This window comes from Anolis carolinensis, chromosome 4 (assembly GCF_035594765.1).
Source record: "Anolis carolinensis isolate JA03-04 chromosome 4, rAnoCar3.1.pri, whole genome shotgun sequence".
Classification (NCBI taxonomy): Eukaryota; Metazoa; Chordata; class Lepidosauria; order Squamata; family Dactyloidae; genus Anolis; species Anolis carolinensis.
This window is the reverse complement of record NC_085844.1, coordinates 24583927-24872284: the sequence shown is the minus strand read 5'-3', so window position 1 is coordinate 24872284 and position 288358 is coordinate 24583927. Positions and strand designations below refer to the sequence as shown.

The 288358-nt window shown below is 39.5% G+C and overlaps 1 protein-coding gene across 2 annotated transcripts; it reads right to left on the bottom strand.

The window, feature by feature from the left end:
- Positions 1–53546: 53546 nt before the first annotated feature.
- angpt1 (angiopoietin 1) lies at positions 53547–252818 on the bottom strand. Of its 2 annotated transcripts, XM_003219446.4 has the most exons (9): positions 251979–252815; positions 140496–140651; positions 135089–135210; positions 120460–120692; positions 97875–98002; positions 95005–95106; positions 79605–79774; positions 67742–67872; positions 53547–56829 (listed from the first exon to the last, which is right to left on the bottom strand). In XM_003219446.4, exons 1-9 carry the CDS (start codon positions 252276–252278, stop codon positions 56669–56671), a joined length of 1503 nt encoding a protein of 500 aa, XP_003219494.2. In that variant the 5' UTR covers positions 252279–252815; the 3' UTR covers positions 53547–56668. The 2 variants fall into 2 exon arrangements, with proteins under 2 accessions (XP_003219494.2, XP_008106459.2); XM_008108252.3 differs by lacking the exon at positions 140496–140651 and having other exon boundaries at positions 251979–252818.
- Positions 252819–288358: the final 35540 nt, after the last annotated feature.

Genomic DNA, 288358 nt, shown 5'->3' with positions numbered 1-288358 from the left:
GTCCAGCCTTTTCTCAAAGGAATTAAAATTGACATACATGCATCTTCTTTCTTACAAACCCAAAGAAGTGGGCTCAGGAATAGTATTAATTCCACAGAAGGTTTCAGGGACGGGTTGGGATTCCAACCCAAGTTACTGCCGTGCTGGTTGAGCACCGTAAATCATACATTACACTGGAATGCCCCCACAATTAAGCAGAGGCAAGATGGGGCTAAAAGGGTCCACAATGTGCTTATACAGACACAAAAAGAGCTATACACAAACAGTCCCAATGAACCCCTTGCCCAACAATGAATGACTGGATGGAAAAATTGTGATTGAAAGTATCACAATGAACATCATGAGTCATCCCCCCCCAATATATATATATATATATATATATATATATATATATATATATATATATATATATAGGAATTCTATACACATCAGCAATGAAGAACCAACACTAGTGTGCTGATGAACATTTTCTGCCTATGACCATCCTTAAAAGTACCACACCCAGTGCTAAAAAGCAGAATCCCACAAACTTTTCCAGCTATGGCCTTCCCTATAATGACTGTGCTTTAGCTAGAGGTACACTGAATTTGGCTGGTTTATATAGTTTTGAATTAGTGCAAGATAGACAGGAAGCCATAAGTTATCTGTTCAGATGTTTCTGGGTAATGTAATGGAGTCCATGAATGGTCATTAGGGCATTATTTGAGTGTTTTAAATCTGGTATAAATTTTTTTGCTATCTATTTAATGCTTCCTGTTTCTCTTTTTTACATTAAGTTTTATTAACCTGGCAAATTATAAGGGTTTCCTTTAATTTATCAGTACAGCCTGACATTGCTGTACTTGGGTTGCACTTATATTTAGTGTGAAAAAGTCATTTTATCTGTTTAATGTCTTAATTCAAGATAGAGAGTGCCCTCTTTATTTCTGTTTCAATGACATGCAGTTCTGAGATGTGGGACTGTGAGACACTTCTTTGGAGGAGCTTCAGTCCCAAAGTCTGTCACAATGCCACTTTTTTGGGTGGTCTGCTTCTAGAAATATTTGGTGTTGGTTGCTGATAATTGACGGCATGATGACTAAGCATCTTTACTGAACTATCATACCTTTAGCCCTGGTATGTTCTAGCAGTGGACGGAACAGAAAAACATGATGCATTTCTTTGCTAATCAAAAAAGAAAAAACTGAGCAATGTATATTAATGCAGCAGTCCACAGTTCTATGCCCACAGTAATGGAAGCCACCAGCACTTCTATCTCATCTTGGTGGTCCACCCTTGCCGTGTGAGAATGCACCAATATTACATCATTAAATGATTTCTTTCCCACCAATACTGCCAAGTCTCCATCACTGTCCATCATGCTTTCAACAAGCTAGATATTTTTGGCTAATGCAAAGGATAGGAGTTCCAGGATTCATAAAGCACTGAACCCCTGCAGGGAACTTAACTTCGTGTAGAACTCAGCATGCAATGATTAGAAGGCAGCAAGTAATGCGGGATATGGTCATTCTCTACATTTTGCTCTAAGGATAAATGCCAAAAAGCACTTCTATCATAGCCAAGGAAGAAATGTAATCAATGGTCCACAAAAACAACACCTCATAACGGATGGTAGCACTTATACCATTTTGTTTTATTAACCATCTTCAACATCAGAATTCAGTGTGACATTAAACTGGCCTTACCAACTGTGCCATTCTAAGGCAAATACATTTAAAGTAATGTGTCTACATTTCAAAGGGCAAAATAGGAGCAAAACTAATACAGTATTCCCTCATTTATCACGGGTGTTACGTTCCAGGACCACCCGCAAATAGTGAAAATCCGCGAAGTAGGGACGCTATATTTATTTTAGTATTTATACATTATTTTAGTAGTTATTCACCATTTTAAGTCTTTATAAATCCTCCCCACACACTTATACACTACATAACCCTTTCCCAGAGAGGGGTAGCTGCACACGAACAAAAGAAAACAAGATGTGATGGTTACTGAGCCAATCAGCGACTGGGATACAGAGCAGCATTCTCTGGTTGGTTGATTTCCATCAGTCAACCAATTGTGTATTGTTTACAATCTCACGTCGACAATTAGCGTCTCAAGCAGCCCCTGCGGAAGTCCTACTTTTCTAAGTAAATACGCTATTTACTGTAAATCGTAATTTTTTTATGATTTATTGAAAAACTGCAGAACAGCAAGTTCACGAAAAGCGAACCATGAAGTAGTGAGGGAACACTGTATATGCACAGGAGGCACAGGCATAAAGGCTTCAGATAGCCCACGTAAAAGAAGGCCTTTTGGATTAGTTTGAATGCTTCTGAAATCAAAACAAGCTTTCCTTCTAAACGAACAGATCCAGGCCTTACTCATGGCTTTATCTAGTCTCTGTACTTGAGAAAAACAGACAATCTAGACCCTAACTGGATACATTTAAAGATAGATTATTCGAAATGGACTTGTTCACTGACTCTAATTTAATTGAGTGGCATAAATTGAAAAGTAAAATAAATAAATGCACAAATAAACCAGAATGGCCATTTTTATTGAATAGGGAGACAGAGATCCTCTCATGCCATTACTGGCCATTTCAGCATCAAAGGAAACATAAAGCCAAGTCCTTAACTGTTTCCAAATCTAAATTATACCCCAGTCTTACAGTAAATCTAATGGAAATGCACTGAACTTTGTAATTTTATCACTGGTGACAGATTTTAAATTGAACTATCATTATTATAATAGGTCAATATATAGCACATTATAGTTCAAAACTTAAAAGCATTTTCCCTTTTTTCTTTGATGATTATATTTGTTTCTGTTACAAGCAAGTCAAAAGGAAAAAATGTAGTAGTTTTATTGGATGAATGTCTAACGTGCACCAGTTCTTTACCGTGGCAGTTCTGCTGTATAGAATTTTTAAAGGAGAATATAAACCTGAAAAGAACAATATAAAAGTTGCAATTAGATGTCCAGAATGCTTGACTGTTGAAGGAATGTTAAACTAGTTCTACTATAGGTTTTGTATTATGTTTTATTAGGGGGAGGGGGAATTCTGATTTTTCAGCTACTCCATTTCTGCCTGCTTTGCTATGTTTTTTGAGATGTGTTTCATTCTTACTGAAATTAGGCAAACTGCCATAAAACTACAGTATATTGAAGATACAGGACATAATGTAATTTATTTCAGTTGGTGCAAATACATCAACATACAAATATTGGGAATTAGTCTATCCTCAACAGAGGAAAAATATATTACAAGTGAATCAATCCACTGATAGAGTGATTGATTGATGTGGGAAGCTACCTTCAAGTACTATCTTAGCAAAAATGATAGAGGGGCAGGTAAACCAAAGCAGGCCAGCAAAAACAGTCCTGAATCAAAACTGCTCCTGGCTTGATGTGGGATGACGAGAGAAACCGGAATGCTGGAAAAAGATATTTCTGTCTCAAATCCTGAGACCTTAGGACAACCACTTATATGTTACATGGAGTGGATCCAGGCAATATTAAAAGAGGGAGCACTTGATAATGTCATTATGCGTGATACATGTTGGGTCTTGTGGGTTTTCCATCTGAATTTAAGACTTGAACTTCATATACTACATTATGCCCAGTTTCAAGTCTTCTAGAAGAAATCAGAAAATGGAGTAGTGATAGGAAAACCTGGGATCTGTAGTCCAAAGAGATAACTTATCCAAAATAAAGAAGCCATAAAATTAAAAGCTGTTTTTAATATCACTTATATTTGCGGTGGGTGTTCTTCTATCATGAAACCAATAATTGGCATCTGTTGCAGGCTTTCATGGCCAGAATCACTGGATTGCTGTGATTTTTTCAGGCTGTATGACCATGTTCCAGAAGTATTTTCTCCCGATGTTTTACCTGCATCCAAACCCATATTGGGCTCACTACACACTACATTAAGGACTCAGCCCACTTCATAGAAAAAACCCCAGCAATCTCAAACTCAGCGCCAATGATAAACTGATCAGCTTCAATGTAGTGTTGCTATTCACCAAGGTCCTGATAGCAGACACCATCACACTCATCAACCAGAATTTCCCAGAAGACCTCACAGCTCTGTTTCAACATTGCCTCACATCAAGCTGATTCCAGTGGGACAATAAATTCTATGAATACAAAGATGGAGTAGCCATGGGTAGCTCGTTTAGCCCAGTCATAGCAAATTTCTACATGGAACACTTTGAGAAACAAGCCCTGGAAACAGCAGCAAAAAAGCCCACTATATGGTTCAGATTTGTGGATGACACCTTCACCATTTTGAGCCATGGAGAAGAATTTAAAAAGTTTCTGGACCACATCAACAATATCCACACAAAATTCAATTTACCATGGAAAAAGAAAATGAAGGAAAATTACAATTTCTAGATGACCTAGTCATCCACAAGCCAAATCAACAACTGGGCCAGACAATGTACAGAAAACCCATGCACACTGATACATACCTACCAGGTCAAAAAAGAAGCATAATTAAACCTCTGGTAGACCATGCAAACTGGATCAGTGAACCCCACCTCCTCCAAGGTGAACTGAACCACCTAAACTGGCCTCTATAGGCCAATGGATACTCCATCACAGACATCAGAAGAGATGGAAGGCCAAGAACAAGCCACATGAGTAAAGACAAAAATCCACGCATAGGAAAAGTGTTTTTATCATACATCATACTGACTCTATAGGGAAGCTGATGAAGAAGTACAACCTCTAAACAATCTACAGACCCACCAAGAAAATTCATCAAATGCTACATTCAGCAAAGGATAAGAGGGATCCTCTCACCACTGTAGGAGTCTACTGTATACCATGCAGCTATGAACAAGTCTACATAGAGACCACCAAACACAGTGCTCAAACACGAGTCAAGGAACATGAAAGGCACTGCAGACTAATTAAACCAGAGGAGTCAGCTATAAAAGAACACTTGATGAACCAACCTGGACACAGAGTATTATTTGAGAACACAGAAATGCTAGAACACTCTGAAAACCATCATGTCAGACTACACAGAGAAGCCATTGAAATCCATACGCATGTGGACAACTTCAACAGAAAGGAGGAAACTATGAAAATGGACAAAATCTAGTTACTAGTATTAAAAAAAACCCCGTCAGAATCAAGACAGCAAATAAAGAAGAGCACTCAGCCACAGGAGAACTCCAGACAACAAGCAATCAAAGGCCAGTTAACACCTCCCAAACAGAGGATGCTTCCAGACACATCAGCTAGTACTATACAGCTGAAAGGCTACTCAATACTAATCAATCTTGCTTATTGCAATATTCACACTTGCTTTGAACAGACAGGGTTGTTTCCCACCCTGGACATTCCACAGACATATATATACTCCAATTGTCTCATTTCCCACAGACCTTTGAACAAACCTCTGAGGAAGCTTGCCACAGATGCAGGTGAAACATCAGGAAAAAAATGCTACTAGAACATGGGCTTACAGCCTGATGATGATGATGATGATGATGATGATGATGATGATGATTTATTTGTATCCTGTCCCATCTCCCCGAGGGGACTCGGAGAAGCTTACAACATAATAACATTGCAAACCATAAACAATTAATTAAGGTAAACAACAAAATTAACTTGAGTCAGCAAAAGCAACGCAAAAGAATATAAAAATAAAACAACTTATTAAATTGACACAACAACATCATTCATAAATGAAAATAAACAGTGATGATGTTATATAAACCAATTAAAACTTTAAAAAGCCCAATTTGGCATCTCGTTTTGTCTGGAAAGATAGATAGAATTATTATAAAGGGGGGGAGGAAAAATAGGTACAACATATTGCTTGCACACCCTCAGAAGGATTGAAAAGTTTTCAGTATACATTCATTATAATATATACAAACTGATCTAAAGAAGGAGAGGAACTCATCCATCAAAGAACAGCTGCTAGAAAAGACAGCAAGCACATTCAATGCACTCGGTCTGTCAAAACACTGTGATCAACAAACATTAGAAATGTATAATGTAAAATATGTAATTTGTTTTACATTATTTTTTAAAAGATGAAAGTATTGGCAACCTCTTCATTGGGTCTCTAGTTCAAAAATAATATATTAGTACAAAATATAATATGCTGCCTAATGAAGCATACATTTAAAAGATTGTTCCTTAATATGAGATTTTGACCCCTTCAGGAACTCAAGTGGGTTAAGGGATGTGGGGGAACTGAGGTAAAGTAAAGGCTAGGAGACATTCTCTTGAGTTTAATCTCTCACAATTGACATATTAGGTGTAGGTATGGCATGAACCCAAAGTTGGTGGTACCATACTTTTCCTCTCTCATTTTAAATTCTCTCTCTTAGCATTCCTTTTTTTTAAGGATATACTTTACATCTCTCTTTCATACAGTACTTTTGATATCAGGCCAAAGATTGAACCCTAAATTATCAAAAGCTACTAGGAATGCAATTCTTTGCTAATTGTCTTCTTAAACAGCAAATTGTTTAAACAAGAAGTAATATAATTTTGGGTTGCTATGAGTTTTCTGGGCTGTATGGCCATGTTGCACCTACATCTATGGCAGGTATCCTCAGAGGTTGTGAGGTCAAAACCTCACAACCTCTGAGGATGCCTGCCATAGATTTGGCTGAAACATCAAGAGAGAATGCTTCTGGAACATGGCCATACAGCCCAGAAAACAGCAAACCAGTGATTCTGGCCATAAAAGCCTTCGACAACACAATATAATTTTGGTATTTTTTCCATTGTGAGGCTGTTTTGGAATATTATTAGCAGTTTATCACCTCTTCTGCACAAAATTCACATATAGCTAATACAGTAGCATTATTTCCTGCCCAATCAGGAGCCCCCAGTGGTGCAGTGGGTTAAATCCTTGTGCCGGCAGGACTGATGACTTGAAGGTTGTGTTGCTGACCTGAAGTAACCCAATCTAGGGAGAGCACAGATGAGTTTCTTCTGTCAGCTCCATCTCCCTATGCAGGGACATGAGAGAAACCTCACACAAGGATGATAAAACATCAAAACATCAGAGTGCCCCATGGGCAACATCCTAGCAGACAGCCAATTCTCTCACACCAGAAGTGACTTGCAGTTTCTCAAGTAGTTCCTGACATGACTTGAGAAACTGCAAAAAAAAATCCTGCCCAGAAAATGAAGTTTTAGATCTAGAAAATGGTACAAAACTTTAGCTGTGTTCTTTCTGACTTATGTTGACCTTAAAGAGAATCTATCACAGGTTCTTTTCTGGCAAGATGTTTTCAGAGGGGTTTGTCTTTGCCTCAGTGGGCTGAGTGGAGGGATTCAAACCTTGGTCTTTTGGAGTTATAGTCCCATGTTCAAACCACTATACCACATGGACTTTGCAAAGCAACCACATGCAGATTTCAGTCATAGAATAAGAGCTAAACTGCAAAGATCCCGATCAATTTAGGGTTCTTTTCACCAGTTTTTTACACTCAAAAATCATATTTCCGAACAATTAAAAAAATGGGCATTGTGTGATTTCCGTATTGTATGGCCATGTTCTATGGGCTGTATGGCCATCTATGCAGATGTTTTGCTTGCATCTGTGGCTGGCATGTTCAGAGGATCTGATGGTAGTAAAGTAAGTGGGGTATATATACCTGTGGAATGTCCAGGATGGGAGAAAAGAAGCACTGACTGTTTAACAAGTGTAAAGGGTGCAATTAGCCAGCTAGATTTCTATGTACCGTAATTATTATACCCTTTACACTTGTTTATCAGGCAATAGTTCTTTTCTCCCATCCTGGACATTCTGCAGTATATATACTCCACTTACTTGTCTACCATAATCTTCTGAAGATGACAGTTACAGATGCAGGTAAAACATCAGGATAAAATGGTGCTAGAACATGGCTATACATTCCGGAACCCACACAACACCTGGGTGATTCCGGCTGGGAAAGCCTTCGACAATAATTTCCAAAATATTTCTGAATATTCTTTACATTCCTAGAAGCCACATATCTACAGCATCTCTTTGTGCATAAAATGTGCAGTGTTTGGGTATGCTCCTTTTTTTTTTTTTACTATAAATTCCAAAGACACCCTGCTAGTTGGAGCATAATGGAGGTAATAATCCACAACATAAATTTTCCAAGGTCTAAAAAAATTATATTGGTATTCCTGTGTGGAATGTCAAAAATTGTGTTTTGAAAATGTCTAGCCCATAAAGTTCCCTATGGAAGATATTAAACTGTTAACTTTCTGGGTTGTTTATTATTATTTTAAAATGATATTTAAAAGTTAAAGTAGAAGCTTTACATTTCATGCTGGTCAATAATCATTTGAAGATATTTGAGCTATGAATGCTGGCCTATATACATCCCTTTAACCTAATTTTAAAGAAGCTTCCAAAGCACTAAGGACAACTTAGTGCCAAAGAGCCTTGGAGAATATACTTTTAAAAATGACACTGTAACATTAAACTTAAGGGCAATAGGAGAAATTAGGAGTTACAAAGATCTGAAATCCTGTCATAATAAAGCTGTCATGAACAATTCCCTAGGTTTTATGTGCTCTGGCACAGGCAAGCTAACCTGATAATGCCAAAATTCTTGCCACGTGCATGGGAGAATGAGTCTTCTTGATTTCATATGGTTACTTTGAAGATGAGGTCCATCCAACCATCACTTTATTTATATCTCACCTTTCTACCAGGCTGGAACTCAAGGTGACGCACAAAAATTACAATAAAAACACATAAAGCATACCAAATTAAGAATAAAACACTATAAAACAGCAACAGATTAAAACTACTTAACGTCTTACTTTAAAACAGATTGACCACAGTGCAGCTCCATAGGAAGACGTGTTTATGTGTACTATATCAATACAAGACAAAAATTCTATGCTAGTTTACTTTTTTGAACCTTCAAATTCATATGTGCTCCAGTTAGAGGTTATTATTACCTAGTCACAATGCTTGGAATCAACGTGGTTTCATCTGCATATATATTACCAAACACAGTGTTGTTTTCATTGCTGCTGGGATTTTTATAATCACCTATTTTGTCAAATCTTTTGCTATTCTAGCTACAGTATTGTGGTATGGTTTGAGAGCGGAGGAGGTCCATGGAGGTGACATCATGAGTTACCTTACTAGTTGACACCAGTGCTAGTGGCACCACTAAGAGAAATGTCTCCCCTAAGGAACTTAAGAGTTTGATTCAAATGGCTAAAGGTCAGAATACTAAAGGATGGAACAAAGAGAAAATCTGAGATGGAGATACAAAGATTTGTGGCGCTCTTGGACATCGGTTGGCAATTAAGCACTATAAGGTTTAGCTAGGCCTTAGGGAGAAATTAGTCTGCAAAGCAGTCTTGTAGCATAAGCATTCTTAGATCTACATAAGCACAGAGGTCAAGACTCACTGTAAATGAGTCTACATTTGCACAGTGGCTTTTCGTATGTATTTTATCTCTCCCCCCCTCCCCAAACACCCTTTTCACCATTTAAACCAATTTTCAGACAAGGTTGGAGGATGCTTCACAGTTTGCTGGAAACTCTGGAGTACCCTGGGGATTAAGGGAAGTTTTGGCAAGTGGATTGAGTCCAACTCCCCGAATCCCTAGCCATCTGATTCAATGGTCAGGAATTCTGGGAACTGTAGCCCAAACCACCTGGACACTCACAGATTGTGCAGTCCTGGATTAGACTCATATTGTCACAACAACTAATCAGCAAGAATGGGGGCTTGCTGACTAGGAGTGGTGGTAATATGGCGGAGTTGAGATGCAGAGTGTATTCAGTCTGGGGCAGTCTAAACAATGGCCGCAGATATGGCATGAACATGATGGATCCAAGGCAGATTTACACCAGGCTAACTGCCCACTGTAGATGAGTCCACGTACTCAAATGTATCTGACGGAGACTTAGGACTACATCATACATTTATTCACAAGTGTCCTAGGATGCTTGCAGCATAGTTGATCCACGGAGCCCCATGCCACTCATCACATGATGCACACTAACTTCTGATGGGGCTTTGTCAATCAACTGTGGTGCAAGCATTCTAGGATGCTCTGCCCAAAACATGGGAGACTTCTTGTGTTCCGCTGAGAATAATGGGGCCAGTGCGGTGGGGAGCTGCATGGCAATGCTTCCTCACATGTGATTGGAAGCACCGCTGTGGGTGAGATGGGGTGCCGAGTGCCAGGATAGCCATGCTGCCTCACAGATTCGCCACAGAGACTGGCGAATTGCACCATGTGCTCTTATCAATGTAATGACATCATTAGTCTACGAAACCAATTTAATTCCTTAGTCTCTAACATGCTGCAAAAACCTTTTGCATACTATATTTTAGACTAACGTGGCTATAGCTTTGAATTATTAAGGAGAAAATAGGTCTGCTTCTCCTTTTAAGGAGTTTCACTGGTTCATGCTGGCATAACAGATTGTAGCATGCTTTTTCATCCCTCGGCGACCCAGATTCAGCAAATTAAAATTTTCCTTCAAGCATCACTAAGCCAATTAGTTTGGGCAGTAGAAAAAGCAATATATGTTAGCAAGTGTGGAGGTTTGATTTCTCTTTCTGCTCCTGTGTGTTTGATAATCTATGGAATATATACCATAAGTAGCAAGATAAGAAATTGCATTCCTGTTTCTTTTCTTGCTTGACCACACTGCAGAGCCTCCCCTTCCATTGTGATAAATGCAAACATACTGCAGCAGTGACACATATGGGCACAGACTACAGACAATGCTCAAATTCCAGGACAAATTGCACCTCCAAAGTAAAATTCCAGGCTTGTGTCCATCCATTGCTGCTGATGTACAAAAAGTTTCTGAAAAACGCCAGCCAGAGTGGTCAATGAAAATGAGCAAGAAAAATCTGGCTCACAGCTTTATTTGACAAACTGGATTTGATCTTTTTTTAAGAGATTGATTTGAACATGCAAGGTAAACATTTCAAATGTATTTACATTTAAAAGCCACAACTGTCAGTAAACATGGATATGCCCTCAAGTAAGGAATTAATCATATCTGTTAGCAAAAGATAAACTAACTACAAAAGATGAGAAATTTTAATAGAACCTGCCAATAGCTCTTCAGTTGTATGATATCCTTGAAATCCCCCAGCCTTACCCATTGCAATTAACCATTGTTCTCTTCTGGAGGTTAATCTGTCTTTTCCTATATGTTTGTTTTACCAACGAGAGCCAAGTAAATGAACAACATCTGAGAGGCATGGCTTCATATACAGAACCAGCCAAGCATTCGCAGAATTAGCCTTGGGCAATTCATTAGAAGAAAATTTGGTAATTTCTCAGCAGGCAAATGGTAAATTTAGCTGACTATTTCATATCAGAAGTGTATGGGTGAAGCGGAAAACAGTTCTAACCAAATAGAGAATAGAATCATGTCTGAATGTAATGGAGAGCTTAGCTTTCAACTGGCCATTATAATATCTTTTCATATTTTAAGAAGTTTGGTTTAAATCAAGTTTGTTATCATTAATAGTTGCTGATAATAAAGAATGAAATGATCACTGTAAGGATATTTTCTGACAAACATGTGGCTGGTCCTACCATTGGGAAGACTGAAGCAGGTGTGAGGGAGTTGGAAATGGCAAGTAAGTGCTGAAATGCATATCATCTGACCTCTCCAGAACTTCTGAGATAGATTGCTGGTCTGAGGTGTCACTGGTATTGAAATATGGTTCATCTCTTCATATGCATACTTTCAGAGTATCCTAACTATATACAAAAACAATTCAGACACTTGGCCAGGCCCATGCCATGTCACACTCCTCTTCATTTTTTGTTTGCTGTTGTCAGAATCCATCTTCTCAGAACACCTATGCAGTTAATATCCACCATTATACCTGGGGATCCTGAGTAATTTTTATGGTGAGGTACTTTTTTGTGTAGTTAACAAAGCAGGAGACACCAGGCGTTCAATACACAACAGGTTGATGGAAGGTGGTCTGACAGAGTTTACACACATGCACACACACACACACACAGTATAATACTGGCCATTCCTTTTCAGTTAGTTATCAATACAATGATTAGATGTCATCCTTGCACTTGCAAGATAATTTAGCCTCTTTATGTTTCACTTTCCCATTCCCCATTCAGTAAAGGCTCAGCGTTGGAAGGAAACAGACTTTCTGAGCAGTAGTAATGTCTCTGGGATTTGTCTGTAACATAGACATCAGGAAATCCTTTTCCCACCTTTGTGATATCATACCCATAGATGTTACCACTGGAATGATGATTGTCTATAGATGGGGAAAGGGCTAACAGAATCAATTAATAACAACAACAACAACAACAACAACAATAACAATAATACACTTTATTTATATTCTGCCCTTCTCCTGGAAGGGACTCAGAGTAGATTATAGTATACATAAGCAGACAAAGGCAAGCATTCAATGCCTTATTTACAATCACATACAATGAGACACACAACACAATGGCAAATACGTCTCCTTTCATTTCCAGCTTTGGAGGTGGTGCTCATCTCTGACTCTAGGAGGTGCTCTTCTCCATTTTCAAGCCGAGGAGCCCGCGTTGTTACCTCTTGGTCATGTGGCCAGCAAGATTGCTTGGAGCCTTTTCCCACCGAATCGGTACCTATTTATCTATTCACATTTGCATGTTTTTGAATGGCTAGATTGGCAGGAGCTGAGGCTAACAGCAGGAGCTCACCCTGACCTGCGGATTCGAACAGCTGACCTTCAAGTCATCAGGTCAGCAGTTGAACAGCACAAGGGTTTAACCCATTATGACACCGCGGTCCCTTTCTAATTGGATCCTTTTCCTTTAATAGGCTAAGCCTAGCAGAAAATAAGTGACTAAGTTTCAAGGTATCTCGTTTGATCTGAGGTCCCTTCCACACAGCTGTATAAAATCTCACATTATTTGCTTTGAACTGTGTTATATGGCAATGTGGACTCAGATATCCCAGTTCAAAGCAGATATTTTGGATTATCTGCCTTGATATTCTGGGTTATACGGCTGTGTGGAAGGGCCCTCCATTTTCTTGTTCTCTCTCTCTCATTCCCTCATAAACTTTTAATCCTGTTAGATTTGGTTGGTGAAAAAACTGATCCAACCCAGTTTTATCTCCCTCTCTGTTATCATCACTACTAATAAAACAGGAAATATTGCTACATTTTATAGAACAAAATGAAAGGCCAACTTTCTCATTTTATTACCTTTGCATCTTTGCTTTCGAGATGGAGGCTGCAACACTATACCCACTTACTCAGTATGACGACTTACATGCCTTTAACGTTTTCTCTATGAGACTTGTAGAATGCCTCCTACCGTTATCCCTTTTCTTTTTCTTTTCTAATTTCACTGCAGCTGCCAGATCCATAACTGGCTTGACTTCTGACAAATCTGCCATGTTCCTCTAGCATATGAGATAAATCATATTTGTCACCATCAAACTAATGATAATCTATTTGGCCTTCTAACAAATACATGTTACAGTTGAATAATTTCCTGGCATGAAAAGAGCTGGCAATGGTGTTTCAGAAAGAATACTGTATTGATCTAAACTATTGCTTCCTCTTTCACCGTTGGGTTTTTTAAAATGTGATTCCTGCGCACCTTTGAATGAGCATCTCTAGAGCAGGTACTTAAGTGTACAAACCCATACAAAAATAATTCTGAGAGTATTTTTAAATGCCTGTCATATTGACTGATATTTATTCATCACCATGTAACATTTTCTAAACACATTTTATAGTTAATTTTTGCAGAACTTGGAAGAAACAAAAGATTACATGATATACTTCTTAATAAGTGCATTCAAGTACTATAGTCTTATAAAACCATATATCTCTTGCTTTCCAGTAGGAACTTAAAAATAGATAGCTGAAAATACGGATGTGTAGAGCTAGTCATTCAAATATGAAAGCTAAAAGTTTTGTTTGATAATACTGCCTTGCGCTATTTTCTATTGTGCTGGTCCAATTCTATCTGAATATAACCCCATTAATATTTTCAAGACAAAAATTATTTCCTGATGTATGTTTGTACACTCCAACAAAACCTCAGGCCTTTGGACAAAAATGGAACTGTACTTTTTGCAGATAGTGATTCATGACATTCATCAAAATGTTTTAGGCATCTGGTTTATATTCTCAGCTGGGATTATGAATTATCATGACTTCAGTAGAAGCTTTTAAGAAGATTGTGTAAATGTGTGTATTTTAAGCCGCCCTTACATTATTTGTCTTATCGAATTAATATTAAATTGTTTAGTTAAAAATACCACCCTTTTGCAGAATATTCATTTTACCAGATGTACTGAAACTCAATGCATAATAAGTTTCTGAATACAAAACTTGATTATGTTTTCAATTATATGACTATGCAATTTACTAATAATGGTAGTACATTATCCAAGGAAATTTCCAAAAAAAGTTAATCTCCGTTGCATTTCATTAGACATTTTGTTAAGACGTAACTAGTTGTTGTACTTCATTTGATTTGTTTCTATTAATTTGGAACCTCACAAAGTTTTAGGACTGTGTTTCTAAACAATAGAACTCTTTTTGCAAACAATTTGGGAAGTTATGTTGTGTTTCCAAAGCAATTCATAATTCGAATGGGGTTCTGCTCCCATTTGCAACCACCGTAATCAGCTTCATATATACACTTAATTAATATCTATGGATATAGATATTAAAATGAGTAGGTTAAAGCATCATCCACTAAAATAACCTACAATCTGACTTCTTAATTTTATATTTGCAGTACAAAACTTAGCTACTCCACTATTTGATATTTAAAATAACATTCATAATTTCTGCCAGGAATCTTCTGTACAATAGGAGTAACAAAAGCAGACTGAATGTCCCTAAAGAAATGACAATGTAATAGGACATGCCTGGAAGTTTCCACTTCTTCCAAGCCGCATGGGCATCCTTGCTCAAATTTATGGGATACTTGTAAACCTACCCTGTAGTAGTGCTGATGTCAGAACATTTTAATTGTACAAAGGCCCTCCTAGCCACTGCCGACACCTATGCCTCCAGGCTTAGCAATGAGTCCAGAAGAAGTTGCAGACCTGTGTTTTCAGGGGGAGGATAACCTCATCTAACACAGGTTGCCACCCTATACCCTGACCTGCCTTACAAGTGACCAGGAGGATTTCTGTCTTGTCTAGATTCTATTTCAATTTGTTTGTAGGCTTGAGCACAGATCTGTTTTTAGCTGTTTCCTTTGGCCAATCCGGCTTCTTCGGTTTGTTCAGGTGCTCATGATGGCAATGACCCAGCTCTCACAGATTCTCATCCATAATGGGACCATGAGGCAGCCAATCTAGGCTCCTCCTCCCCTATTTGGCATCACAATTTAATCTTTTTGATTTTTCTTTATTTTCATTAATTTTCTTGATTACCTTATTTATTGGGACTGACTCGCAGTTGGAGGTGTGCTGGGGCAAGTGGGTGGGGTGTGAGCATGCATTTGGGGGCTTGGGAGAGTCTTTTAGCTTTATTTCTCCTTCCCTTCCTCTCCTTCAAATACTTCTAAACAATTATTATTATTATTATTCCCAGCAAACAAAAACAAAACCCCCATTCTCTGAAAACGACTACCATACAGAATTTCTGTACAGGATTGGCTGTATTTATTATATAACCAGTGCACTAAATTTGACGTCTCTGACCTTCTCCTACCTGCCCAGGTTCCCAAACTCTATTCAGATATTCATCCTGTATCTGACTGTACAACCCAAGAGATCTACAATATAAAATCCCCCCTAATGTCCACCCTCTCTTCTCACATTTCCTAGATTTCATCTTTTATGAGTTTGACCAGCACATGAGTTCTTGTTCATAGCGATTCCTTTCCTTTTTAAAATGAAATTCCTTTCAGCTGAAATTTGAGCAATTGTCTGTTCTGTAGGACTGCCATAAGAGAAGGAACTGAGCACCATGCTAAATTGTTTTTCTGAGTCTGATCCATATATTCAGTCCCTCATTTGAATGGAATTTAAGAAATTACTAAAACACAGCTGGAAATGAAAAAAGGCTACATAAGCAATCATCACCACTTATTCAGAGAACAAGCCATGTTTTTATATGAACTTGAATCCATGCTCCAGGGTAATATCAATTCCTCATAACATCAGATTGCACCATAAGCATCTCTTTTAGCAATACCCTAGAAAAATTAAAACTTCAGGAACAATATTTTTCATACTTGAATTTTTGTTCACACAATGTTCTCCATTATCTACATGAATTCCTTGAGTTATAGGGCATCACCCTGATAGCTGATATCACTCATGGTAGCCAAGGGGTGCCATCGAAAATGCCCATTCATCACAGTGGAGTCCATGAGGTGCAGTCAAATCAAGACTTTCAATGTATAATTGGATCATAGAATTTATCTGGGGTCCTGAAATCATTCTGAAAACCTAATGGAGTAGAATGCAACAATTTGGTAACATTTTCCAGCAAACCCCAGAAGTGGAAGTGACAGTTCATGAAATGAAAAGAAGGTACTCTATATAGTCAATTGAAACTGGGATATGGGTGAATAGCATAGAAAACAGAAAAGGCACTCAAAGTATTGTAGTTAACAGTCTACTAGCAACCCAGTCATGTATGTTACTCATTTTGTTCTCCAAGGAGATATCCTACCCCTTTTTGGATAGTGATAAATCTCCAGGTGGTGATTTCAATACACATGAAACTTAATTAATATTATTAATTTGAAAGACTTGTGAATGATTTTAATGATGTCTATGAGATCCAATGATGAAATGTCTGAGTAGACTAGGAAACCTGAAATCAGGTCACACAGTGGATGTATATAGCTTTGAACAGGTTCAAACTAATTTGCCTATTTGTAAGATGAAGACAATTATTCCTCTTCTGCTTTTTCTCATATTTTGCTAATTTTTCTTATTTTTGCTATCATTATTGCCATAAACCTCAAATGTAAATTATTTTTGAGGAATGGATTATTATTTTTAGTGTGATGGTGATGATGCCTTGGCAGGATTGAGCAAATACTAGCTCTCTGTCTGTAATGTTATCTCCAAATTTGATTTTTTTTTAAAGTGAAGGACCTGGAAATCAGAAGAAAAGGTGCTACAGGTGTGTCTATCACTACTTTGGGAAATGAGAGTGACATTGCAGCCAGCATTCCTCTGCTGGGGTAAGAAGGATTTTCCACTTAATACTTAGTTCACTATTGCCCATCCCATTGCTGTTGCACATGAATACCCTTTCCCTCCATAAACTGGTGCTGGCCCTGATTGATGATGATGTTGATGATAATGATGTCATGAATGTGGCATTTTTAAAGAATTACAGATATGAAGCACCACCTTCCTTTGGTGAGTTTATAATCTAAACTTTGAGATGGGAAAACCACTTCTGGAGAGAGCATTTTGCCTCTTTTTCATGTATCTGCTTGTGTTTCACTGTCTGCCCATTTTTCAGAGTCAGTTTCCAAATAACTATGAAATGTAGAGCCCCAAATTTTGATATGTATTTGCAATTTTTGGAAGCCATTCATTCTAATATTTCCATTTGTTTGGAGCATAAAGTATTTATTTATCATGTCAGAAACAAACCGAGGGTACAATTTATAATGCATTTGAAAACACAAAGTTAAAAAAACTTAGCATTATACTAAATGTCCTTTGACCAATAGCTGGCCACTTGGAGTGCCTCTGGTGTTGCTATAAGAAGGCCCTCCATTGTGCATGTGGCAGGGCTCAGACTGCACTGTAATAGCTGGTCTGTGGTTTGCTCTTCTCCACAGTCGCATGTCATGGACTCCACTTTGTGGCCCCATTTCTTAAGGTTGGCTCTGCATCTTGTGGTGCCAGAGCACAATCTGTTCAGTGTGCCCAAGTCTTCTGTGTGCCCAGAAGGGAGTCAGCCATGGATTGAAGTTCCAGGTTTTAGCCTGCCACTTTTGGACTCTTGCTTGCTGAGGTATTCCTGCAAGTATCTCTGTAGATCTTAGAAAACAATTTTTTGATTTAAGGCGTTGGTGTTCTGGCTGATATCTGAACAGGCTGCAGATGTTAATGCCTTGGTCCTTTCATTGTTGGCTGCTACATCCTGGCAGATTTCAGGTGGTGCAATGCCGACTAAACAGTATAATTTCTCCAGTGGTGTGGGATGTAGACATCCTGTGATAATGTGGTATGTCTCATTAAGAGCCACATCCACTGTTTTAATGTGGTGAGATGTATTCCACACTGGGCATGCACATTCAGCAGCAGTGTAGCAAAGCGCAAGGGCGGATGTCTTCACTGTGTCTGATTGTGATCCCCATGTTGTGCCAGTCAGCTTTTGTATGACGTTATTAGTAGCATAGGGTAAAGGTAAAGGTTTTCCCCTGACATTAAGTTCAGTCGTGTCCGACTCTGGGGGTTGGTGCTCACCTCCATTTCTAAGCCAAAGAGCCGGCGTTGTCCGTAGACACCTCCAAGGTCATGTGGCCGGCATGACTGCATGGAGTGCTGTTACCTTAGTGCCAATAGGAGCAGTACCTATTGATCTACTCACATTTGCATGTTTTCGAACTGCAAGGTTGGCAGAAGCTGGGGCTAACAGCAGGTGCTCATCCCGCTCTCCGGATTCGAACCTGCGACCTTTTGGTGTGAAAGTTCAACAGCTCAGCGCTTTAACACACTGTGCCACCAGGGGGCCCTAATTCTAAACTGATTGTGTTTCAGTAGTTGAATCTGTTTTTTATTTTAATACAGTCATGTTGTGAGGTGCCTTGAGTCTCACTTTTGAGTGAGACATATATCCAAAAGACAGAGAGTTATATGTTCCAAACTATATGAAGCTAGGTAGTCTTGGAAATACATAATAAAGGAGACATTCTTCTTTTCATGTGGAAAAGAAAAATGTCTTAAACTTCTGCCCAAACATGGGCAGAAGACACAAGTGGGCTCTTGGTATCCACTGGGGTTTGGCTACAGTCCGGCCCCACCATGGATACCAGTATATACAACAGCATAATGCCCCTCCTATAAAATGAAAATATCAAGATTAATTTTTTGGATTTTTTTTTATTCAAGCTATGGATAATTGAATTCACAGGTACAGGAATCATGAATATGTAGGACTGACTGTATGTATGTGTGTACATAGATCTACAAATCGCTTGTGCTAGATACACTAAAATGGCAGAGTGTTTTGGGTTGTCATCCAAGCTGCAATGCCTAGTTTCATCTTTCACAGTGAAATTTTAAAAGGGGACTTACTAGAAGTAATCAAAATTCATTGGACAGTTGTGGTAGGTGTTTCACATTTTGACTACTTTTTGCATAAAAGTACAGTAGAGTCTCACTTATCCAACATAAATGGGCCAGCAGAACGTTGGATAAGCGAAAATGTTGGATAATAAGGAGGGATTAAGGAAAAGCCTATTAAATTCAAAACGATCTTGACAGACTAGAGAGATGGGCCGAAACTAACAAAATGAAGTTCAACAGGGACAAATGCAAGATACTTCACTTCGGCAGAAAAAATGGAAATCAAAGATTCAGAATGGGGGACACCTGGCTAGACAGCAGTACATGTGAAAAAGACCTTGGAGTCCTTGTGGACAATAAGTTAAACATGAGCCAGCAATGTGATGCGGCTGCTAAGAAAGCCAACGGGATTTTGGCCTGCATCAATAGGGGTATAGCGTCTAGATCCAGGGAAGTCATGCTCCCCCTCTATTCTGCCTTGGTCAGACCACACCTGGAATACTGTGTCCAATTTTGGGCACCACAGTTGAAGGGAGATGTTGACAAGCTGGAAAGCGTCCAGAGGAGGGCAACTAAAATGATCAAAGGTCTGGAGAACAAGCCCTATGAGGAGAGGCTTAAAGAACTGGGCATGTTTAGCCTGCAGAAGAGAAGGCTGAGAGGAGACATGATAGCCATGTACAAATATGTGAGGGGAAGTCATAGGGAGGAGGGAGCAAGCTTGTTTTCTGCTGCCCTGCAGACTAGGACACAGAACAATGGCTTCAAACTACAGGAAAGGAGATTCCACCTGAACATCAGGAAGAACTTCCTCACTGTGAGGGCTGTTCGGCAGTGGAACTCTCTGCCCTGGACTGTGGTGGAGGCTCCTTCTTTGGAGGCTTTTAAACAGAGGCTGGATGGCCATCTGTCGGGGGTGCTTTGAATGCGATTTCCTGCTTCTTGGCAGGGGGTTGGACTAGATGGCCCATGAGGTCTCTTCCAACTCTACTATTCTATGATTCTATGATTCTATGAAATGGCAAATTACGTTATGATTTATTTATTTATCTATTTATTTATTTACAGTATTTATATTCCGCCCTTCTCACCCTGAAGGGGACTCAGGGTGGATCACATTATACACACATAGGGCAAACATTCAATGCCCATAAACACATCAAACAGAGACCGAGACAGACAGACATAGAGGCAAGTTAACCTTCTCCTGAGGGGATGTTTGATTCTGGCCACAGGGGGGAGCAGCTGCTTCATCATCCACTCTGACGGCACTTCCTCATTCCAGGTCGTAAATTAGTTAACCTTGCCTCCCCACTTTTTTTTTTTTATAAGTGGTACCTTATTTCCTACTTGATAGATGCAACTATCTTTCGGGTTGCTAGGTCAGCAACGAGCAGGGGCTATATTTTTTTATTTTTAATTGACGGGTGCTCACCCCGCCATGGGCTGGCCTCGAACTCATGACCTCATGGTCAGAGTGATTTATTGCAGCTGCTCAACAGCCTGCGCCACAGCCCGGCCCCAAATTAAGCACCAAAACATCATGTTTTACAACAAATTGACAGAAAAAGCAGTTCAATACATGGTAACGTTATGTAGTAATTACTGTATTTACAAATTTAGCACCAAAATATCGCAATGTATTGAAAACATTGACTATAAAAAGACTGACTACTAAAAGGCAAACTGCGTTGGATAATCCAGAATGTTGGATAAGCAAAAGGTTGGATAAGTGAGACTCTATTGTACATTGATAAGTATGATTGATGCATGGTTGGTAAGATTTCCCAAAATTTTTAACAAGATGGGAGTAGAAAAACAGGGAGGAACAAGGATTATTTTTGAAATTAATACTGATAAGCTTTACCAGTATCAGTATCTGGCTTCTTCTTTCCAGGTTGAGTGGGCAACAATATTTTCATCTCCCAAACTGTTGAGAAAACTTCTTAAAGCAGTGTATTAATACCCTTATATAACCAATTCTGCGTGTGGCAAACCTGTAGGAGCCATTATTCAAAAGCAGTAATATTAGTGTTGATAGCTTTGCTACTGCATTTGACTGGATTACTCAGCAAGCAACATTCAGAATATCTTAGTATATTTGGTTTGAGAGTGCAGTTTGGGAGTCTGCCAAGTTAGCATAGCACTTCTGCAATGATTGTAAGCGAAAGGATACACAAGGCAAACCCTGACCTCTCTTGTTTCTCACTTGTATTGAAGTCTTTCAGATTCTGCATCAAGTGAAAGAACCTGATGAAGAAACATGTTCAAAGATTTTGTGATACAGCAATTAATGTGTTGGCCCATCTACGACCTATGAGAGTGTTCCCATACTTCACTATTAGGTATGCACAACCTTCTGATGATGATGATGATGGTGATGATGTTTATTTATACCCCATTTTTTCTCCACAAGGAGACTCAAAGTGACTTACATTAATACACATTAAAACAGAATTAAATATCATGAGTATTAAAAAGTTCAGTTAAAATGCAAACATTTGCAAATTTCTTCATATTCAATATGAAAACACACACATGAGGTCAATTAATATATTTGAACATGAAGAGTATTGGATGCTTAACTGAATAAACCATGAGTTCAAATTCCTATGTATCCGACTATGTTAATGCTAAATCTAGGGTACCCCAGTTTCTTCTGAGATGCTACTCATATTTAACATCTGTCTGTTTGGCAGTTAATCAAGCACTTCATTTATCTTATCTACTTTTTGAATTCCTATGATTAAATTGTGGTTGTAAATATTTTGATTTTAATAAATATGATAGCACATAACTGATGGAAAAGTGCCTTTGATAATGTGGAATGGTAGCCAGGAATGTTCAGTGCATGTTAGGCCCGGGCTGTGGCGCAGGCTGGAGAGCAAGCCAGCTGCAACCAGCTGCAGTGAATCACTTTGACCGGGAGGTCATGAGTTCGAGGCCCGCTCGGAGCCTGTGTTTGTCTTGTCTTTGTTCTATGTTAAAAGGCATTGAGTGTTTGCCTATATGTGTAATGTGATCCGCCCTGAGTCCCCTTCAGGGTGAGAAGGGTGGAATATAAATGCTGTAAAATAATAAAATAAATGCTGTAAAATGTTAGTCTGGCGGCCCAAAATGGGAACCATTTCTCAGTGGGAAAGAATCAGTTCTTTAATATATTAGGGCTGTACATGAACTGTGCTTTCATTATTTCTAAGGGAAGTGGATAATGATGAACAATTATCACCAAGGGCAAGAACAACTGTGTAAAGAGCATGATCTAAAAGACATTCAGGCCCAAAATGGAATATGGCATGCAGTATGAACGGCAGAATGCTCTAAAATCTGCCAGAAACAACGGAAAGAACAGACAATTCATTGGTGGCTTGCCACCAATATCAGTGGAGCTCCAAACTCATCTTGTGTGTTCTTAGAGACAGAGGAAGAAGTCCAGATAAATCTTGAACCTGTTCTCCTGGATTCTATTCTTGACACAGATCTTCTTTCTCATTCTCTTATTCAAAAAGGAGCAAAGACAGATGTTCAGTGTAATAATATTTGTCTAAGAAGGAATTGTCAGATTCAATTAATATTTGAACAGGGCTCTCAAATATTTTTTCCCAAGTACAAAATTATTTATTAACTGTCTGATTTCTAAGTGGAGGTTTTTTTTTTCATATACAGATCGATCTGTAAATACGAGTTGGGAGAAGGGAAGCTCAGAGGGGTATGAATGTGTTGGCTCCACAAATTTCTGTCCTCTCATGGCATTTTCATTGGGATCTGAAATTTCTAGAATTGCAGGAATTAAAAACTTAAGTCACTCATTCAGAAAGACTTTAGGCATCCAAAGAAAAGGGGCAAACAAGATAGTGTAAACATACCAAATAGAAGAATTTTATGTTTGAATAATTTTCAGTGTCTTGTTCTTTGCAGTTTGAGGACTGAATAAACATTTAATTGTAAGAAGAATATTTTTGTGAGTTTTGAAGTGAAAAACCAGAGATGATAAGGTCTGATTATGTATAGGTTGTTCCCAGTTTTGGAGATATGGAATTAGGCTACAAAAATCAAATGCATAAGAATAGGGTCGGAGCTACTTGCAGTTCTAAAGGTGATATAGATTTGGGGATTATTGTTGATCATAAGATAAGCTGAACATGAACCAACAGTTGATGCTGCAGCAAAGAAGGCAAATGCTATCTTAGCCTGCATTAATAGAAGCATAGTTTCAAAGCTGTTGAAAGTAATATTCTCTCTATATTCCGCACTGGGTGGGCCTCATCTGGGGTGGTATGTTTACTTCTGGGCACCTCATTTTTATAAGGCTATAGACAAGTTGGAATAAGTTCAGAGAAGAACAATGAGGATGTTAAGAGGTACAGGGAACAAAACATATGAGGAAATGTTGAAACATATGGGCTTGTTGAGCTGAAGAGGAGACCAAGAGGTGAAATGATCATACTCTTTGAATACCCCAAGGACTGCCACACACAGAAGGGTGCTGGCCTCTTCCCTGCTGCATCAGAGGGTAGAACTGATGGTTTTGGATTGACATTAGAAGGAACATCTTAACAGTGAAAGCAGCTTCTAGAGAATGTTGCTATCGCCTTCTTTAGAAATCTTTGAAAAAAAGCTGGACAGTTACCTGTTGTGGATGCTCTATTTGGGAATCCAGCATTGAAGCAGCAGGTTAGAACTGTTGACCTATAAGACCCTTTCCAACTCTATGAGTCTATGTTTACATTGAGAACAGCCTTAACTGTAATTCTAATTATTAATACAAACCTTTTTCACAGCTTTTTAATGCTGAGCTTTCTTTGTTTTTTGTCTGAGTTCTATTTCTATTTGGATATGTTTTTTGGGAAGATATCGGCCTTGATAGATGATGAGCCATCGAGATGTTTTGTGGAATTAGGCAATCAAACAACTTATCTGTTCTCCAAGACTATTCAGTGAAATTCCCAGCATTGGGAGGAAATTTTTATCCTTATTCAGAGTGTGGTTGGGGACTTGTGAAATTCAGTATTTATAATATTGTCTACTTTTCCTTGCAAGGGTGTGTGGGATGGAGGATGGATGAAGTAGCAACTGGCAGTAAATTAGCTTCTTTTCATACTGCATAAGGATTTTTACACATTTTACACATAGTGTTCATTTAAAAAGAAGGGTTTCCCATGTCACAATCTTCAGAGTGAAAAGTGAAAGCAGTGAACAAAGGCATTGATGAGTTCTGAATTGTGATTAGCCAAGCTGTCTCCAATGTCATACAGCTTCCTTTGATTGTATATTGAACTGGATAGCACTTCTGGTCTCTAACAATCCTGTGAGTCATCCCCATTTCCATATTTTACAAGGACTGAAAAAGCAAAACGAGGGCTATGAGTGGATGTGGAGGTGGCACTATCCGGCAATTCCTGGTATTGAGGAAGAAGCACTGTTGTGAGCATTCTTTGTACAGATCTAGAAGAATGCTTTGATCAGATAAGATTTGTTGAGATGACTCTTTTGAGGTTCTCAGCGTCTGTGTGAAAGAGAGGCAATAACTCCTCCATTGTTCATCAAGGTAATTTTAATAATAATGAAAGAAGGAGAACAGAGTAAAAGCCTTCTTCCCATTTCAAGCTGAAACCCATCCTATGCTTGCTTGTTCGAAATAAGCTCCATTAAACACAACAGTACTTTTTGCAGAGCAGACATACATGATTAGCATAAGGAGAAAGTAATTCATGTAATATGCAAGGCTAGTTGCCTGGACCAGAATAAGTAGAATATGGCAAACCTCAAAGCAGTCAGAGTAAGAACACAGGTGAAGAGAGAGAAATACTATAAATGAAGAAAAATAGTAAGGGAGAAAGGAACACTGGGGTGGGCTAGTGGGCTGTATAGTTTGAAAAGAACAGCAATAGAACAGTCAAAATCAATAAAGGCACCACAGTGCCAGCAAATTTAGTCCAGAAATATAACATAACTAGAGTCATTAGTCCAAAAATATGATTCAAGGGACAGCCAAGGAAAACAGGTGAGTCATCACAGTTTTTCTCAAAGGCATATAGTGAAGTGGTCTCATGAAGTTCTATGAGACACTCGTTTCCAGAGAGTGTTTACTGTGAAATAAGTCCAAGAGCCTTCAGTAGATTTTAGTCCCATTTAAGTGGGTAGGGAACTGCAGCCTAAAATAATTACTTCATACCTTCTTACTGTCATGGTGAAGCAATTACTTGGGTCAAGGATCTACACCATGGGGATTGTTTTTTAAGGGGCCCACCCACATTCCAACCTGAATAGAGTAAACTTGATTCTGGACTTCTGACTAGAACGTCAAGTCAACAATAAATCATGAAGCTATTTAGCTTTCAGCAGTCAAATATCTTCAGGTCTCTTTCCCTGGTTTATGTTTTCAATCAAGTTACATCTTAAGACTTTGTGCCACAATTGGAATATATGTGGGTGGAAAATATTTGATTTTTACCTGACTTGTTTCAAACAAGTCAGGTAAAACCTGATATCAAACACAATTATTATAACCCGGGGGTGGGGTGTCAACTAAAGGGCTAGTTTTCATTTTATTAAAATGTAGAAACGAAATGTATAATGTGTTGTCGAAGGCTTTCTTGGCCAGAATCACAGGGTTGTTGTGTGAATACTTCTGGAACATGGCCATACAGCCCGAAAACACACAGCAACCCTGAAATGTATAAGATTTGGTCACATGTTATGGAGAAGCAATCTCTCATGCTTTCTTAAAACTTGAGTAATTGTGTTGTATTCTTGTTGAATGAACATGGCCTATCCTGTCTAGAACAGAACCATTGAAATCGGTACAACCTTAGCTGTATTGATCAAATCTGATTTATTTCAGTGGGTCTGCTGTAGGAAAGACTAATATTGGATTTACACATAACTGTAAGTCTAGTGAAATCATGATTTAAAGACTGAGAGCTAGACTCTAAGTTGTATGTTACCCTTTTCTTCAGTCCTAGAAATGAATTTCCATTCTTGAACTCCAGCTTTAAACATTGTTATCAGGACAAGTTCATCTGGGCCTGGACATGCCATATCTTTTCTACCCAAGAAAAGTCCTTCTTAAAATCAATTTCCAGATTAAAGAGATAATAGGAGATAATTTTTTTGGAATTTTATCTAGTGTCACATATATTGGGTTTATCATTCTGTATTATTTATTTCTACTGTAAATAAAATAACTAAAACAGTGTAGTTGAGAAGGACACTCTTGAAACAATCTTTTTTTTTCCATGGGAAACAACTGGTTGGGAGCTTTGTCAAGGACCCAAGCTAAATAGCTTTGTTTTGATGCCTTACATTAATCACAACAGAAAGATGATGTTTGAGAGATTACAAATGTAACCCCACCCCCTTGGGAGAAATAATACTTTTAATGGGTTTTATCTTTTGAAGTCTTTCATAAGTTCACTCCTCTTACAGGAAATTTGTTGAAATGATTCTGCCCTGATCTGTGGAAGAGGCTGTGTTTTCCTCAATTACTCCCCAAAGAGTTATATAATCTTCTCTAATATTAGGTATAAAGCAATCCTTCTGTTGCTAGTTATAATCTCATTGTGTTTAATTTAGCACACAAGACGTACCTAGTCATTATCTCCTTTTATCAAAAATGTCAGTTGCTCCTTGCTACTTAGTCTTTCAAAAATCATACACATGCTATCTTTTAAATGATCACAGATTATCTATAATTCTTTCATCTCTCTTAATAAACATGACTCAATGAAGACACCAGTTGGGAAACTTGGCCTTCTTAAAAGTCTCATAGCTTTCTCTTCATAAAAGATAGAAAAATATATTACTAACTGCAACTTGTAACATATGAGGCTTGAAGTACAATTAAAGGGGGGGTTGTTCTAGGAAGTTAACTTTTTTCATTGACTATAGCAGGCTGTTGTTATTACAATCCAGTATGAACCCTTTATTCATGGAATCAATATTTATGGTTTCACTTACCCACACTCCTAAAATATGTTCCCATCCCAAAATATTTGGAGGGGTCTGTCTAGGTCCTCCAGTGCAAGTCTATGATATGATTCCAGCTAGATTATAGTCAAAATATAGGGTTTACTATTCCCCTTATTTCAAGGAGCCACAGGGAAGAGAAGTTGGAAAGTATCTCCCATGGATAGGAGGGTTGTACTTTACCATTGCTTTCCAAAGAGTAAGTCCATAATTATTAAAGTTCTTGGAAAAGCTTAAGAATTCCTCATAATAGAATTATAACATTATAGAGAGAAAGGAACTGCTATTACCATCTAATCCAACCAACTACCATTCAGTGACACACAATTAAAGCATACTAAAGAGATGGCCATCCAACTTCTGTTTGAAAACTTCAGCATTTTCCAGTGTAGTCTATTTCACTATCAAACAGCTCCAACAGAATCATAGAACCATAAAGTTGGAAGAGACCACATGGGCCTTCTAGTCCAACCCCCTGCCATGCAGGAAAATAACAATCAAAGTACCCCTGACAAACCGCAATCCACTCTGTTTAAAAGCCTCCAAAGAAGGTGTCTCCACCACACTCTGACACAGAGAGTTCCACTGCTGAATTTACCATCATGAAGTTCTTCTTACTGTTCAGGTGGAATTTCCTTTCCTGTAATTTGAACCCCTTGCTCTGAGTCCTGGTGTCCAGGGCAGCAGAAAACAAATCTGCTCCCTCTTCCTTATGATATCTGTTCACACAGACACAGACAGACACATACACACACACACACACACACACACACATATATATATGCCTCTATCATGCCTCCTCTCAACCTTCTGTTATAATCAAGATATTCTTCTTAATGTTTAGAGGGTGTCCTTTGAGCTTATGCCAGCATAAACAACCTATAAGATTCTGGATTTTAAATGACTATGGATGCATTACTGAAATATTCACATTTTCAAATCCATGCAGAAACATGTTTACATTTCAAAAATGTACAAATTTACATCACAAATGCGTTCTTATCCCTGGACATGCATAATTAGAAAACATATGCTTTAAAAAGTTTGAAAAGGAGCTAAAGTTTGTGCTGTTAAAAACTCCCCACAAAAGGCAGCAAATAGGCATGGAACAGATGTAGAGGTGAGAAAAGGAAGAAATCCCTATGTACAGATTTGATAGATGAGCACATCTCTAGTTTTAAGGTTAAAGAGTATATGCAGAGAACTCTGTACAGTTATCTCCATGGGAGAAAAGTAGGAGAAAAATGCATTAAGGGTAACTTCTCAGCTATCAAAACTTGCTATCAGACTTTTCAGGGAGGGCAGTGGCAGGAGAGACTTGATCTAAATTATATTATTTATGAGAAGGTTCACGTGACAGTAACCTGCTATAATTTAATTAGGAGGACGGTACATATGCCTTACAGTTTGACTAATGAAGACTGATTGTGACTCTGTAATACCAATGACTGGAATGATCTTTCTTGTTCTGAATTCCAGGCTGGATTAATGCCGAAGTTAAGACCCTCCTGCTGTGACTGAATCAACTCATATTACTCAAACTAAGGTGGAAAAAGCCCAAAGTACTTTGGAAAATTATATTGCTTGGCTGGAAACATAGGAAAGAAAGCAGTGGGTTTTTTTTCCTTTCCAGAGTGCTTTTGGGAGCGTTGAAGATGAGAAGCAGCAGGGACTTATCAGAGGCTTTCCAATGTTAAATTGGATAAAATTGGCCACCCAGATCCAGATCTGATCTAACATGCTCTCGTTTTCCCTCTAAAAAGATAAGATGATCTATTCTATTCTTTTCAGTCTGTCAGACTATAAAGTAATATTCCTTCCCACCACTGAAAAACAATTTGCAAGTGGATAATCCTGACTAGTGTTTGGTGATGGTTCACTTGAAGATCTTATCCCCTGCCTTCCCAGTTGAACTTAGCCATCTTCTGATTTCTTGACCACTGGTCTGCATTTGTACTAATGCCTGATTGAGCCATGATAAGATAGATTTCTGATCACTGCTAAGAGAATCTTCTTGATGGTAAAAAGAATTTGACAATTGAATCAGTTGCCTAGATATATAGAGAGCTTTTCTTTACTGGATGTGTTCAAAGAGAAACTAGACCATTGTTGTATATGCCATAGCTCTGGATTTCCTGGTTTTTAAAAATAATTTTATTGAGTACATAGTAACACAAACTGTGAATAGATAATTAACAACTGTTGTATTATACATTCTAGATATTAAGGTATTTCCATATTATGTATTCATCTTCTTTACAAAGTTAATTTTTATTTTTCTCTCCCCTCCTCCCCTTCCCCTCCCCCCAACACATTTTCCTCTGTATGTTTATCTTTAAAATCTTTGTACAATATCTATTCTGGCACTCTGGATTTCCTGTATCATACAAGGCCCCATCCCAATTTTGATTCTGAACAAGGAATAGGATTCTTTGTCATGATAAAAATCCTCATAAGCTATGCTATCATGGTCAGGAGTGTATATCATGTAAGGTGTATCCACACTGAAGATTTAATGCAGTTTGACAGCACTTTAACAGTCATGGTTCAATGCTATGTATGGAATCATGGAAGTTGTAGTTTTCAAGGTCTTTAGCCTTCTTTTCCAAAGAGTGCTGATGCCTCATGTACCATGCTGCAAACAAAGAAAAGTGAATTTTATTTTTTTTCTTATTTTATTTTTTAAGCAAATGAAACATTAAAGAATATTAGATCAAAGATTGAATAATGTCGCTTTGCTTGGAAGTGGAGTTCTACTTTCAGACTATGATTTCTCTTTAAATACTCCACCATGGGATTGCAGAGGCTCATTGTGAAATGCTGTCCAGCTTTAACTGATCTTTCTGTTCAAATATGTGCTTAATCTTCAATGTGCGAAAATACACTTCCATAATATTAGCATCTGGGGAGCTGTTTCTCAACTTCTCGAGGAGGCAGATGCAGTAGAAGGATCAACAGTTTTAAAGAACTCTTCTTTCTTGAAAAGAATAAAGTATGAGCTGTGGTAGCATTAGAAGTGGGCCTTGTGATTCATCTTTCATTACAAATTCCCCCTTTCCAGGGAGAGATTTGCAAAGAAAGAAATCGAGTTTCAAATCAATTGTTAGTTCTAAATGGAGTAGTCCCTTGGAATCAAATGTAGCCTTATCATATTCCTAATAACCCAGTGAGTCTACTCCATTTGGGAATAACAATTTTATTTAAGATCAAAATCCTTTAGCAGAACTTCAGGAATCTTTTAATACTCAGGTTCATCTATGCCACTGTTCACCCCATATTTGACTGCTCTCTAGATTAAAAAATGACAACTGAAATTGAAGCAGATGAAATATCAAGTACTGTGTTTTTAGGCCTGAGTTTACAAGATTTAAAAAATGCTGCTGGTGACAGGGTGACCTGGAGATCTTTCATTCATAGGGTCACCTTAAATCAAAGGCTGCTTCTACACAAACACATAATCCAGATCAGAATATGGATTAAAGAAATCCAGTTCCACTCCAGAAAATCTCCACACACACACACACACACACACACACACACACTGGGAAATGTGAAAAATCTTCCACAGTGTCTACAAAGCCCCCCTCATCCTGAATCTATCCAACAGAAAGATATTTTTTCTTATCCCATTTGTAAAAATGCAGCATCCCATTGCATGAGAATCAGCAATAGAGCTCATCTTCCAACTCAAAAACAAAAAGGAGACAGCGATTTCTTCTCAGGGAGGGAAAAGGTGTTTTGTTCAACTTTCCTGAGAACGCCATATCCAGTTCCTTTATCTGAATTTTCCAGTGGTGGTGCTTTTTACACAAATGCTTTGCAGTGTAAACTGATCAGCTGCAATGCATTTTATCACCAATTTTGGACTTTCTCTTGACCTTCTCTTAACATGTTTGGCATGTGGGTGTGCATTGTAGACTGCATTCGGGGCATGCGTTTTCTAGCATCCCCTTATAATCATCATTCTGGATTTTACAGTATGTGTAGATGAGTTCAAAGTTAACTTGATGTCAGTTAATGTTTCTTATACAGTAGTAAAGCAGATAGCAGAATCAGGACCGTTTCCATGGGAAGAAAAGGAATGGTGCCCTTCTACTCAGTCATCCTTTTTACTGAATAGCCATTGTTTCCCTGTTGCAAACTTAGTATGGAAACCTCACAGTGGCTGGGAGTAGACTAGAGATTGAGTTTGCCCTAGTTCAGAAAATTAAAAAATGTGCCTTTTTTCTTCTTGGTTTGAGAATGGTAACTTTTCCTTTTCAATCTAAAGGGATATTCGTACCTCTCTGAAAGCTGTTTTTGTATCTTTCTATGCTAAACTGACTATTATTTTGTTTTTGCTTGGCAAAGTAGAAGTAAATAGCATTGGACTGATTTGTGATTTTGGTGCTATGTGTGTATGTATGTATGTGCTTAGCTTCACAAAAGGAAAAGGCACTAATGTATACAAAATCATTTTTTGGGTAAAAAATGTGGAAAAATAGTTGAAGAAATGCTTGGTATTTTGCTTTCAAGTGGATGCTTAGGCAACCAAATTAAGAGAAATGTCATTCTGAAGTTCTGGGAAGAGGAGGAGGAGGAAGAGAAAGAGGAAGAGGAAGAAGAAGAAGAAGAAGAAGAAGAAGAAGAAGATTAACAGCAACAGCAACAACATGAAAAAGTACGCTTCATTTCATCTGAGCAATGTGTCCCTGAATCCATTTGGGTTTTGTTCCAGACATTGAGGATCAATATAAGATGGTGAAGTCTGTCTTTGAAAGAGGGTCAGTACTTTGGTTATTTGCTTTAAAATCTGGGATAAAATCTAGAGCACAATCACTGCACCCCTAATAGGAAAGCTTGGGACTACCTCTGATACTAAACTACAATCTCCCCAATGTTCCACAATCATGATTTCCAGCTAAGATAATATTATATTAAGGTTAAAACCTTTTTTTTATTTTGGCAGTAATTTTTAGAAGAAGGTTTTTAAGATCAGTTATCACATTGGGGTTTTTATCCCCCCTTTAAACAACGTTGGCTTGGCCCCCCCACATTCATCCCTAAGTGGAGGGGAAGAATTACTAGATGCTTCCTCTGCCATGATGGAGAAGAAATTTCATCAGATTTAACTACCCTAATTTTGTTTTTGCCCTTTCCTCCATCTGATGGGGGAAAGGGCAATCTCTGTTGTCACCCTTTCACCCATTTGATGGATACAGGGTGCCAACACACCTTGTCCCATCCCCCATGTGACGGAGAAGGAGGGAGGGCACGTGGGGCACCACAAGGCACCCCATGCACATGCCAGTGAAACAGCAGGGCCCTAGGGGCCATGTGAAGAGTTCCCAAGTCAGGGCCTGCTTTAGTTTTAAGTTTTGAATATGTTTTAGGGATTTAAACTGCATTTTTAAAATACCAATGATATGTAATTCTGTTTTAAAGTTTGTATATTAGTAGATTTTAAATTGCATTGAAATGCTTTTAATGTAAGCTGCTTTGAGTCTCCTGGTAGAGAGAAATGTAGAGAGAAAAATGGGGTCTTTGTGGGAAACATCACTGTACAGATTCAATAGTACCTCGTTGAACATATTGTCTAACTTTCTTCTTGACCAAAATCTGACCTTGGTTACACTGATTTGCCCTATCAGTTCTTTCCACTTAAACTATAACTACAAATTTGAGCTTTTGAAAAGAGCAAGTCTTGCTATTTAGATACTTTACTGTGATAGTAGAAAATCTACTATTGAATATCCCTTTCCAACAAATAAAATCAAATAAAAACAGGCCTGAGGAAACATCATGACAACAGGAGAAAAATATGAAAGGAAAGGAGGAAATGACATGTGGGTTCTTGGCAAGCAAAGCTGAGACAGTCTGGATTAAAATGAAAGGTAGGAAGGGTAAAAAGATCACTAGGAAATGTTAGAGAGAGCCTGGGCTTTTGATAAGACAGACTTGGAAATCTTTATTTAGATAGGGTCTGCTTTAAAATGAAATAAGAAGTTCCCCAGAACTTTATCACATTAATCCTCATTAGAAACAGATTTGCAGACCTTTGCAACTGCCTTATAGAATAAGCTGTAAGAGAGAAAATTCAGCGCTCTTGAAGGGACCTTTTGTGCCAGTAGGATTTTATCAAACTGTTCAGTATGCAATGAAAGAGGTACAACCCTTTTTAGGGGAAAGGACCACAGTTGAGACCATAAAAGGAATCTTTAGCTGCCTTCTCTAAGGAAGGAATGGGTTGAGAATAAAGAACATCTGTTTGAAATTAACCTGCATCCTAGGTTTCTTCTTGGTAATTCTGCACAGAAGAGGAGATGGAAATTTATCCCATGATGCTGGGGATGGAACAAGAGCCCAGGTGTTCACATACTCTGCATATTCATATGCACTTGTCCAAGCAAACCAGTACTGCTGCTGAACATAAAAGGGCATTGTTCTATGAAAATTTGCTGATGTCTACTCCATGCTTTTATTGATACAATGTATCAATAAAATCCTACATAAAAGTTACAGAGCATGGGTCACAATGTACTGAGTCACACCTTGGTTATGCTAGTGTGTGCTATACAATATTGTGAAAGCACCACAATATGCTCAACAGAATGCAAAGCAGAATGAACAACCAAGATGTGCAACTCTGGATTTTATCAGGGGCAGATGGGAATACATCAGCTGAAGATGAGCATATATAATATATTTAAATTATATTATAACTGGTTGAGCAAGGAGCTTTTATCCCCTTAATCCACTCCTTAATAGCCAGGCCACCAGTGCTTGTCTCAATCGAGCAATAACCTCCATTCTCTTACCCATATTCATGCTCATCTAACTGCTGAAAATGTTTTTGGTGCATTAAAATCCATTTTGGGAAAGCATTGCCTTCCTGGCAAGGCCCTGTGCTGGCACCATAACTGTGGAAGGCAATATTCCCATCTTTTAACACCAGCTGAAACTCCTAGAATCATAGAATCATAGAATAGTAGAGTTGGAAGAGACCTCATGGACCATCCAGTCCAACCCCCTGCCAAGAAGCAGGAAATCACATTCAAAGCACCCCTGACAGATGGCCATCCAGCCTCTGTTTAAAAGCCTCCAAAGAAGGAGCCTCCACCACAGTCCGGGGGAGAGAGTTCCACTGCCAAACAGCCCTTCTCACAGTGAGGAAGTTCTTCCTGATGTTCAGGTGGAATCTCCTTTCCTGTAGTTTGAGGCCATTGTTCCGTGTCCTAGTCTGCAGGGCAGCAGAAAACAAGCGAGCTCCCTCCTCCCTATGACTTCCCCTCACATATTTATACATGGCTATCATGTCTCCTCTTAGCCTTCTCTTCTGTCCTCCAAGGCATTTCAAATTATGGATTCTGTTCTAGATTTCTGACTTTGCTGCTCTCTGTGGACTTGTCTACACTTGGCCTATATCCCAGGACTTGGTTGGCAGTGGAAGTTCCAACTGGTGTTATGCTGTTTCAGGAAAAATGGGAAAAGCTTTGGAGTTAGTGCGGACAGAAAACTGGCTCAAATTTGAACTACTCCACTCTTCAAACAGCTCAGTACTGCCATCCCCATTTACCTACACTTCTGATGGATTGGGACCCTATATTGTTTGTTGCCATAGTGGGCAGACACAGACCTTCCCTCTACTCATGGGTCACAGAGTGTTTTTGCTGATGTCAAAAAAGGTGCCAGGCTCAGTGGGGAGCTTTCTGCCAGCTCCAATAGTGACAAAGATAACATTCCAGATAAGGATGACTGTCCTGCAGAGCAGAACGATGTTTGGCCCATTGGATAGCCTGAACTCTGGTCTCACTGCTCCTCTGGCTCAGTGGGCAGAAAATCTGAACAGCTCTGAGGTATCCAATGCTTGTTTGGAGCAAAAATGCTCTGGACCAGTCCCAGATTTGGTGTATGTGTAGAAGAGTCTCATATTGTTGTTGTTTTTTTTATTAGGTTTGTAGAACAGAACACTGACATCTATGGGGATAAGGGAGTAAGGGGTAATTTTTTAAGGTTCAGAAGTGATGGGTGTTGTGTTATCCATCTGTTAGGTGCCAGGTTGAGAAAGACTGGTTAATGTATAAAACAAGGAAGGCTGATATAGGGCATTAAATCATATTTTGTTAATTTCAGTGGAACAAAATGTTTTAGAAATTTTCCTTCAATCATTAATTTTGTTATTGTTTTAGAAATGATGAACCAATAGAAAATATGAGTAGCCTGTAACAAATAGAAATTTTAAAAAGAGCCCAGACATGCAGAAGTTTTATTTTGCCATAGCATTCCAAAAGTGAAGCAGCGAGAGAACTTGGCACAAAAATAGAGATGGAGTTTCTCTAGGTATCAGACAAAGGATTAGAGGCTGTGCTAACTTTGCCAGCAACCTTGGCTGCCATTGCAATACTATCAGGGATATTGTGGTTGTCAAAAGCCCAAGTCAAACAACATTTGTCCAAGACTGATAAAGGAAGTTTGGGTGGAAATGTGAGAAGCTTAAACAGATATTTTTACAGGTTTGTTTGGTTCAGATGGACTCCCTGTGGATGAAACATAGTTAGAACAATTCTCCAGTATAAAAATCTAGCCTGAAGACTTCCTCAGAAATTTAACATTATTCCAGTTATCTTCTTTGGAGGTAAGGCTTTGTTAGCATTTGAATGATTTCAGATGAGGATACATTTGCAAAACGGAAAGTCTCAGTTTGTCGGAGAAGAGCTAGAAAGCATTAGAAAATTATTTGGGTCTTCTACCTGGGTAAGGTAGGCCTGACAGTTTGCTGCCCCTTGTAGAGAGGCACCCCTTCCCACCAATCACATTGCATAATACTTCAGGATTGTGAAGCCATTTAAACACTGAAATGCCTTCTTCTGTGACTAAGCAATAGCATATGACACATCCAAGATCATCGAGTGGGTTTTTATGGCCCAGTTTGTATTCAACCTCTCTTGTCCAGAGTTGAAGTTCAATGTTCAAAACATCACACTGTGTTTGAATTAAAGCGCTGAGCTGCTGAACTTGCGAGCCAAAAGGTGCCAGGTTCAAATCCCGGGAGTGGAGTGAGCGCCCGCTGTTAGCCCCAGCTCCTGTCAACCTAGCAGTTCAAAAACATGCAAATGTGAGTAGATCAATAGGTACCTCTCCGGAGGGAAGGTAACGGCGCTCCATGCAGTCATGCCGGCCACATGACCTTGGAGGTGTCTACAGACAATGCTGGCTCTTCGGCTTAGAAATTGAGATGAGCACCAACCCCCAGAGTCGGTCACAACTGGACTTATCGTCAGGGGAAAACCTTTACCTTTTACCTATGTTTTATGCTATGTCATTTGTATCAGCTCACAAGTCATACATTTGGAGTATGCTTGCTCTTCTGCACTTTATCCAAGGGAGGGTGACTAAAATGGCATTATATCTGGAAGCCAAGCCCTATGGGGAATGGTTGAGTTGGGTATGTCTTGTTTGGAAGAGAGAAGACTGTGAGATAATATGATAGACATCTTCAAATAACTGAAGTGCTGTCATATGGAAGATGAAGCATGCTTGAGTTTTTTTCTGGTTAGGATTTGAACCAGGGATTTCAAATTATAAGATGAGAGATTCTAACTTAACATGAGGAAAAACTTCCTGATGACAAGAGATGCTTGATAGTGAAACAGACTCCCTCAGAATGTTGTAGACATTTGGCTAGAGATTTTAAAACAAAAGTTGGATATCCACTTTTTCAGGTACAGTAGAGTCTCACTTACCCAACGTAAACGGCCGGCAGAACGTTGGATAAGCGAATATGTTGGATAATAAGGAGGGATTAAGGAAAAGCCTATTAAACATCAAAATAGGTTATGATTTTACAAATTAAGCACTAAAACATGTTATATAACAAATTTGACAGAAAAAGTAGTTCAATATGCAGTAATGCTAAGTAGTAATTACTGTATTTACGAATTTAGCACCAAAATATTATGATAAATTGAAAACATTGACTACAAAAATGCGTTGGATAATCCAGAACGTTGGATAAGTGAGTGTTGGATAAGTGAAACTCTACTGTACTTTGGCATTGTATTCTTCTACTGACAGGGTTTTGAATTAAATAAGTTTTGAAGTCCTTTCTAGCTGTATGATTCTGATTCTACCCATGCAAACAATGGCAACATGAATGAAGCATACAGTTATCTATTACTATTTTTATATGTGCTAGAATACATTCATTTTTACACATAGTATGATGTTTTGTTTAAATCCAGCCACTGCAGAGGCAGTTTGAAATGATCCTCCAGATGCTATTAGAGTGAAACTCTCATCTTCTTTCACCATTGTCTATTCTGGCAAGGCCAGATGGAAATTATGGTACATCCAAACCTGGAAAATTAAAGTCTTCCAGGAGACTAACAAGGAGACAGGATCAAAGGACAGATGTCTAGACCAAAGAATAACTAAGAATACAGGAATACATTTGAGCTCAAAAAACCCCTTTTGTCCAAATAAAGCTCTACTGGATCAAGAAGATCCAATGGCTGTTCTGGTTAACAAAGGCAGACATGTGCTGCAGGTGTTTTCATGGGGAAGCTGGAACCTGCTATTCAAATTCTCATTAAACTGAGGAATTGCACACAGATACCTGTGTTTCTAACATTATTTGTGTTTAGTCTTTGGCTCAGCTAAAATGTTGATGGTACAGACTACCATCTCAATATAGCAATCGTGTTTTTTCTTTGGTCAGATGCAGATGTTGCTCCAGATGGAATTGAAACCAGATTATGTTGGAGGTTAAGGGTTTCTAAAGTAACAAATTATTGACACATTTCATTGCTTCCAGCCCAGCTAGAAATTCAGGACAATAAGTAGAATAAATTCACAGCTTAGAATATTCTTGGAACAAAGGGAGGCAGAATTGTCTTAAATTCAAACATTAGATCTAATCACTCAGCTAACAAAACTTTAGAATCACAGATGTCATTTTTGGATTAAGTTTAGATCTAGCCTGTTTGAAGAAAGTGCAATGTTGGATATATGGCTTTGTTACGGGAATTAGTCTGGGCTGCGGTACGACATTCGCAATTGGAGGAAATGCTCCAGAGCAAAGTCTTGGCTTGAGCTATTTCTTTTAATAGCTTAATTGTTTGCTAGAACAAAAAGTGGTGTCAGTGGTGCCGGGGAAGCAGTTGTATAGTATTGAAGTGATTTCCAAAACACTGAAACTAACCCTTAGGATCCCCAGGGGATTATATTCATATTGCACTGTTTTATCATGGAATTCTTACCATAATCATTTTACAGTTTATGTTCAAAACCAGAATCCCAAAAGGTAAAAAGCACTAGAGAGCAATCAGTTTGTTCTTCAATAGTTTCAATGAGCTTCCAGACCAAATTGTTTTTTGGCAGAAATAAAGCTGAGTAGACTTTTTATAAGACATTTAGTGACTTGGGACAATGATTATTTTCAAGAAGCTTTTGCATTAGGTCCATGAGCATCGACTGTGCCAGTTTTTAATCTCACTTGTTCTATTTGTTCTATTACTATATCTGGTGTTTTTCACCATTTGGGCTTTTAGTCTTGTGAAATAACTGCCTCCTCCTCCTTTTCTATCTAAATAAAGAGTACACGTAACTACTATCCTCAAACCACATACACTCCCAACTTGCATTTGAGATTAATTCATCCAAGTCTTAAGTTACATGACTTTATCTTCTGTTCATATGGACTATTTTAAACATTAAAGACATTTAATGAGTTTTTTTTAACTTAAAGCATTTTTTTCAAAGTAACATCCTACACAATATGGGAAGACAAGCTACTTTTGAAATAAACTCTTTTAGTTATTTTTATGTATATTTTGAGTATATTTTGTGGTCAGGTTTCACCTGAAAAACAATGTGTGGTTCCAGGCACTGTATTTTTAAAACTAGTTTGTATCTACAAAAGGAACTAGGATACTGAGGAGTCTAGAAATCATGTTTTATGAGGCCATCTGATGGGCTATCATGCAAAAGATAGAGTAGGGTTCTCTGATGTTTCAGAAGGTAGAATATGAGCATTTCAAGGAAACTATCTTCAAGTATGATTCAGAAATGTTTCTTAATGATAAAAACCTGTTCTGACAGTGGATCAGACTGTTTCTGAAGGTAAGCTCTTTGTCACTGGAAAGTTTTAGAGTCTGCATCTCCATATGTCAGGGATGCCATTATTTAAAGATTTTTGCACTAAACAGAAGGTTAGATGAGAAAGTCTTCCCTCTTCCAAATGCCTTTCTCCTCTAACAGTGGCCTCAGAGATGGAACACTGTCCAGGTAAAAGAGAAGCCAAGCCTCTCCCTAGGTATGTGTTTTCATTAAAAAGGAATACAATTGTAGACAATCTCAAGATGAAGGATGAAAATACTAAGGAAAAATGATGACAATGTTATTTCTACTAGGAAATATATCCTAATAAGGATTCAGAGGTATGCATTGTATACCTTGCCTTGTGCTGAAAAAAATACAGAAAATCTAAACACACCAAACAATAAAAAAGAATAAAGTATGAAGCAAAACTATTTTGTTATCCTCTCTTTTATATTACTTTATATTGATTATTGCTCACTATTTTGTAAAAACTATACAATAATGATTCATAGGGCTTAGTGTTTGCTTGTTTTTTCCTTTAAGACAAAGCACATGCTGAGAAGTGAATGCTAAAAATCGTCTGTATATATGGCAATTTGTAACATTACATTCTGGTAACAACAAAATAACCTAGCGATTGATAAAAAAATTAAAAGCAAGGGAAACAACAAAACACATTTTGAAAAAAGAATTCCTGGGACTCATAGGTCTATGTAGTGGGTTATATCCAGATGTAAACATACTCAACCCTTTGGGTTCAATAGAATTTAAATTGGTCATGGCTAAATAATAATAATAATAATAATAATAATAATAATAATAACAACAACAACAACAACAACAACAACAACAACAATAAAATAATACTTTATTTTTCTATCCCACCACCATTTCCCCGAAGGGACTCGGGGCGGCTAACATGGGGGCGTAGCCCAAAACAGAGCAAAGTATAACAGTTTAAAACACATGTCAAAAACTAAAAACAAAGATACAACAATCAAATAAAATGGTTGATTAAAACATTACATACAATAAAATATATAATAACTAAGTAAGTGAAGTAATAATACAAACTATGGGTAAAAGGGGGTCGGGCCTAAGAAGATACCTGATTTCAAGGCCTTTTAATAAAGTGCATGGACAGTGTCAAAGGGTCAGCTGAAATAATGTGGAATAGGGTAAATAGGAAGGGAAACAAAGTGCTAGAAGGCAAAGTGTCAGAGATAAGAGTCTATCATATTGATGGCTGTTCAAACGCACACTGAAAGAGCCATGTCTTCAGCTGCTTGATGAAGGCAGATAGGGTTGGGGCCAATCTAATCTCCCTAGGGAAGGAATTCCAAAGCCGGGAGGCCACTGCAGAGAAGGCCCTCTCCCTCGTTCCAGCAAGCCGAGCCTGCGATAGAGAAGGGAACGAGAGGAGGGCCTCCCCTGAAGATCTAAGGCTGCAGGCTCATGGGGGAAAGACGGTCACACCCCCCCCCAAATAGATTTTCAAGTCTGCTGGTAATACATATCCCAATCACTGTACAATTTGACAAAGTATTCTATGATCTTTTCAACCTATTGATTAGCCTTGAAACAATGCATTTTGAGTTCTTTTTTGGTCTGGTTTTTCTTTGAGATGTTGGTGAAAAATGCAAAATCTCCTTTTGAATAAGAGTGGCAGGCATCATCCATGGTGTTCAACTGCAAAGGATTTTGTTGACATTAATTTTACCCAAGGTTGCAATACATGACTACAATTATACATTAAAAGTGCTTAACATTAACTTTAAACCCCCTTTCTACAATTGTATTTCCCCAGGCGTATGCCTTGTTGTAGAAACTACATAGAACTGGACCTGAAATGTAGGCATTATTTGACATTGTAATGTACATAATTATATGAGTTGGCAACAAAAATGTTAGAGATATAATGCTGATATAATTCTGGTTATGCCAGAGTATATCTTTTTTGGTCATTGCTAAAAGAAGTATCCCTTACCTCCTTGAGCAACCATACCACAGCACAACACCAGCTTGGAGGTACCAGAGCTGCAACCCATGGTCAATCAGTGTCTGTGGGCCCTTCTAGACAGGCAAAAAACGCAAAAGCAATTGGGATTTTAAATCCTACTTCCTCTTGGGATGGAGGCCACACAGCTAGCCTAAACCCTGAGATTTTGCAAGGGGGTGTCCAGATATTCACCCCTGGGTTATAATGAATATGTAGAAGGGTGTTTGGGCTGGAGACTGTTCTTGTTAACAGCTGTTAGCAAGTACGTTCTCCAGTCCAACCAGGTAAATGTATGGTATGCAGAAGCTCCCCCGGCTGTTGATTAGATTGAGAGTATGCCCCAGATCTTTCCAGCTAGGTTTCACAATCAGCAGTTGAAGAATCCCAGAGCAGATCCTCTGGTAGAAATCACTTTCTGCCAATAATTAAACCAATACACCTACTGAGTTTTGTCATTTGCCATTTTGTCCCAATGTATTATGCTATGATAAAAGTGTGCTTGTGTGTTTGGTGATTTATGATGAAGCAAAGTAGAAGAAGAACACCATGCTAGTTGTCAGAGTGAAGAGGCTGCTCCTATTCAGTAGAACCCAAAATTTCTTCCACTCAGACATTGAAAGTCATTGGCAGCAGAAGTTATTTCACAACAAAAGAGATTTTTTATTGATATTATGTATTTTATATTATATTGTTGTAGTACAAGGTAATAGAAATCCCTATCAAATGTGTTACACTATTTTTTTAAAAGGCAACATTGGAGAATTAATTTTGTTCCATCTTCTGTTTACTCACTGGATGTCTGGGTACAATACACTTGATTCTGCATATGAAAATAATGCTTGAACTCACTGTTCATAACTGGCACAGTTTATATAAGGCATAAGTGTGTATGCATATACATACATTTCAACCTATGTGCTTGGTAAGAAGAAAAAATATGCTTAGAAAGGGAACCAAATCATTTCCATTTCTTATGCTGGACTACAGCAAGTTTTGCCTCATCTTGCCTCTGCCTTAAACCTGGTTTACTATGTGAATTTCATTGTTTGGAAATAAGTTCAACCAAAGTCAAGAGAATTTTGTTCCAAGGAAATTCAATTGAGATGCCAATCTCATGCCTTTCATTGGGTCAAATTTGGCTACTTCCCAAGTGTTTTGATTTACCCCTGTGGTATGGATAAGACTGTTGATAGGATTCAACAGGACAAAGGCATTCAGAAAAAGGATACTTGGCAGTTAGATCATTTCCCAAGCCTCATATCATTCTCTTAGGCCACCTACTGTGCTGCCAGAGTGGAGTCATATAACCTTTGATTAAATGGAGGAATTTAAGCTATGAAAAGGTCTGAAACTTGACATGATCCATGACGCCACCCTGTCAGTCGGTTACGATAATCTCACAGCAGATAGCAAATTTAGAAAATAGAATTACAGAAAGGTTATTTATCTACGTTTGTCTTCCCATACTTTCAATTGAACTCTACTGTGATTATAGATTTCCTGAAATTAACACTTAGTCTATATTAATCTTTGTGTTCAAATCTGTCGATGAACATTAGAGACCTTCGCAGAAAGGTTGCACACTAGCCTATTTGAATAGCTGACAAGCATAATGCTCAATTAACATCACATAAATTTGATTTTGAGTACAATTCCTAGTCACATAAAATAGAAGGAAATGCATTGTTGATATGAGGAACTAAACCCAATGGTTAGTCCCACTGATGGGAAATCACTGGATCAAAGTGAACTTAATAAGTAAACCCTGATGTAAGTTCATTGGGTCAATGGCTCTACTTTAGTTGGGACTAACAATTAAGTTATCTACATTTTGTCATCTCTATGGGCTAAGATCCATCAATATAGCAGACAAGGCATGGTAAGATTGGATTCGGTTAAATCTTACATTAAGGTTGGTGTCTGTGGTGCAAAGTAATGGCAATGAGAAAAGGAATCAAATTTTTGAAATTTTTTTTTTTCAAATGCTGGTTGTGTCCTTTTTTTAAAAAAAATGATTTTTATTTAAAAAAAACTTTGTAGTTTTCCAAAGAGATAGATTTAATTTATCTTATATTTTATTTGTTTGCTTATTGCATTTGTATGCCATTGTTCTCTCAGAGTTGGATGCCAGATTACTTTGAGAACAATTACAATATTTACAACAAAATGTAAAAGCAATTAAACGCACATAAAGCATTATAAAACATTTTAAAACATACAAGTTTTAAAAGAATAAAATATCTGTGTAAAAACCTCTTCTGTTTAAATGGTAAAAGCATTCTTGAATAGGAGTGTATTTGCTTGTCTATAAAAGAAACCATGGAAGAGGCCAATCTAGACTCCCTTGGAAGGGATACATTTTTAAAAAAAAATGTTAAATGCAATTGTTTTAAAAGAACAATTAAATATGGTATCATATTTTAAAAAATTAAATAGGACAATGTGTAGATGTGGGAAAGCTTTTAATGTTTGTGTTCCTTTAACAATTTCAATATCATTTCAACAGAAATAATTCAATATCTTATGAATTTATTTAAACCGTTTTCAGGAAACTATGAACAAAATTGGCCACTATGTTGAAAATCCATATTTTTCTCAAAATTGGGGCGAAACATTCAAAAAATAAATAAATAGAAAAAAACCCACATTTGACATACTGGACACATGTACATTGGAAAAAAGGGAAAATTTGAAAAAATGCTTGCAAACACACATTTAAAAGCACAGTAAATTGAAAAATTTCGAATTTCCATGAGGAGGGTGAGGAAGATGGCCATCAATCTGATGCAAAAAACAAAAAAAAAAAAGATATTTGCTTGATGAGGAATTGGAAGTTACTATTTTGCACTACAACTCCCAGAATACCCCAGCCATCATGGTCACTCAGTATGCTGCTGAAGGATTCTGGAGTTGTATTCTAAAAAAACAATCTTCCCAAGCTTTGAGTTTGTCATTGGAAAAATAAGGACCTCAACAACAAACCCCAACTAAAAAAATTAAGGAAAAGAGCTCTATCAATAAGTAATCATATATGTTCTGTTCAGATGGTTACCGTTTGTTGAAGAATCAATATCACATGTCCTTCAATGCAGCCTGAAGCATTTGGATGGCCACTGTGGGAAATAGAATACTTGTGTAACAGTACATTTAGCCCAGTCCAGAAGGCCTGGTTTTTTATGTTAAGGATTACAGAAACATTTCCTTGGCTGTATAGATTGCAGTGTGTTCCATCTGCCACCCCCACGCGATCAGTCAAGATACACATTGTGCAATCTGTTCTGATACATACGGGCCACTTGCTGGAGACAAACACTTTGGAATAAACAAAGTAATGTAATATTTCCTGGTAGAATCCCAAGTTTATTCTCTCCATGACACTAATCTTTTAATTCATTGGCTAGGCAATAGAAATCTCCCTTACAATTTAGATACATATAATAACCCTTCCATGTTTTGACATCTTTGATACATTACAGCTAGTGTTCCTTTTCTGTTTGACTCTTTCAGATTAGAAGCTGCCCATGCCAATGAAGTGAAGTAGATGAGGCAAGTGTAAATAGTACCGTCATCCTAATATCTTAATATTTTATAATAGTTTTAAACTATGTCTACACCAATTCATTAATTTGTCATCTATCACTTTAAATATAATGAGGAGTTGGTGCATTTACAGAGCTCATTCAGAGTCCCATTTGTCCTGTTAATTTAGCGGCATAGGAACAATAAATATATCTCTTGAGTAGAAGTACTTGAGCAGTGCCCAGTTTGGAGGCAGGAGACCTTATCACAATCCTTCGTGCTCTGATTATATCCAGAGTGGTTTAATGTAATGCGATCTATATGATGTCACATTTGGAGACAGCATGAGAGCTTCATCTGGTGGAGAATGTAGATATAAATGTAAATGTAGATGTAAATTACAATTAGTACAACGTTCGGCAGCCAGGCTTTTAACCGGAGCGAATTACAGGGCGCATTCTACACCTCTGTTCAAGGAGCTCCACTGGCTGCCGTTTACTTTCCGGGCCCAATTCAAGGTGCAGGTTATTACCTACAAAGCCCTAAACGGTTTGGGACCCACCTATCTTAGAGACCGCATCTCCCCCTATGAACTTGCACGTTCTCTTCGCTCGTCGGGTGAGGCCCTCCTCTCGCTTCCACCACCTTTGCAGTCGCGGTTGGTGGGGACAAGAGAGAGGGCCTTCTCCGTCGTGGCCCCCGACTTTGGAACTCGCTCCCCAGGGAGATCAGGCAGGCCCCTACCCTCCTTTCCTTCCAGAAGAGCCTAAAAACCTGGCTCTTCCAAAAGGCCTTCGACGATTAATTACTAGGTTGAACTATCTGCCCATCCAACTACAGGATTTTCTGCCACTACTACTTTGCACTTTATGGACTACTTTGACTGAGAAATTACCTCTCCCATTTTGATATATTCTACACTTTGGCCCAGATCCTTGTTTTAGTCTGTTTTTAACATTTTATGCTGTATGTTGATTTTTATGATAGTTTTATTGATATTGATGTTTTACTGTTGGAATAATTGTTTTATCGTTTTATTGCTGTATGTTTCGGGCTCGGTCCCCATGTAAGCCACTCTGTGTCCCCACTGAGGATATGGGGCGGGGTATAAAAATAAAGTTGTTGTTATTATTATTATTATTATTATTATTATTATTATTATTATTACTCCACTGGTTTTCTGGAGCCAAGATATTTGAGCATGTCAGACTAATACTGTATTACCTATACTGGTTGTCAAAGAGTGCTGGTTGTTATGTTTAAGGCACTAAATGGTTTGGGATCAATTTTTATGAAGAACCACCTATACATATGGAGCCTCTGGTGGCTCAGTGTGTTAAAGCGCTGAGCTGCTGAACTTGCAGACCGAAAGGTCCCAGGTTCAAACCCGGGGAGCGGAGTGAGTGCCTGCTGTTAGCTCCAGCTTCTGCCAACCTAGCAGTTCGAAGACATGCAAATGTGAGTAGATCAATAGGTACCGCTCTGGCGGGAAGGTAACGGCATTCCATGCAGTCATGCCGGCCACATGACCTTGGAGGTGTCTACGGACAATGCCGGCTCTTCGGCTTAGAAATGGAGATGAGCACCAACCCCCAAAGTCGGAAATGACTGGACTTAACGTTAGGGGAAACCTTTACCTATACATACATAAAACTAGGTAATCTTTAGGTAGATTCAAAACAAAGAATAGCCCATGTAGGAGCAGACCAAAGGCCTATCTAGTCCAATGTTAAGTTCACCCAGTGACCAATCAGTTATCATACAAGGCCTCATCACAAAGGCCAGGCAAAGCATCCTGCTTTCCCTGGCTTTGGGGAGAAAAGAGAGGGGCAGCATGGTGAATCTGTTGCCCTACATGCAGCTCCCTTTGGGCGATGCTTTCCTCATCACACAGGGGAAGCGTCACTCTCCTTGGAGGTCCTGGGTTTGCGGAAGAAGCTTTTGGCAATGCTTTCACGTCCATTGGGGGCAGGGGCTCCTCCAGAAATCACACAATGTCGTGTGATGGCCAGTGAGGTTCCATCCAGAAGATGGGTTGAAAGCATCTTAGGATGCTTTGTTAGGTGAGTGGGATGAACCATAAGAAGCCTGACATCAGGAATGAATGTAATCACACTCACCATCTCGTGTACCACAACGAGAGGCAAACTACTTCTGATAGCAGAGGAGACATCCAGTCCTCCTGACTAGAAGTCCCATCTTCATGAACTAATGCAGTCCTTCCGAAGGCAGTCTAAGCTGGCAGCCACCACTAGATTCTGTAACAGTGAGTCCCACATAGGGCCCATCTTTTCAACCAGTACGTAAAGTCCATTAGGCAGACTGGCAGATAAAACAAAGAAAGCCATCAAAACGATGGTTATTTTTCAGTGAAGAGACTTTGTTTATAAATTTGGCATAACAGAAACACAGTTATTCCTAAATGAGTGGTTCCAGATAGCTGTGTTGGAGGACTTTTTCCATTTCCCTCCAGTATTTTTTGATATGTTGTACTATATTTCATTCCAATGCAATATACTTTTTCTGTAAACCCACTAGGGAAATATTTGGGCTAAAATGTTATTAATAAATGTAATCTCGCATTTCCATCTGGGATGAAATAGGGATCTCCTCACCTCTATTTATCTTTAAATTGGAGACCAGAGGAAGATTTGAATAAGGGAATGCAAAGGAAGCTTAATCTATACAAAGTTGGTGGCAGGTGGGTGAAGAAACCAACATTTTCAAATGGAAGTTTTCAGCTGAATCAAGTGTGCATTTCAGGGGAATTTCAGTACTTTCTGTGTAAGTTCAGTTTGTAGACCAGTTCTTTTTAGCAGCTTAAACCAATATACAAACTGTATTCTTGGCTTTTTAACTTTCTCATAATACTTATAATTAGTGTCATCTACTAATAGTGAATAGTGGAAGATTCTGGATAGACATAAAAAAGAACTTTATCCTCCATAGTTAAGCTGTGATTTCATTGTCACAAGTTGTAGTGATGGCTGTCAACTTGAATGACTTTTAGAAAGGACTAAATAAAACTTATGCAGGTAGAGGTCCATCAATAACTATGAGTCAGTATATATCATTGCTAGTTGCTAGGGAATTCAAGACAAGAGGATACAGCTGGATTCAGGTCTGGCTGATGGGTTTTTTAGAAGCATCTGTTCGACCACTGTGTCCACAGAATGATCGACTAGATAAGACTTTGGTCTCATCCGGCAGGATTCATTTTATGTTCTCTGGTGTGACTTTTCAGTGAATACTTAAGGAAGTGGTACTTATGTTTACTTTCAACTTCTAAGTCAAGCATGAGGCACAATACAAATTTCTGCTCGTGCTCAGCAAAATTCATTATTCATCTGGAACGAATAATGAGGCAGTGTATCTATCAGCCAACTTTACCTCAACAGCATACTAGGTAGAATTTAAAGGAATATGAAAGCTGAAATCCAAATTGGTATTTTAAATCAGATTTTGTACATTTTTTCTGCTCCTTTTATTTCATTTGTTCACACACTGGCTTATTTCAAGATTTATCATCTTGGAATGAAAAGCAAAAGAAATCAACTATGGGATTTTCTCAATGTTCTTGCTATTAATTTCCTCAAAATATTTGTCAAAAGAAAATAGTTATGGGGAGCTATAAAATGCAAAGGTTATCTGTGGCATTATGACCTTTGGACATCAAACTTTGGTTGAAACAAAAAAGTGAGTGAGAGAGAGAAAGAGAGAGAAAGAAAGAAAGAAAAAGAAAAGGTAAAAGTTCAAAGAAGTATGACAGTTGATATAGTGCAAGGAGATTAGCAGGTATTGCTGTCTTCCAAATATTAATTCGAAACAGAACAATACTTTTTTTCCAAACATCAGTCATTTACAGGAAGTTTTTTTTTTTAAAAAAATGCTCATTTGATTCATGCATGGTAGGATCAAAACAGAAAAGTCTCGCCTGTTAACATTCTAGGAACAACTGTCAGTGCTTTCTGATAAAAAATAAAATACGTTCCATGTTCTTTTTCGTTCATGAATTTTACACCTGGTTAAGGAGGAAAGTCATGCTGGCCACATGACCTTGGAGGTGTTTACAGCTGGCTCTTCAGCTTAGAAATGAAGGTGAGCATCAACCCCCAGAGTTGGACACGACTGGACTTAATGTCAGGGGAAACCTTTACCTTTGCTTAAGAAGGAAATTAACAAATAAGCATTCAGGTGTGTGTGGATTTTCTACAAATAATACATACCATTCTGCTATCTCCCCTTAATGTTACATACATTGTGTCCATGTTCTTACAGGAGTAGCCTCTGAAGAACAGAAGATAGAAGAAGATTCCTAGAAGGACAGTCTGCAGTGACTACCTCAAATGTCCAAAGCTAGGTATTCAAGACACCTTTCCCTGGAAAATATAGATTGAGATAGACTGAGCTTCTCTTGCAATCTCCTTTACACCAATTGCCTTGTCTTTCAATTATGGTATTCTAGATTAAAAGAAGCATTGCAAACAAATAATCCTGATCATTTAATTGAGAAATAAGTCCTGCTCTGTTTGTTCCACAGGACTTTGGATCAGGTGAGTGTCCTTAGGATTGGTGCCTAAAGCTTTCCTAGCATGGCTGTAACAATCAGAAACTACCTGGAAACCAAGCACTGAAGGAAGGGGCTTCACCAGAGTTGGCAGCTTCCTCTCTGGATGATAACAGAAAAGGCCTTTTCTATCTTCTCTTCAACACAACTGCGGTGTAAACCAGGAAAATATGTATGACAACTTACATATGGATTGTTACAATGTTGTAATGAATTAATGAAACGATCTCATCATATCTTTGGCAGCATCTTGGCGATGCTCCAATTAGCCACCGGGCATCAGGAAGCCACCTCCACACACCTCACTTCACTGGACTCCTCTGGCAGCTCTTTACACGGGGAAGCATGGTGCATGCGTGGTGCACACGTGGAACACTTGGCTTCCCCCATTGAAGGAATGGCAATATAGCATGCCAGTTCTGCCCTCTTTCACACAAGGACCAGGCACGACATCGTGTGATCGAAGCCGGCTAGCTCCATGGGTGACTGGGGCTAGATTGGCGTTTGCCATCAAATCTAGCCCTCTTTGATGAGGTCATTATGCTCCATGTCAGATTTAGAAGGGGGGGGGGATGAATCAGAGACACAATTTGGAAGTATTACTTTTCTGGAAACAGCTTTCAGAATCCTCCAGCTAGCATGGTCAGTATAACTTTCCAAAGCTTTAACCATATCCCATAAAGATGCGATGACCTTAATCCTGTGTTTTTCATTTACTGGCCAGAATATATTGTCATAAGCAAAGGTTCTTGGTGGTACTGCTGTGTTCTGATTTGTGTATGGCCATGTCCCATATGAAAAAGTATTGGAAACTGCCATAGCACAAGAAATTCTGAGTGGCTGTTCCTTTAGGTTCCTAGAAGAAAGCAAAGATTTGTCTGGCAATTACCCCATCAGATCCACATTTCCAGAAGAGGAAATGTATAATATAATAACATACAGGAGATGGAAGTCAAGATCTAAAGCCAAACCTTTTAAAGGGAGAAAATAAAAAAGGAAAAGAAAATAAACACTGAGGAGTTCTGCTCCATTACCCAAAAGAAAATAAATGAGTAGTTCGAGAATACATCTGAATGTGAAGAAACCAGAGACTTGTCATTTCCTTGAGAGCAGACAGCACTCTTAAATTTAAGCATGAAAGGGTTGCTGGAGGATGGCTCTACATTTAAACATGGAAGAATAAATATTATCTAAACTTGATTTATCTGACTGATGGGTTCCTGACTCTAGAATAGACATATGGACTGTTTCTTGAGACATGGCTGCCAAAATCTGCTTAAGAAAAGGAAAGATTTCTGGGTTATATCACACATCTTAAAGCCTGATGTTCCTTGACATTCCAACATGCTAATAATTTTAAAAACCATATATACATATGGGATAGTTATCTAGCTATGAATGAACATCTAACTGAAATGCTTTATTCTCAGTGTTGAAACCAGGGTGGGTCTTTCTTGTTTATGAAGCTAGTGGAGCTGTCTCATCCATTCTACAGTGAACTACTAGTTCAGAATTATAACAAGGCACAGCCAATGCAAAATGTTATTAATTTATGTTGTTGGAGTGAATATTGCATGTCTGAATATTCTGATAAATGAAAGTACTTTGCATCTGAAACCATGGCATGCATACACACATACAGAGCTAAAAGGTTGAGATTGCATCAACAGGCATATAGTATCTAATTTAAGGGAAACTCTGTTGTGCTTTGTTTGAATCTCAGCAGTTCTGGGCATCACAATTCAAGAATGATAAGAACAAGCTGTAGCATGTCCCAAAAAGAGTGACTAAGATTATTAAAGGTCTAGAAACCAAACCTTATCAAGAAGTATGTATAGTTTGGAGGGTGCCATGTAGAAGTAAGGTTGTGTTCCGACGTCCAGAGAGTAGAATGAGAACCAATGAATTAAAAGAAAGGACATTACACATAAATATTACGAAGCACTTCTTTACGGTAAGAACTGTTTCATAGTAGAATAGACTGTCTTGGAAAGTGGTGGATTCTCCTTTCAAAGGTTTTAAACAGAAGTGGGTGGGTCTCTTTCAGGAGTGCTTGGTAGGGGACAGGATATATCTAGCCCATGCAGCCTCTTCCTACTCTTAAGATTCTTTCCTTCAATGATTCTGTGTAGTAGTAAGTTACACATTAGTTGGCCCAGTGAAGTGCCACTGTTTGCTCCACTGGGAATTCTGATAGATTCCCTTTTTTTGTGAATTGTCGAGAACTAGGCCCCATGTGCCCATAATTTGCACTATTGGAATAATGCTCTTTGATACAACTCCAAATATCTCTCATAACACTAAAGATGTCATGCCAGTTCATTTCCATGAGCCTAGTGAAACCACTCTCACCATATTTCAAAGCAGAAATATTCTCACCAAACACTCTAGATGCTATAGTTGCTCAGTGTTAATAACAATGCTAATAGAGAATCCTATATCACCTTTTACTTAACATAACTTTATGTATACTTAGCTAAGTAGCATAGGTGTGAAGCATCCCTGTAATTGAGTTGTGAAAATGTATATTAGGACACCAACAAGAATGCTTGATGTTCATTGGGATTGATGTACACTAGTTTCATTGTGCACCAGTCCCATTGCTCAAACAACACTTTGCTGAATGTGCTATGTAGTAATGTAACGGCAAACCTGTAACGAGACATAGATGTTATGATAGGAATTTGAATTTGCCCAATTCCAATTCCTACTTACAGATGTCCACTTACAAAGATGTAACTTTTTGTTATCACCCATTTCTACCAGGTATCTGACATTCTGGAACCTGTAAGTCAGTCTGCTGTAACTAAATTTATTTGTAGGAATATTTAAAAAAACAAAAACAAAAATAGCATCATGGTTTTTTGTTTGTTTTGTTTTGAAGTGGTTTGCCCTTGCAATTGAGAAAGTGCGACTTGCTTAAGGTCCCCCAGTGAGTTTTATGTCTGAGCTGGGAGTCAAACATTTGTTTCTAAAGTCCATGCCAACAATTCCCTAGAATCCATGCTGATAACAAGTAGAAGGGTGTTTTTTTAGTGACACGCTCCATATTTAAGAAATACTTCATGCTGACATCATGTGAATAGTCCCATAATGTGAGATAGTCATAACACTACCAGCATTCTGGTTCATGAGTTGATACTTTTTTTTTCCAGGCCAATATGGAGAATTAACTTGTGACAGAACTGAATGAATTGACATGTTTCTGAAAATTTGCCATCAACCATGCATTTTATACATTGTATTTGTGCATCCTACATTTTACACTGGTAATCCATTGTGAAATGACACCCACTCATTGATGTGTATTACACAATGTTGCTTATTATGCATGAGGGTTATAGAGTCCTGTGTATGTCTGCATGCGGACATTTACACAACATGCAGGGAATGTTGCATTGAGGCCTCCTTGTCATTTCAGCACAGGCTGAGATATTGGAACTACATTTGGGCTGAAACCAATAAAATATAAGGACTTGTTAACACAATCCAACTTGTCCATCCTTTCTTCCCCTACCAAGCCATAATGCTGACCCAAATTGTTGGCACAGTATAGAAGCACTGCTTGTAAGGGGGTAATATGCACTGTTTTATTTTATCATGACTTTTGTCCTGTTTTGTTTTTTAGAGGAGAAAAAATACAGCCAAGCTGGCATGAATATGTATGATGATCAAGTATTATGTTTGATCATGTGGATAACTGTTACCAAGGGATGTTAAGAAAATTTCCTTTATCCGTATAGCATGCATTTGAAACAATGACTGGGCTCTGAGTAAAATAATTAAAATAATTCAGATCAGTCACTGCCAAGAATTGTGAATGAATGAATGATTAAAGTGAAAAGAAGTCATTCAATTTCATTTGCAAAAAAACTGAATAAATAAGAAGGAAATACAAATCTCATTTGATTATCTGCAATAATCTGTTGGTTGGAAACAAAAAAATCAAGCTCTCTCTGTGTGTGTGTTACTGTGAAAGAAAGAGAAAAAAGTTGGAAGGAAAGGGCAAAGGGTGGTGTAAACTTTGATTTGTTCATGTTTTAAGGTTTACCTTCTCACTCCTTGCATTGTCAATCTGAACTTCCCAGTATTTTTTTTAGGATTTTCCCCCTCCAGTGTTTAACTTCTGGGAATAAGAATGCCACAAGAATACATACTCAAAACAAACCAAGGATGAAATCATCTGATGTGTTTTAAATGTTTTATTATAAAGAATAGGAAACCATGTCCCCATTTGTTCAAACTGAGATAAATAAACAGTAAATATCATGCTTGTGTTTTGATCGTTCTTTTGCTCTCTCCCCGTCATCCTTAACTTGTGTCCTTTGCAATTTGATCTATACAGTGGTATTCTTCATTTGGAAACTTTAAAAATATTACATCTTTTGAGAAACACCACGATCTTTGGACATAAATGAAGACTGCAGGAATGAAGGAGAAATCAACAATATGAAGGAACCTTCTGAACCAAAATAAAACAAAACAAAAGTCAGTAATTTAACCAGAAGAACTCAACTAATTAACTTCCTTTGGCAGGATGATGTAAAGAGAAATACATACAGATAAATGCAAAAGACCCTTTTAGCTTTGGAAACATGTAGCTGTGGTGCTATGGTATTCCTTTATTCATTCATGTTGTTTGTACAAAGTCTATGCAGATTTTGTTCCCATAAATGGAAGAAACTTGCCTACTATTGATTAAGAGCATGGACACTCAGCTGCATTCAACACAAAATTAGAAATTATCAATACTTTTCAAATGTCATTAATGGAGCCTCAAGTTTTATTTAAGCCTATGTTCTCAATCCAAGGTCATCATTAAGCTTCACATAGCTTGTCTGCATATGCTTTTGTATAAGGACAACTGTGGGACAGCATTCACAGAATGCTTGCCTGAAAAAACTACATGTTATTTCCCAACATAATAGGATGGCAAGAATTCAAAAACTATCATACATGTCAGAATATTTTCCCATTCAGCGTACTCTATTATGGGCTGGCATATCATTTGACCTACTTCCTGAACCTTCAAATTGGGGACAAGCTAGAGTTCTTCCGCATCAAAACAATACAAAAAATGCACTCGACCATTTAGGTATGGGTCTTCCTCAATTCAAATACAGACAGTTTACAGAACTGTAGAAAGAAGCAACTTCAAAGATACAGAGTGGAAGAATGCTCCGGTGAGATTCATATCGATCACGCATGGGCAAACTTCAGCCCTTAAGTGTTTTGGACTTCAAATCCCACAATTCCTGGCTGGGATTTCTGGGAGTTGAAGTCCAAAACGCCTGGAGGGCTGAAGTTCTATTTACTATTTAGTTTGTATGAATACAACTTGCAATGAGATGATGGAAGAGAACAAACTCACTGGCTAGAACTTAGTTGGTTGGGATACTTTTCCTACGGAAAGAGGCTCCATCATATGAAAAAGTGTAGAGATGCATGGCACTAGATAAAATATATCCGATATGATCTAGCTATTGGCGAGTCAGATAATTTTCATAATCCTTCCCATTGCAAGAGAAATAGAAGGACCGCACAAATTTTATGGGATTAGTATAGTTTTTATAATTGAAAAACCTGCTCATGTGAGACATTTGTGAAGAGGGCACTCCATGTCTTAATGGAAGAGTAAAGAAGAGCAGAAGGTCAAAGAATCAGTACTAGCACCTCTACGTAGGTGAGGTAATATTAATGCCTGAAATGCTGAAAAGTAATTGCCTCTCAGTGTAGATGATACTGAACTAGATGGATCATTGCCCTGACTTTGTTCTAAAAGTTTCCCTCTGTTTCTATACATGAAATGGTGGATATACACATGTTTCTGAGATCCAGACAGAAACTAAAACATTAGTTAGACCTTATTGTCTGAGTCAAATATTTGAACTGATCCTCAGCATACATTTTTTAAAAGTTCATGAAATTCCAAAGATACATATGCTGGACACATTTTAAACAGAAAGCAGTGTTTAAATATAGTAACCCACTTTCTCAGAACAAGTACTTTTAATTCTCACTAATTTCAAATAAAGTAGAGCTATGCACGTGCTTAGTTTTCCTTTTTAAATTAATGTGCTTACATTTGGTTGTTTTCTGGCCATGGTATTGATCATCCATAATTGCAATTATCCCCTTTATTCTCCTATATTTATTTATTATTCTCCACAGTAACTGAACCACTACAAAGAACTGAAAAGAACTGATAAGCCTCCTGCTTGGCTTACTTTCAAATTTACAATGAGTAACAGAAAACAAATGAAGGTCTAGCAATTTAGAAGTAATTAACTTTAACATGTGCACATACAAAAAAAAAAAAAAGCCCAAGGCTGGTTAATGAACCCAATCCAGTTAAATATGAGGTTATGCCATTTGCATACATGCTGTATTTAAGTATATTTTCCAAAGGAAATTCCATATACAAATAACCTTTATTTCACCTTTTTAAAATAACCAACAATTTCTTTTGAATGGGAGATTCAGACTGGGTTTGACAGAGCCCAAAGCTGCTGCAGTCAAAAAGAAAAATCCCTGGCTTCTTTTGTTATCATGCCATAAATCCTAGCTGAAGGATTATGTCAATTATCCAGATTACCAACATGCACCCTAGTCAGTCGGGGCAATTCCCCCCACATTGCTCTTATCATTCTCTGCCTGTCATGAAGCACAGGCTCTTTATTAGGAACATGTTTCACATTTGAAATGGGCTTAAATGAGAAATCACTCCTACATACCTTATTGATCCTACATTAAAGAAATGTTATCTATCTAAATTATATTTGTTGATAGCAGGCAAGGGCTTGCACAGCCATCTTTGCATTTTCAAGGCAACATGTCCCTATCAAAATAAATATCAGTTGTGCTTTTGCATAGATTCAATGCTTTTTACACTGTGGATGAGTATCCCTTTATTTATTTATTATTATTTATTTTTGCTTCCCAAAACTGCATCTTCCTTGTATGTAGTCTGATAACTTTCATTGTTTTTGTTTAAGAAAAAAATGAGAAGAAAAGCTTCAGCTAAATGTTATTGGGTTCCTTTGTGGCAACTGAATTGAAAGGTTGCCCACTGAATAGTCAGTTATCTTCTGTAGTCTGAGCAACCATGTCTTCATCTGCATCCTCATGTGTTTGGTGGTGATTCATGTCCATTTTCTGCAGCCTGTGACATCATATCTGAGTAGAGCTGGATTCCTGCCATTTGATGCCTTTCAGAAAGTTCCTGCCTTCTGCTTCTGAAGGTTACATAGGAGATCCTTCAGATTGTGGTAGCTATACTGCACATTGTTCTTGCCTTTGCTTGGTGTCTTTAAAAGTCTAAAGGCCGGATCATCATAGTTGTGGAACGTAATGAGTAACTGGGGCCTTTGAAGTAATGCCATTTGATTCCATTTATTTTTCCGTGGTGTTGTCCGGCGGAGTAGAACATTCCATTGAGATTGGAAGGCCCACAGGCATCAAACCACCAGCCTGAAATAATTAGGAACAAAACAATTAGGCCATATATATGAACCAAGCAAGCTCTGTTTCATTTACAAGATTAAATTAAAAGTGAATATGAAGCATCTAAGTGGTAAAGACCACTCAGGAGGCAATAGTTTCAGCTTTGTTCAAACAAATAAACAAATAAACATTCTGTGGCTGGTATACAAGGAGCCACACAAGTAGTTGTATATGCCCAGAGTAGCTTTGCGATAGTGTTTTAAAAATAAAACAAAGAAATAGCATTCAGAATACCATTTCTGAAAGTTAGAGGACTTGTGGAAACATCAAAAAAGAAAAAAAAGATGGGGTTGGAAAACAGAGTCTTCAGTATCCTTACCTATAGATATTGCCTTAGACCAGTGCTTCTCAACCTGCGGGTCCCCAGGTGTTTTGGCCCACAACTTTCAGAAATCCCAGCCAGTTTACCAGCTGTTAGGATTTCTGGGAGTTGAAGGCCAAATCATATGGGGACCCACAGGTTGAGAACCACTGCCTCACACCAAGTGGTATGTTAGACAGGAAATGTCCTCACTCCCCCTTCCATTTGTTTTTCTGCCATTTAGAAGCTTCCATCTCAATGGGGTGGAAAATGCATGTTGGTTTTGTGACTGAACTTTAAAGGACGCATCCAAGGTGAGTTCGATATTATAGATAGATCCTTTATCATTCAGATTAAAACCCATAACAGATCCACTGGTCAATTGACATGGGAGCCAACAGCCTCCATTGGTCTGACATTTTATCATTTTAAGTATTATTTTTAAAAGCTAGGCCTCTTTGTGTGTTTCAGTAAAATGAAAAGAAAAGACCTGGGACTCAATACAATGCTGGCAGAGTGGACATCTACCAGTGCATTCACACAGGAGAAAGAGGGAGAAAAGAGCTAACTTAGTTGTCCCACAAATCAATGACAGTTTAACTGGTGGCCTAACTTCTGTGCGCTATGGCAAGAGGTAGACTTTGAAGTCCTCTATGGATAAGACAAATAGGAACACTGCCCCCTGGAGTGGCCCCTGCCTTCTCCATATTGTTTTTTAGTGATCAGGGGATTGGGTTAGGGTGGTATTTATAATAATAGGTCTCACTGGCAGGTTACTAAGGGAGATTGACTCATTGTGCACCTTCTCACCCCCCTTGTGGGTTAAGGGCAGGCCTCCAGAATAGCCTCACTATATTCTAGGGTTTGAGGAGCTGTGAAAGGCGCAACCCTTGGAACCAAACCAAGGGATTTGCTCTCTCTTGTAAAGTTTTGAGGCATGGTAGGGAGTGCCCTTGGAATAGCCTTCCAGTAAATGACCAGCCTGGGCGAGTAACCAAAGTAGCTTGATTGCCCTCTGATAGTTCACCCAACAGAAGGCTAAGGAGGTGATCATGATTCAATACCTGTTGCTTGTGTTAGACCCATATCAGGTTGCTCCCTCACAGGAAAAATACATAACAAATTAGGCCAATAAATGCTGTCTAATTCACCCAAATCTTTGTGCCTACTAGCTTCCTATTTCATGGTGGGGAATCAATTCACATATGGTTTATCCCCATCACATAAGTTGATCAATTTATACATGTAGATCTATTTATTCATATTAAATAGAAGGAAATTCCAAAAAGTGAGCTTCTTTAATTCATGGGAGCAGTCACTCAATGATACAAGTACTGAAATGGGTAATCAAGAAAATTTAGCAGGATCAGCCATTTCTCAAATATTTTTAATATTTTCCCCATCCTCTACAAGTTTGAAGGAATGGATAAACATGGAAATTTACCCAAATTTTCCTCATTAGGGAAATAACATAAAAATCAAGTTGTAAGAAATATACATATCCCATGCCTTTATGTTATGCCTCTTTTTTGTGTGATGTACACAATGGCTTGCTTCCTACAACAGGTTGTGTAGTGTAAATGTTTACATGTGGAGTTACATATTGATTGTGCTACACTACCCTTGGGTTAAATTGCAATGCTCTACCACTGAATTCACAACCAGATGTGAAAACCAGTAATGTGCTGGAGGTATAATGGCATTGCACACAGAATTCGAGTTCTGCACCCTTGAATTGAGTGCATCTTGCAAAAATGTCAACCCACTTCTATAGGGGAACTTACACATCCATATGACACTAATAGGGATTCCAGACATTGTATTAAATGGTATCCTGAGCACATGTACCCATAAATGTGCCCATTTGAATGTTAGACGGTGACAACTAAAACATGTGCCTAACTTGTGCAACAAATGAGAGATGGTTTAAATCACAAAATTTATTTCTCAAATTCTGCCCTCTGCAGACTCCTTGGTTGTTTAAATATGCGTAGCCACTAGCCAGGCTTTAAAGAGGTAAACATGGCCAAATAAGTAATTCAGAAATAAACATTTGAAGTTCTTTCTTTCATTGCAGATGGCACTGAAAAGAAATTAAGCCATTTTTTTAAAAAACCATCCCTAACTGAATTAAGAGAAGCAGTGTATCATTTTACTAGCATAACTTACGTATTCAGATGGGCAAGGCAGAACATTGTGAAAGCATGCATACTTCACAAATTAATGAAAGTGCTGATTATCATTCTTCAAGTTTCTATGCTTTTGGACAGCAGGAACTACATTGACATCTGTCTTATATTCTTACTGCTTTGTTTCATGATACATTTGCAGGGCATTGGTTTTCAAGACTGAGGGAGAGAATGTGAAAAGCTTTGTAGAGGTTTTAAGTGTGTTTCAAAGTGACCCAGTTTGCATGGCCTAACAAACCAGGGCTCCAGAGGAAGAACGGCTTATTCATGAAAAACATTCTAATGTATTTGATATGATCAGTCCCACTGCAAGTAGGCTAAACCTGCTTACTCTGATATCAAAACTTGACATTTTGGCATTCATTTTTCCAACCAAGCCATTTGGTTTTTTTCCCCAAGAGTATCTTTGGCTTATTAGTGAGGAAATGGGCCAGAGTTTAATTTCTTAAAAGGTTGGATATCAGGCTAATCTGTGAATAAAAGATCTTGAATTGAGAGTTACTGGTGGACCCTCATCGCCATGCTGTTACATTCAAGGCAAGGCTTAACACATAATCCTGGATTGTTCTGATGTTTGCAAACATGCAGTATCAGGCGCACACTTTACTGATGTTGTTACCTATGTTGAATTAACAGCAGTCTGGCTTCATTGGCACACTGCATTATACACTGACCATATGATGCAGTTTGGGACTATGGTGGTACAATGGGTTAAACCCCTGTGCTGCTCACCTGAAGGTCAGCAGTTTGAATCTGCTGGCGAGCTCCCGCTGTTAGCCTTAGCTCCTGCCAACCTAGCAGTTTGAAAATATGCAAATGTGAGTAGATAAATAGGTACAGCTTTGACGGGAAAAGGTAAAAAAAGATTCTCCAAGCAATCGTGCTAACCACATGACCTGAAGGGAGCAACACAGGATCCTTGACTTGAAAATAGAGAAGAGCACCTCCCTAGAGCCAGAAATGAAAGGAGAAGTCTTTGTTTTTGTCTGTGTTGAGTGCCTCAATGTATGCGATTGTAAATAAGGCATTGACTGTTTGTCTTTGTCTGCTTTATATATACTGCAATCTGCTCTGAGTCCTTCGGGGAGAAAGGCGGAATATAAATACAGAGTAGTTTCAAACTGTATTATATCACAGTCTAGATAGGGGTAAAAGACAACTTAGCATCTTCAAATGAATATAAACTGAAGATGGAAATATGATTAAATAGCAACAGTATCTGGTATCTCATATAGGAAAGTGTGAACTACTGAAATGTGTGCGGGAGAGAGCCTGAGGATCTGGGAAATGGAGGGAAGGTATAGCAGGGTATGCCTGCCTACACATCAGCATAGTGCTCAGCACATGGCAAAATCAATATTTGCTTTTTATTTGTTTTATTCAAATATTTTTGAACTGGAGATTGTTAAATCTGTAGTTGCAGAACTTTATCTAACACAAACTCAGTTATTACATAATTTTTAGAACTAGAAAACATATGTATCACTCTTTCTGTATGTGTTTTGTTTTGACAGTAGCTTTTGTATCATTCATTGATATATGTAATATAATAAGGAGCTTTATTGTATTACATATATTGACCAATAATATTAAAGCTACTGTCAAAATAAACATACAGACAGAACTATACATTTAGCACAGGCTTTATTTTCTTCAGTTCACATTTCTTTCCATGTTCCTTCCTCATCTAGAAGCAAATTGGGGACATATGAATCTCCCATGAGAAACATTGTTGGTCTAACCACAATTCTTTAGGTTTTCTTCCAAAACCCTTAGATGTGCCACTTGTAAAGAAACCCCCCACATTAGTGCTGAATGTCACTTTAGGTAAAATAGCAGCAGTGTCTCCAAGAACCAAATGAAATATTATGTGGCATATCTGTGACTGGATCTCTGAAAGCCTTTTTCTTCCATTAGAAACAGAAACTGAGGAGGCAATTTCGATCGAAACTCCAGTCCTGGGGGAATTTTAATCATGTCCCCTGGCCGAAAACTCTCCTCCCACTCAGAAACTGCTAATAACCATAGTTACAGAATATGTAAATGAGTTTGTATGTGCATGTAAGACACACACACACACACACACACACACACAGAGAGAGAGAGAGAGAGAGAGAGAGAGAGAGAGAAGATATTTAACTACTGGAAGACATCCATCCATTTATATCCATCTATTTTCCTCTGCATGTCTAATAGTAGCTTGAAGCAAGATCTCTCTCTCTCTCTCTCTCTCTCTCTCTCTCTCTCTATATATATATATATATATATATATATATATATATACACACACACACACACACACACACACACACACACACACACACACACATATGATATTGACAAATTGAAACCTGTTCATAGAGGGGCAACCAAAATGGTAACAGATCTGGAAGTCAAACTCTATGAGGAATGGCTTGGGGAGTTGGCCATGTTTAGATTGAAGAAGAGAGGGTTGAGAGGACACATCATAATCATGAATAAGTATTTGAAAGAATGTCATATTGATGAAGGGGCAAGCTTTTTTTCTGTTGCAATACAGACTAGGATATGGAGCAATGTGTTGAAACTGAAGGAAAAAAGATTCCACCTAAACATTAGGAGGGTTCCTTAAACAGTAGAATATATCGCCTTGAAGTGTGATGGAGTCTCTCTGGAGGTTTTTAAATGGAGTCTGGATGGATATCTCTTGATAGTGCTTTAATTGTGGATTCTCGGATGGCAGAATGGGCTTGAATTGTGGTCTCTTCCTACTCTATGATTCTATTATTCGATTTCAAGTTTTAATATTTTAGAGAAAATAGTTAATTCTCCCTCTCACAGTAGTGTGCACCTATTGCTAATGCTCACTTCCTCTGGCTTCTTTTTTTTTTCTTTGTCAAAGAGAAAGATATTATCAATGATGTCCTCTCTAGTTTGATCTTCAAAGAAACTGCTACTTCTATGATAGACAGTGATGCTCAGTGTCACCATAACACCCTCCTCAATACTCCCATGCAATTGCAGATCTAGTTCATATCTGGTTTTCAAGCATTGGTCATCCAAGTGTTTGGGACTTCATTTCCCAGAAGCCCCAGTGAGATTGGCCTACTGTCAGGAATTCTGGGACTTGAAGTTGAATACACCTGGACTAAAGAAAGGCTGAGAACCATTATACTAGGACCAGGAAGGAATCTTGTTTGAAACTCTGGAAATCTGCTCTTTCCAGTCAGTGCTGGCAACACAGAGCAAGATGAACCAACTATCTAAAGCAGGCATGGGCAAACCTTGGTCCTCCAGGTGTTTTGGACTTCAACTCCCACAATTCCTAACAGCCTACCAGCTGTTAGGAATTGTGAGAATTGTAATCCAAAACAACCACAGGGGTGAAGTTTGCCCATGCCTGATCCAAAGCAACTTGCAGTTTTTCTAAGCATCTTACTGTGTGTGAAGCTGTAATCAATACCACACTCCTTCTTCAAAGGTATTTCTACTAGACCAGCATTTTTCTTTTTAAAAGGTTCACGGTATTATTACTTTTTTCCTAGAGGGGATAGAAGGTGACCACTACCTTTCTTCCATGTTGACTGCAGGTTGCTGCATGTGAAAAACAATATCTATAAACCTGTGAGACGTATCTACAATGGAAGCCAAGCCAGGCCAAGTAATAATTGAGTCAAGTGCTCACAGTTAGTGGGATGGTGTGAAGTTTCTTTGACTTCATGGATCAACATTGTGATTTCCAAAACTGAAATGCTTACTAACTGTTTTCCCTCCTCTCTGAAGTACACCTCCCCAAATCCACTGCTGTTCAATGTTTCCAATTTGATCTCTAGAGATGAGATGGAATTAAACATGGATATTGTGTGAGGGTAGAATGTATTTCCCACATAGGTCATACATTGTGTCAGCAGATTTTGTTCTTCATACTTTCTAAAAGAAAGGAGGTCTTGTTTTTTTTAACCACAAGTATATTCATAATAATGATTGGTATATAGCAGCAAGGTTGATGCTAGTCTGTGTATTTAAACCAGTGTGCAATTTATGATTTGAGCCTTGTAAAGTAATTTCTTGCAATCTTTTTTTAAAAGAATACTTTATATGATTTTTTCCTTCCTATAGTAACACTTCATAATAAAATCTTTGGGGAAGGAACAGTGCCAAATACATTCTGATATTCCGTTATTTTGATACAGTTGACCTCTCTTTGATTACAAAGCTATACCTAAGGGGCTAATAACCAAAGAAAAAGAAAGCAGTACAGCTGATGTTTGACTGTAACAAGACCGTAATCCTGTAGAAATTCAAGACAAAGCTAAACATGGAAAAATCTAATCCTCATTTCTTTTTCAAGACTGGACCATGAAACACATAAGTGGTTCTCAGCTCTGTTTTCATTGTCAAGCGTATGGACCAGAAGGTGGTATTTATTACCATACTACTTCAAAACAACCATCATAGCATGAAAGATAGGTTTTCTTTGGGGGTTATTTTTTTAACAAGGCAATTTGAACACTCCACAGTCCCAACACCGCACTAGTTTAGAAATTATGTATGGAACAATTTGCCACTATAATTCTCCACTGAAGGACTTCTGTACAAGTAGATATACCTTTCATGAGAGGATAAGTGTTTTATATAGTCCATAAGATATTAAATTTCTACATTAGGATTTTCCACTTTTTAATAAAGCACTGAGTTTCGTGTTTGAATGAACCATTGCAAATGAATCCTTGGAGGTTGGATCTTCATCAAATGCAGTGCCAATGCAAACTCAACACTTTTCAGTGAAGGTTCACAGGAAGCACAAAAAATGCACTCTGGAATGTTAAATTACAATAATGTGACTGCAGGCTAGATTTCTATGCTTCCCCATGATGTTAAGACTTATAAGGTTGCCATTGCTTCAGAATTTGTGATAAAAATTTGGTTTCTCCCAGCCAAAACAGTATGCAAACCAATACCTTAATTACTGAAGAGCAATTCAAGTAAGTTTCTCTTGCATGCTAACAATGAAAATCAACAACATTGTCCAACCAAGTGATCAACAGTTTCTCAACTAGTCAATTTCATTTCATAAAATAGATTAAGCTGCCAGTAAAACACAGTATAATTACCCAGATATCATAATATACAGTTTTTCCTCTTATTCTTGTTGTTATTTCTGTTATTTTTCATGACTGTTGTTTAATGTTTATTTTTGTAGTTTTATAAGCAAATATTGTTGTGTTCATGGATTTAGATGAGAGCCCTTTATGCACTAAAATTAGAAATTATATTTGTTTAAAAGAAGGCAGAGGTCTTTTATGGAATTGGAGACCAATAAAAAGGGGTGCTTCTTTTCTGTCTTTGGTTTAAACTATGATTTGTCAACAAATCAAGATCAAACTCCATATTTTGGACATGCCTGGTTTGGATAAGCAAAGTCAAAATTCACTACATTCCTGCTTTGGACACAATTACAAAGGAAATATATTTTTCAAACTATCTGTTCTTGGACATCTTACAAAACAAAATGGAACTAGCAGCACTACTAAGAATAAATGCTATTTCTCATGTGACCCATTATGATAACTTTGTATCCTCCAGACAATAAGTAACCTTTAAATATAGCCTCACCTTTCTATTTCTGATTATTTTAGTTTCTACATCTTATTTTCCCCTTTTGTTCCTTGCCATATATAGAATATTCTGCTTAGCTCACAGAGACTACACAATCCCCCAGACTATCAAGATAGCCACACAAGTCATGTACATTTTATGTAATTTATGATGGAAGAGCCGTCTACAAAAATTGCCAAGACCAACAGAATGTCTGATAAAGTTTGCCACAATCAAGGACACTATTATTCTTGAAGATGAATTATTTTTATTATGTTGTTATCACAGACACTTTGTTATCAGACAGCTAGTCGTGACTAAACATTTGAATACATCTTTCTAACTTTCTCTATGGTGAAAGGTTTCAAAGTATCTCACAGGAAGCTGGTTGTGTATGGCAAATCCATGGAAAATAAATATCATAGTGTCCTCTTTAGACATTTTAAAACACATTTAGTAGTACTGGTGCTACAGCAATGATTCCAGCTTCATTAGTCATGCAACTGACCAAAAAAGAAAGAAAGGAAAGACTATAAGCATTTTTTTTGTAAGTCCATAAAACTTTTTTTGCAATTTGGAAACTTTCCCCTCTTAAATATCTGGGAGTTACTTCAAATGGCGGGGAGATCACCCTCAATTAGTGACAGAGATGTAAATCTTTTAATTTGGCTGTTGTGTACAAGTATAATAAGAAAAAAAAAGTTTTCTTCCCACTAGACTGGATAACCCGACTTTCTATGTATGTGCATTTTGAGACTTTTTATGAAAAATTGATTAAGGTGTTTTACACAAAAGTGTTGTTTTCTGCACCAAAAATGGGCAGTAATGTTTTGCAAAAATACAAACAATATTTTATGCACATAAACATGCAAATCTTTCATAGAATTTGCATGTTTATGTGCAAATTTTCAAAAGGAATTAAAAACCTGGTGGTTTCAACAGGTTTTTGAGTCAGATTAGCCTCATTAGCCAAATTGGACTCTACTCTGGTACACTGTTCACCTCTCGGCCCTAAAATATGTGTAAAAGTTTTTCTATTCCTAATATGGACCATGTTAATCTGCCCTGATTCCTGTCCCCTTGAGCGAAGGTTCTGACTGTGATTGTTTATTTTATTTATTGGTAATTTTAACAAAATTGTTTTGCATTGTTTTAATGATGCACTTTTACTGTATTAAGTTATTGTATATTGTATGTTGTTTTGCACTGGTTGAAAACAGCCCTGAGTCCCTTTGGGGAGATAGAGCGGTATACAAATAAAGTTTATTATTATTATTATTTATTATAAAATGTTCAATGGAAGACTCCTGAAATGCACAAGACAAAAATTATTATCTTATCTACCCTATCTTATGTTTTCTCAAAAAGTTGACACATCCTCTCTCACTCAGGATAATAAAACTTCTGAATATGCTGTACATCCCTAGTTTTTGAGCATCTTGGTTTCTGATTCAACCCATCCAATGAGTCCCTTGTTGAAAATGTTAGTATATCAGCAGCACTACCCTTCACATTACTGTCTGTCTGTCTATCTTTCTATCTATTTGGAAGGGCATTAATGCACATATGGCAACATATTTGCCTCACTAGAGGAACCTACAACTATCCTTATTTTTTCCTTGCTGAGAGGGAAATGATAGACTCTACATAGTCTTAACAGTCCTCTAAATATAAATAATTTTGATTTCTCTGTCATTTTTAAGTGACATGAAATCAGATTGCACATCTCCATTAGCTTAAGAAGAGCCATCCTGCTGGATCAGATGAATGATGTCTCTAGTCCAACAATCTGTTGCACAGTACTAACCTGTTGCTTATGGAAATATACAGTTAGCAGTGCATTGCCTGGATCCCACTTGTTAGTCCCAATGAAAGATGACCCATTCAATTAGTTGTTGAATAGTGAGTCAATATGTAGGAAAAGAAACAGAGGCTAGATGGCCATCTGTCAGGAGAGCTTTGGTTGTGTGTTCCTGCATGGCAGGGAGTTGGACTGGATGACCTTTGTGGACTCTTCCAACTTTATGATTCTATGAAATCTCATTTATTCAATGAGTATTCTGTGTAAGGGCTAACAGTTGGATCCCCAAGATTGCATCTACACCTGCCATTTCACACTTCCTGATAACCACAATGCAGAGACCTACCATAACATAAAGCTAATCTAATCAGTAACTGTGATTATGAAAATTTCCAGTCCTCTGAAAACTACCTACATTGGCAGCCATAACTACATCTTGCGACTCTCCATCTCACTGTTTGACTATGTGTTGTGCCTTACTTAATTTGGCCCTAAACTTCTCATTTGAAAGTTTTATTATTTTTCCATTGTCATCTCAGTCAGAAGGCATGAAACTCAGGCTAAGGGTTTTAGATACATCATATTTCACAAGTATCATGAGTCTCATAAATTTTCTTAGACACTACTCCAGTTGGAAAGAGTTCATTTGCTTTCATTTTCATTTTATGTAATGTTACAATAAAAAATTCAATGAAAAGAATCTTAGAGTCAAAAAATGAGTTCTTTTTAGATGTTCGATGAAGCTGTTGATAGAGCAGGATTAACAGGATTAAAAATATGATTCATTGCTCAAGCAACTCTGCTGTATTTCTCCATTAGAATGCAAACAGTGCAGCTCTCCAGATGTTCTGAACTGCATCTCCTAGCATTTCTCACCATTGGCTGTATGCTGGCTAGAACTGCTGGGAGGTGAAGTTCAACAACATCTGGAAGGCTGCACAATTCCCCCCTGCTCTCCATCCATCTGTTGTTATCCAGTAAATATGAATGATTTTAGTATGCAATGCTTACCTCCTGTTAGCATAAGAGCACATTTGCACATACAGTTGTCATTGTCAGCATCTTTGGTACTAAAATCAGCCCCATGCAAGATCAGGCTGCTCTGTTTTCCTGCTGTTCCTGAATGACCCTTTAAATAAAGCCTAAAAGAGGGAAGAGGAATGAGAAGAGAGGAGATCATCAAACAATACAGCTTCAACAATATCTAATTGATTTCTCATTACTAAGAACAGATCTGGAAGATTTTTGAAATCCTGGAAACATTTGGAGTCACTGAAGGGACATTTCAGCCATAACATTCACATTTTTTCTTTATATCTTTCCTAAAGTTTTCCCTACTGAAGGAGTTTGTTTACTTTGGTTAGTTTGATTTATATCCCACTTCATCCAGAGGCATACAGACACTCTGTGAAATCTGCCCAATCTAAATATAAATAAACATAAGCAACACCCATCTTGTCAAAATACTTTTCACTTACTACTTTCTGGAGTTTTGTAATGGTGAGTTTACTCTGCAGTCAAGAGTTCAAGTACAAATCATGAACTTGATTGCTTCACATAACCCACTGAAAGCAATGTGAGCATCCATTCAATAAACTTTATCTCATCAAGATTGGCACCAGTGTTTTGAGCTCATATTTAAGGCAAGCATTTTTGTATGCAGTATCTGACTTCAATCAAAAAAAAGGGAGAAATATCCTTGTGTCAGGCTTACAAACATTTTTAAAAATGGAAAGATGAGAGAAAAAAAGGCAGAGAATAGTGACCGGGCCTCCAAAACCAATAGAAACCACTGAGGCCCCGGCCACACACAGCTGTATAAAATCCACATTGAACTGGAATATATGGCAGTGTGGACTCAGATAACCCAGTTCAAAGCAGATATTGTAGGTTATCTGCTTTAATATTCTGGATTATATGGCTGTATGTAAGGGACCTGAGGCTGGATCTACACTATCCTTGATCCCAGGATGTGATCCCAGATTATCTGCTTTGAATTGGATTATATGAGTCTACAATGCCAGATAATCTGAGATAAACAGATAATTTGGGATCTGATCCTGGGATACAGGGCAATGTAGATCCAGCCTGAGCTATAAGTGCTTGCTGACTCCCTATTCAATAATTACTGGCTGGTATCTTGTTCAATTACTATAATGTTGCAAGACCAAATTACAAGATGATAGTCTTGGATCCATCCCTGCTGAAAGCTACACAAAATTTACTCACACTCATTAGAGTGAAGCTGTTAATCCATGATATATTTAGAGAATTGTGTTAGAAATGTATCATGGACATCTATGATATATTTATCGTATTGCATTAGTCAGAGTTGAGATAAATACAAGGCAAGGAAAGCTCCAAAAACTGTACAGATAAAGTATATAAAAAAAGTCAAAATAGAGAAAGCCTGGAGATTTAAAAGCCAAGTTTTATGGGGCACTTCTGGAATGTCATGCCAATTAGATACTGTTTTCTAAAACAATGCACAGGTTAACTTGAGAGCAAGGTATTGAAATTATTTTGCTGGTTTGTATACAATTATTGTATTGCTTCTTGAATATAAACAAATCAAACTTAGATTCACACCTCCTAGATTTAATGTGTTTTGACAGTGATGGTAGTCATTTCTCTTACCTTATTTTCCCCTTCAGAGGAAAATAAACTGCTTTAGAATAGTGCTGATAGAAAAATGGCTTTTGACTACTATGTCTACAAACTTATTTTAAATTGACATAGCTTAGCAGTACATCACCCTTGCAAAGTTCACAGAAGCTGATGTCAGCATTTAAAAAAATGGTTACTGGATTTTCAGCAAATGTGACCAGAAAAGGCCACATTAATGTAACATATGTAAATACTGGATATGTGAAATTTCATACTGTAGTCCTAGAGGCAAAGTAGTTTGAGTTGCTTTTTTATATCACAATTTCCAGAATCTCCCAACCAGCATTGAGATTTTTTTATCTGTTGTACAAAAATGTGAGTATTTCGAAGTCTGGTAGAAGATATGATATAGGAGATTGGTATGTAGGGATCTGAAAATTCAGTCATAGTCATTTTCTCTGCAGTGATTAGAATCACAATAATTCTCATCCTAAACTAGTTCTACATCAAGTTGCAACCTTTGCCCCTGCACATAAATTTGTACACATTTTACAAAGTGTCCTAACTGATGTATGCAATTCCATTAATGTATTCATTTTTACAAGAGTCCGCATCTAGCATTTCCAGTTAAAAGGCATAGGATAGCACATCAGATGGATAAAACCTCTACTCATAAGCCCATGAATGGAAGACATATTTTTGAATCCAAGCTGTGGTTTCTAGGCCTACATTCATGGTACAGAAGCATTTTCTGTCCAAGACCTCATCCCTACAGCATTAAGAGTCATTGGCTGTAGAAGGTAATTTAATAACATTTATATGACAACGTCTATCATCTTACATACAGAAGAACATTTATCATAAAGATAAAAGGAGTTTTATATAGTTATTACTAAAAGATTGGGGAACTGGAAAATTTATTTTCTTTGATTCCCCTCCCTGTAGCTGTTTATATTCTTGACCTTCTTCCATTCCAATTTGGAAATTATGTATACAAGCCATTCTTTTTGGGCCTTTGTAAATGTGAGTTATGATTTGTCTAGTGTTAGTGACTTAATTATATAGAAACTGGCTGTAGTGCAGATGGAAAAGAATGAGACTACATTTGCCAGAAGGCTAAGCTGTAAATAAACAATTTAACAAGTTTCAGAACAAGCAGCAAAGAGCAACAGTAAGGCCTCCTCTCTCTCCCTCTTTTTTAATACAGCAAGGTTTCTGAATTTGACTTAAGAGCATAATGTCTGCAAGGGCCACTACATTTTTCAACTTGATGCCATGCTTGAAGGTGGTGGATCAGAATGTACAAATGCAACCCATGTGCTGGAAACCATCTTTGGCAAACATGGGCCTTCTCCTGATTCTTCTAGAATCAGATTATTCCAACCAAACTGATTTTCATAGAATCATAGAATAGTAGAGTTGGAAGAGACCTCATGGGCCATCCAGTCCAACCCCCTGCTAAGAAGCAGGAAATCGCATTCAAAGCACCCCCGACAGATGGCCATCCAGCCTCTGCTTAAAAGCCTCCAAAGAAGGAACCTCCACCACGGCCCGGGGGAGAGAATTCCACTGTCGAACAGCCCTCACAGTGAGGAAGTTCTTCCTGATGTTCAGGTGGAATCTCCTTTCCTGTAGTTTGAAGCCATTGTTCCGTGTCCTAGTCTGCAGGGCAGCAGAAAACAAGCTTGCTCCCTCCTCCCTATGACTTCCCTTCACGTATTTGTACATGGCTATCATGTCTCCTCTCAGCCTTCTCTTCTGCAGGCTAAACACGCCCAGCTCTTTAAGCCGCTCCTCATAGGGCTTGTTCTCCAGACCCTTAATCATTTTAGTCGCCCTCCTCTGGACGCTTTCCAGCTTGTCAATATCTCCCTTCAACTGCGGTGCCCAAAATTGGACACAGTATTCCAGGTGTGGTCTGACCAAGGCAGAATAGAGGGGGAGCATGACTTCCCTGGATATAGATGCTATTCCCCTATTGATGCAGGCCAGAATCCCGTTGGCTTTTTTAGCTGCCTCATCACATTGTTGGCTCATGTTTAACTTGTTGTCCACGAGGGCTCCAAGGCCTTTTTCGCACACACTGCTGTCAAGCCAGGCGTCCCCCATTCTGTATCTCTGATTTCCATTTTTTCTGCCGAAGTGAAGTATTTTGCATTTGTCCCTGTTGAACTTCATTTTGTTAGTTTCGGCCCATCTCTCTAGTCTGTCAAGATCGTTTTGAATTCTGCTCCTTTCTTCTGGAGTGTTAGCTATCCCTCCCAGTTTTGTGTCGTTTGCAAACTTGATGATCGTGCCTTCTAACCCTTCGTCTAAGTCGTTAATAAAGATGTTGAACAGAACCGGGCCCAGGACGGAGCCCTGCGGCACTCCACTTGTCACTTCTTTCCATGATGAAGACGACACATTGGTGAGCACCCTTTGGGTTCGTTCGCTTAGCCAATTAGAGATCCACCTAACCGTAGTTTTGTCTAGCCCACATTTTACTAGTTTGTTTGCCAGAAGATCGTGGGGGACTTTGTCGAAGGCCTTACTGATATCCAGGTACGCTACATCCACAGCATTCCCTGTATCGACCCAACTCGTAACTCTATCGAAAAAAGAGATCAGATTAGTCTGGCATGACTTGTTTTTGGTAAATCCATGTTGACTATTAGCAATGACCGCATTTGTTTCTAAGTGTTCGCAGACCACTTCCTTAATGATCTTTTCCAGAATCTTGCCTGGTATCGATGTGAGGCTGACCGGACAGTAATTGTTTGGGTCGTTCTTTTTTCCCTTCTTGAAGATAGGGACCACATTCGCCCTCCTCCAATCTGCTGGGACTTCTCCCGTTCTCCAAGAACTCTCAAAGATAATTGCCAGTGGTTCTGAAATAACTTCCGCTAGTTCCTTCAATACTCTTGGATGTAGTTGATCTGGCCCTGGGGACTTGAATTCGTTTAGAGTGGCCAGGTGTTCCTGGACAACTTGTCTCCCTATTTGGGGTTGGATTTTATTTGCCTTCCCTCCACCACTGCTGAGTGACCATGGAAAAAGGTTGCTAGCGTAGTGCACCAACAGTATCCAAGCATTAATGTGTACAACCCATAATGCGCAGGCAAGTTGACTGAATAGAATCAAAGCACTGATCATGAATACAGATGTTGCTATCGCAGAGTAATGACCATTTCTATCATATAAAAAATAAAAATGGTTGTTTTCATGCTCTAGCCCTGCACACTCTAATTCATCTGTTGCCTATTTGGATTTGACTGGCCAAACCCAAAGGGTGCTCACCAATGGCTCCTCCTCATTCTGGAGTTCTCTCCAGGGTTCTGTCCTTTGTTGTTCAACATCTTTATGAATGACTTGGACAAAGGAACAGAAGGCATACATCAAATTTGCAGATGATATCAAATTGGAAGGGATAGCTAATAGCCCAGAGGACAGGATCAAAATCCAAAATGACTTTAATAGATTAGAAAGTGGGACCAGAACTAATAAAATGAAATTCAGCAGGGAGAAATGTACAGTACTATACACAGATCTGGGATAGGTGACACCAGGCTTGAAAGCAGTACACGTGAAAGGGATTAGGAGCCTTAGTAGACCACAAGCTGAACATGAGTCAACAGTGTGATGTCTCTTCCAACTCTATAAGTCTATGAAATCAGTTTCTTTTCTTTTCCTTTCTTTTTAATAGGTTCTGTATCAGAAGCAGTAATGCATAAACTATAATTTGCCCATGTTTTAATAAAATAAGTTGAAATCACAATAAAACATAAAATTCCAAAAATGCTCTGGAACCAAAATAGAAGTTATAGTTATCATGATTCTGTAACAATGAAAATTTCTGGCTTACTCCATTTAGAAAATGAGTGACAGACAGTAAGCTTCTGATTCTGAACTCTGCCCAAAACAGCCAAGGCGTAGTGATGTCTAAAGCCGGCCACACAGTATGTGAACTATTTTTTTTTTTAAAGTAACCTACCAATTCAAATTCTTCATGTTACCAGATATAGCCTTTTGGTCTTCTGTGATTTAGTCCTACAAATTACATTTAAATGTACAATACATTCAAGAAATACAAAGAACATTCCTGGAAATGTTCAGAGCAATTTGAAATAAATAAAGAAATATCATCTCGGAATCCTTGCTTTGCTTTCTAAGGACATCATGTGGGTTTCAAAAATTCCAGGAAGAATTATGTGGCACTAAGGCCCCATTTAGGAAAAAAAACACAAACAGCCTGTTAAACATATTTCTGCTCCCATGGCGTCACTTGTGGCTGAGAGTCAGATATGAGTGAAAGGTTCACTCACTGTCCTCTATTTATAATCTGTGCTCTTAGATGGTGCCACTCTGGCCAGGCCAGGCGGGTTCAGCATGAACTCTGAATGCTTCTTTTTTCCTCTGACAAATCAGGGTCATGACCTTATAAAAAATCTGCATTTCAGAATCACGACTCCACCAGTTTAAAACAGATTCAAGATCTCAATACGTGGACTTCATTATTACTGCTAAACGGTGTAATAAAGGGTAAATAATGACCTGTAAGAGTCAGTTTGCTGCAGACTGTCCCGGTAACTTTGCAGAGCCAAGTATTTGGCAAGTCTTTGTTTTACATGCAGTAAATGACAGCTATCCTGAAATTGCTTGTGTGTGGAATTTTCTGAACCAATACATTATTAAAAATAGTATTAAATGAGCAATGAAACCCGCAATATTGCTGAACTTTAGCTCACATCTAGCAAGCCAGCATGACCAATGGTTAGGGAGAGAAGGGTGGGGTAGAAATATTGTAATAAATAAATTAAAGTTGCACTACTATAAAAGAGAAGGACATGTATTTTATAGGGAGACAGAGATTTTGCAGAGTTTCCTGGAATATTAGATAACAACTTTTTTAAATATGCGATGAAGATGGATAATGAATGATCACATTGTCTAGTTATCAACATATTGTGTGAATTGGGATTTTGTGGGATTAAACTACAATATGAATTTATTAACTTCACAAGAATAATGGCAACAGCTTTCCTGTAGCAAAAATAGCATATCTCAGTATTCATTCACTAATGCTGGGAGATAGCTCACAAATTGCTTCTTTGGACTCTTGTTGCTCCAGTGACAGGGCACCTTAGCAGTGCGTCAAAACAAGCTTCTTCTTAATGTCTACAGATTAGATTACTATACCTTTGATGTCCGGGAAGTGGGAGTAAGAATTGCCTCGAGCCAACTGAGATTTCAAGCGAGCCACAGCAGCTCAACAAATGAAATCTAATAAATACCTACATTTAGCACAATCCAAAATGTAGAAGAGTGCCCATCTGTCAAAACCCTACTGTAAAATGAGCTCTACGCTACAACTGATTGATCATCTTTCTCTCAGGATTCTGCAGAAGTTCACTGAAATTTAGACTGTTATTACAGGAAACTTGCAACCTGAGATAAAAAGCAATAGAGGAAACCACCTTTCAAAAAGCCAAATTAAGACTGTCTAACTGTTTACCTGCCAATTCTGAACAAAGCCCAAATTGAATGACAGGTTGGCAACTCCCGTTGGTCTTAAACAACACCACTCATTTAGATTAATTCCACTCTGACTGCCAAACACCTCTTGCCATCAGGAAGTTCTACCTAATGTTTAAGGAGAATCTTTTTCCTGCAATTTGAACCAATTGCTTCATGTCTTAGCCTCCAGAGAAGCAGAAAACAAGCTTGTCCCTTCTTCAATGTGACATTCTTTCAAATATTTAAACATGACCATCATGGCTCTCAGCCTTCTTTTATCCAAGCTAAACATTCCCATCCTCATAAGCTGTTCTTCATAGGGCTGGATTTCCAAACCAATTATGTCATTGCATAATTGATTTCCCCACTCCACTCCACATCATAGTTTTTCACTGGCAGAAGAGGAGGAAAAAACTCAATTTATTAATGCCATGACATAGGATAAGCATTGCATATATTGGCTAAAATCTTGTTCTTTAGCTCAGATTAGAGTAGACCCATCAAATATTTTGTTTAATGGTAAGTCAATATGTAAGTAAGTCTATCTGTAAAATAAATCAACTCTAGTCATCACTAAGAATAGCTTTATGTGCAAGAAAGGAAAATGTAACAGAATAATGCTGGGTTCCTGTCCCTTCCCTTTTGATTGTAATAAATCATTCAACAATTCCACTAATAGCTTTGATGAGCTTTCTTAATAGTTTTCTTTTGGTTTATTTTCCCCCAGTCACATTACCTAGTAAATCCCCATAAGATCTTTTTGCTTGCAAAGTCAGTGAGAACTTTATATTCTTGTTTGTAGCATTTAAATCAAATACATCTGATGAATGGGTACTGAAACATGAACATTTGTTTCAGCTAATTATTCTAATTTGAAACAAACACACATAAAAGTTTGAAACTACATTTAAGCAGTGCCAGAAACAAATGAACACACTCTCTATGATTACCCAGATTTTGTCCAATTCTCCTGATTTCCTGATATGCATATTTGAAAGATCACTTTGGCCACAAAAATGAGGAGTTCTATATGTGCCCATTATCTAAAAGCAGCATTATTTTCTTCAAATAATAAATGGCTCTAACTAAAATGGAGACCTAGAAATTCATTATTTTTTATCTCTCTGTTTGTTTATTTATTGCATGAAACAGAACATAAAGTTAAATAACATACAAATCAGATGGAATGCTTTGACATGCAGGAAGCAGGTCATCATCCAGCACTGATTAGTAAATGCCATTTATTGTCAATCAAGATTCTAAGCTGTTTCACACTTAGTACACCTCATCTGGGAAATATATGTTTTATTCTGCCTTCCCAGAAAAATACCTTTCAGCTGCACTGTTTTGAAAAGTGAGGGTATTTTAATCTACATATGTTCAGCATTACTGCCTTCAAATCAGAGAATCTTTAGGCTAATAAAATGTGGTAGAGAGAAGGAAATACAAACAGTGAGGAGAATAAACAGAACACTTCTGAAGTCACCAATTGGGAGTGATCCAGGTTGAATCAAAACCTTCCATAGTATATTGCAAAACAGCATGATTTCCCATCTTTTTTTCAGACACTGCTGATCCCCTTACATAGCCTCTGAATCCTTGTATCATGACTGGAAAGAACCCTGGAGCATTGTTAGTCGTCTTTTGATTAGTCAAGACATAACTGCACTAAATGTGAACAAAATATTGTATAAGCCTGAATTCCCCACCAACACCTATTCAGCAATCCCCCTTTTAGGATTACTTAACTGATGCTTGGACCAATTTAAAAAACACTCTTTAGTGTTAGATTCCTGATGGAAATCATAGCATTTGAATTTAATCTGCAATTCATCCTCACTGTATTCTTTGACTGTGTTAATAGCATATTGGATGAATACTCATTATCACAGTTATAGTTTCATCAGTAAGAAAGATTGTTTGCTTGGCTGAATAATTAGTGAGAAGGAGACCATTTCTCAAAATAGATATTCAAAGTAAGCTATGTGACTAAAAGAAAACATTTGCAAGAAGGCAGATCATTATGGTGGATTTTAAATCAAGGGGCATGTGTTGAGCCTGCTAAATACAACACAAGCTAATGAATGTCACCCCATTCTCTGCTCTGACCCAGCTGTCTGACGTTTTGTCTTCTGGTTTAGTTTCCTCTTCAGTTCTTTGGCCAATTCCTGCAGCCCCCTCAAACTTGGCAATGGAAGTGAGACTTTGAAAACACATGAGCCAGGAATAAGTTCATCGCCTTGCCAATTGTCACTGTTTTACTTAAAAACAAAACCCCTGAAAAACAGACTGTTTGTCAAGTATTGAGCTTTCGTGATGAATAGATCTCCATATTGGTAAAACACATGATTTCTTCATCAGTATTTAGACCCTAAATGCTCATGAAATAATGAGGTGGGTTACCAAGATGCAAATATATTCCTGCTGGGGAACTAATTGTAAATTTGATTATATGAGGTCTTCAAAAACTAACACCTTCCTCTCCTCCTCTCATGTGCTACTTCATAACATGCAACTACTTTGACGGCACTTAATAAATCCACTGAGATGGATCCAAACATTTTATCTTAGTTGTGACTGAAATTAGGGTAGTCATGACTTAACTTAAATTATATTACTTTCATTTAGCAGATAGTCATAATAAGAACACCAATAATATGCTCTTGCCTGTCTATAGCAATGCAATAGAAGGCTACTTAAAACCCAGGTCCTATCTAGCCGAATTAGCCATAAATTAGTATTGCCCTGTGTAATTGAAAACAACGAGAACTGCAACTCAGCATCTGGAGAACCACACAATTTTGACATACCCTTTTTTGTGTCAGGAGCAACTTGAGAAACTGTAAGTTGCTTCTGGTGTGAGAGAATTGGCTGTCTGCAAGGATGTTGCCCAGGGGACACCTGTAGTTGCAGTTTTTTGCATCTTTAATCCCATTCCTGATTTAGGTGATGGAGAGTAAATATTTAAATAATATAATGACTTAAGTTGCATTTAATAGTAACCAGTGTTATCATGGCTAGTGTAGACTCATATAATCCGGTTCAGATCAGATCCTGGGCTATGGGGCAATGTAAATCCAGCCTACACTTCCCTCCTCCCATCCTAAACCTAAAATATTTAAACACCTTTCCTCTTATTGCTTCTTACTGTCAGTAAAGGCAGAAAATAACATATGTGACCTTCCTCGTCCCATTCTTATTGCCCCTGGTTTGACTATTAGTGGAATTTGAATCCTGATATTTATCTGAAATTTAATTCAGTTCTTGCACTGAAAGTGATTCCCCAAGAGAAGAATTTTTGCATGCCAAATACTGAGTTACAGTATCATTCCCAGAATGTACACCCTAGCCATGACTAGCAAGGTTAGGGATAGTGGACTTTGGTACCATTTTCTTGACTATATAAAACTTTTAGTTTATAGCCCTAAATGAATAGGAAGTGAATAAATGTTGACTTAAGCTCCTGCTTGTTCAATGTATCAACTCAAGTTGAGACTGACAGTATGGTTTAGTCCTTGTCACTCCCACTGTAACAATTCTCTGACAAGGCTGCCTTTAAGCAATGAGATAAAGTTGTTCATAAGTGACTTTATGGTCTTGCACATTTTATTAGGCAATAAATTGGAAAGAAGACAATTACAAGCAGAATAAGTCAAGAGATTCATCTGTCATAGTTGCATCTTAGCATCAATGGGTACAAAATTGAGTTTGGCTAGAGAAAGAATTGTGGAGTTTAACTTCTTGTAATATTAGATCACTAACTTTTAAGTAAAAATGGCTTATCCCTTATTTATGGTGTCAGTCCTGTATTTCTGTCTTGGGAAATTTTAACCTTTGAGGTTTTATGTTATGTAAAGAAAGAACAGAAAACTTTTCTTGTGCAGTATTCTAAAATAATGTTTTCCTGCTGTTTGTAAAATACGCATTAAAGCTCGGCCAAAATCAAAAGGATTATTTCTAAACCCAATTAGAAATCAGATTGGACCATATTGCACTCCCGGTTCTCAAAGTATTTGCTGTTTCCTAAATTAGCATCTGCTGCAGTTTATAAATAAGTACAGCAGTCTTTCTGTATTTCTCTACTATCTTCCTTCTCTTTTCTACCTCCATTTCCAGTAATGGTATCAGCTGGGGTTTGGAGGAAAATACCTCCTTGCCCTTGTCTCCTCATGTGTGATTTTCTGTGCCAGGAGGATGTGAGGAGAACCTCTATGCCAGCCATAGACCTTTTAAGTAAGTTTTTGGGGCTAAATCTAGGGCTTGGGTGGAGAGAGCGGGCACCATCCTACTCCTCCGGGCTTCTCAAAGCTCAAAGAAGTGAGATGGCTGTGAAGACTCACTCTTGGGGCTGCAGAAGTAGTTCCGGGGATGAGTCTCCACAGGACCAATACTCCATTAAACATGGGCCTTTCAGGAAGGCCCGGATCTAATAGGGTATCAAATTAATTTGGAACAAATGAAGGAAAGCTTGGTTCATTCCAAATTAATTCACTTTTGCAGGAGAAGTTATTTGGACACCTCCGGTAAAAACTGAGACAGGTCAGCGCTTTTTGCACTGGTCTGGATGGGCCCCAGAAGTTGACTCGGTAACGTGATGAATTTAATTGGGTTTTCTTGGGTAAGAAATATTAAGAGGTGCTTTTTCCCATTCCTTCCTCTAAAATATAGTCCTACAGAACCTGTCTTGAGGATATTTAGTCATTCTATTAAGTAAATGTCAAACTACATGCATAAAACAAGAATAGCTGGAGATAAAAGCATCTGGACTTACCTGTAATTCTGCTTTTCACTTCCTATATAAAATCTATCGTATTGTGAATAAGCCCGACTTCCTTCCCAGTCTGTTAGTTCAATTCTTAGAGAATAGTGTCTTTGACTGGTGGTTATTGCAAAGATAAATTCATTCCCCAGCCAATATTCACCAGAGGGACTACCGAATCCCTAGAAGAAAATCAATGAAACTCAACTTAATGGTCTTTGCTTAGTCGTCTGTAACATTTACGTAAAAGAAACATCAATAGTACCAGGCAAGTACTGTCACTTAAAAGAAATTCAGTTTTCAGTATCACATTAATTTTGTTTGACTAAAATCAACAACATTCCAGATACTGAGAATACAAGCTCATCTTTTTATTGAAATATTATAACCCCTATTTTCTGACAAGAGCCCCTTGTACATTACCATATAAAATCGAGATTATCTGCTTTGAACTGGATTATATAACAGTGTAGACTCAGATAATCCAGTTCAAAGCAGATAATGTGGATTATCTGCTTTGATAATCTGGATTATATGGCAGTTTAGAAGGTGCTCAAGATAATGTGATCGATGTCAATGGTTTCTCATGAATCTACATTCTAGGAAATAGTGCTACTATATAAGATGAGGCTCATGCATTTAAAAGGCAAATATACAGATATGCCGGTTGGGACTTATCTGTATTATGCATTTGAGGTTAAGATTTGTAATGCCATGATGTTAGAGCTACATCTCTGACACGTCATACAACCCAACTAGTGAACTGTGACAATGTCTTTCAGGAAATCCCATGCAGGGTCTTTTTGCTCAATGGAAGTTCCTGCCTGTGCAGTGAGTTCCATAGCATTCTGGTTCCCACTGTGCAATAGGTACCATAACACTCTGATGTTTTGCACAAAATAGTCCTAGAGATGTAGCTATGTTACTGTGTCCCTCCTGTGAATATATGCATTGCACAATGTCAGTTTTATATAACTGTAAGTCAATTGACAATGACATAAATACCTAACAGGATGTCATCCATCAGGTATAAAGGCTGATATAGATCATGAAGTTTCACGAGGTGTACTAGTCTAAGGTTTCATTAGGGGTAATAACATAGACTTGTTAATGTAGCCACTTCAGCAAATATATCCATGTGTTTTATGACACGCTGAACAGAATGGACATAAAACACAGTCAAGAAGGAATAATCTAGCTTTATATTTCACCAACGAATTTATTCTTTTGGGTAAACCTGAACTTTCCTTGTCCTTTCCGAGTAGGGAAGGACTCCACCTGATTATTGTTTGAAATATATAAGTGGTTCCATTCAAAATGTTGAAAGCAGTGCAATCAAATGGATATACAACCATATGTGGGCACAAGTTTTGAAGCAGATGTTATCCAGTAACATTCAAATGGCAAGACAGGAAAACTTTGCATTGCAAATATAGCATAGCTAGCAAGCTGTGACCCTCCAGGTGCTTGGGCCTCTAACTTTCAGAAGCTCTAGCCAGCTGTTCCAATGGCCAGGAATTCTGGGAACTGAAATCCAAAACATCTGGAGGGCCTGTGTTAGACAAAGACATATTCAGCTTCTTCTTCTTTAATTTAATTTAACCACAAGTATCCACATGGCATCTTATAATTTCATGTAATATGGATGTGGAGGAGCAAAGTGTCTCAATTTCAAAATAACTGAATATTGACTCCACATGTGTTTGTCTCAGATCTTCTAATCCTTAAATTCAAATGCCCTCCTCCAGTATCAGCCAGAGTAATTGTGGAACAATGTCTTTGGGTGTTCAAGGGGATTTTGGTTAATCCTCACTCATCCATTAAATCCATTGGGGCTGGATCTACACTGCCTTATATTCCAAGGTCTGATCCCAGATTATCTTCTTTGAACTGGATTATATGAGTCTACACTGCTGGATAATTTGGGAAAATCAGATAATCTGGGATCAAATCCTGGGACATAGGGCAGTGTAGATACAGCCTGGTCATCTAGTGCCAGTCACTCTGGACTCTACTTCACTGCCCGAAATCCGGGGGGGGGGGGGAATTCATTATTTTAACCCACATTCTCCTGGGATTTTGTCCCCACAATCTACTATAACCTCAAGATAATAATAATAATAATAATAATAATAATAATAATAATAATAATAATAATAATAATAATAACTTTTATTAATTCTTGAGTCAACCAAGGCCCCCCTCCACCCCCCATTTTCCCCTAAAATACCCCCCTCCAGATTTCCTTCCTCCCCCACTTCCTGACACATTGTTTTGCATGTCTGGAGGGATCTGCACTGCTGGCAGGCCCCTGGGTAAGTTTTTGAGGGGAAAATGGGGGGCTGGGAGTGGAGAGAGGGGCATCATCCCACTCCTTCAAACTCCAGTAGCCCAAAGAACTGGGATGACTGTGGGGATTCACAATACCCACAGACCCAGTACCTGCAAAGTTTTGGACCTTAGATTAAGGTCTGGATCTTTGTAGGTGTCAAAGTAATCCAGAGAAAACTGGACTATGCAAGTTTTTCCAGATTTTTTACCTGGGTTTACCTGAAGCATTAATGGGTAAACCCATTACCTATCACGAAGAGTCAGAAGTGACTGAATGAATAAACAACAACAACAGACTTTCTGGTCCATAATTTGGGCTCTTTCTTACATTCACATATAATTAGAATTGAGAATCAGTCAAAGAGAGAAGGACATCTCAATTTCTTCACTAACCTCAAATTATTCAGAAAGAATATTCTTTTTAGCAAGCTCAGGTACAACTTCAAAGCATCTTGGATTAGGCCCCATCTACACTGCCATATAATACAGTTTGAAATTGCATTATATGGTCAGTGTAGAATCATATAACGCAGTGCAATACAGTTAAATTGCATTATATGACTCTATACTAACCATATAATGTATTCTATGGCAGTGTAGATGGGGTCTTAGGCCCCTTCTATACTGCCGTATAATCCAGATTATCAAAGCAGATAATCCACATTATCTGCATTGGACTGGATTATATGTGTCTACACTGCTAAATAATCTGGGATAGGAAGATAATATGGGATCAGAACCTAGAATAGAGGGGCAGTATGAAAGGGACCAAAGGTATCTTGTACACTGCCATATAAATCCAGATTATCTGCTTTGAACTGGATTATAAAGCAGTGTAGGCTTAGATCCCTTCTACACTGCCATATAGTCCAGATTATCAAAGCAGATCATCCACATTATCTGTTTTGAATTGGATTATATGTCATGGAGCCAAATCCCAGGGCTGAATTTCCAAGCCCTGAATCTGGCTTCATAACATAACATAAATAACCCTGCAAGCACCTGGCGGGAGAAGATAAAATGAGCCTGGGAACTCAGGGTTGAAAGTATAAACAATTATAATTGATATAGTGTGGGAATGGTAGTAATGTGATCCAGAGGGTGGGATTTGATGATGATATTTGCGTGTGGTATTACGTTGCATCAGAAGTGATAAAATTGAATGTATGTAAACATTAGGTCATTCTCGACTTTTCCAAAGTCATGTATTCTTCAATAAAGATTGGATTTGAGAGCAGCTATCTTTGATCTGCGTTCAGACTGGTCCTTTGAAGTGAGCCTGACATTTAAGTCGAGAATCCCGTTCTCACCCTCCTGCGGAATTCGCAGTGAAGTGATAATGAGTGAAGAAGGAGATCAAAGCCCAAATGGAGCAGGGAGGCCTTCGCAAGGGGCCCGGCCGAAGAGAGAAGAGACGCTGCAAGCCATAGCTTCCTCTACGGGGTACCCCAGGCCGAACGGCGTGACCCAGAGGATTCCCAGGGGAGGAAGAGGCGTCTCTGCGGCTGCAGAAACCAGTTGGGGATCTGGAGGAAGTATGCCGGAGACCGTGGCCCTGCGGTTATCCATCCTGGAAACTAATTTATCCAGTCGGAAACCGTGGGGAGGTTGGTGCCACTATTGGAAGAGAATCTCCAAAAGGAGCCCATCCGATATGGCGCCGAGAGAGAGCCAAGTAAAGAAGGAGATTGGAGCCAGAGGGGCCAGCGAGCATCAACGCAGAGTCCCGTGGCGGCAAGGGACGAGGGAGATGAGGAATACTGGCAGGAGCTGGAGTTCCGAGACAGAATGGCACGCGAAGTGGAGCGCCAGCGAGCTCTGGGAACTCTGAGGCCGCCATCTCCAACAGAGCTCCCAACCCCCCGAATGGGCGTCGGGGTGGAAAGACCACTGGGGCCAGGGATCGGGTCCAGTGGATTTGCAGACGAAGGCGGAGAGGAGCGGGAGATCCAGGAAGAGGAGGAGGATGTGCCGTACGACGAGGAAAGGTGAGATGCGGGGGCTACAGCGAGGCCAGTATGCGGATGGGTGGAAGGGCCGACAGCGGCGGCAGAATTTCGGGAGCCGCGCAGAATGACCACCGGAGTGGGGCGCGGCGTGTTCCAAGGGGCCGCCCGAGGAAACCCGATGCAACCCTTCCCCATGCCTCCCAGACAGCATCAACGGGCCGCAGAATGGATGCCAAGAAGGGAAGATCTCAAACTAGAATACGGAGGGGAATCAGATGAACTGAACTTTTTTCTAATTAGCATCAGAGGATACATGGAAGACAATGCACACACATTCCCCTCCGAAGCAAGCAGGGTTCGAGCCATCGGCAACACACTAAAGCGAGGAGCAGCCAGCTGGTATGTGCAACTACATGCCAGACGCGACCCATGCCTGAGGTCAGTGCCCCGCTTCCTCGCCGCACTGGAAAACCGGTTCAGAGACCGGCTAGAGCAATTGAGGGCTCGAGACCAGCTGAAAGGAATAAAGCAGAGGGACAAAACGGTGCCCGAGTACGCAGAGGAATTCCTCCACCTCGCGGAAAGGGTACCAGAGTGGTCTGAAGTGACCAAAGTGGAATTATTTAAAGAGGGACTACGCCCCGAGATTTTCAGCTGGGCAGCGCACAGAGATGACCCCGAAACGCTCCAGGGATGGATTCAACTAGCGGGGCGCGTTGAATCCACCCTGGCCCAAGTAAAGCATTTCAGGAGCAGCGGCGGCCAGCAAAGACCGGTGGCGAGAGGTCGAGGAGAAACGAGGAAGCAGGAAAGACCCGGAGGGAGGCCGGGGATTCCCTCCAGAGGAGACGACAACAAACCTAAACCGGGATGCTTTGTATGTGGGAAGACGGGCCATCGAGCAGCAGAATGCTGGGCCCGGAAGGGGGAGCCGCCAAAACCCCCAAAGCCCAAGCCAGCAACCGGGAGGCGTGCGGAAGAGGAGGTGCAAGCCCCAGAATCTTCAGAAAAACTGGTGAGTCGGGACAAACGCATGATAGTAGTGCCAATCTGCCTCTCGGGGCTAGAGAATCGGGCCACCTGCAAGGCATTTGTGGATTGTGGTTGTTCTAGAAACATTATAACTCCGGAATTAGCAGGAGCGCTGAAATGTCAGCAGATGGCGCTTGACTCCCCAATTGCATTTTCGCAGCTAGATGGATCAGTCGCTGCTGGGGAAGTATCTACAAAGGAAATACGGGGGGTCCCATGTAAAATAGGCAAATGGGAAGGAAGAATATCCTTTGTGATAGCCCCTATTGCCACATACCACGTAATATTAGGGATACCATGGCTCGAACAGGCAAATCCTGAAGTAGATTGGAGAGGAAAGAGCCTAGCATTTAAAGAACAGCAGACGCAATGGGAGATAAGCAAAATTGCAGAAGAGGAGGACGAGGGAGATGAAGCAGATGAGATAGACCCACAGCTATTGCCACCTGAATACAGAGACTTTGTGGATGTTTTCAATCAGAAAGAGGCCAGTAAATTACCTCCCAAAAGGAATATAGAAGTAGAAATTGAAATAACCCCAGGAGCAAACTTACCAAAACCAAAAGTGTATCCCATGTCTGTGCAGGAGAAGGAGGAATTGAGGAAATATATTGATAAAAACCTGGCGCGAGGCTTCATTAAGCCATCCAATTCGCCTCTCGGGGCCCCAGTGTTATTTAGGAGAAAGAAAGACAACTCCCTAAGATTGTGCATTGATTATCGAAATTTAAATGCAATTACTAAGGACAATAAATACCCTATGCCCTTAGTAAAGGATTTAATTACCGTATTGAAGAAAGGGAGCATATTTACCAAACTGGATTTAATTGAAGCATATCATAAATTAAGAATTAAACCGGAGGATACTTGGAAAACTGCATTTTCCTGCGCATTCGGCCATTTTGAATATAAAATTTTACCTTTCGGATTAAAAAATGGAGGCGGTTGCTTTATGCAGCTTATAAATGAAATACTACACCCATTGTTGTACAGAGGGGTATTCATATTTCTTGATGATATCTTGATTGTGAGCGAAGATAAGGAAAAGCACGTAAAATTGGTCCGGGAAGTTTTGCAGAGACTAAGAGAAGCAAAGCTGTACGCAAAACTGTCCAAATGTGAATTTAATAAAACTCAAATTGACTTTCTGGGGTATCGGATATCTCCAGAAGGGTTAGCTATGGATCCAGCTAAAGTATCAGATGTGAAAGAATGGGGAGTGCCTCAAACAAGGAGGCAATTGCAATCATTTCTGGGGTTTGCAAATTTTTATAGATCCTTCATAAAAGGCTTCGCGCAAATAACCGCACCCCTTACTGAACTTTTAAAAACAAAAGGGAAAGGGGAGACAGCAAAAGTAAAAGCTCCTGGCGCCAAACTGGGTTGGACGCCAGAATGCCAAAAGGCATTTGAAACCCTAAAAGAATGCTTCACAGAAGGACCCATCCTAAAACACCCCGATATCAGGAGCCCTTTCATAATCCATTGCGATGCCTCAGACCAGGGGTCCCCAAACTAAGGCCCGCGGGCCAGATCCGGCCCGCCGGAGCCATTTATCCGGCCCGCGGCAGCTTTCCTCCCTTTCCTGCATTGTCCCGCTCCCTGCACAAGCCTTGGAGACTTGCCTTTCCGCCTTCCCGGCCACTTTTCTGCTCTATGAGCCTTTGAGCCTCACCTGGCTCCCCACTCTCCCTGCATAAGCTGTGGAGGAGCCTTGCCTTTTACTGCTGATCAAAAGGTATTTTAATTATTATTTAATTAATTATTAATTACTAAGGTGTGTTTCCTCCAGGTTTAGCAATACGTTGATCAGCAATATACTCCGGATTTCTCCCTGGGCTAGAGACCTGAGTGAGGGAGAGTTTCTTTCCCCACTCAGGCTTCCAGTCCTGGGAGAAATCTGGAGTATATTGCTATTTCTGATTAGCAATATACTCCGGATTTCTCCCTGGGCTGGAGGCCTGAGTGAGGGAGAGTTTCTTTCCCCACTCAGGCTTCCAGTCCAGGGAGAAATCTGGAGTATATTGCTATTTCTGATTAGCAATATACTCCGGATTTTTCCCTGGGCTGGAGGCCTGAGTGAGGGAGAGTTTCTTTCCCCACTCAGGCTTCCAGTCCAGGGAGAAATCTGGAGTATATTGCTATTTCTGATTAGCAATATACTCCGGATTTCTCCCTGGGCTGGAGGCCTGAGTGAGGGAGAGTTTCTTTCCCCACTCAGGCTTCCAGTCCAGGGAGAAATCTGGAGTATATTGCTATTTCTGATTAGCAATATACTCCGGATTTTTCCCTGGGCTGGAGGCCTGAGTGAGGGAGAGTTTCTTTCCCCACTCAGGCTTCCAGTCCAGGGAGAAATCTGGAGTATATTGCTATTTCTGATTAGCAATATACTCCGGATTTTTCCCTGGGCTGGAGGCCTGAGTGAGGGAGAGTTTCTTTCCCCACTCAGGCTTCCAGTCCAGGGAGAAATCTGGAGTATATTGCTATTTCTGATTAGCAATATACTCCGGATTTTTCCCTGGGCTGGAGGCCTGAGTGAGGGAGAGTTTCTTTCCCTACTCAGGCTTCCAGTCCAGGGAGAAATCTGGAGTATATTGCTATTTCTGATTAGCAATATACTCCGGATTTTTCCCTGGGCTGGAGGCCTGAGTGAGGGAGAGTTTCTTTCCCCACTCAGAATTCCAGTCCTGGGAGAAATCTGGAGTATATTGCTATTTCTGATTAGCAATATACTCTGGATTTTTCCCTGGGCTAGAGACCTGAGTGAGGGAGAGTTTCTTTCCCCACTCAGAATTCCAGTCCTGGGAGAAATCTGGAGTATATTGCTATTTCTGATTAGCAATATACTCTGGATTTTTCCCTGGGCTGGAGGCCTGAGTGAGGGAGAGTTTCTTTCCCCACTCAGACTGCCAGTCCAGGGAGAAATCTGGAGTATATTGCTATTTCTGATTAGCAATATACTCTGGATTTTTCCCTGGGCTGGAGGCCTGAGTGAGGGAAAGTTTCTTTCCCCACTCAGACTGCCAGTCCAGGAAGAAATCTGGAGTATATTGCTATTCTTGATTAGCAATATACTCTGGATTTTTCCCTGGGCTGGAGGCCTGAGTGAGGGAGAGATTCTTTCCCCACTCAGAATTCCAGTCCTGGGAGAAATCTGGAGTATATTGCTATTCTTGATTAGCAATATACTCTGGATTTTTCCCTGGGCTGGAGGCCTGAGTGAGGGAGAGATTCTTTCCCCACTCAGAATTCCAGTCCTGGGAGAAATCTGGAGTATATTGCTATTCTTGATTAGCAATATACTCTGGATTTTTCCCTGGGCTGGAGGCCTGAGTGAGGGAGAGATTCTTTCCCCACTCAGAATTCCAGTCCTGGGAGAAATCTGGAGTTCATTGCTATTCTTGATTAGCAATATACTCCGGATTTCTCCCTGGGTTGGAGGCCTTAGTGAGGGAGAGTTTCTTTCCCCACTCAGGCTTCCAGTCCTGGGAGAAATCTGGAGTATATTGCTATTTCGGATTTCTCCCTGGGCTGGAGGCCTTAGTGGGGCCTCTCCAGTATTATTATTATTATTATTATTATTATTATTATTATTATTATTATTATTATTATTAACATTGAGGATGGGTGGCCATCTGTCAGGTGTGCTTTGCTGTGCTTTTGGTGCACAAAGGCAGAAGGGGGTTGGACTAAATGGCCCAAGGGTCTCTTCCAACCCTCTCCATTATTTTATTATTATTAGTAACATTGAGGATGGGTGGCCATCTGTCAGGGGTGCTTTGCTGTGCTTTTGGTGCACAAAGGCAGAAGGGGGTTGGACTAAATGGCCCAAGGGTCTCTTCCAACCCTCTCCATTATTTTATTATTATTAGTAACATTGAGTCTGGGTGGCCATCTGTCAGGGGTTCCTTGCTGTGCTTTTGGTGCACAAAGGCAGAAGGGGGTTGGACTAAATGGCCCAAGGTTTCTTCCAACCCTCTTTATTATTATTATTATTATTATTATTATTATTATTATTATTAACATTGAGGCTGTATTTGTTTCTTTTTTTAACCTCAAAATAAAATATGTGCCATGTGCATAGGCATTTGTTCATAGTTTTTTTTAAAAAAAACTATAGTCCGGCCCTCCAACGGTCTGAGGGACTGTTAACTGGCCCCCCGTTTAAAAAGTTTGGGGACCCCTGCCTCAGACTGTGCGTACGGGGCAGTACTATTGCAAAAAGATCAAAATGGGAACTTAAAACCCTGTGGATATTTGTCCCGGAAGTTCAGCGAAACTGAAAAATGTTGGCCGATATGGGAAAAAGAGGCACTAGCCATATTAAAAGCCTTAGAATGCTGGCGACACTTTCTCGAAGGAAGCGGAATCCCATTTGAAATTTGGTCTGACCATAAGAACCTCCAGTATTTAAAGTCCCCTCGAAAATTGTCCCCCAAACAGATTAGATGGGCACAATACTTCAGCAGGTTCGATTTCCAATTAAAGTTTTTTCAGGGGAAGCAGAATGTCTTGGCAGATGCTCTTTCACGCATGCCTCAACACGAAGGAATACCCACAGCAAAAGAGGGAACAATATTCTCTGACAAACAATGGGGTTTAGCTGTCAGAACAAGAGCACAAACCCAAAAGGAGAACACTGCTATGGTTGAACTCGACGGGGAAGATAATTGGGGAAACGAACTGAAACAGTCTTATGATGGAGATCAGTGGATCGCATCCAACGCAGAAAAGGGGGAGCAGAAGGGGGGATTTTGGTTTGTGAACAAGAAACTGTATATCCCAGCAACATTAAGGATCAAGATTTTGCATCGTTTTCACAACAACCGGAGCGCTGGTCATACAGGAATTACAAAAACAACAAAAGCAATAGCAAAACATTGCTGGTGGCCAGGGATGAGGAAGGACATAAAAAATTATGTTGTTCAATGTGATGATTGTGCCAGAAATAAATCGAGAGGAGGGAAGCCAATGGGATTATTACAAACAGTAGCAGAACCTACCAGACCTTGGGAATGTGTAGCTATGGACTTTGTGGGGGAACTACCGGTTAGCAAAGGACATCGTTATATTTGGACAGTATTGGACCTGTTTTCTAAACAGGCCCACTTTATAGCACTGACGAAACTACCATCAGCCGAGAAACTAGCTGAATTGTACATAAACCACATTTACAAACTGCATGGATGTCCCAGTAGAGTGGTCAGTGACAGAGGAGTACAATTCACAGCAAAATTTTGGGAAAAATTCCTGGAAATGCTAGGAGCAGAAAGGAGTTTAAGTTCTGCTTTTCACCCCATGACAAATGGGGCGGTAGAACGTACTCAGCAGACACTTGGGCAGTTCCTTCGAATGTACTCTAACATGAGACAAAATGACTGGTCTCGGTGGTTGGCTTTTGCAGAACTAGCTTTTAATTCGACTATACATTCAGCAACAAATAAAACCCCCTTTGAAGTAGTTTACGGGTATGAAATACAGCCTCTGCCCCAGCTGCCGAGATGGACAGAGAATGAGGGAACAGAGGCAGGGAAATGGAAAGCGCAAATGATGGAATGCTGGAGTCAAGTGACTGCATCCTTAAAAGAAGCACATAAAAAGTATAAAGTATTCGCAGACAGAAAGAGGGTGGAAGGTGATAAATTGGAGAAAGGAGATTTAGTGTGGCTAAGTACCCAAAACATCAAACTGGGGCTACCTTCGAAAAAATTGGGCCCTAAATATATTGGACCATTTAGAATACAGGGTGTTATCAACGAGGTGACTTTCCAGTTGGCATTGCCAAAAAGTTTAGGGAAAATACACCCTGTATTCCATCGTAGCTTACTGAAAAAATATATGGGTACTTTGGACAAAATGGACACATAGAATTATTGTTTTGTTTCAGGCTTGTGATGAAAGAAGAACCGAAGAGGAGGACGAAGAAAAGGAGGGCACCATGTCATGGAACCCAGTTACAGGGCTTTGGTAATTCAGCCCTGTAACTGGGAGTCATAACATAAACAATCCCAGGAGCACCTGGCAGAAGAAGATAGAATATGCCTGGGAACTTGGGGCCGAAAGTATAAACAATTATAATTGGTCTAGTGTGTGAAAATGGTAGTAATGTGATATTGGGGGTGGGACTTGATGATGATATTTACGTGTGGTGTTACGTAGCATCAAAAGTTATAAAAATAGTTGTATGTAAACATTGGGTCATTCCTGACTTTTCCAAAGTCATGTGTTCTTCAATAAAGATTGGATTTGAGAGCAGCCATCTCTGATCTGCGTTCAGACTGATCCTTTGAAGTGAGCAGGACAGATATTATGTAGTGTAAAAAAGAACCTTTTCACGCTACATAGCTATGGCACTACAATCTCACTTTAACTGCCATGGTTCCACCCTGTGGAGTACTGTGGTGTGCAGTTTGGCAAAGCACTACAACTTTTGGCTGAAGATTCTAAGTACACAATATTCCAGAGTATGGAACCAGCAGTTAATGTGGAATCATAATGCTGTAACCAGTGAAAGCTTTGTGATGAACCTTACAATTCTTCAGGGACTCTACCCTTGGTACCCTTACTTACACGCTATGGATATCAAGTGTCACCTGTTTTGTTGGAATTATAACAGCAATTTCTATTCCAGCAGATTGTTAGACTTTCCACTTACTAAATTCAGAGCACTCTACAGTATTTTGGCCAAGAGACCTAAAGAGGTATGTAGGATGAAATGCATCATGCTATTCAGAATTACAAGGATGGCAATGCACTGCTTCTAGGCAGAATGCATTCTCTTGATTATTTTGGCTCTCAGTTGATCCCCACTGAATTTACATGCCATATTTCAATAGTATGGTCATGGCAAAAGAATTACAATTTTCTTCAAAAACAGAGGACATATGTGCCATTCAATGGTGTGCCCTCAAGTAATTTCTGATATATGATGAGGCGAGCCTATTACAGGGTTTTCTGGCACTAAGAGTATGCAACTTGGCTAAGGTCACCCAGTGGGTTTTTGTGTTTGAGTAGGGATTCAAGCACTGTTCTCCACAGTTCTAGTCCAATGCTAGTTAAACCAATATACCATATTCACATTTTTGAAAGCATGTTGATACTTTTGGGAAGCTCAGAGGAGCACAATTCTATGTTAAAATGAGAAGCATGCTCCCCATGTGCCTTTTTTTTGCTATCATACTGTCAAACTAGATCAAGTGTCCTTGACATATTGTGAACACTGTAAGGTTGGGGCCACTAATACAGACACTATAGGAAAGTGACCAATTCTAAATATATATTTTTAAAGAAAATATACATCACATTGTATAAATATAGATTTGAATAAATGACAAAAATTGCCACAACTATTAAACTGCTCCCAATTGTTAACACAGGTAGGTCAATTCGCTTACATGATAGATGATTGACTTTCATCAACAATAGTTAAATCTAGATTGAATAGTTACTATACTTCTGGCAGATTAAAAGCACAGACTTGGTGGAGCCTTATTAATTCATTCCATCAAAGATACCCAGTGCAGAAATATGGTCTATATATTTCTGCCTGTGGAACTGATGTAGTGATCTAATCAACTTCAGAGATCAGCCCTTGCCCAAGAAGGAAGACGGAAGCAAGGAAGATAAAAGATCTGACAGGTAGGCAGGTAGATTATAAGGAGGAAGAAAAAACATTAGCATCTGGGAGTTTTAAAAGATTAAAAAAGTCTAACATTTCTGACTTCTAATTCTAGACATCCTGCATGATTGGGACAAGCCTATAGTTATATTTCTCCCCTTAGACTAACAATAGTGTCAATTTTGCTTTGAACGCCAGGAGACATCCCCGGGCCCCTTCTACACTGCCATACAATTCAGATTATCAAAGTAGATAATACACATTGTCTGATTTGAACTGGATTATATGAGTCTACGCAGATATTCTGGATTTTATATAGCAGTGTAGAAGGGGACTGAGTTATCCCTGGGAAACAAACTCTCATAAAACTCTGGATAACTATAAGTAGTTTATATAGAGCAGTTTCCTATTACTTGTTGACCTTCATATTTTTTAGATGAAAACTCTTATCATCACACAAAGCTTCCCATATTGGCTGGATACCAGGATATCTAGAGAGTAGGGGTGTGCAATTCAGTTAAACTCCATTCTGTTGCCTTATGTGAAGTGCACCATCGGTGGCAGTTTTGTAGGCGTGTAGAAAGTAAACTCCTTATTAATTGCTTTGTGAGTCAAAAAGCAAGCCAAGCCATGCAGACCTGCAAGCGGCACTGAGAATTTAGATCACCAATCTGTCTCTCTCAAATTCCTGCTTGCAACAAAAAAAAAATGGAAACCTAGTTTGGCTAAAAGACACACCATGGCTTTCTTCTGTTCTGATTGGCTCAACAGGCAGGGCTCACAGGGAATCCCCATGCATGGCTCCTTCTCCATGATCCATGTGTAGCCAAAATCAGTCATTTTCAGCAGCTGTTGTAGCCAGGGGGGGGGGGGGGGATGGCAGCAGAGCCCCTGCTGTTACGGTTGGCTGTAAGCTGAAACAGAGCCCATTTTGAAAAACGGATCCATGTACAACCCTACTAGGGAGTGGGGCTTAAATAAGCAATCCTGGGAGTCTCATTCATAGGGTTACTTTTCTTATAATCTTCAGTGCTTTACCATCTTATTTTCATTTTATGGCATAGCATCACTGCAAGATGTGGATCGTGATTAACTGCATTATAAATATGAAAAACTAAATATGAAGGATGTTATGAACTATTAGAGTTGTCTGCTGATGAAGACTGCAGTTGAGCTTGTTTGAGTTAACTTCCAACTTGAATTCCACTTGGAGCCCATGGTGCCACCCTGAAGCTGACTTCTTTACCTCAATCCTGAATTCTCTTTTTTTGCCTTCCCTGTAGTGCAGATGTGTCAAATTTGTGGCCCTCCAGATGTTTTGGCCTCCAATTGTCAGAAGCCCTGGCCAGCTTGTCAATAGTCAGGAATTCTGGTAGCTGAAATCTAAAACACATGGAGGAATACAAGGTTGACACCACTGCTCTAGTGTGAACTTATTCCAGACTCCTTCCTTGCCCCAAATCTAGTAGTTCCCATCTTTTTAAATTGTCTTAAATGGTAGCACTAGTTTACAGAAAGAGCACATCTATTTGAATTCATCCCAGCTATGCATTTTCACAGGCAAAAGGTTTCAGTGTTGAGCCCAACTTCATGCCAATAGAGATGCGCAAGTCTTTATGGCTTTAAGAGGACAAAGAAATTATTGCACCTGGAAGAATTTTAGTTTCTGAATCTCTTCAGTAATTAAATTATTTAAATTATCCATGAGCAAAGTTAGAAATAACAGGATAGTCTGAATGCAAAAGATGGTCTTCACTAACTTATGATCCACCATCGTGGAGGACTATGCTGACTTTTTCTTGATCCCCATTAAATATGTGTAAACATTACATAAATATCTAAGTAATTTTTCAAAAGTCCAAACCTAAAGCAACCTATGAAGTATTATTATTGCTTTCAGACTGACAACAGGAATCTAAAACAGCATAAGCAATTTCTCACTTAATGAATACACATCTGTCATGAAATTGCAGCCCTACTCATGTCTTCCCTAAGCTTGGACCCAAAGAGAAAATGTTATCTGCATTAACATTTGGAAACAAGGCAAAATGGGCTGTAGTTTCTGACTGTATTTGTTTTCCAGTTGTGCATAAGTCAGTTTGGCTTTCACCCACTGTGTTAAAGGCTTATTTGTTATTTTTATTTCCAAGTGTGACACATTACCTGATGACAAAGAATGGAAAGCATGGACAAAAGGAACTGTTACATCCCAAAATCAACAGGGGGAAATGAAAAGAAAGCTTCTAACTGAAGGAACTCTCTGAAGTATGATTCATAGTCAAACAAATCAAGGAAGGAGTTTTAAGACAGTTATAATAAACTTGAGACACTTGATGCTTTCTGTGTTTATTATTTAATGGCCATGTTCCCAGTAAAAACTATTGACAGAATGTTCAGTTTTGCTTCAAAATAAGAACAGCGATAATATGATGTCCCCAGTGTTGCTAGAAATAGAATTCTGGGAAGTAATTCCCCATCTTACCATTTTGTATTCTTTCCAACTTTTTTGGAAATCTAGGCTCCCATCTTCTCGGTGCTGTATAACTGTCCAGCCTCCTCCCAGGATGTCCATATTACAAAAAACCTGGGTATAACAACATAAATCACATAAGAATCTGTAAATTGACATGGGACTTTGATCCATCTAGCTCAGTTTTCTGCTTCCAAAAAAATGATCAACCATATAATTTGAAAAGTACACCTCCCAGAGTTTCCCCATACTGGCCTGCAAAATCTGAGAGCTGTTTTATTTTCTTGGCAGGGGACAACAGTTTTCTGATATTTAAGTGAATGCCCACCACATCCTGGTACTAGTTGAAACAGCTTCCCTATATGTATTCATACTCAGACACACACACTCCAGAATGGCTGGGACTATTCCAGATTTCCTCTCGCTGTGATCTTTAATAAACCCACATGCTTCATTGGTATATAAAGTTGAATTTTAACAAAAGGTCTAAGAGTTCTTATCAATTCAGTGAAACTTTGGCATTCACACAGAGAGCTATAGAAGGAAGCAGACCTCATGACATTGGCTAATAATGAAACGTTGTACATGACCTTATCACATGAGGTTCACTACTCAATTCCTTTGAACCGTTTCCTTCACAATCATGACATTTCATTCTCAACTGAATCAATTCCATGCTTTTCACTCTAAAGTACATTGTCCATACCAATGTTGTTCGATTTCTCCCATTGTATGATTTTGTTTCTCGTACACACAGCCAAGGACCCCTGATTGTGTATCAGTGGAAGGGGATTGTACAAGGCTCAAAAATGTGAACCTTATTTGAGAAAGGGAAAACAAAACCCTTAAAGAAATGCCTTTCCTTGAAGAAAAATAGCTTGGCTCAGTGCTTCCTTTCACAATGACATTTGAGTACAACATTTATCTACAGCTGTGGTTTCATTGGTCTTTGATTTACAGCAGGCATTTTTAAGCCATGCATGTATCTTATTTAACATTCACATCAAGCCTCCAGAAATCCAGTGATATTTTTTTACACATTACATTCAGTAATTGGGGGTAGAGGTAAGATAATAGGTATGCACATGTACATGAACTTTATGTTTAAAAACTTCTTTTCTAAACAAGTTTTGAAGTTTTCTTGCTTTGAGTGATGTGGCAAATTAAAAGAGGGGGAAATGAGACAATGATAGAAGGATTTAAAGTACTAAATTATTCACTGTGTGGTCTGGCACTCTCCATAGCAATGGAAGGGAACACCTGCCACATTAACGGGAGCAGCAAGCTGATTATAAATGTTAGCTTTTCACCATCAGAGCCAACAAATGTCCTCAACTGGCTCCTGTCCCAGACAAGGTCAAAGCATTCAGCCATTAAACACCTTTTAACATATTTTGAGGTTGAAATCTGAACACACACTCAGACACAATGAGAAATAGGAAGAATCTACTCTCCTTTTCTTGAGGGTAGATTAAATAGAAATAGAGCCATCACAATTCAGTGGTTGATAATAAAATGAAACTCCCTAAACTGATAAAAGATATATGTGAATTATTGTAACCCTTTGGAAAGCAGATAATATATTTTGTTGTTGTTGTTTTATATTAAAACATGATGCCCTTTTCTGTGTTTTTATAAGCTGTTGGTATTGTTCACATGTTAACTAACAACACAGGACCAGTCCAACTGCCACTGAATACTTGCATTGATTGTGTTGGCAGGCATTGGAAAATAAATCTAAAGTGGGACGAATTCATTTATGAGACATATGAGATGGCCTTCATCATAATGCCAGATTCCCTTTTCTCTGCTCCTAATAGGGGTGTAGTAACACATCAAGATAGCAAACTATAAGGTAAAGGTAAAGGTCAAGGTCGTGTCAAACTCTCGGGTTTGGTGCACATTTCCATTTCTAAGCCAAAGAGCCAGCATTGTCCATAGACACCCCCATGGTCATGTGGCTGTCATGACTGCATGAAGCACTGTTAACTTCCTGCTGGAGCAGTACCTATTGATCTACTCACATTTGCATGTTTTTGAACTGTTAGATTGGCAGAAACTGGGGCTAACAGTGGGAGCTCACCCCACTCCCCAGATTCAAACCACCAACCTTTTGGTCAGCAAGTTCAGCAGCTCAGCAGTTTAACCTGCTGCACCACTGAAGGCTCCTGGTGTATAACAAACTATACCACCCATTTTCTTTGTAGTAGACATCAGTACAATATGGGAAAATGGAGGAGAAGGGACAGAAAGAGGAGACATGAAATTAACCATCTCATTCCACTGATCTGTGTTCCTATGAACATTAGATGGGATGTCATGTTATCCTTGGACTCGGACAGCAAAATGTCTTGAGACAGACTCTACATATGCCAGCCAGGAAGTAGGAAAGAGGGCAGATGAGCAGATTTGGCAGAGGATGGACAGCAGGAACTATGGTTTTCTCATCTCCCATAGCAAAAAAGATTTCAAACATGGACAGGCAAAGTGCAGCTTATGGGAAACATATGAACCCAGGAACCCTAATGTGGTTCACCACAGTTCTCACAGTTCATGTGTTCCTCCTCAATTTTATTTTATTTTATTGTTGCTGGAAAAGAAACCCTACACCTCTAGGAGCTGTGTGTGGGGGGGTCAATTTGGCCCAGAATTCTACATCCTATTTATATAAATTCTGATTTTAAACCAGCCAGAGAGACCACATTTAAAAAAATGTATTGCCCCCTCATCAGAAAACAGAGATTCAGTAAAAAAATATAGATTTTTATTTTTATTTTTAGGCATAATTGTCTGTGGGGGTTCCAACTTCAATTTAAAGACGTAATATCGAGGTGCAAGATGGACAACGATAAAAGCTTTGCATAATATTGATTTCTCTTTACCTTTTTAGGTTCTGATATATTATTCACATAAATAGTGTAGACACCGCTTTTATTAAAACCAGCTTGGTATGCATCAGCACAGTCTCTGAATGGCTTGTCATCTTCTCTTTTGGGGTTCTTTAGCACAACTGCAAAAAAAGGGAAAATGAATATGATATTGACATCTGCAATAACAACTGTAGTTAAGGGTTCAACCAATAGAGGCATTTATGTCAACGACTTGATTTGCCAGTTTTGGTTTGGTTTAGTTTGATGTTACTGGTTCTACTCTGCTGCCTTGAACAGCAACCTAATGCAGAAATCAATAGCATAGTCTTGGGGACAATGTCACCTGTTACATTGGCCTCTCTGCTATGAAGCACAGCCAATCTTCATTAGATCAGGGTCTCTCAACCATCATTATCTGGAACTGTAGGGTTCACAAGAGGTTTCTAAGGTTTCTGCAAGAGATCATGACTGGGGAAAAAATGAAACTTTTCCTGATGTATAGATGTAATAATTATTAGCAAGGGTTCCCTGAGATATGAAAAATATTTTGAGAGGTCTTCCACAGTAAAAAAAAAAAAAAAAAAAACGCTGAGAAAGGCTGATAAATTAGATTTTATCCTTTACTTCTGAAACTGGATCTACACTGTTAGATAATCCAGATTATTTGATTTGAACTGAATTATATGAGTGTACACTGTCAAGGCAGATAATATGGATTTTATATGGCAATGTGGATGGGGCCTGAGGAAGCAATACTGAAATGAACCAAGCTTACTTCTGAGTAGATATATATATAGCATAGTGTTTCCACTGACATGGCCAAAGTACAGAATTAACACAGACAATGAATTAATCCTGCACTCCTTTCATGTAATACCAGCTCAAGAACAATTTCCCTACCTCACTCAGAAGGACTCCTCTAGTATGTAAAAGTTAAATGATATTCTGTGTATATTCAAATCACTGAGACTTAATTTCTTACTTGCAGTGAAACCATCACCTGACTCAACAACCTTTTTCATTTGGCTAAAACTGGATCTACAATGCCATAAAATCCAGTATCTGATCCCAGAACTGGATCAGAAATTGGATTATATGGCAGTGTCGATAGGGCCTCAGGCTGGATCTCCACTGCCATATAATCCAGATTAACAAATCAGATAATAATTTTTCTGATTTGAACTGGATTATATGAGTCTACACTGCCGTATAATCCAGTTCAAAGCAGATAAAATGCATATGGAACCTACCTAAGAGATCCAACAGCTAAATGAGCTGTCAGAATTTAAAACACATTTGAAGACCTAGCTCTTTCAGCAGGCCTACTCAGACAGTTATAATCATGAATTTTAAACTTGTGTCTTGTGTCCACTATATTTTAATAATTGTTCTGTGTATTTTAATATATGTATTTTATATAATGGTTATTAGGCTTGATCGATCCACGAAAATTTTGATTCTAAACTCGTTTCAAAACTAGAGGGGGGCAGCTTTTCGTTTCTGATGGTATTTCTGAATTTGGCCCCCCAAAAAATTCGAAATTAACGAAAATTCGTTATTTTCTAAATTAATTCGTTAATGGCGGACGCGCATGCGCAATTCCCAAAAACAGCACAGAGGGAGAGGACTTTACAGGACTCTCCCACCCTCATTTTTTGAGTGATCTTCTTCCAACTTGGTACAGTGGTAGAACACATTTAACACTGATAGCTCACCAAAATTTGGAACGTTTCCCTTATCCTCTGATTTTTGGCGAATTTTCATAGCTTTTATAATAAACCATTTTTTAATAATTGCAGAAATCTGTTCCTGGTTTGAAAGTCTTATTTCCTGTTAAATTGGGTTGTCTTTACTGTGAAAGTCATTGTTCTACTTCAGAAACTTTGTTTTTGTGGCTGAAACTTTGTTAAATTGGTGTGTGTGTGATATATACTGTGTATATATAATATATATATAGTCCCTGCATAATGTGTGTGTGTGTGTGTGTGTATATATATAGGTAAAGGTAAAGGTATCCCTTGACGTTAAGTTCAGTCATGTCTGACTCTGGGGGTTGGTGCTCATCTCCATTTCTAAGCCCAAGAGCCAGTGTTGTCCATAGACACCTCCAAGGTCATGTGGCCGGCATGACTACATGGAGTGCCATTACCTTCCCGCCACAGCGGTACCTATTGATCTACTCACATTGGCATGTTTTCAAGCTGCTAGGTTGGCAGAAGCTGGAGCTAACAGCGGGCACTCACTCTGCTCCCGGGATTTGAACCTGGGACCTTTCGGTCTGCAAGTTCAGCAGCTCAGTGCTTTAACACACTTCGCCATCGGGGCTCATTTATATATAATATACATACACATACACACAATGTGGAGAATATGTGGAAAGGTAGATAGATAAGTTGGGAGCCACAGCGAAGGCACCTTCCTGGGAGCAAGGTCTAATAATAATAATAATAATAATAATAATAATAATAATAATAATAATAAAACCCTTACAATATCCAAGATGGCTCACTGCTACAGAATCTTGGGAGGTTTAGTTTGATATGGTACCATTATTGGCAGAGAAAGCTAAGCTGTAGGAGTTGAAATCCAATCATTTATCCTCCCTATAGAATCAATTTTATATGCATTTTTAGCTACAGAAAAGCTAAAATCAGGACAGTAAAAGAACAACACCCAGAAAATGGGAATTCCAGACAGAAAACAATCAGGGCCAGCTAATACCTCCCAACAAAGGATTCCCCCAGGTAGGAAGCAGCCAGGCTTTGAAGCTGCAAGGCTATTCAATGCTAATCAAGGTGACCAATTGCAACATTCACACTTGCCTCCCACAGACAAGAGTTCTTTCTCCCACCCTGGACCTTCCACAGATATATAAACCCCACTTGCCTAGCTTTGCACAGACGTCAAAACCTCTGAGTATCAGGCCTGAGCTGAGGCGAGGCGGCGGCGGCCATTTTCCCCCTCCGTCTTCCTCCTCCTCCTCGGCCTCCTTCCCCCTCACCCCCTCCCATTGGCTGAGCCCGTGACGCCCCTTTTGCTGAGGGGCAAAAGGAAAGGGCCTGAATGGTGGGAGTTTGGGTGATTTGCAAAAGCTTTTTTTTCCTAACGAAAAAAACGACAACATAACGAAAAACGGCCTCTCGCGATTCGAAACCGCGATATCCAGACGTGTGGACAACCAATGCCGTATATTGCTTCAAAACAAACGAAAATAACGAATTAATAACGGTTAACGGGGAAAACGAATTATTTGAGCAAGCCTAATGGTTATGTGTTTTTAGCTATGCTGTAATCCACGTCGAGCCACAAGGAGAGGCAGGCATAAAGTAATAATAATAATAATAATAATAATAATAATAATAATAATAATGGTAAAAATGTGTTGTTGAAGGCTTTCATGGCAAAAAATCACTGGGTTGCTTCTTAATTGTTGTTGTTTATTGTTCTTTTTATTATTTCTTCTACCCAGCTGTTATTATTATTGTTTCTCAACTCTGAGAAAACCAGTTGTTGTTCTTGTTATTTCTAGTCAGGAATTATTTCTCATTTCTGATAAGATCAGATATTATTGTTGTTGTTTTTCTAGATAATTGTTTTGGATAGGACAAGCACATGTTTCTTGATAAGCAATATTTAAATGCCATACTGTCAAATAGTAAGAATATATGTGATGCATTCTGAATGTGGAACTGTTTATAAAAGCTTTTTTATTCATTTATTTTAATTGTGTTTGAACTGTTTTGTTGTAATACTTCTACAGTTTCAATTCTGGAGGACACAGAAAGAGCCTCCCCAAAGACTGAGTAAATCCAGTCGGGCATCTCTTGGGCAACATTTCTTGTAAACAGCTAATCTTTCCAACCCAAAAGCATTGCTTTTAAACATTTTTAACATTTTAAAAGTGTTTTATCTCCCCACAAATGGATGAATACCAAAGGTCTTTATCAAGACCACTGCTAATAATTATGTCTTTTAATATAGGTTTGTCACCTGCTAAAGAAGAGCTACTAGCCAAAATGTCTGAGGACATTTCATGTGACATCTTATGTATACAGGAAACACACAGAGACATCACAATGAGAAGACCAAAAAAATTTGGAAAGTAACTGGCAATGGAATGTCTTCATAGACAATATGGCCGTGCCATTTTTGTACGATCTGGTGTAGCAATCTCTGCAACCTCTCTCACAGAAGTGAACAACATTGAAATCCTATCTGTGGAACTTGATAGTTGCAATGTATCATCACTCTATAAACCACCTGGGGCTGATTTCTATTTTACACTCCCAACCAATTGTCACAATCATGAAGCCCATTTTATTGTGAGAGATTTCAATAGCCATAGCTGTGTCTGGGGCTATGACGAAGATGATAGAAATGGAGAAGCAGTTCTAACATGGGCTGACAATAATAGAATGAGCCTCCTTCATTACAGTAAATTACCACCACCTTTTAATAGTGGCCGATGGAAGTGTGGTTATAACCCTGATCTGATTTTTGTAAATGAAAGCATAATCCAGCAATGCATTAAAAGAGTTTTAAACCCGATACCTGATACTCAACACAGACCAATATGCTGCGTAGCATATGCAGCTGTAAGACCAAAAAGTGTCCCATTCCGCAGAAGATATAATTTCAATAAAGCTAACTGGACAAAGTTTACAGAGACCTTGGAAGCTGCTATTTCTGATATAGAACCTGTTTGTAGAAGCTGTGAAAAGATCCTTGAGGCTCTCAATCCCTAGAGCCTCTTGCACAAGCTGCCTACCAGGCCTAAATGAAGAATCGCTAAATCAGCTACAGGAATATCTCAGACTATTTCAAGAGAATCTATACAATGATGAGACTATAGCAGCAGGTCAAAAATTATCTACAGCCATAGCTAAGGCTAAGAAAGACCACTGGATAGAGTTGCTTGAGAATCTTGATATGTCGGGGGGATGCTGCGCATGCGTCAGATAAGATAGACGTGCCTAAGAGAGCTCCCTAACTGCAAAAGAAATAAAGCTTATTTTTAAAGCCCAGGAAGATCATAAATCTCTCTCTCCAACCTGGACCCGGTCGTGAAAAAAGAGGAAGCAAAGCAGATCGCAGTTTGAGCATCTGAAACTTGAAACCTCAGAAAATAAATCAGAAGCCCGGGTGAAGGAAAGAACTGAACGTGAGTGCCATAATGGCGGAGGGAGTGGAATGGGGGCGGAAGCTGGACCAAATATTACAAACATTGAATGAACTAAAGATAAGCTCTGATAGCTTAAAGAAGGGGAATGATGAATTAAAAGAACAAGTTGAAATGATTAACACCCGGCTGGGATCAATGGAGTCAAAGGTGCAACAGTATGAAGGTAAATTTATGGAGATGCAAGAGGAGACTAGAAAACAGAAAGAGGAAATAGCCAACTTAAAAAAACATTTAGAAAGTGCAAACCAAAAACTCCTAAACAAGATTGCTGACCAGGAAGATCGGTCACGAAGAGCAAATATACGCCTGAGAACAGCAGGGCAGGATTTTCAGATGAGTGACAATTTAAAACAAAATATTGTCAGTTGGCTACAGACTTTGATGGAAATCTCACCAGACGATATAGAACGATCGCATTGGGCTTATAGAGGTAGAAAAAAACCCAGAGACATTTTGATCCGTTTTTCAAGGGAGGCAACGAAGGAAAAGGTGTATAATCAGCTTCAGAAAATAAAAGACCTTACCTTGGCAGGTAAAAAGGTCTGGCCTCTCCTGGATCTTTCATCAGAGACACTGGATAAAAGAGCACAGATGAAAGAAATTACAAAAGTCCTGGAGGGGAAGAACCAGCGATATACTTGGGCTTTTCCTGCCACCCTGATCGTCTATAGAGATGGTAAATTATATAAAGCTACTGATTTGGCTAGTGGAAAGACCATGCTTAGACTTCTGAGATTTTGTACAGAAGGGGGAGTATCGGATGACACGGAGGATTCAGATAATGAAGAGGTCCATAGAAGCTTCAAAAGAAAGAAGGGGAGTAAGAAGGCCAAGGACACTCTTCAGGCAGCTGGACAGATAAGATCAACAGAGCTGGAAGCTGCAGACAGAGGCAGGCAAGTAGAATCATGCTCGACTCAGAGTATATCTGTTATTGGAGACTTGATGAATAGGGAAGGAGAGCATGGTCAAGATTTACAAGAGACTATAGACTTAAGAAATTTGAAGCAAATGGACTTAGACCAAATACGAACTTTGGAAAAACAATTGAGAGAACTAAAAAAGCAAAAGCTGAAAGAGGAAACAAGGAGAATGGAAACAAGATCCAAGATGTAAGAGGGAAAAAACCACTTTGACAAACTGGGTTAAAAAAATTTGCAGGTGTGGGAACTGGCGAAGGGCAACGCAGCTGCCAAGTGGAGTCTGGGAAGGGAAGAGAATAGAATGTAGGATAAATGTGATAATGTTATCGGAAACTCATAAAAAGAGGGGGAGGGATAAATTGATTAAGGATAAAACATGGAATAGAATTTATGAATCTCGAGGGACAGGGAACTCACGAGGGGTAGCAATTCTAATCAATGAAAATGTTCCATTTCAGGAGCTTGATGTTCAAAGAGATAGGGAAGGAAGAACAGTTTTCATGAAAGGCAAGATAAATCAGGTTAAAATAACATTAGCTGTGATATATGCACCGAACAGAAACACAAAACAGTATATATTGAATACTAAAAAGAAGCTGGATAATTATGCGGAAGGGACATTGATTTGGGCAGGCGATTTCAATTTGGAATTAACTAAAAAAAATAAAAAGCAATAAGTGTAAATAAGCTTAATATGGTGGATGCACACGCAAATCAAAGTATTAGGGATACTTTTTATTCAGCAAGACATAATAAATTTAGCTGTATAGATTACATCTTACTAAATAAAGCAAGCAAAGCCCAAATAAAGAAGGTAGAAAGGAAACCAATATTTTTGACAGACCACAGTCCTCTGATTGCAACCTTGGGATTGAATAATGAGATTAGTCAAAGAATTTGGAGATATAATTCGGTGGTAACAGAAAAAGATGAATATAAATTGAAGCTTCAGGAGGAGATAAAAGAATATTATAGAATAAATGATAATGGAGAGTTATCTAAAACTGTGGTGTGGGACTCATTTAAAAGTGTATTAAGAGGTCAATGTTTTAGTATTGAGTCCTACATAAGGAAAAGTTGGAGAGAGAAAAGAGAAAAATGTATAAAAGAAATTGAATCAATACAAGAACAATTGAGAATAACGAGGAGAAGAAATATAAATAGTATATTAAGGCAGAAAAAGAAAGAATTGGAATTAATGGATGAGGTGCAATGGAACAAAATGAGACAGAGTGTGAGGCAACGAATTAATGGATGGGGTACAAAATCAATGAAACAAATGGTGAGATATTTAAAGAGGAGAAAGGAAAAGTCATGTATAACAAAATTTAAAGATAAAAATGGATTGGTGAAAGATGGAAGAAAGGAACTCGAAAAAATAATGAGAGATTTTTACAGGGAGTTGTACCAAAAAGAACAGGTGAATAATGAAGAAATAAAAATTGGGAATAAAGTAAATGAGGAGGATAAAATTATGCTAAATGATAAAATAACACAGGAAGAAGTAATTCAGGTAATTAAAGGACTGAAACAATATAAGGCACCTGGTATAGATGGATATATAGCAGAATTATATAAGACCTTTATGCATGAGTTGGTACCATATATGGCTGAAATGTTTAATGGGGTATATATGAGAGGTATTGTCCTGGAAACATGGAAACTTTCTGAAATTATTCCAGTTCTGAAGCCAGATAGACAACCGGAGCTCCCAGAATCATATCATCCGATCAGTTTAGTAAACCAAGATTATAAGATATTCATGAAAATCATAGCAAATAGATTGGAAATTATTCTACCAAAGATTATAGGAGAAGACCAATATGGATTTGTTAAAGGGCGGAGTATCAGTGAACCAATAAGAAATGTTGTTAATGCGATTTGTCATGCGACAAAAACAAAAAGAAAATTGTCAATTCTAAAGTTAGATGTGTATAAAGCTTTCGACAAAGTAAACCATGAATATCTGTATAGATTATGTAAAGAACTAAATTTGGGGAATAATTTCTGTGAAATGATTAAAAATGTATATAGGGAGAATACGGCTTGTATTAGAGTGAATGGACAAAGAACGGAAAACATTCAAATTGAGAATGGGACCAAACAAGGTTGTCCATTATCCCCAATGTTATTTGCTCTGGTAATAGAACCCCTAGCATATAAAATAAGGATGGATGAAACATGGGAAGGGTATAAGATTGGGAGGAAGGAGGAGTTGAGATTGAACCTGTATGCGGACGATGCAATAATTTTAACACAGAGACCAAGGGAAATGATTAAATCAATGAAAATAATATTGAGGGAGTTTAAAAAAGTATCAGGGCTATCAGTAAATATGGAGAAATCAGAGATATTATTTATTAATACGCCACCGAAGGAACAATTAGAGATAAGGAAGGAATCAGGATTAAAATTGGGTATTAAAAAGATGAAGTATTTGGGAATTTGGATATTTAAGACACTTGATAAAATAATAGATGGAAATTATAGAATGGCATGGAAGAGAATGTTAAAACAAATGAGTAGGTGGAAGAATAAAAATTTGAGACAGATGTCTAGGATAAGGGCATTGAAAATATTGATAATTCCAAAAATGATGTATTTATTTCAGGCTCTCCCAGGAATTCCTCCCATGGCAAAATTAAAGGAATGGGATAGGAAACTAAATTATTGGGTTGAAGGAGGGAAAAGACCAAGAGTAAGGAAAAAATTGATAATTGCAAAGGAAATGAAAGGGGGATGGGGCTGTCCATGCCTAGAGCTATATAGTGATGCCTTCCAAATTGAAAGAGCAATAGAATTACAAGTGACAAATAAAAAATGGGTGAGATTTGAAAAGGAAATGAATGGAGTTAATTGTGAAGAAATAATCTTTAGAAAATGGGATAAGAGAAATATAGATAAATTAATAGGACCAATGAAAGGAACAATGCAAGTGTGGAAGAAATGGCAAGGGAGAATAAGTAGCTTAAAATCTAAAATGTCAACAGTATGGATAATCAATAAGGATAAGGAATCAAATATGAATAGAAATATTCAAACATTGAAGGAAAAAGGAATAGAGAGACTAGAACAACTATATGACAGAGAGGGAACGGTAAGAGAAAATAAAATTAAACAATGGCTTGGAGAAGAAAATTGGTTACAGATAAGAGCAATCTGTGCATATTGCAAAATAAAAGAAAATATTAATATGGTTAAGAGAGAAGATAACGCCTTTGAAAAGATAATAAGAGAAAAGGGGGAAGGAAAGAAGGCACAGGCCAGCAAAATATATACAATGCTCATAGAGGCTGATGGATGTATAATACGGGATCTGAAAAGTATGTGGGAAACGGAGCTGCAAATCACAGAACAAGAGATGAGAAATGTGGTAGAGACAATAGGGATGAAAAGGAATACCAGAGTACGAGAAATGAGGAGGAAAATATTGCACAAATGGTATCGTACACCCTGCCAATTAGCATACTACTATAAAAAGGGGAGTAGTAAGTGCTGGCATGGATGTCATCAGAAAGGGCGGTTTATGCACATGATCTGGGAATGTGAACATGTACAATATTTTTGGCAGACTATACAAAACGAGTCAAATCAAATACTAGGAAATGAGTGGGTCATAACAAAGGAAATAGCGGTATTAGGGAAAAGAGAGGAAATGGGAAATAAAAGGGAAATAAAAGAAGCAATAATTGAATGTGCACAAGCAGTAATAGTATTAGGGTGGAAAGATAAATCAAAATGGACAGTAAATAAATGGTACCAATATATGGTGGAGCAAATAGAATTTGAAATTATGAATGTGAAACTAAATGTTGTAAAAACTAATGAAAATAGAACAAGAGAAATGGAAGAAAGATGGACAATGGTAAAGAACTATATCATGAATCATTCTGGAGATCAAGCCATAAGAAATAAGATACAAATGTTATATAGTATATAGGTTGGAAATGGATTAAGATAAAGATATAAAAATTGTCTCATAAAGAAACGAATATGTAAAAAGAAAACAATCCTCGTGTTGGTGGTGGGAATTGTAAATGTTTTGTATGTCTACGGTATGTATTTTTTGTGTTTTAAAAAATAAAAATTTATTTAAAAAAAAAGAGAATCTTGATATGTCCAAGAGTAGCCGAAGTGCCTGGCAATTGCTGAGACGCCAGGATAGTGATCCTTTGGTCAACTATGGACATGCAAATGTAACACCAGACCAGATAGCTCACCAGCTAATTCAGAATGGCAAAACCAAACACAGTAGAGTAAAGATGAAAATCAACAGGGTGCCAGAACTTGAAACCCATCAGTTGTCATCTCCTCTAAACCTAAAAGAACTCAGAGAAGCTATCAAGCGATGTAAAACTGGTAAAGCACCTGGCCTAGATTACTTAATGATGGAGCAAATCAAACACTTGGGGGCCAAAGCTAAAAACTGGCTTTTGAAATTCTACAATCAATGTTTGGCACACAAACAGATTCCCAGAGTATAGAGGAAAACAAAGATCATTGCCATTTTAAAACCTGGTAAAGATGCCTCCAATGCCAGGATCTACTGACCAATCTCTCTCTTATGTCATCTATATAAAGTATATGAGAGGATGCTATTAAATCGATTGGGACTTGTTATCAAACCCAAGCTTATTGCACAACAAGCAGGTTTCAGACCAGGGAAAAACTGTACAGGTCAAATTCTTCATCTGACTGAACATATTGAGAAAGGCTGCATTACAGGAACAGTTTTTGTGGACCTTATGGCAGCCTATGACACGGTGCAACATAGAAAAATGCTGTGTAAAGTCTACCATATTATCCGGGACGTTGACTTTACAAAAACTCGCTTATCCAAGGTTCTGGATTATCCAAGGCATTTTTGTAGTCAGTTTTTCAATATATCATGATATTTTGGTACTAAATTCGTAAATACAGTTATTACAACATAACATTACTGCATATTGGACTACTTTTTCTGTCAAATTTGTTGTATAACATGATGTTTTGGTGCTTAATTTGTAAAATCATAACCTAATTTGATGTCTAATAGGCTTTTCCTTAATCCCTCCTTATTATCCAAGATATTTGCTTATCCAAGGTTCTGCCGGCCTGTTTAGCTTGGATAAGTGAGACTCTACTGTATTTATTATGCAGTGCTTTTGACACAAAATAAATAAAAGTTTTAATTCCATTTAAGTATTTAGCTTTTGTAAAATTTTAATCTTACTGCTTTTACCGTGTAAGCCAGGTATTACTACTATTATTCATCAATTTTGAGAAATTCAGGTTTATTGTTGTTGCTCCGTAAGGTTGCTGTGGGTTTTCCAGGCTGTATGGCCATGTTCCAGAAGCATTAGTAAAAAATCTAAATGGTAGTTGCATAACCCTGGCACCCATACGTTTATGCTAAATATAATAAATGTAAACACTAAATCTGTTTTAGGAAATAATTATAAAGTAACAATTTTTATAAATAAAGCTGACAGTTCCGTACATACAGAATCCGTGTGCCTTTACAAATACATAAAAGAAAGAAGTGAACAGCTGTAGGTTTTCTTCTTTGATGGAGGATGTTTTAATATACATTTCAAGAGCTTAGGAAAAGTATAGCCTCACACACTCCTAGTGGAAACTTTATCTATAGTTATGCTAGAATATAAATTACCTAAAAATGGCAGGAGATGTAAGTCATAGTCTGTTGGTACTACAAAAAAATAAAATAAAGCAGCAGTAGCAAAAAGTTTTATAGACACATCTTAAATATTTTGCTATTCTTAAAGGAAAACAAGCAGTAGAGCTTTTGGCAATTGCCAGCTTGGCATGGATGGTTCAATTTATATAACAAAGGAAGTGTCCATTGGCTCCCTTTCCTCATCAAATGTTTCTTTGAGTGCCAAGAAAATCCCAAAGACAAGGCACATATGTAGTCTGTGAATTCTGCCTACAAAGTGGTTTGCAGCCTTGCATTGGATGGATATAAACTAGATGTCACCTCCCACAAGGATGGTAAAACATTAAACATCCGGGAATTCCCCTGGGCAAAGTCCTTGCACACAGCCAATTTTCTCACACCAGAAGCAACCTGCAGGATCTCAAGTCGCTACTGACACACAAAAAACTAGATCTCTAAAGAATTGCCTTTGTTTCTGACAATAGACAAATATATTATGATAGCCATATTTAAATATTTGAAAGGAAAGAGCAAGCTGGCTTTCTACTGTTCCAAAGGTGTAGGCCACACCTACACTGCCTATTTAGTGTAAAGGGTCTGTGAATCAGCTCCATGATGCATGGAGCTGATCCCTATTAGTGTGGATCAAAGCTGCTTAATGCAGCCATGAACCAAGTAACCAAAGTCATGGTTTAGTTTGAATTCTCCCCCAGAACTTGGAGCAAACCTCAACTTTGGACCCACGTAAACAGTTGGAGATGATAAAAGTGGCCATGTGGCAACACCAAACTGGGTTTGGCACCACTGGCCAGTCAGTATACTCCGTACTACTGCTGCAGCAGTCAAGTAAGGGGAAAGCAATCAAAGCCATCTCGGGCATTCTGGCATTCACCACACTGGATTAACCACAGAAGAAATTTTCAGTGTAGAACCAGCCTAAGATATACAATGGATTCCAAATGCAGGAAAAGAGCTAAACATTAGGAATGACCTTCTGATAGCAAGAGCTGTTTGACAGTGGAAAATGCTGCTTTGGAGGTGGCAGAATCTTCTTCTCTGGATATTTTAAAGCAGAGGCTGGCTGGCAATCTACTGGAAGTACTTTGATTGAGTATTAAGAAATTGTTTCTATGGTCTTATGATTCTATGTTCATTGGTGTCTATTATATCCCAAAGAACACCTAGCTAGCAAGAAATGTATATGGCTTTTACCTGAATAAAACCACCATCATAACAAACTCAGTTTAACATCTTTAGAAAAATGCAGCTCAGTATACCATCCATCATCACCCTCCATCACTAAATTGACTTAAATTGACTTAAATTCCATGCCTGATGAAGAAAACTTAATGTAATGTATTTTGTGCCTTTTGATGGACCCTTAAAAAGGCACAATTGCAGTGTGCACATGTGCACGTTTTGCTCTCTTTCAGTGCCTGGCCAATGTGGATATCCATCTCCTTTATTTCAAATCTATGGACTGAGTCCAATTGCTATTCCAAATTAGAGTAGAACATTCAAATCAATCAGATTTACACAAGTGTTGACATACACTCATTAACTGATTCAATTATTCTACTTAGTTGAGAGTAGCAATTTGAACTTGTCCTTAGTGTGTATCTTAAAGAAAAGCTAAATCAAATACAATATGAAATAACAAGAATAAAATATGAATAGAATTCGTAATTACACTATCTTCTGCTTCATTCACTGAAAACTGTTCTAATTTTTTTAAAGGCTTTCATTTCCCCCTGGGAAGAGAACTATATGAAATCAGAGCCAAAGACAAACAAACCTACCAGTTTTCTTAACGGTGAAGAAAACAAAGCTGTCAGAACCCTCTTCCCCCAATTCCAATTTCAAGTTCATATCCTTTTCTGGATATGAATAAACATGCAATTTTGAGAAATTCTTCAAACAGATTGAAATGTATTTTTCCCTATTTGTGTCAATCAAGTTAGGCAAACCTAAAACCTGTCTGGGAAACAAGCGTTACAGATGGGAAGACACAGACTGACATTCTAATCCAACATTAAATATAGGGTTGAATACAGACAGTTTCAGACCAAAGCATCTAAGGACCTGTCCAGACAGTACTATTATCCCAGGAGCTCCCAAAGAAAAATGGAGGTGGCCAAATGCCACTCCCTCAAAACACAGGAGGAATCGCTACAAACAGCGAAAAAACACAACATTTTCAAGTGCAGGAATACCCGAGTTCTGGCCCCCAAAAGCAGATCTTCAAATGTCTGTATGTCTTCACATTTAGAAAACACGGAATTTTTTATCTGGGTTTGTTCCTGGGTTATACATGTTGGCTCCTGAGTGGTTGCATCCTAAAAACATGGCAACAGTTTACTAGAGGGCGAAAACTTTATCATGGCAAGAGAAACTTCATCCTCCATATGTTTAATTAAGTTTGTGACAAACAAACAAATGTTTTCCCATGTAATTAACTTTCGTCATGTTTTTACGATAAAAGCAATGAGGAACAGACATGTATACCCAGGAACATCACCCTGTTGTTTCAATGCATAAGTACACCACAAAACCGGTCAGCACAGATGGCCATGCAGCCTCTATAACCCAAGAATGGAACTTATACAATGATTTGTATATTCACATATTCACATATTCTCATCTTATGAGTTAAAAAAAAACTGGCAAAATTTCCTGCAGATGTCCTGCAGTGACCATCTTGGGGGCTGCAAAATCCCAGGACAAAGTAGCAAGTGTGGACAACAGATGCAGAAATCCCGGCACCAACAGGTCTGTATGTGGACCTCTTCTCAGGTCCCAGAATTTTTTGCCTCTGAACAAAACCTGCGATTTGCTGCAACCTAAGGGATAAATATGCAAAGCCCTGGATGTGGAAAGACGTAGGATGTCTGTCTGTCTCTCAGTTCTGGTTTCTCTTGTACTTATTAAAATCAATCAACAATAATCTCATGTTCTTTCAATCAAAATGAATGAATTTAAGGTTTGAATTTGAATTGAAAATAAACAGAAATGATATCCTCGCCCTGACCAATTTCTTATAGTCCTGACTGAATAATAGACTGCCAGCAATCAATCTTGCAACACAGCAGGCTTCTATGGGGAGCTCCCTATTAAATTTCACTTGTTTTTCTTTTTTGATAAGTACTTTACAAAATTAAATGGTTTCTTTGCAAAAAAAAAAAAAAGGTTTGAGATTTTGTTTTTTAAACAAAAGTTTGAAAGGTTTAAATATTTATCCTTACAGACAGAAGATTTTGAATATTCACCTCTTAACGAGCTGAATATGAATTAAAATGGCATTACACCATTTTTAAATATAGCTGGAAATTATCTGGGTGTTGCATAGAGATCTACACTGTCATATAGTGCAGTTTGAATTACATATTAGTCTACATTGACTATGTAATGCAGTTCCAAGTTGCATTATATAGCAATGTAGATTGTCACTAGGTAAAGGTAAAGGTTTCCCCTGATGTTAAGTCCAGTCGTGATCGACTATGGTGGTTGGTGCTCATCTCCATTTCTAAGCCGAAGAGCCAGAGTTGTCCATAGACACCTCCAGGTCATGTGGCCAGCATGACTGCATGAAGCGCCATTACCTTCCCGCCGGAGCGGTACCTATTGATCTACTCACATTTGCATGTTTTCGAACTGCTAGGTTGGCAGGAGCTGGGGCTAACAGCGGGCACTCATTCCACTCTCGGGATTTGAACCTGGCACCTTTCGGTCCGCAAGTTCAGCAGCTCAGCACTTTAACACACTGTGCCACCGGGGGCCCCAGATTGTCACTAGAAATGACAATAATGCTTAGCAAAAAGCAATAGGAAAAGAGGAAGACCATATTACAGATAGATAGCTTCAATCAAGGAAGCCATGGGCTGGAGTCTGCAAGACCTAAGCAAGACTAATAATGAAAGGGTGACTTGGAGGCCTCGTTCATAGTATCGCCATATGTTGAAGTCAACTTGATGACAGTTAAGAGCAAGTTCTAATATTTTTTACCTTGTTCATGTTATGTTTAAAATTTGGAAATTGTTCAAATTGTTTATACTGTACACTGCTCTGAGCGCAAAGAAGCCATGGCCCTCAGTGTGCAAGACTCGAGCAGAGCTGTTGATGACAGGGTGACTTGGAGTTCTCTCATTTGTAGGGTCACTATAAGTTGAAGTCAACATGATGATAGCTAACAACAACAAATATTTTCTAGCAGCTCATTTCCATCAACAGGTATCACCATATTCCATCATGCTGGATGAAATTAAGTTGCAAGCTTGAAAAAGCTGTTTCTGCACATTCTTATAGTAGCTGCTTTGTTTCTTGTGAATTTTTTTTTGATCACTTCTTGATAGGAAGGAATTAAACAAGTAGGTTACTTCCAATTAAATTAAATTCTTAGCTGGATAAAACAGTGCAATGGCTGCTTCTTATGGTATTGTTAAATCGTAAGTCTTGGATGTTTTACTGTGGAAGGAAAGGCCATACTAGGAAAATAAGAAGGCTGAAGTTTTACAAGGGATTCAGCAGATAATAGTGTTCCTTTTGCATCTGTATCAAATGAAGAATTTAGCATTCACTTTGAAACAAAAGACTTTTTACAAGTATTATTCTCAAACCCCTGCCAGTATCGGGTATGAATCTGAGCCGCAAGCAATTGGTGTTCTCTAAAGAAACTATTGCTGCTGATCTCCTTTTCTAAATAAAGGAAGTGTTTGCCTTGCTGGCAAGACTTCAAACTGGAATTACTGCAGGATGGAACCAGATTTCCTTTTATACTAATCAAAAGGCCTTTTATGCCAAGAAATTTCTCTTCTTTACACTGCTCTGCTGCACCTGGATAGAGATTGTTTGCCGTATGAATCCCAGCTGAGCCATCACCAACCCCACTGCAGAAAACCTGCTAAAGGAAGAGATGGATGGTCAATGGGTCTTTGGATCTTTCGGCTGATGTATGAAACCCATAGGTAAAGAAATAGTGGCTTCATGTGGTCTGCTGTGTGTTTTAGTTTGAAAATTGTAGGAGATATGCAGTGTGCCTCCTACAGATTTTGAGGACAGAATGCAACTTGTATTATTATTTAAAATTTTAATCGGAGCTAATTTTTAAAATCTGGGCCCAGATTAAAACTTAGACTAAATAAAACTCGTCATTATGGAATCCACCAGCCGCTTCTATCTGGAAGTCAATATTCTTGATGTTAAAAGGACTTACAATCATATGTGACACACAGAAGGTTCGACGCTCAGTGCTCACTATATCTATGTAGAGACATTCAAAAACATGAAGAGTTTGTCAGTCTTTGTAGATTAGGCATCAGTTTCCAGAAACCTTAGCTTGCATGGCAATGGGCATGGATTTCTGGAACCTGGAGTTCAATAATATCTAGAGGATCAAGGTTGAGAAACATTGGAACCTCAGCAATGAGATAAATGAGTAATGGTTCACTTTAATAAAGTAGTGTCTAATATTTCGGTTTAGGGATGACTTCAGCATTCTCTACAGTACAATAAAGTAAGAGCTCAACGGCCATCTTTCCTTCAATTTACTTTGCATCTCAGTGTTACTGTTCACACGTGTTACTACTATTGATGGAATGCTAGATGGTGGATGTAAACTATTTTCATGATTTTTTTTTCCTGTACAGTTGCACCTATGAAAGCTAAGCAATTCTGGATTCATAGCTCTATACTTTGCAGTTTTGGATTTCTTAATAAGAGAAGATTTTGTGTTAGAATAAAGAAAATCTATAATAAAATGTCCATATGGACAGTTTGGATTCTTTGTTGTCTTGGACTAGAATCAGATGAAAAATATTTCAAGTAGAGAATATTCTTAGAAAAGTATGTGTACTTTGAAAACAGCAAAATGGTAAAAAGACAGGATAAAATGGAGGCAGGAATCATATAGCCCTGCAGATGTTGGACAGTATTCAACAACTTCCAGTATTTCTCAATATTTGCTGTCTTGGCTAGCAATGTTCAGTCTGTAGTCTAATAACACCTGGAGGCCCACTCACACCTCTGCCATAGAACCTCTGACACACAGATCCACACAAAGAACAGTGTTAAAACGCATTGTAAAATGCCCAGGATACAACTGAGGAATCAGGAGTTAGATATTAATATGTTCAGAACAAAGAGTATCAACAATTTTTAGTGGGGAAAGGTTGAAGGCCAGTAGCAAACATTTTTGGAACTGGAAAAACTATAGCAGCAGCAAAGGATCAATGGAAACCACTGGGCAAAACATAGATCAGAGCAAAGTGTGGCTCGTGAGCCACATTACAGGCCGCCAGGGCCATTTTTTGTGCCCCACATACTTCCAAATGCCCTCTGGGGATTGTGGGGCATATTTTTGCTGCGTTTGAGGTCATCTGTGTCATTTTTAAAAATCAAAAACAAATAAGAAGTGATTGGAGTAAGAAGAATTGAGTGTTACATCTCAGTTTTTGTTTCATTGAGTTTTCTTAGGACCTCATTACATTAATAAGGTCTCGCAGGGCAATTTGCCAGCCTCTGTGGCAATTTGTGGTGAATTGGCAGGGCAGTGGAGCAATCCTTGTCCTTTACCGGCAGCGATGCTTCCCATCACATGTGGGGAAGCATCACTGTGCAGCTCCTTTCCACATTGGCCCCGTGGTTTCCAATGGAACATGGGAAGCCTCGTAGGATGCTTGCACCCCATTTAATTGATGGAGCCCCACCGGAAGTGAGCTTATGTCATGTGATGGGTGGTGTGGGGCTCCATCAATCAGCTGTGTTGCAAGCACCTTAGGACACTTGCAGCCATCATGGGATGAAGTCCTAAATCCTGACAGCACTTTGTTCCCACCATTGTTTCTTGTCAGGGTGTGAGACTTTCTGTACTCATCCTGCACTGAAACCCACATGTTTTGGCACATCTTTCCTAACTTGGAAAATTTACCTGGTTTGTATAATGTTTTACCATCTCCTGTTGTGTTTCAGAAATATGTGTGTTGTAGTCATTCATATTTTAATATATTTATGTTCTTTTGTGAGCACGCTACTTCTCAGGAATGTCCTATAAGCTATAATGTATGATATACAACTAGTGTACATATTGCAAGTTAAATCTAACATTTACTTGTAACAAGTCTTGTGAGCTGTGAAAATGGTGGTTATGCTCAGGCCATCAGGTGAAATGCGGTTTTCCTCCCTACTTCAGAGTGTCTGTGTGAGTCTATTCTGAATCTGCCCTGAGTAATTACACTGAAACATGAGCTTTTTTTTTTTTGGGGGGGGGGGGAATCAATTAAAGGACTATGAATGAGAAATGTTAATTTAGTCACTTTGAACCCATGATAATAATATATTATATATCAGAGGGTGCTAAGAAAAGCCTGTGTCAAACCAAATTAGTTTTGATTTATTCACTAATCTAAAATCTTATGCTAAGAAATTCAAAACATATTTACTGGGTGTTGTTCAGATGAAAAATTAACCAAGTCTATTACTAATTGGAGAAGGTTTATCTTGATAATATCATATTTCATCGTTTTCTGACACATCTAATCACATGTTGATATAATGAAGGATGAAGTGCTTTGTTGCTTTTCAAATATCTGTCAAATATAGTTGTTATATTAACCCAAAATTGACTTTTCCTGATTGCACTTTAGAATGTTTAAATATAATCACACACACATTTACATTACTAACACTAAATACATCCTATTAAAAGTCCAACTAATGCCTGAGCCTAAACTTCCTTGAAAGCTGATAAAGATAAAAGCTAAAATGTATAATATAAAGCAGTTATTCTTACATACAAGACAGTTTTGTTTCTGTGATGTCAACAGTCTTTTATAGATTTACTAGCTGTGCCCGGCCACGCGTTGCTGTGGCAAAGTGGTGGTGGTATTGGTTAAAAATTGTTGTGTAATTTTTATTTGACGTTATTTGTATTTTTTAATTAATTTTATTGTAAATTATCTTTTTATTTATTATATTTTATTATTTTCTTGTATTATTTTTAGTTATTTTCTGTTATTATAGTATTTTATTGTATTAATTTTTTTAGTGTTTTTAATTATTTTTTAGTTTTTTTTAGTGTTTTTTATTGGGTTGCTAGGAGACCAAGTTGGAGGAGCATAGCCTTCTAACTGGCAACAATTGGATAAAAGCAATTACTCCTCTCCCTCTAATTAGGACTTTATTTTTCTTTTCTTTTTGTTGTATCAACCTGGAAGCATGGATGATGGGTTGTGTTGTCAAATTTTGAGTTTGGGGGGCCTGTAGTTTTGTTGTTTTGTGGGTCGCCGTGATGCCATCACACTTTTATATATATAGATTCTCAGATTTATTCTCAGAGGATTGAACTGTACGTTATATATTTCTACTAGGGATACAAATAATGCTTTCTATTTTCTCACCCTAATGAGAAAGGGTGTCTTAATCCATCAATACACCACACAACACCCCATCAAAAATATGTTCAACTGCCAGAAGTCTTTTCATATATTGAGGCCCATTGGATGTTTATGCAAACATTTGCGGTTTTCCCCTGTCAACAATGAATGAAGATGCATAATACACTTGTAAACTTGCGCAACTGAGAGAAATGTCAGGCAATTATTTTCTTCTGCATGCAAGAATGAATACACATATATTATATTGCATGTAAGAATGAATGTATATATATTATATTTTCAAATCCACCAACTCACTCAGCACAATCTGCCGAACATAGAATTGATGTAATTCATGTTAAAATAGACTTGGAGAATAGATTTTCCCCATATTACGTAAGGTAAAGGTTTCCCCTGGCGTTAAGTCCAGTCGTGTCCGACTCTGGGGGTTGGTGCTCATCTCCATTTCTAAGCCGAAGAGCCACCGTTGTCCATAGACACCTACAAGGTCATGTGGCCAGCATGACTGCATGGAACACCATTACCTTCCCGCCGGAGTGGTACCTATTGATCTACTCACATTTGCATGTTTTTGAACTGCTAGGTTGGCAGAAGCTGGAGCTAACAGCAGGTGCTCACTTTGCTCCCCGGGTTTGTACCTGGGACCTTTCAGTCTGCAAGTTCAGCAGCTCAGTGCTTTAACACACTGAGCCACTGGAGGCTCCCAATATTATTCCCCATACTAATTTCTATTAAAAAGTTATAATTTGAGTGTTGTTAGGCATATAATCAAAACAGTTAAGAAAACAATCTGAGGAAGTAAATTTAGTCCACAAAAGTTATGCTAGCAACTTTGTTCTCTAAGTTCACATCACACTTACATCACATCACACTTACCAATTTAAGCATCCTAGGACACTTGCCAGCCAGTTGAGGGATGGATGGGCACACAGCCCATCACACAACACCCCTTGACTTCTGGCAGAGATCTAAGATACTTCCTCGTCAACAATGAAAGGCTTCCCCGTTACATGGGAGAAGCACACTTTTGCCCCAGCTGGACAATGCTTCCCCCATGTGATGGGGGAAGAGGTGCCATGACGGAATTGCCCTGTGCTCCTGCTGTTTCACCACATATGCTGGCGAAACGGCATGGGTGTGTGTGTGATAAGGTCCAAAATTAGTCTCTAAGGTGCTACAAGATCTCTTTACAATCAGAATAGTGGTAATATGTATGTACAAGATGAAGTTTCAGCAGGCTATAGGAATCTCTTAATTTGTGTACTTACCATTGGGAAACTCTAAGCAGAGTCTCCAGAACAGTGGTTCTCAAACTGTGGGTCCTCAGGTGTTTTGGCCTTCAACTCCCAGAAATCCTAACAGCTGGTAAACTGGCTGGGATTTCTGGGAGTTGTAGGCCAAAACATCTGGGGGACCCACAGGTTGGGAACCACTGCTCCAGAAGCAGCCCAGTAAAGATTTAACATGCTCAGCCACAGAAACTAGAATTAAGCACCATGCAGGAAGATGTGACTGTTTGATTGAACAATGAACAGAATCATTGAATCACTCTACACTGAGAAGAAGCAGGCATAGCTCCATCATACTTGGGCTCAGAAGCAGATGAAAGGCACTCTCTATATCCCTACTGCCATTTCCTAGTTTCAGAGGGAAAGAAGAAGAGCAAGTACAGCTTCATCATGTCTAGGCTCAAAAACAGATCAAAGATATTTCCTCTACCCTAACTGCCAGTGCCCTGGCCTCAGAAGAAGAGAAGAAAAGTGAATATCTGCTGGATTTAACTCCTCCCCTCCCCTCCACTACCATTCCCTTTCCTTATTAGTCCTGCTTTACTTAGATTTGAAATGAAATGGGCAATGTGAGAAATCTTTTTCATAACCATCTCCTTCTTTCCCTCTGATCTCTCTTACTATGACCAACAGCACGGCATTAGAACAAATATTTAACAGTCACACAGGCAAGGCTAAACCATTTTAGAAATTCCACTTTTTACCCATAATGTAATAAGTATGTGGAAAATCTGGGTTCTTGTTTTCATAAGCAAAGCTTCAAAATAGCAGCCAGAACTTCAACGCCAATGAAAAAGATCAGGACAACTGTTGTGAGAGCCATAATCCATATTGAGCCCAGATCGCATGAAACTAAGGAAGTTACAAATGATACTCAGAGATAATTTCTCCTGAGCAATGTATGTCACAGCAGAGACTTTTCCTTCTCTATGGATGAAATAAGGTGGGAAGTTGGTTCCTCAAGGTTTTGCATTTGACCCCCTTTGGCAAGATTTTGCTTGGACAGATAATGATATTTTAACTGCTTATATTAAAATAGAAATTGTGGGAGTTTGATAAAATGAGATCGAAGATTTGAGGAATTGTACTTCAGTTCCTCTGGATGCCAACCTCTGGATTAACCACTCCTTAATATTTTTTTCAAGAAATCACTGTCTTACCTCCTTCTTTAGAGCACATGTTCACTAAGCTGTGCACAGTGTCCATTAGCTCCAGTTGTTGTTTCTGCAGGATACTGTTATTGGTAGTTGCTTTAGTCAGCTGCCTTTCCAGTTCTTGGATGATGTATGTTTGACGTGAAACCAAGCTTTGCAGGTTCTCTTTTTCTTCCTTCAAAGTATCCAGTTCTTCTTTATGTCTTTCTTCCATTTCAAGGATTTTGTGTTCTAATAGACTGGGAAGGGAAACACATTGATACCATGTATAAACATTTTAGAGTTCAACTTCCTTCACACCAATGAGGGTGAAAAGTAACACTAACCAGCACTAAGACAAGGTCCAATTCAGAATTTGGATAAAATGCTAAAATGGAAGTCAAATCTTCCAATATCCTAGTCACGGTCATGGCAGATGAGAGTGGTGAACAAACAAGCTTGAAGCTTTCCTGGATTTAATCCTCTGACTAGATTTTATTTTCAGGAAGGATACGTACAATACAATTTGCCATTGGGAGCCAAGCTAGATGATAAGGGAAATGTGTACTTGCTGCTATCAATCAATTTTCCCCCGTACGATAGGATTTCATCAAAAATATAAATATAAATTCTGCATGAATCAGACTTGTGCATTAAGCTCATGTTTCCAATGACCCATAAGAAAATAAAGCTACTATATACACTCATGCTTAAGTGTGAAAAGTTTAGTCAAATATTATGCCCCAAGATTTTTTGATTTTACCTATCCATAGGTAATTGCAAGTATTGTGCTGTAATGTTTATATTACAAAGGAAACCGGTTACTTGTTTGAGTAGAAAAAGGCAAGCATCCATCTTGAGACAACCTTTAAAAACTACTAATCCCCTCTTCTCTAGAATAGAAAAGCTTTAAGAAGCATTAAACCCAGTCTCCTCTACAAACAGAAGCGAAAAGATCCAGAAAGAGTGGTAACTCTGATGCTTTTTGAAATCCAAGTCTTAATGAATTATATGGAAGAGGAGCCTGTGGGTAGTCCCCCCCCCCATAATGGGCTGGATATGGTGCTTTCTTAACCCCATTACTGACACCCAAGCTTTCTTGAAGGGAAGAAAGAAAAGGCTCCCAGGGGAAAGGGGAGCCTCATAAGTTCCCCATTGCCTGCAATGAGCCAAAAAGAACCACTTTTTTCAGATGTGGAACAAAGGCCCATTTTCAGGAGGTGCTGGAAAATGGATATGGGGGCTTTTGGTATCCGGCAAGCAGAAACAGACAGAGATCCCCCTGAAATGCACAAAACTATTTACAATCAATTTCCCAAGACTTGCCAGAATAGAAAGGTCTTTATCTAATGCTGAAAAGGCAGCAAACAAGACATCCCAACCACCCTATAGAGGGAGTTCCAAAATCTGGGATCCACCACAGAGAATAATCTTCACTGTTCTACCAAATATATCTATGAAGATGGTAGACTAGAATGAAGTGTTCTTCTGAACATCTTAAAGTATAGACAGATTCATATTGGAAGATAAGGTTCTTCAGATACTCTGAACCGCAACCATATAGGACTTTCACTCATTGGGGAAAGAACCCTTTCACCTTCAAAGGTAATGCATCTTTCAACTGGACCCTGAGCTTCATGAAAAATTGTATTCCAAGACAAATGCATAGGTTTCTGCTTGAAGAAAGGGAAGCAGAAGAAATGTTCAAAACAGTTATGATTCCATGAAATCATTGTCAGATATCTTTAGTTAAGAGCAACTTTTAAAACAGAATAATTCTAGATAATATATTGCAGAACCCTGGCCTGATCTTGACACCTGGCAACAAACAACTGTTATAATGTGGAAGGTTTCCCATTTGAAAATTAATACTTTGATTAAGAGTAAAGAAGACTAAACTAACTATAGTTTTATTTTAAAATCCCATTTTATGAAGATTAAAAATTTTAAATGAACCATGATATATAGTATTGAAGAATATATTAAAAAGGAGATCAGATAACATCAGTATGATGAAATGTTTCATTTATCATGTGTCTTTATGTATAACAATTGTACCCAAGCTATGTATTTTAATCACCTGCTCATCTAGTGAAGATTGATACTATTTTGAGTTATGAAATATAAGTTTTTCAAAATCTAGTTAATACTTCTGTGAGGTGTCAGAGGAATTATGACAGCCAAAATATGCTGGGGACACAAAATTAAATGAGGTACCTAGCTTATTGTGAAAACAGAGAGGAGAAAATTGCATTGGAGAGGTAAGACAGATAAAAAATACACTTTGTGGCGAGTAGAAGCAAACTCCAATATCGCTGCCAGAACTTCTCTCAAGGAAGCTAGCCTGAACATTTTCTAAATTCATCAAAGTGAAAGAGAGGGTTTTACCCTTTTGCCTGAACCTTATGCTACAACAATATACAGCAGGCCCTTTGAATAATGCATATGTATTAGAGGGAAAATATGCAAAATTGCTTATTTTTGTATGCATTTTCCCCATAATGAAAACAAAAATGCTGCCTTAGTCTCAGGTTTGGGAAAGAGGACTCATACAAATAAAGAAGGAGGAGGAGGAGGAGGAGGAGGGGACAACAACAACGACTTTGGGGTAAACATGTAAGATTTTATTTTTCTTTAAGACAAGTGTTATGAACCCCCAAGAGCATTCAGGAGAATTAACAAAACATTTTGGAGCTACGTGTCTCAAAGTCCACCAAGGTCTCATATGTTTCTGCCACTTTGCTAGAAAGAGGAGGGAAGAAAAGATCAGCTGTCCTTGCTTTGATTTCCTTTCTTCAGTAATGTTATTTTGGACCATTAAGCACTGTTTATTAAAAAGGAAGAGGTAAAGAAGCTGGTGGGAGCAAAGGAAAGATTGTTTGGGAGCTGCCTGGGAAACTGAAAATTGTTCTTTAGCTCAGGTTTTAATCTGAACCAGAAAAGGAGCCATTTGCTACTTCACCTTTCAGAACTGCAACATGAGCAACTCTTGGATCTTTTTATCTCAGCCAGGCCCAGCAATTTTTGCCAATATCTTTGATCACTAGATTTCACTGAAGGTGACCTGAAATCAAGAAGTATCTTGAATTGGCTCCTCTTGAAATAGGAGTTCTACGAACTGTCCAGTTTTACCATTAAGAATTATCATAAAACATTTTATGGGTCAGGCCCATCCCCATTTGGGAAGGGTTGGAGATGCCTATAGTAAAATTGTCCTGATCTAATAAGGAAGATGTTAATATATCCCATCTGCTGATCAGTCTTTTTATTTTCCGTGCCAAAGATAATGTTACACATATTCACAGACTTACCAGTGAATTCAAGCTTGCCAGTGATCGATGTGCTATCCAATATTTAATTTGGTATCCCTCCCTACAATTCTCAAGGCTCTCACTGTTGCTTTCACTTCTGGCTAAGAGATCAGTGGCAATGCGCCTTACATTTAGGTCATCTAAGCAAACCAAAAGACATAATAGTATCCACATGTTTGTTTGTTTTTTATTGACTTTCAGTGTGGGATGTTATATGTGATAAACAAATGCTGAAAGAAAGCCATGGATTAGAAGTATATTTTAAAGGATAAACTATTAAAATAAGACAAAAACATATTCTCTTCTGAACGTATTGACTGCTTAAATGCATAAACGACATACTTCCTACGGCATTACAGAACCATAGCATTTCATCTATCAAAAACACAAAGCTAAAGATGGGAGGAAAGGTAAACCAAACCATAAAACATAAGAAGACCTGCACTGCATTAATTTGCTAAATTATCAAAGGCCTATCTTGGGCGTGAATCCAACAATGTACTTCCACAGGATCCTACTGTTGAAAAAAGAGACACATGAGACAAAGCAATATCAGAGTGCAGTCAAATTGGCAAGATTTGTTAATATCAAAGAACACACAAACTAGGAAAGAGCACAGTCATTTGCTTTTTTGTAATTCTCCTCTCCTCTTTTCTCCTCCCTAGTAATTGAGCATGACCTATTTTTTCCACTTCTGTTGCAGCAACTTAAATAATCTAAAGACAAAAGAGAAAGTGGGAGAGGAAAACCAGGACCTTTTTAAAGTAGATGAAGTAGTGGGATGATGGGAAATTTACTGGGGTTGTCTGTGCCAAATTGGGATAGTTGAAAGATGTTGGTGTGTGTTTATAAAGTTGGGAATGAAGTTGTTATCTTCTTGATTCTATAAGGAAACTAAGACTTGCCTGGAAGTACATCACTGGATCTTAGCTTTGTATTCTACTGAGCAAACCAAATACCTATGTGAAGTCCAGTAGAAACATATTAAAACAAAATATGTGATGGCTAGTGTTTGTATTCCTGTCAACTGCTTCTTACTTGGCAACTGCTCTCTGCATTGGCTTACATTGTTTTGGGGTGATCATGAGAATACTGAGATGATGTGGCAAATGTTCTGTAGATGAGCTTTTGTCATGAATCTTCAGATGATTAATCATCATCATCATCATCATCACTCCAGTAACCAAAACAATCTACATTTATAAGAATCTTGCATTCTCACATCATGACACCTGAGTCTGGAAATCTGACCAATTGCTGAAGTCATACCAGAAGAAACATGGCCGTGATAAAATGAATGCACTGTACTTGTCCCGAAGTATGAAAATACAACAACATACATTTTCTATTACTAAATGGGATATCTGCATGTCTTACAGCCTCATCATGCTGGAGCATGGATCCACTTTAAATCTGATTTCTGCCTCCTGCAGAATTCTGGGGTTTGTAGTTTAGTGAGGCCCATGACCTATCTGCTTGAGCAGTTTAAAGACCCTTCCCCTAAACTACAAGCTCCAATATTCTGCAGAAGACAGAAACTGGATTAAAAGTGGATCCATGCTCTAGTCATGTGATGAGGTCCCTAGATTTGGGTTCATGAAGAGTGAAAAAAACCATTAAAGAATTCTCATTGAAACTTGTGTTCAACCAAAAGATTAAATCTGTGGCTACATTGTAGTGATCGTGACATTTTGGATGGTCTTGATAATGACATATCTTCAATAAAAGTTTCAATCACAGAATGATCATTCCTTTCTTCTGTCATCTTAGTGGTAGCTGCCTATACCTATACCAAATCCTTCCTCTGGTACCCTTATTTTGTATAGTATAAGATATTATGTTTATAGACTATCCACTAAAATGTAAACATGCCTTTATAGATTATTAGAGATGCAGTTTGTTAGGAATGTAAATTTGTTTTACTAGGTTTCTTCCTGAAGGCAACAAGTAATTTCAGCAGTTTTCTTCCCACTGTGTGAAAGTCTTCAAAAACATGTGGTTTTCAGAGTCTATTCACAATTTGGGATTTATCTGTGCAAAATTTACTTATGGTTGTTTTGTACAGAAAATGGAAGTTTCTGTGTAGAAAATGCTGGTTTCTACATGAAACAATAAAGTGCAAATTTTGTGCACAATAAATTCTGAACTGCAAAGATTTTCATTAATCTAGGATTCTTCTCATTTGACCTTTTTTTTGCATATTTTGAATATTCTTTCCATCTTCTCATTTGACCCTTTTTGCATATTTTGAATATTCTTTCCATCTACAGGTCTAATAAATAACTTTTCAATTATTTGGTCTGCCTTCACTTTTCTCACAGCAAGGATCACTCTGGGGTTTCTGCTTAAAATACTACTTTATGGTAAAATATTTTTAACAAGTGATTCCTTATGGTACAATCATAGGTTGGTAAATATCTTACATAGATATGTTTAAAATATGTAAGAAAATAAGACACAGAATGCAAATCAACACAAGTCCATACCCTCTCTCCTCTCCTTTAAAAAACTTCTAAAAACCTACCTATGCACCCTAGCTTATTGGGAAGAGAAAGATGAATACATCTTTATACATACCCTTGTCTGCTTGTTGGACACCCATCTTTGCTTGTTAGAAGTTGTATACCATCTTGGCTTTAATATTTTAGTGTGATTATTAAAGAGTTTTAAGAGCTTTTCATGTTGCAAATATTTGTGATGTATCATATCTGTTTATTCAAGCTGTTATTTTCTAATTTTTATTGAGTCTATTTTTACTCATTGGTTTGATTAGTTATTTGTTGTTTTGGCATTGAATGTTTGCCATTGTGTTTATTTCGCTGTAAACTGCCTTAAGTCCCCTCGAGGAGATAGGACAGGTTATAAATAAAGCATTATTATTATTATTATTATTATTATTATTATTATTATTATTATTATTTCCTGTCTTTCTAATTTCAATCTTTATTGAATGGAATAATTATTCACACTTCTGAATTTACGTTGTAAAATGATAAATACACACAATGTGTTCACCAGCTGTATCTTTACATCTGTGCTGCATCAATTGCAGCCCTATGTATACCAGACAGGTCCCTTCCCAATCCTTCAGGCTAGTCTTGTCATCAGCTCATCTGGCTGCCATTCTATTCTTCACACATTTGGCACATGTGTAAAGAAGTGCTATCCACACATTACATCTGCACATAATGATCTTCGATGTATTTGTATTGAAGCAGGATATCCTCCAAAGAAGGATCTGTATGCAGATCTGTTAATTTGTGCATAGAATCCGTTCCCATGTTGACCTCCCTATGCAGTGTGGCCACCAGAAGCAATTAAGATCTTATGTTGTGAAGAACACACTCTCTTCTCTAAACAACTCCGCATATGTATGCTTGCCCACAATGTCCTGCCTCATGCACGGAGGAGGAATTGTTTAAAGCTACGGACAATGCGGTTGCTGTTGGCCGTTTCTGGTCTAAAACTATTTAGTTGTTTGTGATTTCCTCTATTTTTTTCCATCATTTTTAAATGTATTTGTTATGCAATGCTTTTGACACAAAATAAATAAAATAAAACTCTCTTCTCTTTCCAAAATCTCAGGATTCCAAAATCTCACGATTCTCCAAACCTGCTCTGAAAATTTCCTTTAAAAATAAATATGCTAGAGATTGAGGCCAGGACATTCTGCCCTCAAAGCATGTGGACCGTTAATAACTATGACTTCAACCTCTGGGAGTGGAAGGATTGTGCCATGTTCTGCTTGTTATTAACACAGCAATGAAGGCCAAGGAGTAACTTTCCAAACTGGAGGTGCACAGAAACAGCATGAAACTATAGCTGGCATGCCTGTCAAAATAAATATATGTGCAATGTGATGCTTCCTTGGGAATATGTATGTATGTCTGTCTTCTGATTTCTAGTGTGGTTTGCTGTCTTGTTTGCTTACTCATAGAAATTTCTTTATACAGCAATAAATTAATTTCTAGTGAAGAGACAGTTTCATGAGCAATATTAACACTAAGATGCCCACATCTTGAGACTACACAAAGGAAGAGCTTCCCTGGCAGTGAAATTAAGCCTACAGATGCTTGAACCACTTTAGCAGCAACAGATCTTTATATTTATGAAAGTATGTCAAATTGCATGTATCACAAAGATGTGCTAATAACAAAGTTAGTTGTTTGGATGTCCTCTCTTTCATTTATAGTTTTACAAATGTGGTTTTTCATTTACTATGGAATCAGTAGCTGGATATGGCACACATATACAGTACTTTAATCACACTCCCTGTAGGGAGATAATTTTCTATATGATAACATCAAAAAAACATGTAGAAGTTGTCAGAGTAGTCTACAAATCACTAGCCAATAGTGATCAGATCACTAATTTCATTTCTATTTTATTTAGCCATAGAGCAAAGAATTGTCCTCCTGAACTCAGTATGAAACACCAACCCTATATTTAGAGTTAAAAGGTGAATGTCAAACTGAAAGACAGACAATAGCAATAATGGAAGAAGGAGTCTATTGTTGAAATTTACTAGCAGTGTCTTTTTCAGAAAATTGAAAATCTCTGAAGCTAGTAATTGTATGCCTTTGATTGTCTGTTATTATGAGGTTTTGTGTGGAGAAAATTCCAAGAGACTCACAATAAAGCCTGAATTGTTTTTAATATTAGTGATGTTTAATAGTGTTTTAATATTTATATATTTGTATATTTTAATTTGTATTGTAATGCTTTTAATAATGAGCCACTTTGAGTCTCCTCCAGCTCAAGTTGTGAAACATTTGACAATAGCCTTTCTGGTGAGGTATGTCTACTGAAAACACTCTTTTATAAGAAATTTTTATTAGTTGCTTCCGGGCTGTGAAACATTCTCCACAGAAGGCTAGGTTGAACCATCTATTTCTCTCACTGTTTAGCAAATGATTTTATGGGGTTGTTGAATGTTTTCCAGGCTGTATGGCCATGTTCCAGAAGTATTCTCTCCTGACGTTTCGCCCACATCTATGGCAGGCATCCTCAGAGGTTGTGAAGTACTTCTGGAACATGGCTATACAGCCCGGAAAACATACAACAACCCTGTGATCCCAGCCATGAAAGCTTTTGACAATAAAATGATTTTATATCAAAACTATCACTTGGAGAATAAGTATCTGTCTCAGAAAAGTCTTCTAAAGTGAGTATGCATGTGTGCTGTGCTTTTATTCTCCTTGTGGATTTTTAATTTTTAATTTTTCAAAGTGCTTAAATTAATTCTGGTTATACTAAAAATATTGTTTTAGCTGTGCTCATTTTTTTTTTAAAAAAAAAATACACCCTATATTGTGACTCACTTTAGAGTCCACATTGGGAGGTAGAATATGAATAAAATAAATAAAACCATTAATAAATAAATGTCCACTTAGACAGCAATACAGAAGAGCCATTACTCATCCTCACTACTGTAACAAAAAGAACATTTGTCTCAAACCTAATGATGTTACATAATGTTGTCTAGTCTATTGATCTAAATGAGGCATGAAATCAATTTTCCACTCAAGAAATGATGCATGAAATTTGTCAGGATGTAAACCAGCAGGATAAAACAGTATATAAACCCCCTGCTCATGTGCCTCACTCTTTCAGAGAGGTTAGGCAGACCAACAGGAAGGCCAATCTAAGGAATCCCAGTTGTAGCTACTGTGCAGAAGGTGATGAAGTAGAGCATGAAGACGTTACTAATGGTGTTCCTTGAGGGAGGGAAGGTTTGATTCAGATAATTTCCTTTTGCAAGGTATTCTAAATTTATGTTTAGAAATATATTCCATTTGATTAATAATATATGCCCAGTCCACATTCATATCCGATTATTGCCTCTCTTTTTTCTTTTTCTTTTTTCTTTGTATTCATACTTTGGAAATTCACTTTCAAAATTTCTGCATTGGAATAGGTCCAGTTAATTCCAGCATGCTATATTTCATGTTATGTTATATTTGCTGCTATGGAGCTGTTAAAGATGTGAAACCTGTCAGAAAAAAATTAGATAATAATTCTAAATTAGCTACATAAACATATTTTAAATTGTTGATTTTAGCCAGTTCTTGTAAGCCGCCCCGAGCCCTAGGGGAGTGGCGGCATATAAGTTTGAAAAATAAATAAATAAATAAATATTTTAATATATAGGAATTCAAGTGCTGGGTTTTTATTAAAATAAACTAAGAACATTATCTAAGTGGATTAATTTGTTTTATTCTCCTAGATTCAATTTTTAAAAAAATTAATATTAATCATTTTCATTCTCATGGATGGATAGGAAAATGTATTGCTGATCTATGGCTTTGATATGTCTGAAAAATGCACATTGATTATATCATAATACACACAAAAGGTGTGGTGCCTCATGTAACTATACAACCATAGGAAGAGTTCTTTTCTACTGTGATATTATCTATGACCCTATGGTGTACTGGTTTAAGCATCAGACTCAGAGTCTGGAAAACCATCATTTGACTTTTTTTTAGCGAGTCACACTTTCGACCTCAGAGAAAGGTAATGGTAATGCAGCACATAGGGTTTCAACAACATCTTATTCTTGGAATAGAATATATTATAGATGGAATTTCTTTATATGTTAGAGAATATGTATAACAACAATAGCCTCCCCTTCCACATCCCCAGCAATACAATAAACTCCTATGTATATTTAATTTACTAGCAAAACTCCATAACTTATATATATCATATTTTTCTTTACCTCCCATTCTTTTTTCCCTCTTTTTTCTCTAACTTTTCTTTATGTTATAAAACTGAGAAAATGAAATATTTTTTTAAACCAAAAAACCACAAAATCTGAATTTTCAGATTTTTTTAAAAAAAGAGAACATATGCATATGGTGACTTATGCAGCAGTGCCATTCTTGAAACATTATGCCATAGCAATTTAGAACTTGGAAAAGTTACTTTGTGGATTACAAACCATGATCACTCAGTCAACATGCCCAGTAAGTTTTCCAGCCTCTTTATATTTCAAAAGGCAGTGTCAAAAGCATCCCTTGGAATGAACAGCCCTATTTTCAACATATTCCTCGCATCAAAATCTTAAAATTAAGCATGTTCGGAGTTACAATTTAGGCTGCATTGCCTGAGGCTTAATTTAAAAAGCTTGTGAGTAGCTGAGTTTGTTAATATAGTTGTTCTAGTTTCAAAACTTAACAAAAAATACAATTTTTCTTCAGTACTAACATCAAGAACTGAATGTTTCAGTATATGAGATTCTAAAAGAGAAAGCATAATATTTCCTAACCACCCACTTCTTAATATTTTCTTATTAGAGTATGTTTTGTTCTCGTTTCTTGATCGTGCCTTTGCCTTCCTCCTTAAGTTTTGCATATGAATATAGGTATTTATTTAAGGGTCTTTTTTTCTTTCCACATATAAGCTTCAACTATTTCAACACACTACCGTCCATCTCAATGTGAAAATCAACGTAGCTGCTGATAGGTCAAGGCAGGGCATGTTTATTTACTGCCACACATATCTTAACACCATGACACATTGTTAAGGTACATAAATATGTCTAAAATATTAAGTTCACCCCTATCATCTATGTGAATCTCTGCCGCCTGCACATTCTAAATAAATACTTATGCCTAAGCTGATAATTGGTGGGTCAATAATGCAATCAGTAGGTCAGTGGGTTAAAAAGCCACACACATTCCCCTTTTGACACTGATGCTTTGCAATGGGTTTCCAGGTAATTCAATAATGTGGGAATGAAACTTGAGAGTACTCATTAGCTTAAAAGGGTCTAGTTTTCAACCTATTTTTTCCAGTTCCCTGTTCTGCCTCCCCACAAAGGCTGCATTGACATATACGTAACCAAAGTGCCCTTCATACTTTGCCAAATCAATGGAAGGATACTTTTGGATAACTTGTTCATGTGCATTTCTTAAGGGACTGAATACTTGGAGTCATTTTGCCAGATCAACAGCTCTTTACATCCAATAGTTGCACCAAATCTAAATGAACAAATAACAAGTGGAAAGAACATATACAATTTCCTCCTTCCATGTATTTTGGAATAAGAAAATGCAACTTAACCAACAATATCAAAAGATATTCACACTAAGATATTGGCTGCTGTTGTTTCATTTTCTTTCTTCCAACTGAACTCCAGAAAAGTAAGAACAAAATAAATCCATCTTAGAATTTTATTATTGACCACATTTTTGATAGTGACCGCCACTGATACCTCATGATGCCCTAAAATAAGACAAAGGTCTTTCTGGCACTGTCGAGAATGCAAAATAGCAATCACAATACCTTTACTGCTGTTTCAACTTTCCAAAACTTGTTTGGGGGAGAAAGGATCTGTTCTATTGTCTGCTAATGGTGATCCCCCAATAATGCTCCTAGAAAAAAATTATGAAAGGTACTTCCAATTGTTCTGCTAACAATGAATGTGAATGACCGCAACAGTCCATATACATTATTAACATTTAAATGAACAGATATGTTTCCACCTTTGTTCCCAAACATTAGGATCAAAGAATGAAGATATACCGCAAGGTGCTCCATAGTTGCACTCATGCTTCTCTAGTGTCACATAGAAGGATGGAAGAGTGGACAAAAATGTGGAGCACAACTTCCAGAAACTTCCAGCTAAAATGGCCATTGGAAGTTTAAACTCCCAAAAGTAACTTTTCGAATCATTTGGACTTTAAAGAGACCAACAAATGATCAAGTTAACTATTAACTGAAGTGCAAGTAGATAAACTTATAATAAGGAATCTGATGGTATCTATTTAAATTGTATTCTACGTTCCTCAAAGCAACCCAAGAAAATACAGATCCAATAAAATGAAACTATTGTAATGTGAACCATTTATTAAAAGATCCCCTGAATCCATACAAACTCAGTTGATACTACTTATTATTTACTAAGGACAATGCTGTTTCTGAATCCTCCAGTAACATTTGTACCTTTTGCAGGCAGGGATTAGAGGAGAGCTGAGAGCTTGTCCAAGAAATGGACGTTAACTGATTTTTTTTAAAAAAACATAAAAAGCAGTCCAGAACAGGCTTAGTGAGTCATTGAGATGAATCAGAAATACATAACAATATCTAATTTCATTTTTGGTTTATGCTTTTATGTGGAACAATCTATGTATTTTGTTAAGATAATAAGAAAAGCCTAATGTTCTGATGAATAGACTCTGATTAGTCACAGAGCCAACACTCTTGATCAGACCATATACTATTCCTTCCAATAGAAAACATAGTTACCCCATGCCAATCCCTAGGACAATGAGAGGGGCATTGGATTACAAATTTAAAAAAATCTAATTATAATTGACTGGGTGAACTAACACTATTCCAGAGGAAACTGTCCTGGATCCAGCAGAGCAGTTCTTCTGGCAGATTGTTCTGTCAGCAGAGCTCTGAGATCAGCTTGTGGCCGAAAGCTCTCCTACAGGAATAACATTTCTGCCAACAGAATGGAATTCTGCTTGTGAAAGAAGCTTCTCCTTCAGTTCAAAGCCCCAAAGGGGATTGGGATTGCACTAAAAGTAGGGAGCTAAAAATTTAGGCTCATAGAGAACATTCAGCACTCCCTTTGGGGAGACCAGGCGGGTTAAAAATAAAGTATTATTATTATTATCCCCCCTCTAAGCTGATTCCTATTTAGATCTTCATTGGATAGCAAGAGATTCTTCACTCTTCTAGAGTTAACAGAATGCAAACTCCTTTTCCTAGTTTCCAGGAACAGAAGCAAGCTACAGATGAATAGGGGAAATTGGAAGGAGTAGAAAGAAAATGAAATAACAGCAGATAAATTGGGACTGTCCATACCACGGAAATCATTTTGGTTTTTTTGCAAAAAAAAGTTGCATAGCTTTACAACAAGGGTATACCAAAATAAATCAGTCCAGTGGCAGCTGATAGCTTCTGAGTTAGTGGGATGGAAAATCTGCACTGGGCTTAATTCAGGCTTTAAAGGTATTTTCTGTTATTCTATTCCTTATTTAGTGAATAAAATTCAGCATTCTGGATTGCTCCTTTAAAACTTCATTAAATTCTAGAATGGATTCATCATCCCACTGCCATGGAAGGAACTACTTCCACCTCATCACATTTGGGTTTTTTGGTCCCCTTTTCCTCTTCTGGACGGGGCCTACCAAGTGCCATCAGACTACACTGGCTTGGCACCGCCACCATTCCTCCCATAGTGGAGGGTAAGCGTCACAAGGTGCTTCCTCTGCCATGATGGAGAGAAAAGTGTGTTTTGGACAGCTTCAACAGAGGTATCCACATTTTTTCTTTTGCTCTTTCATCCATCTGAATGGGATAGGGCACCAACGCACCAAGAGGTGCCCTGCATGACTGCCAAAGAAACGGCATGGTCACAGGGGCCGTGTGAAGAGGTCCCTTTCAGGGCTGTTGTCTCTTAGGCATTGTCAGAAGAACCACTGTTAGTTAACTATCCTCATCAGATGGTGCATAAGATTAATACCAATTGATAATCCACAGGTCCACAGTCTTCCCATTATTACATAATTGGCTTTCATGAAACTACAATCCAGCTAACTGTAAACTAGTTTCCAGGAGAAAATTTTGGTTGAAGTTATTTAATTAGGGCTCCTCAAAACATGTGGCAATTTACTTCCCAAATACAGTATTTTAAAATAATGTGGCATTGAGGCTTTCTAGTTTCAATTCATTTAAATGGAAAATAAAAATCAATAAAGTCAAAGCATTCCACTGGAATATAAATAGGGAAATGGTTTCCAAGCATGTCAGGAAGATGGGTTATATTGGCTCTCTGATTAGTTTTTCATTTGTTTTGTTTAAAGCAGCAGTAACAAGGCATATTCAACTAGACAGATACAAGACAAACTAAAGTAAGTACTTTGTCACAAATCACATAGATAAATGATGGAATTCATTTCTTCAGATTGAATTAGGATTGTCAGTTTGGACAAACAAAAATGAGACTCAATAAATTCATGTAGGACAAGTCCATCAATGGCTACAGGATAGGATAGCCAAATATCACACCTCTAGTATTGGAGTGTACATGCCTCTTTATATCATTTACTTAGAAATGTGAGCAAGGCTTCAGTTGTACTCATCTCTTGCAGATAAAGTTTTGATAGACAACTGACTGAGCAGTGTGTGAACAAAATGTTCTACTGACATGATTCCTCTTACATTCTTGATTCTACCCTATTAAACAAAGGTAGCAGGGCAATATTTGGAATAGTTTAATTGTGCATTCTTGAATGACAGTAGGTTGAACTAGATGGCCTTTCATGATTCTATAATTCTACATATTAATGGTGAGTTCAACATTATCCAAGATTCCCCCCCCCCCTCACCTGTTTTTTTCATGTATTTTGAAGATCTCATGTGTCTGTTGCAGCAGTTGTTTCTCCAGCTTGTAAGTAGACAGTGAATTCTCCAACAACTGAATTTCTAGTCGGGAAGTCTGATTTAACACCTGAAGGAGGAAGGCAACATATCACACATAGGCCTTGCAATAAATATGGATATCTATGTGGTCCCCCTCCACCCCAATAAAAAAGATAACACATCAATTTGGAAATGGGATGGATTCATGCAAAATCAATATGGACTAGAAAGAGAATGACCCATCGGAATGTACTTTAGGAACCAGCATATAAAATACATCTAATTCTCTAATTCCCATCATTCCTCACCACTGATCAGCCTTGCCATCACTGATGGGATCTGAGATTCAGTGACATCTGAAGGGTCATGCGCTTCCTAGCCTTGATATAAAGAACAGCAGCACTACAAAAAACGTCAGTCTGAACTTTTCTTCCTGTTGCTACAGCAAAGAATAGAAACTTTTCATTTTTCTTTTGTAAAAAGTGTCCTTACCTAAAAAGCTTGCCAAGGTAATTTAAATTCAAGCTCAAGGAAACCTGTTCCCCAGCTACTGTTCTGTAAACAGAATTTCTAATGTATTATTATTCCATGGTTTCTCTTTTGCTGTGTTTGGTCTAAGCTTATTTATAGCAGGCTTGCAGTCTTACCTCCATAGAAGTAAATCTACATTCTTCCTCTGTGTGAAAAAAAAATCTCGGTTGTTTCAGGAGGATTTTGCAGTGCTTTGGAGATTTTGGAATCTGAGGCAAATGGCAAGATTCATTCTCTTCCCCCCAGCCTCTGAATTCCACATGGATGCAACTGAATTTTATTTCAGTACTCTCAATTGAACGATATATTTCATTATCCATGAGTTTGTCACATCATTTATCATATACCAGTTTAGGAAATTGAGTAATAGTTCAGTGACTGCCACACTGCCGCATACCCTTAGAACGGTGGTTCTCAACCTACGGGTCCCCAGGTGTTTGTTTGTTTATTTATTTATTACCTACCTAATGTTACGGCCAGCCCTGTACTATCGGAAAGAATGGGAAAACAATCAACAATAACCTTCTGGACTGGTACATAAGGAAAGGTTGCTTCTATACAGGCTTAAAATGCAAGTGAAACATGCTTCTGGCACTTAAAAATGACACTTTGGAGGGGAAATTCCTCCTTCCCCTCTCCAAAGCTCCTGGTGCATCATTTCTATATACCAGGAGCTCATTAGAACCTTAGGTCTCCATTTGGAAGCTGTTCAGGTACATTTTATTCTGAGATTGGGGGGGGGGGGAGTGAAGAGGGTGGCACTGCTACTAGAGACTGAAGAGGCAAGATGGCTGTGGAGACTGATGAGTCCATAGTGTATGGCAATCCTGAGACTCAGGACGCTTCCAGACTAAACTTAAACCCACTCCAAAGTGGGTTTAAGACCCCACTCCTCCCCCTAAAACCCAGGATTTCCCACTGGGTGTCCCCATGCCACCCCAAAAACTTTCAGGATGGTATTGGACCACCCAACCCACTCCCTCAAAAGCCTTAAAATAAAAACTTACCAGGTTGCCATGAGGCTCCTCCAGCAGCTCTTCTGGCAAGTACCAATGATGCACCAGGAGGCAGGGCCCCCCAGGAGTGATTTGACCCTCCCCTCCTCCTGGCATGTCATTGGTACGCTCTGGAAAAGGCCTCGTAATAAGTTTTTTTTATTTTTTAAGGCTTTTAGAGGGGATTTGGGGAGGGGGTGGGTGCCTTCTCATGGGGCCTGAAGAAGCAATTTGGGCTGTGGGGACAGACAACTGGGTCTGCAGAAGCAGTCCCACTAGTCTGTTCCCACAGAGTCAAATACCCTATTAGAGCCGGGCCTTTCATGAAGGCCCAGATCAAATGGAGCTTCTATATAATTTGGAACAAAGCAGGTTTTACCTGCTTTGTCTTTAATTACTTCGCTTTTACCTGAGGCATTGTTTGAATGGCTCAGGTAAAAACCTGTCAGGGCTTCCATTTTGGGCCCTGTCTGGAAGGGCTCTCAGTCCCCACACACCCTTATAGGGCTGTGTAGATGGGGACCTCGATATCACACAGGAGGCAAACAAACAATTTCAAGTTGAGCAGGAAACAGTTCAAAATAATTAGATTGATTGACTGAAATTTCTAAATAAATATTTATAGATCATCATTTTACATTTTTCCTCTTCAATGACTACATAAAATGCATCTGTTATGCCGATGATTGGTTGACTGACAGCCATATATTCTTTTATTTATTGGACTTTCTAGTTTAGCCTTATAATTTGTGGCTTTCAACAGTTATACTGTATGATGAATAAATCAGGTTCTCTTAATTTCTTTTGTGGCAGCCACTAATCAGCCATTGTCTGCCATGTGCGATATTATAAATTAAACACTCTTATCCCAAGGTAAAGTTGTCATAAAGCATAAGGGATTAAAGATGACTTATGACAAGATTCCAAAAGATTTAAAGCCTCAAGCAAGGACTGGAGAGAAAGGTAGCTGGATTGAGTCAATATATTATAGAAATATTAATTTTACTCTGTTTGTCCCACCTCCCATTTGAATCAGAACTGTAATTAAACATTAAAGGGAAGTGGAGAAACTTAATATAGGGTCATTTTTGGTGTGCTGGCCTGTATCAAGCATAAAATCTAACCTTGCCCTCCAATTGTGGGGCATTCCATGAAACTAAAAATCATGTTCTGCATTGGATACTATGACCACAAAATTACAGCCTGGGGAATGGACAGTCATTCCAGGTTTTTAAGAACAAGGGTTTTTTTTTTACTAAACTCACCAATTTAGAACAAATATATAGCATAGCCTCTACTCTCTGTTAATATATAAGTCCCAAAATATAACATTTTTGATCCAAGGATTTCTTGCTCTCATATTCCATTACCTATAAGCCAGTCTTCTTATGTGAAACTTTTATTAGCCATTCTATAGAAAATTAAGAAGCTGAAAGCGCGAGTAAGACTATATTGTCCTCACCATGTGTATATTATCTCTAGCTGAACTAAATTAATTGTTATTTTTTGTGTAACCAATCTTGTTATCCTATATGTTGATATACTTTTAAGTAATCATTTTGGGATTACTGTAAACATGGTTCCAAGCTTGAATGAATATATGCGTATACATATCATATATTCTATTTCAGACATTCTTTTGCTGCAATTAACTGGCCAAAAGAATAATCATATACATTCATACATTTTTAAATGATAGTCTGATGCACAGCAACTGCTAGATACCATATGTTTGAGACTGTAAGGGAAAGGAAAAGGGGTGGAGATTTTGAATTAAAAACAGAGATAAAAGTCGAATGGAAAAAAAATTCAACAGATTCTCAGCAAGTTAGGGCCAAGGCAGATGTATCCAAAGCTGATGTTAGGTGATGTAAGGGAGTTATCTCTCACCTTTCTTTAGTCTCAAACCCAGTGTTTGATGAGTTTCTAACAAAGACTGAAATAGGCAAACAGATGTTCTCTGGACAACATAAACATTCTATAGAGATACAATTGTGATTTTATTCAGCTGCATTCAAAACTCTGAAGCCATACCACCTTTCCCAATCATATTTAATTACTTTGGTAGAGGTGCAATACAGATGGTGACTGGAATTCAGCAAAAGGGTTATACTTTTATAATCTGACATTTGGGTGGAGGAAAAGAACTAAGTAGTTTCATCCTGAGCTGTTGTGACATTATAACATATGTATATTCATTGTGCAATGGTAGCCAGTGGAGTGACTGATGCACCACAGCCCCAATATGCAATGGGTACTAATGCAAATCTGGTCATTGTCAATCCATAAGGCATCAGAAAAGTACAATGAACATCACAAATGGTCAAAGAGCAATACAAATGCCCTGTGAGTATGAGCAGCTGAAAGTGAACATCAGAAAAATGTCCAATGTGTCTTCACAAGTGCCTAAATCACATGAGAAATGCTGGATGAATAGGAGCAGTTCCCAATAAGTATCAGAAGTGTCAGATGTGCATCAGAATGGCTTCAGAAGGGAATCATGTGCATCAGAAGTGTTGTATCAGCAGCCTCAACTCCCAAATATCAGCAAAGTGTTAATCAACAGTCCGAGGTCAAGCCAATAGTCCAACAGAGGTACAAACATCAGTAGAATAACACAATAAAGAAGCTGAATGTTCATTTCAGGTTCATTAGTCAATAATCAGAGTGTCTAGAGTACAAGGTTGAATCAGAATCTAAGGAAAGTCCAGAATCCAGGAATATGAGATAGCAAGAGTCCACTGTTGTAACTTCTACAACTGATATAGCAGCCAGCAACAAGATGCCACCTCTGAGCTCCTTAAATCCTAAATTCATAGGTGTTCTCATCAAGTCTCAAGGACCTGTGATGCTGAGACCTCTCTTCACAGGTTCGCGAAAGCTGGAACAGTACATTCTTCCTCAGCCTGCTCAAAGGAAGTTGCGTGCACTTGTTCTGCAGGCTGAGAAGTAGTTGCTACTTTCATGGGTGCTGCGTCAAAGCTTGGCTGAGGAAGCTGTTGGGCACTGCTGGCTTCCAGGTCGACTGCAAAGCCTTCCACCAGCATCTCATCCTCATTTCAAGCTATCTATGACATGTTGATGCACATGAGAAATGCCTGATTCTCATCAGAACACCCTTGCCAGTTCCTTGATGACACATGGGCTAACTCATAAAGTCTGTGTAGATGTGCCCTTCATGTGTCTTTTCTACACTGGCTACCTCTTTTTATGAAACTTTGGAAGATTCAGAAACACTGAAAGTATTTCCTCTAGGGATTAAAAGCAGTGGTCAGGAGTAAAAGGGACAAGATGATTTCTTCCTGAGGAGCCTTCAAACTACTTGCATTTTCTGAAGATTAATCACAGTTTGGGACTGACTCTGTGCAAGGTTTGCAGACAGCATTAGAAGGTCAGAAAACAACCTTTGAAGCACAAGACCCAGCATTTTCTTAGCAATAGTTAATATTATGAAAATTGTGGGGAAATTCCTACACACAATGTTTTCACACAGAAAACAGCATTTTCTGCCCAGCAAACAAAATAGCAGATGCAATTAAAAATCAGTTATTAAGTTGAGACACTGCATAATGGATGTGCACTGAAACTACCTCAGTTATAAGCATGCAACATCTCAACAGGATTTTCATGTGTTTTCTGTGTAGTTCTATTCCTGTGCAAAAATGCTGGGGGGTTTTGTGCAAAGCAACAATGTGTGAATTTTTTTGCAGAACAAGCCCTGAATTGAAAATTTTCTCATTGGTCCAGAATGATGGAGATACATGTCTTTTTTTTTTACCTTATACCTCAAATTTGTATACCATTTTCCTGAATTCCTATTATTGAATTCAATAGTGAAAAAATGTACCTGTGTTTCAACATCTGTAAGCTTTCTTGTCTGTTCTGCAGTCTGGCTGAGAAGACTTGTCCCTATCTCCAACATGGTGGCTGTGTGATTCTGGACAGCATTTTGTTGCATCTGGGTCATCTCTGATTTCATGTTTTCCACAATGTAATTCTCAAGCTATGGATTATGGAATAGAAATTACCATTAGTTTATATCACTGCATTTGTATATATTAACATTTTATAAAGTGTTTTTCTATTTCAAAGAATCTCTCAATATTACAAGAAAACTGTGGAAATATAAATTATACCATAAACCACCAGAATATCAAAAGATAATGCACCAAAGAGAAATCAGCAACAGAGCCAAGAGTCTCAACAGAACCATATGAATTCAGAGCATTCACTAGCAATTTCTGAAGATCTGTCCAAATTATATGGTTTTCACTAGATATTAACAAGAAAAGGATGGGGAACAATGTAGCCCTTCAGATGTTATGGCTTGCAGCTTCCATCGTCCTTTACCACTGGCAAAAGAGAACAAATATGTTGAGACTTTAAGGCAAAATTATCTGGTCAAAGGAAATCTAGTATAATGCCAAGTTTTTAACTTTGTGTTTTTAAGTACATTATAACTGTATCCTCAATTTGCTTCTGACACGATAAATAAATCTGGAGAGCCAAGGCTTCTCTAGTTAGGTAACTCCCTGCTGGAATGTGCATCTACACTGTAGAATCAATGCAGTTTGATACTGCATGGACTGTCATGGCTCAAGGCTATGGAATCACAAAAAGTAACTTGACCACAGTAGTCCACCCAATAATAATGCTCCAATTCTGTATGTGGATACTGCAATGGGACCGAAATATATTTTTGCATTAGTTATATCGAGTGCAAAATACATCAGTGATAATGTTTATCAGTATACCAAAGAGACCCACTTGTCAAAATGTAAGGATAAACTTCCTTTAAATTACTGCCAAATTCTGGAATTTGTTTCTTTTGGGGACATATTATATTGACATTCAAGGATCTAATTTTTCACTAAATTTCTTTTCAAAGGTAAGATCAGCATTTTTCTTCCCACTGCAAAGAAATCTTTGAAAAACATACCACTTTTGAGGATTTTTTGCAATTTGGGACATTTGCTGCACAGAATCCATAGGTGGCTACTTTGCTCAGAAAACAGTGTTTCTGAAATATTATTTTCCATACAAAAATGCTGTTTTCTGTGCAAGCAATGCTGTTTACTCTGGAAATCGATTACATGTGATTTTTCAAGTGAATAAATCTGCAATTACATCATTTTCTGAGCAGAAAACAGTATTTTCTGGGCAGGAATTCATATTTCCACACTAAAGTATTTTAAACAGTTTTTTTTAGTTTTCTGTAAAAAAAGAACCAAAATTTGCAAAGACAGACAGAAAAGTAGAACTGTTGTGTTAATGTACACTTGATAAAGTAATACATGTGAAAGTTCCATTGATTACATTGACCTTTTCTAATTGCAACAAAAATTGACTTAGACCCCTTCTAGGTTTTTTAGTGTTTCAGTATTTTGTTTTGCTTATTTAGGAACTCCCAGAGTAGGATTCAAGTCTTCTTTAGTTACTCTAGGTATAATAAACAGATGTAGGCTTTTAAAAATTCAGTGCATTGTTTTTGCATATTTTCTGAAATTTTAGAATGAGGAAGTCTATATAGAAATTTTAATTTAATTTTTAATTGTTTTTAATTAACAAAACACAAATGAATAAAAAAAACCCAGGAATAGAACCCACAGATAAGGAAAGGAACTGGACCATATCCACATCACCATGAAAAATGATACCACCATAGCACATTTTATAAATAAAATCACAATGGAAATTGTATCCTTCCATCCTCCTACCAGATATCAATATATGCTGAGTTATTCCTTGGTCATGCAATTTTCTTGAACTCCAAGAATTACTGGAACACACAGTCTTCTCAAATCTCAAGATATGTCTGAGCCTTCTTCCCATTTTGAACAATTGTTTGTTTATTTCTTTTAATTTTGATGGAATAAGTTTGGCAAACACTATTCTGACTTCCTTTCTCATGCTTTAATTTTGACAATCAATACTGCTAGCCTGAAAACAACATACAATGAACTTTTACACAACAGCTGATATAACAACCTGTGTGATGAGCCATATAATAAAGTCAGTTGGGTCCAGATGAACTCTTACCTTTCCTGCGGCCTTTAATGTTGCCTTGGGGACTACCAATAGAGCCTTCAGTTATGACTGGAAAATGCATTATATTTTTTTTACACAGAGTGAATTAATTTATTCATTGTGGTGGCAAAGCTGAGTTAAAAAGTGAAAGCACTGTTCTGAGAAGCCCAATATCAGAAGTAGATCAAAAACATGCAATGATAAAAAAGAAATATGGAATTATGATTTCTAGTGGCAGTGTAATAGACGTAATAATTTTATACATTTTTGTATATTTTTATTTGGTTATAGAAATAAATTATAACACTGTCACGGTCACCTTTGCAAAAAATGTTTTCCATATCTTCTCATAACATTCTGATGATTCTTGTTTTCCTATTCTTTACATTTCTATATTTTACTACTTATACATATCAGTTTTCCCCCTTCAGTTTTTCTCCCTCCCCCCTCCTTCAGGGAACAGTTGTACCTCTGCTCTTTGTAATATTTTATTTATTCCATCATTAAGATTGTCTGAATCAATTCATTATATTTTCCATTCTCATTTCACATCTAAAATGAGGGTGATGGGTTCTATCAAACAATTATTTAGTCAATACATACTGAAAATAAAAAATAAGCAGAATGTTTCATCACATTTCTGGAATAGTGAAGGAAGAGTGCATAGAATGTAATGTCAAAATACCAATATGAAATTTGTATCTCAAAAAGTTTTTCTGGTTCCCTCTCCTCCATTAGAACCTGTGCTTGAGTACAAGCATTTAATCTGTTAAAAAACCTCTATTTCTTTCTCAGCTTGTCCCTACGTGTAGGCATGGGACTGCTAGTATTTCAGTTTCCACTTTCCCAATTGGCAAGATCCACCATTTCCTGCCATCACTCTTTCCCCTCATTTCTCTCTATTACAATACATAATACCTTTTATTTTAAATTAATTAATTATTTTAATCCTTGCTTAGTCATGAAAACATACAGTGTGGTCTTTGGCAAGTCACGCTCTCTCAGCTATTGAGAAAGGTAATCTCTCTCATCAATCTTGTCAACAAATAACCTTAGGATAGGGTCATTGTAAATTCAAATTAACAGGAAGGAATATACTGACATCAGTTGAAGTGGAGAAAGGTCAGCATACAAACTGATGGAAACAGGACCAATTCACCGGCCTTGTGAAAGACCACCATAATAGCTCATCCTTCAACAGCAGGCTATAATTTGGAAATGAAGTTGATATTCTGTCCTCCAAGCTGAAAGACTCTTTTATTTTCCTCTCTGTCTTCTCCATACAACTTCCCTTTTGCCTCTTCTCTTTTGGAATGCCTTGCCTGTATTGATTATATGAAAGATATTCTAGGAAATATATATGACTGAGCACAGATTTTTAAAAAATGCTTCCTCAAAACAAATGAATAACAAATCAAGAGGAAAGATGGATATTTTGCAAGTTGGCTAAACTGTCATCTCCTTGATGCCTTCTCCCTTCACATGTGCATGCCCCTTTCTCAAGGGAGGTGAACTTCCAATCTCAAGGTTTCAAATAAGGATACAGAGGATGTATTAAGACTTCAGGATATGAATTGCCAGGAGACATGAGTGACTTCTCTAGCAAAGAACTTCAGGATATGAATTGCCAGGAGACATGAGTGACTTCTCTAGCAAAGAACACATAGGCATTGTTGACTAGAAGCCAGGATTGCCAGAGTGTTTGCAGATGTAAGAGCTGTTTTTGCAATTGCTATTTTGATCATATTTCTTTGGACTTTGCAGATTGTTAAAATCAACTCAGACAATGTGACCCTCTGCACTGCTGCCTGTGTTATTGCCTTGAAGACGATCATTTAAATACATGGAGGATGGAGTCATTTTTATGAAAGAATTCAAAAGCAGTCAAGATGTCTTTTTTAAAAAATTGGGTGCAATGCTATACTGCCAGTTAGATATTAGGAATATGAAAAGTGAGTGGTTGACTTGTTTATTCAGGCAACATGTAAATTATTTATATTGTTTCACATGTAAGATTTAAACCACATTGTTGCTTGAATCATTGTGTAAGAAGAATATAAAACCTATGGACTAAATCCAATGTGTGTATGAAGTGTATTAGCACAATGGGACTTTTCTTCACAGTCCTTCGCACTGACTGAAATATCTGCTTCAGAAAGTTTCCTAGTTTTCCAGAGAAAATCATTTGTCTATCTCTGTGAAGGTTAATTTATAGGGGAGAGGAAAATTATGCCTTCTTCTCAGTTATCTCAGCAGAATGATACTGTTGAATCTTGCTCAACATATCTAGAAGATAATCAAACTCACCTGATTTAACATATTGCCCAAGAGCAAAAAGTCACAATAAAGCTACTGTCAAAAGTGGGTTTTATTTTTGTTATATTGGAATACTGCTGTTCAATGTATACTGCTGCAAAATATGTATATATCTGTTTCTATTCATTTTTATTTCAAAAAATGACCATTTCAATTATATCACATAGACCAGAGATATTCAAAGTGTTGATCCTTGAACCAGATCTGGTTTGTGATCCATTGGCTCCTGCACACAAATATGAAACTAATATTGCACATGGGTGGCGCTTTTCTTCTATTTCAGAAGGCCTGGAAAGTACTGATTTAGACTGTTGCTTCAAATTAAAAATAAGATTCAATTAACAAATCCCTGATCTGTTTGGATAAAGAGAATATAATGCTTCCTTATTGCCACATAACCCATGGGGTGCTGTAGATATATGTGAGATGAACCCGATAACACATGGCATACATGGTGCAGCATGTGAAATACTGTAGTTAAATTAAATTCCCATCAAATACATGCCAAACGTCCACTGTTATCACTTCAAACATGTTCCAGGTTTACCAAAATGTACTTCATTATCCAAATAAAGCCTCTGGGAAGCTTATCACATAGGCTTATAAAATGATACCAAATAGATTGGTTGACTAATGGTCTTTAACTGAACAATTGCCTCTGTAATTATTTTAAATTGTTTTAAACTTTTTCAAGCTGTGATTTTATAGAGTTTTAATTGTTTTAAATTATCTGGTGCTTTCACTGAATGCACCATATCCTGATATACCAGACGGGTTAGAAATAATAAATGAACAATATTTGAAATTGGATCCAGGCTCTGCATTCAATTGCTTCATAGTCAGAAAGTTCAGTTTCTTCTTACTAGGATCCATTCTCTTTGCTGCATTCTTCTTCTGAGAAACAGCCTCAAGATAATGCAGAAACACTCTTAAAAGTATGTGAGAGAAATCAATCTTATCTCAAATTTAAATCAGTGAAAGAAAACAGTGCACAAGCAGAGTTCTTGTCTTCAAGACCTAGAGTTTCAAGCCCCCACTAGCAGTAGCCTCTATTACAGATATGCTTTGAATGCTGGAGTAGAACCAAGTGTTCAGGTCAGTCATGGAAACCCTCCCTGAGCCTGAAAGGAAGGCAATCATAAACCTTCCTTGGATAAAGCTTGCCAAGAAAACCTTCAAAAGCCTTCCTGTTGAAATGCCCTAACTAAACATAGACTATCTGATAAACTATAGGAAAGATAACTGTTGATCCTCTTTGCTACCAAAGTGACCCAGAACGAAGATGTCCTCACCATAGAGTGTGTGACTCTTCCTCCCAAGATCTCCCTCAAACCCAGTCCTGATCAGAGATGCTATTATACTTACAGCCCACAAAACTCTGTGAGTGCCAGATTCAGCAAACACAGCTCTGATTGCAGTGAGATTTGGCAGACCATTGCCAAAGCTCCCCTGGGAAATCTATGTCTGCCTATAAAACAGGAGCAAAAAAATATATGATTTGATGTTATCAGACTGAGTTTTCTTACCTACTGCTGCCAGGTATGCAAAATCTTTATAGCTTGCTGTCATTCCTTTTTCATGTCGGGTTGAAATACTTTGGCAAGGGTGAGCATGTTTCATTGTGAATGGTGACACCCACCCGGCAACAAGGGCCAGATGTTCCTTGATTTAGGAACTGGGAAATAAAGCAGAAGGGTAACATAGAACCTGGGACTAATCTGACAGGTTCCTTTCATCTTTTATCTCTCTGCCTCTGCAGAGACCAGACTGATGAATTGTTTTGGCTGGGGTCAAGAAGGATTTGAAGCAAATTTGATTGCCCATGTACACATCCTACTAATCGTTTAAGAATGGTAGAGCTAGTAGTGAACATATATAGATGATTAGGAGCTGATTCTTTTAGTTCACAAGAAGAACTAAAACTATTGCAAAACTAAAACTATTTGCCAGTATTTGAACATCTCAAATGTTGCATTTACTGTATCCGTCAGGACCATGAAGTTTGTATTGCCATCCCACACAAATTCAGTGGCTTGAACTTTAAAATTTGCTTTATCTTTCAAATAAAGAAAATTTTGTTATATTGGCCTAATCTTATTGCTAATCCTGACTATATTAACATGATTGAACTAATGAGATCTATGTGCAAACATACTATTCAACAATAGTTCAAATGGCTGTTCTATAATTTTGATTAACCAACATTAGACATGAAGAACACAAAATCTTAAAAGAAATGTCCTTGCAGCCTTCTGAACCACTAGAAAAGGTCTCAAAAAATTAAGAGTCCTTTGTGTACAATACAACAGGCCAAGGCAATTAATGTGGGAATAGAACAATTGAGCAGATGCTGGTGGCAGTATACAGGTGGCAGAAAACATCCATCTCATGATCCATTTTAGCATAGTTTAGGATTGATGCCATTGGCTGCATTTTTACAAAGCCAAATTAGTACAAAAAATCTCCACAGCTAATTTACTTTTTCTGTTCATAGCATTCAAAACAATCCATACATTACCATGTTGTCTGAATCTGAGATCTTGAATTATTCTAGGCCCTGTATAAACCTAGAGGCTTGGAAAAAATGCCCACCAGATCTCCAGGACCTGCCCGATCTAGAAAAATCGCGCTTCATGTTACAGTCACTAGATTGGGTCTCAGGCTCAACAATGATAATATTCTTTGTTCAAGCCCTGGAGTTTCTGATAGACCTCTTGAGAATCCACACATTGTACAGAAATGTTTTCTCAAGCATTTGCCAACGTTTGTTTTTCATTTTACATATGTGTTTCCTTCCCCGGTTCCATAATTTAATCTCTCTCTAAGAAAGCCTTTTCCATGCTTTACATTATCTTGTGAGTCTGCCTCCATAATGGTATGAATGCTCTTGCTATTAAATTCAGTGGCATCTGCTTTCTGTAAACACTCATTACACCGAATCTGGATTTTCAGCAATGTGGTATTACTCAGCTGCTATATCATAAAGCTCCAGGATTCTCAGAAATAAAACTGTCACGGAGTTGGATATTATTGTTTAATAAACATTCCTGAAGATTACACATTAGAAGTAACTGATTTTGCTTTCTATGTTTACTGAATGACCTGTCTTGAAGCCACCCAAATACTAATGGTTAAAATGAAAACAGAAATTCTGGACATGAATGGATTTTAGCAGCTTCTGGCATATGGCTAAAATAAAGTAAGAAGTATTCTCTCTTACTCTGATCAAGCATTAGCTTATACTTACATGTTTCACTGTAAGATAAATTGTGGTTTCCAGATGATACTGAGCTTTCAAAGAAGCTTTTGGATCGCATATAGTAAGACGCTAAAATGTAACTTAAGAAGAGACTTTTTCCCAGCCCAAATTATACTACATGTTTTGATGAAAAGTGATAAGCTGTTAAAACATATTGTGCAAAGAGGATGTTATGGTGTCCCAACCTAGAATATTCTCTATTGCTAAGACGGATGATGGTCCACATGAGTTGGCAAGAGGCAACAATCTTGGCTGTCTTCATGCTGGAATACAGTCAGGACCCTGGACAGGAGCAAAGGTGAATTGTCAGGGTGGAAGAGCAAAAGATTCAGGACCTTGGGCAGCAATCCTGTAGCCAAGACTAAAAGGTTCTAACCTGGGGAAACAAGAAATGAGCTCCACCTTCCAGCTACTGGAGCATGCCTGTTAAAGGACCAGTGTCCTTTGGTCCATCTGTACACTCATTTGAGGTGGTTGTAATTTAGACAGTATCATGGCCAATGGAGACTCTGCTATTCTGAATATGTCTGCCCTAAGAGGAGTTATTAGAATAGCTACTACTACTAAAGTATGAATTTTGAGCATGCTTTGACCTGTAGAGGAAAAACAAAAAAAATATTCTGTGGTCTGCAAAGAAAGCCCACACAACAATTTCAAAGAGAATGATAGCTCTTCTAGGGAGGGTTAAATATAAGTTTTTATGAGATGGAGCTTAAAGAAGTTATTATTTGGCACGGTGAAAAAAATGTTAATTTTTTGGAATGCAGCTTTCAGAAACCATTAGTCAGCAAATCCAACAATATTGCTGAGATCTTAATCAAACATGTACTTACACAGGAAGAGTGGAAAACTGTTGGCTGACAACCAGGTGATGGCATGAGGAAACTATATTAGCACATCCCTGCCACTCAAGGGTCAATCAAGATGGGAGGAACTGCACTCTGGCATCATACAGAGCCATTTATTTATTTATTTATCGTGTCAGAAGTGAACTGAGGATATTATTGTAATGTATTTAGAAATACAAAGTTAAAAGGGCCGAGTTGTGGTGCACCTGGTTAGTAGTCAGCAGCAATAAATCAATACTGATCGAAAGGTCATTCATTCAAAGCTCGGGTCAGGATTAAGCTCCCAACTGTTAATAGCCTAGCTTGCTGCTCACCTAAGTAGCTCGAAAAACAGTTGCGACTGAGAGTAGAGAATCTAGGTACCATTTAATGAGGGGAGGATGATTTAACTTAATTTACAACACCATAAAACTGCCAGCATGCAAAGAGTAATGAGGAAGTACTACCTTCAAAAGGATTCAGTGTCACAGTGGATGATGAAGCGGCAGCTCCCCCTGTGGCTGGAATCAAGCATGCTCTCATGAAGCCGGAAGTTGGGAAATGTTAAATTGCCTCTGTTGTCTGTCTATATGTTGTATGTCTAATAATGGCATTAAATGTTTGCCATAAATATGTGCATTGTAATCTGCCCTGAGTCCCCTTCAGGGTGAGAAGGGAAAAATATAAATACTGTAAATAAATAAATGAATAAATAAATGGCATGATACTGAATGTCCTTTGACTAGTAGCTGTCCATTTGGAGTGCCTCTGGTGTTGCTATAAGAGGGTCCTCCATTCTACAGCTGGGGGTAAACTATTGCACAAAGAGGTACTGGATTCTTCCTTATGCAACATCTAGGAAAATATTTAGAGCAGCATAAAAACATTTACAGCAGCATATGTCAGAAAGAGGATTCTGGCCTAAATTTCCCCATAAGAAATGCACTTAAAGGCCATTAATATCTTCTAGGGATTATTTGAAGTGGCCATATGAAAAAATAACCCTGGAGAACTGTTTTGACTTTGTATGGTTCATCTTTTTTACCAGTGTCTGACATAATTTAAGTACATATAGAGAACATTTATCTGAGTGGTCACACATGTGCATAGGATCACGCACAAATAAACAGCCAGTGTTTATTTAAATTTACAATACATAAAATAAACCCAGCTGCATTTGAAATGTATGACTTCCAAAATGGTTCAAATACATTTGTGCTCAATAGACAGCAGTGTAGTGAAACCCTGCTTGGTGGGGAAAGCTATGTCAAAACATAATTCAAGCAGAATAAAAAGTCTTCTGGCGGGAAGCTGGGTTTGAATGTTATCATAATATACCTATTATCAAAAAGCTATGTAGAGAAGTTTTCTGTTAAACAGAGATTATTGATATGATTTTATTTATTTGTTTGTTAAGGGAAAAGGGAGTTATATATTAGCAAGGAAAAGCCTAACATGAAAACTAGCTGGAAGCAGCATTTGGTAGGTTGCCATGGTAACACAGCTTCCCTTGGGAGAAAAAGGGGGCGTGGCTAAGTTGACAGTTAGAGTATATTCCCTCTTTTTTTAAAGGGAGTTGCTGTGAGGGTTTAAAAAGGACAGTTGCGGTTAGGTCTTGGAAAGATTAGGAGCTGTGGAAATCAGCTAAGGACGGCAGCTTATGGTCACTCAGGGGAAAGGCTGGGAATATAAGTTGACCGGGAGTTTAGTATACTGTTTTGAAGAGAAGTTATTTAAGAAATATCCATTCAAACAAGACGGCATTGTAACTTAAGATCCTGAAACGTTTATGTATTGGAACCATACGCTTATGTACAAATAAACTTGACTTTTGTTATTGTTCATAAAGATAAGTCTCCTTGCCTCTCTGTAAGCCTGTTACCTCACGTTGGTGGCAGTTACCGTACCTATCTATATAAGTTACCGTACTTTCCTATATAAGTTACCATCTCTACTCATTTAAACCCATCAGTTCTGTTATCCTTCCTTATCCCTAAATCCTCCCTGTCATACATTCACACATCCTCCATCCCTCCCTCTCACACGCGTGCACATCTCCTCAATTGGAGGCAACAGTGGGATTTTCAAAAAGGATTTCCCCTGCCTGAGTTGAGTACCACAAATTGGGCTCTCTTCAGCTATGATCAAAAATTATGATTTCATTCAACTTCAGGGCTGATCAAGATACTATTCCTCTAACTGTATTCCTTAGCAGATTGTGGAATAGCAGAAGGTATTATAAAGATAGATCAAGATGATGGAGGCACCTCTCTTATCTTACCATCCAAATTCCAGAAACCCAGTCAGCCCCTTCCAATATACCAATTACTTTACTGGAGGAAAATGGGTTGAGGTGGAGGAGAGGGGCATGGAGAAGCGTACAGCTTTCTTCTTGTCATTTCTGATTCTATACCCTTTCTCCCACACTCCACTAGTGTCAGGACCCAGGCTGCAAGGCACCAATAACCATACACAGAGGCCAGAATCTATCTAATATCTTTATTGAAGGGATATATAAAGTTAATAAAAGCAAGTGTATGAAATAGTCCAGGAGTAGACCTTTCAGGAAAGGTCAAAATTAGTCCAAGAAAACAATGTCCAATATGAAATATTAAGGTCCAAAGTTGTAATCCAATAACCGAAACACTCACTTGCCAAGCAAGTGAGGGGAGATGACAAGGTCCTTTAGTCCATGAACTTGAGCAAGGCTAGGAAATAACTTGATACTTGGAACACAAGGCTTGATTCAAGACAACAAGGTAACGAGGAGCAGGAACAAGATCCGTGGAATTACTTGGTAAAATCCGTGAAACAAGGCAAGGTTTAGTCCTGGAAGGCGAGGCAAGGTCCGAAGGTAAACAAGGCTGGGAAGCAGGAGCGAAGGCTTGAGAACAAGGACAAGGCTTGAACAGGAACGAGGCTTGAAACGGAGCGCGTTGTCCAGACACAACTCGCTCCGGAGGCTGACGAATTGACTCCGCGAAGTTACTTCGCGGGTAAAACACCTATATAGAGTCTAACTTTCCCGCCGAGAGCAGTTCTCTGGGAACCAGAAACGAAAGCTAATCTCTGAGACCAGATGTTTGACTCCTTAAAGATTCTCATGGAAAGCAGGCTTAATTGGCTAAATTCTTAGCAGCTATTCTAGCACTCCTGCGCGAGGCCGCTTCCAAACCTCTCTGTTGTTTACAAAACTCATGGCGAGAAAACACAGGAGATGTAGGCTCAGGGTTTGTTTGAAATACTTCTGGAACACAACTCTCTTGCAGGTGCAAGGTTCCCAGATCTGGCTGGGAAGAATCTGGCTGGGAAGATTCCAGTTCTGACTGGGAAGGTAAAAAACCCAAGTTTTCTTCTTCATCAGGTATCGCCATGTCATGAGCAGGACTACAAGGCCCATGAGTCATCACAACTAGTGAAAAAATAGCTGTTTAGGGAGTGATAGATCCAGCTAAAAACTGGAAGGTAATCCCACTTGACAGAGTTTTACATTACTGCATTTTACTCCACAATCTGCTCAGCATTATAATTACATACGACCTGCCCCATGTATAACTTGATGCCCCTAAAAGGGTCCTTTCACCCTACACAACTGTAGCCCTATTATTCCACTTTAACTGTCATGGCTCCATCCTATGGATTGCTGGGGTTTGTAAACTTGTGAGAGGCATTCCAGCTCTCTGGATGAGAATTTGGAATACGCCATGAACTGCAAAGTCCACGATTCAACAGGCTGGAGCCATGACAGTTAAACTAGAATCATGATGCTATAATGGTTTTGTATGAAGAGGGCCCTGGATACTAATTATAGCTGACCCAGAATAGCGATGCAGATCTGTGCTGGTTCTTTTGGAGTCAGCACAACATGGACAGGCTCCTGTGCTTGGAGGGAAGTTTCTTAGGACACTTTCAGTCAGATTGTGGGCGGGGCCTCTGCCAGAAGTCCAGCAACGCCATGTGATGGGCAGCATGCCAATCTATCACTGGAATGGTGGGGAAGTGTTCTAGGACACTAAAAAGCCACATGTGATTAAGTGGAACTTGGCCTTTTTTCATTGTGTGATGTTTAGTCAAGGTGTACAGTAAGGTTCATACATTTGTATCCTTCACAACAGAAGAATAGTGACGGCTATTAAAGTCAGCTTGCAAACTAAATTAAACAATTTGCAATTCCTATACTTTGGGGAAAATATTTATTAGAGGAAAATATTTTTGGATTCCTACATATTATATGACAGACATGGAGACAATAGGTTGTCCTGGTCGTGTTTAAGGCTGACACACTGGAATCAGTATGCTATTTTCCTCATAACTAAAGATGTCTATAAATTTCAATGAATCTATTCTAAGCATAATTAAGTCTAAAAAAGAAGTTTAGGCCCCTAAACAAGAAGTGTTGGACTTTTCGCCTATGATTTCCCTCAGTTAAATCCAGCATTTCATCCAATTCACCATGTCATGCTAAAATTGCTATTTTGGTCTTCTTTCAAGATCTTTGGTGAAGTTTGGATATCTACTTTAATCCACTAGCAACGAAAATATAGACAAAGAACAGTTTCTTCTCACACATGGCAGTTCCACACTTGGATTTATATGCAATGCCTCCCTTTGGTTATGACTTGTATTAAATACCACTAGACAACCATATTCATTGGTGTCCCATAAAGTTTTGGTATATTTATGGTCTTCAGATTTTACAGCACTAATGTGTAGCACAAATGGTTTAGTGATGAATGTCTGACATAGATGGCAATGTTTACCTTAATTCCTGTACAAGTACTTTCAAAAAAACTATCACTATATCTCTGTTGGAATTACTTTATAATTTTAGAGGAGAAGTAAACCAAGCAGTTCCAGATATGTCTAAGGCAATAAAGGAATGATTTTAGTTTCCCACCGCACCATAAAAATAGCAAAATGCTAATGGAAACTGCAGCACTTTTCTTCCTTCCCATTCTCATAATTCTCCTTACTTCCATTAAACTCCATATGGCCTTAGCCTTAACTTTTGTTTTAATGAGATTTTCAGTGTAATTCCACACACATAAAGATCTTCCAAGAACTTAGGACAAGAAAACCTCTAACTGATAGTGTAACCAAGAATAGTTTTTAAAATGACACAAATCCTGGATGCTTTATGAATGCAAATTCTTATTTAATTTATAAATATGACAAGAATTCGATTTTTAAAGGTAGATCTGATAATTGTTTTAATGTGAAACAGCCACATATGTGTGTTGATGGTATAAAAAAGCGCTGGCTTTAGGTCGGTCAACAGAAAGGATGTGATGAATATTAAGTATTGTAATACTTGCAGCCTCAAAACTCAATCCAACAATGAGAAAAGGGATAATATCTGTGAAATTCCTTACACAGAGGTACTTGGCTGAGGGGCAATTTTTGTACAAAAAATAATGTGGTTTTCCTGCATGAAAAGGTGTTTATGGAGAAGAAATGTATTTGTTGTTCTTTGCCATGAAATCAACTTTGATTTATAGTGACCCTATGCATGATAGAACTGCAAGAGCTTTGCTTATCCACTGACCTCTCCAGATCTTGCAGATTCAGGCCAATGGTTTTCTTAATTGAATAAATGCACCTATGATACCATTGTCGTCATTTCCTACTGCCTTCCATTTTACAAAGCATTATAACCCTTGTGTACAAAATAGGCAGAATCCTGAATGAAAACATTTTGAAGAAAGCTTATCCAGAAAATCTATGTATGGTTTTAATGCCCAGGAATGTGTGTATTTGTACAGATTGTATAAATTTTATCAATGTAATTACTTGTTACTGTTACTGAGAGCAAATGACTTGCTAGATCATTTGATACTTAATGAATTACCACTACTTCTATTCTTGTGCTATTGGAAAATAGAAATAAGTGGTCTCTTGTGCCCCCTTCCTCTCAGAAGCATGACAATATTTTGTAGAAAACACAAGATGGGAAAAACAGAAAAGGCAGGCTAATGTTTTAAAAGTGCTTAAAGTAACTCATTTGAGTCTCCAGTTTAGCACATTCCTTATGTATATCTTCTTCCCTTTCCCATCTTTGCCTTCTCTTCTCCTCTCCCCTTTTCCTTCCGCTCCCTCTTTGCTGTTGGTTTTCTGCTCCTTACAATTTTCAGCAAATAATAGAAAAGCTACACCGAACAAGTTTGTCTTCCAGAGTTTGCAAAAGGTTATTCTAGAGGTACACCACACAGAACCTTTTAACTGTCATAGTCAATGGACTTGGTTGCTTCTGTGATAACTGATAACTTTCCCAAGAACTGGAAATCAGCTTTATTCCAAGTCAGAACACTGATGCACCTACCTCTGTATTGTCTTCTCTGGCCAATAGTCAATATGGGATAACTCTCAAATTCCAGACAAAAGACCTTCCAAGCCTTACATAGTAGACATGCACTTTTGACATATAAAACATTTACTATCAGAGATTGGAAGGCATCACTTCCAATGCTGTTAGGCATTGTTTCACAAACTGTGACTGAGTCCCTCTTGGCCTCACAGAGAAAGAAGCTGAAGTAACTTCTACTAACAAGTCTGCAATTGTGAATTTTACCCTTTCGAAAGTCCATTTGGACTCTATAGATCTCTATTTCACCCATATGGCAGACTTTATATCACATAATAAAAACTGGGAAAGAAAAGGATGAGTCACCCACACCTCTTCTTCTTTCTGCCTCTTTGTACTGCAATAAACAACACTTAGCATGATGGCATCAAGTTGGAACTGAAAGCTGAGAAACTTTGGCTACTAGTAACAAGGCCATTCCAACAGTAAGTGAGCAAATTCCACTCATGTATCCAGCTTTTAATCATTGCTGAATGAAATGTTGCTTGCTGTTATTTCTGTTTTGCTCTTCATCTATGTCTTGTAAAACAATATATCTCATTTTTTAACTTGGCTTCGCTTTCCTGGACCCTACTGAGGTCCATTTCACTTCTACAATAAATCCAAGCTAGATAGCTGACAATAATAAATCTCTATTGTTCTGCCAAGGAAAACCCCTGGCCAGAGAGACAGCTTTGTAATCACACCAAAACATTGCAGTGTAATCAGAAGTACATAAAACAGTGCAATGTAGCAAGATAACAGGACTATTTATTTATCCTGTTCTAAAATAGCAGAAGAGGGAGGGAGAAAGTGACATTCCCTGAAAATGACATTCAGAGTCAAGACGTGATTTTTTTCCTCTGGATCTAATTCTGAAATAACAAAAAACTATACTACTTTCAAGATAACAAATATCAATGTGTTATTGCACTGTGAATCTCTGTGGTAAACATGTAGATACAGAGTGTATTGAACACATATTTCCACACTGTCAAAGATGCGGGGAAATTTAGAGTGTCTCCTCCTTTCGTTTTGATTACAGGACTTTTCTTCAGTATATCTCCTCCCATTTTTCTTTGTTGCTGGAAATACTTGTTCTAGGAGGGGTCCAGAAATGTTGAAAGTAGAATTTACCATATCAAATTCATCTCATATCTTTGCCGCAACATGTTTGAGGCCCCAGAACTCCCTTCCCAGAGTGCTTAGACTGGCCCTCTCCTTGCTGCTATCAGATAGGTAACAATTATTCTGTTTTGACAAGTCTTGGAAGATTAATTGCTGAAGGTAGTAGGCTTTTGTGGCCTAAAGACCCTAAAGGCATAGGATACTGTCTGGTCTTGGAAGCTAAGCAGGGTCAGGTCTGGTTATTATTTGGATGAAAGACCACCATGAATACTAGGTGCTGTGGACAATATTCCAGTGCAAAACCGCCTCTGAGTTTTCCATAGTTTTCCATGTCGAAGTAAAGCATATGGAATTTATGAGGTCTCCTTAAGTCAACATGCAACTTAAAGGCACACACAAATACATAATAGGCTTTGTATAAGGTGCTGAATATTTTGTTTTTGTTTTCTTTTTAATGTTGTGTATTAAACAGATTTAATTTTTGATGTCTTAATTACATTTGCAACTGTAATATATTGTCACTTTTTAGCTATGTTAACAGTTTTAACTGTTTGTTGCTTTAATTCTCAACCTGGGAAAAAGTCAGGATGATGCTGATAGAATTCAGCAGCACTGTATTATGGAAGTAGATTGTGCATGCTCTCCTCAAAAGGTATCTTGGCAATATGTTGCATGCTACACACATATACGAGGTTAAAGCAACAGCAAGTTCAGGTATGTGACATATGCACACAAGATGTTAGAAGAGACATTAGACATATGGCTGTACTCTCCAGGTTTTTCTTAAATCTTGCCAATGAGAAGAAGTTGTTAAGGGCAGGTTTAGGTTAGGGCATATAAAGATTTATCTGTAGGAAAGCAGTGGGTGACCCTGCATAAGGATGAGACAGGGAGGTCAATGACAAGCTATTTCCTTCCCACAATGAGACACAAATAACTCTTTTCCAAGCTGACAGGAATTCAGCTGCTAGTAACCAACCAACCACTCAGCAATTCTTACCCTGCATAGGCTTGCTTGATGTATCCAGTAACAGGTTTTGTCCTTTTACTGTAAACTTTCCAAACATGTTGTCTGTGATGATTTGGTGCTAAAACGTAGACTGTTCACATTACAGCAGGAGATATGCAGGGGGATTTTTAAGCGTTGTTTCCTTTGGAACAAACCACCGGTTTTGTAAGACATGAAAAGGAAATGTGTAAGTGCTTCTGTTCCAGTTGAAGTAAGCCATCATCCTTCCATGAATTCCCACTGGCAAGAAGGAAAGCTGAAGTGCTACATGAGATGTACAACATGTGAAATGTTTCCACATCGTCAACAAAGGGCATTGCAGGGAGGAGCCAGTGGAAACAGGGGCAATATTTATTTTGTAGCCTTGAGGGTAAAGCTAAAATTCATCATGCCACTAAATCAATGACTGCAGACCATATTGAGTCACACATATAAGAGCTGCCTCATTGTAGGCAATTCTTTTACTAAGTCAGGGACTGTAAAAATTATAGCAGTCAATAAATCTCTAGCAATAGTAATGACACCATTATTATTACACTGACATGAGGATGAGCCAAGAAAATCAATGAAGATTTGAAAATCTCCTTAAGTTATGTACAGAAAGAAATTAGTTTTATGTGTAAGATCTGAGCATAAAAAGTATGGAAGTTGTGAAGAAAGTGGATATTGTAGGAAATGTTTTTGTCCCTTTGCTGGAATACTAGACCAGCAATGAGGTTGGTAGGCGATTTGGGACAAAGGAAAGGTAGCTTGGAAAACAGAAGACTGGGAGATTCCATAATTGGACTACTTAGCTACCTAAAAAGATGTCATATAGGAGATGGAGTAAGCTTGTTTTCTGCTTCTCCAAAGATCAGGACACACCTCATTTTCATGGGATATAATTAAATAGGGATTCATTTCAATTATTATTATTTATTATATATATATTTACATCCCACTTTTTTTCTTCCAAAGGAGACTCAAAATGGCTAACACTAAAAATCATAACAATGAAATCAAGACAGGAATTTTCAAATTCTTGAGTGAATAGTGAACATCAGCCTCCACAGATGCCTGAGAAACACACATAAATTGTTATGTCATCTGATTTTGGCACAATATCTCAAGATAGCTGATAAATTTCAGCTTCGGCCCTACAATACTGCTGAAGCCACCACCATATCCAAAGGAAGCTGGAAATCCATGACAGCCATGTAATCACATGCTAGCAGCATAAATAAGTCACATATCCTGGCTCTCACAGTGAAGTGATCCTATTTTATCTTAACAACAAAGTGTCTGTATTTTGAGTATTGGGAAAATGCTGGCTGCCCCAAGGCAATGTGGAATCAGGTTTTTTTTAATGTAGTTAATTATTTTAACCTGTATTATAATGTGAGAGAGCTGTTGGACAAATCACTAATGAAGCTCAGAATCAAAGTCACCAGCAGTAAATGTCAAGTATGGATAAATATAAGGATACATTTGATTAAACTAAGCCACCAGACAATGTGGCCCAGATTGTATCTGAGACCAATAGAATCAGCACAAAAGCCAAAAGAAAATGCTTTTTTTCTTAATGCCTGCTGCTAATCCCTACCTTTTAGTACTTGTTTTGGAGAACAAGAGGTGGGGGGGGGGGGGATTTAATATAAACTGGCTTTTCTAGCTACTCAATGTTAATATGATTGGCATTCCATGCCATTTCTCTTTTGTTTAAACTCTATTCTATTCTTGGTGCATCGTAAAGCTTTTATTGAGAAAAGAGTGAGATGGATATTTGAAAGAAGTGTACAGTATATAATTGGCTCCAGTAGAGTTGGCAATGGGGCAATACACTCGACAGAATAATCCCGAACTGGCAAGGGCTGAATAGAATGACCTCATCAGTACATTCCACCTCTGCTTTTTATGAAATGAGTAGCTCTTTTTAAAAAAATTCAACCAGTAGAAGGATAAAAACAAATAGAAAGAAATTATAGACAAATAAATCTTACCAAAGCTTTTACGGGGAAAGGAGAGATTTAATAGCACTCTTCAATTTTTAAAACATGCAGCCAATTCCTAAATGTCAAATGATAGTTTAAACAATAAATACATAATGAAGCATTCTATTAAATTCTAGGTTAAATTTCAACGCAATATAGATTTTGCATATGTATACTGTCCAAGGAAGTAATTTGCATTTAGCTTTTTGCATATTTAAATTGCACTGAAATTTGGAAGAAGAAGAAAAGGCAGCAGATTGAATAAATGTATGCCTTAGCAGTAAGGAAACCAATGTATCTCCTAATTATAAGCAGGCACTAAATGTGATCATAGCCAAAATGTTGAGAAATTGTTTAATTTTAAGTAATGGAACATACAATTTATACATGTAAGTAAACAAAAATAGGAGGAGACGCTTTCAAGCATTCAGCTTTTGAAGGTGTATGCTTTTGAACATGTCTGGGGTCATGATCAAAAAATGAAAGCCATATCTCTTAACTCTTAACTTTTTTACATGCTTCTCAATAATTCTCCCTAGAAGCAAAGATAACTCAACTGTAGTACTTTGGACATATCCTAAGATGATATGCCTCATTGGAAAATTGATGGATGCAGTAGAAAAAGTGGGAGGTAACATCACTCAAGGAAGCCGAGAGCCTGTGTATACAAGACCTTGGTTGGTTAATTGATGACTTTTGGAGTTTTCTCATTCATAGGCTTATGATAAGTTGAAGATCACTCAATGGCAAATAATAAAATAAGCATTATCTGTTCAGTTCCTGATTTTTTTTGCCAGTTATCTTCCTGTGAAAATTCTGGAGTTGTGCTATAATTTGTAGATTGTATTTTATATTATCTTGAATTTACCAAGAAAAATGATCGAAAGTACTGTACTGACCTTTCTATCAGTGCTTCTGCATCATATTGTACAACCTTAAAATATTTTTGTAGGTTTGCACAGCTTGTAAATTACTGCTTTTCCACCAGCATTTCCAATCTTTTCAATAAATTGAAAGCAATGATGAAATATTCTTTCTACACCCTTATTTGACAAATGAAAATACACCTGGGATTCCTAGAATTTAATAGCTTCTTTCAACATTTGAAAACATAGACTGTTCCTTCCTAATGAAAAGGGCATTAAAAAACAACACTGCGTTATTTGTTATGTTACAGTCTTGTGATGAAATGATGAAAGCTCAGTTATAGCATGCTTTTCATTACACTAATTAGGTTACACAATCTGGGCCAAATGTTATATTTATTCATGACACCGTTATTCTATGTAAGATCTTTGCTACCTTCGAACTGCAATGATAAAAATAATAATAATAATAATAATAATAATAATAATAATAATAATTATTATTATTATTATTATTATCCCACTTGACATAAGAACATTGATATCCATTTTAAAATATAGAAATATAAAAACATTAAAACAGAAATAAACACAAACAGTATTTGAAAAATTCAGTTAAAATCCATCAAGCATATGCAAGGTTAAAAACCATAGCTTCCCCTGACTAGATCTTAAGCACGTTCATCTTTAAATGCCTGTTTGAATAAAAAGGCTTTAGCTGCCACCGGAAGGACAGCAGAGAGGAGAGGGGGCCATTCTGGCTTCCCTGAGCAGGGAGTTCCAGAGTTGAGGGGATGCAACCAAGAAAGAGGCCTGCTCTCTCGTTCCCACCAGTTGAGCTTGAGATGGAAGTGGGACTGAGAGAAGGGCCTCTCCTGAAGATCTCGGGGCCCGGTGATAAAAATAACACTGTACAGATGTTTTCTTATTCAGGTGAAAACCTCAGCCTTTACAACATCTGATCAACATCTTGTGAAAGCTGAAGTCATGAAACGGTAGCTTTAGGAGGGTGGGAGGTTGTCTCAGATAATGTTTATGCATTTTTGTGAATAGTTTTCCTCCATGTGTCTAAAATACACCATATTGGAATATGTAGTAATTGCTTGCTTATTGGAGTTATTCATTTTTTTACTTGTTCTGCTTGTTGTATGTATGTCAATTTGCTGTATGTATGGCAAAAGAGATCACAAACCCTTGTCACGACCCAGGCTACAGAGCACCAATAACCATACGCAGAAGCCAGAATCTATCTAATATCTTTATTAAGGAAATATATAAAGTTAGTAAAAGCAAATGTAAAAGATAGTCCAGAAGCAGACCTTTCAGGAAAGGTCAAAATTAGTCCAAGGAAATAATGTCCAATATGAAATATTAAGGTCCAAAGTTGTAATCCAATAACCGAAACACTCACTTTGCCAAGCAAAGTGAGGGGAGATGACAAGGTCCTTTAGTCCATAAAACTTGAGCGTGGCTAGGAAATAACTTGATACTAGAAACAAGGCTTGAACGTGGAACAAGGTAACTAAGAACAAGAACAAGGTCCGTGGAATAACTTGGTAAAATCCGTGAAACAAGGCAAGGATTAGTCCTGGGAAACAAGGCAAGGTCCGCAGGTAAACAAGGCTGGGAAGCAAGGCGAAGGCTGGATAGCAAGGCAAGGCTTGAGCAAGAGCGAGGCTTGAATCGGAACGCGCTGTCCAGAACGACTCGCTCCGTAGGCTGACGAATTGACTCCGCGAAGTTGCTACGCGGGCAAAACACCTATATAGAGTCCAACTTTCTCACCAAAGCGGTTCTCTGGGAATCAGAAACGAAAGCTAAACTCTGAGACCAGATGTTAAACTCCTTAAAGATTCTCACGAGAACCAGTGTTAATTGGCAACATTCTTAGCTGCTATCCTCGCACTCCTGCGCGAAGCTGAATCCAAACTTCTCTGTTGTTTACAAAACTCCCGGCGCAAGAACACGGGAGAAGTAGGCTCTGGGGTTGTTTGACATACTTCTGGGGCACAACTTTCTTGCAGGTGCAAGGTTCCCAGATCTGCCTGGGAAAGATCTGGCTGAGAGGAATCCAGTTCAGACTGGGAAGGTAAAAAACCCAAGTTTTCATCTTCATCAGGAATTACAATGTCCTGAGCAGGACTACAAGGCCCATGGTTCATCACACTATCCCCCTCCTCAGGGCCCCTCCCAAACTGGGATCCTCTCCCCGAGGCGCGAGGTCGCGGTTTGGTGGGATAGGTCAGATGAAAGCGACGGGTTAGATCAGGAGCATGGACTGTGGAGGCGTCTTCCCAAGAGCGTTCCTCAGGCCCAAAACCCACCCAGTCAATGAGATATTGTAGGCGGCGGCGATGAAAGCGAGAATCCAAAATGTCCTCAACCTCGAACTCCTCCTCCCCATTCATCAAAACAGGAGGGGGGGCCGGTTGGTCTGTATCAGGACGCACACCATCCGCCGGAAGGAGCAGGGAACGGTGAAACACTGGGTGGATGCGCATTGAACGCGGAAGTTGGAGTTTGAAAGTCACGGGGTTTAATTGCGCCACCACTGGATAGGGGCCAATGAAACGGGCATCTAACTTCCGGCAAGGGCGGTGGGAGGGCAGAAAGCGAGTGGACAGAAAAACCCGATCTCCTACCTTGATTTCAGGGCCCGGCTGGCGGTGTTTGTCAGCGTGGCGTTTATAGTCCTCTTTGGCTTGGTCCAGTTGCTGGAGCAAAAGTTGTTGCACCGCTGTGAGTTCCTGCAACCAATCCTCTGCTGCGGGAACTTCTGAAGTTTCAATGACAGGGGGAAAGAAACGTGGATGGAAGCCGTAGTTTGCAAAGAACGGCGTTTCTTTTGTAGAAGCTTGAACTCCATTATTGTAGGCAAACTCAGACAGTGGTAACAGAGAAGCCCAATTGTCCTGTTGGTAGTTTACATAACAGCGAAGATACTGCTCCAAAGTGGCATTGGTGCGCTCCGTTTGCCCATCTGTTTGGGGATGATGAGCTGAAGATAAGCGAGAGTCTATGCCCAGTAGTTTTTGTAGTGCCTTCCAAAAACGAGAGGTGAATTGAGATCCACGGTCTGTGACTAAACTCTTGGGCAATCCATGTAGTCTGAAAACATGCTGAAGGAATAGATCCGCAGTCTCTTTGGCCGTGGGGAGGCCTTCGCAGGGAATGAAATGGGCTAACTTGGTGAAAAGGTCCACCACCACTAAGATCGTGGTGAATCCACAGGAAGGTGGTAGGTCAGTGATGAAATCCGCGGAAATTATTTCCCATGGGCGAGATGGGGTAGGAAGGGGGTGTAAAAGCCCTGAGGGCTTTTCCCTTCGTATCTTGGAGCGCTGGCATACTGGGCAGGTGTTGACATATTTTTCTACATCCTTGCGGATCTTGGGCCACCAAAAATCCCTTAGGATCAAATGCATAGTTTTAAATAGTCCGAAGTGTCCTGCTGGTTTGCAGTCATGACACAGGCGAAGCGCTTTTTCCCTGCCCGGTCCGGGTGGGATATAAACATGATTTCTATAGCAGAGCAGCCCATCTTTAAGCGAAAAGGGAAAATGCAGACCTTGGCGAAGTTGGTCCTGCGCCCAGGCATCTGCTTGCTGACTAGCCCTGATTTCTTGAGCACAGATGGGTCCTGGAGTAGGGGAAGTTGAACCAATGGGAATGGATTTGGTGTTCCCCACCGTGAGCGTGGCAAAGTTCTCGGGTTGTAGCAGTTGGGATTCAAAGGTTTCCTTGCGTCCTGCAGCGTATTCCGGTTTACGTGACAGGGCGTCTGCTTGCTTGGTTTGGGCTGGGGTCACATAATGGATCTGGAAGTTGAAACGTTCAAAGAATAAAGCCCAACGTTGCTGCCTCTGGTTTAGTTTGCGGGCAGTTCTTAGGTGTTCTAGATTACGATGATCAGTGTGGACTTCAATGGGAAATTTGGCCCCTTCTAGCCAATGTCTCCAAGTTTCAAAAGCTGCCTTTATGGCCAGTAGTTCTTTTTCCCAAATGGTATAATTTTTCTCTGGTGTGGTTAGTTGACGGGAGTAAAAGGCACAGGGATGAAGGTGGTCTCCCACCGGTTGTAAGAGTACAGCCCCAATTGCCACATCCGAGGCGTCCGCTTGCACAACAAAAGGGGTCCCAGGATCTGGGTGCTGTAGAATTGGCTGGGACGTGAATAATTTCTTTAGTTGCTGGAACCCTTTCTCTGCTTGATCAGTCCAGCGGAAGGGCTGTTTTCCACGGATGCAGCTAGTGATTGGGTCAGACCAGTGGGCAAAATCTGGAATGAACTTGCGGTAATAATTCGCGAACCCCAAGAAACGCTGCACCTCTTTCTTGTTAGTTGGCGCCCGCCATTCCAATACTGCTGAAACCTTGGCTGGATCCATGGAGAGCCCTAAAGGCGAGATGCGGTAACCAAGAAAATCTACCTCTTGTAGATCAAAGGCGCATTTTTCCAGTTTGGCATAAAGTCCATGATCCCGCAATCGTTGTAACACCATTTTGACGTGGTTCTCATGTTCTGATTGTGATCTAGAAAACACCAAAAAATCGTCCAGGTAGATTATCAAGAACCTGTCCAGATAGTCCTGAAAAATGTCATTGACAAAATGCTGGAACGTTGCGGGGGCTCCGCATAAACCGAAATTCATAACTCGGGACTCGAATAATCCGAATTTGGTCTGGAAGGCGGTCTTCCACTCGTCCCCTTCCCTGATGCGAACTAAGTTGTAAGCCCCCCGAAGATCCAGCTTGGTGTAAACCTTGGCTCCTCGAAGCCGATCCAGTAGATCCGAGATTAAGGGCAGGGGATAGCTGTTCCGCTTGGTGATATTGTTCAATGCTCTGTAGTCCACCACCAATCGTAGTTCCCCTGACTTCTTCTTCACAAACATCACTGGAGAGGCGGCTGGGGATTGAGAGGGTCTGATGAATCCCTTGCGAAGGTTTGTCTCTAGGAATTCCCTGAGAGCTTCTTGCTCTGGTTCAGTCAGGGAGTAGAGATGCCCTCGCGGGATCGGGGCCCCCTCCACCAAGTCAATGGCACAGTCATAAGGTCTATGTGGGGGTAATTTCTCGGCTTCTTTCTCATTGAATACATCCCAATACTCGGAGTACTTCTTTGGCAAGGTGATGATGGGCTCGGTGTCTGTGGCATGGCATACCTTGGCTACGAGGCAATGGTTTTGGCAGTACGGTGAAGCAAACTGCAGTTCTCTGTTGGACCAGGAGATGTTAGGGTCGTGGAGAGTCAGCCATGGAATTCCCAAAATCACAGGGAAATGGGGAACCTCGGTAACAAAGAAGGAAATCTCTTCCATATGTTCTCTTATCCACATCCTGGTGGGTTCCGACCATTGACTTACGGGGCCCGTCTTGAGGGGGCGGCCGTCTATGGCTTGCACCACACGGGCATTCTTGAAATCATGATATTGTAATCCCAGAGAGTCGGCATACTCTCTATCAATGAAGTTGTTGGTAGCTCCAGAGTCTATCATGGCGTGGATCATGACGGGTCCCCTTTTTGCTGACCATAATGTGACCACGAGAAGGAACAGGACCCCGGTTGGCGGCTCTTGAATGGATTTTTTGACCGGGTTGGCGAGCCTCTCTACACCCGGTCGTTGGCTTCCCCCGCCGGCTGTGTGCCAGTCGGCTCAGACGTCTTCGTCTCCGTGGAGGACGCCGCCGCAAGCCGGGCGGCAGGCTTCCCCTTGGCTGGGCACTCTCTGGCGAAGTGGCCCCCGTTCCCGCAGTACCAACAGAGGTTTAAGCGTTGACGACGGGCCTTCTCGGCGGCATCTAGTCTGGGACGCACATTGCCCAACTGCATCGGCACCTCCTCGCCTCCTCTGGGGTATGGGGTTGGCGGTGGGGGTCTCCACACTGGACGTGGCTGAACGCTGGCGGGAGCGGGGGGTTTTGCCCCGGCTCTACTGCCCTGGCCTCGAACCCACTGTTTCCTGTTGGCAATCATGACTTCAGCCCGTAAACATTGATCAATGAGTGCCTCGAGGGTCTGGGGAGGATCCACCTTGGAGATTTCTTCCAGCATTTCAATGTTGAGACCCTCCCGGAATTGTCCTCTGAGGGCTACATCGTTCCAGCCGGTGTTGTGGGCCAGCACTCGGAACTCGGCTATATACTGAGACATAGGTCTGTCTCCTTGGAAAAGGCGACGGAGTTTGTGGCCGGCTGCCTCCAAATTGTCCTCGATTCCCCAAGTCTCCTTGAGGTGGTCCAAGAAATGTTGCGCTGATCTTAGGTGTGGAGAGGCTTGGTCGAACAGTGCCGTCGCCCAGTTGGCCGCTGGCCCGTCTAGAAGACTGTAAACCCATGCCACTTTGATGTCTTCTTGGGGAAACTCGGCATCACGGGCCTCTAGATAAGCTTGACATTGGCGACGGAAAACATGAACCTTGGAAGCTTCTCCAGTAAACTTGGTAGGCAACGCCATGGCCGGGAGGCGGATTCCGCGCTCCCGCAAGCCCTTTATTTCTCCATCCTGGGCGTTGAGTCTGTCGCGGATGCGATCCACTTCGTCCTTGCTGATGGTGTAGCTCAGTGGCTGCCCACCGGGTACGGTTCCGGTAGACATTCTGGCCAAGGTTAATTGGTGCTTAGGGTGGCGGAGTCAAACTGTCACGACCCAGGCTACAGAGCACCAATAACCATACGCAGAAGCCAGAATCTATCTAATATCTTTATTAAGGAAATATATAAAGTTAGTAAAAGCAAATGTAAAAGATAGTCCAGAAGCAGACCTTTCAGGAAAGGTCAAAATTAGTCCAAGGAAATAATGTCCAATATGAAATATTAAGGTCCAAAGTTGTAATCCAATAACCGAAACACTCACTTTGCCAAGCAAAGTGAGGGGAGATGACAAGGTCCTTTAGTCCATAAAACTTGAGCGTGGCTAGGAAATAACTTGATACTAGAAACAAGGCTTGAACGTGGAACAAGGTAACTAAGAACAAGAACAAGGTCCGTGGAATAACTTGGTAAAATCCGTGAAACAAGGCAAGGATTAGTCCTGGGAAACAAGGCAAGGTCCGCAGGTAAACAAGGCTGGGAAGCAAGGCGAAGGCTGGATAGCAAGGCAAGGCTTGAGCAAGAGCGAGGCTTGAATCGGAACGCGCTGTCCAGAACGACTCGCTCCGTAGGCTGACGAATTGACTCCGCGAAGTTGCTACGCGGGCAAAACACCTATATAGAGTCCAACTTTCTCACCAAAGCGGTTCTCTGGGAATCAGAAACGAAAGCTAAACTCTGAGACCAGATGTTAAACTCCTTAAAGATTCTCACGAGAACCAGTGTTAATTGGCAACATTCTTAGCTGCTATCCTCGCACTCCTGCGCGAAGCTGAATCCAAACTTCTCTGTTGTTTACAAAACTCCCGGCGCAAGAACACGGGAGAAGTAGGCTCTGGGGTTGTTTGACATACTTCTGGGGCACAACTTTCTTGCAGGTGCAAGGTTCCCAGATCTGCCTGGGAAAGATCTGGCTGAGAGGAATCCAGTTCAGACTGGGAAGGTAAAAAACCCAAGTTTTCATCTTCATCAGGAATTACAATGTCCTGAGCAGGACTACAAGGCCCATGGTTCATCACAACCCTTCACAAAGGCAAAATAAATCACATACAGTCCCAGTAAATACCATGTTGTCTCACTTTTCAGCTGCTTCTAAAACATCCCAGTTTCTCTTCTCCTCGCTTTTCCTCTTTGTCCTCAGCTTATTTAATTTGCTACAAACTCAGTTTGTACTCAATTCAAGGGAGTGAGGATGATTTGGAGTCTTGTCCTTTCCTGTGTGTTCTTCCTCAATAACATTTCACCTTCTTGACCACACTGTCATGTTGCTTGTCTATTCCAAGCAATTCTAATTTTTATGCATGAAATATTTGAGGTTATGAAACTAATTTTGATCACAAAGAGATGGTTTAAGCAAACTATATTTTGTACAAACATGACAAAACTAGTGTCCACATTTGGCAAATTAGTCTTGCACCAGAAAGAAGGAGTTGTGGACTACTTGTAATGCAGTTCCATTCTGCAAAAATGAGAGATACATGCAAAATTTCAGAAGCAACCAGGTTTCGATTCACATCCATATTCTAGAAATACAAACAAATCATGCCAGCTGTAACACCTGAGCTATATTATTCTATTTTTTTTCAAGACAGATTTACACCATTAAAAAAAACTTCCAGAGGGATCAAGAGATTACATTTCAGACCTATGTCCTTTTCAAGGCTACAGCTGTTCAGGAGAGTCTGAGTCACCGTTCCAAAAACCGTGAGCTTACATATATGTCTGGAACTTATTTCAGTAAATCTGCAGACTTGAGACTCAGAATCCATTCATGTATCATAACAGAGAAAAGCTTCAAGAAGGATTTTGTCACTAATCCTTAGGATACCTTTACTATCTCTATCAACTTCTCCTTACAAAAATACTTTATAAATTTCCAAAGCAATTGCGAAGAAATGATATTCAAAGGATGTGGCTACTGTCGGGCTCTGGTCTGGTTCCAGATTGTTACTGAATTCCAGTTTGGGTATGAGTTCAGGAAAAGAGCAGAAGAGCAGAAAAGGAGGCCATTAGGGCTGTGTGATCGATGAAAAAAATGTTTCAAAATTCATTACAAAATTAGGGGGCATTGGCGTTTCATTTATAAAGTATTTCCGAAGTATTGTTAGTGAAAATTTAGTTACTAGAGTAACAAAATTTCATTACTTTTTTGTTAGAGTTATTGTGCAAATGGAGATACTTCATTTTTATGGCTATTGGGGTGAAACGTAGAACACATTTACCACTGTTAGTCCATCAAGTTTCAAAATGTTTCATTTATCTATGGATTTTTGGGGAATTTTCAAAAATTTTATAAAGATCATTTTTTGAAAAGAAAACTACAAGCGCTATCTGCTTGACTTTTCTATACAATGACACAAAATAACAGGGCATCATTCCCCCCAACTTTCAGAAAATCAGAATCATCTGTAATATAGTATTATTATTAGAGAGCTCTTATATAGATGTGTTCAGTGTTTATTTTTAATTGGTACAATAATTTACGGAGGAAACTCACAAATATGTTTTCTTTTTAAACTAATCTATAAACAAGAATGTGTGATTACGTTATGTAACAAAAAATTTAAATTGTCCTGTTCCTGGTTTGAGTGTTATTTCTGTTTAATTGTGTGGTAGTACATTGAAAGTAGTTGCACATGGAAAGTAGTTGTACACCAGAAAATTAGTTTTTGTGGCTACTGTTTTTAACCTTTTAATGTGCAACATTTAACCTTTCAAATGCCATTTTACCCTTTTGTGCAGACCGCCAAAACGACGTTTTTGCAGTTTAATAATTTTTTCCATGTTTTATGATAGAATCAATTAGGGAATGACATTTATAACCCATGAACAAAAATTATGTTATATAGTGTTATCGTTCCTTCTAAAAACTATTTTTATTATTTATTACGAAACTAATTTTTCCTTTTTTTAGGTGTATTTTAAGGAAATCCTCATAAATAGCTTTCAAATTATGACTAAGCATAATTGGTAAGTGCAGTATTATAGATAACATAAATGGAAACCATTTAGGAGATGGTTTCCTACAATTTATGAAGAGGTTATGTTCAAAACTAAGCCATCAAACATGCCAGGTCATACTGGTTGCGTACATATAAGTAAAACAACCTTTTCATAACTTCCAGCCATTTCCTGCCTTATAACAATGAATGTTTTGTCTCATAATCCTTGAGTTTGTTTTTAAAAATTGCTATACTTGCTAGTAATTTTCATTAAAATCAGCTGAATTTTAATATTTAAGGAGAGCATTTGTTTTTTCTTTTAATTTTATCATGTTGCACCTTTTTTAAAAAAAAATCTTCAGTTTTTGCACAGCACACAACTGTATGACATGGCATTGAAGTTTTTATATGATTCTGCCTTTGTAGATCCAAAGTTTAGGCAAAACAAGAGTTAATACAGAAGCCATAATGTTCCTGTGGTTTCTTTTGGAGAAAAACTTGTTATTCCTCTCAGAGAAGCTGTGGTGTGTATATCTGCAAAACTGCAAGAAAGAATGTCTAAACAGCAGGATTTACTGAATTGTTCTAGCAATATTGTCAACAGGGGACCAAATATTTGATTTCCAAATCACAGTGGAGCATGCTCTGTTTTTATTATGGACAATCAAGCTGTTATGAAAACTGATATTAACTTTGAGTTAGGAAATTAGTCAAGATTTATGCATTTTTTATGCAATATGAACTTGTCACTGTATTGGTCTCATTGGTAAATTAGTGGCAAGACTGCTAACCACCAAGACAACTGGAGCCAAATTTCACAGGGACACTTCCATTAGACTGGAATCCTATGCATAAGACCCTAAGGATGAGATCAACTGAATGTGATGGGATTACTGAATAACCATGCCTGTTTTGGACTGCAACATTTGTGAATGTGGAGGAAAACACAAAAATAAAAGTATTGTGGTACATACACTAGGGATAAATGACTCATTATTTACTGTTATTACTGATTCAGGTTCCATTCTGAAATTTTCTAATATCAGTTCCAGAACTGTTGCATACCTTGTCTGTAATGGTTTTAACTTCCCCATGTTTATTTATTTCACTTCATCCACCTATTATTATAACTGATAAAATATTGAAGTAAAAGGTTCACTTAGATGTATGATTGGATCAAGAATCAGGGCGCTTTCTCTATAATGGTTTACTCATGCTACTTACTGGTAAAATGTAACACAAATCTAGATGCAACCAGAGTTTGAGAAAAAAAATATTAATATCCCTTTGAGTATCCTCCTACCAGCATAAGCTACTAGTTGAATGACTCTAAATAGCTACTGCAGTAAAGAAATATTTCTAACTTCTAGTTACAACTACACGGACTATTATAAAGAGATTAACTTTTGTTTCTTCTGCCCAAAGTTTCCTAAAAAGAGTGTAGTACACAGTATTCCATTCCAAAACGTCCAGTTAAAACTATCAGGTAGACAATGATGGGAAAGCCCAGTACCCTAAACCAACAAATCATGCAGGTCACTACTCCCAGCATCCCTATCTATCATTAGCTAGTGATAAGGAAAGCTAGGAGATGCATCTCAATGCTTGGACGGCTACACAATCCCCAACCCTTCTTTAGATTCTAGAAAGCAGATTTCAGTGAGAATGGACAATAGTGAGCCATCATCATCATCATCATCATCATCATCACCATCATCATCTCCTGTTTTTCTCTCTTAAAAGAGAACTAAAGCAGTGAACAATACCAAAAACACTAAAATATACAATTTAAAACCTAAGTCATACAAACACTAAAACAGAATTTAAAATCATTATTTAAAATAAAAAGTTATAACCATTAAAATTATTTAAAACTAATTAAACTATATAAAGCTGGCAAGAGACATGCTCCTATTACCACAACTACCACATGAAAAAGCTCTAAAGTTTGAATTAGACCAGTTCATAGAGAATTGGCCTATAAGTGGCATTTTGTAACCTCCCTAATACAATAAAGAATCTTGGAGCTGTTGAAAGACTAGCACTTTATTATCACATTGTATGTATATAATTGCAAACATATTATGTTCTACACAAAAACTCTTGCTATGAGAAATCTATTTGTCTTTAAGGAGGTACCAAGCGCTTTAGCCTAAATCCAACATAATATTAGTAGAGTTAGCATTAACTGAGTCCCATTGTTTTTCCAGTTGCTCAAAGAGAAACAAATTTGTTCCTGCGGTTACCAGACATCTTAGTACTTATGCAACTGATTGCACAACCTGTTACACAATGTGTCGGGCAGCCAATTTGTACAATTGGAAATTGCAAAGGGTTCCCTTTCTACATGATTCGGAATGATAAATATATGAACCAAACATCCATGGTGTTCGTGGAATTGTATCACCAATATCTGCCTTTGTTGTTTTTGGAAACAGTGAAGTAACATCACTACCCCTTTGGAAGTAATTCATTGCATTTCTGTTAGTATGCAGATGCTGCCTTTAAAGAGAATGCTTCAGTTAGTTCACACTTTCCATAACATATCACCATTTTGATACTAGATTGAAGATATGTGACACCTTTAAGGGAGCCTGAAAACTGAATTGTACTAATCTCAAATGGATAATATTAAAAGTTAAGTAGTCTAACAATATGCATTTTGCTGACAATAATGCCAATATTAAGATTTGTTCACATAAGCAACCATGGTTGAAAGCTAAAATAACTTTACATGAATTGTATTCTACTGAATTGAGGAAAAAGTATTCCATGGAAGGCTCTCACCTCAATGAAAATCTGCTAAAGTTAAGATTATAATAGTAAGTGTGACATTATCTGGCAGCCATTCTTTAACTTTTGAACAGCAAGGAATGAGGGTACTCATTACAAAATTTCTTAATTTTGTGAGATGAAAATGGTGTGTGTGCCTGTTTCCTGTTTCCACACTTATATAATAGGTAAAGGTAAAGGTTTCACCTGACGTTAGGTCCAGTCCTGTCCGACTCTGGGGGTTGGTGCTCATCTCCATTTCTAAGCCAAAGAGCCGGCATTGTCCGTAGACATCTCCAAAGTCATATTGCCGGCATGACTGCATGGAGCGCTGTTACCTTCCCACTGGAGAGGTACCTATTGATCTACTCACAGTTGCATGTTTTTGAACTACTAGGTTGGCAGAAACTGGGGCTAACAGTGGGCGCTCATTCCACTTCCCGATTCAAGCCTGTGACCTTTCGGTCTGCAAGTTCAGCAGCTTAGCGCTTTAACATGCTGCGCCATTTGGGGCTCCCACTTATATAATAGAGAAGCAAAACACTGGTATCAATATGCTAATTACAGTAATCTGTCTAAGCATTCCTGTATTTCATTACATGATATTTTTTGTATTTGTTGCCATTTCTGCTGCTGTCCTAACATGACCCATCAAAAATACTATCTAGATATTTTCTAGGTTTTCCAGTACTATTTTTTTGTCACCTTCCACAATCTGTTGACCACAGAATTGTGTTGGAGGACCTTGATAGACTAGGTATTGATATGTCTTCCAGTGTGATTCAGTGGTCAACTTTTGGTGGCAGTTGACCATAGTACAAGCTGGAGGAACTATAGATGCTTAGAGAAGTGTTTTTTTTTTCAGATAAGAAAATAATGCTTTCAATTTTGAGTCATATAAACGGTTTTTCAATTTTCACTCAGATCCCACACCTTTAATCACCCCCAAATGGGGACAGACCACTATATTGACTCTATATCCACTATTTTATGTCCCTGCTCCCTGTGGTTTTATTCATATGTCTTTCTCACCGAGTTTTAACTTAGTGTTCATGTGGCCTGCCCTGGTTTTTATTGCTTTTTCTGAATTTTGGGTTGTAATGTATGTTATTATTTACTAGCTGTGCCCGGCCACGCGTTGCTGTGACTTAGTCTGGTGGTGTTGGTCAGTCTACATTAGGTTGTATTTATGCTGTGACCTCCACCTTCTTTATACTCACATTAGTAGTAGTATTTGAAGTCTGTTACCTTCTTCAATTTTTGTGTTGATTGATAATTGCTTGAGATCCCTGTTGTCTTTGGTTTGTTGTTAGTTGTAATGTCTGATTCTGCTGAGTGCGGTTTATATTTTTATTGTGGTACAATAGTCTTTCTTTTGTTTTGCCTGTGTAGGTGTTTATTATTATTGTTGTTGTAGTGGTCATGAAGGTTGGATAAGTTGGATGCTACTGTATTGTTTTTTGGAGGCCCAGTGTAGCACTGACTGGCCTCTCAGCCTCAGTGCCTGGCTGTTTCTTGCCTGTGATTGTGTTGATTCTTATTGTTGTTGTTGTCATTGTTATTATTGTAATTGTTTTTTTGGAGGCCAAGTGTGAATGTAGGGATTGGGGAGGTGGATGAGTTGTGTTGTCAAATTTTGTATTTGTTATAGTCACAATGCGTTGTTGTGAGTTTTGTGGGTCCGGATTTTGTGGTGTGGTTATGTTGTTACAACTGAGAGGCAAGGCTTTTGTGTTGTGTTGCCAAGTTTTGTATTTCTGGGGCATTTAGTTGTGTTGTTATAGTCACGATGCACTGTTGTGAGTTTTGTAGGTCCGGATTCTGGTTTTGTGTTGTGGTTGTGTTGTTACAATCGGGAGGGAATGTTTTGTGTTGTGTTGCCAAGTTTCGTATTTCTGGGGTGTTTAGTTGTGTTGTTATAGTCATGATGTGTTGTTGTGAGTTTTGTGGGTCCAGTGCTGTTTTGTGGTGTGGTTGTATTGTTACAACTGGGAGGCAAAACTTTTGCGTTGTTTTGCCAAGTTTCATCTTCCTGGGGCGTTTAGTTGTGTTGTTATAGTCATGATGCGTTGTTGTGAGTTTTGTGGGTCCAGATTGTGGTTTTGTGTTGTGGTTGTGTTCTTACAACTGGGAGGCAAGGCTTTTGCGTTGTGTTGTCAAATTTTGTATTTCTGGGGCATTTAGTTGTGTTATAGTCACGATGCGTTGTTGTGAGTTTTGTGGGTCCGGATTGTGGTTTTGTGGTGTAGTTGTGTTGTTACAACCGGGAGAAAAGGCTTTTGTGTTGTGTTGTCAAGTTTTGTATTTCTGGGGCATTTAGTTGTGTACCAAGTTTTGTATTTCTGGGGCGTTTAGTTGTGTTGTTATAGTCACAATGCATTGTTGTGAGTTTTGTGGGTCTGGATTGTGGTTTTGTGGTGTGGTTGTGTTGTTACAACCGGGAGGCAAGGCTTTTGCGTTGTGTTGTCAAGTTTTATATTTCTGGGGCGTTTAGTTGTGTGCCAAGTTTCGTATTTCTGGGGCGTTTAGTTGTGTTGTTATAGTCACGATGCATTGTTGTGAGTTTTGTGGGTCCGGATTGTGGTTTTGTGGTGTGGTTGTGTTGTTACAACCTGGAGGGAACTTTTGCGTTGTGTTGCCAAGTTTCGTATTTCTGGGGCGTTTAGTTGTGTTGTTATAGTCACGATGCGTTGTTGTGAGTTTTGTGGGTCCTGTGTGATTTTGTGGTGTGGTTGTGTTGTTACAACTGGGGGGCAAGGCTTTTGCATTGTGTTGCCAAGTTTTGTATTTCTGGGGCGTTTAGTTGTGTTGTTATCGCATGATGCGTTGTTGTGAGTTTTGTGGGTCTGGATTGTGGTTTTGTGGTGTGGTTGTGTTGTTGTAACCTGGAGGCAAGCCTTTTGCATTGTGTTGCCAAATTTCGTATTTCTGGGATGTTTAGTTTTGTTGTTATAGTCACTGCGCAAACAACTTTATCATTTTATATATATAGATTGTATTGTTAAATTGTGTTATGATATGTTGTTTTATATTCTGTCATATTGTATGGTTTTGGGCATGGCCCCATGTAAGCCACCCCGAGTCCCCGTTGGGGAGATGGTGGCGGGGTATAAATAAAGTTTTATTATTATTATTATTATTATTATTATTATTATTATTATTATTATTTCTAGCTTTGCACACTATTTTCTTTCAAGTCTATTAGAAATACCATGTTCCTGTGCAATTGCTGCAGCTTTCAATTTTGGAAGTAGCTGAGAGTTCCCTTCATTGGATGCAGAAGAAAAGGAGAGAGAGAATTATGGATCCCCCCGTCTTTTTCTCCTTTCTTGTCAAAATAACAACTGGGACACTATTAGTCACAGTTTGCACGGACAGTTGTCAGCCAAAAAAAGCCACTCATGCTTTGTTGCTGTTATTTTTAAAAAAACAGCCTAATAAAAATGTCTATTAGACTTTTGTAGGGATTTCAGAAATGACCTCTCACACCAGCCAAAGCTGAGCAAAATTGGCAAAAGACTGTGGCCAAGTCCCACGTTGCTTTGCAGCTTTCAAACAGCCTAAAAGCCTTGTTGAAATGTAGCAACCATGGCAAGGTCGGACTCTTTGCCAAAGCACTTCAGCAATACGACCCAAACAAGGTCAGTCCGCTCAGCAGGTCCAAAAAGAAGGCAAGAGAGAAGGAAAGGAGGGGCGGGGAGAAATTGGCTGCTGAGGTAAGGTTCTGTCAATATTGTTCACAGCACAAGCCGGAAAAAAATCCCTTCGACTTGTTTTCTTAATGAGACATCTCCTTGGATTTGTTTCATCTCTGCTTCACAGGATCTGATTAGGAAAGCTTTCATCCAGGCAAATTTCAAATGAAATTATCGGAAGCCAAGCTTAAAAGAAGACCATGAAACAGGATTTCCTCAGAGGCTACTCCAGCGTTCACCTCATCCCTGCCTCTGCAACCCTCGCTCCTGGAAATCATAAACCAACATGCCGAAACCACCTTAAACAGCAGAAATAGTTCTAAAACTAAATAGTAGATTTGTCATTTTTGACACTGAAATGCAATGGAGTTTCTCCAGATTAATAAATCAGCATAAATTGATGTATTAGCCAAAGAGCTTGGATTTTTTATGAACACTATTATTGAAACTGGCATAGATATTTGCCTTCTGCAGAAATAAATAAATAAAGAAATTGGGTTTTCCTTTTTTATATATATACATTCATTCCTAAGAGATTTATAAATGTTGCATGTCAGTTATCTCATCCTGCATTATAAAGGGCTGTCCAATTAATTCTCTGCTGTCCCACTTAGAATCATAGAATAATAGAGTTGGAAGAGACCTCACGGGCCATCCAGTCCAACCCCCTGCCAAGAAGCAGGAAATCGCATTCAAAGCACCCCCGACAGATGGCCATCCAGCCTCTGCTTAAAAGCCTCAAAAGAAGGAGCCTTCACCACAGTCCATGGCAGAGAGTTCCACTGCTAAACAGCTCTCACAATTAGGAAGTTCTTTCCTGTAGTTTAAAGCCATTCTTCCACGTCCTAATCTCCAGGGCAGCAGAAAACAAGCTTGCTCCCTATGACTTCCGCTTACATATTTATGCATGGCTATCATGTCTCCTCTCAGCCTTCTCTTCTGCAGGCTAAACATGCCCAGCTCTTTAAGCTGCTCCTCATAGGGCTTGTTCTCCGGACCCTTGATCATTTTAGTCACCTTCCTCTGGACACATCCCAGCTTGTCAACATCTCTCTTCAACTGCAGTGTCCAGAATTGGAAACAGTATTCCAGGTGTGGTCTGACCAAGACAGAATAGAGGGGTAGCATGACTTCCCTGGATCTAGACGCTATACCTCTATTGATGCAGGCCAAAATCCCATTGGCTTTTTTAGATGCCACATCACATTGTTGGCTGATGTTTAACTTGTTGTCCACGAGGACGCCAAGGTCTTTTTCACACGTACTGCTGTCGAGCCAGGCATACCCCATTCTGTATTGTTGCATTCCATTTTTCTGCTTTCGTGGATTATCTTGCATTTGTCTTTGTTGAACTTCATTTTGTTAGTTTGGGTCCATCTCTCTAGACTGTTAAGATCATTTTGAATACTGCTCCTGTCTGCTCCTCCCAGTTTGGTGTCGTCTGTAAAAATGATGATCGTGCCTTCTAACCCGTCGTTGATAATAAAGGGTTAGAAGGCATGATCATCAAGTTTGCAGACAACACCAGACTTGCTCAATTGCTCTTAAAATGTCCAAGTTTCTTGTTTTTCTTCCCAATTTCTTCTTTTTTCCTCAGCTTGCTCCAAACCAAGTTCAAAGTGAAGAAGTAGTTTGCACTTAGTTAACTCAACTGACAGGAGAGGAGGAAACATAGCCTTGCCCTTCTCAATAGTCCAATTTGGTTTTGGTTTTCTTTTATTCAGGCTTTTTGAAATGCATTATATACATTCTAGGGTTTCTCTAGAAGGTATATAGCACATAATAGTTTGGTATGTTATACCTCATTTTTGTTTTTGTTTTTTTGTTGCCTGACCACACTCTCATATTGCTCAATGAAACATGATCTTCATCTATAAAACATTAGAAGGTATGTGATCAGTAAGCGGAGCTTAAACATTACTTTTAAGACAATATTGCTGAAAAGCCATAAAATAATTAGAATAATAGGAGCTGGAAGAGATTCCAAGTACTATCCAAGCCAATACAGGAATACATAGTCACAACACCTCTGACGGATGATCATCCAATCTCTGTTTAAATAGCTCCAGATAGGGAGACTCCACCATACTCTGAAGTGGTATATGCCACCATCAAAAAAGTCTTACTATTACGAAGTTTCTCCTAATGTTAGGCCAAAGACAATGCTGCTTTAAAGATGAAATACTAAGCCTTATGATAAAATTGATTATTTTTTTAAAAAAATCCTATATTAAAGCAAAATGGCAAATTATAGCAACTTCAAAACATAACAAAAAAGGTGGAAAAAGGCAGAAACTATCATGAGAATCCCTTGGCCAATAATTGGTTAATGCCTGAGTAAAAGTGTCTTTACTTGACAGTGCAGGAGAAGTCAGGTTAGCCTTCTGATATTGAAGGGAATTCTACATCCTGGGAGCCACCGTTATGAAGGTCCTCTCTCATGCCATTCACCAAACAAGCTTGGGCGGATGGTGTGACTGAAAGGCTGACCCACTCCTTCCTAGCAAAATTGCAAGTAAAATAATAGAAAAACTGAAAGATATTTAACTAAGAAAATTTAATGCAGAAGAAAAAGGAATTTTCAAAAAGTGATCCATTCTCTAAGCACTAAATTTAAGCACTGATACACATGGAACTAGCACATCTCTCCCTCTCAAATGCCAGCTTTGCAAACAGACACGTGATCCGCTTTTTTCTGATTAACTCCAGCAAGGCTAAAGAAGGGAGTAGGAAAAACCTGTGTGCGGGTTCTCTTCTCGCATGGCAGCTGGATGAAGCTGATACAGCTGAAGACTGGCCTCTGTCTGCCCTGTTATTGCTGGTCTCCGGCGGTCCCCCACCTGCCCCGTTTCCCGGGATTTGGCTGCCAAATCAGTCAAATCCTACAAATCCAGAATACCAATCTGATATCATGCACACCCTTACCAGTACCTTGAATTTGGTCAGGTTTTCTTCTCAACTCTCCTAAGCTCTTTTGCAACTTTTGAATGTAAAGGTATTATCATGTCCTTCCTTTTAGTGAAGTTTAGGTAGGTGATTTTAGGAGAGGCTGACAAAGTTACTTTTTTAGACTATACCACCAGCATCTGGCTGGTAACATTTTCAACTTCTGGTTTTTATTGGGAAATACTTCATGGGTTGGGGGTGTTCCTGTCTTGCCTGATCTTTAGCAAGGATCTACTATTTTCCCTGTAGTAGCTTCAGTAAGAAAATGTTTCGGAATAGAGATTGTGCATGTATGGGATATATTTATGTTTCTTGGCACAGCAAGATGTTTGACCATTTTTATTGTATTGATTTCATTCCATTTTATAGTGTTTCAATGATTTTACTGTATAGCTTTTTGAGTTGACTTGGGCCAAAACAAATTAGCAGAAACAAGTACAATGAAAATGTGGGCTCTTGTGTCTTTCTTTTATTTGTTTACCATATACCTAATCCCCAGTAAATTAAATCAAGGATGCATTATGTCCAGCATCTGTTTCCAGCCAGATGCTTGAGCTTGGAGGAAAATGTTTTTGAAACAATAATTACCATTGTTGAGTTTTCCCATCTTCTTACTGAGAATTATGGTGGCAGTCATATTCTATATTTTTGTTGAGTAACTAGAAAGATATTACTATTATATATAGAGGTGCCACTTAGAAGTAGTTATAATTACTAGGCTTGTCCGATCGATGGAAAAAATGTTTCAATTCTCGTTTCTAAAGTAGGGGGTGCCGGCTCTTCGATATAGAAATTATTTCTTAATGTTTCACCCAAAATTTTCGGATATTTCTGAAAATTCGTAATGTTTCTAAAATGTTTCTAAAATGGCGGACACGCATGCGCAATCGCCAAAAAACAGGAAACCGGGGGGGGACTTTTCTGGGGGTCTCCCTCATTTCTTGAGCTATTCTCATCAAATTTGGTACAGTGGGAGAACACATTCCACACTCTTTGCTCAACAAATTGCAGAATGTTTCCTGTCTCCTATGACTTTTGGCGAATTTTCATAACTTTTTATAATACACTATTTTTCAATATTTGAAGAAACCTGTTCCTGGTTTGAAAGTCTTATTTCCTGTTCAATTGGGTTCTTATCACTGTAAAAGTCCCTCTTCTACTTGTGTAGACTTTGGATTAGAAATGCAGCACACGCCAAGCAATGCCTTGACAGGATTGGCAACGTCCTTTGGAAACTATAAATTGCCTTTGAACCTTTTGATCAATGGTGCCACTGGCTGACCTTGTGATTGCAAAAATGAAACTCTGGCTGAGGACCTTGGATTAGAAATGCAGCACACGCCAAGCAATGCCTTGACAGGATTGGCAACGTCCTTTGGAAACTATAAATTGCCTTTGAACCTTTTGATCAATGGTGCCACTGGCTGACCTTGTGATTGCAAAAATGAAACTCTGGCTGAGGACTTTGGATTAGAAATGCAGCACACGTCAAGCAATGCCTTGACAGGATTGGCAACGTCCTTTGGAAACTATAAATTGCTGTGGACCCTCTATTGAATCAAATCAATGTCTGACTTTGTGATTGCAGAAATAAAACTCAGCCCAAGGCTTGGGAATAGAAATGGAGCGTGAGGGAAGCAATGCCTTGGCAGGTGCCCCACGTCCTTTGGAAACTATTTCTTCCAATGTACCCTTTAGGTTTGAAAACAATGTGTGTCTTTGTGATTGCTGCAATAACACTCAGCCCGGGGGCTTGGGATTACAAATGGAGCGGGAGGGAAGCAATGCACTTGCAGGAATGCAGACGTCCTTTGGAAACTATTATTTTCAAGTCCCCCCCCCCCCTTTCAGGATTGCAAAGAAGGGCTGATGTGGTGATTGCTAAATTCCAAAAAAGAAAACAGAAAGGCAAAAGGTCTCCCTCAGGAGTAGATGGAAAGCACCCCAAGCTCAGCACTAGCAGGGACGCAGACGTCCTTTGGAAAAAAAAGTTCCCTAAAGCCAGCCACAGCAAGGACTCTGCCCAAGCCCCCAGCCAATTTCCCCCCCCAAAAAACACAATATCGAACCAGCAACAACAGAAACACTCTACCCCCAGTCACTTAGCCCTCTCTCCCCCAAGCAAGCAAGCAGCTTCCCAGCGTGTGCGAAACACCCTCTCTCCTCGGTATCCCAACCCAGAATGGCTTGGCTCAGTTGGGGAGGGGAGAGATCCTCCACGTGGACGCGGAGGACGCTAGCCCCCACCTTTTTCAGCCATCGTGGAAGTCTCTGATTGGCCAGGGAGTGGTAGCCATGTTAGGCTGCGCTAGGCTCCCATTCATGTTAGGTTGCAGAAACAAAAAAAAATGTAAAAATTTTTTTAAAAAAATATTTAAAAAAAATGTGGAAGGAAAAAATTTAATGAAAATTTTAAGAAACAATTAGAGAATGGGCCAACGATGGTTCGAATTACATTGTCAGTTGCGCCCAGGGAAAACGTTTCAATACTCGTTTCAAAAAACGAGAACAATCCGAAATAATTACGAAACGAGAAACATAATGAATATTTGGACAACCCTAATAATTACCCATCACTAGATCCATTAGCCCTTGATTTGCATTTGTTTCTTGAATCAAGTGGCCAAGAACACTTTCAGTAAAGTATGCTGTTCTTATATGTTTTAAATTTAACTTTATTTGTGCTGCAAATTTGTTTAATTATGTAGAATGCACAAATAAAATTGTTTGTTTCATTGTGTTTTCCATACTTGTGTATTACAAGATTTTAGCGAAATTGCAAGCTGCCTTGAGTTTCAGGTTGTCAGAAAGGCAGGAAATAATTTAAATAAAATACAATAAATAAACAAATGAAATAATCTTAAAATATTATTTCCATCTTTATTACAATATGAAGAAATCCCCTGAATCCAAGACAGTAGAAGTAATTCTAGCAAGTGATATTCTTCTTAAACAAAGCCAAAACTCTATAACTGCCCAAGAACAAAAGTCTGAAGTTTCAGGATGTACTTGTTGCTACTGCAATGGCCATCTCTATCTGCCAAGCCTACCTGCTCTTCAGTATTCTTCTAGGACATGAAATGTGTTACTCTTCAGATTTTTAAACCACAGTTAGCATCATAGTATATTCAATGTTGAGAGATATTGAGAGTTATGGTCAAATAACATAAGCATGGCTACCTGTTCCTCATCCCTATTCTAGGATGCTTTGTCCATATAGTAACCTTATGAATGGATGGAAATGAGTTTGAGAAATAGCAACAGAACTAAGACTTCATAGCCAAGTGGAGATCTCAACCATGTACTAGGGATGTGAAAAATATTCAGAGATGTCAAAAAAGCCCATAAAAACTCCAATTACCATGCCATCTATTTACTCACAAAAACGAAAGCACCAATGTAAAGCAAAAACAAAACAACACAAAAGTGAATCACCATTATGATGAGCAATTGTCAATTACAATTTGATCTCTATAGACATGCTGGACTAACTCTATGGGATAATCCTAGTTTGAATACTGTCAGACCTCCATATCTACAGATTCTGCATCGACAGATTTAACCATCCACAGCTTGAGTTTTTAAAATAAAATCTTAAAACAAAACAAAAAGCAAAACCTGATTTTTCTTTTTTATATAAGGGATGCCATCTTTGTTCAGATATTTATATTTATAAAAGTTATGCTCATTCATAGCTGATGCAATGATGATGCAGAAATTTTCATTGTATCCTCTATGAAGTAACATAAATTTTATAAATATCCAGTTGAATAAATTGGATACTTGCTAATATGGTCATCTTATCATATCAGTGCCACCACCCATGTTTATATCCTACTGATGACCCCTTTCTTTTACTTTATTTCAATTTTTATTCTTTTAAAAATCAGAATAAAATATACAACATTGAATTTGTGCAAAAACAATGCTATTGTGCAAAATAAATTTCCTCACAAAATTCTCAAAATGTGAAAAATTGTTTTAAAATGCAAAATGTTCATGACTGTTTTTAAGGTTACGCATATACAAAAGGAAATAAAAGAACAGTTGCCTCTCTGAGACTTTTCCATCCAAGTCTAATACTTAAATGCTTTATTACTAGAAACATTTAAAGCCTTTGTATCAATACAAAGGCAAGGCCTGTTGAGCACAGATTGATGCAAAAGAAACATATTTTTGTTCTAGTTAATCTCATCAACAGTGTCCCTGTAACAGATACACAATTGCTTCCAATTAATGTTTATTTTCAAATTATGTTTTGTTTGTTTTTCTCTGTCTTTTTCTTCCCAAACACCAACTGCTTGGTTCTTCTTGGCAACTACAAGAGACACTGTTTCCTTACAGCATGCTAAAGGCATGATGCAGTTATATATGTAAAAGTAGAAAAGAATTTTGGTATTGCCAAATCCATTTGGATACTTGTACTCCACTTATTAAGTAATTAAATACACAACTGAGAGGCTTGTTGAGTCCATTCTGAAACCAGATGGTTCCTTTCAGTTGAAAAAATGAAGAGCTATTTCTGAGTATAGTATCTGCCGTTGACAAATCTTATTGATGGTGCCAAGCTAAACATTTATCAAGATTCAGATGCTATAAAATGTTTACTCTATGGAGCTTGGTGATGGTGGGAAGTGGGTAAGGATAATAACAATAACAACAACAATAATAATTTGTATTTCTTGCCTCCCTCTCCTCATAGCTCTAGGCGGGTTACAACATTGTAAAACATACATTCACCTAAACACATTCTTTTAAATATACATATTAAAACATATTTCCACAAAATACATATTAAATTACACAAAGCAAAGAGTAAACATAAGATGGAAGTTTAAAATTTGTCATTGTAAAACAACTGTGGTGCAATCTCAACTTCAGACCTCCCTCCAGTATTTAATTACAGTAATATATATAGAGAGGGCATGTGTATGTGCATGTGTGTATGTGCGTACAAATGGCTGGATTCTGCTTTTCAACCATTTTCATGTTTGGGCAGTGTTCTGATCCCTACCCTATCAAATAAGTGGGAGATGCCTATATTTAAAGGAAAGACAAAACGAATGACTTTTATTTGAATTGTATTCCATGAAATTATCTTCTATATCTTCCAAATGACATGAGGTACAGTTATTTTTTAAAACAATCAAGTGCTTTATCATACTACCACATATTCCAGTTTCACTTTTACTCATATGGTAAAAAAAATACTGCATTTCACCAATTCTAAGATGCACTATTTCCCAAAAATTGAGGGCCAAAAAAAGAGACACGTCATAGAATTGATGGCGTCCTAGAATTGTAAAAGAAACAAAAACAAGAAAACAAAAACAAAGAGGATCAAGAGCAGCAGTTGAGTGAGTAGGAGGGAAGCCAGCTGTTCCGGCCAAACCCACCCCCCCAAATCCTCCCCAACCACTTGCCCCATTCCCAACCTTGCACAATTTCTGCCATTTCCAGCATGCTGACTTCTGCTCTATAGGCTGCCACTCCTGATTGTCATGGTTAATACTGTCTCTAAGTGTTCTGGGTTTTTCAGTGGTGGTCACAGATAAAGTGGGAACCTAACTCTTTCTCTCTTTCTGGATGCAACAGGGTGAGGGGTGAGAGATGGGAGGAGTGTGTCAAAAGTTTGAGGTGGTCTCCATAGCTCCTGGCACAGATAACTTTTTCCTCATATCCTATCACTCCCTCGCTGTTGCTATTTCTACTCTCACTAGAGCATTGGCTCTCAACCTGGGGTCCCCATATGTTTTTGGCCTTCAACTCCCAGAATTCCTAACAGCTGGTAAACTGGCTGGAATTTCTGGGACTTGTACATGAAAAACATCGGGGGGGGGGGGGGGCAGGTTGAGAACCACTGCACTAGTGGGCCTTGACTTCTTTCTCTTTTCTGAGCAGCTGCCTCCACTCCTACTGGCACCAAGTTCCTGCTCTCTGCTGCCACTGCCACCTCCTGAAATATGGAGTGACCAAGACCAGCAGTAGCATCAGCAGCCCAAAGCACAGATGCCTACATATGTGCATCAGCCACACCAGCAAGCAGTGGCATGAAAGGTGCAGGTTGGCAGTGCAGAGAGGCTTTCCAGTTTTGGCCAGGACAACAGGGGAGCTGGGCCGCAAGACAAAAAAGTTGGGGTGAGGACTCTTTTTTTTTTTCACAAATCAAGGCTCAAGTAAAAGAAATGCATCCTCGAAATGAAAATACTTTCCTCCAAAATTTGATCTCAAAAATTGAGCTGTATCTTATAACACTATGTAACAAAATTTGAAAAATTCTCTGTTCTTCATTTGAAAGTGTTATTCCTATTTAATTGTGCAGTACTTACTTTGAAAGTACAGTGTTCCCTCACTTATTGCGAGGGTTACGTTCCAGGTTCACCCGCGAAAAGTGAAAATCCGCAAAGTAGGGACTCTATATTTGTGTTGTTTACAATCTCACTCAGCAAGTAGCATCTCTGTGTCGCCACCTTGTGAGGCGAAAACGAAGCTGCTTCAGTGTGATGACTCATGGGCCATGTAGTCCCGTTCCTAGCGCTGTTGTGACAGATGAAGAGGAAAACTTAGGTTTCCCACCGTTTCAGCCAGAATTGGAACTTTCACAGCCAGAGATGGAGCCCCTGCACCTGCAGGAGATTTGCCTCCCAGAAGTTTCCCAAACAAGCCCTGAGCCAAAATCTCCCCCTTTTTCTCGCCGTGATTATTGTCAACAACAGAGAGGAGCTCAACAGGCTAATCGCAGAAGCCTGAGAATCGCGGCCAAACAAATGGTTGATTAAACCTGCTTCCCATGGGAATCTTTAGGGAGTCATGCATCTGGACTCAGAGAATGGCTTTCGGTTCTGGTGGGAAAACGAGACCCTACTTAGGTGTTTTGCCCTCGAAGGAATCTTGCGGAGTCAATTCGTCAACTACAGGAGTAGGTTGTGTGTGGACTACGCTCCCGTTTCCAGCCTTGCTTGCTTCCCAGGACCTTGTTTTGCTTCACGGACCCAGCCTTGCCTTCCGGACCTCGCCACGAATTTACCATGGATCTTGTTTTTGCTCCTTGTTCTTTGTTGCCTTGAATTAAGCCTTGTATTCAAGAATCAAGTTATTTCCTTGCCTTGCCTAAGTTTCATGGACTAAAGGACCTTGTCTTCTCCCCTCACTTTACTTGGCTCTTCCGCTGCGCCTTTGGATAACCGAGCCCATAGCTATAGTAGTCGCACAGGCCACCTCTTTGACTTGAAACACTGCACTTTATTCCTCTGCCCCAAAGCATCTTAGAATATCACATTGCATTTTAGTTCTAGTGGTCCCTCCAGGCCATCCTCTCCTCCATCCCAGTGGTCTTTTTTTTCCCCTCTTTCTTTGCGGATTCATGTTATTTGAGTGATTATATTCCTTCTGCTTATGTGATTGTTTTAGTCAATTGTTATGTTTTGTTTTCGTTTCTAATTCTTATAGCGTTTTATAGTGTTTTCAGTGTTTTATTGTACAATGTTTTATGCTGATTTTATATTGGAAACCGCCCTGAGTCCCTTTTGGGAGAGAGGGCGGTATACAAATAAACTTTTACTTACTTACTTACAAAGTGAGTGTTTCGGTTATTGGATTACAACTTTGGACCTTAATATCTCATATTGGACATTGTTTCTCTGGACTAATTTTGACCTTTCCTGAAAGGTCTACTTCTGAACTATTTCCTACACTTGCTTTTATTAACTTTATATATTTCCTCAATAAAGATATTAGATAGATTCTGGCCTCTGTGTATGGTTATTGGTGCTCTGCAGCCTGGGTCGTGACAGTTTGACTCCGCCACCCTAAGCACCATTTAATCTAGGCCAGAATGTCTACCGGAGCCGGACCGGGTGACCAACCACTTAGCTACACCATCGCCAAGGATGAAGTGGACAGGATCCGTGATATGCTCCATGCGCAGGAGGGAGAAATACGGGGCTTGAAGGAACGTGGAGCCCGTCTCCCTGCCCTGGCGTTGCCCACCAAGTTTTCTGGAGAGGCGTCTAAGGTTCATGTTTTCCGTCGCCAATGCCAGGCATACCTAGAGGCCCGAAATGCCGAGTTTCCCCAAGAAGACATCAAGGTGGCATGGATTTATAGTCTCCTAGACGGGCCAGCGGCCAATTGGGCGACGGCATTGTTCGATCAAGCCTCCCCGCACCTAAGCTCCGCGCTAAACTTCTTGGATCACCTTAAGGCGACTTGGGGGATCGAGGACAATTTAGAGGCGGCCGGCCACAAACTCCGGCGCCTTTCCCAAGGGGACAGGCCCTTGTCCCAGTACATAGCCGAGTTCCGAGTGCTGGCCCAAAACACCGGCTGGAATGACATAGCCCTCAGAGGACAGTTTCGGGAGGGTCTTAACATCGAGATGTTGGAGGAAATCTCCAAAGTGGACCCTCCAAACTCTCTTGAAAGACTCATTGATCAATGTTTACGAGCTGCAGTCATGCTTGCCAACAGGAAGCAGTGGATCGGAGGCCAGAGTGGAAGAGCCGGAGCAAAACCTCCCGCTCCCGCCGGCATCCAGCCGCGTCCAGCGTGGAGACCCCCGCCACCAGCCCCATACCCCAGAGGAAACGAGGAGGTGCCGATGCAGTTGGGCAATGTGCGTCCCAGATTGGATGTAGCCGAGAAGGCGCACCGCCAACGTTTAAACCTCTGTTGGTACTGCGGAAACGGGGGCCACTTTGCCAGAGAGTGTCCAGCCAAAGGAAAGCCCGCCGCTCGACTGGCGGCGGCGTCCTCCGTGGAGACGTCCGAGGCGGCTGGCGCAAAGCCGGCGGGGGAAGCCAGCGACCGGCCGTAGAGAGGCTCGCCAACCCAGTCAAAAACCCCATTCAAGAGCCGCCAACCGGGGTCCTATTTCTCCTAGTGGTCACCTTGTGGTCAGCAAAAAAAGGACCCGTCATGATCCATACCATGATAGATTCAGGAGCGACAAACAATTTCATTGATAGAGAGTATGCCGACTCTCTGGGATTACAATATCACGATTTCAAGAACGCCCGGGTGGTGCAAGCCATAGATGGCCGCCCCCTCAAGACAGGTCCAGTAAGCCAATGGTCTGAACCCACCAGAATGTGGATAAGGGAACACATGGAAGAGATCTCCTTCTTTGTTACCGAGGTTCCTCACTTCCCTGTGATTTTGGGAATCCCATGGCTGACCCTCCACGACCCTAGCATCTCTTGGACCAACAGAGAACTGCAGTTTGCTTCTAAATATTGCCAAAACCATTGTCTTGTAGCCAAGGTCTGCCACGCCACAGACGCTGAACCCATCATCACCTTGCCCAAGAAATACTCAGACTTTTGGGATGTTTTCAATGAAAAAGAAGCCGAGAGACTACCCCCGCATAGGCCTTATGACTGTGCCATTGACTTGGTGGAGGGGGCCCCGATCCCGCGAGGACACCTCTACTCCTTGACTGAACCAGAGCAAGAAGCTCTCAGGGAGTTTATAGAGTCAAACCTCCGCAAGGGATTCATTAGACCCTCTCAATCCCCAGCCGCTTCCCCAGTGATGTTTGTGAAAAAGAAGTCAGGGGATCTACGCTTGGTGGTGGACTATAGAGCATTGAACAATATCACTAAGCGGAACCGTTATCCCCTGCCTTTGATCTCGGACCTATTATATCGGCTACGAGGGGCCAAGGTCTACACCAAGCTGGATCTTCGGGGGGCTTATAATCTAGTTCGCATCAGGGAGGGGGACGAGTGGAAAACCGCCTTCCAGACTAAATTCGGATTATTCGAGTCCCTGGTCATGAATTATGGTTTATGTGGAGCTCCCGCAACGTTCCAGCATTTTGTCAATGATATCTTTCAGGATTATCTAGATCGGTTCTTGATCATCTACCTGGACGATTTTTTGGTGTTTTCTAGATCACAATCGGAACATGAGAACCACGTCAGAATGGTGTTACAACGATTGCGGGATCATGGACTTTACGCCAAGCTGGAAAAATGCGCTTTTGATCTACAAGAGGTAGATTTTCTGGGATACCGTGTCTCACCACTAGGGCTCTCCATGGACCCGGCAAAGGTTTCAGCATTATTGGAATGGCGGGCGCCAACCAACAAGAAAGAGGTGCAACGTTTCTTGGGGTTTGCGAACTATTACCGCAAGTTCATTCCAGACTTTGCCCGCTGGTCTGATCCAATCACCAGCTGCATCCGTGGGAAACAGCCCTTCCGCTGGACGGAACAAGCAGAGAAAGGGTTCCAGCAACTAAAGAAATTATTCACGTCCCAGCCAATCCTTCAGCACCCAGATCCTAAAACCCCTTTTGTTGTGCAGGCTGACGCCTCCGATGTGGCAATTGGGGCTGTACTCTTGCAACCAGTGGGAGGTCATCTTCACCCTTGTGCCTTTTACTCCCGTCAACTAACAGCCCCAGAGAGAAATTACACTATTTGGGAAAAAGAACTTTTGGCCATAAAGGCAGCCTTTGAAACTTGGAGACATTGGTTAGAAGGGGCCAAATTTCCCATTGAGGTCCATACTGATCATCGGAATCTAGAGCATCTAAGAACTGCCCGCAAGTTAAATCAGAGGCAACAGCGCTGGGCTTTATTCTTTGAACGTTTTGACTTCCAGATTCATTATGTAACCCCAGCTCAGACCAAGCAAGCAGATGCTCTATCACGGAAACCAGAATATGCTGCAGGGCGCAGAGAGACCTTTGAATCCCAATTGCTGCAGCCAGAGAACTTTGCCACGCTCACAGTGGGGAACACCAAATCCACTCCAATTGAATCAACCCCCTCTTCTCCAGGGCCCCTTTGTGCTCAGGAAATCAGGGCCAGTCAACAGGCGGATGCCTGGGCTCAAGATCAACTTCGTCAAGGACTACAATTTCCCTTCTCGCTTAAGGACGGGTTACTTTGCTATAGAAATCACGTCTACATCCCTCCCGGACCGGGCAGGGAAAAGGCCCTTCGTCTGTGTCATGACTGCAAGCCAGCAGGGCATTTCGGACTATTTAAAACCATGCATTTGATCCTAAGAGATTTCTGGTGGCCCAAGATCCGCAAGGATGTGGAAAAATATGTCAATACCTGCCCGGTATGCCAGCGTTCCAAGACAAGAAGGGAGAAGCCCTCGGGGCTATTGCATCCCCTTCCTACACCATCCCGTCCATGGGAAATAATTTCTGCGGATTTTATCACCGACCTACCACCTTCCTTTGGATTCACCACGATCCTAGTGCTGGTGGACCTTTTTACCAAATTAGCCCATTTCATTCCCTGCAATGGCCTCCTCACGGCCAAGGAGACCGCAGATTTATTCCTTCAGCATGTTTTCAGATTACATGGATTGCCCAAGAGTTTGGTCACAGACCGTGGGTCTCAATTCACCTCTCGTTTCTGGAAAGCACTACAAAAACTATTGGGCATAGACTCTCGTTTATCTTCGGCTCACCATCCCCAAACGGATGGGCAAACTGAGCGCACCAATGCCACTTTGGAACAATACCTTCGCTGTTATGTAAACTATCAGCAGGACAATTGGGCTTCCCTGTTGCCGCTGTCGGAGTTTGCCTACAACAATGGTGTCCAGGCTTCAACTAAAGAAACCCCGTTCTTTGCAAACTACGGCTTCCATCCACGTTTCTTTCCTTCTGTCATTGAAACCTCAGAAGTTCCCGCAGCAGAGGACTGGCTGCAAGAACTCACAGCGGTGCAACAACTTTTGCTCCAGCAACTGGATCAAGCCAAGGAGGACTATAAACGCCACGCTGACAGTCATCGCCAGCCGGGCCCCGAAATCAAGGTAGGAGACCGGGTTTTCCTGTCCACTCGCTTCTTGCCCTCCCACCGTCCCTGCCGGAAGCTAGATGCCCGTTTCATTGGTCCTTATCCAGTGGTGGCGCAACTAAACCCCATGACTTTCAAACTCCAACTTCCGCGCTCTATGCGCATTCACCCAGTGTTTCATCGCTCCCTGCTCCTTCCGGCGGATGGTGTGCGCCCCGATACAGACCGGCCGGCCCCCACTCCTGTTTTAGTGGATGGGGAGGAGGAATTCGAGGTTCAGGACATTTTGGATTCTCGCTTTCATCGCCGCCGCCTTCAGTATCTCATTGACTGCGTGGGTTTTGGCCCCGAAGAACACTCTTGGGAAGACGCTTCCACAGTCCATGCCCCCGATTTAACCCGCCGCTTCCATCAGACCTACCACGCCAAGCCGCGGCCCCGCACCTCGGGGAGAGAGCCCATTTTTGAGAGGGGGCTTGAGGAGGGGGATAGTGTGATGACTCATGGGCCATGTAGTCCCGTTCCTAGCGCTGTTGTGACAGATGAAGAGGAAAACTTAGGTTTCCCACCGTTTCAGCCAGAATTGGAACTTTCACAGCCAGAGATGGAGCCCCTGCACCTGCAGGAGATTTGCCTCCCAGAAGTTTCCCAAACAAGCCCTGAGCCAAAATCTCCCCCTTTTTCTTGCCGTGATTATTGTCAACAACAGAGAGGAGCTCAACAGGCTAATCGCAGAAGCCTGAGAATCGCGGCCAAACAAATGGTTGATTAAACCTGCTTCCCATGGGAATCTTTAGGGAGTCATGCATCTGGACTCAGAGAATGGCTTTCGGTTCTGGTTCCCCAGAGAATTGTTCTCTGGCGGGAAAACGAGACCCTACTTAGGTGTTTTGCCCTCGAAGGAATCTTGCGGAGTCAATTCGTCAACTACGGAAGTAGGTTGTGTGTGGACTACGCTCCCGTTTCCAGCCTTGCTTGCTTCCCAGGACCTTGTTTTGCTTCACGGACCCAGCCTTGCCTTCCGGACCTCGCCACGAATTTACCATGGATCCTGTTTTTGCTCCTTGTTCTTTGTTGCCTTGAATTAAGCCTTGTATCCAAGAATCAAGTTATTTCCTTGCCTTGCCTAAGTTTCATGGACTAAAGGACCTTGTCTTCTCCCCTCACTTTGCTTGGCAAAGTGAGTGTTTCGGTTATTGGATTACAACTTTGGACCTTAATATCTCATATTGGACATTGTTTCTCTGGACTAATTTTGACCTTTCCTGAAAGGTCTACTTCTGAACTATTTCCTACACTTGCTTTTATTAACTTTATATATTTCCTCAATAAAGATATTAGATAGATTCTGGCCTCTGTGTATGGTTATTGGTGCTCTGCAGCCTGGGTCGTGACATTCAGCCTCCTTTTCTCTCCCTTTGGCTTCTTCCTTCCTTCCTTCCTTCCTTCCTTCCTTCCTTCCTTCCTTCCTTCCTTCCTTCCTTCCTTCCTTCCTTCGGCTTCTCCTTAGAAAGAAAGGAGAAAGAGAGAGGAAGGAAGGAAAAATCGTAATTTTTATGGTTTATTATATTCATTTAATGTTTATTAAAAAAAAACGCGAAACAGCGAATCTGCAAAAAGTGAACCATGAAGTAGTGAGGGAACACTGTAGTTGTTATACTCCAGAAACTTCATTTTTGTGGCTGCCACAAACTATATTGAAACTCTATGTGATATTCATTGAAAAACTTTAGCAAAATGCCATATGTTTTTTGCAGTTTAATGAAGCTTTTCCATTTTTTTTTATGATAGAACCAATCAGGTAATGACATTTATAACCCACAAACAAAAATAATGTTATATAGTGTAATTGATGGTGTCTTACATTCAATGATATAATACTAAGTACTTGTTCAAACATGTGTGGATACAACTTGACAATGCAATGCCTTTTGTCATATGCTGACAAAAACAGTTCAGTTTTATTTTAGTCCCCTTGAAATAAATGGATCTTTATATACTAATTTGAAACATTTCAGGTTATCTTTACAGACAATGTCTTTTTAAGGCAGCCTTTAAGATTGCAAGCCTTGCTGTCATACAGGATGAATTATGTATGTCATATACAAAATCTAGATCTTTTCCTACTTTAATAGTTGAAGCTGTCTTTCAATAGCAATGATGCCAAAAACAGTCCATTATAACAAAGAAACCACTTTACATTCAGAGGTCATTGAGGGTCCTATTTACTCTATATAATGATAGTTTTATTGTTACACATGGTCCATAACATTGATTTCTGGGAGCTGTAGTTTTGAATATTTAGTATTCCCAGCCAGTGCACTGTAGGACCTCGTCAAAGTACAAACCCCAGATTTCCATAGGCTGCAACCACCACAGTGAAAGTGGAACAATCATGTTAAAATTGTGCAGTGTGGAACAGCAGCCCTCCAGCGTTCCAGTCAAGGAAACTTTGTGAAGGCACCAAGGAATAAACCGAAACATTCTCATTTCATCTGCCACTGAGCAAAAGTCCTTTTTTATTCTGGCTAAAATCCAGAAAATGTCCCAGATGCACATTGTATCTTTTCAATAAAAATATGGCAAGGTTAGTTTATAAGATACAATCCCCCATCATTAGTAAACATGGGTAGATGTGAAGGTAAAATCCATAACATCTGGATGTTATCTAAACACTTTATTCATAGCGTATACCAGATTTTTATCAGATTCGTTATGCTTCATTTAGAAATAATTTTTATGTAGATAGGATTTGCAATAAAAATCAGGAGTTGGCAGGACAATTTGTACCCATTTCCCTAATGTGTTGTTAGCTATGCAAGGAGGATAAGAAGAGGAAGTTTAATAATTCTGGTTTTTTTTACCCAAATCTAAAATTGCACAGTTTTGACTAAATGTTTGGACTACATTTATTAACTTACACAATAAGGTTGTTCTTACTGTTTAATCATTCATGAACCAGATGGCTTCACTCAATTCATGGTCCCTTTGAATAATGTGGTAGGTGGGTGATGTAGGGGGTGGCCCACCCTCATCCCACACATAACCTCAAACTAACCTTTATTTCTATAGTCACATCTCATAACCCAGATGGAGAAAACTCTCCACTATGTACTGAAATGGATTTGGTCAATTAAAGGTTAAGATTAAATCAAGAATGGTGAAGCTATGCCTCTCCAGGTATTGTGGTACATCATCTCCCCTCAGTCCTAGACAGCAATAGTCAAGCATGATGGGAGTTATAGTTCAGCAACATCTGGAAACTACAGGTTCTTCATCTCTTGCCTAAGCCATCCAACATTTTGTGATGACCCATGGGCCTTGTAGTCCTGCTCAGGACATTGTAATTCCTGATGAAGATGAAAACTTGGGTTTTTTACCTTCCCAGTCTGAACTGGATTCCTCTCAGCCAGATCTTTCCCAGGCAGATCTGGGAACCTTGCACCTGCAAGAAAGTTGTCTCCCAGAAGTATGTCAAACAAGCCCAGAGCCTACTTCTCCCGTATTCTTGCGCCGGGAGTTTTGTAAACAACAGAGAAGTTTGGATTCAGCTTCGCGCAGGAGTGCAAGGATTGCAGCTAAGAATGTGGCCAATTAAGACTGCTTCTCGTGAGAATCTTTGGGGAGTCTCACATCTGGTCTCAGAGTTAGCTTTCGGTTCTGATTCCCAGAGAACTGTTTCGGCGGGAAAGCTAGACTCTATTTAGGTGTTTTACCCGCGTAGTAACTTCGCGGAGTCAATTCGTCAGCCTACGGAGCGAGTTGTGTCTGGACAGCGCGCTCCGTTTCAAGCCTCGCTCCTGCTCAAGCCTTGCCTAGCTATCCAGCCTTCGCCTTGCTTCCCAGCCTTTGTTTATCTACGGACTTTGCCTTGTTTCCCAGGATCACTCCTTGCCTTGTTCCACGGATTTATCAAGTTATTCCACGGACCTTGTTCTTGTTCTTAGTTACCTTGTTCCACGTTCAAGCCTTGTTTCAAGTATCAAGTTATTTCCTAGCCTCGCTCAAGTTTCATGGACTAAAGGACCTTGTCATCTCCCCTCACTTTGCTTGGCAAAGTGAGTGTTTCGGTTACTGGATTACAACTTTGGACCTTAATATTTCTTATTGGACATTGCTTTTTTGGACTAATTCTGACCTTTCCTGAAAGGTCTAATTCTGAACTATTTTCTACATTTGTTTTTATTAACTTTATATATTCCTTCAATAAAGATATTAGATAGATTCTGGCCTCTGTGTATGGTTATTGGTGCTCTGCAGCCTGGGTCGTGACAGTTTGACTCCGCCACCCTAAGCACCAATTAACCTCGGCCAGAATGTCTACCGGAGTCGTACCTGGGCCGAGCGGCCAGCCGATTACCTACACCATCGACAAGGAAGAGGTGGACCGAATCCGTGATAAGCTCAATGCACAGGATGGAGAAATAAGGGGTTTGAAGGAACGCGGAGTTCGTCTTCCGGCCATGGCGTTGCCAACCAAGTTTACTGGAGAAGCTTCTAAGGTTCATGTCTTCCGTCGCCAATGTCAAGCTTATCTGGAGGCCCGTGCTGCCGAGTTTCCCCAAGAAGACATCAAAGTGGCATGGGTTTACAGTCTTCTAGACGGGCCAGCGGCCAGCTGGGCGACGGCACTGTTCGACCAAGTCTCTCCACACCTAAGATCAGCGCAACACTTCTTGGACCACCTCAAGGAGACTTGGGGAATCGAGGACAATTTGGAGGCAGCCGGTCACAAACTCCGTCGCCTTTTCCAAGGAGACAGACCTATGTCTCAGTATATAGCCGAGTTCCGAGTGCTGGCCCACAACACCGGCTGGAACGATGTAGCCCTCAGGGGACAATTCCGGGAGGGTCTCAACATTGAAATGCTGGAAGAAATCTCCAAGGTGGATCCTCCCCAGACCCTCGAGGCACTCATTGATCAATGTTTACGGGCTGAAGTCATGATTGCCAACAGGAAACAGTGGGTTCGAGGCCAGGGCAGTAGAGCCGGGGCAAAACCCCCCGCTCCCGCCAGCGTTCAGCCACGTCCGGTGTGGAGACCCCCACCGCCAACCCCATACCCCAGAGGAGGCGAGGAGGTGCCGATGCAGTTGGGCAATGTGCGTCCCAGACTAGATGCCGCCGAGAAGGCCCGTCGTCAACGCTTAAACCTCTGCTGGTACTGCGGGAACGGGGGCCACTTCGCCAGAGAGTGCCCAGCCAAAGGGAAGCCTGCCGCCCGTCTTGCGGCGGCGTCCTCCACGGAGACGAAGGCGTCTGAGCCGACTGGCACACAGCCGGCGGGGGAAGCCAACGACCGGGTGTAGAGAGGCTCGCCAACCCGGTCAAAAAATCCATCCAAGAGCCGCCAACCGGGGTCCTGTTCCTTCTCGTGGTCACATTATGGTCAGCAAAAAGGGGACCCGTCATGATCCACGCCATGATAGACTCTGGAGCTACCAACAATTTCATCGATAGAGAGTATGCCGACTCTCTGGGATTACAATATCATGATTTCAAGAATGCCCGTGTGGTGCAAGCCATAGACGGCCGTCCCCTCAAGACGGGCCCCGTAAGTCAGTGGTCGGAACCCACCAGGATGTGGATAAGGGAACATATGGAAGAGATTTCCTTCTTTGTTACCGAGGTCCCCCATTTCCCTGTGATTTTGGGAATTCCATGGCTGACTCTCCACGACCCTAACATCTCCTGGTCCAACAGAGAACTGCAGTTTGCTTCACCGTATTGCCAAAACCATTGCCTCGTAGCCAAGGTATGCCATGCCACAGACACCGAGCCCATCATCACCTTGCCAAAGAAGTACTCCGAGTATTGGGATGTATTCAATGAGAAAGAAGCCGAGAAATTACCCCCACATAGACCTTATGACTGTGCCATTGACTTGGTGGAGGGGGCCCCGATCCCGCGAGGGCATCTCTACTCCCTGACTGAACCAGAGCAAGAAGCTCTCAGGGAATTCCTAGAGACAAACCTTCGCAAGGGATTCATCAGACCCTCTCAATCCCCAGCCGCCTCCCCAGTGATGTTTGTGAAGAAGAAGTCAGGGGAACTACGCTTGGTGGTGGACTACAGAGCATTGAACAATATCACCAAGCGGAACAGCTATCCCCTGCCCTTAATCTCGGATCTACTGGATCGGCTTCGAGGAGCCAAGGTTTACACCAAGCTGGATCTTCGGGGGGCTTACAACTTAGTTCGCATCAGGGAAGGGGACGAGTGGAAGACCGCCTTCCAGACCAAATTCGGATTATTTGAGTCCCGAGTTATGAATTTCGGTTTATGCGGAGCCCCCGCAACGTTCCAGCATTTTGTCAATGACATTTTTCAGGACTATCTAGACAGGTTCTTGATAATCTACCTGGACGATTTTTTGGTGTTTTCCAGATCACAATCAGAACATGAGAACCACGTCAAAATGGTGTTACAACGATTGCGGGATCATGGACTTTATGCCAAGCTGGAAAAATGCGCTTTTGATCTACAAGAGGTAGATTTCCTTGGTTACCGCATCTCGCCTCTAGGGCTTTCCATGGATCCAGCCAAAGTTTCAGCAGTATTGGAATGGCGGGCGCCAACTAACAAGAAAGAGGTGCAGCGTTTCTTGGGGTTCGCGAACTACTACCGCAAGTTCATTCCAGATTTTGCCCGCTGGTCCGACCCCATCACTAGCTGCATCCGTGGAAAGCAGCCTTTCCGCTGGACTGATCAAGCAGAGAAAGGGTTCCAGCAACTAAAGAAACTATTCACCTCCCAGCCAATTCTACAGCACCCAAATCCTGGAACCCCTTTTGTGGTGCAAGCGGACGCCTCTGATGTGGCAATTGGGGCTGTACTCTTACAACCGGTGGGAGATCACCTCCACCCCTGTGCCTTTTATTCTCGTCAACTAACCACACCAGAGAGGAATTACACCATTTGGGAAAAAGAACTACTGGCCATAAAGGCAGCCTTTGAAACTTGGAGACATTGGCTAGAAGGGGCCAAATTTCCCATTGAAGTCCACACTGATCATCGTAATCTAGAACATCTAAGAACTGCCCGCAAACTAAATCAGAGGCAGCAACGTTGGGCTTTATTCTTTGAACGTTTCAACTTCCAGATCCATTATGTGACCCCAGCCCAAACCAAGCAAGCAGACGCCCTGTCACGTAAACCGGAATACGCTGCAGGACGCAAGGAGACCTTTGAATCCCAACTGCTACAACCTGAGAACTTTGCCACGCTCACGGTGGGGAACACCAAATCCATTCCCATTGGTTCAACTTCCCCTACTCCAGGACCCATCTGTGCTCAAGAAATCAGGGCTAGTCAGCAAGCAGATGCCTGGGCGCAGGACCAACTTCGCCAAGGTCTGCATTTTCCCTTTTCGCTTAAAGATGGGCTGCTCTGCTATAGAAATCATGTTTATATCCCACCCGGACCGGGCAGGGAAAAAGCGCTTCGTCTGTGTCATGACTGCAAACCAGCAGGACACTTCGGACTATTTAAAACTATGCATTTGATCCTAAGGGATTTTTGGTGGCCCAAGATCCGCAAGGATGTGGAAAAATATGTTAACACCTGCCCAGTATGCCAGCGCTCCAAGATACGAAGGGAGAAGCCCTCAGGGCTTTTACACCCCCTTCCTACCCCATCTCGCCCATGGGAAATAATTTCCGCGGATTTCATCACTGACCTACCACCTTCCTGTGGATTCACCACGATCTTAGTGGTGGTGGACCTATTCACCAAGTTAGCCCATTTCATTCCCTGCGAAGGCCTCCCCACGGCCAAGGAAACTGCGGATCTATTTCTTCAACATGTTTTCAGACTACATGGATTGCCCAAGAGTTTAGTCACAGACCGTGGATCTCAATTCACCTCTCGTTTTTGGAAGGCACTACAAAAACTATTGGGCATAGACTCTCGCTTATCTTCAGCTCATCATCCCCAAACAGATGGGCAAACGGAGCGCACCAATGCCACTTTGGAGCAGTATCTTCGCTGTTATGTAAACTATCAACAGGACAATTGGGCTTCTCTGTTACCACTGTCTGAGTTTGCCTACAACAATGGAGTTCAAGCTTCTACAAAAGAAACGCCGTTCTTTGCAAACTACGGCTTCCATCCACGTTTCTTCCCCCCTGTCATTGAAACTTCAGAGGTTCCCGCAGCAGAGGATTGGCTGCAGGAACTCACAGCGGTGCAACAACTTTTGCTCCAGCAACTGGATCAAGCCAAGGAGGACTATAAACGCCACGCTGACAAACATCGCCAGCCGGGCCCCGAAATCAAGGTAGGAGATCGGGTTTTCCTGTCCACTCGCTTTCTGCCCTCCCACCGCCCTTGCCGGAAGTTAGATGCCCGTTTCATTGGTCCCTATCCAGTGGTGGCGCAATTAAACCCCGTGACTTTCAAACTCCAACTTCCGCGTTCAATGCGCATTCACCCAGTGTTTCACCGTTCCCTGCTCCTTCCGGCGGATGGTGTGCGACCTGATACAGACCAACCGGCCCCCCCTCCTGTTTTGATGAATGGGGAGGAGGAGTTCGAGGTTGAGGACATTTTGGATTCTCGCTTTCACCGCCGCCGCCTACAATATCTCATTGACTGGGTGGGTTTTGGCCCTGAGGAACGCTCTTGGGAAGACGCCTCCACAGTCCATGCTCCTGATCTAACCCGTCGCTTTCATCAGACCTATCCCACCAAACCACGACCTCGCGCCTCGGGGAGAGGGCCCCAGTTTGGGAGGGGCCTTGAGGAGGGGGATAGTGTGATGACCCATGGGCCTTGTAGTCCTGCTCAGGACATTGTAATTCCTGATGAAGATGAAAACTTGGGTTTTTTACCTTCCCAGTCTGAACTGGATTCCTCTCAGCCAGATCTTTCCCAGGCAGATCTGGGAACCTTGCACCTGCAAGAAAGTTGTCTCCCAGAAGTATGTCAAACAAGCCCAGAGCCTACTTCTCCCGTATTCTTGCGCCGGGAGTTTTGTAAACAACAGAGAAGTTTGGATTCAGCTTCGCGCAGGAGTGCAAGGATTGCAGCTAAGAATGTGGCCAATTAAGACTGCTTCTCGTGAGAATCTTTGGGGAGTCTCACATCTGGTCTCAGAGTTAGCTTTCGGTTCTGATTCCCAGAGAACTGTTTCGGCGGGAAAGCTAGACTCTATTTAGGTGTTTTACCCGCGTAGTAACTTCGCGGAGTCAATTCGTCAGCCTACGGAGCGAGTTGTGTCTGGACAGCGCGCTCCGTTTCAAGCCTCGCTCCTGCTCAAGCCTTGCCTAGCTATCCAGCCTTCGCCTTGCTTCCCAGCCTTTGTTTATCTACGGACTTTGCCTTGTTTCCCAGGATCACTCCTTGCCTTGTTCCACGGATTTATCAAGTTATTCCACGGACCTTGTTCTTGTTCTTAGTTACCTTGTTCCACGTTCAAGCCTTGTTTCAAGTATCAAGTTATTTCCTAGCCTCGCTCAAGTTTCATGGACTAAAGGACCTTGTCATCTCCCCTCACTTTGCTTGGCAAAGTGAGTGTTTCGGTTACTGGATTACAACTTTGGACCTTAATATTTCTTATTGGACATTGCTTTTTTGGACTAATTCTGACCTTTCCTGAAAGGTCTAATTCTGAACTATTTTCTACATTTGTTTTTATTAACTTTATATATTCCTTCAATAAAGATATTAGATAGATTCTGGCCTCTGTGTATGGTTATTGGTGCTCTGCAGCCTGGGTCGTGACACATTTAAATGCACACATACACACACCTCATTTCCAGTTATGGTAGTGTATTCATGCACACTGTACTAAAGTATCGGCCTCAGTCTCTTGTGGACCTAGAATGCTCTGAACATACAATTAAATATGAATATCTCTTTCACTAGACCTTCTATGCTTCATTTAGGTTTTCTTATTTCAGATAGACATGCATGCCAGCCTGGAGAGGGTGGTGTTATATATCTGTTTTCTGAATGGGTAATTATGTCAATTTCATCTTATTCCAGTATGTGATTTTCCTCACATTTCATTGTCTTTGAATATATGACCAAATTTGCAACTTAGAGAATTCTCATCAAATTTCTCAATTTACTTATATCTAATATGAAAGACAATAATCTGAGGTAATGATTTTTACACTCCAACTGTTTTGGACTAATCAATAGGGATTCTCAAATATGAACATTAGAATATTTGAAGGGTCTTGAGAACACCTGATCTGGGAGCATGAATAGCAAGTGTGGTGATGGAGGCGCATAAAGTTTTGCAGATATAGTTGAACCTTGGGTACAATCCTAGTGATAAACATAGGCTAATTCTTACTGAGTGTATGAGAAAATGGTCTTTACTATATGTAAATGTGGGCATCAAAGGCCATATATATATATATATATATATATATATATATATATATATATATATAAAGACTGACTACAACAGAGTTTAGCCACAGGCACCCTAATGGTTTTCTGTGTCTAGTGGGGATTTGAATTTTGTTCTCCCAGAGTCCTAGTCCTATATTTAAACTGCTATACTACCTTGTCTCTCTTCTAAGAAGCATATACATAGACAAGAAAACAAGCCAAGAAAAAAAAAACAATTTGCACAGAACACCCCAAGAGTGTAGAACCATAGAGTTGGGAGAGACCACACAGGCCATCCAGTCCAACCCCCTGCCATACAGGAAAAGCACAATCAAAGGATTCCCAACAGATGGTCATACACACACACACACATACGATAGGCAAAACATATCTCTTGTGGACTGTAACCTTCCAATAGTCCCCAAAGCAGTTCTTTCTCTACAATATATATTTTTTCTGAATATGTTAATGTACTTTTTAGGCTACCTTAACTGCTTGTCATTTTCTTTTCTTTTAATCCATGCAGAGCCCAACAACATTCTTGAAAATAAAGTTCCTGTTGGTGGCCAGTATGCAACTTTGTAAAATGCTAACCTCTTTGTTCCTTTCCTATTTGCTTTTTTTTAAAAAAATAGAAAAATACTAGCCGTGCCTGGCCTCGTGTTTCTGTGGTGGGGTTTATATACCTGTAGAATAATTTCCAGGGTGGGAGAAAGAACTCTTGTCTGTTGGAGGCAAGTATGAATGCTGCAATTGGTCACCTTGATTAGCATTTAATGGCCTTGCAGCTTCAAAGCCTGGCTGCTTCCTCCCAGGGGAAATCCTTTGTTGGGAGGTGTTAGCTGACTCTGGTTGTTTCCTGTCTGGAAATCCTCTGTTTTTAAGGTCTTGCTCTTTATTTACTGTCCTGATTTTAGAGATTTTTTAATGCTGGAAGCCAGGTTTCTTCATCTTTATGGTTCACAGCAACCTAATAATAATAATAATAATAATGATAATAATAATAATAATGTAGACTGTGCAAGGAAACTGACGAAACCATTGATCATATCCTCAGCTGCTGTAAGAAAATTGCACAGACAGACTACAAACAGAGGCACAACTATGTGGCCCAAATGATTCATTGGAACTTATGCCTCAAGTACCACCTCCCAGCAGCAAAGAACTGGTGGGATCACAAACCTGCAAAAGTATTGGAAAATGAGCACGCAAAGATACTGTGGGACTTCCGAATCCAGACTGACAAAGTTCTGGAACACAACACACCAGACATCACAGTTGTGGAAAAGAACAAGGTTTGGATCATTGATGTTGCCATCCCAGGTGACAGTCGCATAGATGAAAAACAACAGGAAAAACTCAGCCGCTATCAGGACCTCAAGATTGAACTTCAAAGACTCTGGCAGAAACCAGTACAGGTGGTCCCGGTGGTGATGGGCACACTGGGTGCTGTGCCAAAAGATCTCAGCCGGCATTTGGAAACAATAGACATTGACAAAATCACCATCTGCCAACTGCAAAAGGCCACCCTACTGGGATCTGCACACATCATCAGAAAATACATCACACAGTCCTAGACACTTGGGAAGTGTTCGACTTGTGGTTTTGCGAAACGAAATCCAGCATATCTATCTTGTTTGCTGTGCCATACAACGTCGTTGTGTTGATAATAATAATAATAACAACAGTGACTCTGAGCTTGAAACTGTCCAGAGGAAGAGGGCAACTAAAAGGATGAACAATCCCTATGAGGAGCATCTTAAAGATCTGGGTCTGTTTACCTGCAGAAGAAGGTTGAAAGGAGACTTTAAGAAAGCGGGAGCAGGCTTCCTTTCTGCTGCCCTGAAGACTGGGACTCAATGGAGCCATGGGTTGAAATGACAGGAAGGGAAACACATTTAAATCCACTTGTGTGAATTTTAGTCTGTGCTGGGCGTGGGGGGGGGGGCGTGCAGGAGGAGGTTTTTCTTGGTCTTGGAGCAAGGTCTTCAAGCTTGCATGGCTCCATGTTGGATGGGGGATGTTTGCTGAGTCATTGCCTGTTGGGGAGATGGAAGCGGCATATAAAATAAAATTATTTTATTATTATTATTATTATTATTATTATTATTATTATTATTATTATTATTATTATTATTATTAGGCTCCATCCCCCATCTGCCCACTCTCTTCTCAGGGGCTGTGTGGCTCCAAGTTTGGGGGGAGGGCATCTGCAGAGCCATTTGGGCGCCATACTCCAGTTGTCCTCATTGGTTTATTTTCCCTGCGTGCTGGAGGGGTGCGGGGCTTGGGCAGTATTTTTTGCTCAGGCACTGTATGTTATTGTTTATTTTAGGGGTTTTAAGTCCTTTTCTCTCTGTGTGTATGTTTTTTTCTTTGTGTTGGTCAGTCATTGGGTAGTGATGTATTTTGTTGGCAAATTTTGTGTTATTTGCTCCAGTGGTTTTGTTGTTAATTCGGACCTACAAGTGGACAGTACATTTATATATAGATAGATATAGATATAGACTAAAGGGGTTTGGACACCTTGGGTAGTGACTATGATCACTGTGTTGGAGAACCCAGATATATATTTTCATGTTCCTTCTTTTCAAAATATTATATTCAACATTTTGTCCTGCCTTCCAATAAAAAACTAGAACAGCTTCTAAAGCCAAATATATGCAGTATTTGAAATTACCTGAAACAGCTAATGTTAAAGTATTTAAAATCTAGGAACAAACCTCCGACTGGATAGAAGAGTTCTCATTCTGCTTGGTCATTGGCACAAGTTTTCATCATCTATTCACTGAAATGGATGCTTTGAAACAAATGTTATAAACAGAAAAAGTAAATATTCCAAAGATGTAAACAATGTGGCATTATTTGAGAGGGTTTGGTTTCAAGACAATTAGATTAAGTATGTGGGTCTGGTTTTGATGGGCCAGGCAGAAAAGATGGGTAAAGTGTTAAATGTGCAAGCAATTAGGAACTTGGCACAGTAGCACTATTTATATTTTAAAATGTACATTTGCTGCTTTGGGGAAGGATGTTTACTTAACCAGAATCTATTAAACATGCTGAAGTGTATCACCGGAAAAAGAAAAGTTGTACTCCAAAACATCATTCACTGATGAAACCCAGAATACATCAGTCATGACAGATGGTAAAGAAAGGCAGAATACTAGCCTGTAGGTAGCTTTTATCACCTTTTCAGACGTCTGTGCTCAAGTACCGATGACAGCAAAAAGAATTTCCTGGTGCTGGAAGCTGGAAGCCTTGTCTGTTTACTTATGTAATAGTCTGTTGTTGTGTGCTCAGGAAGAAAATTCATTTCAACAATTAGAAAATTCAAAGGAAATGGGCTGAATATATGACATTTAGTTTCACTAACTCTGGTTGACTTCATCGTAAATATAAGCCACTTTAATTTTGGTAATATGCCAGCAAATGAAACCTGTAATATTCCAAAATGGAAGCTGAATAGTAAAAGAAGTTTGCAAGCCCAAAATCAACTCAGCCAATATGTGGTGCTGAGGAGAGTTCATGTTTATTATTAACCACCAACAATTTATTTAATCAATTTATTTGATTGTATAGCCCTTTTTTCTTGCATGAAACCCAAGTCAAATAAATGGAACACGTTAAACAAAACTCTTTCTAAAGGCCAAAATTACTAAACTGAGGCTACATACTTTGGACATGTTAAGAGGAGAAATGTTATTGTTGCCATATGCCTCCAAATTGACTCTGGCTTCTGGTGCCTCTGTCACATGATTTTCTTGGCACAACTTGTTCAGAGCAGGCTTGCCAATGCCTTCTTTTATGGCTGAGAATGTGCAACTTTCACTAATCCCCACGACTGAGCAGCGATTCAAATTCTGAGAGAAGAGGTATCTCAGAGTCCTACTTCAATACTATACTATGCCTTGAGTGTCCTTCAGGAGATATAAAGCAGGGTATAAATAAACATGATGATGATGATGATGATGATGATGATGATGATGATGATGATGAAGAAGAAGAAGAAGAAGAAGAAGAAGAAGCAGCAGCAGCAGCTCTAGATGACATGACCCACTGAAAAAACAATAATGCTCCATTTTGTTGCAGGTATTAGGAAAAGGGTACATTATGAATTGATTGATTGGTTGGTTGATAGGCTTGGACCCAAATTAGTTTGAATGAAAACAGGGAGGAGGGAGCCAAAAAGCCCAGCAAAATGGATTGAGAGAACCAGATTTTATCCGGTTCCTAGAGAGGAAGGAGTTAAGTCCACAATATACCTGAGACAGGGAACTACCACAACTTTTTTCCCTCCCCGGCAGCAGTAGTGTCCGTCCATTTCTTTTTAGAAAGTTTCCTAGACTCCTCCTCCAGAGAGGGGCCTGCTGGGAACTCAATTTCCCAGCAGCACTTGCATAGAGCGGGCATTGAAAGGTCTTCTCTCAAGAACAGGATGGGAGTTAAAGATTCTCTCTCTCTCTCTCTCTCTCTCTCTCTCTTTCTCAGCCAATCAAAAGCCTGGTTGTTTCCATGCTCTGATTAGCTGAGAATGGACACAACCCGCGAATACAATTCCTAGACCCCTCTCTTGCTATTTGTCTTATTTTTTAAAATGTTATGGTTATGTTATGGTTAAAACTTAAAATCATTCTAAAAATCAGTAGACTGCTAAATTGTTTTGAAACTTGGCATGCCTGCAGTTGTAAATGGGGTCTAAAACTGAGGTAGGTTTCATGCAGATAGGTCTTAAAATGAGGATTCAGCCTTTAAAATTTCCCATTGTAGTCAATGGGCCGAATTAATATTCCTGAATGTTAATTTCTCATCAACTGACAATTCTTCATAGCCTATATTTCGTAAAAACGGAAAATAGGTCAGATATCATCCCAAGAATTACAAGAGAAGACAGATCTATTTAAGTATTTAGCAGTTATTAACATCTAAAAATATCAATAGATGGGTCACAGCTTGTTTTTATCGGCAGTTTTGGTGGATTTTTAATTGGCAAGGTTTGTATTAGTATGTTGTTTTATGTAAATGTATTCTGTTTTTATGCAAACATATGTTGCTTATGTAAATGTATGCTGTTTTGTGGTGGCACTATTGTGTGCTTTTTGTGAGTCGCCCTGAGTCCCTTCGGGGAGATTGTGAGGGGGTATAAATAAAATTTATTTAAGTTTATAAGATTCCAAAACAACACAGGATACCAAAGCATTCAATATATAGCAATGGTTCCCAAACTAGAGCTCTGAAAAGCTGTTTAACGATAATTCCTGGAGTCCCTCAACACTGGGAAAACTGATTGATGTTTTGGAAGACTTGAAATCCAATAATATTTGTGTGCCTGAGTTTGAAAACCAAAGTTGAGAACCACATAAAATCATTATGTAATATACGCATTGTTCCCAAAAATAAAATGCACGGCGGGCTGAACTACAGCAGAATTTTTAAAAAAAAAAATAGGCATAGCCTAAACATATGTTGAAAAATGAATGCTTAGAATGTATCTAATAAAAGAGGGAAGAGTTTGTAAATGGTGGGTGCAGCCCTGCTTTTAATTTGGTGTTGCTGCTGCTCCTACAGCAATCTCTTTGTTTTCTTCTTCCTTTGACTGTCCTTGCAGCTCCTGGATGCTCTCTAGATTTGCCATGGTTTTCTAAGTCTGAGCTACTATGTCATACAATAGTTGTAGGAGCAAAAATAATGTTAACAAAACATTATTGAATTTATTGAATTTTGGACCACAAAGGGCACCCCACTGGGGTTTTTCTTACAGGTGGCTACCATAATAGTTTGTCAAGTCCTTATATTGAGTGAGACAAAGACAAATGAATATCTGAACATTTTGGTGAACACTCTGATATTTTGGTGAATGCCTCCTACATGTTTTCTAACTAGTATTCAGTAAGTACAGTGACGTACTTACATTTATATGAGTGAGATGCAAGTCAAATGTATCTGACCTTTTTCCTGATGAAAAGAAAGTGCATTATGATTGATTCTCTGAAAATCTGCCCTCTATTAAGGAGGTGATTTTTCTCACACGACACCCACACATCTCCTTTAAATTAACAATGCTATAATGAGTAAGCGTTGACAGGCTATTATTTTCAAATAAAGAATGTGAACCATTAAATGGGAATCATATCCCTCTGGAAGTAATATATATTTAGCAATATAAAAAAGGGGCCAGATTCTGTTACTTTTTTTTTTACATATGCATAACATCCTTCTGATTTTATTGCTGCATAGTCCAACCCCCAATTTCCACAGAAAATTACACTGATCTACAGTATGTTATTAATTGATGAAAAACATCTTTCGTCTTTGATTCCAGTGATCCTATAGAAAAATCAGGAAGAAAGTTATACATTGCATGGAAATGGCTACAACCCTGTTCTAGGCATTTATCTCAAGCACAGTGATTCAGGTTGTTTTCAGATTAATTTTTCTTTCTCATCAACACATAAAGAAAACTCTGGGGCTTGAGTGGTGTCATGTCCCCTAATTTTGTGTTTCCATACTCTATTCTGAGGCAAGGGCATTCATCAAAGGAACCATACATCAAGGGAACCACTGACCGTATAGGAAAACCAATTAAGAAACATAACCTACAAACAATCTATAGACCCACTAAGAAAATTCAACAAATGCTATGTTCAGCAAAGGATAAGAGGGATCCTCTAACTACTGCAGGAGTCTACCGCATACTGTGCAGCTGTGGACAAATCTACATAGGGACCACCAAATGCAGAGCCCTGGTACAAATCAAAGAACATGAAAGGCCCTGCAGACTAATTCAACCAGAAAAATCAGCAATAGAAGAACACATGATAAACCAAGCAGGACAGAGAATATTATTTGAAAACAAAGAAATTCTGGACGACTCTGACAACCACTATGGACCTCATCACATTGAGGTCCTCAATTCAGGGGACAGTGGGGGCATCCGTGGTGCAGCAGGGCAAATATCATGTCCAGAGGGGAAAACCATTGTCCTTTGCCCCATATCACCCACATCACCCCCTTCCCCATCTCATGGGGAAATCAGTTACTGTCCAGCTTCTCTCAATGCTTTCTCCAGCTTACCAAACAAGAACATGGGAAACCCCCTCTTTTTTCTCTGCACTCCATCCTAGGACGCTTCCAGGACAGAGTTAGGATGGAGCCCCACTGGAAGTAGCCCATGTCAAGTGATGGGCTCCAGTGGGCTCCATTCTGGCAGCAACCTAGGACAGAGCCTAAACCTCATGTGACGAGGTCTTACATCAGGCTTCATAGAGAACCCACTGAAATTCACAAGCACATGGACAATTTCAACAGAAAGTAAAAAACCATGAAAATGAACAAGAGTTGGCTACCAGTATTATAAAACAATAGAATTAAGACAGTGACTAATGAGCACTACCCAGGCACAGACAATCAGCAATCAAGAGCTAGTGAACACTACCCGGACAAAGGATGTCTCTAGGCAGCAAACAATTCAACGAGAACAAAGGCCAGGCTACTTCTTTGCAGATGCCCTCACTGATTGACTATGCTACCCTCATGGGTTCTCACATGCTAATGAGTGGATACCATTCAGCTCTAGCTTGCCAGTTGCCCCCTTCACACTTAGTTAATAGCCATTGGTTATTTCTCCCACCCTGGACATTCCATAGGTATATACCTATATAAGTGTACTCCACTTGCTTTACTACCCTCAGATCCTCTGAAGATGCCAACCATAGATGTAAGTGAAACATCAGGAGAAAATGCTGCTAGAACACAGCCATACATCCCGGAAACCACCCAATACCCAACAATGTAGAGGTGGTAGAATATGGGAATGTGTTACAAAGCAGGCATTGTAGATCTACTGGTCCTACTTCCTTCAGTAAGGGGTCTTATAACTTAACTGGCACAGGGCCTCATTTGTCCTAAATCTGGCACTGGTCACAGGTTATTGCATTCTGGATTAGATGGGTTGATAGTTCCTTATATACCTTCCCTGGCTGAGAATATCAGTTTCCCACTGATATCTTGGGATACTATATGAGGATGACTCCCCTGAAGCCTCTCCTCTGGTAAGGAAAAAAATCTCAGACTGTACAAATCAGATGTTGAATCTTTAGGAATGTCAGGAAGCATCCAAACAGAGAAATAAAGCCATGAAAGAATAGACAGCCTCTCTGGGGTCTTATGACCTCATCACATTGAGGTCCTTCATGCGGGACAGTGAGGGGATCTGTAGGGCAACTATTTGCAGCAGGGCAAATAGCAGGGAGCAGGGAGAATCTGTCACCCAGTGCCCTGCATCACCTGCACTACCATTTGCCCACCACACTCCCTAAAATTTAAAGAAACCAAATTTATTCATCAATAAATCTTATTTCTTTTTTTCAATAGAATTACAAACTTTAAAGATGCAGGGAATGCTGTAGATGCAACATATCTTGATTTCAGTAAGGCGTTTGAGAAAGTCCCCCATAATGTTCTTACAAACAAACCAGTAAAATGTGGGTTGGACATAGATAATAATAATAATAATAATAATAATAATAATAATAATAATAATAATAATAATAATAATAATTTTATTCTTATATCCCGCCCCATCTCCCCGGAGGGACTCGGGGCGGCTTACATGGGGCCATGCCCAGACACGACAGCTAAAACATTAAACCGAGCAGTAAAACTTCAACATGATTAAAAACAGTCATAAAAGTCAATAGACAATACTACAGTTAGGTGGATTTTTAATTGGCTAAGCGACCAGACCCAAAGTGTGCTTGCCAATGATTCCTCTTCATCTTGGAAAGAAGTGACTAATGGGGTGCCACAGGGTTCTCTCCTGGGCTCAGTACTGTTCAACATCTTTATTAATAACTTGGATGAATGTTTAGAGCAGTGGTTCTCAACCTGTGGGTCCCCAGGTGTTTTGGCCTACAACTCCCAGAAATCCCAGCCAGTTAACCAGCTGTTAGAGGGTTTAGAGGGTGTGCTTATCCAATTTGCAAATTACACCAAGTTAGGAGGGAATGACCGTAACACATTAGAGAGTTGAGCCAAAACTAACTAAATGAATTCCACCAAGGAGAAATTTAGGCTACCTCACTTAGGCAGAAAAAAAATGAAATGCACAGATATAAAATGGGTGACTCTTGGCTCAACAGCAGTCCATGTGAAAAAGATCTTGGAGTCTTCATGGACAGCAAGTTAAACATGAGCAGCAGCTTAAAAAGCCAATGGGATTTTGGGATGCATCAAAAGCAGTATAGTGTCCAGAATGATCAAGGGAAACAGTGCTGCCTGTGTATTCTACTTTGGTCAGATCTCAACTGGTATGCTGTGTCCAATCTTTGCACCACAATTCAAGTGACATGACAAGCTGAAATGTGTGCGGAGGAGGGCAACTAAAATGATAAAACGACTGGAGACCATGTCCTATGAGAAGTGACTTAAAGAGCTGAGTATGTTTAGCCTACAGAAGAGGAGGGTGAGAGGAGACATGATAACGATATTTGAATATGTCATAAGGATGATGGAGAATGCTTGCTTTTTGTTGCCCTGAAGACTAAGACTTGATGCAATGGTTCAAATTAAAGCAAAGTATTCCACTGAACATTAGGAAGAGTTTCCTGACAGTAAGAGCTATTCAACAGTGGAACTCTCTGCCTCAGTGTGTGGTGGAAGCTCCTTAATTGTAGGCTTTTAAACAGAGGCTGAATGGCCATCTGTCGGGGGTGCTTTGACTGTATTTTTCCTACATGACAGGGGGTTGGACTAGATGACTCATAGTCTCCTTCAACGATTCTAGTGACATCTATTGATACCCCAGTAAGCTGCTTTATGTGAAACTGGTGGGTTCATCCTTAAGTTGTGATAGATACCCTACTGTCTGGTGTCGATCTCATTTTGACTGACTCTTAGAAATCCAGCTGCATCTGCAAGGTAGAATACCTGTTCAAGCAACTAGCTTTTCATACAAATAAGATGCTACATTTGGTTTCTAACAGAGATGGGGAATACAAGGCTCTCCAGCTGCTGTTGTACGATGATGATGATGATGATGATGATGATGATGATGATGATGATGATACTACAATGTCTCACATTTGGCTAGGGCTGATAAAAGTTGCTAGTCCAGAGATATTTGGAGGGTCACATAGTTTTCACTCTTGCTGAGATGAAACCCACTCAGTAAAGTCAATTGTAATGGAAAATATTACCAAATGTTTAATTTTAGCAAGTGCTGATTTGTTGTTCTACATAATTAGCTTTCCCTGATCCAAATATTATGCTCCTTTGCTGTATCCATGAAACCACACATCCTGTATTTAAATCCTACAAGACTTATTAATTTTTTGCAATGTAATTTTTTGTTACGTATTATGCAAAAAAGAGCCAAGTAAGAGAAAGGTTGGATACAATACAGTAGATTATTTCCAAATTCTTGTTTTGGTCAGTCTCTTTCTACTGCAAATATGTGCCAATATTTATATGACGACTTAAAAATGTTCACACATGCAAGTGGGTTTTATAAGTGAGAGAAGCCACAGAGAAAATCTTGTGTGAAGGTGGGTAGAGACAAGTGCCTTCCCTGAAAACCTTCAGAATTTGTTCAGGCTCATATGAGATGGTGTGCTCCTTTGGATAGCTTGGATCCAAACCCTATAGGGATATATACTTCATACAGATAGTTACATGATCTCATTTAAAAACATCTCTGTATGCTACTAGCATCTTTTGTTCTAAGCAGGGAGTCCACTTCATCCCACTACTAGAACACTCATAAAATTGGTCACCACTGGTCAGGCCTGTAGCCGGGGGGTGGGGGGCAAGTTAGGAGTTCAAAAAAAACCCTGGTTTACTCATGAATTTTAACTGGTTAACCAAATCCCCATGCTGTCTATGAGATGCAAAAAATTAAGAGTCCCTCCAGGCACTATCTCAAGCAGATATTGACAGGTCTGTAGCCTGTAGCCGGGGGGGGGGGGGGGGGAGGAGGTTCAGCAGTTCACCCCCCCCCCCCCCAAATTTTCAAAACCCCTCCAAATTTTTTTTCTGGCTACGGCCCTGCCACTGGTCAGTACTAGCTGCTTATGCAGATATACCAGCATAATAATAATAATAATAATAATAATAATAATAATAATAATAATAATAATAATAACAACAACAACAACAACAACATTGGGTGCCGTGCCAAAAGATCTCAGCCAGCATTTGGAAACAATAGACATTGACAAAATTACGATCTGCCAGCTGCAAAACGCCACCCTAATGGGATCTGCACGCATCATCCAAAAATACATCACACAGTCTTAGACACTTGGGAAGTGTTCGACTTGTGATTTTGTGATACAAAATCCAGCATATCTATCTTGTTTGCCATGTCATACAACAACAACAACAACAACAACAACAACAACTTTATTTTATACCCCACCACTATTTCCCCGAAGGGACAGCTTACATATAGGGCAAAATGCCCATAAAACATGAATAAAAATATAAGCAATCCATCAAAGCAAAAATAGGATTAAAATAAGAACATATTAAAATATAACAATCCAGATAAAACACAATTAAATAAAACATCAGAATATAAAACAGTAACATAAAGCTCAATAAAAACAATACTCAATAAACCAATTGCCAACAGTACAATAAACGTGACCAGGCTATAAAAGGGCTGGGCATGGGATGGTGCAAATAGCATATCATAGGGCCAGGTGTCAGGCTTACTTCAAAGGACCAGTCTGAACGCAGATCAAAGACAGCTGCTCTCAAACACAATCTTTATTGAAGAATACTCTCAAACACAATGCTCTCAAACACAATCTTTATTGAAGAATACATGACTTTGGAAAAGTCGAGAATGACCTAATGTTTACATACATCTAATTTTATCACTTCTGATGCAACGTAATATCACACGCAAATATCATCATCAAACCCCACCTTCTGGATCACATTTCCACCAAGGTTTCTATCCCCCCCACACTACAGCAATTATAATTGTTTATACTTTCACCCCTGAGTTCCCAGGCTCATTTTATCTTTTCCCGCCAGGTGCTCGCATGTTTATGTTATGAAGTCAGATTCAGGGCTTGGAAATTCAGCCCTGGGATCTGGCTGCATGACATGGCGCCCCCGTTTTCTTCGTCCTCCTCTTCGGTTCTTCTTTCACCATAGTCCTGAAACAAATCAAACAATAACTCTATGGGTCCATTTTGTCTAAAGTCCCCATATATTTTTTCAGCAAGCTGCGATGGAAGACTGGGTGTATTTTCCCTAAACTTTTTGGCAATGCCAATTGGAAAGTCACTTCATTGATAACACCCTGTATTCTGAATGGTCCAATATATTTGGGGCCCAGTTTTCTTGAAGGTAACCCCAATTTGATGTTTTGGGTACTTAACCACACTAGATCTCCTTTATCTAATTTATCGCCTTCCACCCTCTTTCTGTCTGCGAACGTTTTATACTTTTTGTGTGCTTCTTTTAACGAAGCAGTCACTTGATTCCAACATTCCATCATTTGCGTTTTCCATTTCCCTGCCTCTGTTCCTTCATTTTCTGTCCACCTCGGCAATTGGGGTAAAGGTTGTATTTCATACCCGTAAACTACTTCAAAGGGGGTTTTGTTTGTTGCTGAATGTATAGTTGAATTAAAGGCTAGTTCCGCAAACGCCAACCACCTAGACCAGTCATTTTGTCTCATGTTAGAGTACATTCGAAGGAACTGCCCAAGCGTTTGCTGAGTACGTTCTACCGCCCCGTTTGTCATGGGGTGAAAAGCAGAACTTAAACTCCTTTCTGCTCCTAGCATTTCCAAGAATTTTTCCCAAAATTTTGCTGTGAATTGTACTCCTCTGTCACTGACTACTCTACTTGGACATCCATGTAATTTGTAAATATGGTTTATGTACAATTCAGCTAGTTTCTCAGCCGATGGTAGCTTCGTCAGTGCTATAAAGTGGGCCTGTTTAGAAAACAGGTCTAATACTGTCCAAATATAACGATGTCCTTTGCTGACTGGCAGTTCTCCCACAAAGTCCATAGCTACACATTCCCAAGGCCTGGTAGGTTCCGCTACTGTCTGTAACAATCCCATAGGCTTCCCTCCTCCTGATTTATTTCTGGCACAATCATCACATTGGACAACATGATTCTTTATGTCCTTCCTCATTCCTGGCCACCAACAATGTTTTGCTATTGCCTTTGTTGTTTTGGTAATTCCTGTATGACCAGCGCTCTGGTTGTTGTGAAAACGATGCAGAATCTTAATCCTTAATATTGCTGGGATATACAGTTTCTTGTTTACAAACCAAAATCCCCCCTTCTGGTCCCCCTTTTCTGCGTTGGACGCGATCCATTGATCTCCTTTATAAGACTGTTTTAGTTCATTTCCCCAGTTATCTTCCCCGCCGAGTTCGACAAAAGCCGTGTCCTCCTTTTGGGTTTGTGCTCTTGTCCTGACAGCTAAGCCCCATTGTTTGTCAGAGAATATTGTCCCCTCCTTTGCTGTGGTTAGGCCTTCGTGTTGAGGCATGCGTGAAAGAGCATCTGCCAAGACATTCTGTTTCCCTTGAAAAAACTTTAATTGGAAATCGAATCTGCTGAAGTATTGCGCCCATCTGATTTGTTTGGGGGACAATTTTCTAGGAGACTTTAAATACTGGAGATTCTTATGGTCAGACCAAATTTCGAATGGGATTCCGCTTCCTTCGAGGAAGTGTCGCCAGCATTCTAAGGCTTTTAATATGGCTAATGCCTCTTTTTCCCATATTGGCCAACTTTTTTCAGTTTCGCTGAACTTCCGTGACAAATATCCACAGGGTTTTAAGTTCCCATTTTGATCCTTTTGCAATAGCACTGCCCCGTACGCACAGTCTGAGGCATCGCAATGGATTATGAAAGGGCTCCTGATATCAGGGTGTTTTAGGATGGGTCCTTCAGTGAAGCATTCTTTTAAGGTCTCGAATGCCTTTTGGCATTCTGGCGTCCAACTCAGTTTGGCGCCGGGAGCTTTCACTTTTGCTGTCTCCCCTTTCCCTTTTGTTTTTAAAAGTTCTGTAAGGGGTGCGGTTATTTGTGCAAAGCCTTTTATGAAGGGTCTGTAAAAATTTGCAAACCCCAGAAATGATTGTAATTGCCTCCTTGTTTGAGGCACTCCCCATTCTTTCACATCTGCTACTTTAGCTGGATCCATAGCTAACCCTTCTGGAGACATCCGATATCCCAGAAAGTCAATTTGAGTTTTATTAAATTCACATTTGGACAGTTTTGCGTACAGCTTTGCTTCTCTTAGTCTCTGCAAAACTTCCCGGACCAATTTTACGTGCTTTTCCTTATCTTCAGAAATGATCAAGATATCATCAAGGAATATGAACACCCCTCTGTACAATAACGGGTGTAGTATTTCATTTATAAGCTGCATAAAGCAGCCGCTTCCATTTTTTAACCCGAAAGGCAAAATTTCGTATTCAAAATGGCCGAATGCGCAGGAAAATGCGGTTTTCCAAGTATCCTCCGGTTTGATCCTTAATTTATGATACGCTTCAATTAAATCCAGTTTAGTAAATATGCTCCCTTTCTTCAATACGGTAATTAAATCCTTGACTAAGGGCCTAGGGTATTTATTGTCCTTGGTAATTGCGTTTAAATTTCGATAATCAATGCACAATCTTAGGGAATTGTCTTTCTTTCTCCTAAATAACACTGGAGCCCCGAGAGGAGAATTAGATGGCTTAATGAAGCCTCGAGCCAGGTTTTTATCAATGTATTTTCTCAATTCCTCCTTCTCTTGCACAGACATGGGATACACTTTTGGTTTTGGTAAGTCTGCTCCTGGGGTTATTTCAATCCCTACTTCTATATTTCTTTTGGGAGGCAATTTACTGGCCTCTTTCTGATTGAAAACATCCGCAAAGTCTCTGTATTCAGGTGGCAATAGCTGTGGGTCTATTTCCCCTGCTTCGTCTTCCTCGTCCTCCTCTTCTGCAATTTTGCTTATCTCCCATTGCATCTGCTGTTCTTTAAATGCTAAGCTCTTTCCTCTCCAATCTACTTCAGGATTTGCTTGTTCGAGCCATGGTATCCCCAATATTACATGGTATGTGGCAATAGGGGCTATCACAAAGGATATTCTTCCTCCCCATTTGCCTATTTCGCATGGAACTCCCCGTAATTCCTTTGTAGATACTTCCCCAGCAGCGACTGATCCATCTAGCTGCGAAAATGCAATTGGGGAGTCAAGTGCCATCTGCTGGCATTTCAGCGCTCCTGCTAATTCTGGGGTTATAATGTTCCTAGAACACCCGCAGTCTACAAACGCCTTGCAGGTGGCCCGGTTTTCTAGCCCCGAGAGGCAAATTGGTACTACTATCATGCGTTTGTCCCGACTCACCAATCTTTCCGAAGATTCTGGGGCCTGCACCTCCTCCTCCGCACGCCTCCCGGTTGCTGGCTTGGGCTTTGGGGCTTTTGGCGGCTCCCCCTTCCGGGCCCAGCATTCCGCTGCTCGGTGGCCCGTCTTCCCACATACAAAGCATCCCGGTTTAGGTTTGTTGTCGTCTCCTCTGAAGGGAATCCCCGACCTCCCTCCGGGTCTTTCTTGCTTCCTCGTTTCTCCTCGACCTCTCGCCACCGGTCTTTGCTGGCCGCTGCTGCTCCTGAAGCGCTTTACTTGTGCCAGGGTAGATTCGACGCGCCCCGTTAGTTGAATCCATCCCTGGAGCGTCTCGGGGTCGTCTCTGTGCGCTGCCCAGCTGAAAATCTCGGGGCGTAGTCCCTCTTTAAATAGTTCCACTTTGGTTACTTCAGACCACTCCGGTACCCTTTCCGCGAGGTGGAGGAATTCCTCTGCGTACTCGGGCACCGTTTTGTCCCTCTGTTTTATTCCTTTCAGCTGGTCTCGAGCCCTCAATTGCTCTAGCCGGTCTCTGAACCGGTTCTCCAGTGCGGCGAGGAAGCGGGGCACTGACCTCAGGCATGGGTCGCGTCTGGCATGCAATTGCACATACCAGCTGGCTGCTCCTCGCTTTAGTGTGTTGCCGATGGCTCGAACCCTGCTTGCTTCGGAGGGAAATGTGTGTGCGTTGTCTTCCATGTATCCTCTGATGCTAATTAGAAAAAAGTTCAGTTCCTCTGATTCCCCTCCGTATTCCAGCTTGAGATCTTCCCTTCTAGGCATCCATTCTGCAGCCCTTTGATATTGTCTGGGCGGCATGGGGAAGGGTTGCATCAGGTTTCCTCGGGTGGCTCCTTGGAACACGCCGCGCCCCACTCCGGTGGTCATTCTGCGTGGCTCCTGGAAGTCTGCCGCCGCTGTTGGCTCTTCCGCCCATCCGCATACTGGCCTAGCTGTAGCCCCCTCATCTCGCCTTTCCTCGTCGTACGGTACATCCTCCTCCTCTTCCTGGACCCCCCGCTCCTCTCCGCCTTCGTCTGCGAATCCACTGGACCCGATCCCTGGCCCCAGTGGCCTTTCCACCCCGACGCCCATTCGGGGGGTTGGGAGCTCTGTTGGAGACGGCGGCCTCAGGGTCCCCAGGGCTCGCTGACGCTCCACTTCTCGCGCCATGCTGCCCCGGAACTGCAGCTCCTGCCAGTATTCCTCATCTCCCTCGTCCCTTGCCGCCACGGGGCTCTGCGTTGACGCCCGCTGGCCCCTCTGGCTCCAATCTCCTTCTTTGCTTGGTTCTCTCTCGGCGCCATATCGGCTGGCCTCCTTCTGGAGATTCTCTTCCAATAATGGCACCAATCTCCCCACGGTTTCCGACAGCCTGGATAAATTAGTTTCCAGGATGGATAACCGCAGGGCCACGGTCTCCGGCATACTTCCTCCAGATCCCCAACTGGTTTCTGCAGCTGCAGAGACGCCTCTTCCGAGCCTGGGAATTCTCTGGGTCACGCCGTTCGGCTTGGGGTACCCCGTAGAGGAAGCTATGGCTTGCAGCGTCTCTTCTCTCCTCGGCCGGGCCCCTTGCAAAGGCCTCTCTGCCTCATTTGGGCTTTGATCTTCTTCCTCGCTCATTATCACTTCACTGCGAATTCCGCAGGAGGGTGAGAAATGGGATTCTCGACTTTAATGTCAGGCTTACTTCAAAGGACCAGTCTGAACGCAGATCAAAGACAGCTGCTCTCAAACACAATCTTTATTGAAGAATACATGACTTTGGAAAAGTCGAGAATGACCTAATGTTTACATACATCTAATTTTATCACTTCTGATGCAACGTAATATCACACGCAAATATCATCATCAAACCCCACCTTCTGGATCACATTTCCACCAAGGTTTCTATCCCCCCCACACTACAGCAATTATAATTGTTTATACTTTCACCCCTGAGTTCCCAGGCTCATTTTATCTTCTCCCGCCAGGTACTCGCATGTTTATGTTATGAAGTCAGATTCAGGGCTTGGAAATTCAGCCCTGGGATCTGGCTGCATGACAGCCAGGTATTGGATGAAGTTCAGAGAGCCAAATAATATTAGGGAACCTAGAGAGTGGCCATTTATAACTAGGGACTAGGCGTTCTCAAATGCAAGCTGAAACATCCAGGTTTTCAAATTCCTGCAAAAGGAGGACAATGTGGGGGCATGCCTTATATCCCTTGGGAGAGAGATCCAAAGTCGGGGGGGGGGGGCTATGTCTGAAAAAAATAGCCTAGAAGGCCCTCTCCCTCATCCCCACCAGCTATGCTTGTGATGGTGGTGGGAGTGAAAGGAGGATCTCCCCAGCAGATCTTAGAGCCCACACTGGTTCATAGGGGGAGATGTGGTCCCAAAGATAGGCAAGACCCAAATCGTTTAAGGGTTTATAGGTCATAACCTGCACTTTGAATTGGGGCCAAAAACTTATCAGCAGCCAGTGGAGCTGCTGTAATAGGGGCGGCAATGTGCTCCCCATTATTAGCTCCAGTTAGAAGCCTGGCTGCCGACCTTTGTACCAATTGCAATTTTCAGGCCATCTTCAAAAGCAGTCCATGTAGAGTGCATTGCAATAGTCCAATCTGAATGTAAGCAATGCATGGACCACTGTGGCCAAGTCAGGCTTCTCGAAGTTTGGTTCCAACTAGCGCACATGTTTTAACATATCAATGACGTACCAGGAAGTGGGGAGGAGACAAATGGCTCCTGGTTCCATCCAACACCCCCCCCCCCCACTTCCTGGCACGTCATTGGTATGTTCCAGGCACCTGTAGAGAGGTCTGATGGAGTCCCTCTAAATTTCTCTGTATTTTCAAAGTCTTTTTTTGTGGAGGAGTGACTGGATTGAGGGCCAAATGCCCGATTTTTTTTTTTTGGAAGTCAGTATGACATCTTCTACATCCTGATGTAATTCCTGGAATCTCCTGGCATTATCAGACCCATTTTATTCCTGCTTTCTGTGCTGACTAAATTAGCACAGAATGGGCTGAATGAAATTTCTCAGTTACTTGCCATGAGTTTCCACTATGGGACAATCAGTAAAGTTGGGCACCAACACAACTATTGTTTCTAGGACACAGATTCAACAAAAATTAATGAAGGAAGAGGAATGTTAAAACTAAAACAACATGATCCTAATGCTTAATTACTTGTAAAATTGCCAAAACCCTTTAGTATTTCAAATGCATGATGATAATAGTGGTGGTGTTCATGATGATAATTATGGTGACAATGACTCAGTGGAAATAGTTGAAAATCAGTTTCTGAAATGTTGCATGAGACTACAGCAGAGGCACATGATTGGTAGAATGGTGACAGATGCAAGGGAGGGAGAAATCTTAAGCAAATCTATGGATATTTACAGACAGTGAAAACAAAAAACAAAACCCAGTCTAGTTGAGCCCTTAAATCCTGGAGTTAAAATTGTTGGAAGAAACACTAACAACCTTAGACATACAGATGATACTACTTTGATGGCTGAAAGCAAGGAGGCGCTGAGAAGGAAGAGGAACTTCTTTCACCAAGAAGGAAGTGCAAAAGCTGGGTTGCAGTTAAACATCAAGAAAATCAAGATTATGGCAACCAGACTGATTGATAACTGGCAAATAGAGGGAGAAAATGTGGAGGCAGTGGCAAACTTTGTATTTCTAGGAGCAAATATGACTGCAGACGCAGACTGCAGCCAGGAAATCAGAAGACGTTTACTTTTTGGGAGGAGAACAATGGCTAACCTTGATAAAATAGTGAAGAGTAGAGACATCACACTGGCAATGAAGGTCCGCATAATTAAAGTAATGGTATTCCCTGTAGTAACCTATGGATGCGAGAACTGGACCATAAGGAAGGCTGAGTGAAGGAAGATAGATGCTTTTGAACTGTGGTGTTGGAGGAAAATTCTGAGAGTGACTTGGACCGCAAGAAGATCAAACCAGTCCATACTCCAGGAAATAATGACTGACTGCTCACTGGATGGAAGGATATTAGAGGCAAAGATGAAGTACTTTGGCCACATAATGAGAAGTCAGGAAAGCTTAGAGAAGCAAATGATGCTGGAGAAAATTGAAGGAAAAAGGAAGAAGAGCCGACCAAGGACAAGATGGATGGATGGTATCCTTGAAGTGACTGGCTTGACCTTGAAGGAACTGGGGGTGGTGACGGTGAACAGGGAGCTCTGGCATGGGCTGGTCCATGAGGTCATGAAGAGTCAGAAGTGACTGAAGGAATAAACAATAATAACAAAGTTGAGTCCTTATAGTAAGGCATTAGACCACAGAAGGAAGAAAGGAAGGGAGGGAGGGAGGGAGGATGGAAGCAATAAAGCAAGCAAGCCATGGTAGCTACCTGAGTATACACTCCCAACATTTCCACTTTGCCAGTAGACTGCTGTACTTTGCAAACTGCTGACAAAATACAAGAGCACTAAAGCCACTGCAAATTTATAGTCCTGCAAAGTACAGGTTTTATAGTACTTCCTGGGGCCTCATCTTAGCTACTGAGAGCAGCCTCTCTTCAGATAAATTTTACAGAGTGTGATTTAACTGCTGGAAATAATAACAAGAGGGAATAGGAATAAAACTTTTGCGGAAGCACTGAGAATCGACCTGTATTTGTAATGATGATGCAATGGAATGCTTATGCAGTTGAACAGAGCTGCAGATATATATATATCTCCCCAGGAGTAGGACTACCTTGAGGACAAAATTATCCATTCTGCTAAAAATGCTTCAAAGGTATATTTCTAGCTCAATGGGAATTGGTGCTAGGATGCAAGTATAAAGGGTGCTATGAAAATCTGGCTAATTGTACCTCATGTCAACACTACTTAGATCAAGATCTAGCATGAAAGCCTGACCAAGATTCAGCATGGGACAATACTGCTGTAATATTCCACCTCACTACGTCTCATCATTCTTCTGTTTTAGGATGCACCAGATCCACTTTGCTTCCTTGCAGTCAGATATGCCCACTACAATGGATTCCTTCACTGCTTTCTCTGTACTTCATTCACTCATTATAATCAGTGTCATCTCATTCCATAAGAAGAGAAAACTATAGGAACAATAATTATGGTTTATACCAGACTGTTGTATCTTTTAAGTTAGAACTGTTTACTCTGGATGGGAAATGCTCCCCTCTGTCTCAGGAAGAGGTCCTATCTGTAACTGATACAAATATGTTTGGTAATGAATGACTTATATCCCCTCTCTTTAACTCCTCAGCAGACAGCAAAGTCTGATTAATGTACACTAGGGGTGGGCAGTAGGGAGTAACAATTGGGTCATTGTTCAGAGAAAAAAATGAATTATCAGAAGTGAGGCTGTATTACTTCTAGCCACCTCCTAAACTCTTTTGGGCCAGAACTTCCTCTCCAAAAGCTAGTTGTGCTCCTGCAAAAAAGGTAGTAAAATATTTTTAATAACCATGGGGAGGGGTATCTTTTTCAGCCAATATTTTGAGTCATGTCATAGCACTAAGGGTCCTTCAAAGCAATCATCCTAATGGCTGCATCAGATCCTCCTGAGGGGTCCATATGTAACCTGTAGTTTATGCATCTCCTGCCAGTGGTATACATTCTTGGGGGAATTCCTGCATAAGGTCTGCATTGTCTTTTGAAATATATACTTCCAGTGTGACTCTCTGCTTCTTTCATCTAACATGGTGATAGCTTGTGCACACTAATCATGCCATACATTCATGTCTAATCATAGTATAACTCATCAACCAATATACCCAAGTCTTCTACACCCTGCTTTGCATGTTTTCTTGCCTTCATATATGCTGATTGGAAAGGGATGAGGACCAGCTTCCCACTTCAAGTCTATAAGCTTTCTTTGATGATGAGTGTGAGAGCCCACCCAAATAAGCAAAATGATCCATGAGCTGATTTGTTGGACTGAAATATTAGGAGGTGGACAATGTAAGGGTCAATAGATCAATGTTTTGCAGATTAACAATTGACAACATTCCTTTGCAGGTAAGTAAAGCAGATTTTTAAATTGTAGCAGGTGTTAACTTTTTCTTTCCTATGCCTCATCCCAGTTTACTGGACATATTAACTCTTTCTTCCCTGTGATTCCGCCCACATCTTTTGTCTCAAAAAGAAAAGGAAGGAAGGAAGGAAGGAAGGAAGGAAGGAAGGAAGGAAGGAAGGAAGGAAGGAAGGAAGGAAGGAAGGAAGAAGAAACAAAACGGAAAGGGGGAATGAAAGGCAGGAGTAGTAGAAATGAGAGTTAGGAAAGGGTTAAAAACACCACATCAGTGTTTTTCAAAAGCATCCCCTAAAGGGCTGCTAATTATCAACAACACTGGGAGATCCTAATCACAGCTTTCCTGTGTTGTGTCTACTTTAGCCCTAGGGCTCATACTAAAGATGTTGGTATTTGAACTCTCTACAACTAACAGGAAATGTGGCATTACACTGCTAAATAAGTAATATGGGAAGGATGAAAATATGGGGCATACTTCAGTGCAGGAAACCTAAAGTTCTGCTTTTCATAGCCGGACAACATGATTTGCACCCATCACTTGCATACTGTGACCTGAAAAGGGCCTGATAATTCTTCCTTTTTTATATTGTGCAGACATAGCAACAAAAACTGAGAACTTAATGAGTTGAAATGAGTGACTCTGATCCATTTTCCATCAGTAAAATCAGAGTTTACAAAATTATTTTGTTGGACTATAATAACTCGATGAACATTAAATCATTGACCACTCTGGCTAGATGCTGTGGATGATCAAAAGAGTAACTTTTCTAGTTCTGTGCAGAACTTACGATAGATGTTGATTGTTTTGATGATGGAGATGAATGGTGGCCTATTTATTTATCTTTCTAACCTATATTTCAATGCCCAATGCCTTCAGAAGGTGATTTATAGAATTTTTCACAAGTAGCAGGAGACCTAAACTGATGCCAATCAAGATGGCATTGTCCCCTATTAAAAGAGACTTGCTAAATTAATACATCTTGACTTTAAAAGTTACCATTGATTTGATAGTTATGATTAAAAAATACAGTTTCAAAAGCCAACAAGTGAAAAACAATAAACAAAACAGCTATCTCAAAAATGTTTTATGATTAATGTAAACTAAGAAGAGTTCTCCTAAAAATCAGTTGTGAAAAGACTGTGCATACTTCCCAGAGAAGAGCATTTTAAATTTGTGATAAAACCACCAAAATACTTTGTCCCTACCATATAACATAATTTCATGTCAGTTACTACATGGGGCCAGACTATAACATATAGAAAATCAGCATAATGTGGTCGAATATCTGCCTTCCAAAGATACTCTGGCTGCAGAAAGCTCTACAGGTTATACTTTGCAGAGGACTGTGTAATAATTTAGTTTGGATCTGATCAAAGTGTGTCCGAGAGATATGCAGTTCATATTCACTCTATCCACTCTATCCAAGAGTGCATAAATATGTATACCACCAAGTTCAGCACCAACCATCTACTTATATGGACATAAACAGCTCTCTGACCACAAGTAGTGAAAGAGGATCTAGGAATGGTAACAGAAATTTTTACAACAACCCCAACACTACTGTTCTAGGCATAAATACAATTTAATAGAGAAAATCTCTGTGTGAGTGTTTCAAAAGATTCTCAGACTGAAACTTGTAGCTAAAATAATTGTACCCACTTTATATAGCTTTTTAAGGACACCTAATAAATGTAATTTCATGCAACTAGAAATAGTGAATGGTACTACTTTATTTTAACCACAGACTGTATTAATTTGCAAACAGACAGACTTATTTTCAAATATTCCCAGAACTGGTATGAGTATAAGTGGATGTAGAAGAGTTTACAATGTAAACTCTTCTACATGCCCACATTATCCATCAGGCAAAGGTTGGCAATCTTTGGAGGTCAGGGGTCTACACACCTGACACAGAAATTGAGAAGACCACATATATCCTAGCCTTTTTCAAGATCTACTCCTTTTTATTTTTTATTTTACTTTACATGGCTCTGACAGAGTTGAGAAACAGTCAAGGAAGGGCACAATGGATCCCAAGGGTTGTGTGTTTCCCACCCCAGATTTACACAATAGACTAGAGGAATTTTTCAGAGACAAATGTACCAAGCACCAGCTCTTAGACTCCATGGAGAAGCGGATTTAATTATACTCCCAATCCTCATATTTCAGAGTTGGTACAAAAAGATATGATTCTCAAGGGTATCAAAAGCCTCAGTAATGAAACCCACATGTACTACATACTTTTAAAAAATCTGTTTTTGAAATCTTTGCAAAAGACACGTATATATACATGTGGACATATTTATTTGCTATTACTGATCATCATTTTTAAAACAAATATAGAATATGCATTTAATTACTTGCTTCTGGGAAAATGTGGCCTGCGCAGCTAATTTGCCGAATGGTCAAAAATAGATTAAGGCAGCGCTATCTTATGTACACTCACTTGCAAATAAGTTTCCATTTCTCAATTAGTACAGTGCCAGGAACTGGCCAACCCTCTCTTTCCTTTGGTTTTCTTACCATATATAGTGCCTAGTCAATTTTAATGGTAATCTTATAAATGGTTAGAAGACATATTGCACAAAATAGGTGAGGAACCATAACTAATTGTAAGAACAAAAATTTTCAACTCAAAGGACCCTAGGCTTATTTTTTATTTTTCTCTTATTTTTTTTTAAAAGTGGAATCAAGTAGCAGATCATCAGCACTTGTTCAGTACAGCTTCATACTTCTCTGATTTTCAGATCAGCAGCCTGCCTCACAGTACAAAATTGAAGCATTATGCTAGCACCCTTCTTCTATTTCTAGTCATATTTTTCATTATTATTATTATTATTAATATTAATATCCTGCTTTTCTCCCATGGGTGGGACTCAAAACAAGTCCCACACTGTGAGATTTGCAACCTCATCACATGGATGCTTCCAGAACGGAGCCCTGCCACAAGTAGTCCTCCATCATGTGAAGGGCTCCAACAGGAATCTGTCCTAGGGACAGATCCCAAACATTACAAGAGGCTTCCCTTGTTCTCATTAGTTAGAATGAGACCAGTGTGAGACCAGTGTGTGTGTGTGGGGGGGGGGAGCCAGGCAGCAACATGACGGATGATGGTTTCCTCTGCTGCCCCACGGATTTGCCACACTGCCTGGCAAATTTCCCCACTGTCACCCACGTTAGAGACCTCAATGTGATGAAGTCTTTTGTCAAAGAAGTGAAAGACTGAACCCTGGAGAATCAATACACTGGTTGCAGGTTTGCCTCTAGAGTGTCACATTGGTTTCATCATGAAGCCAACATAGAGAGAAGAATAATTCCTGCCCTCACTCTGACAATCAAAAACTTGTACCATGGGAGCATTATCCTCAGTGATATCAACAACACTGCAAAACGAATGAAAGCAGAAAAGGCTTAACAGAAGCATGAGTTCATGAAACCTTCCTCACACCATGCTCCTGCTTCCAAAAGAAAGAGATTCTCAGAAGAAATGTTTATCCAGCTCTGATTTGAAGTGATAAAAGTTGTCCCTGGTATTTGATGGGTAGATCTCCTCCACACTTGTAATTAATGACTTCTTTCTCAAACCATCAAGAAAAGAATTTTAGAAGAAACCAACACTAGACCTCAATGCTGTTGTTCATCATACTAGTTACGAATATAAGTCCCATGAATGGAATGAGTCTCTTCTCCTTCAGAAAAACAATACAATTCAGGTGTTTGAGGAAGTTTGAAATCTTGATATTCCAAAGAATAATGATGCTAAAAACATTTCAATGCAAAAACATCACTTTCCTTTTTTGAGAGCATTACAAAATAATAGAGTTTTAAAATACTAGCTTGTTTAATTTTTCCCAGAGGTAATTAAGCAGAGAGTAATGCAAGTCTTTTTCCAGCAATATTATATCACATAGTGTCATTTTTATGAATCACTTAGACAAGGTTTTAAGTCCAATCTTTATAAAAGGTGCAAAAACTCTATTTTAACCGTCACTGTATTTAATCATAGTGAAGTGGGATTTCTTTCCCAATAAATTGCACAGTGTATTATACAATTGTTGTCAACAACTTTTGTTTTTCACTCCTCAGTTTTAGATATCTAAAAGATTAATGTGCCAGGATATTAGTCCATGTGTACAGCAGAGAAGCAGTCTTTCTGGTATACATATACAGTGGGAAGATTCAGGATTTAATACAGTAGAGTCTCACTTATTCAACATAAACAGGCCAGCAGAATGTTGGATAAGTGAATATGTTGGATAATAAGGAGAGATTAAGAAAAAGCCTATTAAACATCAAAATAGGTTATGATTTTACAAATTAAGCACCAAAACATCATGTTATACAACAAATTTGACAGAAAAAGTAGTTCATTACACATTAATGCTATGTAGTAATTACTGTATTTATGAATTTAGCACCAAAATATCAAGATATATTGAAAACATTGACTATAAAAATGCGTTGGATAATCCAGAACGTTGGATAAGTGAGTGTTGGATAAGTGAGACTCTACTGTAGTAATAAACTGCAAAGGTTATATAATATTAATTAATGCAAATTGACTTTTAATTGCCATTTTTAATTTTTCAAAAGTATATTAAAATATAGAGCACTGATATATCCTTCATACACATTTCTGGCATTATTCTGAAACACAAAATCCAGTCCTCAGTTTTTCCTTCCACTGCCCAAACTGGTTAAAATTGGAATAGTGCACAATTACTGAAAGGCTTCACAAAATATATTTGTTGAAACTAAATTAATATTAATGTCACATGTTTCAACACTCCAAAACATATAATGAGGAAGACTCAACTGTCAGAAAATGCACTGAGTAAGTGATTGACTGATTTTGGCTTCATAGCAAAATATTTAAGTCAACATGAAAGTCCATGCCCTGCTTTAAAATTGCATCCCTACTACAGTGTAGATTCTAGTAAGATAGATAACAGGGATGCAATTTTTCACCCAGTTTCTTCACAAAGGAAGCAATGAGTAACTTAAGCAATTTCCTTCCCGCTGTGGAAAAGTCTTCAAAAACTACACCAGTTAGAAAGGCTATTTGCAATTTTGAACTTATTCTTTTGCAAAATGTGCATATAGTTGCTTTGACTTATGGTGGGGGGTTGGATGGGTGGGAGGTGCATTTCAATCATTCTTGGACCTGTGCGCCATCCGTCCCAACTGATGCTTCCCTAGTCATGGAAGGAGGGGAGCGGTAGTTTCAGATGAACTTAATTCCCATCACAACTACTATTCCCTTTTCTTGTATGCTGTGATTTTAGATCATAAGCCTGAGGACTGGGAACTGCTGCTGTTCTCTTTATATGGTACCATCATGTACAGTGATGATGCTATATAAATAGAAGAGGATGAGGATGAATTTGTTATCCGCCTTTCCAGAAGGCTTGAGGCTGGGCACAACACAGTTAAATACATCTCCATAAAATACATCCAATAAAATACATATATTAAAACACATGGTTCAAAGATTAAAATACAATAGTAACAGAATGTCTAGATTTTGAAATTGACTGGATAGGCCTGAAAGAAGAGATAGGTCAGTTATGAGTACAGAATTCTCCACAATCATAAAATCTGATAAGGCAAAACTTGTGACTCTCCAGAGTTCTATGATCATCTGAAACATGATTGTAAAAGATAGTTTCCCATGAAATGGCCTTACGGGTCCTTTTCAAATCTTCCCCAGCAACATACAAACATAGTTACTGGGGAGGACTTGATCACAAATTCCCAGTGTCATTGACTTGTGTACAAAAATGAACAACAGAATATTGCTCCAGAGAATCATAACCAAAATATCCATCCATCACTACTTGTAGCTAAAGAAATAAGCTTTTCATTAAAAAAAACCTATTGGGGATAGAGGGAAAATACTCAGTCATAAGAGTCCAAAAGCACAAAGGATATATTGAAGTACAGTACAGTATATGAAAATGCTGTTGAAAATTTTGAAAAAATCTAGATGCTTGCTTATTTCCAAGTGTGTGTGTGTAGTTGAGAAGTAGCAGTAACAAGAAAAGAGTTGAAAAAAATAGTTGTCATTAGAATGAAAAATCAGGCATAATAAATTCATGTATCTTATCCTCCAACCACAAATATTAATTTTCATATTTCCGTCCTCCTTTGGTGATTCTAAGATTGCATTTTTAGCAAAACACTGGAGAGGGGAAAGACTTATGATAAATTATTTTTTAAAGACCCTCATCCTTCATCTGATTGCTTTATTTCCCAACATGGCTATCAAGAGACACTTAGAACATACTTCTTATGTATTCCAGTGGGAACGTTTCTTCCATCATGAGTTAAAATAATAGTAAAAAGGAATTTTTGTCTTAATTAAAACAATCAAACATAGTGCAAGTAGAATTTAAAATTATATATTTATCAAAGAATATAAAACAACAACAACAACAACAATAATAATCTTTTTAAAGAAATTATTCAAAGTTACTTCTACTCCTACTACTATTACTACTCTTTTTGTAAAGCTGGACCTTTACTAAGTCCATATGAGGAAAACATTTTACCTGACCCACAAATGTGGATCTGAATGGTTATTAACACAGGGGGTGACTATGTAAAGAAATCTGATCACCTGGGACAATATTTTCTATATCCAATTTTATAGGTTGTTGTTTGAAATTTATTTAGTGCCCCGCTGATGTAAAACTAAGTAAATGAAGAAATGGCTTGACTCATCCTCCTGTCCATTGTTTCATAGCTACAGTCAGAACATCTTGAAAGTATATCCCAGTTTTGTTTATTCAACACAGCAGCAAGTGCCACCTGTTTTCCATAAAATATTAACCTTCCTCTGAAAACCAAAAGGGAAATAAGTCTTCTGGCTTAAAATGACCTGGTAATTTTTATATTTGGTTTGCTATTTTGAGTGATGTTCACCTCCGGTCTTCCTGAGTTCTTCCAGCATAAAACAAACAAACAAACAAAAAACCCACAAGTAGAAATAGTGATAAACTACAGGCAAATTTATTCTGACTATATTTTGGACCTAGTCTATGAAAAATAAAGGAATTTTCTCTCTGTGTGTGTGTGTGCGCGCGCGTGCGCGTGTGTGGATATCTCAGATACAAAGCTCATGTGGGAAATGTAGATTGTTTTCTAGGTCAACTTGTTTTGTTGAAAAGTTGTCTGACCTGAAATCTGTTGAGCTGAAGCTAAGGTACATATGTTTTGAGGTTTCATGCATCACAACATTCTAACTCTATGGGCAGTCCTTCCACTCCTAAGAAACACTGTGTGATGTATTTCCTCCTCAGAAATTGGCCCAGTCAATATTCATACTTTGTGGTAGAGTTCCCCTGGCATAGTTTTGCTTCTTTCAGATTCAGTTAATCTTGGAGGTGATACTGATAACTATTTCAGGGATACATTTAATTCTGAGCACCTGAAACCAAGACATTGGGCCATGAGTGCTCATGTTGTTCTGTTATCTGATATTCACTTGCAATAATGACCTTTCTTCAGTTTATTGTCAAAGGCTTTCACAGCTGGAATCACGGGTGTTGTGTGGTTTATACAGTCAGTGTAAACTCCCATAATACATTATGAACCTTATAATATAGTCCCATGGATTCTCCCCGCATGGGGGAATCCATGGGTTCCCGACAGGGGGTGAGGAGAAGCCATCACTCCATGCTCTGCATTGCCTGCCTTTTCCGTGGGTAGGGTGACCCTCTCTACACCACAAATACCAAGGAAAACACAGACACATAGTTGGGTAGAAAACTGGCCACAACTTGTTTTATTGATAACAGTGACCAAGGGTTGGCTGCCATGCATGGGTCCTGGATCCAATATTGGTCAGCCCGATGCTGACCGATAACAAGCGCGCCAGCGTGCAACAGGGTAATAAACCGAGCCAGCGTTACCCTGCACATCTGGCAAACCGTGCACTCCCCCCGCCTCCAATAGGGGGGGAGGCAAATCAGATCCAGGGCCCATGCCACACGCCAAACAAAGTTGTGACAAAATTAACAATCAATGAACCACATGCAGGGAGGGAAGGGCGGGTAAAAAGAAACCGGCACAATGCCTTCACCCTGAAAGGGGATTGCCTTAAAAGGGGCAACCCAGCCAATGATCTGTGGGCCCACGCCCACCGTCGGCAGGAGGGACCAAGCCACTGATAGGCCCCTGCCTCCAGTGGGGGGAAATTTCCCACCAAGCCATGGGGGTTCCTGGGAAGGAGAAGCCCCATCGGTGCCATCTTTGCAATGAGGCATCCCACCCCGCAACAGTTGAGCCAGGTAAGTCTGGTGCTGCTTTTTCCTGGAAGCATTGCTTCCTGGCTTCTCACTACTGTATTGCAGAGAAGGCAACACAGGAAGGCTGCCATGCTCCCGCTGCAGCGACATATGCTGCTTTCTATCCCTTTTTGGCACAGAGCCCCATCAGACGTGCCTGTACGTCATGTGAAGGGCTCCATGCCTAGAATAGAGAGGAAGCAGCATACAACAGGCAAATTGTTCTGTCTGATGAAGTAGTATATGAGTCTACACCAACCATACAATGCAGTTTCAAACTGCATTATATGGAAGTGTAGATGCAATCTTTGTCTCTCACAACCTATCATGCCCAAAGGACTGTGGAAGGGAGAGCATACAAATCTCAAGTTAGTAGAGAGATTGGAGGAATATTTTCAGAAGCAGCTAATTACAATGATAGTTCTAAAGTAAAGGTAAAGGTTTCCCCTGACGTTAAGTCCAGCCGTGTCCGACTGGGGGTTTGTGCTCATCTCCATTTCTAAACCGAAGAGCCGTAGACACCATCAAGGTCATGTGGCCGGCATGACTGCATGCAGCAGTACTTATTGATCTACTCACATTTGCATGTTTTCACACTGCTAGGTTGGCAGAAGCTGGAGCTAACAGCGGGCACTCACTCCACTCCCTGGGTTTGAACCTGGGACCTTTCGGTCTGCAAGTTCAGCAGCTCAGGGCTTTAACACACTTTGCCACCGGAGGCTCCTGATAGTTCTAAATCCTCAAAAAATCTAGTTATGATTATGATTAATTCTTCAAAAAGTATCACTTTCCCATTTTTAATGATAAATAAAAAAATCTTTTCTGATTGTTAAAAAAACACATCTCAAGCCTTCAAGATTCTTTTCTGTGGAGTATAACATACACTTCTATACATAAGCTCAGCACAAACAACAGAGCACAAAGCAGGAACACAAGACGTAATCTGAGCTGGCAATTCAAACATGCAATATTTCTCCTCCACCAATATTCTGTGGCCATATGCTCCTCATAATAGCTATGGTAACTAAAATATTTGCATTACATTAGAAATGAACAAAGTTTTTTTTGTTACAATCATAATGCAATGTAGTCAAAATAATTATTTGCAAATTAATTCATTATTTCTATTTAGTTAATTCCAAGCACAAGGCTTGTACAAGTTAATTCATGATGAACATAGTTTAAATGTTCAATTGAAGCAAGACTGTTTACATATGAGGGTGGAAATCAAAAGGCCGGGTGCAATAGGACTTAACTGAACTTATCCATGTGTAGCCTTCCTGAAACTTATCCATGTGTTAAATGATATCATAGCACATACCACTTTCCCTACAGATTAACTCAGATGTAGAAACAACAGACGGGGCCAAAGAAATCTCTCCTGAAAATATTTATTTAATAAATGATTCATTCATAGAACTGTAGCATACCTTGCAAAAAATTGAAGGAAATCTTGGTATCAGCAGCTGATTTTATGTTTGGTGAACTATAGTTTCCGGCAAATGTAGTGTAGCAGCCAAATTTCATGAAAAACAATTACTTTCAGGCAGGCCTCAGAAACATTCATGGTCAATCAATCCTGTGAGCTGTTTGGCATAGGCATAGGTCTTTCGTGTTAACAGGCACCATCAGATAACAGTGGTAAGCAAAACTGGTGATCCCAATGACTTTCCCAAAGATGGTTTGACAGAATGCAGGCAATCAAAATTCAGTTGATAACTATTAAGGAAATACACAGTTCCCCTGTAACCCTGTACCAAGACAAAAAAAAAACCTCTTTAAAGTAATAGTACCACTATATACTGTGATGGCCAAACTTCACCTGCAATTCTGTGTCCAGTTTTGGGCACCACAATTCAAGAAGGATATTGGCAAGGTAGAACATGGCCAGAGAAAAGTGGCCAAAATGATCAAAGGGCTGGAGGTGAAGCCCTATGAGGAATGGCTTAAGATGCTGGGTATGTTAGCTTGTAGAAAAGAAAGATGAGAGGGGTCGGGCTGGTAAACAGCTGCTGCAGTAAATCACTCTGACCATGAGGTCATGAGTTCGAAGCCAGCCCGTGGCGGGGTGAGCACCCGTCAATTAAAAATAAAATATAGCCCCTGCTCGTTGCTGACCTAGCAACTCGAAAGATAGTTGCATCTATCAAGTAGGAAATAAGGTACCACTTATAAAAGTGGGGAGGCAAGTTTAACTAATTTACAACGTTGGAATGAGGAAGTGAGGAAGTGCCATCAGAGTGGATGATGAAGCAGGAGAAGGTTAAATTGCCTCTGCGTCTGTCTGTCTGTTGTCTCTGTCTCGGTTCGATGTGTTTATGGGCATTGAATGTTTGCTCTATATGTACATAATGTGATCCACCCTGAGTCCCCTTCGGGGTGAGAAGGGCGGAATATAAATACTGTAAATAAATAAATAAATAAATAAATAAGACATCATATTAATGTTTAAAGGATGTCACATTGAAAAAGGAGCAAGCTTGTCTTCTGCTACTCTGGAGACTAGGGCCCCTTCCACACAGCTATATAAAATCCACATTGAATTGGATTACATGGAAGTGTGGACACAGGTAATCCAGTTCAAAGCAGATATTGTGGATTATCTGCCTTGATATTCTGGGTTATAAGCTGTCTGGAAGGGCCCTAGGACACAGAGCAATGCATTCAAGTGGTAGGAAGAGATTCCACCTAAACATCAGAAAGAACTTCCAGAGGGTTAGAACTATTCAGCAGTGGACTATGCTGTCTCTGAGTGTGGTGGAGCATCCTCCTCTGGAAGTTTTTAAACAGAGGCTAGATTGTCATATATTGAGAATGCTTTGACTGTATTCTCCTGCATGGCAAAGGGTTGAAGTGGATGACCTTTGTGTTCTCTTCCAGTTGTATGACTCTGTTATTTTAAAATGAACTGCTGTGGCTGAAAACTACACGCACACGCACGCACGCACACACACATATTAAATTTAATAGTTTTAGATATGCAAGTAATTTTTGAAATATAGGAAAAAGAATAAAAACACTCAATTTTTCCAAATTAATTGCCTGAGTTGAAAAACAGACTTATTTTTTTGGCTTCTGTTCACATGTTCTGCAGATCAAGGTCTAAGACTCCAACAGAATGTATTCCAACCTGAGAAATATTTCCATGATAGAAACACCAGCATTGAGGTGATTATGGCAGAGCCCCTATGTTATTGCTGGCAGATTGTAAATGGAGGAGTGTAAATCCCCACCATCAGTCTTTGGCTGGGATCCTTCTTCTGCCCCATTGCACAATCATAGCTAATGATTCATACAGCTATGGTTAGTCAGTCGGTAGATAGAAGTGGAGAACCCTAGAAAAAGTGACACTCCTGGATTTCCATGCTATCTGCTGAAGATTCAGAATGACACTAAGGACCTCATCACACTAGAGCTTGGATCCACTTTAAATCCATGTTAAATTCACTTTAGGGAAAGGGCTTTAAACAGCTCAGCCAGACAGGTCCTGGGCCTCACCAAACTACAAACCCCAGAATTCTGCAGGAGGCAGAAACCGGATTTAAAGTGGATTCATGCTCTAATATGATGAGGCAGTAGATCCTCTTTTTCTTACTGCCAGAAAAACTATATGCCTATTATTCCTCACCCTATTGGCCATTGCTTGGACACAGAGGTAAACCACTATGATATGATGGCCAGATTGAACACAGATTTTAAAGGTCTGCGAAGGTTGGCACTTGGATAAATTATTTAAAGTTCAGACTAAAACATATAGTGGATTCAATGGCCCACTAATATGGAAGCCAGCAGCACCCTTTTCTTTGGGTGATAATGGGAGAATGCCTATTAAAATTGTTACCATTACATGCATAGTTGCATCTTCTGTCCATCTTTAATCTTATTGATATTCAAGAAGTCAAATAATGGTAAATGACTGGGCATTTTGTGTACATACATTCGATCTATGCTTATTATACACTCACTGAAATCACTGAGACAAGTTAGCTTAACTCTCACACATCCCACTGATGTCAATGGCCATGTTCTATGCATGACTACATCTGGATTTAACCTATAATGAAACCACTGAAAAGAATATAGCAAACAAGCTGTGTATTATCTCAGGATGATGGAGAAAAGGGATTAGTAACTGGGCAAACCTGGCATGAAGTCAAGTGAATTTGTTACTGGTTTGCTTCTTATCAAACCCCATAAATTTCCTTTCAAACACTTTATAAGTATCGTTACACAGAAAGACCCAATTCGAGGGCATGAAGCTACAGCCAGCCAGCATACCAAAATGAATGAAGAGGTTTTGAATTATAAATAGAAAGCTCCATTTACATTAGAAAGATTGCATTATATTGCAAACACACACCAAAACACATCCAAAAATAGATGCACCACTAAATGTTTGGAGACCCTTCCAAAGTGGGAGTGAGTTATATGACAGGATACAAAACCACAGAGACATTTGGAAAACTGAAGGAATCCAGCTTGAAATTTGCTACAAAAACATGAGATATTCACTCTATAGCTTTTTCCCACTATTCTAACACATTAACCTCAGTGGAAAATGAACAAAGGAAACTCAAGTGACTGAAAACCAGTGGCTTTTGTTGACAAAATTCAAATAGTTTACATGATTATTTTGGAAACAATCTCGTGAATAAAGTTCTCCTGTTCTTTCTGTAAGTCACATATATCAATAGGCCTCAATGCCTTTGTTTTTGATTTTTTAACTGCTATGAAATTTGTTGCAATTTAATTTCTATAAAATAGGTTTAAGGTAAAGGTTTTCCCCTGACATTAAGCCTAGTTGAGTTTGACTCCAGGGGTTGGTGCTCATCTTCATTTCTAAGCCGAAGAGCCAGCATTGTCCGTAGACGCCTCCAAGGTCTTGTGGCTGGCATGACTGCATGGAACACTGTTACCTTCCCACCAGAGCAGTACTTATTGATCTACTCACATTTGCATGTTTTTGAGCTGCTAGGTTGGCAGAAGCTGGGGCTAACAGCGGGAGCTCACCCTGCTGACTTTTTGATCAGCAAGTTCAGCAGCTCAGCGGTAGCAAAAACTTTTGGAAAATCTCTCCATCTGTCTCTTGGAGAAATTCTGTGAAATGACTCACCCTATATGTTTCCACCCATAAATAGGTCATAAATTTTTGATAGGTGCTTCTTGTACAGCTGTAATCAAATACAATCTATGGGTTGCAAATGATATATACCAATAATTGCTGTCCTTTTTAGTTTTCAGTTTTAGCAGGGAAATAGTAGATAATGTTCTATTGATAAAAGAACCCGATACAGTTTTCCTTATGTATGGATGTAAAGCTTTCTTTGAGGGTTATATAAAATCATAAAATGAGAACATATAAATACATAATGTGACAATTTTGTGAGTTAGCACAGTTTAGTGGTTTGAGTATTGGATTAGGATATTGGGACATCCGGGCTTAAATTGCTACTTAGCCATGGAAACCTACTGGGTGACCTTGGGCAAACACATCCTCTTAGCCCCAGGGGAAGGCAATGGTTAAGTCCCTATGAATGAATCTTGACAAATATATGTTCTGACCATAAGATATAAAAAAGCTTTACTGTCTGTTTGTATGTTTTCAATTGTTCAATGACTTGTGTGAGAAATATGAATTTGATTTTCATCACTGCCATTGCCAGCACAAAGTTGAACAGCTTTTTCTGTCTTTGTATCTTGGTTATCACTCAAAGCTAAGGCAAGGGGCAAGTCTTATTTTATCATTTCACATTATGCTACAAGGTTTCAAACTACTACAGTTTGATGTATTGTTAAAGGTTTTATGGCCAGAATCACTAGGTTGCTATGAGCTTTTCAGGCTGTATGGCTATGTTTCAGCAATATTATCTCCTAACATTTTGCTTGAATCTGTAGCTGGCATCTTCAGAGGTCCTGTGGGCAATGAAGGAAGTAGAGTGTATATATTATACCTGTGGAATGTCCAGGGTGGGAGAAAGAACACTTGTCTGTTTCAAGCAAATGTGAATGTTGCAATTAGCAAGCTTGGGTTAGCATTTGAGTAGCCATGAAGTTTGCGAACTCAATCTATGAGGGTATCTGCATATAGGTAGCCTGGCCTTTGACTACAGTTTGATCTGGACAATATTATTTTGGATAGTGTAAGAGATAGCAGTGTATCTCATAGACGGATTTATTAATACTTGCAAGCAGAAGATGAGCAACAACAAATTACTTCGCATTCATTTTGCACGCACTGTAGAAAGCATAAGGCAAAGAGAAATGGAAGGAGGACAAAGCAACTGGGACAGTTTCAAAGCAGCTCAAAGTAAGGGATGATCGGTCATTAATAAGCATTGTCCCTGCCAAATGGACACAGTTGCAGGGCATCCCTTCACATAACTGTAGTAGGATAGAAAGAGCAGGCACTCTCTTTTGCCCTCAAAATGAATTTAATCAAAGTTTTACAGCTTATAGAAGGGCTGCCCATAGTATTTTCCCATGCCCACTCTGGAGCTGTCCATTCCAGCATTAGAAATCATGGGCAATTCCACCCTGAATGGAATTGCCTATGGCCTATGAATTTGACATTCTGCCTTTGTCTCTGGTCTTATTACATCAAAAAAACAGATTTATAGCAGCTATACAACTCAGAAAATAAACAGAAAGCTAATAAAAATAGGAAGAGGATGTGACCAGCTGGAGAAAGGCTAACGTTCACTGTGCCAAAATATCTGCTTAAGCAAGTATCAGCTTCCTAAAGGAATCTACATTCTGCCTTTCCAATGGCTTCACCCTCCGCCTTCACTCAAAATCAGTTCAAATATAAAAACAAACTTCTGTATTTAATTTATAATGATTTGGTATGATTCTCTGCCACCTTCTGTTTTAAGGCATCTTCAAAAATACTGGCATATGATCAAGATCCCTCTTCAGGAAATGCTCACTCCATTTCTGTCCTGCCACAGTGAGAGTTGATGCTCGAAGCAGCTGTTTCATAGGTCTGACCAGGGTGGTATATTTAATCCTGAGGTGGTATCTTTGGGAAGAAAACTCTTACACATTGGCTGACAACTTTAGAGCATGCATAAATACAAAACAACCCAAAGGGCAGACAGGCTCCTTGTAATTCCTTTTATAGGTTCAAATGTTCAAAGCTCTTTAGTATCCTAAATAGTCATTTCCAATAGTCATAAAGCTATATGCAGGTTGAGCATATGCAGGTTTGTGTACACTGAACCACCAAAAAGCAAAGTTATTGTCATTTGGGCAATTTTATATCTTGGAGCCTTTTGTATTTCCAGATAAGGGATATTCTATTTGTAAGAAGACTGAATGTTTCAAATATCAACAGTTTATATGTTTCACAAATTGTCAGATAAAATGCCCTTAAAGTTTCAAGGACAAATCATCACAAGCATTTCTAATTCAGAATAGAAGTCTACTGACAGAGTATTGGATTCTAGGAACCAAAATAGGTACTTTCCAGGTTCAGCTTTTCACCCCTCTTTCAAAAAGCCTTTGGAACAATGTTAAGAGTGGTTTTAAGCTGCTGTAATGTTTGATGTTCCATTTCCATTACAGATTTTCATAAAATCATAAAGTTGGAAGAGACCACTGACAGATGGTCATCTGGCCTTTGGAGACAGAGACTTTGCTATTTCAACTGTATTATTATTGTAATTGTTACTTTTGTTGGGTTCTTTGTAGAGAATTTCTCAGCATAAACAGTAACAGAGAAAGATCAATCAGTTCCCAATTCCTGAGATTTTTATGGATGAATTAATAGGGCCCTTGTGTCCCACTTCTGAATCAACCTGCAAGCTTTTTTTTACACCAAGGACGTTTGATTGGTTTTGAACATTTTCCCCACATACATATTTTTAGATGTATTTTGGAGTTCAGAATAATATTGAAAAATACTAAGATGTGTAGTTGTTTTTTACATAGGTCTGGGAGTTAAGAATCAGGTCAATTTTCTTAAAAATTTGGCTGGGGGGGGGGGGGTTCAGATCATCTCACTTTGCTGAGTAGAAAATGGAACAAGCAAATAATAACCAGCTCTAGAAAGCTGCAACACATAGGAACATAGGCAAGACAACCCAGAGCCCAATATTTTTTCAGAGTTCCTGGGCTGAAATGACTTGGCTGTATTCCAAAGTCTGATGGGGCCTCACACTGACCTCTGGATGAATACAGCTGCCCTATCCTTTTGACACTTGAGGAGTAATGTGGAAACCTAAGTATGAATTGCAATTCCCAACATTCCTCAACATCACTTATGCTGACTAGGACTATAAGAGTCCAACAATCTCTAATGTAGTGCATATAACCCATCCCTGATTTGTATGCATACATGTTGGAGCAAAGCATTTTGATTCCCAAAGGAGTCCAAAATGCAGGCAACCACACTGATCCACATAAATGAAGTCATACAACCCAACAAAATATATTGGTTTCTTGGTTTTTAGGACTGTTCCTGGTGTTATCAGAGGCACTGATTCAGAAAATTGCATTGAATAGACTGCATCAGCTCTAGTTTCTTAGATATGGTAATCATCGTTTTGTATGGGCTATCAGATGGCAACTGGTAGATGGCATATGGTCTGTATTGCAAAAACTAGAGCTGATAAGGGAAAATTTGTGCAATTTTTGGAATCAGTTGGTTAAATATATCCAGAAACAGGTTTAACATTTGAAACACCAAAATGTGTGTTGACCAGTGATAGCTCATTTCTACCAGGAGGGAACAGGTCAAAACAAAGCTACTTCAAAATAAAAATAGCTCAAAGAAATAGTCAGCCCTTACCTTTCATGGGGGATAGAGGTGCAGAACCCTTACAAAAGTGGGTAAAAATTAATTTAAATCAAAAGTGAAAACATTTCTAGGTTCTACAGCATGATCCTTAGTGTTCTTTCTGGGCTTTTCAAGATCCTCCATGATGATTCTGGGGTCAACTTCTAATTGATCCTAGAATCATACTAAAAGATTTGAATTACCTAGAGAAGTGTTCTTCCTAATTTTTTCTAGATCTTCCAGTGTGATTTGTCACCCTTGTGGCCAGTCAGGACCATTTCTGCTCCGAAATGGCCACAGATCAAGTGCCCTGTGTAAACAAGCCTGAAGACAAAAAAAAAATGGAATAAAAATACCAACATTGTCCAGTTTGAAATTCTTAGTTACCAGGAGCTAAGTCTTTGGAGAAGCATTTTGGCCTTTTAGAATTGGCTGGTGAGTATGGCTGTACAAAAGCTTGGGAAATCCGTAAACAATGATGGCACAGGGAAGTGGCATGATTGTCTGTGGAAAACCAGAAAGCTGGATTGGGACCCCAGGAACAAAAATTTCACACTTCTACCATAGTAGGATAGTATTAATGCATGCACAGGAAAGTGTGCATTTTACTAGTAGCTCTGCTTTGTCTCTTATTCATTCAAAGAGGTAATGCCAGGACCACAAGTTATTCATAGCTGTTAGCCAGGTTCTTTTAAAGAGAGTCTGGGAGCAGAGATGGTGCCGAACCACAAAGTTCACAACCAGATATCCTTTTCCAAAACTCTTGAGTTTTGTGGGGGAGGGAAAGAAGACAAAGAGATTCTAGTTCTGTTGTTTCCAAAGAAGTCTCCTACCAGCCCAACAATAATCAGATATTTTTTATTTTTCCAATCGTTTACATATAGCTTTTTTAACACTTTTTTGCTGTTATATATACACACATGTACATGTACATATACATCAACTCCGCTGGACTGGCCACGTTGTCCAAATGCCCGATCACCATCTCCCAAAGCAGTTGCTCTACTCCGAACTCAAAAATGGGAAACGTAATGTTGGTGGGCAGGAAAAGAGATTTAAAGATGGGCTTAAAGTCAACCTTAAAAACTGTGGCATAGACACTGAGAACTGGGAAGCCCTGGCCCTTGAGCACTCTAATTGGAGGTCAGCTGTGACCAGCAGTGCTGCGGAGTTCAAAAAAACACGAATGGAGGGCTTAAGAGAGAAATGTGCAAGAGGAAGGAGCATCAAGCCAACCCTGACCGGGATGGCCTTCCACCTGGAAACCGATGTCCTCACTGCGGGAGAACATGCAGATCAAGAATAGGTCTCTTCAGCCATCTACGGACACACCCCCAAGATGGAAGACAATCATCCTCGAACTACGAGGGATTGCCTCAGTAAGTAAAAGTAAGTACATATAAATATGAAATACACACACACACACACACACACACACACACAGATACACACACATATATACAACTTTTTATGATTGCTTTTATTTAGGGCTTAAATCAAATTGAGATATACAATGGTAAGCTACATTTCATGGGAACTTTCTATGTTTCCTACTGAAACCCTTATAATCCATTAGTCAATCATCAGTGTCATAGTGAATAACTTGTAGAATTCTTGAATATAAACAAGAAAGAAAAAGACAATACTTGTATATAGCAAAATCTTTCCTATATGACCTACGAAGAGAGCTAGACAGGGCGAGTGTGTCCCTGTTGGTTCTCCTGGATCTCTCAGCAGCTTTTGATACAATTGGCCATTGTATCCTTCTGGATTATCTCACCAGGATGGGACTGGGAGGCACTGTCTTACAGTTGTTCCGGTTTCTCCTGGAGGACTGTGCCCAGAAGATGGTGCTTGGGGACTCCTTTCAAATCCCCCAGCCATTGACTTGTGGGGTTCCTCAGGGTTCCTTTCTGTCCCCCATGCTGTTTAACATATACATGAAAATACTGGGAGAGGTCATCCGTAGTACTGGTGTACAGTGCCACCTATATGTGCATGACACCCAGCTCTACTATTCCTTTCCACCTAATGCCAAGCTGTCCTGATCCATTACTGATGACAAACCAGTGCTTGTCATCAGTAATGGACTGAATGAGGGGAAAGAGATTGAAACTTAATCCAGGCAAGACAGAGGTACTCCTGGTCAGTCAGAAGGCAGACCAAGGAATAGGGATTCAGCCTGTGCTGGATGGGGTTACACCCCCCCCCCCCCGAAGACACAAGTTCGCAGTTTGGGGGTCCTTCTCATTTCAGCACTGAACCTGGAGGCCCAGGTACCAGCAGTGGCCAGGAGGACCTGTGAACACTTAAAACTTGTTGCCAACTATGCTTATTCCTTGAGAAGCCAGATCTGGCCATGGTGGTACATGCCTTAGTTACATCCTGTCTGGATTACTGTAACACGCTCTATGTGGGGTTGCCTCTGAAAAGTATGCAGAAACTTCAGCTGGTCCAAAGAGCTACAGCCAGGTTGCTCACAGGGGCTGGCTAAAGGGAGCTGACAACTCCTCATTGCAGCAGCTCCACTGGCTGCCAGTCTGTTTTCGGGAACAATTCAAAGTACTGGTTATGACCTTTAAAGCCCTAGATGGTTCAGGTCCAGGCTATTTGGCTGATCACATCCCCTTGTACAAATCTGCCCAGGCCCTGAGATCTTCAGGAGAGGCCCTTCTCTTGGTCCCACCTCTATCTCAACCTTGGTTGGTCAGAACGAAAGAGAGGGCCTTCTCAGTGGCTGCCCCTCGACTCTGGAACTCCTGCCCAGGGAAGCCAGAATGGCCCTCTCCCTGCCATCCTTCCAGTAGGCTATTAAAGATGAAGGTGTTTAAAATCTAGTCAGGGGGTGCTGTGGTTTTTAACTTTGAATGTGTTTTAATGGATTTAAACTGGGAATTTGAACTAGTGCTGTAATTTGAAGATGGAGATGAACCTTCTGTTGAAATTTCTGGAAAGAGGAAGGAAAAAAATAAGAGAAATGAGGAGGAAAACATTATGTAAGTGGTATCATACACCCTGTCAACTACTCTACTATTATAAAAACGGGAGCTGGCATGGATGTCAACAGAAAAGGCAGTTTATGCACATGATGTGGGAATATGAACAGGTACAGTACTTCTTGCAGACTATACAAAATGTGTCAAATCAAATATTAGGAATCAATTGGGTTATAATAAATGCCTGTCTTAGTACAAAGAGAGGGAATGGGAAATCACAGGGAAATAAAGGAAGCAATAATTGAGTGCACACAAGTGGTGATAGTATTGGGAAGGAAAGACAAACCAAAGTGGACAGTAAATAAATGGTGTAAGTACATGGAGGTTCAAATGAAATTCAAAATTATGGATGTAAAAATAAATGATTCAAAAGGTAATGAAAACAGATTGCAAGAAGTTGAAGGAAGATGGAACTGGCTCAAGAATTATATTATGAATAAGTCTAGAGATCAGGCCATAAGAAATAGGATACAAATGTTATATAGTATGCAGAGCTATATGGATCATCTCAAAAAGGATCAATATGCAAAAGAAAACAATCCTCATGGTGGTGATGGGAATTGTAAATGTTGTGTATGTGTATGTCCTAAAATAAAAACATATTTTAAAAGAGGAAGAAAAAAAGAGAAGGCACAAAACAGTAAATACATCAGCAATGGAGTAGAGCAGGGTTAATCACAGTGTTGATCATTGTCTACTGTTAGCTCTTTTGATGACTTGTTTTAGTTTGGCCTGGTTTTATGACATTCAGTTGTCCAATAATAACAGCACAAAAGATGCCCTCATCCACATCACCTTTCAAATTATTCTGCTGAATTTAAAAATGTTGGGGTAACAGCATGGACTTTGTAGGCGAAAGAGAGAACTTTCAATTCCATTCAGTATGGACACAACAAATTGCTTGTTTCAGACAACTTTAATTCTAAAGCCCTGTTTCAGGTCTTGTTATGTGTAAGCTTTGCACATTATTATTAGTATGTATTATTGTTATTTATTTATATAGCACCATCAAATGTACATGGTGGTTTACAGTAAAACAAGGAAAAACAATGGGTTCTGTCAAAGGTATACATTCCAAAATAGTTGTGTATATACATACACACAGAGAGGAGACTAGGAGGAACAGGAAGAGAAGAGAGTATTGAATGCAGTGTAGATTTTTCTAGTTGTTACACTCTCAAGCAAACAGCTTACAAGTGTTTGTCTTTTTATGGAGGAAACAGTGCCTAGAAAAATCTAAGAATGGAATGCCACTGCAATGAAATGGTTATCTGTTGACCTCGGGAGAAGTCATGCTAACCTGTTACTTTCTTCCAAACCTCACTGATGAGATACACTTAGAAAGAATTTCAAGAATTGAGGAGTATGTCCAACCATGACATCAAAGCCAGTTGCTACTGGGTGGTCCGTTTCTCTTAGACTCGTCTGCTGTAAGATACTTACATCACTCAACTTCCCTGTATTTGATTCTACTACACTTGATCAGTGACAGCTGAATGCATGAAGATGTGTTGCTTTGAACAAAGAAGACACAATGTGCTAAATCTAATTCCCAATGCACCAAAGGAGATTTTGCCCTAGAAACCAAAGAAAATTTCCCCTTCTTCATTACTCTTCAACAGGATTGCTAGATTTGGAAGGAGGTGGGGATAGCAACTGTACATACACTTCCAAATATATATGGAAGCTGCCCGTGTATCAATGGTGTAAGACTATATCTGTTTCCACATGCAGACCTCTTGTCGTAAGTTTATATACTGTAGTCACATTTGTGAGTTCAACTTCTACAGATCTGATAATTTAAGAATTGGATTAAAATGTTCTATTTGGGAATCTTTGTGTCATCTGGTGTGACTATATGGTCAACTTTCTCTGGAGGTTGACTATAAAGTCCTGTTGGAGGACCTAGAGATTCCTAGGGAGGTGTTTTCTCAGGAAAAAAGACATGCTTTTATTTGCAGTTTTATACTTTTGTGGGGATCCTGTGCCCCTAACCCCAACAGATTGAGAGGTATTCTATTTGTTTACCATATTGGCTCTGCTTTTTTGGGTTGTTTTCATTTGCAAAATACGCATTGCTGCTTAAAGGCCAAGGATTTCTCCCAAAAAGAATATCAAAGGAACATTCTAGTGACAAGTTTGTTGACTGACAGTCTTGTATGATTTAGTATTACCACTAAGTGCCAACCAACTGCTGTTATTAATGAAAATAAGTAAGTTGGGATTGCATGGTCAAGGCTTTCCTCAAAACCTGGGAAACATTCTGAGAGTCAAAAGAAAATGTGGGGATACAACAATAACAACAACAGCAGCCAAAAGTGGAGTTGGCATTTATAAAAAAGCTTTTTTTGTTATTTAGGCATGTATGAGTCTGTTTGTGTGCCTTTCCTAAAATATTCTCCCCAAATACATAAGCTCTCTGTATTTACCACTCCTTAAGTGTTTCCATGTTGGGGACCTCTTGACTTTTGTTGTGGGCACTCTGGAGTATCTCTGCGGGTAACTGGAATTTGCATGAGTAAAGCCCTTTACCAACATTCAGCCACATGAATAGAAGAAAGATGTTTTGAATGTTAAAAGCAGCCAACTATTTTATATTTGGATACAAACAGCATTGTTTTTGAGACAATTTGATTTCTATATAATTGTAAGGTTGTTGACAGCTTGGCTCTTTTCTTGGCTGCAGGTGTAAGCATCTCAACATGGGCAGCAGAGGAAATCTAATTTCTCACCAACTCCAAGTGACAGCTCTCTTACCATCAGTAGTCCTGCCATGAAGACATTCCATTGAGGTCCCTGAGCAACAGAACTCACAGAAAGACTTCTTCAGCTAGGTTCATGCTTTGCATGTAGAAGATCCCAAGTTCCAGCATCACCATGTTTAAAAAAGTATCACATAGCAAGTGATGGACAACAACTAACAGGGACTGGATAATAAGGAAACAGTATCCGTCAGAGTAACTGGAATGGTGGAAAGCAGAGTGTTCAGGGGGCATTCTGCTCTTTGGGATCCACATAGACTGATAAAAATGACCAAAAGTACAAAAGCAATGGCTGGCGATCCAGATCTGGTTTTGAAAAACAGACCTCTCTGAATGTTCAACAATATATGGGATCCTGGCAGAGAACTGGAAATGTAAAATCCTGCTTTTGGGGGGCTTCCAGAAAAGGCTATTCATACTCCTTTTTGACAGAATAGGGTGGGAGCCATTAAAACAACTTTGTGGCTACGTGGTCTCGGGACTACAACTTGCCTACCTCTGAAGTAGGCAACTTTACATTGGGCATACAAATAGTCCACCCACAGACAAGACAGTTTTCTGTGCTACTGAGAGAAAGGGACAAAACAGGTGACAGAACCACCAAGGGTTTTTTCAATAGCACTCACCAATGTTTCAATAGTACATATGAAATCTATGCCAGGCAGATTCTTGTCAAGTCTTTTTTAGCTTTATGGTTGAAGATAAACCATCGTCCATTGACATAAAAATTGATAATTTGAATTTAATATGTCCTGCTAGATTGTTCCATGTTAGCTTGGAAGTTCAAAGATGAGAATGGAGCTACAGAGAATGAACTAGGAAAATTAATGTTTCTATTACCAAGCTGCTTATATAGTTCTCGTAGGAATAGGAGGTGGCTTACTCTTCACTTTCATTTGTTTGCTTCTGTACTTATATAAACTTTCAGGTTCAATTTTTCATCAGTCTCATCCTAGGGACTACATCTGTGCTAAGTGAATCTATAGCCATCCACGCAGCTCTTGAAAATCAGCCATGGGACAGTCTGGAAAGAATTAGTGTTTGATGGCCAAGTCATACCATCTGCTGTGAGAAAATGCTGGACCCCACTAGCTGAGGGATTGTGGTGCTTTCTCTTGCTGCATCTCTTGCTACCAGGAATATAGCTTATTTTATAGCATTGATGTCTGTCATTTTTTGGTACCAGACCAAATCTGGGGGAGGTCTGGAATTACAGCAAGTGCCAGCCTCCTTCACGAACTATTTCTTCATAACTTCAGTTTCTAATGAGGTAGAACAGAGGAAATATTAATAAAATTCATTCATTGATCTTAATGAAGGGGAACAAGGTGTGAGAATGAATTGCACTTTAAGGAATTTTGAAGGAGAGCAGTTCTCTCCACATTATTTCTCATTTAATTTCAGCACAACTTGTTTGGTATTTGAATAGACCACCATGGATCTCAATACAGGGTTAGAAGAGACTCTTGCCTAAACCCTTGGAGAACTGCTGTCAGTGAGAGTTGACAATATGTGTTTAAATGGCTCATGTTCCGACCCTTTAAGAGTCAGCTTCTCCTATTTTTTAAAAAAATGTGAGGGATTAAAATTTGGGGAACTTTCAGCTGCAAAAACAGGGTAGACCACATGGATCCTATGGACCATATTTTGCCAATCCATGTGGGCCACTTAGAAAGTACCAGCTACATGGGCTAATGGACCAGCTAAACATAAGGCAGCTCCCGTGTTCATATCTTAATAAGCCCAGACTTATAAGTATTTTAGATTTCTGTAGGTAATAAAAGAATTGCTAAAAAGTTGGTAGCATTTTGCCAATGCTCTAGTTTATTCATTTCTATTCTAGATACTATTGCACTCACAGATAGTGTGTAGAGGGCTAAATGGATATCATACACACATCTGTATAATTAGTTACAAAACCATTTGTAGTTGTACAATACATTAGGGTAAGTTCAGCATGGGGAAGAGTAATCCTGAAAAGTTGCCAAGTCAAAAATTACAGAAATCTATTCCTTGACTATATTTAAACAAGGAAATTATAACCTAAGCATTTCAATGCTGTATGATAGCCAGTTATTGCAAGAAATAAACACAACAGTGTGTAGTCTGTTTTACTCTGTTAGAACAAACATGGCAGTTATGAAACCAAAGGTTAAGTGATAAGTGAAGTTATTCTTCTTAAAATAAATACCACAAGGAAAAGCTGCAAATATGTTTATCAGGCTATCATCTTCTGGTAGTTTCAGCAAAAATGCTCTTTGCAACACTCCTAACTTGGTCCCTTGTCCAACCAATCACTTAAACACCAACAAAGGATATGCAAATTTCACTGGACGACACCCAAACTTAATTGCTTACAGTCAGGCCCGGAACTCTTCAGCGGGATTTGAAGTGACAGCTCATTGCAAGAAGGGTTTTAAAATATTTATTTTGTTTTCCAGAATCTACTCTCTTTCTTCTTCTTCTTCTTCTTCTTCTTCTTTTTCTTTCTTTCTTTTCTTTTTTTTTTTGCAAAAAAAGATCAAACTGCATTTCTTCCAGATTAGCTAAGCTAAGACCCTTGCAATGTCAACTTCCTAGTTAAACAATCCATACTTGAGTTCCTTTTTATGTCATCTATCTCCCTTCCAAACTCTACAAAACTTGTGTTTGGGATATGTTGTAAAAGAAGTAATATGCCCTGATGTCTTCTAATGCTAAATAGTTTAAATGAGTGTGATATGCTACAGCAAAGGTTTAAGAACACACATAGACACAAGAACACTATGTTAAATAACTGGATGTGGTTGTTTTTTACATAATTATAATGATGTACTTTGGTCATAACTCTGCGACTAGTAGTTCCCATTTACTCAATCTTTGGCCGTATTGTGTTCAAATACTACACAATTGGAACTGATTACTTTAAAATAAAATCATTAGGTGACATTACCTTAGCTTTGAAACTCTCAATGGTTTCTGAAGTACATATTCTTTCCAATGAAAGGTTATTCATTTATTGGATGGGAAAACTGTGGTTTAAATGGCCTGCTCCAACGGCAACAAAACAGTGAATGGCTCATGTAGTGATATAGATTACAATGTAGGCAAATAGATGGATTGAAATGACCCATTTTGTCCCTCCCTAATGCCCACTTCCAAACACAGACACCCTGGGAAGCATGTCCTTTCATTCTGCCAAAAACCGAAAAGCAAAAATATGTGATCTCTGGCCACTTGCTACTTTTAAAGGACCTAATGGGAAACCTTTCACCTACTTTCAAAGTTCAGATAACTGCTGAAGAATGTGAGCCATGAAGATACAATTTTGTCACTAACTACATGTTTAACCATCTATCTTCTTTTCTTAAAACACGAGGGTCAACAGCAATTTAGAGAAGGTCTCCCCACCAAAGTCATTTTTCTTCTCTGCAGTTTGCAGGCAAAACAGTGGGCTTAGCTCAGTCCCTAGTGGTCAGACACAGAACATGGAACTATTAGGTAAGGTTTTGCAGGGCAACCTTTTTTTTAACAAATGTAAAAACATACATGTACGCCAACACACAAAGATGCATACAAATGTACACAACTCTAACTGCACTACTAACAACTGGAAACAGTTGCTGGCTACAGCCTTTATTCTTGGGCATAATAGTTTACTTAAAACACATAGCTCAAAATAATAATCATTATGTCACAAAATTCCTGTCTACTTCTTCATTCTCCTCCTTTACTTGCTAAAACTGGATGTGCAATTTTCAGGCTACTTTTCCCCACCCATCCGCCACCACAAAACCTGGAAGTAATTGCCTCCTTGAATGCAATGCACCAACTTCCAAGAGAAACTATTTAGGAATGGTTTCGGTGTGGGTACAGTCTCCCACACACACACATATACACTGAACTAAGAGCAACCCCCATCCATTCAATGGGGCTTATTTTTTTGGAGTAAATCTTTTCAAGACTGTATTGCCATTTTGGTTTGCTACCCTAATTGGGAGCAATGCCTCCCCCCATCTCTGAAATCCAGGAGATATGCTTCTGAGTGAAACTGCTTACATACTGATGAAAAGAGAGAAGAAATTTGATACATTAAATTGTACACAGATTGTGCAAAAAATACACAAAAAACACGTGCTTTCTTTCAGAGGTGTTCTGTAGGCTGCAATGTGTTAGAGAAGAGAATTTACAATTCCCAATACTGTCTATACTGTCTACTCTGAACCAAACCCTGTCAAATTCAATGGTGCATAACTACTTTCATATGTAGGAAGAAATGTCACTTGTCATTTCAGAAGGTAGAACTGAAGGTGGAAATGGCAAGGTGGTAGATAGTGACCACAATTTGGGAGAAAATTCCTAATGGTAAGTATTATTTCAGCACTAGAACAGATCACTTTAGGCTAATGGACTTCGTAAGGAGAATTTTAGCAAAGATTTGATCACTAACAGTCAATAATGTTATAGGTGCATCCTACATTCCACAATGTCCATTGAGCAGTGGTTTGAGAAAGATGACTTCGCCATTACATCTTAGAAAAGGAACTTATTTGAATATAGCTCTACCCAAAACTCTGACAGCATGGTCTCAATGGCAAAGCTTCAGAATAGACTCATTCACCATGCACTTTTCTGCTCAGAAGTAAATACTTTTGGGTTCAGGGGGTAGGTAGAGGATTTTCACATTTCATGGGAAATATAGAGTATGCTTCTCTCCTATTGCTCCAAATCTGGGAGCTATAATCCCAAAATCCCAATGTGACTAAGTTCTGTCTCTTCTATCTCTATGGTTCATCCCAAGTAAGAAATGAATTTCAGCAAAAGTTTCAGATTCTATTCAATGTTCGTGGGAGTAAATCCTACTGATCACAGAATCACAGAATTGTAGAATCATAGAGTTGGAAGAGACCTCATGGGCCATCTAGTCCAACCCCCTGCCAAGAAGTAGGAGAATCGCATTCAAAGCACCCCTTGCAGATGGCCATCTAGCCTGTGCTTAAAAGCCTCCAAAGAAGGAGCCTCCGAGGCAGAGAGTTCCACTGCTGAACAGCTTTCACAGTTAGGAAGTTCTTCCTGATGTTCAGGTGGAATCTCCTTTCCTGTAGTTTGAAGCTGTTGTTCTGCATCCTAGTTTCCAGGGCAGCAGGAAACAAGCTTGCTTCCTCCTCCCTATGACTTCCCCTCACATATTTATACATGGCCCTCATCATGACTCCTCTCAGCCTTCTCTTCTGCAGGCTAAACATGCCTTCATGATGAGACTTACTGTACACACTTATTTTTTGCTTTTATTTGAAGTGCAACTTAACTTTTTGAAACATGCACAGGATTCTGCTTTTCATTCAGATGGTAGGTGTACTGTCATAATATAACACACAATTTGGGGACTTAGTACAATAAATAGAAGAGTTGCATCTGAAATTTAGACAAAAAGCAGAATTCCTGGCAAATTGTTAAAGCAACTCCAAACCATTTGTTAGCTGATCTTAGAATTGTTGCTTTTTTACTTCAACTTCTATAATCTCTCAGTTCGGGTACTGACTTGTATAATTCAGATTATAAACAGTTTTATGATGACAGTGATTAATTCTGAGAGATAACCCCCCTTTACCTAGCCAGATTTCTACAAAGATATATGGGACATATTTTATTCAGAACCTCCAGCTGTGTTATTCTTATTAAAGCACATTTTACTAATTAGTTTAAGCTTTTGCTTAACTGAATCCCTCTTTCTTCCCAAGCATGAAATATGCCAACAATTCTTTCTTATAGCCCAATACACTGGGCGATTAATTATTTTAACTCATTCATTTATCACAAATAACAGTGTTAGAAATATAACTTCTTTAGCATAGGTTTCAACTAAACCCATAAACATTGATGATAAATGAAAATAATTTCAGTTTTAACTAATTCATCTTTTCCATCTATCTTGATCCATCCAGAATGATGTGTCTATACAAGAGCAATTGACAATGTATGCATTCAAACTCAATGTGTATAATTCTGACAACCTGCATCTACTATATGCCAACAGAGAAATGCACCTGGCCTGTCAAGGTAACATTACTTATAGCTATCCATGTAAGATAGGCAGAGAATATTTATTTCACAAAGTCTAGAATAGAGAGAAAAAATCAAGAAAATTGCATAAAGCTTTGTTCTCAATTTATCTCATAACAAAGAGCATGACACTATGACATTTGCTAACCATATACATAATGCAAATGTCATGAAAGATACATATGGGATCTGAAAAGCCCAGGACATGCAAATATCAAAAAACAACGTGGGTGAGAAGTTGTGGGAGGTGGGATGGGATGAAGCGCTTACCTTTTGCAGCCACTGAGTGTAGTTTTCCATGACATGCTCCAGGCGTTGCAGTTTCTGGGTAGAGAAATCCTGCTCCATGTGAGGGGCATCCCTCTGGAGAGCGTTGGTGTTGTATTGTTCGGTGGTGCTTTCCCGACAGTTCCCATCCTGTTCTGGAAGGATGAAAGTGTAGGTGCACTGCCCGTGCTGAATCCGGTTATACCTCCTTGTGCTGCTGGACTCTGGTACCCGGCGTGGATTGCTGCAGCCTATGTGAGTCAGGAGAGCAGCGAGAAAAGCAAAGCCAAGGAGAACGGTCATGTTACTAGCCCTCTTTTGTGTGTGTGAACAGAAACACTTTCACTCCTTTCCCTCTTGTGTTTCGTTTTGCTTTGTCTTTAAAGACCTCTTTAAGGGGTTGAAATGGTAAAGAAAAGAGGATTAAGATAATAACTATCTTTTAAAAAAAATCTATTTCATGATAACAGAGAGCTTCCTTAGCTGAAGCTGGAGCAATTTATTGCATAGTAGCTGGGATTTATCGTTTCCTCTCTGTTACACTTCAGCATGCAGCGTCTTTGAGTCAGCTGCCTAGGCATAGCCTCAGTCTCTTTCTCCTGCCCTAGCTGCGGCTGAACTGCTATTTTCTCGCAGACCTCGGTGTGTTTTATTAAGGTTGCACACTCAAGCCAAGTTGGAAGCCGGCAGTCTTTCACAAGATGACTTGATAGGAATGTGTGTGCGAGTGTGTCCCTATGCAAAAGGATGCCTGATGGGCTCGGGAAAGAGAGAGATCATCTTACACTCCTGGCTTGAAGCACAACCTCAGACATATTCGCCTGCTTGGCTCCTCCTGCACACAGGACGACTTGAGAGCCTTTGACAAAGTTTAATGAGTCAAACAGTCCACCTTAATAGACTTCCTATGGGCAGACTGAACTATTAAAATGTACTTACTGGGTCCAAGTTTGTTATAAACTACCCCCACCCCAGTAAACATTAACATACAGACCGCTCCACATGGAAAATATCTGCTATCGTATAATGAGTATGTGGCTGTGTGGCTCTCTTCGGAAATGCTAAATCAGAGAGTGGGTTGTGATACAAGTCAAAGTCTGGGGAGGGAAATGAATGTTAACAGAACAGAGATCATCCTTGGAACAAAATCAGTCCCTTTCTGCTTTGATTCATTAGGCTACAATTGCCATATCAAAAGATAAGATTAAATCAAAAGCTGTCAAACAGTTCCTAGGAAAATGTCATTCATACATTCCTCCTTTGCATGTTGATACAAGTAGAATGACTGCATATATAAAGCTGATGATGCAAAAAATTAAAATAAATGTTTGTCCCATCGATTGCAAGATGGGCCCTGATCCAATGAGTGGTTATGTGCATACGCAAACACTGTTTGAATATACATTAAGCTTTGATGATCAGAGTTTTTTCCTGCAGTTCCTTTGACAGACTAGCATACTGCTTTTTAAACATGAGCAGCTGCTTAAGAAAGAAGCCCATCACATCAAACGGTATTACTAGGTATACTGCACTGCACTGAGTTATAACTAAACAAATGTGTCAAAATAGCATCCTAAAGGTAGATTATATAATATATATTTATATATTTGCCATTGCATAGAACACCAAAATGAAGTCTCGTTGCTGCAGGTTTTATGTCCATGCTTTGTTTGACAAAGGAAGCTGTGCTAGTTTTGTTCTGAAAACAAAACGAAAACATGTTTGTTCTGTTATGTGAATTCTCTCATGTACATTGATGAATCTTTGACAGGTTGTCTAACCCTAACAAAGAGACCTATTTCAATTAAAATCTCAGCAACAATGAGGTAGTAGATTGTGTGTTCCTGGTACAGGCTTCAAAATGAACCCACCATGGAATACCAGGTCCTATAGCCAAATTCAAAGGAATAGACTGACTCTGATTGCTCCTTATTTAAGAAAATACTATTAAATTCATTGAGTTATCACAAGTCAAAAGACCAGCTGACCTTTTATGACTGGATGGGGTTATCTAAGCATGTGTATCTGTATGTACATAGGGGGCTTTGTGTCCAACCCAGAATGCTGGAAAAGTATTGTAAATGGAAGGAGAAATGATGACCACGACATGCCAGTTTTGAATGTGATCTTGCACCTACAAGGCAAATCATCTCATTGTAGTCACTTGCATGAGTTTTAAGATTAAGCATTATTCTTTAAGTGATGACAGTGGACCATGATATTTGGTTCCAGGCCTATGGGCCTGAAACCATCTGTGGATGCACAAGTCATATAATATACAATGGCATAGTAAAGTGGTGGCAAACAATTCAAATGCTAGAAGTCTGAGTTTTGTGAAATGGTGGGAGGCTACAGCAGGATATGCCTGGAAGAATTTTATAATATACTGGCATATTTAGATGGTAAAATGCTTAGTCACATAGGCATTTCCATGTGGCAAAGTGCTGATTCACAGTGACAAGGCAAGTGGCTGATGTAACCATGACAATGCCTACATATCAGTGTAATGCTCAACATGTAGTAAGATCAATGTTTGCTTTTTGGACCTTTGAGCCATTGTGGGTTGAATCTTTGGGTACAGAACTCACGATACAAAAAGCTGGATCCAAATATACTCACTTTTCCAATTTCATAATCTATATTATCATAACAAGACGACTGTAGAGATTATAAAGATATAGCTATGGAAAATCAGTCATTATTTATTATTTCACTGACAACAGGATGCAGGTAATTTAGACCAGATTTACATGGCCATGTAATGAACTTTCAGAATGCAGATTAAGGACCTCTTCACATGGCCCCTGAGGCTGTGCCATTTCGCTGGCAGTCACAGTGAAAGGGAAGGCGTTTGGGGTGTCTCATGATGCCCCATGCACCCTTCCTCCTTTCCCCATCATATGGTAAGGATGGGACAAGGCGCATTGGTCCTGTTCCCATCAGAGGAAAAAAAGGGCAGCAATGTGAGGAAACGCAGATTGCCCCATTGCCTTTTCCCATCATATGGGTAAAGGGGGAGGAAAGTGTGGGTAGCTTTGTTGGACCTAACCAAAAAAACACTTTCCTCTCTGTCATGGAGAAGGAAGTGTCTTGTGAGGCTTTCCCTCTACTTTGGGAGGAATGAGGACAGGGCCAAAACAACATCATCTGATGATGCTCAGCAGGCCTTGTCCAAGCCTCACTGACAACTGTAAAAATGGGGTTGGAAAACCCCCATATGAATAATATAATAATAATATAATAATAATAATTTTATTCTTATACCCCGTCCCATCTCCCCGAAGGGACTCGGGGCAGCTTACATGGGGCCAAGCCCGAACAGAACAATAAAAACAAAACAATTAAACCAATAAACCAATAATCAAACAATAAAAGCAAGTCATAAAAACCACATACAAGATAAAATATTAAAATGTTAAAATCATGGATTAGGTTCAAAAAATCTAGGCCAAAGTGCTAAAAGTGCAAATGAATCATGTTCTCAAGGGAAGAAGGTTACTCAGCTATGGTGGCTATAAAGTGTCATTATGATACTGGGGAAGGCATCGAAGAGGTCCTAAATGCATTGAACTGGATTATATGAGACCCCTTCTACACTGCCCTATATCCCAGGATCTGATCCCATTTTATCTTCTTATTACAGATTATATGGCAGCATAGGCTCATATAATCCATTTCAAAGCAGATAATCTGGGATCAGGTCCTGGGATATAGGGCAGTGTAGATCCAGAGTGATTCTACACTGGTATATAATCCAGTTTAATGCAGCTAATCTGCACTCTGAAACTTCATTATATGGCAGTGGAGATACAGACTTAGTTTAGATTCAAGCAGAGATATGGATATACGCATACTTAAATACATGAATTCTGGGTGTGCATTAATTTACCCATTGGAATGCCATATTACATATAAGAAATGCATTAGAAGAGGTTTTGGTCATTCCTCAGTGTTCTTGCTAACTACAGTCAAGTCGACTTCGACTCATGGCAACACTATGAAAGATTAATGTTCAGTCTCTTCCTACCTTGTTTCTTATTATTACAAGAAAAACAGTCAGAAAGAATAACAGATTTACAACAGGGCCAAAGGTAGAACTATGCTGTCTTTAACACACAGTCAATTTCAATAGCTGACATTTTTAACTATCAAATGAGCAAACATCACCTAATGCCAAATTCGCATTCCTAAACTAAACAAATAATCGAGGGAGTGGGGGTGGGGGAAGCACAACAGAATAGAATGATAGAATTGTAGACGTGGAAGGGATACCACGAAGTATGTAGCCCAACACCAGTCATGCAGTAATATACAATGAATGCACCCCCAAGAGATGGCTATCCAGAATCTGTTCAAAAACATTAAAACAAAGCTCACTGATCTCTGAGGCAGTCTGCTGAAGAGCTCTTACTGTCATGTGGAGTGGGAGGATCCGAAAAAGAATTGCAAGCATTTTTGGTGGGATGTGGTTGCAATTATCCTATGAATGAAAACCTAATTCACAGTATAATTTCCCTAAACATTATGGATTCATTTAGACATGATTGCTAATAACTACTGTTAGATATAACCTCCATGGATTTGTTTCATTTGTATCCATGCTATTTTGTCGTGCAGTGACAGAAGATGAGCAAAGTTGTTTTTCCTCTCCCCCTTGGAGTCCAGTAGGGATAATCAAACCTGATTCATGGGTTTGCAATGGGCTGCTTCAGCATCAACTCAGGGTGGGTGGCCAGCCTCTTGAAACATCTCTGAATGTCACATTTACTTGCAAAGGCAGAAGAATTGTCTAATTGGGGCTTTAGGGAAGTAGGACTTTCTGATTGCTAGAAGCTGCAGGAAGAAGGAAGACAATGACTGAACTGAAGTTATTATTTGTACTTGCTGTTTGTTGCTGGAATGCTTTTTCATTAAAATAAGGGGGAAATAAATTAATGTGAGCAACACATGCATACAGATGTCATGCACCAAATACTGTACTGTTAGGGATAACATTTAATAGGGACAAAATAAATTATAATCACAAAGATGCAAGTGGATGAAAAGCACTTACAGTAAGTACTCAAGTTATGTGGAACTGCAGATACAACCAAACACCATTAAATTATCTCACTTCTGGCCACAGCATACGATAGAGTTGCAGTGCAGGGCCTAGAGATTCTTAGAGAAGTATTCTCTCTAGGATTTTCTTGTGTCCTTCCACAACAACTATATGACAACTTCCAGGGGAAGTATGCCATACATTTTTTTTTGGAAGACCTAGAAAGACCATTTCCTCCCACAAGCTTGAGTTCTTTGCAGTGTGGGTCTTACTGTATCTTTATTTACTGATATTGACACAAGACCTTGGAGCCAATTACACAAAAGCAGGATATTAGTTCTGTCGCCAGATTCCAGGAAGGGGGATCACAATCCATGGACCTAGCGTGCCCTTCAACATATCACCAATTTTTTTTTCGTGTCAGAAGCAACCTGAGTTGCTTCTGGTGCGAGGGAATTGGCCGTCTGCAAGGACATTGCCCAGGGGACACCCAGATGTTTTGCTGTTTTTACCATCCCTGTGGGAGCCTTCTCTCATGTCCCCACATGGAGCTGGAGCTGATAGAGGGAGCTCATCTGCGCTCTCGCCGGGTGGGATTCGAACCTGGCAGCCTTCAGGTCAAGTTATAAGGCTTTAACCCACTACTCCACCGGGGGCTCCAATCTTCATCACCAATGAAGATGAGGTACTTGTGATGACTATCACAGCATAATCATGATGGTAGCAATTATTAATAAGGAAAAACAGTACTGTTCCATTATCCGGGCGGAGTCCAAACAGGGGCCTAGACAGAAAAGGATAGTCCATTTTATTGTGTGTGTGTGTGGGGGGGGGGAGTTGAAGGAGGAAAACCATTTCCCCTGTTTTTGTTGGTTATTCCCCCGCTTTCCCATGTCATAAACTAGGGTTGTTTCCAAGATGGTGACATGGGTGGAGGGAATAACAGGAAAACAGGATGAAACAGTTTTACTCCTTCAATCCTCCTCCCCCCATAAAATGGACTATCCTCCTCTGTCTACTGCCCCCTTTTGGCCTCCACCCAGAAAATGGAACAGTATCAGAAAAGCATATAAACCAGGAAAATCTGCAACAGTTTGCTTTTGCATGGAACAATTTAAAAGCAGTTGAAAAAGTGGGATGACAAGAAGATTAATCACAATAATTTCAGAATATGACTTAATGAAATAGGCTTGAATTCTAATGGTGTCTTTACATGCGCATATTTTCCCCTACAAAAGTGCTTGCCATTTTTGTCTGGTGAAGAGAAGTTTCATTCAATCTAAAGTTGCAGAAAATTAGACTGAAGGCAAGGAGGAAACGGATATAAATTTGGAACTTATAATATTTGTATATGTACTATACAAATAGAAGCCTGTGACCCCTTACTGAAAATATATTGTCTGAGAAATGATTATGAAAGACTAATAGATGAAAGTATTGCACCGTATGCAACAAACACCTGCAATGTATGTATATTTGAATGAATGAAAATAAATAAACATTATATATATATATATAAAGTTGCAGACAATGTATTCGTTGTTCATGAATGCACGTTGTGTATGGAAGTGCATTTGTTCATTGGTTGCACTTTTCATTGCAGATCTCCCACCTTGGTCCATTTATCATTCAATGTAAGAGATGTGAATTAAAAAAAAGTACCACACTACATGCAGAGATGTACTCTACACAGAAGCAATGTAGGGAAAGCAGAAAGCTTTTCTCAAAATCTGTTTTCCTTGAAATGCTAATTTTTCACATTTTGGGAGTTTTACATTAAGGGAAGTTTTCAAATATGTGATTCCCCCCCCCCCCCCCACACACACACACGGAGTTCAGCTTAAACAACTCAAAATGGCTTAGTAGAAAACATGTTTATGATGGAAATGTTCAGTCCTACTTTGCAACTACATGGGCATTGCCTTTACTCCTCAGTATGCCTTGCCTTTCCATTCTTGACTCATTTGTGAATTATTTTGGAGCACAAAAACAGCACCAGTTAAAGCAAAAGACAGCTACCCAGGATTAGAAGGTAAGTAAACAACTCTGCAGACACAGGGGGAAGGAGACAAAGAGGGAGACAAAGTTCACATTCAAGAATTGCAGCTATTTCTTATTTAAGCTAGGAAGCTTATTAATGAAAGATCGCTTACATTTTTATACGCTCCTTGGTTGCCAACATTTTATATTTATTTTTATATGCAGACTTTAGCTACATGCACTGGGTATATAAGTATCATGAAAAGGAAAACTCCAAGCCCTGTAAAGAGTACTTTATATATAGGAAATACAGTCATGTGTAAGTATCTATCTTTCCATTTCTCTATATAAAGTCACTCGAGACTCATTCACTGATGGGACTGTCACAGTTGTTAAAATACTTCCATAGTTAATAGGAACAGCTAGCTATCTCTACATTTAGTCCAAGATGTCCACTTTATAAAAAGAATCTGGAAATATTTTTTCATTCTCTTGTTCCGTGGAGGATTGGGGATTTTTCCCCAATGAAATGTAGATAATAGAAAATGAGCATTTGATGAAAATATAGTCCAGGATACCCAGTTTTCTAGATTCTCAAATTCCTGAAAATGCAATAATTATTTCTCCTCTGAGCTGGCCAGGAAGAGTAATAAAATGGACTGAACCTGGAAATAGCATTTCAGCTTTCCTCCTTTCGAAGGAATGATTCTCCCTAAAAGCTCTCATAAAGCTTTCTTCAGACTACATTGGACAGACTGGGACTGTGTTTTATAACCAAACTGTAATAATTCCAATAAATGCATTATTTTAAAGACAGAACGAAAACAACAGAATACAGTCATTCAAGAACACCATCATGGGGATTTGTCTTAGAATGTAAGTGAATAACAAATAGTGGTTTCAGAGAAAGAGCCAGTGTGGAAGTCATTTATGTCTGAGCTTCAATCACATTTGACTTAGCCTCTTTTGGGTTAGACACATACAAACCTATTTATTTCAGGTGGTGTTTTATCTCTGCAGAGAGCTTCTTTTACCTTCTTTTGCCTCGATCCCCAAATCCACTGTAGCTTTTTTCTCCCAGGAAGAGACAAAACTTTGAGGAAATACTTATTCCCTGTAATAAAGCCCTTTTTCCTGCCATAATGAGATCTCATCAAAGATATGTGCCTTAGCTTTTGGGCTTGAAAATTAAGTCTGTCTTACCTTGCAATGCCAATCATAAAACAATGCATACTAAATACAAAATACAGTAAAAAAATCCATATCCATGGAGAATATGTCCCTGAACTTCACATAGAAAAAGAAACTGTGGACCACAGTAAATCCTATTGAATTGAACAACTGCAGGTAGAAGTAGAACATACAATTGTGCTGGCAGACTTAGAAAATGCATAGAAAAAAACTCTTCAGAATTTGAGGTCCTTCAGCATGACTCAACTTCCAATGGAAACATATCATAATTTATAGCGGAGGACTTAGAAAATGCCTAGAGAGATTTTTTTTCAAGTGTGGATAAACAAAACTACAGATATGGGGGTCATACTGTATGTAGATGAGGACAAGTGGAAATCTATTATTTTCTTCACTCGAGAGGGGCTTTTTTTTTTCTAAAGAAGCATGTTCAAAATATGTTTGATGCTCCCCAACACATTTCCGATACATACATTTCTTTTTACATGCTACCACCTCTCTTCTATCTTCCTTTTTCTTTCCATCTAGTGTTGTTGGATTATAACTCACATCAGCCATGGCCAGCATAAGCAATGGTGAAGGATCATGGGAATAGCAGTCCAGGAACATTTAGGAGAATTATTCATTACTGAAGCATGTTCTACCCAGGGTGACCCAAATTTCTCCCTATGTTCTCCATTCTAGGATTAGAATTCCATAAGGGACACTAGAGACACACAAGCATCTCTGTGCCAAGTGCACTACTGCAAACATGAACTTAAAGGCTGCTGTTCAACCACTTCTGTAGGGTAACGTATGTGTGCATGTGTGGAGAACTCAGGCAGGGGGGAATCTTTATATCCCACCACTGCCACCAATTGTGGATATGTGGGGTAGAGGAGGAATCTTTTTATTAATTATATTATTATATTTTTAACTATATCCGCTGCCACCAATATAAATATGTTTTATCTAACCGCTGCCACCAATTGTGGAGATGTCAGGCAGAGGGGAATTTATCTTCTTTATTCTTCTTATTTACTTTAGATGGTGTCGTAACTTAGTTTTGAATGTATGTGACAGAGACTTGGATATGGAAGAACAAAAAATAAGTTTATTTCAGGCACAGAGCTTAGTGATTACAGTAACTTCTTTAAAGGCACTTAGATAATGGTTGCAAAGCTATCAACTGATCACTTTGGATCTAACTGGGATTACTTCCACTTACTACTCAGACTCTACAAATAAACTTAAACAAGTCACCTAACTTGCTTAATTCGACACCACTAGAGATCTGAGTTTCCCTGGTACCCCTAACCTGGAACCAGTGTCTTCCCTGTGACTAAAAATCACAGACTAAACTGTTTTTTTAAAATATTCCCTCCTTTTCCTTCAAATGGCGGTTGGCTCCGCCCTCGTTGCTATGGTAACCTGCCTGAGAATGCTGAGCTGGTTACCATCCCCCACGCAATGGTAAAAAATACTTACCCTTTTAAACATATTTAAACATGACTTTTAAAACAAAATTAAACAAACATGATATCTATAAATCAAAATAAAAACACACTTCTTTACAGCATGTCATACCGACAAGATATTTATCCTACGTTTATATTTAATACACTTTTTACTGTGCAAATCTTCACCTCCTGCTTTTATATATCAAACTGAAGCCTACATTCTAAGGTTGGAAATTAGAGTGACATTGACCCTTCTGACAGATTCCAGCTCTAGATAACTTTAGCTGATGTTGGAAAGTGTCCATGTGTCACATACTATCACTGAGGAATAGAGCTCTGGTTTTGGATTTCTGCTTCCGATGCTTGTCTTTAGTGTGTCCACAGAATATACACTGGGGAAATCTACATTTACTGGAAACTGTTCCTGGACTTTGGTAGAAGGTAGTATAGAATCTTATAGATTTGGGCTATGGATCACTTCAGTGAATGTTTGTGATTGTGATACACTAAGTCAATTGAGTTCTTCTAATACATACCACATGCAAAAATTATAGTGTCCTTTTTCCCGGCTTTTATATATTTTCCTATATATTCAACTTGCTACATGAAGATGATGATATGGGTCATCTATTTCAGCAGTAATTCCACGAGGAAAGGTGTTGTATCCTGATATTCAGGGCATGAAACTTGAGCCACTATTCTTGGAATGTCTGTCTTTAAGAGCTCGTGTGATTTATGCCCTGGGCCAATAGCTTTCCAGTAGTCAATGAAGTTCATTTCCTAATGTAAACAGAACACAGAATAGCTAGGTGGTATAAAACACTGAAAGCATTATATATTTCCCTTCTTTTTTCTATGGTATCCCTTCTTGACAATATAGCACCCTAGTGACCTATTGTCAGGGCTACCACATGTCTCAAACTGGTGTCTGTAACTCTTCATTTGGATTGCTATAAACTCATCAGCAGGCTGCTGTGTTTGCATACTACTGAAAAGCAACAGATCAGCACAAATGCTTGTCAAACCTATTAACTGCTGCATTTAAATCTGCTATTAATCCCCAGGCTCAGCATCCCTAGAATTATTGCCTGTGCTCTCTGATGGTTGATGAAAACAAGGAATTAGGAAAGATGAAATGTTTATATTCACTGGTACATAGACTATCTAGACACATATTGCATGGTACATCAAGGAATATTTGGCCCTCTCTAGATATTCCTCGAGGGAGCCCCCGGTGGCGTAGTGGGTTAAACCTCTGAGCTGCTGAACTTGCTGATTGAAAGGGCGGCAGTTCGGATCTGGGGAGCGGGATGAGCTTCCACTGTTAGCCTCACCTTCTGCCAACCTAGCAGTTCGAAAACATGCAAATGTGAGAAGATCAATAGGCACCACTCCAGCGGGAAGGTAACTGTCTACTGAGCATCTTCATTGCTTTCAATGGGAGATTTAAATCCTTTTTATTTTAGTAAATGTAAAATATGTGTCTTAATTGTGCATTTCTGCATGATCTTGTGCCTTTTCAGTTTCATTTATTTATGTATTTATGTACTTTATTGTTTTCAATTTTACTTTTCTCCCACCTTTCTCCTATTACAGGGACTGAAGGTGTCCATTTTATGTGCTCCTGCCTTGAGGAACTTTTCACTTTATCTTACCATCTTTTAAAAAAATAACCCATGGAAGTTGCAGATAATATAAGGATGCTTCCAACTTCTAGTTATAATCACTGAATAATCACTAAATAATCTGAACATAACGTATGCAGTAGAGAGGAAACCCCTGCCCCTCAGTTTTGTTTTACTTGATCTGTTTTATAAGGTCCATGGTTGTTTTGCATGATATCTTTGTAATAAAAGCAGCTGCTTTGAACATTTTCAGACGCAAGAAATGGTAACCCTGACAACAGAAACCATGGAGCATGTGTGATCTTTCAGTCCAGCACCTGCATCATTGATTCACACCCTCATATATTCTTCCCATAATATTCACAGATCAAATTCATTAGCTTTGTTCAATACAATAGCGTTGCATTTTGAAAATGTTATCCTTTCTAACTTCCTTCTCTATTGCTGTTTCTGTTCCTCCCTGAACCTGAAACAACAGATTCTCTTATTGAAGGACTTTGAGGTGCAACAGCTTTGATGACATTATACCTGGGAATAGGGATACATTTCAATTCAATTTTTTCATAATAATTTTGCAAAATTTGTAAATTTCTTCAGAATAGAAAGAACTTGAAAGTTTAAAAGAACTGAATGTAAGAGGAACCCAAATTGAAAGATTCACATTTCCTGATGCAGAAGTCTGCGTGCTTAAACTTTAAAACCCTAGAATATTCACATCCAAATGTGGTCAAGATGGCAAATAATATGAGGAATAATATAGAAACAAAGGCAGCCTGGATTAGTTTTCTTTTGCTTGAGCTAACTGGGAAGTACAGTACTCCGCACTACTGAGTTAATTAAGTACAAATTACATTTGCACCTTGAACTCAGTTTGCAGTGATTAAAATAAGCTGAGGACAAGGGAGGGAGGGAGGAGGAGGAGCAGAGGGAATGTGGGATACTTCAAAAGCAGCTGGAAAATGGCATGGCAGAGGATTAACTGGGGTTGTTCCTGCCAATTCAGAACAGCTGAAGGATTCATAATTCTGTCTGTTCCACCACATTAGAGCTGAATTTCAGATAACACATTTTTCTTCTGAGGACTTCCTTAACATTCACAGCAAACCAAGTTTATGGGAAAGAATCACGGACAGGGTACATCCAGCTCAGCTCAATTTATATCAAGTTGGTTGTTCTGAAGAAAACCACTGTATGCACTACTGATTCCAAATGCTGCTGTTGTGTGTCTTCAAGAAATTTCCAACTTATGGTGACCCTAAGACAACCCTATCAAGGAGTTTTCTTGGCTAATTTTGTTCTGAGGAGTTTTGCCTTTGCCTTCCTCTGAGATTGAGAGAATTTGATTTTTAACTCTGATCTCCATTCAGCATTCTAACCCACTATAGCCTTCTGAGGCCCTTTCACACTGCCCTTTATCCCAGGTTCTGATCCCAGATTATCTGCTTATCCCATATTATCTGGCAGTGTAGACTCATATAATCCAGGTCAAAGCAAATAAACTGGGATCAGATCCTGGGATATAGGGCAGCGTAGATCCAGCCTGATTCTCAATTTTATGTTTTTTCTCTCCGTTTTCTTCTTGGATAAGAATACTTTCTATAACATTATAAACTGCTACCAATAAAAGTATGGTGTTGTTAATATAACTGGGTGTATTCTTTCATCCTTCCTGTTCTTGCTCTGACCTGAAAATGAAAAATATTTAATCTTGCTCAAACTAAATAATGGTAACAAAATCAGGGGCAGGCAATTGTGGAAAGTCAGCAACTAAATTTTCTGTTTTTGCTGATACCATCTGCTCACAATGTACCACTGTCTTTACATTGGCCTAGAATGTCATAGGTTTATTGATACCTAATTTCTGATTTTTAATGTAACCAGGTTTACTCCATAGCCCATGTCAGATATTCAAAACATGTACAATGTTTACACATGAGGAAAAGAGCAGGGATGAGTATCCTAACTGTGCATTAAATCAAACTACCATTCCCAGCAAGAGGTGACCCAGCAAATTTACTACTGAATAGTAAGTCAATAATTATGCTAATTAATTCAGTATTCAGTGGGTCTATTCCAGTTCACTTAGCAACTGGACTTAAGACACAAGCTGCCGGTTTCTCCTCTTCTCCTTATTGCTTTCCATGCATGTTTTGCTATGACTTTGACAAGAGATTGGGAACTGTGGCTGTTGAGATATCTTCAAGCTATAACCCCAAGAATTGCTTATAATTAGGTCTAGTCAATAGGACTGATGGGAGTTTTAGGCCAATAACCTGCTGCCTACTCCTATTGCAGATTCTTCCATAATTCAAGAAGAATATTGACAAGCTGGAAGGTGTCCAGAGAAGGGCTACAAAACTGATTAAAGGTTTGGAAACCAAGCCCTATGAGGAATGGTTTAGGGAATTGGGTATGTTTTTCTTGAAGAAAAGTATCCTGTGATGGGACATGATAGGAAAAGGTAAAGGTTTCCCCTGACGTTAAGTCCAGTCGTGACCAATTCTGGGGGTTAGTGCTCATCTCCACTTGTATGTTCTCCAACTGTTCTGATTTATCAGGGACATTCCTCTATCATCAGAAATTTTCAGCTGCTTTTCAAATGGCTTAGGGCCCTTCCACACAGCCATATAACCCAAAATATCAAGGCAGAAAATCCAACTGGGTTATCTGAGTTCACACTGCCATGTAATCCAGTTCAATGTGGATTTTATACAGCTGTGTGGATGGAGCCTAAGGGTGCAGCTGCACTATAGAATTGACACAGTTTGACACCATTGTAATTGCCAAGTCTCAATGCTGTAGAATCATGGGATTTATAATTTTGTAAAGCCTTTAGCTTACTCTGCCTGAGTGTGCTGGTACCCCACCAAATTACAAATCCCAGAATCCATAAAGTCAAAAGACACACATGCCTCGCTTTCAAATGGATATGGACATGTAGATGTTACACATGTTTTGCTTACTAACCTGATTTCAATTTATAGTCCTTGACAGCTGGCTATTGAAAAAGGGAGAACAAAGAGTATAATATACTACCTACCTGGAGACAGATATATTTCCCCTACGAACATTTTGTAAGAAAGCAAGAAAGCTTCACTCTGTTATTTGTTTGGAAATTGTCCATTCAGGACCACCCCATTCTTCTATAGCATTTGTTTACAAACATCATAACTGCCTTTAAGACCTCAACCCAATTTCTTTTTAAATGTAATTATTTATTGTTTCAGCAGAATGAAGATGACATAAACATAGCTTAGAAAAAAAATGTAAAGCAAACAATGAAAAACAGATAATTTAGTAAGGATACATATAGCACACAATTGGAAACCTTCAAAATGAAATTATTTTACAATGATCTTGAGGGACTTGTATCTAGGATATATGAATAGAATTAAAATGGATACATATTGCATGAAATATTGCTTATTTTATGTGATTTTTAAAAAAATCTTCATGTAAAGGGTAAGTTTTTCCAGCAATAAATGGTCCCAAAGTCTTCAAACCAAGCACTGACCACTAAGTTTGCCATTTTTGCTCATGCACCATTAAGGAATTCTGATCAAACTTTTTAGTTTTTTGTTCAAATCCAAACTCAGATTTGTAACACTGTCTGCTACCTCATTTTAGTCCCCTTTTTGTGTCCTGAATTGAACTCTTGCCAGTTGCCCTCTGTCTGTAAAGAATATTAATAGGATGGATACACAACCAAAGTTTGGACATACTGTGAGACAACATGATTCTTTTTAAAAGAAAATAATGCTTGGGAATGCTGAAGACAATAGGGGAAAAAAATCAAAACCACATTACATGTACATTGATTCATTCAGTGAAGCCATAGCCCTAAGTTTGAAAGACTTCATCTTGGATGTTAATAAAAGGTTCTTTTGGAAATCCTACATTCCAAAGTGTCACCATAACTCAAAGCTGACTTGATACCACATAAGTATAACTGCAAATCTAATAAACACGTTGTATATAAATGCAGGGGTAGCCATGTTGATCATAAGACAGATAATTTTGTATTTTTGGTTCGCCTAGTAAGGATGCAACTATGGTAATTCTCATTAATCATCATCTTTCTTGACCTTGAGTAGACAGATACTGTCCAACACACATTTTGGTGCCTCAAATGCTAGACCTGTTTATGGGTATATTTGACTTGTTGATTCCAAAAATGGCACAAGTTGTTCCCTATCAGCTTTAGTCTTTGACATACAGAACATATACCATATGCTCACCAACAGAAAACCACAATAACCATATCTAAGAAACTAGACCTGATGAGATTTATCTACACAGTACACAAAGCCTACACTATTTCATCTGAAGCTGTGTTGGCATATAGTGCTTTGGAACACATCTTCCTTGGTCTAAATTTGGTTCCATATTTTGACTGAGCTTCTAGTCTGAGGGAGAATTGGGTCTATGAATCAGACTCCTAATCTGTGACATCTTGGGATTTTTTTTCTATCACCGATTACAGCCTGCAAATCAGCTTTGCTGGCAGATTGTTTTGAGACGAGAATGATGAAATCATACCTTTGCCATATCTTACCGCCAACATGCCCAATACTGATACTTTTTTTCTAGTGCTCTACCTATGGTGCATTTAAAAGTGCATATAAAGACAATAAAAAAATTTGTCCAACACACAAAATTCCATATTATCCCACCTAGGCCACAGCCCATTTTAATCACAGAAATAGTTACTTCATGACATATTGTTATGATTTTCTAATCTATAACAAAAATAATAGCATTGAGATCTCTGTGAGATCTGAAAGAAACATTTTCATCTGGGAAAATAAGATTTTCAATAAAATCAGCAATAACTGTTCAGTTTATACAACAGTTCCACATCCAATTATGAACTCAACTCAAACCTTAATCAAGTAAAGCACAATCAATAAACCATCTGAGTCAGGGTACTTTGCATTTAATCAGTGTAGTCCCCTGACTTCAATTGGAGCAAATGAATTCAAATCCTTGTACTGTGATATCCAAACCATTTAGCCATATGCTTTGACTTTAAAATGTTATAAGGATCAAATTTATGGGAAACACTTGATAACAGTGGGGTGCTTATAAAAGTGCTTATGAAGTGTATTTATTCTACCTAGGTTTTGTTTAAGGTAACTGTCATGATGAGGAACTACCATTGTAGCTTCAACTTTGTAGTGCTGACAGAGTCTAGAAATTTTACTTTTGTGGAGATAGCAACTCTTAAAATCTCCCACCCAGCTTGCCCAGTTGTAGTCATGATGTCTGGGGTATTCTGGGAATTGTAATGCCTCCAAGAGTTAGATTTCCAAGTCCTGAGTTCAGATTACTAACAATGTACTCTTTACTTGTGCTCATTGACTCTACTTATTCCTGATCAAGAATATAAAAAAATACTTGTAAAGGGTGTCAAAATACCAGATTTAGAAAATAATGAACACTGAAGAGAATGTTCACATTTGGGATTTTTTTCTATGTAAAATATTCCTCTTTGCAAAATAGTTTTTATGGAGGAAAATGTACTTCTTGTGCAACCCCCCCCCCCCAAAAAAAAACAGTTTTGCACAATATTAACTGTTTTCTGAGCTAAAATGTTTTAATACAAAAACTGAATGTTTTAAAATTGTTTTGCAACTAATCATCTCAAATTATAAAAACAAGCCACATTCATAAAATGCACACAAACTCTTGTAACATTGTTCATTGTGGTGAAACATTTAACATGATTAATCCAGTTTAAGACTAATCTGGGGTAGAGGGGAAAAATCATTTATTGTATTCTTGCTTGTATACTTTATCTCCCCACCCCTAGTCGTTTTAATTCTCTTATATCTTATGCTTTATTTGTTTGGCAATAGAGGATCACCTGATAAATACCCAAAATCTATCATACATTTTCTCCTCCCATGAAATAAAAAAGAAACATATATGTTGACAAATCCTTCACAAAATATGTATCTTCAAGAAATCAGTAGAAAATCAACCCTGTGGCAGCTGCTGCGGCTGCTGTTGTTGTTATACTTATGTATATCTTCTACATCATTTTGGAACTCAAGGCATCTTACAATACTTAAACATAGTTAAAAAATTTACAGTGTGCAAAGGTTAAAGAGCTATTGAGCTTTCCACAAAAATTAAACCAGTTGAACACAACATTAAAAAAATAGGAATCACAGTAAATAAAAACCCAGTATGTGATATAAGACCCATTTCCTTCCCTTAAAAATCAGTTCTGAAAGGTCTGCCAGAAAAATAAAGTCTTTATCAACATACATGACATGAGAGATGGTAAAGGTAAAGGATGGTAAAAAAAACATCAAAACATCCAGGCGTTCCCTGGGTAATGTCCTTGCAGATGGCCAAGACTCTCACACCAGAAGCAATTTCTCAAGTCGCTCTTTACATGGAAAACAACAACAACAACAACATACCTACAAAAAGATTGTAAGGGGAGTACCAATTTAATCTTTTGGGGAAGGCAATTATAGAGCCTTGGAGCAATAGGAATGCAGCTTTTTTTACTTGTTATTCTTTTCTTCCAATCTGATTCTTTAAAACATCTGTAGCCATTGAACAAGTGCCTGTGTAAGCCGCCTTGAGTCCCCTTCAGGATGGAGAAAGGCAGGGTACAAATGGGATAAATAAAGGAATAAATAAATAAATGCAATTAGCTGAATACATAGAATCATAGAATCATAGAATAGTAGAGTTGGAAGAGACCTCATGGGCCATCTAGTCCAACCCCCTGCCAAGAAGCAGGAAATCGCATTCAAAGCACCCCCGACAGATGGCCATCCAGCCTCTGCTTAAAAGCCTCCAAGGAAGGAGCCTCCACCACGTCCAGGGCAGAGAGTTCCACTGCCGAACAGCCCTCACAGTGAGGAAGTTCTTCCTGATGTTCAGGTGGAATCTCCTTTCTTGTAGTTTGAAGCCATTGTTCCGTGTCCTAGTCTGCAGGGCAGCAGAAAACAAGCTTGCTCCCTCCTCCCTATGACTTCCCCTCATGTATTTGTACATGGCTATCATGTCTCGTCTTAGCCTTCTCTTCTGCAGGCTAAACATGCCCAGTTCTTTAAGCCTCTCCTCATAGGGCTTGTTCTCCAGACCGTTGATCATTTTAGTTGCCCTCCTCTGGACGCTTTCCAGCTTGTCAACATCTCCCTTCAACTGCATTGCCCAGAATTGGACACAGTGTGATTCCAGGTGTGGCCTGACCAAGGCAGAATAGAGGGGGAGCATGACTACCCTGGATCTAGATGCTATACCCCTATTGATGCAGGCCAGAATCCCATTGGCTTTCTTAGCAGCCGCATCACATTGCTGGCTCATGTTTAACTTGTTGTCCACAAGAACTCAATACCATTCTATATACCTTTTGTATACCTTTAATGCTACGGTTCTTTTAAATTGTGAGCTGCTTTGAGTCACCATTTTAGGGGGAAAGATGGACATAAATAAATAAATAATCCTCCTCTACATTTCGTCTTAGAGATAACAAAAATTAATTTTCACATTTTTCTTCCCACTGCAGTTTTAATGAACTATTTGCAATTTGAGACATATTCTGCTCAAAACATCAGGGGTTAGAGTAGTGGATCCTTCTCAATCAAATAAGGAACTAGAAGACCTACAAGGCAGGGGGTTGGACTATATGGCCAATGTGATGTCTTCCAACTCTATGATTCTATGACCAAGCCTAGATCAAACATCCTGCATTTCAGGGTATATCTACACTGTAGCATTAAGGTAGTTTGACACCATTTTAACTGTCACTGTTCAGTGCTATGAAATTCTGAGATTTGTAGTTTGGTGATGCATCAGTGCTCTTTGGAGAAGAAGTCTAAAGACCTTGTAAACTCCCATAATTTCAGAACACTGAGCAAAGACAGATAAAGTGCAATCAAACTTCATTCATTCGACAGTGTAGATGAACCCTAAAATTTACTTTTATCATGAATGCATGCCATTTCTCTTTGTATTCAGGAAAACTCAGAAATGGACATTGAAACAAAACCTGTATTAGACATTTTATGTGAATGAAGTTTGTAGATGTACAATGAGGGTCATCTCCCATCCTGTTTGTCCATGTACTACAAGCATGGACAAACAGGACAAATGGTGTTGCTGACAGAAATGTCATACAGAATCTTGCTTGATGCTCCTAAAGAAGATTGATGAATTGTGGCCTGGTTACTAAGTTAATTTGGTTGCCTTTATGCTGAATTCAACAGTTTTCCAGTGTTCAATGGCTGGGTCCCTAATAGTAGTCTCCATAAGAGGAGACCTATTGGATCAATGAAATTTACAGAAGTGTTGACAGGTCAATTCAAATATTGAGTCAATTAGTCTGTTTTGGTTTGGATTACTAATAGGATTCAGTTCAGTGGATTCAGAGTGAATTGATAATTGGGGCAATGAAGATATCTTTTTGGCTGTTAGTTTTGGACTCCTCAACCTGTCCTCCACTCCTGAACCCAAATTACTCTGCTGAAGGTACTGTTGTATTGCAATGGCTTTCAGCTGCCAGTTTATGGAATTAGTCAGTAGGATCACCTTCTCCCTCACTAAAAGCAACAATATGTCCTGGGCCATCTCTTAATGGGTACATGTTGTTTTATTAGCATCTACAGCTCCAAACATGTTGTGGCTGCTCCTTGTTAACAAGAGAAGAGAGGCATGTGGTTGAACAATCCTCAGCTCACTTATTCTGAAGCACAGCTGCCAAGTCCAAGGGGAGTGTTCCAAAGTGTTAGTGGTTAGTGGCTTTTGCTTGCTTCACATTTCTGTGGCACTGCATGATCAAGTTTTATTGCATTTGTAATTGTTTTGACATAGTCTCGTACAACCCTGTTCAGCTCTGCCTCTAAGCTTCAGACCAGGTTTAGACCTTTGTTCCAAAATCAGTATACCTAAAAATGCATTACCAACTTTCACAACATTCATTTCTATGTAGGTTTCCAGCTTCTTGGCAGGGGGTTGGACTGGATGGCCCGTAAGGTCTCTTCCAACTCTATGATTCTTAGTGTAGTTCAAGAGCCAGCATGGTGCAATGACTTAAGTGCTGGACTACAACTCTAGAGAAAAGGTTCAAATCCTTGCTCAGACATATCTGTTCTTCCCCATTTAAAACATTTGCCTTCTTGGCCACACTTTGACATTGCTTGGCTACACATGTCCCAGTTCTTAACTGTGAAATGTTGGAGAATATGAAAGCATGCACATATTTCATCAACTGTGGCCCCTTCTAGACTGCCCTATATCCCAGGATCTGATCCCAGGATATCTTCTTATCCCAGATTATTTGGCAGTGTAGACTTATATAATCCAGTTTAAAACAGATAATCTGGGATCAGATCCTGGATATAGAGAAGTGTAGATCCAATCTGTGATAGGATTGCGCACAAACACCTTTCTCAAGAATGGAGAATGTGCTTAGACAATTAAATCAAGATCTGTAAACACACAGACAAAAACAGAGATTTGTTTACCCTGTGATATCAACAACTACTAGTCCCAGTGTAGGAAAAACACCTGGTGAAAGAGCAAAGCACAGCACCATAAAACAACAGAAGCCAGTACTGTGACTTCTAGCTTTGTTGGCTGCAAATCATACTCACTGCTTTCATGCAGCTTTGCGTTATAGTAACATTACAGCACAAATTCAAAGTATCGAATAACATTTTTTGCATTCTATTTGGACCTAAAATATATATCAGGACTGGATGAAGTTTTGCTGCTCTGCATTGTTGCTGTTAATGTGTCTTCATTTCCATCCTGACTTACTGTGACCCTATAGTAGGGTTTTCCTGGCAAGAATTATTCAGAGGAGATGGACCTTTACCTTGTCCTTTGGCTGAAAAAGTCACCTCATGGGTTTTCATGGCTGAATAGAGATCTGAACTCTGGACTCCCAGTCGCTGTCCAGTACTCAGACTATCACAACATGCTGACTCATGTGAAAGAAGGAGATGAGCAAATCTGCCAGTCCATCACAACTCCAGTGGAGGTGGGATACAGGGATGACTCTGATAGAAGTCAGATAGGAAAAAAAAAAACTTGGCACAGAGAAAGCTGTAACAGAGAAAGGATTGTCTGCTAGGGGTTGTGGCATCTGTAAATTATCAAACAGTATAGTGCTTAATATCTGAGCTAATTCTGTATGAATAAATTCTACAAATGGGCAAAAATCCAAATACAGTAGAGTTTCACTTATCCAACATAAACGGGCCGGCAGAACATTGGATAAGCAAATATGTTGGATAATAAGGAGGGATTAAGGAAAAGCCTATTAAACATCAAATTAGGTTATGCTTTTACAAATTAAGCACCAAAACAGCATGTTATACAACAAATTTAACAGAAAGGTAGTTCAATATGCAATAATGCTATGTAGTAATTACTGTATTTACGAATTTAGCACCAAAATATCACGATGTGACTACAAAAATGCATTGGATAATCCAGAATGTTGGATAAGCGAGTGTTGGATAAGTGAGACTCTACTATATTCCAAAATCTGATATTGTCCACATGGGTTGTTGAGTTATGACACCTTTGCTTTTTGATGGTTTAATGTACACAAAATTGGCATCCAAACACTGTGTGTAAAATTTGACTTCAGGCTATATTTATAAGGTCCATATGAAACGTAAATTAATTTCATGTTTAGACTTAGGTCTCATCTTCAAGATTTTGCATTATGTATGTATATGCAAATACAAGTATTTCCAAATAAATAAAAAAAATGCAAAATACATCTGGTTCTGAGTATTTCCCAATAAGGAATACTCAATCTGTGCTTATTTATTCTTTTTTTTTTTACAAAGCTTTTCCTATTAAGTTTTAAGATTGGCCATGTCTGACACAGTGAATGTACTAAACAACACGTTTGCTGGGTCATATAGTGCCTTGAGGTCCAAGTACCCATTCTAGAAAGTGGTCTTGAGGGTAAAGGGGACAAAGTGAATGACCAGGGAACTAGGGCTTGGATCAGATTGGGCAACTCTCTCTACTTTACAATCACTACACTATGCTGACTCTATAGAGATATTTCACATATTTTCCACAAATCTTTCTAAGATTTGTGTTGTGAAATTTCATAGTTAAAATTTTTTTTATTCTAGTCTGAAAAGAGCATGAACCAACCTGACCTACATTATTGAGATTTACAAGAAACAACTACTAATTTTCAGTATCCATATAATTTCCTTCCCTTCCTGCCAGTGGCTATGAAATAAACTAAATCAATATTTCACCAAGCTAAAACTCATCAAAAACTTTGAGCAATTTACACAGGGGAAGAACACTCAAGCCACCCATTCATATTATCTCTACCAAATATGACGTTGCAAGTGACATTGGGCTCTATTATTTTGCTGCCTGATCAAAGATGGGGCAGATTAATTTTTGTAGTCCAGTTCCCAGAATCCCCAGCCAGCATGGGAGAATTCTAAAAATTCTAGGAGTTGGAATTTTTTGTTAAAAAAAAATGAGGCAAGTGCAGAAGGTGATTGGTCTGGCGGAGAATCTTATTTCAGTATTGAGAATGGGATGAGAATGCTTCACCTTTTCCAGCTAAGTTAGAAGGTGCTAGGTGATCAATATGGCAGACATGATCTTGTCTTCGAATACAGGAAAATGGCTGGGAGACTCAAATGGAATGGACAGAGAGGTGCTGCTGTCCCTAACATCTGCCTCCTGAGGTGGTTGAGTCAATACACCCAACAGACAGGCTAGCCTTAGAGGCAGCTATGCTACACTGCTATAAAGAACAGAATCTGGTGATGAAGGGATGTCCTCTTATGTATCTGTAAGTCATTTAAGACTTTAGCCATTGGCAAAAACATCTTGAGTAGGGTTCAGAAATGAACTGACCAACCAGGAGTTAATTTTTAGCCTTTTGCAATTCTAAAAGAATTAAAAACAAACCAAAGGGTATAATGCAAGGGGCACATGGCTCAAGCTGTAATAGTTAGATGAAGCTCTACAGAATTGATTACACTATAATTCTTAATTACATGGAGTGGACTATCTACATCTCACAGAATAAATATTCACTTTTGGCTAATCTCTTCAGAAGCGTTTGCTTGCTTAACCTTGACCAATATCAAGCCTGCTGGGAACCATTAATCAAAAACATTATCCATCGTGTTACAAAGAGATAGGCTTTAGTTGCTAATTTGCAGATCTTAAAGCAACTTTTCAAAGTCAGCCCATGACTGAGCCACTGATGTGTCCCCCAGGGGAAACACCATTAAATTCAGGTCCCTTTGAGGCCTATTGATAATTCCAATTAGAGTGGGCCTGTTAAGTCAATTATTGAATGTAGAGTCTGATCGCTGATTTCTCTGATCACTGCAGTGGGAGGGCAATGGCAGTGGCACTGGGTTGAAGTGGACCCAATCCAGCTATTTAACCCGCTGCAAAGGTCTAGATACACTGGGGTCTCCTACAAACTCCTTAGTATCCCCCGACATTGATTGCAGCAAGTCAAGATCAAACAAAGGTAAGAAAACTCGGCATATGTACTGGACATCTTCATGTATTGTGAAGGCAGACAGCAGTGAATTCACAGTGAATATGAGTTTTCTTGTTAGCCCTATGGTTTGCTCACAGACATTACCAGAGGAACAAGAGGTCTAGTTTCTTACCCATCTCAGTTCAGAGAGTGAGGCTACTTCTGAACAGAGCCCTCATAATACAAGCTACATAATTGTTCCCTCACAAAGAAGCTGGGATCCATGCCTTCCAATTATCACAATTGTCCCTATCTTCCCACTTATATATGCAGATTATGTTAAATGTCCTAGTACCTCTCATCACCTCCCACATTCTCCATTTGTACTCAAACCTTCTGCAAACTATGTTCAAAATGTAAAAGCAATTTATATTTGTTAGCAGTGTGGTGAGGAAGGTCATAATCTTGTGTGTCCCAGTAGATTTGTTCAGCAGTGGAACTCTCTGCCCTGGAGTGTGCTGAAGGCTCCTTCTTTGAAGGCTTTTAAGCAGAGACTGGATGGCCATCTGTCAAGGGTGCTTTGAATGCAATTTTCCTCCTTCTTGGCAGGGGGTTGGACTGGATGGCCCACGAGGTCTCTTCCAACTCTATGATTCTATGATTGTAGATTTGGGCAAAAACAAATTGCTGCAGCTTCTCCTGGCTGGTGTGCTTTTCCTCTTTTGTAACTTTTACAATTTTCTCCAAATGCTGGTGTTGCTTGAGCACATTGTCCCAGGTTCAGCATCCATTTCTTGGAATGTCAAATTACGCCAAAATCCAAAATTGTTCACATGAGTGGCTGAAATAGTGACACATTTGCTTTTTCAAGGTTCAATACACACATTTTAAATATTGTATGATATTACCTTCAAGTTATGTTTATAAGGTGTAAATGAAACATGAATTGATGTTGTGTTTAGGCTTGGGTCCCGTCTGCAAGATATCACATCATGTTGTACATGCAAATACAAGCATTCCAAAATCTAATAAAATACCCCAAAATCCAAAACACTTCTGAACCCAAGCATTTTAGATAAGGTATGCAAAATATTGCAGAATATGTCACTTTAACACAGGTGTTTTAGATTGCTTCAGCATGTCGTTACATTCCTTTTTTAGATTTCCAAACTGATAATCTTTTGTATGAATATGAATATTCTGAGCATGATTCACCCAACATTACACATTTGTAATTCCTACTGATTTCAGTTCTGCAGAATTCTACTGTTAAGTCTCTCCAAATAAAGTCAGTCATTCTTTATTTCTCAAACTTGGTTGAATAGTTCCAAGTAGTTGTAAAAAGGATGCATTGTCCTGATTAACTTGTTCATTCACTATGGCCTTAGTTTTGAACATTTAGTGGGAAACAGACCATTAGAATGGCACCATTGCTGTCAACATAGTATTATAGATGCCATACAGCATGTCATTTTTATCTGAGAAAGTGAAGGTTACCAGTGAGATAAACCAGGTCTAATACATTGCTAGCAAAACCTTATGGTTGGGAATGCTGGGACCTGCCAATTAGAACAAAGTCACCTGATATCTTGTATCAATAAACATGTCAATAAACTCAATTAGACATTTTCACATTCATGAGTAAGATTTATCAGAATAGATGTTTATATGGCCTTGGGAGTTGACACTTGTTAAATTCATTGCACACCATCCAATATATACAACAGGGGCAATCAGATTTGCCCTATCATTTTCATTCCCAATTCAAACATGTTGAAATAAAGCTCTCTGGATGCTACTTTCAAAACATGAAGTACTTGTAATCTTAAATTACTATTTTTAAAATAAATTAATTTTGTGCAAGTCACTTTGTGCTACAGAATAGCCAATTATAACCCCTCATTGTTGGAAAAAAATAACAGAAATCCCAAGTACTTAGGATTTGGCAGGCAGGGTGGCAGGCAAACAGAGAGTCTCTTTTATTCCAATATCCTCAACAGCCAAAATAAAACATTTTATAGATAGAGTTTCCCCCGCTTCTCTTTTTAGCTAAATTAAATTGTATTATAAGACAATTGAACTCCTAAAAGTTTTTTTCTTATTTGCATTTTATCAAATTAGGTTATAATATTTTTATTCAGACCCACTGCAGTCATAACAAATCATATTTCCTAGTATAAAATACATGCCTAGTATAAAACATGTCTTCAAATTGTATGCTATGTTCATGCTCCCTCTTTTTCCATAGTTATTTCTTTTCTTTCTGTTCTCTCTATTTGGAATGATAATTATGTCTTAATGCTAATTAGGTACTTTCATTGCTTAGCTAAACTGACCCTATTTTCAACCAAAAGCCACTTCTGGACATCCAGATAATCTCCCAGGATTTTCTGATAGTGATGCAGGGTAAAACCAGTAAACTAGAAAAACCGAAGTTAGGGATTGCTCCAGAGTTTGAGCAAAACTCTGAAGCATCTTTGCTTTAGGATAGTGTGGACAGCTAGAACAGCTCTAATGGAACCAGTCCATTGTTCACACAGCCAAGTACAACCATCACCTTTTCTCTGTATGTCCACACCATCTTTGTCATTATGGCAGCCAGCCACGGAGTTCCGGGGATCTCCTGACCATTGTCCCTCCACCTTTACCCTGATTATGCAGATGCCTTACTGATGTCAGCAACAGCATCTGGTGATAGCTGGGATTTCTCTGCAGCTTTTGGTCAGCTGCTGTGGCAACAGGAACAACATAGAGATAAAGCTTCCATTCACCCCCAGGCTCCCCAGAGCAGCCGACCAGCCAATGGCATCCTTTGATGACATCCCAGGATAAAGTATCTTTCTACTGCACTTCAATGTAGCAGTGCTTTTCTTGAACTAGCTAATATGGGAGGCCATCAAGGCATTGCTTTTCCCCCTGAGGGACTGGTGCCATATTTGTGTTCATTAACTACAACTGTTTCTTTCTTTCTTGGAAAATTGCCATGGATAGGTAAGCAGTCAATGGACCACTACTCATGATTAGCACTGTTCTAGAGAAGACACCAGGCCCAACTGTCCTTCCTCCTTAAATAAAGGCATTGTGGTAAAGTAGCTATGGAGACCACCAGTCCCACGGTAGCAATGCCAGTTTCTCTAGCCAGTACATTCACAGTGCTTGAGTCTCTGCAAAAAGACCTTGCTCATACTAAGGTGTCACCTCAAGCCATGGGACATCTTCTACCACTCCTGCTGTTCTAAATAAAACAGCATACCAGTGTTTCCAAACTCTGGCTCTCCTGATCATTGGCCAAGGTAGTTAAGGCATCTCACAGTTGAAGCCCAAAATACTTGGAGGATGAGGGTTAGTGCTAGCATTAGTTTGGCAGAGAACTTATTCCACCAAAAATTGTGCAACTATGGTTAGATATAAGCTGCCATATCATACAGTTTGAATTGCATCGAACTGCAATGTTCTATGGGTCTGCAATGACCATATAATTCAGTTTAAACTGCATTATACAGCAGTTTAGATTCATATAATAAGGTGCAAGACAGCCTCTCTGGCACACACACTTCCACTCTGCTACAGATAGAACCCTGCACTTCTTTGAAATATTCAAAGTAATGATATGCTTTCCCCAAGACAAATTCTCAGTCTTATCAAACATGGCCAGTTTACCTCTAAGAAAAAGGAAGATCCCCCCGCATACAAAAATTCACTAAGGTATTTTTACCAGCAAGATATGTAGATATCCTTAAAGGATATCTACAACTGTTTCTTTTTGTACGACCTCATCACATTGTGAAATGCCCCTTCATAGAACGCTTTGCCGACGTAGCCGGCACGGATCTTATCGCATGATACATAGCTAGCTACTTCCGGTAGGGCTCTATGCTGGCTGTGTTGGCAAAATGTTTTACGATGGGGAACTCCAGAGTACTTTGGGAACCAGGGCCGGCCCCACTATGGAGGCACCTGACGCCGCCGCCTCGGGCGCAGGCCCGGGGGGGCGCCGTCAGGCTGGGCGGGAGGCGGGGCACCGCCCTGACGGTGCCCCGCCTCCCGCCCAGTGCGCCCTGGCCCGTCTGGCCTTTCCTAGCTGGCCAGAATGCAGCGGAGGTCCCTGCAGGCCGCAATCGCGGCCTACAGGGACCTCCGCTGCAGTCTGGCCTGCTAGGAAAGGCCAGACGGGCGAGCGGGAGTAGCGGAGGCGGAGCCAGCTCTGACGCCGCTCCCCCCCCGCCCAGCGTGCCCTGGCCCCGCCTCCCACGCTGCGTGGGAGGCGGGGCCAGGGCACGCTGGGCGGGGGGGCGGCGCCAGAGCTGGCTCCGCCTCCGCTACTCCCGCTCGCCCGTCTGGCCTTTCCTAGCAGGCCAGAAAGCAGCGGAGGTCCCTCCAGGCCGCAATCGCGGCCTGGAGGGACCTCCGCTGCTTTCTGGCCTGCTAGGAAAGGCCAGACGGGCGAGCGGGAGTAGCGGAGGCGGAGCCAGCTCTGGCGCCGCTCCCCCCCCCGCCCAGCGTGCCTTGGCCCCGCCTCCCACGCAGCGTGGGAGGCGGGGCCAGGGCACGCTGGGCGGGGGGGGCGGCGCCAGAGCTGGCCCCGCTTTCACGCTACTCCCGCTCGCCCGTCTGGCCTTTCCTAGCAGGCCAGAAAGCAGCGGAGGTCCCTCCAGGCCGCAATCGTGGCCTGGAGGGACCTCCGCTGCTTTCTGGCCTGCTAGGAAAGGCCAGACGGGCGAGCGGGAGTAGCGGAGGCGGAGCCAGCACTGACGCCGCTCCCCCCCCCCGCCCAGCGTGCCTTGGCCCCGCCTCCCACGCAGCGTGGGAGGCGGGGCCAGGGCACGCTGGGCGGGGGGGGAGCGGCGTCAGAGCTGGCCCCGCCTCCCACGCTACCCCCGCTCGCCCGTCTGGCCATTTCTAGCAGGCCAGAGTTAAGCGGAGGTTCCTCCAGGCCGCAATCGCGGCCTGGAGGAACCTCCGCTTAACTCTGGCCTGCTAGAAATGGCCAGACGGGCGAGCGGGGGTAGCGTGGGAGGCGGGGCCAGCTCTGGCCCCGCCCCCCCGCCCAGCGTGCCCTGGCCCCGCCTCCCACGTTGCGTGGGAGGCAGGGCCAAGGCACGCTGGGCGGGGGGGGAGCGGCGTCAGAGCTGGCCCCGCCTCCCACGATACCCCCGCTCGCCCGTCTGGCCATTTCTAGCAGGCCAGAGTTAAGCGGAGGTTCCTCCAGGCCGCAATCGCGGCCTGGAGGAACCTCCGCTTAACTCTGGCCTGCTAGAAATGGCCAGACGGGCGAGCGGGGGTAGCGTGGGAGGCGGGGCCAGCTCTGGCCCCGCCCCCCCGCCCAGCGTGCCCTGGCCCCGCCTCCCACGTTGCGTGGGAGGCGGGGCCAGGGCACGCTGGGCGGGGGGGGCGGGGCCAACTCTGGCCCCGCCCCCCTCACTATTCGCCCTGGCCCCGCCTCCCACGCAGCGTGGGAGGCGGGGCCAGGGCACGCTGGGCGGGGCCAGGGCGCCGGTGGCGGGGGCGCTTTTCAGCACCCCCGCTTCACCTCAAAAAATATCTCCGGCCGGCCCTGTTGGGAACTGTAGTTTGTGGCGAGGGGAACAGTCATCCCTAACAAATTCTAACCAAGTACAATTCCAAGATTTTTGGGAAATACATAGAACAGGGGTGGGTTCACAGCTTACATGGGCTGCATGTAGTATTTGGAGCCCAAAAAGACAGACCTTGAAACCATTCTAAAACTCCTGAAGACTTATTACACAAATTATTAATAGAATAAGCCCCCAACTATAGTGCTTTTTTGCATAGAAAATAATATCCCAGAACAGAAAATGCTGCTTTCTGTGTGTGCATGCTTCAGAAATGAGTTTTTTCCAAAGAGTTTCTTGCAGTAGGAAGAAAACTACTAAAATTACTCATTGTTTCCTTCAAGAATTAATTTAGTAAAGCATTACATCTTTAGGAAAAACCATGATGCACCCTAAGAAAATCTAATTTTTGAGGGAGGGAGGGAGGGAGGGAGGGAGGGAGGCAGGGAAGAAGAAGAAGAAGAAGAAGAAGGAGGAGGAGGAGGAGGAGGAGGAGGAGGAGAAGAAGAGGAAGAAGTTTGTCTGGAATGATTTCCAGCTATGTTACGTTATAAGGAAGGAAATGCTACAACGCTAAAAAATCATTGAGTCAAGACAAACAGTTATCATTGCAGCTCTATCACCAAAAGTAAGAGAACGGGGATGGAGAACAAATCACGTTCCACCCCAGACACACACAACTCAAAACATGGAAACACTCTTAGACCACTGCCATTGCCTTTTCCTTTTGTTTCATATCTTTTTAACTTAAAAAGCAATATAATCAATGGCTCTCTTGAACAAGCGGTCTTCCCGGACAATCTAAAAGAGGCAAGGGTTCGTCCCTTGCAAAAGAAGCCTAGCTTGGATCCCATGACCATTGCCAATTATCGTCCAATCTCTAACCTTCCATTCTTAGGTAAGATGATAGAGCGGGCTGTACTGGGACAATTGCAACAATTTTTGGATGATACAGCCGGCCTGGATCCTTTCCAGTCAGGCTTCCGCCCTGGTCATGGGACTGAGACAGTCCTGGTTGCCATCACAGATTAACTCCGTCGTCATTCTGATAGCGGCGGATCAGCACTTCTGGTACTTCTCGACCTTACCGCAGCGTTTGACACTGTTGACTATGACCTAATGATTCACCGTCTCACCATGTCCAGAGTTCGCGGTCAGGCCCTCAATTGGTTCAATTCATTTCTCCGAAACTGGAGCCAATGCGTGGAGTATATGGATCAAGTCTCTGACAGATCTCCCCTCCTATGTGGGGTACCCCAAGGTGCAATTCTCTCCCCTCTTCTCTTCAACATCTACGTTAGACCCCTTGCTAGTTTGGCTCAGAGTTTCGGCCTAGATTGCTATCAATATGCAGACGACACCCAACTCCTTCTGCGCTTGGAGCCTGGAGCAACGTCAATACCAGACAATTACACCTTATGTTTGGAGGCTCTGTCGAACTGGCTACGTGCTAGTAGACTGAAGGTGAACCCGGCGAAGACTGAGATTCTTTGGCATGGCCGCTTGACTGGTCTGACCCATTTGCTACCCACCTTCGATGGTGCTGCCCTATCTCCTTCGCCTACCGTTAAGAGCCTGGGTGTCGTTTTGGATTCACAGCTGACAATGGAAGCTCAGGTTGCTGCTGCTAGCAAACAGGCCCTTTTCCATCTACGACAATCAAGGCAACTGGCACCCTATCTATCTGATGAGGCTCTGGCAACAGTCATCCATGCCACGGTCACGTCTAGACTGGACTATTGCAACGCCCTGTATGTTGGCCTTCCGATGTCCACAACCCGAAAGCTCCATATTGTTCAGAATGCGGCAGCCAGGCTACTCACAAGAACACCCATGAAATGCCATATAACACCAGTGCTGCAGCATCTGCATTGGCTTCCAACTGATTACCATGGTCTATATAAGATGCTAGTTCTGACCTTTAAAATTCTTTACGGCCAGGGCCCATTGTACCTTAGGGACCGTCTCTCCTTCTCCCATCATCGGAGGTCGCAACGACCATCTCAACGCGACTTACTTTACATACCGGGTCCTAGAGACGTGCACTTGGAAAGGACCAGACGCAGAGCTTTTTCTATTTCTGCCCCTGCCTTATGGAATGCCTTGCTGCCCTATATGAGAGCCATGCGTGAGTTGGGGCCTTTTACCCTAGCACTCAAGACCTGGCTCTTTACTAGAGCTTTTAATCTATGTTAATTTTATCAATATTTATATGTATGTGTTTTTATCCTTTACAATTTTATCTTGTAAATCGCCTAGAGCATCTTGGATGGAGGGCGATTAATAAGTAATTAAATGATGATGATGATGATGATGATGATGATGATGAAAAACCTGAGACCAAAGAATTATCAAATCAACAATTTGTGGGCTGCTCTGGGGACTTTTTGATAAAGTGAGGTGGTTTAAGTGTTTTAAAAGCTAGTATGGGATAGTGGTTTGTGTGCCAGGTTAATTTTTTTGAATGTGAATTGTGCTGTCCCTAAATGTGGGATATGCTTTATCAATAAGAAATTTAATCCTGCTCATTAAAATTCTAGGGTTGGTGAAACACGATTCATGCCATTACAGTATCTATTGGGTTTGGTATCCCTAAGGGATGTCAAACTCTGTGCCATGATATAGTAAAATGATTCCCTTATATAAAATGGTAAAATTAGGATTTGCTTCTTGGATTTTCTTTTTTTCTTTTTCTTTTCTTTTTGGCAGAGGGAGATCTGAAGAGGGTTTCTTTCTCAGAAATATGTGTTTGCTATTCCTCCATCCTATTCAGAAGTGCCTTATGTTGATGGGTGGATTTGTTATACAGACCCTGTCAGACGTGCCGCCAAAAATGTCCCAGATTGCCGTGTCTTGCCAGTGGTCACACAAGGGGTGTGGGAATCTGTTTGCCCTCACCCCATTCTGTCGTGGCTTCCCCGCCTCATCACGTAGGGGAAGCCTCTTTTTGGTCACCTGACCCATCTTTCCTTATGGAAAAACTGGGAGTCATGGCCATTTTTTTATAGTGGCAGCACTTCAACCATGGAGCTGCCCAGAAGTTGTTTTCTAGGATGTGATGGAAGTCATTGGGCTCTGTGGCTGAAGACTGAAACTACTATTGGTCAGCAGAACAAAAGGTAGATGTGAAGAGGTTCTAAGAGGACTCAAATCACTTGTGATTTTGCAAAACAAATGCACTGATGAACACAAGGGGTATCTTGCTTGGCAGGAGCCAAATGGCATCAGCTTCCATGTGGCTTCCTGATATAGCAGGACTTGAGAACTACCAATCTGAGCAGGCAATATGATAACACAATGGCAAGCATGAGCTGCTGTTAGCATCAAGAAGGCAACTCTTCTCTTTTTCTAAATAGTCATTGAGAAAGCTTTTAAATAAGTAAGCTACATTTGAGTTGAAGAAACAGGAATGTGCAGGTTACAGATAAAATACAAAGCAAGGGCACGATATATAATAGTCCAATAATTATATAAGGCAAAAGAATTCAATTTTTTTCTATGAAATGGAAAAGTAATTATTGGATAATTATATTTCTCTAACACTCATTATGTGATTTGGGTTTCTGTAATGGCTCATTGGATGACTGCTCTATAGTGGTTTTACAGACAGAACTAAAGGAGGGGAAATGGTTAAGAATTTGCAAAGCTATTCATTTTATTTTATTTTTTGTACTACTGGCCCGTGCTTTTAATTAGGGGGAGCCATATGCTTTGTGTTACTCTGCCTGTAGAAAGGAGAGCTGCTCCCATGTTCCATTCAAACTGTAAAAGATTATCTGACTAATTGCAATTTAAGAGGGTTCTTTTCTTCCATTCTATGTCCCTATAAAGAAGTCATGCTATTTATCTGTGGCCCGTATCCAAGGAGCTTTTGCCATAGAAGGTAAATGGGGAAAAGTTACAAAGGCTAGATATAGGACATATTTGTAATTATTTCTGCTTGTTAAAATGAAAAAGACAGCAAGAATACTGTTAGAATCTAGCAATGTAACTTGCCTTGGTAACCAAACATGAGGTCTCCAGACAAAATCAGAAAGAAAGAAATAAACGTTTGAGTTTTTATATTTGTAATCAAGTATCATTTATCCCTTTATGAATGAACTTCAATTTCTGTGGACCTTGATTTCTATGGGCCAATTCAACAATTGAAGAAATGGATTATCTCTAAAAATTAAGGAAATGAAGTTGAGTAACCTTATGGAACTGAAGATATTGTCCTTCTCAACATCCAAAACCCAGAATTCCTGTTATCACATACATTTTGGGCAAGCTATGTGCCACCAGACCATAGTTTTTACATCTCTGTTGCTTTAGAGTCTTTAATGTTGTCACATTGCAAGGTGAGTCTATGGAAGTCATTCAATCATTTACCCACATGTTAATTATTGTGGATGAAATCCTACATCAGGATTGCATAGAGTAAATCTATGACTATAGAGACAAGCATTGATTATGCTATGTGACCCTTGTGTTAAATGGCAGCATTGTAGTAGAACTGAATGCAACCTAAATGTGCAATGAATGCACTTGTGCATGCCATATAGATTACAATGCAGAGTGATAACCTATTTTCGCAACCTTGAACAGAATGTGGATTTTTCACATTGGATAAAAATGTCCCATTGGATTTAAACAAAAACCTACACTTACTTAAGACACCAATGGTATCTCATTTATAGAAGTACTCCTTAGATCTTGGAGATGATTTTGGTGCCTCCTTGAAGGAAAGCATCGTTGATACCGGATTAGGCTTGTTTTGAAGACTCATTAGCAAAATCTTAAGCTGGTTGGTAGCTTCTTGATCACAGGTTGTGTTGGATGATCCAATCCAATCTGGCCTCAGTGCTGGTTTAAGTACAGAAACAGTCTTATTGCAGAGGATAGATTCAGACGAGAGTGAAACCCTGTTGGTTGTTCTGGACCTTTCAGCATTTTTCAGAATCATTTTCTGTCTAGATCATTTATATAGGTAGGGGATTACAGTGATGGCATCAGAAGTGTTGGTCCTTCCTGAAAGAATAGTCTCAGGCCACTTTCCATTGGTCTGAAAAGCTGCAAGATCCCAAGTTGTTTCCTATACTTTTCAGTATCTAAATGGAACTGCAGAAAGATGCCATTTGGGTGACTAGAGTAAATTAACTATCTATCTGTTCATCTATTTGAGTCAATTCCACCTATCAATTCAATCTAATAATCTTAGATAGGTTGTCCAATGCAGGGTGCATCAACACTGTAGAATTAATGCAGTCTGATGTTACTAACTGCCATGACTCTATGTTATGGAATCCTAATAGATGTAGCTTGATAAGGCACCAGCACTCTTTAGCAGAGAAGGCGACAAAACTTCTCAAACTACAACTCCTATGATTCCAGTGCATTGAGCCATGACAGAAAAAGTGCATTAATCTGCATTAGTCTAACTGCATTAATTCATAGGACTGATATCAAATTGAGGTTGGATTGTGCATTAAGCTACAAACATCTTATTTTTAGTGTTCCTTTACTGAAAGTGTTACATGGAAACTTTCCTCGATGATAGATACCAAGAAAGGGAACACACAGTACTCAACAACATCAGAAACAGATAAAGACCAACAAGTACACAGTTTTCTTCATTTGCCAAGCATCTTGGCAAAATTGCAAATAAACTATTTCCACACAAAAAATGAACTCTGTATTTACATCAAAGACATGTAGCAAATGAGGGTGGGATAACCTTGGGCTGCTTTCATTCTCTTTGGGAGGTTGTACTTTAAATGGTTGAGCACTGTGGGATGTCTTCAGCAAGCATCAGAAGGGAAAAGGAGTTGAAATATCGGTTACTTCCCTGACTAAATGTAACCTTGTACATCTTGATGAAACATCACAACAAATGTGACCAGGCATAGATAAAGTGGTATGTACATGCGGATTGAAAACAGTAGTAAGTAGCATTGATGACAATAGTATTTTTGTTTGCAATGCACAGTAAAACCTTTGCATAATAAAATATCAAATAAAATACTCCAGTTCTATAATTCATTTGTGAAAATATCCCTTCTACACTGGAATTTGAAAGGAATTTAATGTATAGACCAACAACAAAGAAAGCAGTTTAAAGCCCCCCAAAAGTATTCCCCAGGACTGCTCCCCATGTGTCCATAGTCCAAGGCAGGTGAGTGTGGTGGCTCTTTGGAAATTTTCCTCCCCAGCATTCTCCAAGGTCTAAAATGGCTTATAAAAATACCTTTTTATATAAAACACACAACCATAATGGAAATGACCACACACACACATTTCTAATTTTGAATATTAGGATTGTCTTTTTGTTCAACAGTGTGTTAGGTGTGGGAGGGATGCAAACTATTTTTTAAATCAATAACCAGTCTTCAAAAATGGTTTGCTCTTATTTTAGCTGAGATTATACAAATATTGCTGGATGTCTTCACCAAATATCAGAATGGAAAAGGAATATCTAAAATATCAGTTACCTCCCTGGCTAAGTGTGACCCTGTATGCATTGATGAAACAGCACACCAATGTTAACCTGAATGTGATACTATGTATGGTGGTTGGCTGAGGTGAAAGTGAAGTTGTACCTTAAATGATTTGAGCATGTTGATATGTCTTTTCATCCCCCTTTTTACCAGGAAACAAGTGATTAGGAGAGTTTGGCATATGCAAGAACCACAAAACAATCAGTTTTGGAGTTTACACATGCAACTCCAAGACCACACATTGCCCACTGATCTTAATTACTTCCTTTTTTGATTACTATAATGTATTTTACATGGGATGGCCTTTTGCAAGTATTCAGATGATTCAGCAAGTCCAAAACACTGCAGCCAGAGTATTGATTAGGCCATTTCTAGACAATGCGCAAGGATCTTGTTATGACACTTCCTGTATCTATTGGTCTATTTCCAAGCACAATGCACATAGTTTGTTTATTTGCATTTATTTATTTGTATTTATGTATTTATTTAATTATTTGATACATTATCTTTTTCCCAGTATAGTATATAAAGTGGCTTACAATAACTGAAAACAAGGTTCTACAGAAATCATATTCTAAATAAGTTTAAAAGCAGTTAAACA

Excerpts from the sequence above, each read along its gene's own strand:
- angpt1 (XM_003219446.4), bottom strand. The coding sequence starts at position 252,278 with ATGACCGTTCTCCTTGGCTTTGCTTTTCTCGCTGCTCTCCTGACTCAC. Across the intron at positions 98,003-120,459 it reads CATGTGCTCTAAAGAAGGAG|TTGTGCTAAAGAACCCCAAA; the intron begins GTAAGACAGTGA and ends CTTTTTTTGCAG. Across the intron at positions 95,107-97,874 it reads ATATATCAGAACCTAAAAAG|GTTTTTTGTAATATGGACAT; the intron begins GTAAAGAGAAAT and ends TGTTATACCCAG.